This window comes from Nomia melanderi, chromosome 10, assembly GCF_051020985.1.
Source record: "Nomia melanderi isolate GNS246 chromosome 10, iyNomMela1, whole genome shotgun sequence".
NCBI classification, from domain to species: Eukaryota; Metazoa; Arthropoda; class Insecta; order Hymenoptera; family Halictidae; genus Nomia; species Nomia melanderi.
Window position 1 is genome coordinate 7,608,347 of NC_135008.1, and position 243,793 is coordinate 7,852,139.

Sequence of the window (243,793 nt, forward strand, 5' to 3'; positions counted from 1 at the left end):
TCCCGCACAGGGGCTTTAGTTACACGAGCAAGCGTAACGATATTGGATTGTTCAGGGTGACTATTATGTGTATATATAAGTTCTATGTGGAAAATACAAATAAAAAAGTACAGTCGTGGAAAACGGTATAATGAACTTCACCCGATCGTCCATTCCGTTAATTCCTTGTCCCATGATTTCGTTCATAATTGAGCTGGATAAGAGTACTTCGTCATTCATCAGGAAAATTGGTTGGCAATTCAATAATAAAGTAATAGCTAATAATTGATTTGTTAATAATTCATTAGAAATATTCGTTCTAGTGGAAAATACAAATAAAAAAAAATACAGTCGTGGAAATCAGTATTAGTTCATTCCTTGTCCTATGATTTCTTTCATAATTGAGCTGGACAAGAGTACTTCGTCATTTATTAGGAAAATTGGTCAGCAATTCAATAATAAAATAATAGGTAATTATTGATTTGTTAATGATTCATTAGAAATAGAAAGGAATTCGATACTTATTCTGTATCCACGTTTAATCTGAAGATTAACGATTGATAGAAAAGTGATGTTTAATTTATATTCAGGAAAAGTGAAGAAGGTTTGGATACGTCGAATTTGGTTTAGAATTTTTATTTTAACACGATACTGTATGGCTAGAAATTTTAACCCTCACCTTTGTCTATTTATTAGCATAATTCCTTCTAATTACCTTTTCAATAATTTTGTGTTTCACATTAAAATAGAATCGAGGCTAATGCTTGACTCGTAGTTCACATAGAAAGTTACAATACCGAGGAAGTTTGTAATTCATTCTAAAACATTAACATTGCCCGACCTCGCCCGATGGTCGAACTGTCTCGGACTTGCTGCACAGTTTCACTTCGTTGGCGTCACGCGACTCAGGAAATACAACAGGTGACAGCTCGGTGACCGGAAAATGATTTTATCTTCTCGTATTCTATCGTTCGCACTTCCATATTCTCTCTCTGTCTCCCGCGAGACCTTGCAGAGGACGGTTGTAGAGTCTCGCTTAGCCCAGTTCGACTGAAATAACTCGTCCTGGCTATCAAAGGAGACGTTAATGAGATGAAACTGTACACGAACACGTGAGAACAGAAATGGGGGATTCTTAGATTCAGATTAATACTATCCTAAATCAATACTCTTGGAATTTAGATCGCGCGTTTAAGTTCTCGGAAGTTCTCCCGAAGGATACGAGTCAGAGTCCCGGCGATATCATTGAAAAAGAGTTCCATTTGATCGAAGGGATGTATAACGAAGCGAAAATACCGTGTTCATTACATTTTACTTCTGTAAATCTACATAAGCCGCGGATTGTCCGTTAAACGTCCAGATTCCTCATATTTTCTCTGCACTTAAGAAAAAACGGAGCTCAAAGCAAACTAAGCTGAAAAGATTCGCTCGAACGACGAGGAGCGTGGGAAACGTTGGACTGTTGCGAAAAGGAAATTCGAGAAGTCGCTACATAAAAGGCGCAAGTTGTTAATTAAAGTTCACTGCGTTTCAAGGATCTTCCACGTTCTTCTTTGTTCGGGGAGAACTTCCTTCAAATGCGGCTTACTTTATTTCGGAGGTGATATTTTATGACGATCGGAGAGGTTCTCCTTTATAGCTGTAACCGTTTCTTATTCCACGGTAATCAGGGAACTCTGTCTTCCTAATCGCAAACGTTTTTTCCTTATTTTACGGTATACATTCTCCTCGTCTGCAGCTGAAGAAACCGTTTCTCATTAACTCCCACGTGAAATACGTCACCGTTCCGGAGGCGTATGACGTAAAATTATTCCAGCGATACAGCGAACCGTGCACCGTGGCTGGCTGGGGACGACACCTACCCGGATCGAACGTACGTAGTTAACAGCACGGTTATTTACTGTCAGACATAAAGGTTATTTTGTTGGTCGATGAAAGCCTGATTGTTTCGGTTCGCGTGCACTAGCTAAATGAAAATTTCACGAGGATGTCTGGAAAGTGAGTATGGACCGTAATAACGCGTGCGCGCGCGCTTATGTTTCAGGAATGTCACAAAGAGAGACGAAAGTGTTGGCATAACGATAGTTTGGACACCGTCTATCGTTTCCCGAGCATGGAAAACATAAAATATTCATGATTCGAACAACGATTCTTACATTTTAACACGACTGTCACAAAAGACGTCAGCGTTATGTATTACTTATTCTCTTTGTAGCAAAGATAAAGAAAAGTACTAATTATTTCCTATATCAATTCTTACGTTACACAATTATCTAGTTGCTTGAGCATTTTGATTCGACATCAGTTCTCTTACGAGCTATGATTATTATCTTGTAATTTGGAAACTTCGGTCATCGGTGACCGCCGTGGCAGTCAACGTGTTAATACAAAATTACTTGATATATATTTCAATGTAATAAATTTAATTATCTTTTCTACTGAGGTTTTCTGAGAATTCAATTTTTTATTTAATTGCTGCAAGCACTTGTGTATAGAATATTTATCGTTCAGTAACATTGCAGGTTCTGCATGAATAAATAATTTAGAGACCGCACTCCAGTTGCTCAATTGAAATAATCAATAAGTAACGAATTCTACTGACATTTCTATCGGTTTTCACGAAACTGCCTTTTTTAGACGGGAGCTGGCACTTATCTACGTCACGTCCATCTTCCATTAATTCCACCGGAGAAATGTCGAATAGACAATGTCGACGAAAAAGTGAATATCTGCGCAGGTGTGGAGGAGGGCGGTAAAGATTCTTGTCAAGTAATTACTTTTATAATGACATAATATATACAGAATTATAATATATTTAGTGACTTTCACTTAGAATATTTTACATTGACCCTCTGTAGGCTTGTAATGTAACTTTGAAGTCACATATCAATATATTGGCGCCATGTTGATTTATTTCCTTTTTCACACAAAGTGGTGAATAAAATTAAATAATCAGTTAACTTGAACTTTTATACGCTCAGGCGTGAAAGTTTAACGTAATTGTAACTTGAAAGTTACAAAATATATACCTTCGATGAAATTATTGGAACTATTGAATACATTGTTAATTCGTATTCATATGTGGATATTTATTAATTTCGTACTGCATAGATTTTGTTAGAATCATCAACAAAAATTCGGCTCACAGAGGGTTAAGCTGAGAATTGCCTTTAATAATAGAAACAAATAGTACGTAGAAACGAGTTGTATTTCATTTAAGTCCTACTTGTAAACTGACATCTTGTTAACTATTTTAGACAAACGATTTTTATATGGATAAAAGCAATCTATTAATACCGCAGGGTGACAGTGGTGGACCGTTACTGTGCAATGGTACTCAAGTAGGAATAGTATCATGGGGATTCGGATGTGCTCGTCCTGGCTTACCTGGCGTGTACACTCGATTGGACGTCTATTTGGATTGGATCAATCAATCCCTACACAATAATAAGGCAGCACGAAACATTTTAAGCGTCACAACTATCCTCATCATCTTCTTCCTTGCACTATACTTATCGTTAGTAAATAATTAACGTAATCGTCCAAATTCGTACAGCACGAGTATATTATAAATATAATTTTCATACGAATTGCTAAACAAGTATTCTAGATATTACAAAACATTTTACCTGACTGTTTCCAAGAATAAATTTCAACTTCGTGATCTATTAAGTGTATCAATTAATGTAATAATTATTACAAACGAATTTCAGTATCAGTACTTTCTCTTACGTCTCGTTAGATGGCAGGGGCTGTAACTTCTTGCTATTCGAGATTGCATCACTAACCGTAACGTCAGCAATCAAATACTGGTTATTAACTAATTATTCGATTAAATAATTGTTTTACCATATACTAATTTACAGCATCTTAATTCATTAGCTGCGATTGTCATTACAATGTTCTCTGGTGTTTTAAAAAATAATTGTTTCGTGAACCGGTGCTCGTGGTATAAACAAATACAAATAAATAAATAAGGAACACGTTTTTTCATATTTCTTTGTCTTAGTATTACATTTTTCTATGTACTCGTAATTTCTTATAAACATTTGTCAAAAAATTAAACATAATTCACAATTTTAAAGTGCAATACAATATAAGTACTGAAAATGTACATAATTTACTAGCATAATATAAACAGCGAAGTTCTCTTATCGTTTTCGAAAAATTAATTTTTATTTCGTATCGCTCGTCAATACATCCGAAATCTTTTGCTTGGTAACAAGTTGTGGACAGTCGGTACGTACCTTCAGTCTATGCAAATTCATGTTTGCCTGTAGGCAATTCAGGAAACTGCTGGTCCAAGGATCAGAGCTCGCTGGTACAGACACCGACGAAAGATAGGATAGACTTTCCTCGTCGGTCCTAGCATAGACTTAACCCTTTGCGGACGAAGATTCTTTTGAAATGTACAAATCCTTCAGCGGGTGAAATTAAATTATATATCAAAGAAAAAAAGGAAACAACGTGCTGATCTCTTGCTGTTCGAGTAATTGAATCCTCTGTTCGCGATTAAGTCTTCGAAACGTGAGTGTTCCATCTCGAAACTGTCGACATTCGTCCGCAAAGGGTTAAAATACATGGCGCAACGAAAACTCGAAATATACCGAGCTTCAAGCAGCCTGGATAGATGGCACAACGATGCAAATATAACTGCCCATGCACTCCTCGAGGAAAAACCCTAATCATTCAACATCTTTCCCATTGAACAGAGTAAACTTCAAATCCTCGCAAACATTCAACGCTTACAGAATTTTACAAATTAATTGCAAACTTAAGGAACCAGAGAATCAACATAACCATTTTGAACGGAAACAATGAATCTGTATCGTAGCGACAGATTTAATAAGATAATCGTCATAGACCGGTGTCTATAAGTGCGACTCGTCGAAATCCGATCGTATTAATTCATTAAGCATCGATAAGTAGAGCGAAAGAGAAAGGGGTCGATGATTGTTCTGTATACGTATATAGCACACGGGGTTGTACGATGCAAGGGGTTCCGAGTTATCCATGATAATCACTTTCATTCAGCGTATCGGCACGTCGACGCGTTATCATACGTATGCTATTATTAATACAGGAGAGACTGTATGATGTTTCTTCGGGGGTTGATTTACGCGCTTCAGCCTGATTTTTTCCCTGTTGTTGCATTACATGAACGATTATCGCGTGACAGGGGAGAAAATCATCGAGCATGCGATAATCGAATCAGTCTATCAATCTGATAATTAAACGCTCGCCGGCGTCGATGGAGTCGTTTCAATCGTGAATCTCAGCGTGAGCTGTCACCTGCCCGCCGATGCGTGGCGATACGTATAATTCCGCCGGTAGACGACCGACGGGAGCTCGATCTTCTAATTTACTCACGGCAAGTGGTAAATCATTTCGCCGATCTTTATTAATAGTAAAACCCGAGGGGGTGTCAACCGTCCCTTTAAGAAGTTAGTTTCGCAGAGTCACCCCAACGCGTCGCGCGGATGAATAACTTCGTGAGTGCGATGCGTGCACGCTAAAATTATCCCCCGCGATTAAAAATAATGTTTGTTGTTTGTTGATCGTACATTTCGAAGAAGCTAACGGTGTCCGTCATGGCACCGGTCGTTATTTTATCCATCGGTGTAGCAAGCGTATACGATTAACACTAGAACCACCAAGCAGTCAAGTTGACTTTTCAACATTTTTCTATAGAAACCCCTTCGATCGCTCAAATTTTTCTAATAACGATTACAAGATTAACTGTAAGAAATGTCCAAGATTCAATTGAGGAGAAATGATTAAACTGAGAAGATAAGTTGACTTTACATTTTTCTATAGAAACCCCTTCGATCACTCGCAACTTAGTTTACGTAATACTAAAACAATTCTTTAGAAATTTTTTACAGACCTATTGTTTTTTCAATAATTGTGAAAGAAGAATTTAGGAATGGGTCATTTCGACCCATCCGGTAGTTCCAGTGTTAACGTGCAAGGAGATTCCGTTCCGCTGTTGCTGCGTATCAATCGAAACATTTTCACGATTGACGCTCGAGTATTTTGTCAAATATTGAAGTTACCACGTTTTGATATTGTATGAATGCTGGGGATCTTGACGAATTTCTTTCGATCGAGATTTCTACAGAGCGCGAGTGGCAATTCGACGCAGGCGGAAGGACAGAAGTCACACACAGAGGCTGGAAGGCGATGATGCAGCTCCGCCGTGGGGTAGCTCGCTCGCCGGTGGGTGGGGTGCGACGCAATTAGGAGAGAACATAAATCCCACAGTTTAGCACACTTCCTCGGCATCGCGGCAGATCGAAGAATACAAATCAATCGGCGTAACGGCTGACTGCGCATTTAATTTCCATTCGGCTTCTGATCCACATGAACGGAGGGGGACGGGCGGGGAGATCGGAGGAAGGGCGAAAGGCGGAAAGGGTGGGAGCGAGAGAGAAAGACGGATGATTGAGACAAATGGGACATGAACGGAGAAACCAAGAGAAATTGGGAGACCGTGCGGGAGAAGAGACGAGACGGGGAAAAAGGATTCAGGGTGGAAACTGTCAAAAGAGAAGACGGAAAGGACGAAAGTGGGTTAAAAGGAAAGGATGAGAGAGCAATTTGCGAACAGTGACGCAAAGGAGATTTAGGACACGAAGAATGGATGATTGGGCGGAAGAGGGGAGGGCATACCATGGTACAGACGTGGACGCTATTAAATTGAACGCGGACAGAGAAATTGGCGGGAATGATGGTGAAAAAGGCACGACGAACTAGAGGCGACTGAGACGGGGAAATGGACTGAAATATTTCGATGTGGGCAAGCGTAATTCCTTTAACGGAAGCTCAAAGAAATGAGTATGAAGAATATCAGAGAGACTGACACACAGTCAGCCGTCTAATATAGTTACATTTTCTTCGATGCAAGAAGAGCTGTTTTTAGTTTATATTTACACTGAGAAAGACTTACGGACTCCAATGAACACTTAGATTTACAGTGTATAAGAATTATTATATAACAACTAGTTTCTCGTTTATTGTTCTGTTTATCTATATCTTCCAACATCTTCGAAAGAGCATTGGCAACAGAAGACGCCGTAAAAATCTGCCAGTGACACGAAAGAAGAATTCAAAGAATATATAGAAGCACCGAGAATATCCACGTGATTCATGATTAAGCGTCTCACGAAAGTGTGTCGGTTTCGGGTATTAATTTATTGTAAGGATAGCGGCGGCACGCGAGAAAGGAGCAACCAGCGGTCCAGCCTCGATTCCCTGCCGCGACAAAGGGACAGGGAATTCAACGCGTCGCGAACAATTTTCAGCAGATGCCTGTGGCGCGTAGAGCCGCCAGTATCCGCTCTTATCGTGAAAATCCTCGAATCGGAACGTGCCCAATGAATGACACCGCGCAAAAAGGATTTGCCGCGTTCCACGATGAATCGACGATGATCCGATTCGCATTAAGCTCGCGACGGATCGAATTCGGCACGCATTGTTACATGGCTGCGCGCCTACCTCCTGGGAAATGAGCACATTCCGATAATTGCGCTTTCGGTGCATTGTTTACTCGCACGGCAACGAGCGGCGTGTCGCATTTCGGACATTATTAAGCCCCTGTAACAGTTGCTATTCGCGTTTCCAACGGAACATCGGCGCGCGAGATCTTCGAGGAAATTTACGGCCATCGAAACGTGTTTTGTTACGCCGAAGCTGCATTGAAAGAGTTGAGTGGAATTTTATTTATCGATACTGAAGAGGACCGGCGATGTTTAAATATTATATCTGTCTCGCATAGATTATTGCCTGGTTAATAGTCATTTTTAAGACGTAATACTACCAGAACGTTTTTTATGACTTGTGATGTGAATACAGTATACCTGGTCTGATCATCGCGCTCCTATTCTACTTATACACCGAGATTTACACCACTTGAACTTCTACTGGAGATTATTTTACAGTATAATGAACATTACAAATCATACAATAAGATTAACATAGACACCTTCGGTTACCTTTTTTCAACGACATGAAGCACCGAGAGATACAAGTTCCTTACTGTCTAATACGTTCATAAAAATGCAACGAAACCGTCAGTTAGCAACTGAGATTCGTAATAGATACAACTACGATCACAGCAGAATAAAGATAAGATTCGTTAATTTTAACGAAGAATCATTGGGCTCGATCAATTACGGACGCGATGGTACAATATAAATCTTCAGATGTCCCAGTTTAGTTCTTTCCCCACGGAATTAAGACGAGCAACAAGCCTGCGTGTCGCTAAGGGCTAACACGGCTAACCCGGCTTACCGTAATTTCCTTCGCGTCCCCGCGCCGATTTTTTCCTGCCACACACATAGGTACCACTATCTTGGCCAGACGAGTTGGTGGCGGTCGCTGCGGGCCGAGGGGCGGCGGGGGGCGCAGGTCAAGCGGTAGGTTCGCCGATTCTCGTGTGTACGTCCCGCGAAACCTACGATACATCATTTTCGGCTGGGATGATCTTACGGTAGATTTACCATTTGTACAGTTTATGGGCGTCGGTCTGGGCCATAAACTTGGTTGGCAATGGCGGCAGCGCGGGTCGCCGTCGACTAAGTTGGGTAAGCTCGGCCGAAGCCGGGATACCGGCGATCGCAAGGAGGAGAAGAGAAGGGAAGAACGGGACGGTCGGAGGGAAATCTCGTGGCCAGAGGGACCTTACGGGGCTGAAAGTAGTTGGGGAGCCCGCGGAGGCAATAATCGTGTCCCCCAGGTTGGTACCGACGAAAGTGCCGTCGATGTATTGCTCCCTGCTAACCTGCGTCCTGTCGAGCGCCATTACTCAAGCCAGACATTTGGATACGTTCCCCGCGAAAGAACTGTTCTCCTCGTGCTGCCTTCGTCGAATCACCATCGACAAGTCAATTCCAGATTGTACTTCTGATTCGACGTTACAAATGGTACGGTGTCGCTACCTTGGAAGACGACAATGGGCTCGGGTATCGGGGTACGTTTCCGTTAATAAATCGTTGGATACTTGAGCTCGTTAGGGTGCAATATGGGTTGTAATCATTGAAATTGTGTTCTTCGTGCTGGTTTGGACGATACGGTGATAATAGAAACGTATTTGATACAAGGGGATAAGACGTGAAGGATTTCGGAAAGATATAGATGTATAGACGATGAGTTTTTCTTGATTAATAGTATTTCTACGGAAGATATTGAAAGACGTCTTCTGAAATTTCAACTTGAAATTATTTTCCAAGAGTCGTGTATTCTGAATTGACTTCTCGATTTTTCCAATGACGATTATAAAATTGAAAATGATTAAACTGAGGAAATAATTTTAGTTGAAACTTCAAGAGGTGTCTTTTGACACTTTCGGTAGAAATAGTGTTAATAGGTATAAACAGGGAAATCTGATTGATAAGATACTTTCGTTCATTGCTATTTGTGTCTTGATATGTCAATCGAGTTTTCTGAAGAATTGAGTTTAAGAGTAAGCGACAAGCAATGGTTTAACATTAGATTTACGGAGATTTATTGTACAGTTTATTCTATTGTTCCCAGAAAGATTGACGTTCGTCCGTTTAGATCTAGGAAGTCAAATGTTTAAACATATATTATTAGTAGCCATAATTATATAATAGAATCAATCAAAATCGACCCAAACGTTTACCAAACAATGTTTATAAAATTCAATAAAAATCAAATTGACTCGTAAATCTAGTGCTAATAAAGTTCATCACGAAAGATACGGAAGAGTTCGTTAATATCGTATGATTTATAAAATATCACTCCTCGAATTTGATATTAGTTCCTGGGAATTAACGCGTTGAATACGAAGTCAATATCAAAACCACGGTGTAAATGCACTGCGACGAGAGGAGAGAATTTTTAATGTAGCGAACAAGACGGGGAACGCGAAACAGAGATTATGACGAGAACTTCAAGTACAAAGTACGGTTTTAGCCGAGGTGTCGTCGACAAAAATCCTTTGAAACATGGTCGGAACGCTCCGCGGAGCATGAAGTACAGAGAAACGAAATGGGGATCAATGTACACAACGATTGGCCGCGGGAATATAGACTGCAGCTTCTGGGAGCTTATCCTTGTTACACCGTGCACCGGCTGTGTAATACTGTCTTAACCGACCAGAATCATTGTGATCTTATTTCCGGCTGGCTCGATACAGTTATGTAACACCTTCAGGCTGGATGGTTCAATGATCATAGGTACCTCGCCGAATGCAGTTACCTCGGAAACGTTTCCGTATTGAAGTGTTCGGATAGATGTACGTAGGTTTCAAGATAGAAGAGATAAGAATAGAATGCCTTCGTGTTTCAACGAATTTATTTAACCAGTCGACTGTGTTCGACGAGTATACACGCCATCGTAAAGCTTGTCATGACACTAATTCTTTCAACGATGAATTCTTTATTTTTTCTCATAAACATGTAATTCTTTGTTTCGCTTTGATCTTTCATTAGAATATACTGTACATCCATTCGTCCTGCGTTCGACGAGTACACGCTCCATTTTTCGATCTTATTGCGCGCAGAACGAGAGGTTTTTCCAACTAAATTCCACAGTTAACTGGTTAAACACTGCTTTCACGAGGAAACAAAGAAAATTTCGAGTGACGTTTCGTTACGTTAACGGCAATGTAAGGAATAATTAACCAGTTAACTACGTTTGACGAGTATATACGTCACGTTAAAGCTTGGAATGATACTGAGTCTTTCAACGATGAATTCTTTTTATTTTTTCATATAAACATGTAATTCCTTGTTTTGCTTTGGTTTTTCAGTCAAATCTGTCGTGGCTACATTCGCCCTGCGTTCGACGAGTACAGGCTTCGTTCGTTTTATCGCGCGAAACGAGAGATTTCTGAAACTGAACTCCGCAGTTAACAGGTTGAACTAACTTCGGCAAAGAACATTTGAAATATAAGATTAAAATTTTTCATTCCATATTTCGGTTATTAACACTAAACCGACCGGACGGGTTATTAAAAAGACGACAGATATTTCTTTGAGAAGTTATTCACGAAATTGATGTAGCAATACGCAAACTAAATTAGAAATCAATTAAATTCTCGATAAATGCACTCTTGAAGTTGCTGTAGAGGAATTTGAAAAGGTCTATTTAACTGCTCGGTAGGTTTAATGTTAAAGATAACGCATATTTGATTCGTCGAAATCTCGCTGTACGCTGTGGTATCGTTATTTCATCCAAATCGTGCGGAGTGTAATGTTTCAAGTGGAATTCAAAATATTTTCCCTCCAAATATTAGCCGGCTTTGGTCATTAACGTGTCATCATTTCTATCGAATGTACACGTGTTTGCGACGCAACGGTGACCGCCATTTCCTCGGGGTCGGATGTTAGCGAGCGAACACGTCCCATTCACGGCTCGCCGCCGGATTTAACTTCCCGATACCCACACCTGTACTTTACCTGCCGCACGAGTGTGATCAGCTGCACGTAATGGGACAACCCTAACTAAATCCCGCATTGTAAGAAATCGGCCGGAGTTAATAATAGCGGCCGGCTTTCGCGTTTGCACCGAACCGTGCGCTTATTGTGCAGGGAACGATCGCGGCTCGTGTGGGATCACAACGGATTCAGTGGAACCGGTGCCCTCTTACCTTCGCCGAAAGGATGCCGCTTCCTTCGCCTTTCACGCCCAACGAGTCAGGATTAAAGGAAGTGGCGCGGGATTGCGGGATGCTTCGAGGGAAATTGGAAAATTTCTATACCTTCTCCAGCCCGATGATTATTATTGGTTTCCTTTTCGGTAACGGATATCTACCTGCCCGCTGAAAGTAAATATGTGTCTCACGTGTCCGCTGTTACGGTTGGATCACTCCGATGCAACAAGAATTTCTGTTTTGACTGGTTCAAGATATAAAGAACAATCGAACCATATCGTTTGTCTTCAATCGCTTGTAGTATTCGCGAACGTTGTCTTTCGAAGGCGACAGCAGTGTCAACTGTCGTTACATTTTTAAATTTTCTTACAATTTAAATTGTCGATAAGTTACTAATCTACAGATCTACAGATAAGTTACGTCTCTATGTTTCTAATAACGATAGAATATCCCTCGTTGTCATGTCATATTGAAAATGAACTCGACAACCTTCTCTAAATAACTCCCAACGGAAAAATCACTCCGTTCCCATCGTCGCAAAGCCCGCAAAGCAATCCTCGAATGCAAATCATTCATTTACAAAAGTCCATTGATCGACCGTTAAATCATTACACGTCTCCAGGATCAAAGACCCCCAAACACCTAGAATCTCGTTAAAAACGTGCGAGCAAACGCGTCGTGCCGTTCAGCCCGGCCACAGGCGTGATGAACTCGAACGACGAAGTATTTCACAGCTGATCGTGTTCATCCCGTGAATCCCGTTCAGCACGCGGGTCCGTGGACTATTATCAGCCGCAGTCCTTCACCTGCATCCCTGGTGCATCCCTTTTTTCCTGGCGGGATGGCAGAAAAAGCCGAGGAGCATCGACACGAAATGGAAGCGAAGGCACGAGTGGGGTTCCCCGTCGGCGTGGAGCGGCAGCATCTGGTGCCACCCTATCCTCCGCTTCCTCTTTCCTTATTCACTGTTCATCTCTTACCGCGGCGGTGCCGTTTTTATCCCTGTCCTGTGTCGTTATCCGTCTCCCTCTTCCCTCTTCCTTCATCAGTCGCTCATCCCCCGTTTCTCTGTCTCTCTCTCTCTCTCTCTCTCTAGCTCTCTGCCGCTCACCCTCGCGTCCCTATCTCTCTCCCCCTCCCCGTCGGTAGCTGTACATCCCTCTTCCTCCGTTGCTCGCCCTGTCCTCGCCGCGCCGTTCAGGCCGCTGCCGTTGTCCCGACGTTACTTCCGTGACGATGAGCTTCAATACGCGCCGATAGTCGCGGCGGGAAACCAACGAGCCTACCCAAAGTCGTCCATGGTTTCCACGCATCCAACCCAACCCAAACCAAGCCTAGCTAAACCCGGGACGCGCGGCCGACACGTACACACGTGCACGCGCGCGAACACACACGGGGAAACCCGTTCCTCCTCCCGTTGCACGTTGAAACGGACCCCCGGGTACACGGCCGCGATCGCGGCGGCGGCCGACGGTGTGTGGGTACGAGCACACATCGCCGGTACTTGATACGCCGGGTCCGCGGGGGTTGGGGCGAAGGAGGCGGCGTGGAGGGGCGAACGGGGGTCGGTCGCGCCCGCGCGCAACCATCCGTTCCTTGCGCTCCTCTGAAATAATAATAGAAGAATGAAAATGAAAAGAAAAGGAAAAAGTAATAATCTCGGGGAGGATCTTTTAAAATCCATCGAAGCAGACGAAGCCGGCCGGGATTGTGTTGTGTGTTAAGGCAATCTCGCCGCCGCGCCGCCGCTGCCGCCGCTGTTGTGTGCATCCTCTTCCTTCGGTGCCTATCGCTCCTACTTTTCGCCCGCCACCCTTCCCCGGTCCCCGCCGCGACGTGGAATCCAGCGGTTTCCCAGCTTCCCCCTGGAACCGTGAAAGAAGCCGAGACGTCATCGCGCGCGTCGCTGATAGCTGGAGATACGATGCAAGAAGTCCTCGATCTACGGGAGCAAGATACCACCACCTGACAATACGTACGTATCGGACGACGTGTGTGCGCCGACGTTTATCTGCGTTGGCTTCTCTTTTTCCGTCCCTGGCTGCGCTTTTACGAGCCGGGTAGACTGTTATCGGATTCCCTGATAGCTTCCTGTGGGTTCCGGACTCTTAGTCACCGGGTATATCTTTGCTCCGTTAATCGCCGCTGTCACGTGAATCGCTAGGCGTCGTGTTAATGCTGGTAATTGTGACTGGCGAAGGTGTGGGAAGTGGTACATTCAAGTGTTAACTCCACTGTCACCGTTCAATAATTAGGGACAATAAAATGAGGATGGACATCTCGAATCTCAGCCGAACCTATGAACAGAAAGAGCGCTTCTCAACGAATACTAATAAGCACTCAACAGTCAATATCATCGACAGCGACTCCATTGAAAGAGGATAAAACTCTCCCATCTACAATGAAACCAATCGAAAGTTGCCGGTGACCAAGATCCGCGACCCGTAACCCGACACCGTCAGCTCCTCCGGCGTCTAGCCGGTTCAGCAAATTGGCTTAGACGGGGTCTTCCAGCTCTTTAGGGCGCTAGGCCCGCGGATGCCACGCATTTGACGCATTAACACGGTCGGGAGGGAAGGGGGCTCGGTGCTCGCCGGAGAGGGACAAGGACACCGGGGAATTTCAGGCCGGGGGAGGCGGTTGACAGGAGGCAAATATGAGGGAATAAGACCAAGCGCTGGACAAGGAGGGATTGTAGGGCTCGTGGGGACGGAACGGGGCGAAGGGTGGGTCCGGTTAGAACGAGACAGCCGGGGAGGAAGCGAGAGACCGACTGGGTTTCGTTTCGGGGTGAGTCCGGGGGGAGGGGGAGGCACAGGATTTCACGGGAGGCTGATCACGAATGGACGCGTCTCCCGCAGCTCTGCCGCTGACAGCCAGGAATTGGAATTGCATCGGCGTCGCTCGATAGCCAACCATCCCGCCAGTCAGCCAGTCAGGCAGCCAAACGGCCTAACATAGCACGCCTACCCTGCTTGGCTGCCTGATGTGCTCGTCTATTCCCGGTAGCTACCTGCCTGCCTGCCTGCCTGCCTGCCTGCCTGCCTGCCTGCCTGCCTGCTCGTCCACGCACTCCCTTGCCTGGCCTGCTTACACGTCCGACCACGCATCGACCAGATCTACTGCTTTCTCCCGCAATTCTCGTCACCGATCCTCTATCCTGCCACTGTTCCCCTCGGCCTCGAACCCTCTTCGAGTCCACGGACCGCGCGATCCGGAGATATGTACGCTCAAGACGGATAGATGGACCAGGTGCCGATGCGACGTCCCATAAGGGTAGACACACGGCCCCGGGCCATCGACACATATAGACCACCTGTGCTCGCGACTCGATGATCCGGGCTCGGAGATTATGCGAGCCTGTCCTCTGGAAGGAGCTCCGTAAGATCGCTGCGATAAATTTATCGAGGATGTTCAGCGACTAACGGCGATTTTCTGGCGCTTCGTGGTTAAGTGGGAAATGTTGGGGAAACTAGTCTGTGCTTTTTCATTTTCTACGTGACACTTAGAGTTGTAGTCGTACGACGCGATTGTTATGTTACGAATGATTCTAGTGGAAATTAGCGAACTAGAATTACTTCTCTGCTGAAACGGTTGCTGCTATTAATACGAGCGATATATCTATTTAGAATCTTAATTCAGGACATCCTCCTTCGAGAACGATTAAAATACTTTGTAAATAAGTCAGTTACAAATCGAAACTAATCGATTACAAAATGACGAAATATCAGTATTCACCACAAATTAAAATACTCTGACAGTGAACTGGTTAACACGTTCGCTGCCAGCGCTTATTGTGACGGTCTCCTCAATTACAATATTTTCGTCAATCTAATAAATCTTCGAAACAAAATATTAGAAAAATGATACTGAAACGAGTCATTGAGTTCCTAAACATAATGTCGTATAATTTCTAATAACAACATCTATAGGGTTAATTTCATTTTCATTATGTAAAATATAGGATTACGGCCGTCACAAATATGCGACGCTTAGCGTTAACCCCTTGCCATCCAATGACGAGTGAGACTCGTGATGAAGATTTCTAGATTAATATAACAAAAATGAATGTTGTTCATTGCTCACATATCAAAGCAAAGAAACTATCTTGCCATTATCAATATAGTATCTTCAAATGAAATTTCCATTTGAAGCAGAATGGAAAATTTTGTTGCTTCTCTTCCAAATATAGTAAAATGTTACACGAGCTTCGCAAAGAAAGTAAATAACACGCCAAGTGGTTGAAGCGCCTCGATGCGATCCAAAGACAACGTTAGACGAACTTAAGCGTCTCCACCGGCAACGGAACATTATCGTGCGCTTACGCGTTCACCGAGCGTAAAGGCGGCTCGATTTACTAGCTGCACGGGAGAACGGCAGGGGTGGGATCGAAAAGGATCATAGCCCGTTTGTCGGCGTTGCCTAGGAGCTCGTTATTTGGGCTATCGAATACACGCTAGAGGTGTGTGCGCGCGGCATCGGTGCCGGCCGTACGTTGACACGCACCACGGCCAGATACGTTACGAGCACGTATAACTCGGATTGATGCCCGGCACACGGCGGGCTCCGCGAAATATCGGACACCCGGCCGCCTAGCCGGTATTGTCAGACTCGTGTTTTCGAGGGAATTGGATTTTTTTTTTATTTAAAGGCCGCGCTGATACCTGTCCCGCAATCCGCGATCGACAGCCGATCCCATCGCGCCGTCGACTGCTGTCCGCGCGATGCTCCGAATTTACCGCTTAAAAACAGACGTTATCCCGCGATTACGTCCCCTAAGCACGCCGGGATTCTGATACGGCGAAACGAATGCGACATGCGTTCGCGTTCTGCCACCGCGGACACCGTGTTTTCAGTATATGATACGGGGATGAGAACCACTGAGATCTCCAGTGCTGCGTCGGAGACGCGGAACTTGTAGGGATTTATGCTTTTGATGATTTTGGGATTTGTAAGAGGTAAGACGGAATGGGTAAAACAGAAGAAGACAAGGGTTGACTACACCAGTTGTCGACGAGATCAATAGAACATCCGCGTAGAGCAACGAGAAGAAACATGATGTTTGAATAAAACTTTGTGTTCCTGTTTCCGAGACAACTGATTGTAATGCTTCTAATAATTAATGTTGATTCATTGAATAACAGTAATATGATGCTTCTTTATTGATCGTTCATCATCTTTTCCCGTCAAAGTATAACGTTCAGCTGAAAGCCGCAATAATTCGCACGGCGCGAAGGTGGTTAATTCATCAGCGAGTTCTGACGTGTCGAGCGTAGTATCGCCCGGGCATTCTAATTCGCGCGCCTGGACACCCTCCATTATTCGCTTCGACGTGCCGCGGTTCCTCGTGAAGATCGCGTTCCGGTTCCGCGTGTTTCCACATCGCCACGGACCATTGTGCCGCTCACCGTGGCCAAGAGGATTATTCGGCTCTTCCTGCGGCAGTTTGCGCGCGGCGTACAACGAGCCAAATGGAACCATTCCTACGGGCGATCTGGCGAAGACGTTCAATAACAGCTGCCGGATGGGGAAACCGAGACACGGCTGCGAATATCCTGGAATATCTCGAATTCGTTTCGCCACTTTCGTCTCGTTCCGGGTAAAAGGACGGTAGCCGTATGGTAATTTCTGCGGAATGATGCCTTGCACTACGAAACTCACGTGTGTCTCGAATGGAATCTTGGAGAAATGTGTACGAAGTTGTTAGAACTTTTGAAGATTGTTGTAATTGTAAAAATGATCATTCATATGGAAAGACACATTGAATATTATTCCTTATGGGTTGATTCATTCGAATAGGTTTGGATTAGGTATCACGAATTATAATGCCTTTTTATTACCGATTCTCAATTACTCTCTCATTACTGCCTCGTTATTTATAATCGAATATACATCGTTAACACAAATAAATACTTTAATGTGAAAAGTAGAAATTAATAATGATATATAATCCGATGAGAACAAAATTCTGCGTATTTTATTTCGAGTATCTCTTAAGAATTCAAAATCAACAATCAAGCTCACTCATGTGAAAATCGTCCATCTTTTTCTAATTCTTAAGTGTCAGTGTAATTTTCCTCAACAATATTTCGGGAAGTCTATTTTACACGAAACCATAAATGTATATTTTAAAATGAATTATAAACGAAAATAAATACCGTGAAATATTACGTAATTAAAACATTTGTCTAATTGCGGCTACCGAAGTTCTGAGTTTAGAGTTAGCGACTCTTGTCAGGATAAAGTTTAGACAAGTATGATACATGATCCATTCGAAGTTGAAAAATCGCTAGCTACCAGCAGCATTCGCGACGCATCCGCCTATTCCTCTCCATCAAATGAGCGTTCGCACGGTTCTCAATCGTCCCCGCAAACAGCCACTTACACGCTATCCAAATAAAGCGACAGTCGCGTCCCGGCTGAAAAGGAGGCGCCTCAAAGCGCAGAATTACATGAAAAGGTTCCGTCCGCCTTCGCGGCGGGAAAGCGTAGAAAAGAAGAAACGGCGGGAGGAAAAGCCAGCGCGCGTATCGTGAAAAACCATTGACACGTTGAACCCTCGCGGGCAAAAGCCGGCGTGTGCAAATGTTACACGCGTCCCGGAGGGTCGGTCGGACGGTCGGTGGCACAAAGCAATTACTCAGTCCGGTTCTTAAAAATTGCGTTTAACACCGGCGAGCAAAGGGCCGGAACGTCGCGGGAATTGCGGGAGAAACAGTAGTACGCTCGAGCCGCGCCGGGTAAAGGGTTCGCGTGCCCTCTCCCAACGATTCCATCCCCCTTTGTCCCCTGTGTTTTCCTCGGGCTTGCTCTTTCCCCGAGCGCCGGCTAGAGTACCAGGGAAAAAAAAGGAGGAAACTGGGAGACAGGGAGAAAATGAAAGGGAGGAAGAGGAAGACAGAGCGAGGAGGGTCGAAGCGGATGTGGAGTACCGAAGACTGCAGAAAAGGCAAAGAGGAGGGAAAAAAGTGGCGCAGACAGCGCGGCAGGAAGTCGGGGCTAAGAAAGGAGAGTGGATAAAGGAACGTTAGAGGGCGGAGGGGGGCGGGTTGTGCCACTGGGTGGTTGAGGAGAGGAGAGATAGAGACGGAAAGGTAGCGAGAGAGAACGGAGAGGAGAGTCTCGAGGCGGGGTGGCGACGGGCAGCGGTTGGATTTCATTTCGTCTTGTCCCTTTGATGTCCGTGATGCGTGCTGCTGGCCCGCTTCTGCCTTTTTAACAAACTCATCTCCTTGGCGACCCTTAATCTCCGCCCTTTGGCTCGTTCCTATCCACCTTTCTTTCCTTTCCGCGCGACTCTCTAAGAGAACGTGCCGTGCTGGCCGCGCTCGCGCGTGGAAGAGGAAACCGGCGGACGCCATCCAGCCTCTTCAGGAGATAGGAGTCTATATACGAGCGAGAACCGTGCAGCCCTGTCCTCGGCTCTTTATATAACTGCGAATGCCCGAGCGGCGGCGCACATTACGCCATTTATGCGGCACCAGGTCCCCGGTAAACATCACTATCTTCCGCATGAATCGGCAACGCAGACACACCCGTCCCCCGCCTCGCGAAGATTATTTCCGCGATACGACGTCTTGTCGGGAGCAACGGGAGCTGGATGGAGGATAAAGTTTCTAGCCAATTTCTTCGGTCGATCCTACGGCGACGGCGGGTGAATCGATACCAGGGAGGGGTGCCAACCTTTGAATACCTCCGCGATTATCGCGAACATCGCCGGTTAGTTCCGGCTGTGTGCCAATCGAATTTGTGCGCCGCCGCGCGGCGAGACTCGCGGGATCGCAGGTAACCTTTTCATTAGGAAGTTCGGACGTTTGGAAGAGTGCGGACTTCCTTTTCACTTCTCGCCGGAATGTGTTTGTGCCGGAGGAAATTGTTGGAAACGGTTTTCTTTGGCGAATCATTCGTTTCACAGCAGTTAATGTTCGGTTCGTTCTGGACGTTGGTTGGAGGAATTGTATTTGGAATGCGTGGGTGTTTGGGTTGAGCTTTTTGTCTTGTAATGGGATGTGGTACTTGTTTAATTCGTTCGTTCAAACATTAACATTCGTTCTTTTATAATAATATTACTAGATCACTATTATGCAGACGAATCGATGCTAAAGCCACATATCGAACTACAATCAAGTCCCTCGTTTACCTGTTTTCACGAAATCACAGAAATTCCCCGTAAAAAGCTCACGATGCATAAATTTCTAAGTACACATACATTAGAACACTACTGGTCTAACTCCAATTTCTGAGTTCTAAAACAGCTTCTCATCAGATTTTCCCGATTTGATTCAATACAAATAACAATTAATGATAATGAATATTAATAACATCGTAACATTGGACCAATATTATCCCGATCCACTGAAATGTCAAAAAGCAAACTCCCTTGAGTCCATCGATTAATTGCTAATAATAAATATTCCACTTCACCGAAATGTTAAAAAGCAAACTCCTCTAAGTCCGTCGTTTAATTATTAATAATAAATATGAACAGCATCGTATTATTAGATCATTATTATCCCAATCCACTGAAATGTCAAAAATCAAACTTCCTCGAGTCCGCCGATTCCTCGAGAAGCATTTTTTTCGTCAGTTATTTTCAAAACACGATCATTACCGAACTTTATTACTCGGTAACGATCGGGCTCCCCCGAGTAGAACATCGTTTGCGGGAAAGGGTACATCCGCATTGTGCTCGCGAAAATTAAGTGGTCCCTTTTGTGCCGGCGTCCCCTCGTTCCCCTCGTTTGTCGATGATCGTCGGTAGGCCGTCGCAGTTCATAGCTATTACGCGGGAAAAGGGACGGGCGTTTTAACACGAGCGCAATTATGCCGCGGAACGGCGGTGTCTGCGAGCATAAGTCACGGCCCGGCGAGGAGGCGTCGTAAAAAGGGGTGACGGGAGGAAGTTATGCAAAACGGTGCGTCGCACGCGGACGATGGCCACGGGTGTTTAACCGGCACGTGCCGGCGGTGTCTCGCGACGCCAATTGCGAGCGGAATTTGATTAGATGCGAGTTCGTTCGATACTTGAAAACGTGAACGGACGAAGCTGTTCAACGTGTCTATCGCGATCCCAATGCGTATTCAGCTTCTTGTATTCGGAATCTCCGGACACGAAGAGACTAATTGGAAGTTTCAAATTTCTTTAAAATTCCATTCATATCATTACAATATTGTGTATTAACAGCAATATAAAAATTAAACGATACTGATAATTAAATATAAATTGACGTATTGTCAGAAGACAATTAGACGCGAGCTGGTTCGATATTTGAAAACGCGAACAGACGAAGCTTCTTAGATTCGGAATCTCCAATCACGAGTCTCATAGAAGAGGCTAACTTCAAATTCCAAATTTCTTTAAAATTCCATTCATATCATTACAATATTGTGTATTAACAGCAATATGGACTCTACTTCATAGAGTGATCTAAAAATTAAACGATACTGATGATTAAATATAAATTGACGTATTGTCCGAAGACAGACACGAGCTGGTTCGATATTTGAAAACGCGAACAGACGAAGCTTCTTAGATTCGGAATCTCCAATCACGAGTCTCATAGAAGAGGCTAACTTCAAATTCCAAATTTCTTTAAAATACAATTCATACCACTACAATATCCCATACTAACAATACAAACTCTACTTCACTGATCTACAAATTAAACAACGCTAACGATGAATTACAAACCACTGCATTCTCAGAAGACCCAACTTCCAAAATCTTACTCCTACATCACCCAGAACCCTACGCTATAAAATTACAGACAATCAATTAAATTAACAAACATACGATTCCCATAACAAAAATTCCCGCAACAAAACGACCACAAACTCACAACCCCTGAAGAGCTAATGAACTTCACTCCCAATTCCAATCGTCCATCGAACCCGAATAAAACTTCAACGCGTTCTAAACAGCTTGTCGCTCCCCGTGCGATTGCAAAGAAGAGCCGTGCACGGAAACAAGAAAAATAGGGGTGCGCCAATGAAATGCCTTCCATTCACATCCCCGCGTGGGAGCCATCGCGTGCGGGCCGTGCTATCATCGCTCGCGTTATTAGCGCGGCGGTGAAAGCGTTTTCTAGGTGCGTCGATATGGCCGCGGTAGCACGGGGGACCGTTTTCTCCTTTGAAGGGGTTGCGCGAGGAGGGTGGCCACGGGTACGACGGGGTTCCGCGTCGGCTGAAGCGTGGCCGGCTCCGCTCGCGGCGGGGGTCCTTGTTAGGGCGAGGAAACGGCGACACGCACTTCGTCCCTGGGGTCCCTTTTCTTCGCCGATGACTATAACCTCACGCTCGTTACCGCATTTACCACCTTCCTTGGCTTTCTATTTTGTCGCATTTGCATTTATCGTCCCTCTGCGACGCTCTTTCCGCGTTTCCGCTAGGTTGCCTATATTTTTAATATCAATGGCCGTCCTCCCCCACCCGAGGAATCTCGTTTGAAAGCCACTCGCCCCACGTCCCTCGTCGCATTGTCACGTTCGGGACGGAAATAATTTATGACACGCCGCGTTGAACTCCTCCGCAGACTCTTTATCTATCGGTGCTTAATGATACCTCGACGACTAACTTGGGTTATTAAACGCTCGCGGGGAGGCGGCGTGGTGAATCCTTCAATGGGCTTGATCGGGAGTCGCAGTTCAATGGAGTGAGATTATGTTTCTTCGATTGATGCGGGCTCGGGGGTTGCTTTTTGGAAGTGAAATATTTAGTTCCGAGGAGAAGGTATTACGAAGATAGGAATGGGGATAGAAAGGAGATTGAACTTTCATTGAATACAGTCAATGGGTTGAAGTTATCAAGAATTATCTTGCGATTCTGTTGCGATTTATATTAAGCCTTCGCGAAAGAGGGTTTGGTGAACTTCTACAAACTATTTCGCGTAGGTAACAGAAGAAAATAGCGAGAACAAAACGTCCATTATGCTCTTTATAATCGAATCGCGAAGATATTAATTGTTTAAACCGCCGTCTGAGCGAATAAAGCGACACCGTGATCCCCCAAAAACCCAGTTCCTTACTTCTACGGTTACCTAAAAATTCCTCGGAGCGTTCATGAATTAAAAATCACTTGAACATTCCGAGGCCGCGCCGAGGGGTCGACGAGGAACCGCGGAGAAGCGGCTTCCGCTCCGTGGACCGGCTCGAATTTCCGGGTCGTGAATGATCAGATCATAAATATGTATCCCGGTGGTAACCTGCCGGTTCCATGGAACTTCTTTAATTGAGTTATTTTGGTTTTCCAGCGGACAAACCGGCGGAAGGGGAGCTCAACGCCTCCGTGAAATCCTTGTGGGAAGTGTGCAGCCTCGAAATCTTCTTAGAACACCGGCTTGCGGCAAGTAAAATTCCCCGGCCGCCGGTAACCGTATGATTACCGTCGCCGCCACGCGTACCGGCGTTTTCTTCTAATGAAAATCGCGCTCGCCGAGCGGCCGCGCGGAGAATGAAAAAACTTAATAACATTTACAGCAGGACAAGCCGCGTAAAACTGTCGGTTTAACGAGCAGCTACGCGGCGCTGACCCCGCCCGCGTGCTCTCATCTGCCCGAAGATTATGCGATAATTAAAATGTAAAGAACGGTTAAATTGTGTTCCCTCCTCGTCCGCGCGAGCAGATAATAAACGGATACCGAAATCCCCTTTCCCCCGTGGATTAAGTTATTTAAACTCGTTCGGGGAAGATTCCGAGGATTAACGGCATTGGATTTTTACCAGTCGGGATTCCAGGAGTGGGCGTATGACAGGTGGATATTTTATCTGATGAATATATTGTGGGGATAATTACAGATAAGATACAGGAGTTCGAAGAACTCTATTGCTGGACTATACTTGACACGTTGACTGCCACGATGGCAGGAGCTTCCGAATTACTAAAGAATAATTACAATAAAACACTTGATTTTAAATAAAAATATTTAGTAACATAAGTGGCTGGATCATAGCGTGATATGACTACTGTAATACTAAATCATTAATAATCATTTTTGTGTTAATTACTACAATCTCCTCCGTTATCTCCAATTGAACTCGTTGAATTAATTTGGTTAGAAACTATGTTTTGTCAAAACAAGAACCGTATTTGATGAATGATGCAAATGATCCCACTTCGAGACTTACTAAATAACAAAAGGAAAGATAAACAATAAATGGCAATACGTTAATGAGTGAAAAGTGGGAGATCTCCCCATTCGGTTGGTTAAGTGTTAACACTATTTCTACCGAGCATCCGTCTTTTGAAAGTGTCTTTATAAAAGCTGTGAATTCATTAACATTTCAATTGGTTTATACTTCAGTCTAGGTATTACTAAATCAGATTTTTTAATCATTTCTTAAAGAAGCATCCGTACCTTTGCAGTCACTCTAAAAGAAGAAATTAGGAATTGGTCATTTTGACCCACCTGGTATTTCTAGTGTTAACATGTCCATCGAAGTTACACAAACTTTCTGGAAATATCCAAATCACCGAATACAACCTCGAAACGCGCAGAGCATAAGCTTTACATATAACACTAGGAGAGAAGGTAACACCTCTAATCATCTCAAAAAGATAAAATCCCAAGACGCACGTAGAAAGACAAGATCTGTCCAACGTATACAAAAACCAAGAACAGTTCTCTAAACTCCTCCTATTTCCTCTCCGTCCAGCGACCCAAAACCAGTTCGAAATCTAAGATAAGTATCCACCAGTCGCTGCACATCTCCGATAAAACGAAACGTCACGCGACCCTTTATATTAAAAATTCCTGAGCTCCCGAGCCCCAAGTACTGTCCACCAGCCAGTAGCGAATCGCGGGAGCCGGGTACAAGTAGATCGATAGCCCGGGGAACGCGCCGATATCAAACGTACCGCAACCGTTCCCGGCATTTTAATATCAGCCGAGGTTACGGCTGCTCGCGCGTAAGTGTCGGGCGGAGGGCGAGCTAGGTGCGCGCTCGAGGGGTGAGACAGGTCGAAAGGTGGACGGGCGGGCGGCGTACGGTGAAAAGAGGGACGGAGGAGCGAGTCGGACCAGTCAGCTGTCTAATGACTGGTTACCGAGAGAGCTCGTAACGAGGCCACCGATAAGTGACAGCAGGTATCCCGTCCCCACGTGACTAAGCTTGAAGAGGGTCGGCCGAGGTGGCCGCTCTCTCGCACGGGGTGCACAGCCAAAGAGGTTGCTTATATAGTACCCACGGTTCTGCATGTCACTGGCACTTGGCCGCGCTTGCGGTCGATGCCGCCGCGCCGCGCCGAGCTACACGATGCCGTGGCTGAGGGGCGCCGCGGGGATCAAAGCAGTAATTAACGTTTCAATCTCAAGCAATTCGTCGCTGAAATACGCTTTTAAGAAACGGATACGGTAATTGGACGGGGCGCGCGAGAGTTTTCGCCGGTGCCGGGGCTACAAATTACGTGGAAGGGGAACAGGAGTGCCGGGCTGCACCCGAAGAAATCGGGAAAGGTGGCTGCGGCGGGGATGATTAATTTACGGGGATAATGCGCGCGGGACGTTGCGATGTTGAACGATCGTTGGTGTGATTTTGAGATTGTCGGGAAGTGGCGTTTGGGATGTTGGCCTGGTTGCGGATTGTTCGGGGAATGGGTTTCAACCCTTTGCACTCGAATGTTTTCCACTGGAAATATCATTTTCGGACGAGATATAAAGGACCTTGTTTGAAGCTAATCTAACGATGATTCACACGTGAATTAAGCGACGAAGCTATTTTAGTTCAATATTTGATATAACAATACGAAGTTCAATCGAAAGTACTAAACATTCAACTTTATAGTTTTGTTATATTAAATCAAGTGGTGAGAGTCACCACTCGAGCGCAAAGGGTTAAGTTACGTTTTAAGTGTAGTAATGTGGTGTTTGTAGGCTGAGATAAATTTCGGTGGACATTAGGGATGTGTTGATTGGAATTTGAATGTTGATTGGAGGTTGTAGGGATCTTTTGAATTAGGGAAGTTGGATGTTTATTCGTTTTCTTTGTGTTTGGTATAAACAGATGAAATCTGTTATGTAGTCGTAATTGGTAGTTAGATTAAATTTGTATTATATTTAGGTAGATTAATTACTTTGTTTTCATGATAGAATTTTCAAACTGAAAGTATCGCAGTATGAAACGAAAGAAGTATCCAGCGAGCGTGAGTTCGAAGTTCGATTTTGAAATGGACGCGAACCAAACGATTTAAGGAGCTTACAACGGCGAATAGGGAGCAGTAGATCCATATTATGATTCGCTCGAAGAACGCACGAAGATCGGAGAACGGAGGGAAGGTTTCATTCGTTCCCTCGCTGCGGGTTCCATAAATACAACTTGATCCTCCTCAGGAAGAAAGTTTACCCACCCGCGATTTTAAATAGCTCGCCACGCATTAACGTATTTATATAGGCCACCTTTAACCCTTCGATCGCTAATTGCGCGTGATAATTTGAATAGAATTTAAATCGCGTTATAATTAATCATCGGCTTTGTATGTGCCGAGCGTTTCATAAGCTTATACTTGGAAATGAAGAGTTTCATCAATATGTACGGTGTGTGCGGTTGTGTGCGTAGTAAACACTTCCGTTTTGTTACTGGAAGTTTAAGGTAACCGAATTCTATACACCATGGTATTAAAAAACATTGGAAATTACATTGAGATCCTAGAATTCGATTTTAAATACACCATTCTATTTAGAATTAGAAGTAAATTCAAAATGTACATTTACAAATGTTTCGATATAAGACGATATTTCACCTACCAATGATTCTTCAAAATATTATCTTTCAAATAGAAATATCTAATCAATTATTATAAAACAGATCCAATTGATTTTCGTTATTTCTTAACCAATGGAAAAACAATGTTTAAGAAGGCCATTTGCAAAATTTCGTGTGTTCAATTCTGGCTTTCTTAAACATTGTTTCTCCAATGATTGTTTAAAATATTATGTTTCAAATAGAAATATCTAATCAGTTATTATACAACAAATGCAATTGATTTTCGTTATCTCTTAACCAATGGAAAAACAATGTTTAAGAATGCCATTTGCAAAATTTCGTGTGTCCAGTTCTGGCTTTCTTAAACATTGTTTTTCCACTGATTCTTTAAAATATTACCTTTCAAATAAAAATATCCAATCAATTATTATACAACAAATCTAATTGATTATCATTATTTTTTAACACTTTGACCACGGTGGTCACCGATGACCGGAGCTTCCAAATTGCCGAAGAACAATTACAATAAAAAAACTTGACCTTAAATAAAAATATTTAGTAACATAAGTAGCTAGATGATAGCGTAATATGACTACTGTAATACTAAATCATTAATAATTATTTTCAATATCATTTGCCTTTGTTATTAAAGAATGAGTATTACTATTCAAAACGCTAGAAATTCTCGTGGCAGTCAACGTGTTAACCAATGGAAAAACAATGTTTAAGAAACCGAGAAGTGTACGCACGAAATTTTGCTGCAAATGGCCTTCGCCGTTTACGTTCTTACACTCCCGCCGATGCTGCGTACTATCAAGGGAACAAGAACACCGTCAACATACAGGCAACGCATACATACAGTCAAACAGTGCACAGGTAACAATCAAACAGTCAACATCTAGACGCGTAGAACGCTTGTAGCTGCCAGACGTCACATTTGTTCAAACTGTTAGCGTTTAGCTCTGTTGCATCTGCATGTGTGTCTATGTCGCTCGCATTAGATGACACCTTTCGCCAGCTAGCTTCGCGGTATTAATTCAGCGACGAGCAACGGTGCGTCGCGAGATATTAATTAACACTACGAATGTTTAAAGCGGACGGTAGTACAAGTTCGATCATTAAACATGTTTTGTCACGGTTACAAAAGGAAAACAGTGACTAATACCTGAACAACCATTCGTATCTCGCTAAACGTTAACCCTTTACTTTAGAATAGAGAGTTACACCCGCGACTGAGATTTTAACTTGCATTGGACAATTACGAACAAGCTGGAGAAGTTTACGCACACATATTTCCGTAGAGTTTAATGAAAGTACAACATCAAATGAAACAGAACTTCGTTCGCGAACGCATGCAGCCAATGAGACCGAAGCGGAGCTACGTTAAACATTATTAACGGTCGCAGTTTATTAATTTTTCGAAAACCAATAAAACATGTAACCGCATAAAAATGAAACGGGAATCCACCACGACCCAATGTTTAATGCATATTCAAATTTCATTCGTACCCGACAATATTTAAAACACGATTACAAATGATAAATTTATAATCGCGCAAGTGTCAAATCAATAATAATTACTTTAATCTAATATCTAAATCCTGATAACAAAAATCGAATGTTTCACGCACTTCGTAAACTTCGTACTCAGTGATTTTCAATGAGATCAACAGATGCCATTATCCACAAAAATACACAAATATTCCATAATCACTTCGTACACTTTAAACAACCAATCCATATAAAATTTAATACTTCTTAACATGCAATAAGATTTCTCGTTTCCGGTACACAGCGAGTTAACCCCGTGCCCTACAATGTCGTCAGACTCGTGCCGAAGACTTCACATCGAATTGAACGAACACAAATATCACTGGATCCTTCCAATTCAAAATGAAATACCTCCTATTATCAATTACCATACTTCATATTGAACTTCCACACAGAACGAGCATTTCCTTCCTCCCGATGAGCTACGAACAATGAGATCATTCTCGGTTGCAAAACAAATCACAGCGCAAGGGGTTGAAATTGGATTCGAAAGGGACCGATCGAAATCGAAAAAGTCCGCGGCGAAATGTCGATACTGGGCATCGACTCTAATCTCATTTGCCGGCACCGCCACCCTCACGTCCAAGAGAGAATGTCCCTCTTTCTTACCACCGAAACTCGCCCCCTCCTCCCTCCGCGGCCACCCCATCGCGCTGTCCGTTCCTCTTTCAGGCTCTTCCTCTCCCACCGCCATTATGTTCCTTTTGCTGGATGGTTACGCGTCTCTATAGCAACCCGCCACCGAGGGCAGACAAGAGAACTACGGCTACGTACGTACACACCCACCCACCCCATCCGCGGGGGTAGCAGGAGCATGCGTGCACTCACGTGTCGGGCGTCGCGTACAGAGTGACCCATTTAAAAAAAGGGAAAAAAAGGGAAAAAGGAGGAAGAGGACAGGAGCGGGGAAGAAGGGCAAAAAGGAAATCGTCGCGCGAATAGAAGGAAAAAAGGAGAAAGGGTGGAGAAGGAGGGGGCGGGGTCGGTATTTTTCGCCGGCAAGAAGGAACGCCGGCGAGCTCGGTTAATTAGGTTGAGTACTTAGCGGGGAGGAAGTAAGTGGATTACCCGCGAAGTGTCGCGCGAAATGTTTTTCTTTCTCCCGCTCCATCTTCCTCTTTTTTTCTTTCTTTACTTCGCCTCCTCTTCGTCTTTGTTTCCCTTGACTCGTTTCGGCGCGAAGATCACCGGCGGCGGTTCGAAAAACACCGTTCCGGAAAATATCGGGCGACGCACGCTCGTTCGTAATTAAATTTCCCGCGCGCGAGCTCGGGCGGCGCGAGAGTCCACGAGAGAAAATGGAAGACGGGCCGGGGAACTGCGATCAACTGGAATTTTTTGGATGCTGTAGCGCGATCGTCTTTACTCGTTTCATGGGAGAGGTCTCATCTACGTGGGAAATTCGAGGGAATGGAATAGGTTATGAGAGGTACTGTTATTGTTCGACAAAATGGCGGAGCGTCGGATCGTGTGGTTTCTTTTTTGCCGTAGGTTTTCTTCGTTGAGTTCTTTTGATATTCGCGGTCGAGGGTTGAAAGAGATTCAACGGTGGGAAGCAGGAAGGAAAAGTGGACTGCCAGAAATAAAGAAAGAAATCGATTGCGGCCGAAGCTGTTTAAATAGCCGTGAGGGTGGGACAGGAATATCCGCCGGCGTGTTCGGCTATTTAAGGAAACACTAGGGCGAGACTAATACGCTGTCAATTGCGAAATCGGCCTGGTAATACCGGCAAGTTGCGCAAAATGCCTTGTGCCCGTAACACCCGTAAATGACGTGGTGCGGATCGAGGCACGTTCAGAGGCAAGGCCCCTTGATGAATTGTCCGCACGTGCCTGCCCACGTACCGCACCTAATTACATGCTGATCGCAACGAGTACCTATATTGTCCTTTGAAATGCGAAATTGCCTATTGTCAACGTTTTCGCGGTCGAAACAACCGGCAGCCTGTAATCGAAATTTACCTCCTGATACATTTTCAATGGGGCGCGTCGGTCCTCCTTTCCCGCAACCATGAACGCCATATTTTAATTCGCTCGTCTGTCATCAGGAAAATATATGTATTCCTTCAATTCTTTTTACTTATTTGTTGTTGATAACATAAATGTTTGTTTATACGCGTAGAAATTGTATACTACGATCAAGGAGAAGAATGTCCTTTCATTGTATAATTTATATTATACATTTTATTTCACTTTATTACATTTCTATTATAATTTCTCTTATATCTATTATATATTAATTATACACTTTATTTTATCGTTTGATAGTATGGCAATAATTATTTTCAAATCCGAACGATAAATTCTGAACCTCGTACGAATTACAGTTGTTCATCAATCTTCATGCTATTATCAACAGTTTATATGTCGCGTAAGATAATCCCACTTGCATCGATCGGGACGCGTTCACAATGCCGAATCGTCAAACTAGAAAATTCCTTCGATTTCGGGAGAAGGGTCTGTCGGCCCCGACGTGCCCGGCGATCAGCATTTATTTTTTTCCCACCCTTAAAATTGTCCATCGTGGCGTGAGTCGTGGATTGATGTGTTTGCTGGAGCCGTTGATAGATGGAGGCGCCCGCGTTGTCGGCGCCCTTTCTACCCCCTTAACATAGACAAATGCTTCCTACCCAACCCCAACAAATATCTCTCAGATTTATTATGCGAAACCGCTCCGGCCTCGCCACGCGGTGGCTACGTTCCTGAAACTTTCGAGAGCAAAAAATTGGTGTTCTTTCATGCGCAGCCGTGCGTGCCGGCCGGGAGAAGACACGGAACGAAGAAAAGCACTCCTCCCGATCCGCTGGAAACGGGAGGAGACCTTTTAATAAGTTTGATTTCAAGATCAACGTCTTATGCTGTATTAAGTAGAATGAAAACGGGACGCGGCGACCGAAACTTCCTCCCGGATTTTTTGCCAGTTTCAGATTCATTACGACCTTGCCTTTAAGCTTGACCATTCCCTGCTAATTATATCCCCGGTACTCTAATTGAATGTCTCTTCAGCGACAACGCGGGCTTAAATTATTTCAACGTCAACGATGCCAGTCGTTGATCGCGTTCTCCATGGACAGTCTTAGAAGAGGGACGTAGTTTGAAACATCTTTCGCAGACGCGAAGATTTGGGGATATTATATCTAAAGACGAAACTTCGGATTGGAGACTGTAGCTGTCTTGTGAAGCGCGCAACGGCTTGAGACTGTCAATTCGAGGTTTTTGTTAATTGGATTGTAATTACGACTATTTCGAATGTTATGAAAGAGGACGAGAAAAGAGCGCGGTGTTCTTGGTTTGGTTTTAGTAAGACGAACAGTTGTTTTTCTGGAGGTTCGAGTTTAATATTGTGTAAAATTCTTTGAGACTGTTCGCTGCTGTGTTTCAATGGGGATAATAGATTTTTAAATGGCTTTTGATTGCGAACTATCAGCCATGTGCTCGTGAAACTTTCACAGATGGCATGGGTAACCTTCATGACGAACTATCATGGAGCGGCGCACAGTTCAGTAGAGTAGAAATTATCTGAATTTACTACCAGAACTCGCTTTCAATTCGATCTACGCTTTGTGCATTCCCAACGAATTTACGGTCAACCTCGACCTACTGAAACTAAAACCTGCCAATTTATCTACAAATTCGAATGTGACAACGTGTAACTACGTTCTAAAAACTACATTGTGGCGCCATCTTTTCAGTCCAATCTCCATATTTTCGTTACGACGGATGGAAGTGGACACTTTCCCAACAGAGACTTTCATTTTAATATACTGTTGTACTTCGCAATAAAACATATTAATAACAAAATCCCAACTTCACGTGTAACCATCATTTCTAATTAATACACGATCTGCCAAATTCCATAGAGCATCAACTCACACAAAACTCTTCGATACCCAATAAACCGAAATTTCCCAGTAAACTCCCTCTTCCAATAGTCTCCATTTTGTCAACCTCATACGAACAAACCTCGCTTATTTCCTAGCACATCGTTAAAAACTATTAATTCCCAACTGCAGATCAAAAGAGGCGTCGTATGCGAAGAACAAAGTAATCAACCAGCAGCAGTCAACTCCAAAGAACCGACTCCAGCAAACGTTAATCACACATAACCTACAAATTCCAGAGTACGCCCATTCCAGCGTCACACTAATAACCCAGTAGCAAGCCTAATACCCGCGGTCGTACTCCATTACAAAGAAACTATCCACAAAAACAGCTCATTTCCGGCGTGGAATCCTAAGCGTCGAGCCGCCATCCACCGGAAACCCTCAAAGGGGGCTCCGCACGGTGGGCCGCGCAAAGGATCGATTGTTCGCGGCGATCGGTCGGATTGCATTTTACCGAATCTTCCTGCCGCCCCGTTCCCGACCGCCCCCGCCCTCCCATGGGGCTGTAATCGTCAATGTGTGTCGGTGGCTTCGCTCACGACCACTATCAGCGTCATCGGCGTCGCCGGTGGCCGGGCTCGGGGACGGGGGTCGGGTTTGCACACGGGTGCAGGGGTTTATGTACCAGAAGTGATGGGTACATTTGTTCGTTATTTCGTTGTGTTTTTGTTTTCGGAGGGACTTTATTTACGACCGGATAGCGGAGCCACAAATATGCGACGAGATCGGCTGACGCGTTTTGTTCGGCCGCACGTACGTTTGCACTTACGTGGACGCGCGCGCGCGCGCGCGCGGGGGCGGCCGACCCGCGGTACGTTCGCTCGGTTATTCGTTCGTTCGTTCGTACATTCGTTTGGCGGCGTTATTTCGCGGGCGCTTTTATATCCACAATAATTTGCGGGGCAGAGTGCGCGGGACAAAGAGGGGAAACGCGAGCGGGAAAAAGAGAAAGAGAGAGGAAGTTTGCGTGCGTGCGTGTGTGTGTGTGTGTGTGTGTCGGCGACCAGCGCACCGACGTCATCCGCCGCCGCTATGTTTGCCGTGGCGTGTCACGTGAACCGCGAGTAATGATAATGAACCGCGGCCCACTGGCGATAGGTGATTTATACGCACCTGTCCCTATCCTTTTCTATTTTCCCCGGGCTTTTTGCCGGCGTTCCTGTTTTTCATGTCGCGACATTTTTATTTTTTGCCTTTCCTTTTCACCCGGCCTCCTTTTTTTCCACCTTTTTCGTCTTTGTCGTTTATCCCCAGACAGAATGGTGGACGAACCGGCTCGACGACCGGAGCCCATTGATCGGAAATCGGATGTCCTGAAGGGGTCCGGGGATTTTCAACTGCGGAATGTTAATCTCGGAATTCTGGGGCGATTTGTTTTTTGATGTGCTCGCCGGATTTGCTCGATGGCGTTTCGAGAAACGGATCTGGGCGTTGGGAGGAGTCGACAGATTTCTGTGGAGTGCGAGTGTTTCGGTGATGTTGAAGTTTAGCGTTTTGAGTTTGATGTTCGTTGTATTGTTGTTTAGGATGTATTTGAGGAATGAGTATTTATATTAATGGTAATAGTGATAGCAATGGAGAAAGCAGTTGGTACCAATATACGCGACTTTGAAGCAGTAAGTTAATAACTCGGAAGGAATTGGAGTGAGGAAGCACATGTCAAGTCTCCTAAAAGCAGCAATATTAAGTCATAAGCAGCTAGCTTCTGCATTAGATACGGAGAATCAAATATTTAGGTTCAGCTAGATGCAAATTAATATTGCACTTGGCATCCTAAGGCAATCCTAAGCTTGGTCCGAGAAAAACTTGTCGTAACACCTATGATATTAATCAATCGTCGTACATCAAAATTCATGTACCTCAAACAATCTTCATTTGCATCTTAAAAATGAACTCAAGAACTCCCAATGATTAACACTAGAACTCTTAGATAGGTCAAAACGACCCATTCCCCATTTATTCTTTCATAATAACTGAAGGCGTATAAATACTGTTTCAAGAAATGATTAAAATAGTTGATTTATTAACATACAAATTAAAATATAACTTAACTCACATCTTAACCAACGCACTTCTATGGTTTCTACAAAAGAATGTTCAAAAATCAGTTCAACTGCTCGATAGTTCCAGTGTTAACACGTCTAATCACGCAAGCAATCATCAAAACGAATTCAGTCGAAGTTCCACGACATACCAGCTCACACCACTCAAAACTCCAATGTACAAACATGAAAAATTTACCTGCAGAAGAATATAAAGTCCAGAAAAAATACTAGTCCAACGCTGCACACCTGTCGTTGCTTCCATTGTAATGAATCCAGGAGCCAGAAGCGCGCGAGGAGCCAATAAAACAAGATTCCTCTGGATCGACGCAGGAAAAGATAAATTGCGGTATTCTTGGATACCGCGGGCGCAATATCGGTGTATATTTACGAGGCTATGGGTACGGACAGGGTCGAGGGAGGAGGGGGGGGGGGGGGGTATAGGAAGGCCACACGATCGTGGGGTAGCGGAGACGAGGATTGAGGATGCCGGTGGGTGGAGGTTCCCAGCGTTTCTTGCGAGACGGAGACCCCCGGGCTGTAGCGCTCAAAAAACATTCAAATTAATTCCAGCCGGGTTGCTCCAATGATGGCGGCCAATGTTGTGCAACATAAGATGAGACCTCTAGCCCCGCGCGCGCTTCCTGGGATACATAGTACACGCGCGCGCGAGTCTATCAACCCGTAAGTACGTGCATACAGACACGTACGAATCTAAATACGCGAACGTAGAGGCATCGATATACCGGGCGTCCGGGAAGAACTGCCGTTAGTGAAATAGCCTTACTAAAATCGAATCAACACGCTTCGTAGTAAAAGAGAACAAACGTCCAATGTAACTACCCTTATATTACAAACATGTCTGCAGATCTCTGCAGCCCTCTTTCAGTTCGAGATATTTGAGAAACCGAGTCGCAATGAAACTATTCATCTCCATCGCTTAAAAACAGGACTCTAAACAATGGCAACAGTGACAATTCGCGTACAGACGGATCATTATTAACGGATCATTTCCAAAGGAATCTTATTCCATCGATTTTATTATTCGACGTTCACTCGATGCAAGACATCTCCGGAGACACCCTCTATGCAGCCGACCGGCACGCTTATGCAGTCACGTTTTTATGTACACAGGTCACCCCCGCCCCATGTACCTGTCGGTCTACATATCCGTGAGGTACATGCCGAAGACCACCCTTCCCCTTTCACGGTAGCATCGGTCCTGCGTCTCCCACCTCCGGTGATCCTCCTTTTTTCCGTATCCGTCGAGCGATCTCCCGCTGCCTCGTGCGCGGCCAGGGAACTCTCGAGCGTGTTGGTAACAACGCTCGGGAAAGGAGCTTCGGAAAAAGGAACATTTCACGGATATCCCCGCGCGTCTGTCTCCGTCGTTCCTCCGGTAGGCTCTCCGCGCCGTCCTCCTCGCTCTCCGTCTCGTTCCTTAAACGTTGCTCTCCTTTTCCCTGCTGTTCAGCCCCGCTCTTCCTGCTTTACATGTCTCTCCGCGAGATCTTCTACAGGGGGTAGGGGGTTGGTGGCAGAAGGACCGCGGGATGAGCTTTCTTACAGGATACAGCCGGAAAGAAGCGGAGGCCAGCGAAGAAAGGACGAAAGGGAGGAAAAGGAGACAGGCCGAACGATGGGAGGGGGTTTCGAACCGGCGGCCGGAGAGTTCGAGGGGGTAGCCGGGGCGAGGGGTGGTCGGAACGGAAAGAGAGAGAAATGATAATCCATTCGACGGTCATAACGCAGCGCGGCACCGTAAAGCTCACCAGACAAGAAATACGGCCAACCGACTCCTACCCTCCCCGTTTCGTTCTCCGCGTCGTCTCTCTATCTGTTTTCATCTTTCTCCGTTTCCCCTCCCAGCCGCCACCGCCCCGTCCTCCCCTTCCCCTCCTCCTACCACCGCCGAAAGCTCGCGGCGAACTTACCCTGGTTATATGCAAACCGCCACCGTTCCCCCGGGCCAGTCATAAACTTACTGAATTATATTACGCGGACTCGCTGTCCCTCTGTCCAACCCTCCTCCCCTCCGCTCGCCGGCAGCCCAGCTTGCGCCCTTTTTGCTCGCGCTCCCCTATCCACGGACCGTTTTCGTGCGGATATTTTTAAAATTGCGAAACAAGCGTCGAGCGCTTCTTCCCTGGAAGGCGGATAGAGTATCTTGCGAATTAACGGGAAGGGATTCGTCGTTAGCGGTGCTTTCATTGTTGGGAACGTTGGACTGTCGGCGCGGGGATGGTTCCGTTGAGTTTTCTCGGGGAATGTGTATGGATAGGTTTTTCTAGTTTCTGAGTGCTGTGAGAGGGGCAGTCGAGATTGGCAGTGGAATGATTGAGTTGATCGGTTTTGCTGGGAGACTCGCGTTGCGTGTGACGTTTTCTATAGTCGGATAATGTAAATTGCTTCTGTAAAGTTCGAAGCTTCCCTACTCTGATGCCTTTAGCATTTATACATATACAATAGACGTATCAGAGCTAAGACAATACATAAGAAAACAGGCTTAACGGAATGTTTCTAATCACAGTTCAGTTCAGCATAAAAATCAAAAATATTGAACCTTAGAAAACCAATTCCACAGCCGCAATACAAACTTTCCCAAAGTCTCCTAACAGAGTGCCATAAACTTATAAGCATTAGCCGTACACAAAATCCCCATAATTTCCGAATTTAATTTAACAATCGACAACCGAAACAAGTTTCAAATCTCCCGTGTTCCTTATTATCAGAAATATCCTCAAACGTTCGATCGCACTCAAGCAAAACCGCAGCATCTCGAGTCAGCGAAACGGCCGTTCACGCAAGATGGCTGTCAGATGTCAAGAAAATCGACGGCAACGTCCCGTAATCTTGCTCGCGTCACGCAGAGAGATTTTCATAGATTTAGCCTGGCCGGGTCGAGTGGCCACTCGATGCATCGATCGGTGCATTTTCAATATCGTCACCCGCAACGACCAGTCACGGGCATGCCGGGTCATTACTAAATGCAAATCGTAGCGAAACTAGGATCGATGGGTTCGCATGACGGTCCGGTACGAGCGAGCGAGACAAAACTGACGGACAAGCAAGCAAGCAAGCAAGCAAGCAAGCGGCGTGCGTAACGCCGTTTAACCGTTTAGGGGTTCGGGGGCCACGTTAACGGGGTGAGAATCGGCCGTCGCACGGCTCGACACGCGCCTCGTTGCTCGCCGATCAGCTTTTTTTTCCTGTTCGTCGAATTTTAATAACCTCGTCCCCCGCACGCCCCCATCCCCTACACCACGTGGGCGTTACCGGGGCTTATCAGCGTCGTTACGGACCGAAAAAGTCACACGCGCGGCGGCCCTCTTGATTTCTCAATTTCGCCGGACGCGCGTCCAGCCCGGCCGGCCGTGTCCGACGAGGAGGGCAATTTGCGCGGACAGATCGCTCGTGAGAAAGGGAAATGAATTTGCAATTATAAAAGGCGACCTGATCGACGTTAGGAAAGCGAACCGGTTGTCGTCATGAATATCGTTTCCACTCCGACCGGTGTCACTCGATTACCGACGCCGGGTTTTCTTGGTTGGCTCGACCGATTTTTCGATGCTCTGCGGATGGTGTGTCAGCGAGAATTGTCTTGCGTGACAGGGGTTGAGTGATTTTGTATAGACCGCCGCGGAAACGAACGAATTTAAGGAAATACAATAGATATTTCGAAAGTATAGGTTTTCTATCTTTGGGATATCGTCGTTTTGGAAGTGGAAACTTGGTTTTAATTGTGTGCTGATATTGATCTGATTTCAAGCGATCTTGTAAATATACAGAGTTAACCTTTCGCACTCGGAAGCTTTTCATCGGAAACATTCGACAATTTTCGATGAGACATGGACGACGCTATTTGAAACGAACTAATGAGAGAACATACGTAAATTAAGAAGCAAAGCTATTTTATATAAACATTTCATATTGGTACATTATACAGAACTTAATATTATACATAATACTTTGTAATTTCGTTATATATAATCAAATGGCGACTGAGTCATTTCTCGAGTGCAAAGGGTTAATAAAACTGAAGTGTTTTCAAGGTGTCGTTAACACTAAAACTGCCAGACAATTATATTGACTTTTCGAAATTATTCTATAGAAACTCCAAGAATGCGTCTATTGAGACTTTAATTGATTTACAATTCAGTTTGCGTATTGATAAATTCTTTAATCATTCTTCGGAGAGACATTTGTCATCTTTTTAATACTTGTAAAAAGAAGAAGTCAAACTACGTCTGGTAGTTTTAGTGTTAAAGCATTTAACGTTCAAAAATGCAACCGACTGAACTGTGTCTTTTATTTGTAACATTTTGTGTAATAAGTATTTACACGCAATGGAATGATACGATTCGGATGAATCAGATGACGATTCGGTAAGTCAGTTAGGTATAATAGGGATGACAAAAGGAAAGTTCTCAGCGAGGAAATCGGAGCGGATTGAGTCGTCATCATGCGTCACTGAGACGCGTATCAAATCGCGCATTATAATTGGAACGTCGACGTGTACGTGCGCGCAGCACGTGCCGGCACTGGGTCGCCGTTCGATTCACAGTAAGACCTGCTCGTATATTATTCCTATGGAATCATAACTCTAATTCCCGATATCGAATCGAATTACACGGCGATTGTTATGGGAGACGCTCGACGGACGAACGTACGATATGGAAGGGTGGCTGCGTCTGAGCAAATACACCAGTTATTAGAGCGTGGTAACAGGATTCGCCCGGTGTCTGACACTTGATTGATGGAGAACAATATTTTTTATGCGACGAGCAGCGTGACACGTGTAAAATTATGGTAAGATTTTAGTGTACCATCGAAACGATGCCATTAACCTCTTGCCCTATGATTTATTTTTGAATTATAATCAATACAACTGCTTTGTCGTTAATAATTTATTAGGAAAAGACCAAATTTGGATGTTTCCTTTTAATGTTCATTTTTAAACGTGTGATAACGCCTATAATATTAATTAATCTCCATCGCACATCAAAATTCATGTATCTCAAACAATCTTTATTTGTATCTTAAAAATGAACTCAAAAACTACCAGTGATTAATCATTAACCCCTTGCTCTACGATTTATTTTTGAACTGATGTAACTACTTTATCGTTAATAATTTATTAGGAAAAGAGAAAGTTCAGATGTTTATTCTATGTCTACGTTTACTCCAAAGGTTAACGATTGATAATAGAAAAGTAATACTTAATACATATTTAAAAAAATGAATAATACTTAGATTTCACAAATTCAGTTTAAAATTTTCGTCACGAGTGTGACACGATATTGTAAATCAAGGGGTTAAAGAGTAAATTGTGAGAAGGGTGCTTAATAAAACTTATTTCATAGGCGAATTCTTTTCTTTATTTTATTACTAAAAGTAACTTTCATTATTGTTACTGTTCAATGCATATGAGTGTAAGGAAACAAAGTTGATATCTAGTGATTTACTACATTGTATTATGCAATGTATTCATTGATAATTTTAGTACTGTACGAATATTTTTGACCATTCAAAACATTGCAATAATATAGTGTTATAATATTGTGTGAAGTAGAATATTAATTAATAATATAAAGTAGCATAGGGTATCATGAATATCATTTAAAATTTCTGAATATATAATTGAAATTAGAATTATTGTAATCAATTTTTTCATACTACATAATAATTTGCTACTGTACATACACATGAATTTGTGTTTCCAATTTCTTTGTACTAGCTAAACTTGTTGCACATGCTTCCCAAATTTATAAGCGTCACAGGATGACTTCATCCGAACAACAAAAGGGAGCTTCTCGAGAAGGACCACCGACTCCATATGCATCCCTTTAGGTACACAACTTGAACAAACACGAAGTCCAAAGCCCTCTAAAAAAAGATTTCAAGACTGTTCACCCCAGCTCGGAACTGAATCTATTAGCTTCGAATACCCGCCTTCATTACTGTCAAAACCAAACATCAATCTACACATTTCGAGTACATACAATTTGTCTATCTCAAAATCTACATCAAACGTTTGTACGTGGCATAAATTAAAACTCGCTGGCGAATTAATTACAGCTGAAATGGTGAAAAATAATAGAATTTGTGTTACAAAGCAATTACGTTAAAAATTAATATCGCAAGGGAAGGAAACAGGGAAATGTTGAAGTAAATTAGTTAGCTCCAATTGCTATTAATTTCTCATCAGCAAAGGAAATCATACATTCATTATAAATGTATTATATTAAACATCCATGAGCGCAATATAATATTTCCCTTCGCTGAATGTGTACTAAATATCACTAGCATTTAATGAATTCAATTAAAAATCTTCGTCACCAGTTAAAATTCGATTTATTTTTAACCTAATTACTTAGTTATATTGTAATCCTAATCCTCCGACAATGACTTAATTCTTCGAGTCTATTTTCACTCAATCGTTTTCCCATTTTTCTAGCACTACATCGTTTGTTTAATTTCTTCGATTTAATCACACCTTCATTTAAAATAATTCTCCTTTCAATCCATTATAAACTCTTTGTAACTACTCCACATATCCCTATCTTTTTCAACAACATATCAAACGTATAGATATACCAATTCGTTTCGTTCACAATTCCCCAATTGCAACATTCCACCCCATTCGAACAAAAAACTTATTCAATTCCTAAATGCAATGCAACAATGCTCATAACCCTCAACAACCATATCTACATCATACAAAATCCACCAAATTAATTAAAACCCATATCAAACCTAAAATATCTCTCCTTAACCTAAAGCATCCAACACGATCCTCCAAAAAATCCCGTTCCGCAATCCCAAGCAATTCCAAGACGCAAACCGATCCCTTCCGTCTCGCCGCGAATCGCGCGTACACCCCGTATTTCTTTCATGCCCAATGTACCCCGCTGATCGGGGGGCGGCTCGCCCGGTCTCTCTTAAAGTACCTTCGATCATAATACACGGACAACGCAATCAGAATTTACACTCGTCTAAATCGCGTATCAATCACCGCGCACCCGGCGTGGCCCACCCTCGGCACCTAAAGGGATGCACGCGCGTGCCCACCCCTCCGCCCGCCCTCGGCCAGCTATAATGCATTTCGCGCCGATCCTCGGGACGATCATCCGACGATCGTCCGTCCACACGTCCGCTCGATTCTGCGTGTCCGTATAAGCTCGTTCTTTTTATGGGCTGCCCTCCTGCAGCGGCACGAGCAGTCACGTGCCCGAGGCGCGGCTACCCTCCTCGCCCCTCGAGCGGCCTTCCGCGACCCTAGATCCTCCCCTGTGTCACCAAGCCGCCCACTTTAGACGCCCATGGGAGCGAGAAGGAGGCCGAGGCGGATAGAAAAAGGGAGAAGAGTCCTGGCGCGACCTACCCTCGTCACCTCCGCAACGAGCTCAGCCGCTTTCATTTTCTCCCTATTTTTCGAGATCTGTCTCTCTCCCTTTCTCTCGGCGCTCCTCTCTGTTCACTATCCTTTCTATCCCTTTCCCGAGTGTTCCTCTCCTTCTCGCGCTCCCGACGCGAAGTCCCTTGTTCGCGCACGCGATCCACCCACCGTTCGCCGCTTTAATAAAAAGCTACTTACTTTTCGGACGCTGTCAACAAGAACACCGACGCCTCTCGCGACGGAGTTATTGCCGGCTGATAAGGAACGATTACTGCGAGTAATCGGGGTTGCCGACGATCTCGGAATGCCGAGTGGAGGGGTTTTAGCGTTTGGTTATCACATGCGAGATGTATTGTTCTGCGATGATCGATTGAGTCTTGGAGTCTTCGGTAAGTTTTTGGGTTTGTTGATGTGCGAAGCGAGGTCGATGATCTGTTAGGTATACCTTGTATTGTGGTGGTTTCCGTGATAGGAGTTTTACTTGTTTTTACTTTAGTTTGTATGCTGTATATGTTTATTGTAATGTTTGGCTGTGATTCGGTGTATGGTCGATGTCGTTCGTGGTAATTTCTCGAATTCAGAGGAACAATTGCGGGAATCGTAGAGGTGTACAATAGAATCTGTACTGAAAACAGCCCGGTGCAAGCGGTAAGGTAACAATTTCAAATATGAAGTTCCATCTGACCGTAACATATTACATTCGCCCGGAAAGGACTTTTTTAATCAAGAACCCATGGAGAATGGTTGTGGAAAATTCATCAGTTCTAGAAATTGAAAATTTCATCGCGGCGGAATTCTGAAAATGTAACGAGTCGCGTAACCTTTCCACTGAAACCAGGATTTTTAATGTCATTACCATAAAAACACAGTAAACACCCGCAGGAAGCGTAAACTCGTCATATTCTCTCGCGATGTTTGCGGAGTAGTGAATTTCTCCCTCCAGCGACCTCCTTGAGCTAGCCATCAACGCGTTCAAAGTTTGCTATTTCCACTGCAAGATCTCCATTTCCGACAAGCATGCAGCGTTTAATACTCTGACCCACATGTCATCCGAATTCGGTGAACATAATACTCTAATAAATCTGAAAATTCAGTTTCTCGGCGACACATCGAACAAAGGGCATCGTGAATCATGTTACATCAACGAGATCCAAGAAGATCGAGTCGCTGCGAAAGTCTTTGATTCGCCGGTTTCGCGGTTTCATTAAGAGAATTGCGTTTGCACGAGCAATCCGACGAGCTACACTTCACCAATCAACGCGTCGAAATTAGTAAAACCTGGCGCGACAACCGGCAATGCCAGAAAATTCCATGAAAACCGTCTTCTAAACCAGTCTTCCAAGACGATCGGGGGAAACGCAGCGGAGCCGAGCTCCCCCGCGAGTGCGCTCGTTCTCCGCCGTCAGGCAAACGCTACAATTCGTTTTCCATTGCGCAAACAACGAGGCCGGCGTAAGAAGGGGTTCGCGGGGGTGGGAGCGGAGAATATGTATAACGACAGCGGGACATGCAGAGAGCGGCGTTGAACTTTAATATTACAAAAAGCTGTAATCCGACGGGCAAGCCAGCTGGAGCGTTAACCCTGGCCACCCAATTTATAAAAATAACGATGAAATTACTGTTGCGTGAAGTGTAGCGTCACGCAGGACACTGATGCAACGATGCACCGCGCGAAAGGTTGACGAGCGTCCGGCCGGGATGGTGGGTTGGGTCCAGTCACATGGAGACCAGCCTCGTCCCGAAAAAGGGGTGTCCGCGAGGGGGCAGACGGGGGGACGGGCCGTTGATAGGCGACCGGGAGGGGGAGGCGTGACGCGCGCGTTTTGCCCGTCATCAGCTAGCAGCGCCTGGGCGTTGATGTTTTAGTCTCTCTACTCGCGTTTTACGTTCGAAAAAATATGCGCATTGGTACGTGAGCTAATCGGTGGTAATAACGAAATCTCGGATCCGATTAATTAAAACAGTGAACGGGCGCGGCAGCGCTCGAGAAAACGAGCTCTTCCAGTTCTTTCGGGTGTGCGCGCCGATCGCGGAACCGTTTCTCTCGCGTGCACGCCCCCTCGATCGCTTTCGGACCCAGTCTTTTAGGGATCGTCGATATTTTTATTAACGCGACTGTAATTACGCGATTCCCACCCTTCGCAGCGTCACGTTTGATTAGGCGCAGCTTGTAAAGTGTATCTTTTTTTTTATTCTCCTCCGACGATCTCGCGACTCGACCGAGGACGAATAATTTGTAGTTTATTTCGATGGTTTTTCGCTGTTTATTTGAGTTGGAACTTTGGATTTCATGCAACTCGATGATGAATTATGATGCTGTCTACTGAGCTAGCGAAATGGTTAGCTGATTTTGTATAGCCACCTTTCCCCTCCTTCTTTCGATGAAGATATTAACCCTTTGCGGACGAAGATTCCTTGAAGCACGGAAAATTATACATCGATTGCTTAGATAATTGGGAAAAGGAAACTACGTACTGGCCTCTTGTTATTCGAGCAATTAAATCATTCGTTTGCGACTTAGCGTTCCAAATATGAAAATTTCATCTACTGAAATGTCATTCGTCCGCGAAGAGTAAACAATCTTCCAACTGTCTCCTTCGAGTGACACGTTCCTCGCCAAACCTGTACTCTTAACGACAAACTTAATACCACCAATAACAGTGTACACCAGTGTTAAAACCTTACGACAGCGATCAACCTAATAACCCTCGATCGAAGTAAAACTAAAAAGGCTCTTTGATCACAACCAGTGACACGAGTCAACGATTGCACCCACACCTCGCAATGAAAAAGAAACTTCCTCCACTAACAAGTCTAAACGATGCAACCCAACACATCATACCTTCGCTACTTGTCACTAGAACTACCGAGTCAATTAAATCTAATTTTTCTATAGAAACTCAACATTGTGTCTGTTGAGATTTCAATCGATTTATAATTTATTTCACGTTTTTTAAAATCAATTTCATTACTCATTTCTCGAAGAAGCATCTGTTCCTTTTCAATAGTTTCCGAAGAAGAATCCAGGAATGGGCCACATTGACCCATTTGGTAGTTCCAGTGTTAAAAGCTCCTTTCTACACAACTTCCACGCAATCGGAACAACGAGTACCGGAAATGGGTGATTAAAAAATGAAACAGTATATATATATTTTACAGTGTGACTTTATTATAACAGCTTCGAAACACATGTCTTGCTCTTTCAAGTTCTCGAATGCGAAAGATACAGAACACCCAAAAGTAAGTTGGGCTTTTCCTTTACAAGACCGTTTATCCATTACAAGACCAAAATCCAGATACATCCGGTTGCTTCTATCTTCGTTTATACCAAAGATATATGAACGTTGGGCATTTTTGCTCTTGCTACCTTAGCATTAGTAATAACTCAACAACGAACTGAGCACTAGAACTACCGACTGCTTAAACTGACTTTCGAACATTTCATTATAAAATCTACAAACGTGGATTTATCAAGATTTGAATTGGTTTAAATTTCAGCTTAGGTCTTTATCAGCTTCTTTAGTAATTTCTCAAAGAGATATTCGTACCTCTTCGGCAATCGCGGAAGAAAAGTCAAAGAACCGGCCATTTTGACCCACCTGGTAGTTCCAGTGTTAAACAAAAACTACCTAGGAAACCGTTCGACGTATAAGTTTCGGAACGAGTATCCACGGTTCCGTCCTCGTTATTATTACATCACCGTGAACTTCCAGGAGGACGTCGGTCCTCCACGTCCTAGGAACAGAAGGGACAGTCCCTCGCTGCTCCGCCGCAACCCTCCCCCGCCCCCAGAATCCCTCTCGCCCGGAGCCCCCACCGCGGAATCCTCATTGGGCCGATGCTAACAATGTTTGTAGATATATTGTATCTCACGCATCACTTGGCCCGCAAATTGTTTTATAAACAGATTATAGCGACAGCGGGGTCGCTACCAGCGTGACGCTGGTAATATACTTCGGCCGTCCGCCCCCTCGCGACCCCCCCGGCCCCGCCGTCGTTCCCGTCCACGTACACAAGAACTATTCCATTGTCGGGAATGGCGGTCGATCCGCGGCGTGGCTCATCGTCGGATCCCGGGCTCAATCTTCGATGCGATAAAACGAAGGTACAGCCTTGTCTTGATCCCATCGGTTCGCGGGGGCAAGACGACAATTCAGCCGGAACACTGGATGAGTCTGTCTCGATGTAGAATTGTTTGAATGCACCGGTCTCCGTCTCAGGGATTCCGCTGCGGGTTCGTTAAGGATCGTTCCCAGACACGGACCGGCAATCGTATTCGCGCTTAGCGAGCGAGAAGGACTTATAATTGTCGGCGATCATACGAGATCCGAAGAGGGTGCCGTTGTCCTGCTGCGAATGCGACTTGGGCGTGGATAATGGAGTCCTGTGGTAATTGCTGTTTGGGGTTTCTTGAGACGATTTCCGGGTTTGATTAAGGAGACCGTTGGGGATTAGGGCTTGTGGAAAATTGGTAAGGTTATTGTGTAATGCTTAGGGAGCTGTTGCTCTTGGTTACTGGTTGTTTCGGGGGATGTTCAGTAGTGGACTGCTTCGGCAATGTTTAGTGGCAGCGTTGTGTGAGTTGGGACGGTGTGGGATTGTTTGATTGTTAATACGCTCAATGACACGTGTACCGTGTATGGTACACGCCGATCTGTAAGAAAATATTTTTAAGGGACACGTGGTCACGGGTGGTGGTATGCGTTATAAAGTAGCGGGAACATAAAAGAACAATATTAAAATGTAGAAAGATGATCAAAAACTTAAATATAAGTTAGTATTTTATTTAAAAGATCAGTACAGTTAATATGCAAAGTAGAACCGAAATTCTCGTGGCGCGGAACGTGTTAATTAGTAATTTGATTATTTAAGAATCGTTTAGTTATTAAGTGAGAGTATAAGTGTAATGGTAATTAAGGGGTAGGGAGACTTATTGACGGCTGGAGTTGGAAAATTGAAGCAAATATTGATGTAGTTCTTGTGATTTCAGGTTAAATTGTGCGTTATAAATGGCAGTGTTCGTAAATATTTACGCATTTATGGGTTTATATCAGTTATTGTCGATATGGTTTCCAATATTGGAGTCGTTGAGTCTGTTAGTTTACAACTCGAACGTTTCGTTTAACCTCGAATTTTATTGAAATTAACCAAATTACTTATTACATTAATAACAATGCAAGATTATAAATATAGAAATTATTGTATGTATAATAATCGTCATACGGATTTCAGGCAACTATTATATAAATTGCTGCCTTCAGTATTATATTGACTCAAAGTGAAGATCGATTTCAAAACCGTATTTAGTATTTGCTCACGGCCGGGTTATAACGCGTACACGTAACCCGATGACATTAAATTCTCTTATAAATATGCATAACAAGAAATGCAGTAAAAAAACGTTGTTCAGCAAATATTACAGTATACAATAAATTAAATCACTCTCAACTGATACCGTATTTATTTATATGTATATTCAGAGTACCCACACGTAAATACAGTTATATGTAAATGCGATATGTGCAGCGAGAAGTATAACCTTGTCAATTCACATTCTGAAAATGTAAATTTACATTTTTATCACTGCGTCTGCGTAATCATATCTGTTCGAGCGTTCCGCCAACCGAGTTCGAAATTGCAAGTTAGGTTTAAAATTAGAGTACATGATCTCTATATTAAATTTCTATCAAATTCTAACGTTTAATTATTAAATAATTAATAAATAACCACAATGTACATTAACGATTTGTCAGCTTCTTCTTAACCCCTTGCACTATGATTTATTTCTTAACTGTGATCGATACGACTATCTTGTCATTAATAGTTTAGGACAACAAAGAATTTTGTTGCTTGTTCTATGTCTACGTCCACTTCAAAGGTTAACGACTGATAATAGAAAAGTGATATTTCATTTATATTGAAAGAAAATACATAACACTTGGATGTCTGAAATTCAATTTACAATTTTTATCACGAGTCTGACACGATATTGTAGGTCAAGGGGTTAATAAGTATAAACTCTAAATCCTTTACCACCGATGCTTACATAGAATTAAACACAAAGAGAAAATGGCTTATAGAAAGCAAAAGTGGCAAGAATCATCCATTTTTCCATTCAGCGATCCTTCAACCCTTTCCGGTCGAATATCGCCGTAATGGCGACTTCGAGATTCGATATCTAAAATCGAAAATTGCAAATGAATAATTCAATTGTTCCACTAACGAGAGACTGACATGTAGTTTCTCCTCTTTTAGTATTCAAGACTTCGATTCATACTTAAATTTTTTACGAAAACAAATGTTGGAAGTTTAAGACAGTCTCGTCCGCAAAGAGTTAACACGTTGACTGCCACGGTGGTTACCGATAACCGGAGCATCAAAATCACTTGAAAACAATGTTAATTTGAACTTTCCGTTCAAGCCATTGCGTATTGTCATTGTAAAATGAAGAATTTATTAAAAATGTATTATGCAGTCAATTATAGGCATCTTAATACGATTTGCTTTAACGTGAAAAAATTCGGTTCCCAATCGGCAAGAAACTGTACCGTAAAAGTTGTAACAATCTGTAATAGTTGTGTGGATAAGCCACATTTATGTTTGCCATGTTTTAACATCTCTTCCTGATTATGTACAAACTTGTCAAATAAATATAATATTAAATATATTTCCAGTAGAATGTTTTATTTTAAACTAATATAGACATCATACAAAAATATTATGTGCGAGGATGCGACTCGCTGGGTAGAATAATGTGCAGCCAGGTATTTGTTAAACTATTTCTTAGAAAAATAAATTTATTCCTTTGTTGTGCTATGTATGCATCTTAAACTATACACCCTTTCCTTGATAGTTATGATTTTCGCATTATTTTAATCATTCTGTTAACAGCGTAAATAACTAGACGACAGTCTCACGTAAGCATTTCGATACCAACTAATAAACAACTGCTGTTCTTCATCTTCGCTACAAAAGAATAAGCGATACACGAAACTCTGAAGGTTCTCGTGGCACTCGACGTGTTAATATTGCAGAGTAATACACAACAGTTAGGGGTACGGATCAACGTTAACCGTGAATAACTGCCAGTTCATCGATTAGAATTTTCCACACGTCACAGCGTGAAAGATGGTCGCAACAGGCCGTCGTCGGCGGAGGAAGCCATTGCGAAAGGGACATTTCAAAGTTTGAACGAAGGGATGAGGCAGAGGAATTATACGGGATCATAAAGCCACGCGACCGGAGACGCCTAGCAGGCGCGTCGAAGTACCGGGACCGTTAGTTCTTCCGTCTATGCACGAATAACTAAATTTTCGGTCCGTTCCTTCAGGACCGCGTCCGCACAGAGCCGGCACGCTGCAACGAGCTCGGGTCACAGGCCATTAAGTCCCAGGTTTACCACAATAAGCACGCTATTCCGCCCTGGACGGCGGGTTACCGCTATTACCGAGCCAATGAGCCACGGACACTGATTCACCGGATTTTTCCCGTTCCCTGAAACAGAAACCCGGGCAGTCTCGGCTGCCTTCATTGTAGTCCTTGCCGCCTCACCTCTGCACTGTAATCTGCGACGACTATTGTTAGTAGATCACTGTTTCTATATGACTACGGCACAGTCATTAGAGGAGAGTTGCTAATACCGTACCAACTAAGGAATCTTGGGTCTAGAGGAAAATTGAGATGCGTTTCTAACCAAATGTGTAGCTTCAATGATAGAGTGACATCTTTTTTAAATTATATAAGACAATAAATATTTATACAGTGACCTATTTATTATGTATATTCGCTTTACCAAAACCTTCAAAGTACGATGTTAGCAGCCGGTGTCGTAAATCGTACTTATTGTTCACCAAAATCGTACATATTCCTGAAACAATAAAATATGGCTTGAGGAAATAAAATAGAATATAGAAGCTTGTTTAAGTAAATAATATAATAACGATTATTGAAAAAGATAACAAGACAAGACAAATAATAGCCTTCAACTGAATTCACCCAAATAAAGTCGTCAAAATTTACATCAGACTTACCTGATTTCTTTATACTTCACACTAAATTCCAAATCCTACAGCTAGAAGGCACTTATATTTACAAACTTCCAAGAAAAATGCCAGGTACGATTCAGGTGACCAGTATGCATTTAGCAACTCCCCTATTAACCCTTCGCGTTTCTGTGTCGAGCGTGACTCGTCATCAGTTTCATTCACAGGTGTACTTCTTTGCCAAGATACTCTTAAAACTGATTGTATTATGTTATTTTCAATATTATTAGTAAGAAGAATAGTTTGCACTGCTCTTTATAAACTATCCATTTTTTAAAATGTATTTCAAATACAATATCATAATAATACAGTTATCGAGGAAAGATGCAAAAGAAATTCGGAGTTCAAAGGGTTAATTGATTCTAATATTCTGGTAATTACGTAGACTCACTTTAACCCCTTGCGTTGGAAATGAATTCAGATTTAGTAGTGTCTTGCGCGAAGAATTTTGCTTTCACCTATTTTACGCAGATATGTACGCTGATTTTGTTTACTAATCATTTTTCATAGAGTGATATATTTCATAACAAGCTTTCAAATTGTTCAATGTATAATGACGCTTCAATCAGCGCCATTTTGCTTCTCAACTAACCTATAAGTTTCGAACCAAAGACACATGTTTTCTGTAATATTATATTTAAATTAAAAGACAAGCATCTTGTAGATTCTGAATAGATAGACAAACAACATAATATATACCAGACAATCAGTCAACAGAAGAAACAATTATAAAAGCTACTAAGACTTATATTGACTCTAGAATCCCCAAATACCTTACAAAACCATAACCAAATACACACTGTCGTAGAAATCTGTCTCGCACGACAGCGATCGCAACTCCGAAAACAAATCGAAACCCTTGTACTCTAACCGGGCACTTTCCCAGTAAGAATTAGCTACCGATCAACCGTTTCCTCTTCCACAACAGAACTTAATTCCCGCTCCCAGTCGTCCTTGTTCACCGACATCCGCGACCGTCCCCCATCCCCCCGCGCAGCGAAGTTTCGTTCACTCCCTCGGAAGTCGCTTAAAAGTGGTTCTCCCGTGTGCCAAGCGAACCGCGGCGATCGCGGTAAAGTTCGCGCGGTGAGCATCGGCGCGCCAGCCGAAGGGTTAAATCGGTTACGCGGGCAAGGGTGAGAAACACGTCGGCGGGCAACGGTTGCCGCGGATATTTTCGAGCCCCGCAATCAGCACTTTTATGCGCGACCCTCTGGAATCTATCGAGCAATCTTCACACCGGTAATCGCCTTGACGAGTTATTTCTGTAACGTTTCCCCGCACAGCAAGGGGGTGAAACTCCCCGGTAAGAGGCGAGCGCAAGAGGAGGGCGTACAAAAAAAGAGAACCCACCGGCGGCGTGCAAGTGTGCGCGACCGGTGAGATGCGTCGCACGATTACCTACCCAATCTCGAATATAATTTTCTTGTTAGCCGTAAAATCGAATCAACGTCGCCGGTGCCTAGCCGCGCGCGTCGCCTCGACCAACCCCCGTTCGAGTCTTCCTCCCCGCCCCACCGCTCTGCCTTTCTCCTTTTACCGTCCCCCTTTCGCGGCGAAGACAGAAAGGGGAGCCCGAGGAAACGCACGGCTACCCGGCGAGAAGAAAATGGAGGAGAGACCGGGGAACTGGTTCGATCGGAGAGGCAGCAACGGAGGAATCAAGTTACCCAAATCCGCTGTTACTTCTCGCTTATTTCGCGGTCCGCGGGTAACACGATTCCCAACGTTGCCCCGTTGCACGGGCTACCCAGCCCTCCGCCGCCGACAGAGAAGCCCGGCCACGAGCTGCCCTGCCCTTTGTTTTCTACGTGGCCCTCTCAATTATTCCCAAATAAAAGGGCGCGCTGGGGTTAGACCTTCGCCCCTACTGTCTCCTCTGCCCGCCTTCTGTTCCCGTTCCGTTACTCTCCTGCACCGCGAACTTTCGCCCCTGCCTTCTCGAAGATTAAAACGCTGTTCTCCGGGAGAGAGCACCGGGGGCGGGGCTTGATAGACGCTTCTACGTTCGCTCGGGCCCCGTATTTGTCAGACAAGAAGAAGAGGACCGTTCTGCTATCGTGTTCGACGCGGAACACGGGGCAGGGAACTTGTTGACGCACTGAACGCCGGCTAAATTTCAGCTACTAAAGACGCGAGCGTCGGTGATTGTGTTGATACATTTTTAATCGTTTGGGTTCCACCGGTTTTTGCGAAAACCCGGTCGAAAAATGCCCGGCGAAGCGATCGCGCTTCCTTCGATTCAATTTCGAAACTGAATGACGCTTTTCTATTTTTACAAGAACGAGGTTCAAATAGGGCGATCGTCATGTTTTTCCACTTCTAAGCGGGTAATAACAAAAATGAACATGAATAATCGCAAGGAAAAGGAATAAATAAGCTCCGTGTGATTCTACGAACCGAAAGACTGACACTTTTGGGCAGTGTAACGGAGAAGCGCGATCGCGCAGCTTGGGATTCAAACGGTTCAACGTCCATCAAGACCAAAATTTCTAACATACGGAAGAGAATGAGGAATTCGATTTTGTAAATTTTACTTTGGATTTGTGATATGTGCAATGTGTTAATATTCGGTGAGGTGGTTCGTTGAGATTTTTATAGAGAAGCTGCGATTTATCGGTGTGTTGAGTTAAATTGTTACTTTCTCTACGAAGAATTCAATCTTCCGTGTTTTGCGTGATATTCCTGACAAAATGGCGTTCACTGTATCCAACTGGTCCGATATAAGCTTCGAAGTGTAAAATAAAATTTACAAAATTCATCAAATTTCCAACGTTGCGAGTCAAGCTCTCCAACGCTAGAATTGTCAGCTGCGCGAAATACTTCCAGAGCACTGGCACGTGAAATTTCATCGAAAGATAGCTTCGGAGATCGCTACAGACCTATCGTGCCGATGCACGATAATTGATCAATAGTCAAAGGTGAGCCGGTAACTTTCTTGGTCGAATTTGCGTCATTAAAAATAATTACCCCTTGTCGGCGGGCCGGAGACCCGGGCACGGGCGGCATGGAAATCACAGCGACGATAGCTGCGCGCCGATTTCCTTTTCTTTTCTTAGCAATTATTATATTCTTCCCGGCCAGGTCGATCCGTCTCGACTTATCGGCCTACCGCGGAACAGAATAATAGGCGCATCCTGCTGCAGGAGATTGAAAGGAAAAGGAGGAGTGCCTTCTACCTTAGCCAGGTTCACTGGTAAGGGAGCGAGTGCCCTCTTCTCCTATGCGCCTCGCTGGCTACAGACCACGGAGTTGAATCAATTAAAGTTTAATCCGGAACCAGGATCGGGAGAAGCGGCCCCTTCGTCCACCTTTCCTGCCTCGGCTACCCTACCCTCGTTTTCCCCCTTTTCACTCTTTTCCCCCCTTTTTTTCCGTCCTGTCTCTTGTCCCTTTGTTTCACCCTCTTTCAACCTTATCCTCTTCCACCTTGCTGTTTCTTTTGTCAACTCGTCTCCATATTCTTCTCCCTCGCTCTCTTTCGCTCGTCCTATCGGGTCATTCAATACACCCGAGCTTATTAGAAAGAGCCGCGTGTGAATACGCGCCGCGAAGATCCGCGGTTCCTTTCTACAATTCCGCTGAAAGACTTTTCGTTCGATGCAGCGACACGCGCCGGGGCGAAGAGAGATTGAAATGTTTCTTGTTCCTCGAACGGAGATCTTTGTATAGCTGATTACGAAGCGCGGGATGTGTATCTTTCTATGGACTTATCGGTGTTCTTCGAACCTGTTTAATGCTGTTGCGATACGAAGTATCGCTGGAGCGAAATCGGTTTTCAATGAAACATTGACGAAGCGAACGTTATGTTCTCATTTTTCATTTGTTGTTGAAATTCTTGTTTCGATCACTTGCATTCGATGTATCCTATTATTTCAGTATGTTACTGTAACATCGATTATGCTACGTTATTCTTTCGCGTTACCATCGTCCACCTTATTCGCGCCTTTGTATACTCATTACTCCTAATTTTACACTGCAATCATTCTATTTATCATTCCTAATTTTACACTGCGATCATTGTAATCGTTATTCCAAATTTCGCACCTCTATTTTTCACATTTCTATATTTGTTTTCTTTTCTTCCCTCCTGTATCGAAAGATTTAAATGATTCCCGTGATAAGAAGAAACGAGGGCAACGCGGGGGCCGAAAATAAGGGGCGAAGACGGCGCGGAGAAGGAAGAAATCCGATGGGGGAGTCGCGGCGAGAGTCGCCACTATGAAACAGCGGCAGAGGGGCTGGGGAAAATTGGGGATCCCCAAACTGTATCGCTTACGCGAGGGGCGCCCCTCACAATGGGGACTCGCAACGAGCGGAAGGAATAGTTATCCGTAATATGGGGTGACGCGTGCTGATGAGTCGGGCCGGAAGTTTCGATCACTTTTACCCACCCCTCCCCACTGTACTTTCTCCAAGTTCGATCTTCGTTAAAAACGGCCTGCGCTCCTTCTGTCACTCGATGTAATATTCAATCTCTGATCATTTGACAGCGTGACAAAGCGCGTTCAGCGAGCTCGTTACGCGAGTTCCTCCTTTGATAAGGAACGAGAACGTTCACGTGAAAATCGAAATTCGAGGCTTGAATGTTAATTGAATTAGAATATTAAAGTAAGCTAGGGGTCGGCGCATCGATAAGTGTTATTTGAAATCTGTTACGTTTTAGATTACGGTTTTGGAGGTTTGAAAGCTTTCGTGTAGTAGGATAATTATATGATCTTATTAATACTGTAACTGTGGACATTTCTGGATTTTCTTACACGCCTGGATTAATTGTACGAGTGAAGTTTAATTTTAGAAACAGCAGATGTTAAGATTTTATTTGGACTTGATATCTAGCTGAATATTCTGTTCAGTTGATCGTCAGTAGTGTTCTAATAATTACAAGTACGTATTGATGTTTATGTCATTGATATTTAGCTCGCAGTCATTCGGACTGCCTAAAATGCGGAGGACGTACTTCATTTTTCGTATTATTGACATGTTCAATCGCAGCAGTCTGGAAAATCGCCAGCTCGACGTCCAGCGAAACGAATCATGGGCTTATCGGGACGTCGAAGATTTTGCGGTAAAACTGACTCCGACAAAAGAGTCGCCGTACATGTTACCTCGGAGTCTTCATTCTTTCCACGAGTTCGTGTTCGGTGTGCTTCAACAGCTTCGTGAAATAAACTTCACCGATTCTTCTAGAGAATCGAGATTGTCCAATTGAAGGCGACTCAAAGGTGGACAAGAATCTAATCTTAATTAACGCGTTATTGTTCGAAGAATTTACATTTAGATTCGGCAACAGAATAATACGTGTTGACTCTTGAAAATATAAAATATCTTATGATTAATATTTCCCAAGAACATCAATGTTTCACTGAAAACATGTAAAACAGTACTCACTTGCTATTGAAAAGAAACTTTATTGCTATAACCTATTTATTTTCTAAAATAATATTTTTCTCCTAAACTAATTTTTATTTTTAAAAACTAATCTTTCCGATAAAAATAATGAATGTATTAGTATTTAAATGGCATACATCAATACCTTCATTCCGAACCAAACTCTCCACGTACCCACACTTCGAACTCGCCCACTCCCCTCTGACAAATCATAAAAAAGTACCATCCACAAGAAATAAGCTTCTTCCACAAGTAGAACAAAAGTCCCAATGTACCTAAAAAACTAGAAGAAACGTATACACGGTACTCCAAATATGAGAGCACATAATAATTTGAAAAAATCAACTATAGAATTAAATGCATACATAAATGCCACAGCATTCATCCCCGAACGTATTAACAATAGAACTACCAACCTGTCGAACTGTCTTCCTGAAATTTCTGCGTAGAAACTAAATGGTGCAACTATCGAGACTTCAATTGATTTACATTGTAGTTTCAATATTACTAAATCAACTTCAGTAATTTCTCGGAGAAGCATCAGCTATGTTTTCAATAACTGTCTTCTCGAAATTTCTCTGTAGAAACTAAATGGTGCAACTATTGAGACTTCAATTGATTTGCACTGTAGTTTCTGTACTACTAAACCAATTTCCCTGGTGATACCTCATAGAAGCGTCCCTTATCTTTCCAGTAACTGAAAAAAAGGAGATCATGAATGGATCATTTCGATCTATCCGTCAGTTCCAGCGTTAACGCACCGAGAAGCCATAAATTACCGGGCGAATTTGGTTTTCGAAGGATGACGCCGTTAGTTCGTCGGATTCCGCGCTCGAGACCGAACAAGACAAACTGGGAAGAAACTCCGAGCGCCACCGGCGCCGGGGGAAAATCGAAAAGTACATCCGGCCACGGACTTTTTGCTTAGGCATCGCGAAACAATGGCGGCCGAGTTGCCAGAGTGCATCCCCACAGCTCGTTTACCTGCAAATGCACTGCTCCGCGGAACCGCTGACCCGCGCGGCGATCTCTCATTTTTGCCGGGACAAAAGAGCGCTAAATCTTATTGTTCTTATGCCGGTAATTAAGGCGGCTGAATTAGTTCACGATTGTTCTTCTGCCGTTCCCGCCCCGTACCCGCGGGGATAATAAATAAGATTCTTCAGAAGTTTCTGACCGTGTTACTCCACAATCCTGTTTGTGCTCAACGGACCACGCCCTCCGCCCCCTCTCCCCCCTCCGTCCCTATTCCTCGCGGAGGATTAACGACAAAAAACCAGCGGCCGCTGGCACCGCATTAATTACAATCGCAACGAAACTCTTAGCCGTGTAACAGAGGCTTCTCTCCGGGCCGCAAACGTTCCAGGATTTCTGCGGTTGCTAACAATGGGCACGATCGAATTCGCGGGTTATTGTTTTGAATTGGCGTGATTATACCATGCTCCGGTGATTAACGCTTGGACTGCCGTCAAAGTGACTAGAGTATTATTATGTTGGGATTATCGATACATGGGAAATATTAATATATACGAAACGATTTTAACAGTGAACCTATCGAGCGGTTGACTTTTTGAAATTCTTATATAGCAACTTTAACGCGTTAAGCGCTACGAAAATCTTGACCATTTTTCTGTGCAGTTATTCATTTTAGCGATAGAAAGTGGCAACAATGATTCACTATTTAGCATTACAGTCTTTGCATTACACTATTATCAACTTAGTCACGTTATTAAACACTTCGATTCGACATCGATTATCTTGTATGTTACGATTGTTCTCAAATTCATAGGTGTCAATCATCGGTGACTGACATGGCATTTAACGCGTTAAGAGTGTATCCATCGAGACTTCGATTTATAATTCAGTTTGCGTATTGGACGCCATTTTACCTGTTTCGAGCTGTAAAGCATCGAGACAGCAAATAGGTTTCTAATCAGGAACAGAACATTATTTCTTTAAAAAACGAATGATACATAGAGGAAAGTATTTCGGTACGAATAAAGCAGTTTCGAAGAAGATGCAATTACGCGAGCGATAAATTTGGAAAGTTCGCGAAAACACGAGGGACGTCCCGAGACTAATTGAAACGTACGACGCAGCGTCGAACGGGAGAATGAATCGTCCGCCGGAGTCGGATCTAACGCGAGATCCGAACGGACAAATCGCAATAAATTTGTACAAGTTCGGAGGCGAGTCGCATAAATCGCGGCCAGCCACTTAAGCATTCCGGCGCTCTTTAATATTCACATTCCGGAATGTCCTGGACGCAACATTACGCCGCGGTGCCTCGACTCCGGGGCTGCAGTATTTCACTTCTCCCAGGAAATGTCGTCGTCGTTCGGTATCTCGTTCCGCCCGGGGGGCGGGGGGGAGGGCGAGCGTAGAAAACTTGCAATTGCAAAAACTTGTCTGGTCCTCGAGACAAAAGGACAAAGTTTCCTACTCCGTAAGAGTTGCCGGCGACTTCTGCCGTCCTCTTCCAGCCCCGACTTTTTCAATTTCGCTCCTCTCCTCTGTCCTGCTACCCGGCCGCCCGTCCGGGCGAACTTTCCGTTGACAAGGGCTCCCGGAAGTGTATTCCTGCTCCCCGCAAAAACGCATTTCCGAGGAACTCCGGCCGAACTTCGTTCGAGCACCCGTCGATCTAGTAATAATCACTTACCTCTTCAATAGGGATTTCCTTCTTCTTCGTTTCCTTCGGATTATTCTAAGCGATCTGCCGCCGGGGGAATTTTTTTAATGCCGTTTCCACAAGAACCGTGCGACTGACAGCTTCTCATTATATCCTTTTATACAATCACGAAACTTTCGCGTGCGATTTTTACGTTGGCAATTGGATACGTTCGCTCTCTTTATGCTGGGATGAATTAGCGCGATCGTTTTTTAACAGGCTTGATTATAGCTTGTAATTGAGTACGTGTAAATTCGTAAACAACATACTCTACGTATTGATACTATTTTCTGTAATTAACTGAATTAATCGTTTTCATCGGTGCTACGAACTTGTGGAACCTGTTTGCAATAGAAGCACCGGTGTATACACAGTCATGCGTTCTGTAAAAGATATTTGAAAACATACTCGGTTAAAAGTCAAACTCGCTGAGTAGTATTATTTTACATTTAAATTGACCGGTAATTACCCGTGTTTGTGTAACGACGCTGTTTACGGTTTCACGGGGAGAACATTTAAAACGTCCCAATTGGCGAAAAGGGAAGCAACATTATTCCGGGATAAAAATGTTGGAACTCGTTTACAAGAGAGCTGCCCGAGCGGACCGATATGGCTGATGATTAAATCAAAAAATAGCGAACGAACCAGCGGCGGTCGATCGTCTCCGGCTTCCGGGATAGAAAACAAAGAGTTCCGCGCGGAAATAGTGTCGCAGCGCGTGGAAAATGAGAGGCAGCAATTGTTCGTCATGCTTCACTTGACGCGACGCAATGGAATTTAATACCCTTTGTAGCGCATGAAGTAGCAAAACGAAATTAAATTCGAACAAAACGTGCCGCTCGCCCGACACCATGGAAAGGGGGGGCGGGTAGGGCCGGGATGGGGACGAGGCGAAGTCAACCGTCATGTTGCCCGCGTTTGTGCGGAAATATACAACAAATATAATGTAAGCGTCGCAGATGAATGACGCGTATTTTCGCTGAACCGGCACGCGATACGCGGCGATCATTCAAAGCCGAAAAACTAGTCGAAATTATGCCGGCGGACATGATTCCGTCAGATATGGAAAAATTGCGAACGTACGCCTGGGAAACTTAAACCATTAATTTAACGCTTCCCTGGCAAACGTTATTGTCAACAATGATTCTTCTAAGTAATTAGAGATTGCATATTTTGAAGATGATTGATTAACCCTTTGCGCTCGGAAGTTTTTAGAAACGTTCAAAATATTTGGCGAAGACGATATTCCTTGAAACTAACTCGAAGGGAATCATAAGTAGATTGAGGAACAAAGCTACTTTATCAAAGCATTGTACAAAGTTCAACATTAAATAGATTTTATAGTTTCACCGTGTTAAATCAAATTTTGACTGAGAGTCGCTTTCCGAGTGCAAATTAACATTCTTCGAACTCGGATAAAAGACTTAAGCAAACGATCTTTTACGTTTGACTTTTGAAATTTCTAATATTTAACGATCCGTGAATATTGCTAACGAATGATATACTAGCTACGATTGTCTCACCTCTCATTGACAATCGTGCAGCAATAACTATACTACTAAACTTCATACATTCCTGCCCAGCTTCTCCAAAAATTACGAGATTTCCACATCACACTCCCGATCTCCGAAGCCACGCGAAAAGAATCTGTCACAGTTTCACTTTCCACAAACTCGCCTTCCACCGATTGGCAAACTTCCACGATCTCCGCGTAACCGCTCGAACAAACGATCTTCTGTTTAGAAATAACGTTCTTACCACCTGAAAACCAAGAATTCTACTCCGGAAAACATCCCGCGAACACGTTCTACGGTTCCGAGCAGCCCGCAAACGAATCGTCGCGAAAAAGAGGAGTCCCGCACGTGAAAGGAAAACGAGAACGGCGTCCGGTTTCGGCGCGTGAAAACGGACGTCGAATCGGCTGGCCGGTTTTCCCCGGCTCAGCGGAAAACCCGCCCAAGTTCGAAATCCGCGTGGCTCCCCGTGGAAACGCCTCGCTTCCCGTTTCCAACAACAGAAGCCGCACAAAACGGGACCCCCGGCGTCGCGGACCATCGGCCGTTTATCAAATATCCGCAGTTAATCCAGTTACGAGCAATCCGTGAGACGACGCTCGCAGTTTGCGACGCGGAGGACGACGGGAAAGGGAGGGACGGATAGGGGCGTCGGTGTGGATAGCGGGCCGCTGATTGCAGCGGGTAATGACGGGGGCCAGGGGTGAGCAGCAGCCTGGAAGTAAGTAAAAATTTAAAATTTAGTTACTGCTCGCGTGCGTCCGACGGTTTGCGAGCGCCGCGGATGTGGGGCAGGATGAGTCAGCGCGGATAACTAGCAGCTACCGGGACGAAAGGGAAACGCTGCAACTATTTCGTGCCTCGAACTTTTCCATGGAATGTTTCATTCCGTGAAATTCGTTAGGCGATTTTAAACCTGTTAATTGTGGAGTTCAGTTTCAGACATTTCTTGTTTTCCGCGTAATAAGATAAAAAGGTGAACCGCGGACTCGTCAAACGCAGGACGAATGTGCCCGGGGCGTGTTTTAATGAAAGCAAAATGAAGAGGAATTATATGTTTATCCGAACAAATAGGGAATTCATCGTTGAAAGAATTAGTAGCGCTTCAGGCTTTAAGATGACGCGTACACTCGTTAAATGCAGTTGACTGGTTAATTAATTTACCGAGGTGAATGGGAACGTTCGCCAGTCGCGCGAGGATCACTGTTTTACGAGGAGCACCGTTTGTTGGAAGTTATCAATGATTTCTTTGGATGTTGATTGTTAATGTTGTTAGTCTGAGGTTTTTTGAAAGTACTTTGTCCTACTTTTGTCGACTGTGATATTTTTAGATGAACGAGAAATACTGTCTTCTTTCTATTTAATGAAATAACGAGTTTTTCTTGTTAATTATTATATTGTTACCTCAAATGCAATGTATATGTAATTTAATTGTATCCACGGAGTGTTTGTATCAACGTAATTGTAATGCATTCTACTTTGAAAATTTCAGAAAATCGTCGCACATTTATTGTCTTTTAAATCGAACTCTAATTATGTTAGAATGATAAATTAGAGATATGCCGGATAAGTATAACACTCTTAACTCGGCAGAGTTTGCAACAGAGCATTCTAGCAAATAAAACGACCAGTGGTAAAATCGCAAATTTATGTTTCCTCGAAATTTACACCGGGTACGCGAACAAGTTTGCAAGACCTCGCGTCACACACGCGTCGTAAAATTTGCGTTCCCCTCGGGGCGAAATTTCACCCAATTAGATCGAGCGTTTCAGAGTCCGAGGCAACAAGCAACCATGGCGCAAGTGGAATTAGACGCGAGCAACCGAGGTCGTTTATCGTCCATCCTCGGGCCGGCTGCAATATGCTCGGCCGTAAACGTGCGACCGCAGAAATCCTTAAATTCAAATTATCCCTGCTTTCTCCACGTACGGTGTCTTGTGCAATTCTGCGCAGATTTACCGGGTCCACTCTGTGGAAATAATATGCGCGTACACGAGACCACCGGAATGTTTCGAAATTCTTATAGATACTAAACGTAACCTATAATTTCAACAAATTATATAACGTGCGTTCGGAGTTTGCATTCACAACCCCCGTCATGAAGGAAACAGATTAGTTGCTAATTAAGTTTTTACGAATGTTTGGAAGATATTGTATATTTCGAGGGTGAATAACTGAATTTGCTAGCGTGTTATTATTTTAGTAGACAAATGGATAATGATTAGCAATATTTCATTACCTTTTTCTATTTACATTTTTGTTGCCGAACAACTGATCCAAGCATTAGAACAGATACTATCAACAATCTACTTCAAAGTTCAACCACTCGTTTGTATTTTCTCCATTAATCGAACCACATGTTTTTCTCGCCAAGAAACTAATCCCAAACTTTTCAGCATTAGAACAAACGCTAACAGACGATCTACAATTAAAACATCATGATCTAGAACTTCAAACAACCCTGTCTCTCTTTTCCATTAATCCGTCCAAATATTGTCCCCTCAAAGTGATCCCAAACTTCCCAGCATTGAAGCATACATTAACAGACGATCTAGATTTAAAACATCATGATCTAAAACTTCAAGCAACCCTTCCTCTCTTTTCCATTAATCCGTCCAAATATTGTCCTCTCAAAGTGATCCCAAACTTCCCAGCATTAGAGCAGACACCAACAGACGATCTACGTTTGAAATATCATAATCAAAAACTTCAAGCAGCCCTTCCTCTCTTTCTCATAAATCCATCCAAATATTTTCTCACCGAGGTGATCCGAAACTTCCAAGCGTTAGAGTAGCTCCTACAACTAGGCGATCCACGTTTGAGAAACGCTGCCGCGTCTCCGGGTCTGAACGGTAATGCGGAGTGGAGCGATCGCATCGCAGGGGTGTAAGCTTTAATAAGGGCTGCCGAATTTCACACTGACTTGGCTCGCCACGGAGCCAGGAAGGGAGTCAGGGATCCGCGCGGAGGCAGGATCGTTGGCACGCAGGGGGCGCGGAAGGGGTCAGGATGTTGCAGGAGCGGGTCAAAGCAAGGGAAGAAGAATCGGGGGACTACGAAATGGGAAGGGAGGCGTGCGGCTGATCGTCCAGAATAAAGTCTCGCGTCCTAAGCACGGCTCTAAGCGCTTCCCAATGCTAGCGCGGCGCTCGCCTGACCGGCCAGACCGATCAACAGCCAGATTATTAGAGTATTAGAACTTGTCTCATAACTCACGGGCCTAATGGCCTTTGACCTGGCCGGAATGGCGATATACCGGGCTGCGTTCCGTATTGCCGTTGACGCGGTACACGATATATGTGCGTTTTATGGCTCGCGGGGGTGGATCGTATTTTTTCCTTACTTCCTCCTTTTTTCCCCGTACGACGATGAGCCGCGTTATTCGGGGTTGCTTATTTACGCGCCTCGACAATTAATGGCGATGATGGAACTCGCGCGATACGACTTGTATTTAGTTGGAAGAATAATGTTGACTTTCGACTGGTACGAGGTTATTGTTGATGATTGGGAAGAATCTGCAGAGTTATATTATTCGCAATGATAGAAAAGTGTCGATTCAATGTTCAATGCATTGAATATTGAAGTATCTAACAAGACGATGCGCGATCACGTTAACTTTAGACGCTGGTTATTTAAAATATCACTTTGGTGCTTATAGAAGCCACTAACCAAATTCATCCCCCTCACTTCCTCCGTTTCCTAGTGTCATCGCACCAGCAAGATAAAACGAATCCAGGAGAACCTAGCTTCAACGATCAATTTCAATTCAACTGACTCTAATACACCGCTAAATCAATCGATCGAGCGGCATCTCAAAAAACCGATGTCCCCGATAACCGCGAGAACCGGTGAATCCAAAACGTTCTGACCCATTTACTCCCGCGCCGACCATAAGACCCATCATCGGTACGAGCCGGCGCGGATCAACCGAACCCCCGAAAATCCTGCAACATCCGCGAGAACCCAGAAACCGTGATGCCTCTAGCCGCGGCCGGGCAAGAGAGCGAGCAGCTGCGGGCAACGCTCGCCGGAATCGGATCGCAGGCGAGCCGCGCTCGCAACAGGATTGTTTTAATGCCATTTAAACTAATCGAATTAGAGAATGAATCAATGTGACGATACGGAACGATAAAAGAGGAGCAGCGGGGGGAGGCTCGAGTCCGAGGGGGAGGAAGCCGGCGACGGTGCGGCGGGGGCGGAAAGTTGGACAGGGGGTGACTGGATGGATACGCAAAAGGGGGCGCATGGATGTGCAACAACAACCCCCTTCCTGCAAACTCCACAGCTGCCAGGCACAGCGACCGCTCGGCCGGAAGTAACACGACTACTGCCTACCGCGCGTCTTCGTCCCACCGACCTCGCGTCTCCCCTTCCTTCTCCCTCCTCTCCCTTTCGCCCACTCCGCGTTTCAGTTTCTCTCTTTGTTTTTCCCTGCCCACCACCCCCGCCCCTCATCTATCATTCGTTCGGCCTCCTTTTCCATCCACTGTTATTCTACCGGGATCGCGGGATATCCGAGGCTACACGGTTCCCCGTTGCTCTCTCCTTCGTTCCGCGCGCACACCCTCGTCGGATTCGCGCGCGCGCCCCCTCTTGTCATTCACATGCGTACACGCGGTAACCAACCACCCGGACGCGTCGCTACGCGGGACGAACCGCGGGTTTCCACGAAAATCGCGGCTCGTCTTGCGGCCTCTTCGTCTGGAGCTTTTAAGAACGGATCCCTCGGCGATCGAGACTGTACGGGGGATGAGGGGGACGCTTAACGGTGATGAGAATGCGCTGGGATAGTGGAAGCGCGAGATGCGAAGCGATGCGTCGAGCGATTAGAGGGGAACGCAGGAACGCGTGTCATCGCGTGAATACTTCTGACGCGTCGCCGAGTTTTTGGCCGTGTTGGACGGTCTATGAAGACTGCAGGCTTTGTTTGGTGCTTGGTTTTGTTCGAGTGTTGGAGAATTTTGGTTGTCGGATGCTGTGCTTGGAATGCGGTCTTTGGTGTTTGGTTTTGTTTGAGAGTTGCAGAATTTTGGTTGGGGGTTGCTGTGCTTGGAATGCGGTCTTTGGTGTTTGGTTTTGTTTGAGAGTTGCAGAATTTTGGTTGTGGGTTGCTGTGCTTGGAATGTGTTCTTTGTTGTTTGGTTTTGTTTGAGGGTTGGAGAATTTTGGTTGTGAGATGGTCCGATTAGGAATGTGGTCTTTGTTTGTTGTTCGATTTTGTGGGTTTGGAAGTTGAATAATGTAGATCGTGGTGGGTATTTTTATAATAGGATGAATTCTTTAGGTTTTCTTTTAGTGAGAATGGCGTTGAAGGTAGTTATCTTTGAAGATCTTGGTGAGGTAAAATGCTCCTTGTGAAATTTATGAGATTATCATTATCCGGGAAAGACGATTAATAAAGTGATTAAAATTTCTTACAGAAATAAAGACATGAAGATAAAATAATACTTCACGATCGAATTAAATATTTACTATTCTACGATTACGCTGCGTCGAGGATAAAATAATATGACTTTCCACTTTGTAATACGGAAAACTCGATCATGAAATATTACGAATATTCGTTATAAAATTCGGAACGGTTTAAATAAAATAACATTAAACATTTAGCGCGAAAAAAGTTTCTGTGTTAATACGTTCGTTGCGATAATAGTCCGCCAACGGAACGACTGAAACGAAATTTTCGATGGAATAAAATTGCGAGCGCTCCGCGGTCGAACGTTTCCACGTTGTCACGTGCACAATTTCATAGAGTAACGCGAATTAACGCGATCACTCGGAATGCGGCGGTTGTGACTTGACACGCGTGGCGATGTCAGATGGTTAAAATTACAATTCCCCGTCCGACTAGTCTGGTATCGGCTAATCCAAAAAAACGTTCTTGCGTCGAATCGAATCCCTTCTGTCTGACTAGATTCGCACGTGTCGACCGCACGGCCGGACTGCAAACTACACCATTTAAAATTGAAACGCGATTTAACCGTAGGAACCGTGGAAACGCGCGAAGGATAGGGGACGCGTTACAAATTTCACCGGTGTCGAAACAGGTCCTCGTCCGCGCGTGTCCCGCTCGTAACGGACATTAGCGAAACAGATTTAGCAAAATTGAAGCGTTCTTGCGTAAAAATTAAGTATCCTTTCCGTACGCGCTGCGACGTGTTTGTATTAAAACTTTTATTAACGAGAATCTTGAAGGTAGAAGAATTACTGTTTCACTGAAACTTTTAAAAACGATGGATTTATTAAATAAATTAATATAACGCGAGTAGTTTATACAGTGTCAATCGTAGTTAATAATTTCACTAAAAGAATTCTAATTGAAACGAAATATCTTTCGAACAGTCTAATAGCTACAGACAATTTGTTTAGTTTCAAATCGAGAAATTTGAAATAAGTTATAGAAAGTGTGCTAAATATCAATTTAAATGCCGAATCATGCACATAAAAATAATAACGTTAAAATACAATCTAGTCTACATTCCGAAGCGTGTACGAAGAATATTGTTACGCTAACAAAAATAGCATTCCCGGTAATAATTACGGTAATGTCGTTGTTGGTAAACAACTGAGCAAAATTAATTAAGGAAACGTACTCTCTGCGAAGAATTACGGAAATAAAAAGTCTGCCGCAACTCGGAAACCGGGTCATATTGATTAAACATCTACAAGAATTTCTTTTCTAAGCATTCCTTCGTGCTTAATTCATCCGCCGGGCTTAACGCCCTTATTCCATGAAAGCCCCTGTACAGTAATAAGAGCCATTGATAATCGTGATATTGAAATCTCCCTTAACCTGTCTGAAAACACTGCGCAGAGAATGAAGCCGGTAAAAGAAGCGACTCGAGTGTCTTTATACGCGTTCGAATACGTCGGTCGACGAATGTATCAAAGAAGAGAAAAGAAAATGAAGAAGAAAAAAAAAAACAAACGAAAAGAAGAAATCAAATATATACGTATTGAGACTCTCCAGATCCGGCGTCCTCCCTGCCACTTGAAAATCTCGCATTCGCGGAGTGGAATAATAATAATAATTGCTACCGGCTATAATGCGATACACGCACTTAAACACCGAATTAACCCACGCTAAGTTACCCTAGGCTATATTGAGAGTAATATGCCTATTACACGTCTTTCCTCTGTCCTCCCTCTTTGGCCGTTCTCCTCGCCAGTAAATTACGCGCACCCCCTTTTCTCATTAACGTGTGCGTGCACCTATAACCCTGTTTGCGTACAAACCCGCCAAAAAGTATGCGGCCGTCGTCGTTCATCGGCGCCGACTGCCGCGCCGTAATTAAATTCCTTTGGGCGATTATTCCATCCATCGATCAATTTGCGGTGAACGTTCATTTCGGACAATAGTGGCCGGCGTCACATTTATTTCTGCGGCGCTCTGTCTTCGACTAGAATGTTTATAAATAAAATTTCGCTCGAATACTTCGTCTAACTGAATTTGCTGGTGGCGTTAGAACGGAAGAGGATCGATTCGTTGTATATACTATTAGTAAAAGCGACTTCGTGACTGTTACATAGAAATATCTGATGGTCGAAAGTTGATTGCGAGTAACGAAACGTGAGCATAGCTTTCTATTCTCTAGCAGTCTCCTGTTATACAGCAAACATTTCTCCACATCGGTTTCACTTGGCTATACTTCTCTCTTGTATTCTTTACTATCAAACCACTACCTAATTGGTCAACACTACTGTCCCCGGATGACGTATCCAAACATGAAAAATCACCTCGGACTCGTCTATCTACAAGACTTCCGACCAGCATCGCACAACCATCGAATGAATCTCAACCGTCCATCGACACGTTCGGCTCTAGCATCCTCCGCGAATCAACAGATCCATCGTGGAAGCTCAAAAATCATCCGATCCTCCGCTTCCATATCGAAATTAATATTCATCCAGCGAGCCGAGCCTCTCGAAGGAAGGGAAGAACCAGCCAGGACCGTCGAAGGGAAAGAAAGCTGCGATACAAAGGCCACGGGAAAGAGCCTCGAGCCGATGACGTATCGCGATCCAATCGCGAGATGAAAAATCCGCGAGCGCGCGGAACCTCGGGCTGCCGCGCCGGGCCGGCTCCGGGTGGCGTCGCGCATCGAGCGACGCGCTGATCCAACCCTCCGAAAAAGCAGCCGGCGAGAGGCCGGTTGCAACCCTCCTATCGGCATCGCTCCGCCCCGTGCCACCACTCTGGCTGCACCCCAATAGAGGTGAGCCGCGTACAGTCGCCTATAGGGTTGCACCGAGCGCCGGTGCAACGCCGCCACGCCGCGCGTCCCTTTTCGCTCGCAACCCTTCGGCCGCTGGCCCATCCGTCCTTCCGTCCATCTGCATCCCTCCCAGCGATCTACATTCCGCCACCATCCATCTCATCCGCGGCACTCTCGCCAGCTGCGGACTCGACTCGGATATCGTTGCTGTTAACTTCTCGCGGAGATATCCTCTCTTTTCAGGCCGAGCGACCCTCTTTCTCAGCGCCACCCCTCTTCCCCGCGAGCTCATCCCCCTACTCCGCGTCTCTCGGTTTCTTTCGTACCGATTCAACGCGACTCACCCTTTCTCTCTCTCTCTCTCTCTCTCTCACTCTCTCTCCCTCCAGGTCGCTCTCCCTCTCTCTTTCGCCCCCTGGTTTTTTTTCTGTTTCTTTCTGGTAGGATTCTCTTGGTCGTGTGTACTATGCATGGACGCGAGGGACGCGCGGGTATGCGTGTAACTGCACACGCTCGCCCGCGTTTGTATCACTATTAGGGACTCTCCCATTTTTCTGCCACAATGGCGATACTCGTTTCTTTGCAGCCTCGTCCTCTTTCGCGGCGCGAACGTGACGTCGCGTACCGTACGTATTACCACCCCGTTTGCGCTGCCATCCGACCAGCCATCCACCTACGCGGGGATCGAGGGTGGAAGCGTCGCTGAAGATGACACACCCGAGGACCAGACGACGGGACAAGATTCTTCTACGGTCGGCCCTTCGTTATTATGCCACTCTCCACCGATCCGACAGGAGGCAGCTCGCGCTTATCGTGATTAAAAGTCTCGACCCTCACCGGGGATCTTTAATCACCGAGGACCACTCCCTTTGACCGATGATGGGGTTTTTGTTATTGCATTTCCGGACATGATTTTAATGGGGCCCCGGTAATTGGACGTGTTTCTCGGGGGACGGGGATTGTTCGTTCTTGGGTTCCTCTTGGGTGGCAGGCGCGCGTTTTTTGGCAGCCTCCGATAGCATGTTTCCGATATGCGACTTGTTCAGTTTAGGGGATATTTCTGCCGGTTAGGATATTTTTGTTATGTTTTTGCGATTGCTTTCGAAGATGTTGATTGGATTGTTTGGTTGGAGAGAAGACGGTTAGTCAAGCAGGGAGGTATAATTATTTTCATTCCTTCTAATTCGTTGTAACTAAGAATAATGGGATTGTGAATTTATGTGGATTGGAAGATAGGTAGACATATTTATAGCGGTTGCGAATGATTTTTATAGTTTCGAAAAAGTAGAAATGGAGTCGAGATATAATATGATTAAATAAAAAGGATCTCTAACGTTAAATCTTTTTGTAGCAATTTTAAAAGTATTGGGTGTATTATTCGGTCGAAGGAAAAAATCATTTGCAATGTTTGATTGTTTTTGATTTACTTTCACTGGAGGTAAGAAGATTATATGAAATTTTCATAGATTGGAAGTTATAAAACACAGTCTATTTCCGCGATGGTAATTTACATTTTTATGAATCTTGTATAATACGATTCTAATATTCAGTCTATTGAAGAATAAATAAAAAGTCGCTTTCCATGGGCCAAATACCGAAATGAACGAAAAATGCTGGCGAATCGTTAATTTGAATATTGCTGAGGCGGATTTCTGCGCTTTAGAGCTTCGGCGTTATATTCCTGGCTGGCCATTCGGAATAACTGACGAAGAAACCATTAATTGCTAATATAAAAAACTGCTCACCATCGCTCATTATGTATCGTATTGAAGCAGCCGGTCGTATCATTGAAATATTTTCAATGTCTGTAAAATAATGTAAATTTAAATTAACTTCGGGAGAAATAACATTTTTCATCGTGTAAAGTTTTATTGGCAGAATATTCGCTAAAATGATAGAAGATCGCTGCAATAAAAAGAATATATTAAATATGTAAATATAATAGTAATATAAATATTACACATGAAGATTCGGTATTTTTCAACAATATTTTTCAACTTTAAAAGGACAAAATTCACTGTATGCTTTAATAAATTGATCAAATAGTTTACATTAAAATATTTTCCTCGTATCCTCTTTTTCTTTAAATTACCGCAGCTATTTGTGTGTCGCTAAAAACATTATTAAAACACAACAATTTTCAGATTTCCATGAAAACATATTACCATTTAGATGTTTGTCATCACGTATCTTGCAGGAAGAAAACTGCGACTTTTAGGTACTATTAAAATCAGTATACTTAGCTACAAGAAAAGGGAAGATTACAATTCTTAATTTCTGCTTAATTAAAGTTATCGCTACCAATTACGTTCCAGCTCCCTCGATCGAATCAACTAATTAATTCTACTCTCTTTAACAAGGACCTTGTCACAAAATACTAATTACCAAACACACTTTATCTACACAAACTACACAAGGAAACCCCAATTGATGAATGGTCCTCGAATAAATTCCCTCTAATAAATCCACTAAACGCAAGCTGCGATGAACGACATTACATCCGTTACATTCATCCGCAATCCCTGAATACTCACAGCGGTTCTCCAAGTAACAGTGCATCCCCGAACACAATATCCAACTTATGGTACCCCAACATTCAAAACCTGTAACTTCACGTTGCATCTTCACCGCACTGGGTCCCGAGTCGGTGTCTCAGCGCTCGCCAGCATCGTCAATTCCACTACTCAAACGAATCCAAGTCCGCTTCAGCCGAGCCAAGACTTCCCAAAAGACGGCTCCTGCCGTCGAATCTTAGCGGGCCTCTCGCATCAAAGCTCGCGAGGACTCCCGGAAAGAAGTTCCCAAAGTGGACGGTCCAGGAGTTCTCCGAATGGCCGGACATCTAATAGAGGCTCGCATTCATCGGAGCTGGGCGAGCCTTAAAAGATAAATGATCGCTCGATGAATGATCCAGAAGCAGCGTCCCCAGCCCCCTCCCCTGCCGGCCAAGGGGGTAACCAGTCCGCCGTGGTCCACGCCGTGATTCACGGTGAAGAGGACACATCGGCTTTAAACCTCAGGCAGACGGGCAACCTCCAGACCCTGGCGTAGAGTCTCCTTTCATTAGTTGGAGTAGGAAACCAGCCAGTCAGGCAACCAGCCCACCTACCTACCAACTAACCATCCATCCAACCACCGCAACGACCTACCCACTACCACCACCGCGCGCCGTCATCACCAACGAGGCCGGGCCTTCCATGATCCACTCTCGTTTCTGGCGCCCGGCTCTTGATCTTGCATGCGGTTGACTCGTTTTCAATGAATACAATGCCGGGGCAGATCATATTGAATATGAAAACGGGAAATCAACGAGCGCCTACCCCCAACCACCTCTGCAACTCTCTCTCTCTCTCACTCTCTCTCTCTCCCTCTCATCCTCTCTCTCGTTTCCTCCCTTGCTACGTCTCGTTCTCACCTGCACGTCCGCCCTCTCTACCTAGTCTTGTCCCGCTTTCGCACTCTGGCCCGACCATCTCCGTCGCTTTCGGTGTGTACTCCGCCATCCAGCAGCGCGTTCCCGGCCTCTTCCTCCAACTGCGCGCCGCGCCGGTTGCATCGTCCAACTACACCGGCGTGGCAGCGCCTAGGCGGGATTTCCGCGCGGGATCCGGCGCTTTGTCGAATCGAGTCAAAGAGATAGAGACGCGGAAGGAACGACGGGACGGGAACGAGAGGAGAGAAAAAAAATTATATCGCGTGCACGAGCGTCGCGTCGACCGCGCATCAGGCCGCATCTCCTCGCGGGAAACCGACGCGCGACGATACACCGGCAACGGATGTCGCTTAATCGGTGCACGCCAGATTACCGGGCAGACGCGTCGCGTCGGTTTTCCCGGTTAACCCGGATCGCCCCGGAAGCCCCGTGTGTCCTCCGCCCTCTCCACCCCCCGGATTCCTGTGTCGCCCCGTCCACCCGCTGGTATAGCGACGGCAGTTTTTTCCTTTCTTTTTCCCCTTGTCGCGTTTCGGTTGATCCTTCCCGTATTGTCTCATCGTTGTCGCTTGAAGCCCGATTCCGGATGAGAGTACTCTCGTCGACGAATCGCGCCGCTAGCGGAACGGGGTTTGGGTCGGCCGAGATTCACTGGATAGGTTGACGATGAGATTTCTTGGATATCGCTTGATGCGGAGAGACGGGTTGTTGATTTGCGTGTAGGGTTAGATGTTAGGTTTCACCCTTTGCGGACGAAGATTCTTTGAAAAATAGAAAACCTATAGCAGACGAAGCTAGATTATATACGAATTACTTAAATATTAGAAAAACCAGAAATTACGATCTCTTTTTGTTTGAATAATTGAATCATCTGTCGACGACTTAGTCTTCGAAACAACATTTCATCTCGCCGAAACATCGGCGTTCGTCCGCAAAGGGTTAAAATTGTTTATCCCCTTGCCGTGAAATGACGAGTGAGACTCGCGATGAAGATTTCTTGACGAATTTAAGAACAATCAATGTTGTTCTTTACCCACGGATCAAATCGAACAACTATTTTGTTAGTATCGGTTTACTATCTTCAAATGAAATTAGTGCTTTAAATAAAATAGACAATTTTGTTGCATTTCTTTAAAAAAATGGTACTAAGGGGATAATATTGTTTGGTGGAAGGGACTGCGAGACAAAAGTTGGTGTTGTTTATTTTTAGAGTAGTTTGATGGATTTTCGCATTGGCTTCTCTGTTAATTAGAATTCTACGATTGTATGAACTGATGGATCACTGGTTTACTTTCTACGTATTAAAGTATACTTAAGATTTCGAATTTAGTTTAAAAGTTATTTCAATGGAAAATTTCTTTGAAGGATATTATTTTTTCGTTAATCTTTCGGAAGAATTTTTCTTCTAAAGATATTATAATTCCTTCTAAAAATAATGTAATTCAAATTAGAAATATATGAGCGATATGTAGATCCAACATCAGTCATTGAACAAATATCATCTTTAGCTTGCGTATTTAATTATATTCAATCGCTCCGTAACCTTCAAGCAAGCATCTCCATTAACACTAAAACTACCGAGCAGTTGAATTGACTTTTCGAAATTTCTTTATAAAAACTCCAAGAGTACATCTATTGAGACTTTAATTGATTTATAATTCCGTTTCCGTATTGCTAAATTAATTTCTTTAATCGTTTTCCAGAGAAACATCTGTTATCTTTTTAATAATTGCGAAAAGAAGACATCAAGAATGGGTCATTTTGACCGTTCCGCTAGTTTTAGTGTTAAAACTTGGAAAAGTTGAAATCCCTGTTTCAAAGCTTCAAAGGAGAAAAGTTGAATATTTGAAAGTAGAATATTCGCAGGTATGGAAATGAAGTCAGAGTCGGAGATCCCTCGATGTCCTCTTCGGAGCTCCAACCGCGATTCGTACGCGTGAGCGTGGCACGCAATCATCGGGACCGAGGAAAAGAGAGACCGAATGAGTCAACTGTTAACGATTCCACCGGATTGTGTTTTCTTTAGTCCCGATCCCCTTCCATATTTCGTTCCCGCCGCCTCCGTCGGCAAACACACTTCGTTAGCCGATCCACTCCGGCGTTGTTTCGAAGCGCGAGCAAACTATGCACTTCACCCCCTAAACGACCGGTGCCTTTAACCCACTTACAACTCTAACATGCCGTAGACACATATTCACGGTCAAAGTCGCAGGGAATCATTTTGTTCGCGTAGAATTGCCGGTTGCTGTCCGCTTTTCGTGATTGAACATTATTTTTACCATCCTCTAAACCTTTGCGATCGGTACCGCCACAGCGGTGACATTTAACATTTGTTTTCGAAACCGGCGTCGCTAATATGGCGGCATGTTCTTCTTCTCTGAGTACAGTGTTATTTTACGACTAAGTGATATTGTATTTATTATTCTTTACAGAATTTGTATTCAACAAAACACATTAGTTTCAAGAAACTTTTAATATTCGTATGTTTATTATACACCATTTATAGAAGAATAACTTTGAAAATATATATATTTGCTTCGACTAATTGGTACTGTCACCAAAAAAATGTGCCGATCGTAAAGGGTGAATATGTAGGCACTTATATTCACCAAGGGGGAACTTAATAAAGTCAATCAATTTATTTAATATAAGCTGATGGATCGTTTAATATGCTTTGATAAAATTATATAAAATCAATTTTATTATTACTACAGAGATATATATTATAGTTACAATCATCGAGGAAAATGATCAAACTTAAAACATAATTTTATGTCGAAATTTTAAAAGGTGTCTTTCAACACCTTCGATAAAAATTGTGTTAAACGCGTTTGCGCGCTGGCAAATGTAAGCTAAATGCATGTTTGTTCGTTTTTCGATTTTCTTTTGTAAGCGATTATGTTACACGTGTATATACCTTTCAGCTTTGATTAAACTTTTTGCCGCGGAGAAATGAGAGGGATTAAGCTGCCGGCTTGATTATAACAGATTTTACAATGTATGTTAATCAAATGTTTAAAATAATCATGTAATTGTGTTAAATGTTTGTTGGCCGCGAGCGTCAAAATTGAATTGATTTGACGGCAATTAATTTTGGCTCCTCTTTTGTTAATGGTAACGTATACATAATCGATGCTTTCATTACCTATATAGCTTATTTTATGTTAATATTATATTTTTAATAGAGGAAATATTTTATTTCATAAGTGTACAGGCTGCTTCCGCAGAAGTAAAAGCTAATACAAAAACAGAATATAGTCGATTATTCCCTATTTCTCACACTACAAAATTAATATAGCGTTCAAAATTATTATATCGTTTATCCAAAACATAAATGGGAAACAAAAATTCGACTTACTCGATGCTGCACTTCAGCAACTAAAATTAACGCGCAAGCAAACTCGAGATTCATAGCTGTTCAACGATGCATTAACAAATCCCTTCAAACCACCATAAAGCAATTCCAACCTATAAAACACCTAATACCGAATAAAGCCATTCAACAGCATAAATAACCAGGCAACAGTGTAGCACAACAGTTCCAACGCCAAATAATCAACTATTCCCTTCCACCCCACAAAAGACTAATACACAAACCGCTGAAAACCTCCAAGACATTTAACGCGTCGATCTACAATCCCGGATAATTTAAAACGCGGAAAGCCAATAACAAAGAACAACGTTCAACCAACTCGATCGCAGTTCCCAGTGAAGCCATCGCGACAAGGGACCATCGAGGGAGAACGGTGGCTGGCAGGAGTTAATATCGTCATCTTGAGTAGGCGAGAGACGCTATGCCGAGGGAACCGCGGCGGACGTAAGATCGTCGTAGCAGAAGGGGTAGCGTAATTAGCTTTTCTAGATTTTTTCGACGGCGCACGCCAGCCGAAGCGGGGACCGTCCGTCCGTTCCGAGGCAAGGGTGGACTGGTTTCACGAGGAGATGCTCGATTCTTTGGGTGCTCGCGTGTAGTCGGGTTCGCAGGGCAAAGGCTCCTCTGTTGCGTTGCTCCTCCGCGTTGTTGCTACTGCTGCCCATGCTGCCGCCGCTTCTGCTTCAGCTTCTGGTGCTGCTTCTGCTGCTGGCTCTTCAGCCCCCCGTGAGTGGGATCCCGTCGACAGTCGGCGCACAAAGCTTATTATGCCGGCTTGGCTCTCTTCAGCCCGAAGAGGATGGGCTCGTGCTCGCTGTGCCATGGCACAAGTTAAGTTGATGGCACTCGACGAACATCCTTCCTGTCTACATCCTCGATTCGGCTATGTAGCTTCTTCCCGTACTACCATCTTACTCGCCTACTCTCTACCTGTCTCTCTCCCCGCGGCGTTTTTCCGAGTAACCCCGTCCCCTTTCCGCTCTTACGGGGCACAGTCCGCCTCTACAACGATCTCCTTTTGCAGCTCGTGCACGTTATCGTTCCGCGTGTCTTTTGCCGTTTTGCGAATACCCGTGGCCCCGGGGAACTCGAGTTTCATCGCTCACGTGGACCTTTGAGAATCTGCAGTTTCTGGAGCGGTACGAGTGGATTTGAATTCTTCGGAGATTCGACGTAATTTTATGTTTATTACCGGCCTTTTCGCGGACAGGTTCGCTCGTCGGGGTGTAAACGAGGGGTGGGAGGACGGGGTTGGAGCGAGCAAGGGTTACGTGGTAGTTTGACAGGGTTGCCTTCGTTTATTCGGACGTTGACGGTAAGCTATTGTTCTTGTGTATTGATTGCTTGCATAGAACGGTTTGGTAGTGATAGCAATTGCTGGAGTACGATTCTTTGGGACAATATTTTCTATGAATAGTTCTATGTGTAAATTGATTTGGGAGTGTTATAGGAATTGTTTCAATAAGTTTTATTCAGAATAGATTCGAAAATGTTAGACGATTCGACAACTTTCGGACGAAAGTTACAGGCGAATCGATGTCTTCGGGTGAATGTTATTCGGTTTCCGCAAGAAGCGGCGAAGTTATAATTCGGAGTTATGGTATAACGTTCGAAATGCATCGGTAATTACGCTTAATTACGCGTCATCCATCGAATGCGCTAGCCGCTGCATGATCCGGCCGCTGCCAATGGAATTGTTTCTCGTTTACGCGGACAATTCCAGCGACTTGATTCCCACTCCTCGAAATTGTGTTGGTTCGGCCGAACGGCAAGCAAAGTTATTCACGCGGCGAGCGTCGATCGGCAAATGGCAAGTCAACAAACTTTCACCATTATTTACAAGCATTATCGCGTCGAGCGTGCGTAAACAAGGATATTTGGACTGGCCTACGCGCCGCGCGGAAAATCGCTCGCTGACAAATCACCGGCGATGACGGGACCCAGAAAAAACCTCAACTAAATTTACCCGTCTTTTTGCGGGTAAATACCTTTCCCATCGAGCGGGCCCGATGATTTTCGTTTGCTCAGCCGCGCGCCGGCCAAATGAGTCGTTCCTGGATCAATTTTATTAGAAACTTTATTTATCGCGGTCCGCCCGTGCCGGGAAATTGTAAAATCCCGCGCGTTTCGTTCTCGTTTCGTTCGATGGGTGATATCAGGCGACAGTGAATATCGTTCCTGATATTAACTGATCGCTCTATAATTTATTCCTGGGTAATGACGTTGTCATTAATAATTTACCGGATAAACGAAAAAGATAGTAATCTCTGATAAGAATCGATAACAGAAGAATAATATTTAAATTGAATTCACGAGAATTGAGTAATACCTCTGCGTGTTAAATTTTGTTTACAATCTTCACTACTCTGACACGTTATTGTAAGGCAAAGGATTAACAATTCACGAAAGGAACAGTTTCTAATATAACTATTTTCCTGTTATCGTTATGGTAATGTAAAGTAAGAGGAATAAATTTCACATCATGTTTCTTTTATACAATGCTTAATTGCAATTATAGGTAGATGTTTCGCTTGGCGTACAATATGAAGAGATATAAAAGTTGATTGATATGTGAGACTCGCGCATTAAGATCAAGTGGAAGATGTGGATTATAAATGCACAACACGTGCATTTATTTTGAACAATCGACCAATAGATTTGTACGATGATAAATTGGTACGATAAAAATTAAGCACTAATGAGTAAGAAATTGTCGTTTGAAATCTGTAACACGGGTGATCAGTTGCAACACGAACTATATAATAAGTTCTAAAGAATAAAGAATGCTCAAGAAACTGACAGCTCGTGAACAGTTTCATAGTATATCAATAACCAGTGATAAGACGCACACACTGAATATTTACTTTAGTAACAGTCTTCGTAGTTATAACATATTATTAAATACAATACATAAATGGACGTCGCTCCCGAATCAATGCAAACATACCAAACTCGTCATCGACAAATGTTGAAAAACACGAAAAGAATGATAATACCCAAAACACTGCATCCAACGTTACCAAAAACACAACATTCCATTTGTCAGAATACACTCTCGTACGCAATCGACAACTATCAGCACATATATACCCATTCTCCGTATACAATCAATAAACCACAGATCTCTGTGCATTTACGAAACAATACAACGTCGCACGGAATGCACACGATACGAAAAAATACGAGAAAATACGTGAAACATCCAAAGTGCAGTTCCTCGTAACGTTCGTTAACCTCTTCTTATATTTTCCAACGTGATTCCGTTTCCATTCTCAAAAATTCAACTCGCCATGAAGAGCCACGATCTACATACACTTTTCCGTTACGCGTATAGGTTGCTGCAAAAGTTTCAGGAACCTTCCAACAAGGGAATTCTCGTGAACTTTCACCTGTGTAAGCTCGGAAAGTGACCTGACGTCGCAACACGCTCGAAGACGTACTAATACCGAAGAAGATTCGAAGACATTAATTCAAACTAAAATTCGTGACTTGTCTCGTACGTTCCCTCTTCCAGCAACCCACGTGCACGTTCTACGGAGAGCGAAAGGGTTAATTCGTGGCGCGGACTGGATCGGTCGAACGTCATGGGCCGCGTTTAGGCGAAGGGCCGAGAAGGGCCCCGGAGGAACGGCGAACAATTCGGACGCGGATAGTATGCCGGGGAGCTCCGCGGCTCGACTGATCGCCTTCTACCTCGAAAAGCCTTATATAGGCTTCCCCGAATTTTGTGGTCCACTTAACTAGAAAACCTGGTGCTTATCCGACTCCGGAGCCGCTGCAAAATTACACGCTTCGGCTTATCAAGCCGTGAAACTGGTATTAAGCGTCAGACGAACGAACGCGCGGGCGCTCCTGCACGCGCGCGAGGAGCCTTCGCCGGTGAGCTGAACCCGGAATGCACCAGTAAGCTCGTTTCCTAGGGTTCCTGTATAACTATATACACGGATATCGTTCACCTGACCGACCACCCTGACTTTTCGATCGGAACGTCCGTGCCGAATCGACCCCCCCGTTCGACAACTGCCCTCTCCCCCTTCGGCCCCTAACACAGCCGACGCGCTTTGTCCCGTTCCAACGGCGAGCAACACGGACGGACGTTCTCCTCAACCCTGCTTAATTTTTGCTTCGTTTTGTTGCTTTTCTTTCTGGGCACGCTTGTTTCTGAACTGTGCCGGCGTGGAACGGGGACGGTAACTTCCTTGGGATTGGCGTTGCTCGTTGATTAACCCGGGGGAATGCGTAGTCGGTGTATAACGCGGTGCTTCGGACGAATTATAAGTGGACTAAGAAGAATTGAAGGTGTTCGGAGGTTTGATAAGATTTTTGGACTGTTTGAGAGGTGTAGAAGGAACGCTTGCGTATTGGGGATGGTCTGTTCAGAGTTAGGGTATTGAATGGGTTGATCGTTGGAGGATGGAAGTTCTTGATAATTTGAAGGGAAGTGGTTTACGTGGGAGATAGCAATTTTGTAGTTAAGATTTCTGATAGTGGAGTGATATAGTTAATATTTAATACATTTAATATATAGATTAATATACTTAATACAATTGGAGCGCGATTATCCGATTAGATTGGGAGTTTAATCTTTTGCAATCTAGGAATTAGAGTTATTGAGTTTCAGTTTAACCAAGACTGGAGACTATTACTTTTATGACGAGAATATTGAAAAATTGCGGGTATATTAAGTTGTCCGTAGAAACGTCTACAGTAGTTTGTGACACAACGATGTCCCTTTCACGATCGTTTGAAAAGGTCAGCAGCGGAAAACTGCGAAGGAGGAATTCCATAATAACGGTTCGCAAGAAATTGTCTTACAAGCAAGTGGTGATTGCATTCTATAGCACATCCCGGCTGTATTGAAACGCCAACGCGTTTCAGCTAACCGATGAAAACGCGTGGCGTCTCGGAAATACCGTGATGCGGCGTCACAGTAATTAATTTCCCTCAAATTACACGAGAAATAGCAGAGGAAGTTCAGCAGTTGCGCCGCACGCGCCTCTGACAACGGGGAACCGCGTGAAATTACAATGCGAGAATGCCGATTAAATGATCGAGCTCAATCGGATGCCAAACTAACTTGCGCCTGTCTCCTCGTGGAGGACCGTTTCGTCGAAGAATCGAAGTTTCGAACGCGACGCTGGATATCTGAGACGAAAATAATCATTTAGAAGCAAGTAGTAGAAGAATACCAGTGGAATGAGAATAATGCTTAACAATACATTAAATGCACGAGTTATAATCTAGTGAATACTGTTTAAGAAATTATTAAAGCTACCACGATAAAGCATAAAACTTGCGGCATTATTTGTAGTCATTATTTACGTTTGCAGTAAAATAATCTAGGTTTAGTAATATTTCATGTTCTATTCTGTATTAAGATTCTATTATTTACAGAATGAATACAAAAATGAAGGAGTTACAACAATTTTTATAATATACTTATTTCGTTATATTTCCATACCGCAATTATCGATATCTTAAAGGCGTTAAGTATCCGAAATGATTCTGAAAATGAACAATTTCACTTGAATACTGTCACAGTATATGAAGAAATCGAGGAAACCCTATTGTCACAATTTTTAAAGGATTAAGTATTAATCGTATTAAACGCTCGGTAGTTCTAGTGTTCAATAAATCATTTATTCTTGAAACACCTTGTACATTTACAAACAGATGGAATAAACAGGCGGACGGTGGATGCAGTTTTAAGCAGGCCTCCGTTCCGATTCGACGATGGTACTCGGTATCGAGCCGTGAAAAGAAAGTTTCAGCCCCGTATCGAAAACAAAGGGACAAAGGGTAGAAAGAGGACAGAGGGCGAAGGTGGGGGGAAGGACGAGAATGGCAATAAGGCGGATGAGAAAACGGGAAACAGAAACAGATGCCAGAATTCTTCTTGCCTGGTTTCACCCCCATCGACTCAACCTCGACAATAGCTCGGGACCAAGAGACTTCTCTCGAAAGATTTTCCCTTCGCCGGCTAATCTTCTTTAGCTGACACTCGATTGGACCCTACAGCGGCGCAAGAAAAATTCGAGAACGCGGAACTGTTCGAGTGTGGCGAGATCCCGATCGCGGAAAGCTTTTATTGACGGCCGCGTGTGTAGATTGAAAGATTACTCCGGGAGAATATGCATCGGAATCGAATTGAATCGTTCCACCGTATTCGACGGAGAACAGATAAAGTTGAGATGTCGCGAGTTCGACACCTTGTCTTATCATTTCTCACGATATTGCGTTGATTAACACGTCGACGAAAGTTTCTAGGGTTTCGAATGGTAATACTTATTCTTTAACCACGTAACTGTGTTTGACGAGTATGCACGTCATCGTAAAGCTTGACATGATACTAATTCTTCGTAATTCTTCTTCGTTTCGCTTTGATCTTTCATTAAAATATACTCTACGTGCATTCGCCCTGCGTTCGACGAGTACACGCTCCATTTTTTGATTTTATTGCGCGCACCACCAGAGGTTTTTCCAATTGAATTCCACAGTTAACTGGTTAATAACAAAGGAAAATGATATTGAAAATAATTATTAGTTTAGTGTCACAGTTAGTCACATTATGATCTAGCTACTTATGTTACTAAATATTTTTATTTAACCCTTTGCGTTCTTCAATGGAAATATTCAACCAGGTATAGGCGATATTGTTTGAAACTATTTTAACGATAATTCCCAGAAAAATTATGCAACAAAGTTGTGTTATTTAGATATTCACGTAGCAATGCAAATTTTGATTTAAAATATGAAATATTCAACTTCATAGTTTTGTTGTATCGAATCAAGTGGTGACTGGGAGTCACCTCTCGAGTGCAAAGGGTTAAAATCGAGTTTTTTATTGTAATTGTTGTTCGGCGAATTGGAAGCTCCGATCATCTGTGACCACCGTGACAGTCAACGTGTTGAAGATATGAATTTCCAGATTTTGTTGGGAGAAACAGAGGAATTTATGTCTGTTGTGATCTGCGTTTGCGATAAGGGTCAGGTGTTGATAATAGGAAAATAGTGTTTCATTCTCGCTTCGAACAAGTAATTTGAATATTAGTTTTCGATGGAAGATCGATGAATAGATAACGAGGTAATTAACTCGATGTTAGGAAGGAATGTTAAAGCGGAGAAAGAGAAAATTCGCGTGAATCGAGTCACTTGTCTAAATGAAAATTCTTTCAGCGCGTTTTAGAAGGAAAGAATAGTTCCCGAGTTGTTCGAAAGTTGTTTTTCAAAAGTTCCAAGGCTTCCGTGACACTCGAGACTTTCAAGATTTTTAAAAGCTTCCAAATTTTGAAGCGCACTTCAAGCTTGTGCGTCTTGGAAGCGTCGAGAGCCTCGCACATTTTCCTTTCAGCTGTTTCAGAGGCACGTTCTCACGATTGTCGGGCGATGTTGTAATTGCAATTGCAAACGATGCCCGTTGCGATACACTCTGTAATGTTATGAATTATAATTGATATTAATTACAGCGGTGATTTAATAAAAAGATTCGAATGCTTGGCCACGTATGGATATTCAAAGAAACGTTAGATACAATTAAGCACGTGTATGAATACAAGCACGGTCGTTCGGCCTAACAATGTATGCACTTTGTACGCCGCGTTAGCTTTGCAGAGGAAATGCATTATTTTCATGTATATTTGAAACAATGGAAGAGAAGAGAGGAAACAGTTGTCACAGATGCTCATCTCTTATATATTCGCGTAACGATAACATTTTGCACAACGTAATAAAATAATGAAATTCAAATGCTTTTTAATTCTATTGTGCTGTCGGACAGAAAAACTGCAGGAAACTGTTTGCAACAATTAAACAGCGAATAACTTCATAGTTTCTTTACTATAATAAACATTAAATATATCTCTTTTCATCCATTTAAGTAACATTACTATCCACTTAATCTTCATTAAATTTATAAGTATGCAACATGTACAAACCATTTTTTATCAAAATCATCGAAATTCCACATTCCTTCGTTAATTAATTAAATAGATTCCATATTTTTCGAATAAATCAAACTATCATGCAATAAATAAAAGATCATCGCACAACATCATTAACAAAACAAACATTTCATTTTTCCCTTAGCAACATATTGTCTTTTACTTTGTTAACTTTTCCTTCTGCTATTTAGCAAGTCTTCAATTCAGTTTATTTGCAATTCGTCAAAATCCTATCTTGCTCTTATAAAACAACATTTTCGTCAAATCAATTTTTCTCTATAGGCTCGTGTGACTTTGAAGTCACACATCAATATACCGGGTTAAATTGACTTACTTAATTTTTCATTGCAAAATGACGAACGACATTAAATAATTAATCAACTTAAACTTTTGTACATACAGGCGTTCACGTTCGACGTCATTGTAACTTGAAAGTTACAAAATATATTCGTTTCAATAAAATTATTGAAACTATTGAATACATTGTTAATTTACGTTCATATATTGGTATTCATTAACTTAATACTGCATAAATTTTGTTATAATCACGAAACAAAATTCAGCTCATAGAGGGTTAACCCTTTGCACTCGAAAGTTTTTCACTAGAAATATTCAGCACTCTTTAATAAAATATAGACGATGCTTGCTGCGACTAATGTAAATAATTTAATCGATAAATTAAAGGACAAAACTATTTTACTTTGATATTTCACATAGTGACGCGTTATACAAAGTTTAGTGTTAAACATCAAACTTTATCTTTAATAAAATATAGACGATGCTTGTTGCGACTAATGTAAATAATTTAATCGATAAATTGAAGGACAAAACTATTTTACTTTGATATTTCACATAGTTATACAAAGTTTAGTGTTAAACATCAAACTTTATAATTTTACTGTATCAAACCAAGTGGCGACCGAGAGTCACCTCCTGAGTGCAAAGGGTTAAATGAGTTCAACAGTCGTAGTATTTTTTTAGGCAGTTGCCGAAGTGTTAACGGCAGCCTCGCTGTTTTCACACGTCAACGATGACATATCTGTTCGCAACGCGTGACGCTGCGTTTCTTCCGGACCCCATGGCTGGATTGATCCGCGTCCGCCTGGCTTGCGAAATGACACGCGATATTCAAGCGTGCGTTGCGTCGCTTCGCGTCGCGTCGCGTCGCGTCGCGGTCGCGCTGCGACCCGGGGACGTGTGAAATGACGGCTGCGAATTTCCACGAAAACAATTTGCCGCCTAAGACGAGCACGACCGCCCTTCTTTTTAACGCGAGAACCGCGCGAACTTCATAATGGAATCCCGTAGTCGATATAAGAACGATTCGTTCCGGGGGTGATTTTGTGCTTTGACTTTCCAGACGGGGGAGGATCGCTGGAATAACGTTTTCCAAGGGAGCGGAATATATTCAGGGACAGAAAACTTCTTAGTAAAGATCGTGAAGTTGATTATAAAAATTTATAGATAATTTAGAGATCAAATATTTATGGATAAACTATAGGTAATTTACTGGAATACTTAATTCGCAAGTTTCAAATTTTGAGCTATTCAAATAGGAAAACAGACGCTGAATAATACCATTACGAAAATAGTATGGTTAATTTATATCAGACAGTATTTTGAACTTCTTCACTGACTATTCACAAGGAAAATTTGTAAAAGGTATACATTTTGATTTGATATGATATTATAGATATTTAAATACGCTTAAAGATCTATAGGGTACTCTACTATGATTGTAATTAAATAATAATTCAGTTTCTCCGGCAATAGTTCTACTGAATCCACAATTAAAGTAAAAATTCCATTAACCTGTACACTACCTAAATTCAGTCAACTGCTTTCTAAAAATACCAAACCACGCATAAAATAATTATTAAAATAAATTCTTCCTTAATCAGTTAACTGTGTTTGACGAGTATACAAGTCATCGTAAAGCTTGACATGATATTAATTCTTTCAGCGATGAATTCTTTATTTTTTCACATAAACATGTAATTCTTCTTTGTTTCGCTTTGATCTTTCATTAAGCGTTCGACGAGTACGCGCTCCATTTTTCGATTTTATCGCGCGCAGAACCAGAGGGTTTTCCAGCTAAATGCCACAGTTAACTGGTTAATAACACAGATATAAAACTTTCAAATTTGATCCTCATCTGCCATCTATTACACAGAATTTTGCCCGACACTGCTTCCAAAGGAACACTTGATCAAGTATCATAATCACTGAACGAAGGGTTGTTCCTGAAAAGGTTGAAGCGCTAGAAGCAGATTAAACGTCCGAATATCGCACGACGGCTAGGAAGCTCCGATCCAATCGGTTGATTGCAGAAAGGTCGAATGTGAGAACAAGCCGTGGGTTCCTGACGGCATCAATTTCAACTCGATGAAACGACGCACGTGGCCAGAAGTGGCCAAGGACCCCTTCGGCCGCGTCCTGCAACCGCCCCGGTCCATTCCTCCTCCGGTTTTCGTATGTCCTACGGCGGCTGTGCTCGCCGTTCGCCAAGTCAAGCGTTCCACGCACAATAGAACCGGCTTAAACGGCAGTAATTATATTTGCGGCTGAGTGTCGGCTGGGTGGTGAGTCCCTGAAACATGCTCCGGGGGTTTGAATTGCCGTGTATGGACACCAGTCGGGTTCTAGGGCCTCGAACGATGGGAAATTCCGAATCACAATAGATGATCCATAAAGATCGGATCAATTTCTATTCTTTTTAACACTGGAACTACCGTCTTTGTAAAATTTCTTTATAAACCTCACAAGAATCTATTAAGATTTCAATTCGTTTATATTTCAGTTTGGGTAGTAGCGAATCAGCTTCTTTAATCATTTCTTGAAGAAATGTATGTACCTTTGCAGTAATTATAAAAGAAGAAATGTGGAATTGGTCATTTTGACTCACCTGATACCTTTAGTGTTAACTAATTCCACTGTTGGAAGTAAGACGAATGTTATTTCAAGCATTAAAAGATTATGGTAAGAGAATGGTAAGGAATTGTTCTTAATTTGTCCATATTGCTTTCATTTAATTGAGTTTCATATGTTAGGTGTTAGAGCGATAAGATCTGTAATAATGGAATAGTTTCGAGTTTATGATTCGAATGATGATTTAATGGATTCATGTGTAAATGGATTCGATGAATGGAAGGTAAAGTGAAATTGTGTTATATTGAAAGGCGAAGACTGATCTTTTCTAGTGTTAACATAAAGTTAATCATTTTACAGGTACTTCGTTTAAATAGATTCAACAGACTCCCGTAAACGAACGCAGATGATATTCGACATTTCTATCAAGCAGTCACATACGAAGATTAATTCTATAAGAAGTCAGCTTATCACTTAGCAGGCAACTTTCTGAGCGAAGAATCGAGTTGAACGCACTTTCAAAACTCGAAGAACGACGCTGTACGATCAACTATAAACTCGCTCGTTCCTCTTCTTAATTAACGCTAATTGAACGCGGCAAGGGAAGACAAAAATATACTCGAACATCAAAGCGGAAGTATCCACCCTCAAAAGGAACATCAATCCGCGCAGGAATGAAAAATAAGTGCCGCTCCGGTTAAACAAAGAGTCATCGTCTCGTCGAGAAGCCTCGAATCCCAGCAGAAAAAAGAGCGAGATCATCCCGAGTCGGTACACGGTCGAGCGGAAACAACTCGCGCATCCTCGTCCAAGTACTCTAACGCGGGAATATTCGTCAGAGCCGCGAGGTATCGACTATTACCGTCGGCAGCCGAACGATCGCTCGCGTGCGTGTACAGTCGCAGCCAAGATGAGCTTCCCGCGCACGTTGAAACATGTTGCGACGCACAGACTCCTAGGTTCCACGATACACATTGCAACGTAAATATTTAGCCCTTTGCACTCGAAGCTTTTTCTCGCTGACATTAACAGCAACTCGAAACAATTTTAATAGAAAAAGCGTATTAACATATAAATCAATGAAACACGCGTGAAACGAAAAGTCATAGATGTATTTTACTTTTTTTTTATCGATTATAGATATAAACGTTGTAATATATTTAATGAAAAAATTGTAGAGTTTGTAACGACAAATTTCAAATGGCTCTCCTTCGGAGCACTCGAGTGTAAAGAGTTAGTTCAACATCAGTGAATCGTTATGGGAAACAACTGGCATCGCACGACAGACAGACGAATTGGCAGCGGGGATGCAAAGTATCACTGATGCAGGCGTCATGAAAGGTGTGAATGTCAGAGTTAGTTGATGTTAGTTGATACGAGTTGACGATCTTGCTATTGGATTTATGCAACCCGTCAAATTAACGCGTATCGAATTTCCTGAACATTATCTGGTAAACATCGATCGAATCGATGCAATTACGAATGTGTATTTATCCCGATCGTCTTCAAGCTTCTAATTTCTGAATGACCGAACGATCTTTCTAGAAACAATTGAATAAACTATATAATAATTGATCGTAAAGCATTGAAATTAGTGAAGCGTTTGAAATGATAAATGTATCAATGGTAAGATGATTTCTTTAGGACATACATAGAACTCAGGTCTCAGGTGCTAGCTCAATTGGCGACTCTAAAGAGTCCAGGTTCTACCTTAAAAGTTGAATTCACGGTACAGCAGCGACGACTGTACCGCGACCGAGCCTAAGTGCTAGGCAGCAGTGGCGTACACAGCTCGTACAAGTTGTAGACATTGTGAGCGCGTACCCGCGGAGCAATTGGGAAAGCGTAGGAGGGGAGCGCGGCGCACCCCCGCCTCGTTATTAATGGCAATACAAATCTCGAGAGTCATCGAGCGCTCTTCAATCTGAATGCCTTCTGCTCGTGACGTCACGCGAACCCGCGGCTCCTCTCTTTCTTCGTTACCTTACTCACCACCCTCCCGCAATTTCTCCCCCACCCCCGCGCGCCCTCTCTCTCTGTTTCTCCCAGTTTGCTCTTAATTTGTCTCTGTTGGGCCAGCTTCCCTCCTCGTTGCTCCGTCGTTCTTTCTCCCTTTCTGGTCCCGTCGTCAGAAGTTTGTTGTGTTTTTATTCCCGTTGAATGAGTCAATCGCTTCGGCTTTGCATCCGCGGCATAAGTACGCGGCGTCCCCAATGGGGAACACTCGAGGCGCGCGCCGAACAGAGAAAGAAACGCGGCCAGAAGGGGAGGAGCCTTCAATTAACTTTCCTGATTACATCTCGTGCCCACATGTGCTGGCACTTTTGAAGTCTCCGTCGTCGCGTGCGCCGACCGCCGTTCAAATTGTTTAATTGCGTCGCATTACCTTGTTCTCTCCGGCTCCCCTCGCCCCTTCGCGAGCTGCTCGTCGCGGCTCTTTCTTTCCGTTGGGCATTGGACCCTCGGGAACCTTTGGATTTTCGCCGACAGAGTCTTCTTTCGCGTGCAGAAGTGGCCGGAAAGTTCGGACCCGCTTCGACGACGCTTGCCACTTGCTGCTCGGAGTGGGTCAGGTCTGCTTTGTAGATCGTTGGATCCTTTCTCTGTTTTTTGTCGTGGATCTGGAGTCACTTGTGTGCTGTGATATTTCTTTTGGATCGTTGAAGGGTCTTTCGGTGTGCAGATTTAATGGAATTTACTTTTCTTGTTGAGTTATTAATTTATCGTTACGAATTTATTTCACGATGTTATGGTTCGTTGTTATTCGTTCGATTAATAAAGGAAATTCTGTGTTTAGCTAAAAGAGACACTGTTTTAATTTACTGTCACAGATTCGAAGACGTATATTTAATCGCATACTGCCGCATGTGATCGGCGCACCTGTGTATTTGTGTTAGTCGTGCTCTTGTCAATCAGAATTATTGATCAGGATCTAGATTACCGAACAGCGACCACTACTTTTAAACTGATCAATTGACGAAATGGAAGGAGGGTGCTACAGATGGTGTTCGAGTGGAGCGTTGGTAGGGCGAGGTCCACTCCAGGGATGAATTCAGTATTTAAACACAATGAAACAAGCCCGTGCAAACATATTACCAACTCAACATCGGTTCGAGATACAGTCAATCTTGTAAATACTTGACTAACTCGTGTTTGCACTCGGTGGACTCTATAACAAAGCTTCGTGCACGTAATTTAGATAAAGAGGACGTTCTCGTCGTATTCTTCTTCTTTGTACCAAAGTTCACTGAAATTCGCTAAACATCAGCCTCTCTCGAATTCAAATCCAGATCCTCAACTCCTCGTACACATTCTTAGACCCTAAACCTCTTGTTCGAACTCAACTTCAGATTCTGAATCCTTTTTACAAATTCCACCCTAGATCTTCGACCGCTTACACAAATTCAACGTTGCATACTCAACCCCTTACATAAATTCAGCGCCAGATCCTCACCCCCCCAACACCCCGAAGAATCACCGCAGGAGTAGCTGCTCGTGAGTCCCAAAACAATTCGCAGCGAGGTCAATTTCACGGTCAGCCGGTGGCGATGATTCGCGCGACGGTGAAGAGGCCCGGCGCGCGTCCGCGGTGCATAAGGGTGGCGATCCCTTTGGTCCCGTGGAACGTCGGTCCCCTCTGTTACCGTGAATCGAATGATAATGAGATTGTTTGACGGCGCCGGTCGCCGCCGTTGGCCATTCTCGGCGGGCCAGCCGATACACGCCGGCAGGTATGTAGGTATTCACCGTGGCCGTGCGGCGCACACATCGGCCTCGCGCCGCCTCGTGTGCAGGTACACGTACACCTAGCTACGTCGCGCCTGAAACTATGGTTTCCAGGCTCCATAATGCGAGCGGGCAGTGCATTGGGCGCCGGTAACGAGATGCAGGAAGTACGGGCGAGGTTGCACGGGGGATGGCGGCGGGCGGCACAGGTCCGCGGGAGACAGAGAGCCTCTGTGCGGGAGCCCGAAGGAGAACAGAGAATCGCAGCGAGAAATGGAGAGAATTAGGCGAGAGGATGGCGCGGGGCAGACGGGGGGTAGCGAGGAAGATGGATGGATGGATGGACAGATGGATAGATGGATAGGCAGATAGACGAAGAGATGAAGCGAGACGGTGGAGCAGGGTGGAGCGGCGAGGGGGACGAAGAGGATGGGAACATAGACAGTTCGAGGGAGAGAGAGAGGAATGCAGGTTGCAAGCTGTATGGTAGGTACTCTCTTGCCCGAGGGCGAGGACTTGGGTGAGGGCGAGGCCGAGGGTCGAGGGCACTGATATCCGCCCGAATGACTGCCACGTAATCACCGGCTAATTATCCGATAGATACCCGGGAGCTCTCTCCCGATGCCCGGCGTCAGCCGCAGCCCGTGCTCTCGTGTGCCCGTACAGATCGAGAGACGGAGGAGGGTTGCCAAAGGGAGGCGAACCGAGGAACGGGAGCAAAGCGGAGAGGAATACTGCCAATATGGCGAATATCGGCGGATTCCATGGAACGAGCAGTTCGCATACCATTCTCTCCACCTCTCTCTCTCTCTCTCTCTCTCTCTCTCTCTCTGTCTCTCTGTATCGTTCCCTCTCTCCGTTTGCGCTAGCTCGCTCTCTCTCCCTCCCTCTTTCGCTGTCTCTCTCTTTCTCGGTCTATCGCTCGCTCGTTTGGTTACTCGATGATCCTCTCTCTGTCTTACGCCGACAACCTACCCCCGGTATCAATTCCAACGGCGAATGTCAATATCGGGGCTGGTATGTAACGACGACTCGGTTACGTCTGCCCGCCTCTCTTTGACACCGTCGATGCTATTCCTTGGTCGTGTTTCACGGATTTTTTGACAGCTGCGCCGGCGAACGCCGCGGTTCCGATGCTAATCGATTGAAAGTAATAATCCGGGGACGAGCGGGTAACCGCGCGGTCGGAATTAATCGCGGAATCGGGTTTCTTGGTTTATCTGGTATCACGGAGCTTTTCGCGTGGACATTTTTTGCGGTGTTTGGAATTGCGCGGAGGAGATGAACGGAATTCAATGGAGTTTCATGCGATTCAGGAGATTTACTTGTAAACGGGTTCGATGTTTATTGGTATTAACATGAGAGTATCGAAACGATGGATTTGGTTTTTTTGAGAGTGATTTGAAAGGAACAGGATTTCGCGATGTTTAGTTGTAGTTTTGAATATACGAGATTGTTGTAAATATGTTTCCGCCTCGTAGAATGCAACGAAAGAACGTTATTACCTTGAAATTGGACTTACATCGAGGAAACTGCGGTAGCTAATTACCTGTGTTGCTTCATTAAGGGGAACAAGGTCATTAATCGGTCTCCGGGGACTTCCGTGATGCGTCGGGAGGTTGCCTCGCGCAAACTGAATAGCGCGTCGATGCTAAATTCATCGTCGAACGCTATACATGCCGTACTGTTTATTCCAAACACGAGAATTTCAATTACCTCGCGTCGCTGGTATACAGGCGGACATGATTTCGCGGTCATTGATCGACAAATAATCTCGTTACACTGTGTTACTTTCTGATACCGAGTCGCTGACGCTCGTGCATATTAAATAATTATTAATTTCAATGTCGATTAGCGTCGCCCGGTATGATGGATCTATGAAACGCGCAACGGCGTCGAAGGAGGTGATTAAAAACGACCTAAAAATTCCATTAACGTACAAAATATACTTACTCCATCTTCGGAAGTTCTAATAATATTTCAATCAATTCAAATGATTCCACTAATCCTACATTTCATGTACATTCATTTAATTTATACAATATCGAATTAAGAGCAGTGTCTATCAAAGTAGTAATCTGATATTATTTCTCCAGTTATACTAGTACAATATTCCATTGTATAAGTTAAAAAGATCAACCGAAAGACCTGCAACCCACTTACAATCCCAGATTCCAATCACTCGTGCGCTTCGAGTCATTAATCAAAACCAACCGATTAATCATTTTCAAGTTTAAAACAGAGAATATAAAACACGAGATTAGACAAGACAAGACTAAACGAATTAGACAATCTTTCCGCGATATCCGACAAAAAGTCCTTCCGTTCCCTATCAACGTCAATCACCTCGCATCCCAAATCCTCTTACGATCAATCTTTCCAAACATGAAAACCCAGAAATCGCTCGGCCGCGAACAAATTAAGATTCCCGAAATTCCATTTCCCGAACCGAAGATTTACCGACTGTTCGTATTCCACGCACGAACCCAATCTACTCAAACAGAACGTCAGCCTCTTTACAGGTCAGTCGTAGACCCCGGCCGGAGTTCCAGCCAATCACGCGGCCACTTCACCCAAAAATGTCTACCAAATTCCGGGGTCTCCCGATTCCATTACCGCGCAACACCATCAAACAGAAGTTTCGGCCCCCGCCCCGAACGATCTCACGTATGGAAATGAGGCGTCCCGCCGTTTTCGTGGACCTAAAACCCGCAGGAGCCGTCCCGTTCAATTCACCGGAGGTCCTTGCTGGCCGACCTCGATTCAACCCGGTTAAAAGTCACGAGCAGTTTGACGATGGTTTGGCCTATCGTGGCCGAGGGTTCCCGGGATGATTAGTTAACGGTATACACAACGGAGGCGCATCGGCCCGTGCACTGTCCCATATCGAAGATAACATCTAGATCCTACTCGTCCTAAGCCTGACTGACGTTCCCGCGCGGGACCCGGGCCGGCTGTCCTCGTCGTCGAGTGTCTCGCTGAAAAAAACCGATCTCGGAGGGTGTGCGTCAGTGGTTCTTAACACTTAGGCGACCACCTAAACAGAACTATAACTGCAAACTCCTTTGTTATCTTCAATTGAACTCATTCAGTTAATTCGGTTAGAAACTGTGTTTCGTAAAAACAAGAACCGCATTCGATGAATTGCGCATAATCTCACTTCAAGACTTACTAAATAACAAAAGAAAAGATAAACAGAATAAAAGGCAATAAAAGTGAGAAGTGGGAGATCTCCCCATTCGGTTGGCTAAGTATTGACACTATTTCTACCGGAGGTGTCAAAAGACACCTTATGGAATTTTCGCTTAAAATTCTTTTCCCAGTCAAATCAATTGTCTTCAATTGAATTTTGGGCATCTATAATTAATTTTATAACTGTTACTGAGAAACTCGAATAGTCAATTTGGATTATACGACTAAACTCGGAAAATAATTTTAATTTAAAAATTCCAAAGTATTAGCAGTGTTAACACTTTACCTATCGCCGGTTGTTGAACAATTCTTTTGTACGCTAGAACTATCGGAAAGCTAGACTTCAACACGTTGACAGCCACGTCGCTCACCGATGACCGGAGCTTCCAAATTATTTGACAATAATTACAATTTGTCAGATAACTAATGTCGAATGAAAATATTTCATAGCGTACATTACTAGGTCACAGCGTAACGTGAGCATTGCGATACTAAATAATAAGTAACTGTTCCCCTTTGTCTTTGCTACAAACGAATAAATACATAAATCACTGAAAGTTCTCGTTACAGTCAACGTGTTAACATTTGTATCGAAATCAGGGTTTCAATTAACTCGTTACTCAGTTTACGTATTACTGAGTTAATTTAGTTCATCATTAAATTTCGTAATAAATTGTTGATAATTGAGAAACAGCAAGTGATGGAGCTTTTTTCAAATACAGTATAGTGAATGAATATTCTATTGATAGACTTTTAATAGGCAAAGTGCTAATTTCGTAAGGGTATGAAGTACTTTTGGCAATGAGAAAAGTTGAAACACTGAAATAAGAATTTCTACCGTTCAGAATTATATGCAGGAATGTTCAAGAAGAGAATGAAGTTTTACGTTTAGCAATAATATAATAATACATTCTTCCTCAGAATTTCCTGTGAACCCCGTGATTTGGCAAAGGACTCGTAACAAGCCCGCGAAACTTCGGTTAAGAACCACTGGGGTACATTTTCTCGTTGAACGCCCCCTGGACTAAAATTCAGCCTCTCTCCATGGGCGCGCACCCTCTCGCCCCCTGTCTTCTCCTTTCTCTGTTCCCTTTGACGGATTCTGTATCTGTAACGCAACAGGAAAAACACAATTCGCCCGTTTTTCGGCCACGTGACCCCCGCGACAATGCCGGCGGAGATCGCCGATTCATCGCGGCGACACGTAACAGATCTGGCCACGCACCGTTTGCCTCGAGTTTGTACAAGCATTTGTCACGGTCCGATGAAACAGGCCCCCGGGGACGGGCCGGGGCTCAAAAGGATACAAGCAAGGCACTGCTATCCTTGCACGAGCCCGATACGCTGCTTCGCAAACAGAGATGTAATGGCTGTTTAATGCGGAAGGTATTTTTGATTGTGGTTTATTGGTGATACTGCAGGTTCTGGAGCGTTGGACTTTCGTGACAGTGGAAATGAGGTACGTACTGCGAACGTGTGCTGTGAATTTAACACTAGATTTAGGGAACTCGTGAATTTGATGGGCACTGAATTCTTTAAACATTAATCGAGTTTGATTCGTGGAATTCTGCGAACACGCATTGCAATACTCTGGTTTTCAAGCTAAAATTTTCGTGATTTATATAGACAAACGCTAAGAACAATAGAATAAACAGTGGAATAAACGTCCATAAATCTAGTGTTAAGAGACTCTGCAATCTTGCAACTTCGGAAGTGTGATTTTCTTGTATGTTCTTATTGCACATTTAGATAGTGAAGATTAGAACTTTAAAGAGACCTAGATGAACCTGAAAACTTGGTGGAAATTCAGATATTCTGTTCAACATAAATGCTGAAAGCTTGAAAATTATATGAACTAATTTTTGGGTACAAGCAGAACTGATTTCAGTTTGCACGGTGTAAGTATAGATTCAAATTTCCGATTTAGAGAACGAATATTTCGTTCGAATTTGTATTTTCAGCTAATATTCGAAAGAAATAAATCACATCGGATAACGGTACTTCGAGAAACAGGATTCTCCTTTCGATTATCCACGTTTCGAACTCACGGAGGCTGAGTTCCTGTAAACAAAAAATGTAATGGATATTTAAGGACCATTGCCCGCGGCATCGAGGTCGTCCTGCGCAAACATCGTCACAGCCATCCTGCAACAGCACCTCCGGCGGTTTAATAGTGGGATAAACAGACGCTTCTGCGGGGATTCTTTGGCCCGCCATAGGGAAACAGAACACGTATCATTGCCGGATGCTGTAGGCATATAAAGACAAACTTAATGGGCGCAGCTCCATGCTCGTCGTCTACCGACGCTTTACCCCAAACCAATTTCGGGACACTTCCGACGAGAGTTGACCATTAACGTAACAGCATCTACTAACTAGACAGCTCTACAAAGTAATAAAGTAAACACAAAGGAAAGTAGCTTCCACAAAGACAGCGATTAAACACTTCGCTAAGAAGCTATATGTGCTCAAAGTCAAAAAGTATAACAATATTATATAACACAGAGAATACGAAGAAAATACAAACCACGTATAACTCTTACAAAACCAAGCATCCACATTGCAGTTCGCCTATATTATACCTTCATATAAATGCATATCTCCTATAATTCCATTTACAAAGCGCAATGATCCCTCGACAATTGAAACACTCCTAACTAATCGAACAGCGAAAATCTCCAATTCTAATAGCAGTCGTACAACAAACACGTCAGTGATACCTTTCCGAACGTCCAAAGGCAATAACAGCATCCCCAAAGAAGGGAGAAGGAAAATCAATCCTCTCCACTTTCTCCGATTCGGTTCTCCGCATTTCTTACCGAGCTTCCTCGACGTCGGCCGGACAAATATCTTTCCACGGGGTCGGTCGCATCTCGCGCGTCCTCCGTGTCCGGCGAAAGGAAGGAAGAGCAGCGAGCGAGGAGGAGGAAGACAACGGCAGAGCAAAGTCCCCCGGCCTCGATAGAAAAATACGGCTGGTCGTTCGAGTGAAGTATTTCGATGAATATGAAAGTGACGGCCGCCTAATCCGGGCCGAATTTATGCGACCCCCCACACGCCCCCCTGCCGTTGACCTGGGTCCACGGAAAAACGGCCAGCCCCTCTCAGGCCGGATAACGTATCGAGGCTCGCACCATCCTCGAGGACCCCATTCGTTTTAACTACCGTTCGCGTATATTACGCCTTGCCACGTTCCCGTAACGATTGATATATAACCCGATCCTAATGATCCGAAACGCCCGATCAAGGGAAAAGAGCTCGCTGCGTTAATTAATTCTCTGAGCGATGCCTCGCTCGGCTTTTCGAGCCGATGAAGATCACGGATCGTCTTCTGCCTGTCGCGATCGCGAGTAATGGCGGACCCGTCGGGACCGGTCTTCCGGTTGGTTCCCGTGGAAGCTTTGTCGCGATGGATTTCACTTTATTGGAATTGTCTAATCAATGTCGGTGCGTTGCTATGGGAAACCTGCTTGACGGATTCGGATAATTTATTTACCGATGAAGGATCTAAGGGATTCTTTGAGGGGTTGAAGTTTGGGAAAAGCTGAATTGAGGAATTGAATTGTTGGTAGATTTGATTCTGAGTTTTCTGGTATTTTTTATCGAGAGGAATGTTTGCGTGGCTGTATGATATTTTTGGGGAGTTCGATGTTGGAGGTTTCGAATTTGGTAGAAAGCGATATAATATGAAAGAAAGGTGAACACTTTGGATACTATTGGTGTCTAAAAACGCTTGAAAAATTTGGTTTCGGTGTACTGTTGGTGATCATAGGCGCCTGTAAAATGTTGACAATAATTGCAAAACTCGCTTAGGTCTGGCGTGAATGAATTATAATTCAACAATTACATTCTCCGTTAGTCATGTACTATATACACGTGATTGTTTTAGATTGGTTTAATTTAGTTGAATTCAGTGTTTTGATGGTTTCAAGACACTTTCTTAGAAATACGCATTGACGCAAAATTCTGCTGTAGCCGAAGGGTTAATAAGAAAGTTCTTTAACTCTAATTCCTTTCTTTCTTCCCTTCTTCTAGGGTACGAAGGAAAGTTCGAATAAATTTTACAGAATTACTTATTATCACGTTTCTACTTATTATCAGATTCCTTCTAGTTCTCAATCTACAGTACTGCGTCATTGCAGCAATGATCATTAAAACACTACTAACAACGAAATAGCATCAATCTCATTAATTAAAAATCTCTTACCAGCACGGAGGTACAAACTAAAACAACATATCAAATGGTGACGAAGAAAAATTCTACAGCCTCCGTCCCAGCCGAGGAATTCGTGGAAAGGCGAACCAGTGTAGCAAATGATCGCGATGTAGAAACGCGGAAAATCATTCTTTCGGCGCATGTAAAGCGGCCGGCATGATTGATGGTCCGTCGACGCAATAACGTTACCAAGAACAAATTGGATTCGGCTTCGTGGGAGAGGGACACGGGGAATCGCGAGAACGAGAGGGAGGGAAACGGCGGCACAATTTGTCGGAAGGATACGGCTGTCGACAGGCCGAGGAAGGGAACGTTCCCCGTTCGGTGATTTTGTTGTTGCCAGGCACGTCGTCGTCGTCGTCTTCGTCGTCGGCGCGGCCGCCCCCGAAACCGATCCAGGATTTTCGGGATTCGCTCGTCCTTTTCTCCTTCTTCGGCCCGGGAGAACCCGCCGCGTCATTGTTTACACTCACCTGTATACACGTCCGTATATAACAATGTCACGCACACACCGCGCCCTCGTTTATTTCTTTTGTTCCGCGTCGCAGCCAGGGGTGGCTTCGACAATCGAAGAGACGTGCCAGGTCGGAACGATAAGCGTGTGAGATGTGGAGAACGAAATAACGCGTCTCGGCCGCTTGCACGCCGAAAGAGGTCACCGTGCTAGAGAACATAAAAGACCAGATGGGCTGGACGTGTCATTTGAGGCTGTAGGATCTTTTAAAGTTTCGATGTGTTCGCTTCTTTTTTTTTTGAAACTGTCAATGGTAAAGTTGCAAGCTATTGTGGATTGCGTAGTGTATTTTAGAGTGTAACTTGCTTTCGGATTGCGCGTTTCATTGTGGATAACGTTTAATTGGTATGCTGATGTAATATATTGTAATGCATTCGAAGGGGGTTTTAAGTAAGGCAAGTTTCAGTTTTCAACTTCGTCCTGTTCATTGGATTTTATTGATCCTCCTTAAAGTATTTATTAACGGAATGACGAGTTAATATCTATACTTGGAATATTAATATTAATATTCATTAGGATATTATCTGTATATCTTGATAGAATAATAAGCTACCATAGGAAATTTAGAAGTATATCTTTAACTTAACGATCCATTCAAAGTAGGACATCCGGCGAAACGTTGTTCCTCGACAACGCGAGTTATCCGTGTGTGAATGCTTTTATCGGGCATCGTCGGATTGTTGTGTAATAAGCTTTCCAGGACAAAGCGTAACTCCACTCGACCCTTTTCACGGTGTCATTATACAGTATCGAAGAAACTGTTCGAGTTATCGGGCATTGAGACCTTTCCGCGTCAGGTGAGTTCCCGAAGATACAGAGAGCATAACAATCAGCGCTCGGCCAACAGTTTTAACGACGAAACTTGGCCCCGGCTCTATTATTTTGCCGCGTTTCACCGTACGATCCCGGGTTTGCTTGGGAAGATAATAACGAGCCGGCCGCGGCAACGAACCCGCATCGTATAACAATTTACCGGCTAATCAAAAAACTTTGTTAAGACTGAAACTTGGTTAATTAGCATCTTCACCGGAGTGGCTGCTTACCTTGCGGGCCCAGCCCGCCAACCGGAAGAACGCCCAAGAAATTGTATAAAGTACAGGGCCGACGCGGTATCGATTCGACGATTAACAATGCTAATTTCATAGCGAAACGATTCTCCGTTGCCCCCTCGTTGAATCGAAGAATAACTCATTCCGCTATTAGAATCTCCCGTTATACCGCACGCTATATTGTTTTCGAATGTTCGATTTTGTTCGAATTCGTTTCGTTCACGTGAATTGACTCCGAGGAAAGCTTATTGTTCCATTTGTACATATTGGAAATGTTGAAATACATCGAGAATAATTCAGGGGAAGTATGAAAGAAATAAGTTTGAGGAAATATTGAAAAATATGGGCAATGATTTTCTTAATGTGAAATGCGTATCGATTAGGTAAAGGTTTCGAAAGCGATCGCTCGAGTAGTTACGTGAATCAATTGCACAAAACAATGTTCCTTCTTAATTTCCACTACGTTGTCTCAAATATTTATAATGGACATTCAAAAGTAATTGTGACTATCAAATGTAGAATAGAATGGGTTCTAATATAAAACCGATGAAATAAGTGAAATAAGATCAGCAAAGTTATCCAGAAAATCGAACAAAGAGCGCTCGATAACGAAAACAATTAATTCCGATGAAACTGAAATTACACGGGTTTCAATAAAACAACCAGACGTTCTCCCGTAAAGTATCCGTTTTATTCTTTCAAGGCGTTATAGATATCCAGGGAATAATCTCTGTCTCATATATATATCATTCTAATAAACATGAACAATAATAAATATAATGTGTCCAAGAACGTAGGAAGTTTTGCGTCTAATCAGGCTGCTCGGTACAAAATAGCGCGTTTATATATGGCATTCTCGGCAATAGCTTCGTGCACATATCCTTTTTGATTTTAAAAGACACTGATCATTCGCCTCTAACCCCTTCTTCACCTTTTCAATTTGTACGTTCTTTTGCGCAAACCCCGTGGCCCACGAGGCCAGTCGCCATCTTTGCCATATTATGCCAGAAAATAAATAAATAAAGGAACTAATCCGCACAATCAAAGATTCCTCCGCGAACCGGCCACGTTTGAAACAAAGATGGCGGTCCTCGTGGCGCACGGTTCATCAGTGAATACATTTTGTCTCTCTCTCTCTCTCTCTCTCTCTCCCTCTTTCTTTCTTTCTCTCTCGCTCTCGCGCGCGCTCTCCCTCTTTCTCTCTCTCTCTCGCTCTCTTTCTGTTGCTTTCTCTTTTATTATCACTACGAGTCACCTCGAACTGCACGACGATCAAGCGCTGCACCAATTTTTCTCTTCATAACGCAGTAACGCAGGGGGAATTAGCAACGTTCCATATTTTGCTTCTCGTTCCTCGAAATATAATCCGTCCGCATTGCAATCATTCGATTTCCGTTTTCCACCGACACCGATCGAATAAACGCGAATGAAAAAAAGCAATCGATCGACCTGGAACGCTGGCAGCGATACTTCCGATTAAATCTGCATTGAACACACGCTCCGGTAATCGTGCTGTCCAGGCCGACGGACTCCTTACAAATGTTTGCCTCGATAACATTCCATGGAAATCACAATGATGCAACAACGCGTCAAGCGTATTGCACAAATGAAAATGTAATTCGTTCGGGAATGGATACGGTGAACGAGATCGTTAAACAATCCTCGGAGAATTCTAACGTATTTGCGAGAATTATTGCTTGCGATTGATTTCGCAGGAAGTAAATGCTGTACGCGTGTTAATATCAACTGATAGTGCACGTTTGTAACAGGGAAGCTTTGAATTTCCATAGCCTGTTATTTAATAATCGGTCAAAGCGAGAACAAAGTGGAACAACGTTTAAAATGATATCACAAAGTACGGAACACGACGGCGAGTCGTGTCGTTAAGGAATCTTAAAAACCTGCAACTTACATTATCGTGAAAAGATTGTATCATACCAGTCTTGTCCGAAGCTGCTTCTTATACTTCGTTTAAACGTTCAAGATTCCTTTTAGCTCACTTTTTCTAAGTCCACATTTATATTTGAACCTCGCCGAAAGCTCGAAATCACTCGATTAACTTCAAATCCGTAGAATCCAATAAGAATCGATCGTCACGCGAAATCGTGAAGAAACTACGTACAGACAAGACTGATGTAAACTAATTTCCTTTGTAATCCTTACAAAATCTTCGGATCTACGAATTATTGCACTGCGCAACTATTAGAATTCATTCGGCCGCCGTAATATCTAAAGTCGTGTTTTTACGAACACCTTGTGCATATGATTATTCTCGACGCGTCGACTGCCCCGCGGACATTTTCCAGTAAGTCACTCGCACCGTTCTCGAGTTAATTAGAAATCGTACGCATAAGACATCGTATAGATATTTCCGTTCTAGCTTCATCGATCTTCAAACTACATTTTATACTCGCGATTACACTTCCCGGACCAACGAACGGTCCCAACGTTTCTTCCTCGCGGAGAAACGCGTAGAAGGCAGTCGGCGCGTCGACGTTCCCGTGCAAAAGTAAAAAAGAAAGGGTCGATCCTCGAGAAGAAGACATTACAGAGAAGAATCGCAACGACTAGGAGAAACATCGACGCGAGAAGAGCAAAAGTGTGAGGGACGAATCGGCGGATCGTCCTACAACCTTCGTTTTCCCCGGCCCCGTTGATCACTTGTGTATTACACGGTTCACAGTTTCGTGAAGTCTACTACGTATATTTTACACGCTATGTACACATCGAAATTCCTCTGTCTCTACGGAAATAACCGTCAGTCTTCCCATCGACCCCCGAACGCCGAGCGTCCACGGTCCAGGTGGAACGCGAAGCCTCGGCCGGCAAGCCATCCGGACGCGACTGGAAGATGAAGATTCTCCGGGGAAATGGGAAAGGGCTGGAATGAGGATGGACTACGAGTATAATACCATTAAAAGCTTCTACCGAGAACAACGACGACACGGTGCGCATCTCAGGAAATAGCGGAGAGAGAATTGACCCACGGCGACCCTGATGTTGCACCTCGGCAATCAGCGCGACAGCCTCGCCGTGGCTGGCGATCGTTTCTCTCGCGCGTCGCGGGTATCGGATGAATCGGGAGGTTAACACGTTCGCGACCATCGGTTTCAGTAACCATCTTCACGGCTGTAACGCATTAACGCTTCGCTGTCAAGCTATTTTTCGTGCGGGCTATTTTTCTACATCTGTGGCGGGCACACAGCGATTTCTAAAATACTGTCGAGATCTTGTGATCCGAATACAATTTTCATTCTGTTTGAAGTCGATTTCGGAAATAGATACACGTTGTTTGATCTGTGGGCAGTAGAACATTAATGGAAAGAAGAGAATTCCGGGAAATTTGGGTTAAAGAGATATTTGTTCTTGTGAGGAGGTTATTTTACAGGCCTGTCAAGTCTTCCGATGTATGATTTGGACTGTAATATGAATCTTCCGGTAGGAAAGTGTTAAATGAGTCATTCATTATTCAGACTGGTCAACTCCGATAACTTTAGATATAAATAGACGTGAAAGTAATACAATTTTCTCTATGCATGATACAAAATATTGAGCGTCGCGAATATATGACGCCGGTCGCGAACGTGTCAAGCTAATTCAGGAGAATTTCTAGATTGATATCGTATCTATGAATTGACATTGTTTCTTTTTTCTAGGAATATGGTCGGTTCGGTTGGCTGTTGTTCAAAATTCATTTGAGATCACTTTCAATGTGCTATTTTTATTAAAGTATATAAAGTAAGGAATCTGCATTGGGATATTTAGAATCTTTTCTATTGTACTATTTTGCTTATCATTTATTTCGATAATGATAAGTGTCGTTTTATTAGGATTTTTTAAGCTGTAGATCTTGGACAGTTTTGCATGTTATGGACTTTAATTTTAAAGTATTGACAAAATTTAGATCTTTCCATTTATTTATATCTATATGTCGATACTAAGTTAAAGCTCAAATTAAAAAAAAGAACATTCTTCCTATTAAATAAGCAATCTCAAACTTTTGAACAGTAGCGTATACTAGAAAAGGAAATTTCAGTTTACAAAATTTCAGTGGATTTCGAAAAGGAAGACTGGTAAATGCTTGGTTCGCAGTTTCCTCGAGAAACTGTTTCTCGCAGAGGGATTCCATTTTTATAAATAGTTAATTGGTTCAACGATGAAAAAGACGCGACACCTACTGGAGCATTGATCACGAGAGAGGATCCATCGAAAGAATACTACAATATAATATCTATAATAAAATATCAGAAGAGAGAGTGAACATGAAAATGTCGTCGTGACGCGTGAATCGAGAGGAAGTCACTACGACGTCGAGCAATAGATAGAAAATCGGAAAAGCTTGAAACGGTTCTGCAACGAGTGACAGTTAAAAATGAGCTGCTCGCTCGAATACCTCGAAGCTCACGAGCGAATAATTGCTAGCTTAATCGCGAAAGAAACTGTCGCTAGGTTATAGTGTGCGGAAAGACGGTTTTCGTAAGTCATTGAATATAGCTCTGAACTCCGAACACGAATCCTTGCAACTCGTTAGCGCGACAATCGTACCTACGAAGATTCTAGAAGAGATAAAACGCTTTCACCGGAATCAGTTCGATTAATTACTCTAACGCTTCAACTTAGGAATCGTACAAGTCTCTTCGATTGTCTATAATTTAATCTAAACTCGCTTTTATGAAAGACAACGACATAGGACACAGCTTATTATATACGAAACGTGTTTCTATATTAAAGATCCAGCACAGAAGAACAGAGGTGAGCGTAAGAACAAGTGGACTTGAACGTGTCGAACATTAAATACGCGTAAGACACGTGACACGAGACATGTCTCAAAGAGGAGGAAAGAAACTAGAGTAAATTTGAAACTACGATCCAAGTGACCACTAAATTCATACGTTAACTGGCAAACCGACATTTCGAAAAGTCAAAAAATCAAAATTTACAGTAGGAAATTACATTTTTGATCTCTTATCCTATAAACCAGCGATTCGAAGGTAAGGGATCCTTGTGCGAGAACTAACCAATTGAAGAGTATTTGTAGGAAAGGTTACAAGTGCCAACATCCAAATTTTCAGAGACGAGAAGGTTATCTAACATTACGTCGAACGATATGTCGTAATGATACCATCTTCCAATATTATCAGTATTACGGATGACTACTTACAAAACGAAAATTGCACTTACGTCGTATACTCCGAGATAATAACATAGAAAGAAAATTTTTCAGTTTTGGCACTTACAATAGACCGTATACAAAAAGAAGGAAGTATTGATAAACGTTTTATGCACGTAGAGAGTGAAATATTTACTGAATTTTCCAAAATTCTTAAAATTTGCACGCATACATAATGCATAGTGCTTAGCAATTACTGAGAACGTCAAGTAAATGCCATTGCAATGTCAATTATGTCACTCGCTCGTCTTCATATTTTTCAGTATTCACTGTCCAATAACCAGTAAAAGATTATGCATAAGAAAACTAGCATTTGCTTCTCCTCGTGCATAATTCTTGCAAGCATTTACTCGTTTTTATGCACACGGCCCAGTGTTTCCTACAAGAACTCTTCAATTGTCAGCGGACTCCGCCACCGACGAGTTAATGAAAGAATATCGTAAATGCGGGTCCGGGGCGCGACGATATCCGTGTAATTAATACGCGCGGTATCTCGCGCGGGCAAACGTTAACGAGACACGCGAAGTTCTTCCGCGGCGGCCGCGTCTGAAGCCGGTGCCGAGGGAACGATCGCGCGGATCCGGCTCTCAAATTGATGCGATTTGAGATAAGCACCGCGTTAATGACATCGCGTTTCCCGGGGAAACGACCGCGTAATCAGGACGAACGCGATTTCACTCGGATGAGCCCGGCTGAGAAGCGACGTTACGAAACGCGGGACGGGGAGGGAAAAGAAATTCGTGTAAGCGTTTCCGCGGACAACGCGTGTGTCGAAAGGGAATATTTCGAAGAGTAGAAACGCGGCGAATAAATAAACATCGGAACAGGGGGAATACGTGAATTTGTATTAATCGAATGGGAGCTGCATCTTCGCGCGCAAGATCATTTTAACCCGTTAACCGGGCGATACGTCAAGCGAAAACGTTCGAGCAGACGCGACTTAATGTAGAATATTGATGATTCGAACGGATCCATTTCGCAACGGTTGCAATTAGAGTTTAATTCGTATTCTTAGGTAGGTTGTGAAATGATTTATACAATGTACACGTCGATTCCCGTTAACACGTTGAATGTCGCGCGATTTCATAGAGGGAAATACGCAAAGCGGAGAAAATACAGTATTAAGTCATTTGTTTGAATTCCATTGTTACCATTGCACGTTGGTCTAGGTGGGTGTCACCGCATTAGATATTATTATTTATAATACAGAAATGTTTTCAAATAATCATCGTTTAAACGAGCGAACTATAGTAATTTTTGGTCGGCATTCAACCTGTTAATAAGTTAAACGCGCAACAAGCCGAGGATGAAATTCAAAGACGGCGAGGCGACTGATGAAAGCGGGCGGTTCGACGGAAAGCGGTTGGAATTATGATCTGCACAGCGAATCTAGAAAAGCGTAAGGGATCCCGAACACACAGGTGAATTCACAGAAATCAACAACACATGAGAACCCATCGAAATGATGATTATATCTCTTTAATCACACACAAAGTGGTCTAATGTACAGTTAGGAATTTGCTTCGACCGTTTTCTTTGGTATCGTTGCATTGAACTGATTCACGGTGAACGCCGCGGGACACTCTAGCTTTCTCTTTTACCACACACCTATGTACACTTACGTCTCGCAACTGTATCGTAAATCGTCTACCTCGCTACTCGCGAGAAACAAAGCGCATTCGGGATTTAAATGGTACCCGTGTTTTCTCGGTAGCCAAGTTAGTTTTCCCGACATGTTCCACCGTTATGCGTCCACAGATCTCTCTCTTTCTCTCTCTCTCTCTCTCTCGCTCTCTCTCTCTCTCGCTCTCTCTCATTTTCTCTTCGCTTGGTCCGTGAATGAGTTTTTCCTTCCGCGATCGGACGGGTGCGAACGCCCGCCATGAACTCATTGCGACACCACTCAGACTCATCTCTAAATTTATCGTTATCTACGTAGTGTACAAGCTAAGGTTTAGTCACTTATACATATGTATATATGTATATGTATTTATATATACATATATATATATACATATTACTCAATTGTTAAATGCCATACATAGATGCCTCTGTCGTATTTCGGCGGATCGCGTCGATCCGGTGCATCGACGAATCTGGAAGGAAATAAATTACCTCGTGCATCGTCTCTACTACCTATCTTGGCGTGCGTCGGTGTGTCGAGCGAATCGGAACGTCTGTCGACGGTGCGGAAGGTAATGTACAAGTACGGGAAACAAGATAGCTATCAACGCTGCTGCTCGATGGAATATTTACAGTTTAATCGTGTTTGATTGCGTGAACGGCCACGCGACGTTCGCGCCGGACGCCTCGGCTGCGGGAGCAACCTCGAAATCGGATCGAACACGCGCGTGTATGGTCGTGTGAATCGAATATAAAAACGGGCTCCGCTGTTGGCACCTGTAGAGATTGCATCTAGCGCGACTTCTATCGTTCGCTGTTGGACGAAATGGCTGTTGCTCCGAATAATATCGTTTGAACGAACGCTCGGCGCTGTGTCTTCGTCCCCGGCGAGACTAAAATGAATCTACCTCGTGTTCCGGCGAAACGGATGGACGTCGGTCTAATCGCGGTGCACCCGGTCGATGCACCGCGACATTTTGGTGTTTCGAATTGCACTCGATTGCTAAACTAAGTTTCTAGGTTCCTTCCCGACACCTGAGGCGCTTGAGAAACGAAACGTTCAGTTGTCCGTGCTCGAATTCAAGAATCACCGGAGCTACTCGGAGATCTCAGTTCAAAGATACTCGAATCCCCGAGGATTTAAAAGTTGAACGTTCAGCCGTTCGAGTGTTTGAATGTATCAAGTGTTTCGAGGACTCGAGTGTTCGATATCTAATTAACGGACCGTTCGAGAATTCGAGTGTCGGGCATCCAGGTAACCGAGCGTTACATCGAACGCTAACTATTAACGCTATTAATAGATCACCGCTATTACCATTAATCGCTAACTATTAATAATAATTCGACGCTCGGTTACGCGGAGTACCCACGGACTCGGCAATCCCGATTTCTCAATTACCCAGGCCGTTTGTACTAAACGTCATTATTGTTTCCGTGTAACGCGTTCCCCGCAGAACCTCAGATTCCCTGGTACGCCATAGACTGTAACGTGAAAAATCCGTCGAAATTCGTGGTCCGAAAGTCGCCTCAAAATCGACTCGTTACTGCGCGTAGAAAACAATCGAAAAATATTTCGCCCGGCGGGACTCCCGAAGCCGTTCGAAATATCAGACCCCTTCGCCCAACCGACCGAAAAACTGTTGCGACATTCGATTATAAAAAAGTAACGATCGCGACTGGTTCGTCGCAATAGATCCACAAAATAGATCCGTCCCTCGCGCCGGACGCGTCGAATAACCGAATTCCAGAACACCGAATCGAGAAGCCCTCACCGACGCCTAACGCGTTATCAAAATCGTTCGTTTTCAAAATTCCGCGTTCCCGTTCGAGACGCTAGTGCCATGTGGTCGGGAAAAGGAGAAAAAACGTTCTTCAGCAGTCAGCTTTTCTCGGCGCGCGGCCGACCAAACAAACCTCCGTCCTTCCCAACTGCCATTGACGCGCCCGAGCCGCCATCTTTGTCCGTGGATCGCTACATCTCCGCGAACTAGACATAACCTGCTCGCGATCTCGCGTTTTAACTGACACATCGAGGAAAACGTGCTGATACACTACTTTCGATTACTACTGTTCTACGATAGCTGCGCTACGCGATATACACCGGTGCGTAGAGGATAAATACACGTATAATTACACCGGCGCGGCACGAAATGACTGACGCCGCGCGGACGCCGCTGCACAACCCCCTTTTCTCTTCCCCCTCGCCGGCCAGTACTCGCGTAAATCTTGTATACATTAATTAACCTACTATCTCTAAACCTGACAAATACAAAGTGTGCGTATACCCACGCGGCACTCGTACAAGTGTGTTTTATATCTTTATTTGGCAGTATCTCTCGTGTTCCGTTCGTCTTGCTTCGTTCCATCGATCTATCACCGATGCTTGACCGAGTTCGCTAAGTTCGATCGAGCTACAAATCGATCTTAAGATCCGAGCGAGGATCTCGATCCCTTCGTTTCTTTTCCTTCTTACTCTTCTCCTATATACATACATGCAATCTTTGGTTTCGCTACGGAGCAATCTAAACGCGCACGGAGTACCAACGAATGGCAACGGTACCGTCTGACAGCGCTTTCCCTTTTCGTCGTTTCCCGTTTCGATCGGTACTCTTGTACAGGGAACGGTGCACGATTACGGTTACGCTCGTTCGTCGGCTACCGTTCGATATCTGTACGAAGTCGTTAGGCCTGCTCCCTGGAAGAACGGAGCTACGATGCTACGCGTTGCTCGACGATTCTACTATGACACCTTGAGTCGAAATTGCATCTGCTGGGAACCAGCTTCGCGCGATTAACCAGCGAAATGCTTGTGTTCCGAGTAATGTAATCGAACTGTCTTTAATATTTAATATCGAACGTTCGTGTGCATTCGTGTTTCTATGCTTACCGCTAACTCTATGACACTGCCCGAGCATTTTGCGATGTTTCAATATCAGAGAACATTCAAGTAATAACTACCTGTCTCTATCGTCCACAGTTTTAATGAATTCTACATTCGAGAACGAAGCAAGGCTTTGACTTCATTAACGTGGTGAGTTTTAAATTTCAATGTTTATGATATTAACAGAATATATTGTTATATCAATATACCATTTCACGCGGTTAAATCCGTCGAATCAACATCAGCGAAGAACGTTTGTATAACTGCTGCAATCAACGCACGAACATTTTTATATTCCAAAATGTTATTCCTTCTATTCAAAGCTCAATTATTCGAAAACAGGAGGTGGCAGAAACAAACGTCTTTCAGAATCGCAGTGCAAATTTGCAAAAATCACTTATCGGGCTATAAAGAGAAAACAGATTCAAGATTCATGGACAGTGCAGTTTGCAATATTAAAAACAGTTTGTTACCGAAAGCCGACGGAAGATTCGAGCTTACCTTAACTCGCTCTTACGTTGCATCCACCTCAGGGATCCTTACGTTACAGAGAGTCTTCGTAGTGACTCCACAGAGTATTTAAATATATGTACCTATATACGTACGTATTATTAGATAGATATTTGGTACCGCTTCGTGATATAGTTTCGTTTCCTAATCGCGAGGTTCGTCGAATTAGCACTCGAATAAATACGCTAGCTACGGAACTTCCTCTTCACCGTTCGTTTCACTTTTTTTTTTTTATAATACAATAATACGTGTCCTGCTAGTGTAAGTGTATCTATGTACGTGTGTGCATGTATGTATGCGTGTACATGTGTATAGGTGTACGCGTGTATAATACGCGCGTGATACGTCTCGACACGTAAACCCTTAAACACCTGGAATACAAAAATGAGACGAGAGCTGTCAGTCTTGGGCGATGAAACGTCGAAAAAACGGTCGGTGACACGTACACGACGCTGGTATCGATCACGGGAAGAAACGAATGCTACAAACGTGGACGATAAAATCGATCGTTGTCCACGATTGTTCTCGGAGGTTCGGGGATTAACGAAAGAACGATTCAGCCTCAGAGTCTCATCAGTCGTTAGTAATCGCTTATACTTGGGATCGAAAATTGAGCATACTGGAATTTGTTCAGCTCGCCTGTGTCGTTTTACAATGGGAATGTGTTTTGTTTCATTTTTTTTTTTCGTCTGTTTTCTTTTTCTTCTCCCTTCCGTTGTGCTGTATGAGTCAATCGATTTTGCTTACGAGTCGTGCGGGGGTTCCATCTCGAGCTTTCTTATTCATTTTTTCGAGTTTTTTTTTTACTTCCGTTTTTCTATTTTCCTCTCCATTTTTTTTTGTTTTTTTTTCTTTTTTAGTTAATTTAGGCGAGACATCGATGTAACGTTCCTCACTCGTTCGTACCGACAAAACATCGTGCGTGTAACTAGAAAATATCTACGGTGTTCGGGAGCATTATTATTTTAGTCGAATAATACTGTTCGTGATTGACGCGCGTCGCGCGGTGAGAACGTTTCGCGAGAGACAATCGCGTTTTCGTAAACGGGACGCTCCGTTTAACCTGATCGTTCTGATGTGTCTCGATTTTTAGACAGGAAAAAAGAGCAGTAATCTTCAACGTAAATTTCTCTTATCGCAGTCGATACCAAATAAATGTATACTTCTTTCCTCGTTAATGGAAGAATATTAGCGGAAATTAAATGTTCATTTCGATTGGCTGTACTATGAATGGAAGACGTTTCGTGGTTGTAACTTCTATTAAAAAAAAATTGTAGTATCCTACTAGCTTCTCCTCAAACTTAGATATTAAAGATGTAAACAGTACGATCAAGTATTCCATCCAACAAAAATTCTGAATCCCCAGATTCTTCATCGTGTTCACCTACTTCTCGCACGATATTCGAGCAGTGCAGTATCTATTGAAAACCTTTGGAACGATCAAATCAAACGGAAACAACCCGGTAAATAGGAGTGAATGTAACAAAAGTTCGTTGTTCCTGGGTATATCGATCGGTCGCGCCGCGCGATCGCGCGCAGAAACGTGTAAAAAGGTGAGCACTCGGTTGCCATCCGGACGAGTCTTGTCGGTTCGTCGAAATATACTCCCGACGCGTTAGAATCACAGTGTCGCTGTGTTCGGAGATTGGTCGGACACGGTTCCGGAAAACGCGGGATTTGGCAAAGTATGTGTTCAGACGACGGTCGTCCACTTACCTGAGCCGCCGCGAGGCCCTCCGTGACTCGCCCCGGAGAAAAAGTGTTCATACAAACTTGCACGCGCCACGCTACCACACGTGTATAACGCTACTACAAAAGTTCGACAGATAAAAAGACACCTGGGAACACCACCGACCCCGGTGTCGCATGATCTTTACATAGAATCAATTAATCCTAAACACGAAAGCGATCGTCCGTCGCTTCATCTGGGACAACGTCCGGCCTCCGTCAGAAAACGGAAGTCCCAGCGCTACTTTGGAAAAGATCCGCACAGGTTCAGCAATCGGTGGAGTCGGACTCTACTCCAAAGTATCCTTTAGGATCCTTCAAGAGCCATCGTTCAGCTCTGCGTACATCTATCAAGATATCTTCGAGACACCTTGACCCATCCTCTAAACAAGGATCATCTACATTTACAAATTACACGATCGTTAGCTTTCCGTGTCTAGCTGGACCTAACCACGACTGAACGATCCAACTTCAGCGACAAAAGAAGCTCTCCGTATCTCTGAAAATGCCTCTTGGTTTCTCTAGAGTTCCTCTGACAGGGCGATCGGTGCCCTGGAGCCAGGCTTCAGGTCCTTCACGCCTATTCCAATGTCGTCGACCGGCACAGGTGCCAGCTTCAGCTGATTACCGTTCAGCTTAATGTCGTTCACCGAATGGGACCGTCCATGAGTGACAAGTGGCTTGGCTGTTTGGTTCGTGCTGGTGTTCGAGTTGGAACTGCTGACAGAGTTGTTGCTGGGACTGGTCGCCGGGTTCGAGCTAGAGGTGCAGTTCGCCGTGGTGCTCGAGCCGGAACTCGAGTTCGAGTTCACGTCCTGCGGAGGACTCGGGATCTGGATCATCGGACTGGGAATGGACGACTTGGACCTTGGCTTCAGTTTCGCGTTGCTGCACGAGTTCAAGCCTGGCCCCGTGGCTGGAAGTTGGTCCGGATCCCGGCCGAGCTCACTCGCGGAGTCCGGCGACGCTGGTAGCTTGGTAGTCCCTGGTGATTTCGTCGAGTACGATATCAACTGGTTCGCGGACTGCGATCGAACCGTGTGACCGCCTACCTTGTCCCTCAGCGCCATTTGGTAAGCCACCTCGAAGGCTTGACCTAGGGTCAGAATCACCTCTGTCGCTTGGTCCTGCAACAGGCAAGCCGGGGCTTCGTATGCTTCTTCAGGGGAATTAGGGCCTCCGGTTTGAAGGCGGAAGAACAATAGGGGATGGGAAGCTAGATGCTGGTAGTTAAGTTTGTTTATATTGTTTTGGGATGCAACTGCGAGTGGCTTTGATGCGCTGGGTTGGAACTTGTGGAACGTCCGATTATTTATTTTATTCGTTAAACGTGATTACCTAATGGACATTATTATGGCCAAATGTATCTTGAAGTGAGATTCATTTAGGTTTCGGCGTATTTTTGGAAAGTGGTTTTCACTGAATGTTTCTTAATGAGTCTTCTGTTTTCAAATGGTAAACGGCGAGTTAAAGAAGCTGTACTATTAACCCTTTGCACTGGAAAGGCGACTACCAGATGATTTGATACAGCAAAATCATAAACTTTGGTATTTACCATCAACTTTTATATACTGCATTAATACGTGAAATATTGAAAGAAAATAGGTTTCTTCCCTAATTTATGTGTGATCTATCGATAAATTCATTTTACAGAATCTTGTCTACAGCTAATTAGAAAGTATAGAGTACTTCAAGTGGAAACTTTCGACTGCAAAGGGTTAATAGTGAATAAATAGTGAATAAATTTTCAGTGAAACGACAGGTGGACAATTGTAAACAAAACATGAAATTCTGGAGTTTGTATTACCTAGAAACTTAATTTTATATTCACTTAATACTAAACAATGACAATAAAATTTATATATTAATGTCTGTATTATATATTGGAGGTGATGATGAAAATGTGATTGTTCATGAAAGCACATAATAACGAACTTACCATTGTTGGCACACAGAAGACGTGACAAAAATGTGTCCGGCTGTCATGGTCCTTGGTGATGTACGCGAAATGGGTAAGATCGTCGGCGTCCTGGCAGGCGCAGTGAATGTTGCGTATTTCGTGCACGCAAATGAGCTCCTATCGGTTTGTATCATTCCAAATGCAAATTTACACGTGGCGAATATATTATGTTTCAATGTTAATCCTTTACAACAGTGGAATTGTGTGAATTCTACAAGTATTGAGAAAACAAAGCTGTATCCATTCTAATTCCTAACTATAAAATAATTTTGAAAAATTTTATATAATTGACTATTCGATATTCTTCGAATTGACATTAAAGCATGCGAATGACAATTGCATTAATAATACTAATAATATTATAGTACAATATATTATAATAATTTTATTGAAATCATCGACAATAATCATTTCTACTGGAATTGAGAATGTAATACAATAATAGTATAAATAAAGAAATATTAGAATTATCAGATATTATTTGTAATATAAATAATAAACTGTCATAAAGGATTAACAGCAATGCCGGATAATTTCACTCGAGGAGGATATCTTACGTTTGTAACTGTATTCAGAAAACGGACACCGCGATAAGAAATGGCCAAAGTGATGTCAGGAGTGACTCTGGGCTCCCGACACGTTTTCTTCAACTTCTGTATAGACTTCTTTGTAGACTCGGTGCCACGCAGCTCTTTCACGAAAGTGGAGCCCAGATACTGTGTAATTTTAGAACAGAAAACAACTTGTCTCGTGAAATAGGAAGTAAATCACTGAACATTAAACTTCATGAAAACTTTCGTTCAGCTCACATAGTCATTGCTAACATGGAAATGTGAATGTTGAATCTCAAAAAGTTAATTCTTCTTTTGTAAGATATATAAATATCTCTATAACATATTTCTTTCGCAGCAGTACGTGGAACAAAATTCTTATTCAGATAAATACATCCTGTATGCGGGATGTATTCATTGAATTGCGGCACCAAAAATTCATTTCGAGCCACATTGATAACAGCAAATCAATACAAACATAGATAAGTAATGAAAGAAGGGAAAGTAAATTTGTTAAAATTTAACGTCTATACTTCTATTGTAAATATACACAAAAGAACATTTAAAATACAGACTTTAAGGAATCAATGTTAACTATCGACTTCATCTAAAACAATTAAACATAAAAACCGTATTTCATTTACTTCCTCTCCTGTTTATGTCCCAATTATTTCCTTTCCTCCAAAATTCCTCCACTTTCAACGTCGGTCTTTATTCAAAATCATTAAACTCTACCCAATATATTCCACTTCAACATTCGCCGATATAAATCCATTCCCAAACCCTCCAAACATTTCATAGCTCCTACATCGGTAACCGCGCACTATTATCTCATAACAAGCTGCTCGATAAACCGTGAACCATGGTTAAACAGCGAAATATTCCCGTGGATGGTCCAAGTATCGAAGAACGTTCGGCCAGAAATATCGGGGGTGGAGATGCACCGATAACGAGCCAAAGAAAAACAATTATACTCACATTGGCGACGTACGTGACGCAGCCGGTGACTAGAGCTTTTGGCTGGTGCCTCCATTGCGTCTTCAGGGTGGATGGTACGCCGAACAACAGCTCCGACGGTGCTCTGATCTCGAGCTGTTCCGGTGCCGAGATCGCCCCATTATGCGAACTGGGTCGCTGGGGTGGCTGCGGGGCCGGTCTATTTTTGCGGTGCCTTAATGTGCCCGTGGTAGTCGAATTCGTTCCGGTTATCGACGTGCCGCCATTACCCTCTGCCGTTGTTTCCGGCAGTTTTTCCCGTATCTCCTCCTTCAGCTGTTGTATGTTCGTCTTCTGCGGAAACGAGGGATGCGGGCGCGTTACTGAGCGATCCCACTAGCCACACTGTAAAAAACTTTCCCCCTCTTTCCCCTTCCGCGCGGCGAGTAATATTTGCTTGCGCAGTGTATCGTGACAATCGGAAGCTAGCTGTGTTTCTAATTTTTATTTATCGAATAGAGTCTTGGTTAGGCTTTGATGAAGTCTTGGTTAAGACTTCCTCATTCCCTTTCCACGCGGCGAGTAATATCTGCTTGCGCAGTGTATCGTGACAATCCGAAGCATGCTGCGTTTCTAATTTTTATTTATTGAATGGAGCCTTAAATAGAATCTTGGTTAGGACTTGGTTAGGACTCCTTTCCCCTTCCACGCGACGAGTCATATTTGCTTGCGCAGTGTATCGTGACAATCCGAAGCATGCTGCGTTTCTAATTTTTATTTATTGAATGGAGTTTTGTAGATCTTTTAGAAAATGTTACTTGGTTAATATATTTATATTGCTCGTTTTTACTGTTGAATATTAATAGCAATTCTTGTTCTGGAAGTTATTTTATAGCTATCGAAACCAGTCTGGAGAGAAGATTATACTTAATAAGACGGATCTCTATCACGCATCATCTGTTTTCTGTTATTAACTGGCAATTCTGCGGGCATGGAATCAAGTGAAAGTCAAAGATAAGTGCTACCCACAGCAGGTTATAAAATAGATAAGTTGTAAGACACATATAAAGTGGAGAACCGCAAGAGTGATTCATGACGTGCAACTTTCCTGCTTGCGCGATGAATTTTAAATGCAGAACGTAGTTCGGTGGGTATTCTGGGAAGAGGAGTTGCAAAGGTCGCTAGTTGTCTTCTTGGTATCGGTATATTAAGAATTAACGTGATACGGAGGACAAATCGCATGAAAATCGTCATAATAGAGAAGAATCGCCTTTCGAAACTAACAACGTCGAGCTGAACGCATCCGAAAATAGTCGCGGACCGATGTTGCCAAATGCAAAAACCTCACCATGGTTCCGCAAACACCCGAACAACAGAAGGAAACATTTTTTTTATATTCTGCCTCGTCACTGAACCGTGTGACGTTACGTTGTACTCGTTTCACTGATCCCGATACGTTGCCGAACGAGAAAAAAAGAGCGCAACGAGGAAAGCGAAAAAAAAAGAAAAGGGTGGAAAAAAGACAGAACGTACCCGTCAGCAAAAAATTTTTCGCGGACCGATGCAGGCCCAGCTTCGAAAATCCGGTTCGCGTTACGGAACGTACGATTACAAGCTGAAAAGTCACGTTTCGGCAATGCAACGCCACTCGGCTTGTTTTGTTCAGAAAAAATGCAACTGTCCGTTGTACGGACGAGCGAGCCTCGAGAGAATCGCGTTTGCATCGAATTCGAGGCGATTAAACTCGAATTATATTCATGAATCGCTCATCGCATTCAGTTTGACGGTGTAATATGATTTTCAATCGCCGCGTTCGGGCGATACAGTATTTTGTAACGATCTAAAGACTAAGTTCACCAGTTTCATATGGTATAAGGAAATTAAAGGACCAATCGAAATGAAACATCTTGGTTTTCCAGTTTCCGCTTCATCGACACAAACTACCAAACAGATAAAGTGACTTTCCGACATTTGTTATGGAAACTCTAAGAGTCCACCGATTGAGACTTCGATTGCTTCATAATTCAATGTTTACTACTACTAAATAATATTACCGAATCAATCTGTTTACTAATTTCTCACAGATACAGTTCCCCATTGAATAATCCTACGAGAAGGAATCATAAATAAACCGATAACCAGTGATTATGTCCTATCAAACAGCTCCACTACTAAGAAAACGATGAGCGTCCACAGTGAAACGAATGCGGCGATGCGCTGGGAACAAAGGGCAGAGAATCAACGAGCAAACGAAAAATGCCGGGAGGGACCGGCCAGGTGGAAAGGTTGATGGATAGCCCGAAGATCGCTCGGCGAACGGAAACGTCGCGCCGTGGGGACGGGGGAGGAAACGTCGCGCGTCCTCCTCTCGGACCGCGAGTCGTGAAATTCGATTACCGGCGAGAAGAATGGACGTAAGGACCAGAGAAACGGAGGAACAAAAAGAGCAATTTGGGCGTGCGCGTCGACCGGCGGCGATTAATCGAATTTAATTAGCTAATTAAGGGAGCAGCGCCGAAAAGACGAGCGGGACGAGGTAACGGAGTGGCTCGTTAACGGATCCACGTATCGCGCTCGAGGCGCCCGAACAAAAACCATTAGCGTCCGCTCGAGCGATCAGGCTGAAAGCTTTCTCGAGTGTCGCCTGCCACCCCCCGCGCCGCCGTTCCCCTCGCCCGCTGCTATCCGCGCCAGCTCTATCCACCCCCTCCTGTTTTCTGTATACACGTATCGGTGCACGCGCTTCGCGAACAGGTGAGTCAAAGCGCGCGGGGCGAGGCACAAGCGTTACAATAACGGCTCTCCAATTAGCCACGATATTTACATTATGACGCGATCGGCTGAAAAGCCGTCAGAAGCGATCGAGCTTGCCGTGTCACACAGCCACCCTCGAGCCTCGTTTCGCCGCCCTCTTTCGCCCAAGTGTACGACCCTTGTCAGACACCCCGAACGGCGAACCGTTTCACGGCAATTCTTAACGGGATTGTTGCAATGCTCCTCCTCCTCCGACGCCTCGCGCCCGCTCCTCTTTTTCCCGCAACTTCACCCCTCCTTCTCTCGTGCCACGCTCCACCAGCGACACGTTGTTTTTCTGTTTTCGTTTGTACCGTTAACGCGCGATATCCGCGACGAGACGCGGCACGGCGAGTCCCCCACCCACCGTTTCACCTTCCGCAAGCTGTCACAGGTGAGAGAATCGGCGGGAGAGGAGTGTCACGCCGACTGGATGACGAGATCGCGTGACGATCGTCGTTAACCTCTTCCAGCCGATGTGCCCTCGGCGTGACGGGCTACCCCCGAACCGGTGGAATAGGTTTGTTCGAGGCGCGTTGGCGTTTCGAGATTTTCGAGGATCGAGGTTTGATCGTGTGCTTGGGGATTGATGTGTTGGGACTGGTTTTGAGGGAGTGCGGAGTTTCTGTTTGATGTTCTTTAAAGTGACGCGAACAGATCCGAGTCTTGATTACGATTTGAGAGTTGCGAGCTCATTTAAAAATTTCGATTGCATTTGCTTTAGGAATCTAACATAGATATTCGAGGAATTTACGTTTGTTCAGCGAGAAGTTTTTCAATGTTGTACTCGCTGAACCTTAGGCGGACTACTCGCGGCCTCTTTTCCTCAAAGTATTCTGAACGGATTTTCCTTCTGCAATGATGTGCGATTACTAAACTACACGGAAATCACAATATTCTTCGAAGTGGAAAAATATTCATCGAAACATTGCAAAGAATTTACCAACGACATCAACCGATACACTGTTCATCAACTTGCATTAAATACAAAGAATCTAAACGTTCCGTATTCGAAAATACTACACAAGCTTGTGACACGATCTGATCATATTGTCATTCTTCCTGAACCAACCCTCAAATTATCATACTCAACTAAAGAGACTTTTACATCCGAATCTAAATACTTTCACCAGAAGAAGAATGACAAGCATCGGATTCGAAGGTTGGTCATATTCGTCGCAGAGATTTCTTTCTTCGACAAAGTCCCAGTACCGTAACTAAATTCCTCGCGAAATCGATTAGCATTCAACAGGCACTAGCGATTTCACTTACCAAGGTATTGAGATCCTTATTGAGGTCCTCCAAGTTGGGACCAGTGCAATTGCGATTCTGTGCACGGGTGTTCGAGCCGCTGACCGACGCGAGAATCCTCTTTCTATGCGCCGGCTTTTGGATCTCCAGCACCGCCGCGAGCTCCACCTCCCACACGCACCTGACGCGGTCCATCTCGGTGTACAAGTGTTTCCTGAAGGTCTCCGCGTAATTGTCCAAGTGGATGCTCTTCAGCCACTCGTCCACCGATTGACTGGTGCAGCCGGTCCGTTTTTCCACCCGTTTGCTCAGCAGACCGACCGCATCCATAATCACGGCTCGCTCCTGGTCGCTGTTGATCCCCATCTCCTTCAGATCAGCTTCGTCCATGACTCCATTCTAGTCAGCAGAAGTTTCGAGTCAGGTTTGTCCTCCAAAAACAAGCAATCCCAGGTTTACAGTCCTCGCGAATAGTTCGCGAACTATGTTTGCTGGCACTGCGGATACGTTCGTGAACAGCGAGCAGCAAACAGCGTTTGCTTCGAAATTTGAGAGTTACTTTGTTTCGAAGTATTCGATCTACCACTAGTGAGTATCGATGTTCTACTGGAATGACTGAGAAAGTTACAGCTAATGCAAACTGCTGAAGTTTTCTAAGTATCTAGAAGGATCACAGCGAATCGAGGAATACCTGTAACTCCTGGCAAGCTGTTCGCCAGCTTCATTCTAGATACGACGCTGTTTCTGTTCACGAACAGTGCGCGACTTCTTCAGCCCAGTGTGGATCTAACGTAAGGAATTTCGGAAGGCCACAGTACTCACGATAAAGTCCAGGTCGTCGAAACCGTAACTGATGAACAGGGTCTCGTAATCCGCCAGACCTAACGTTGACAACCACTGACCGACGGAAGTCGAGACAATGGGACTGCTGCTGGTGTCTGAACTCAGACCTGCGTACAAATCAGACAGAACTGCCAAGTTAATTCATGAAAGACACCTTCTAACCACCCCTCCCACCTAAAACCCCTTTATTTGCTTGCTTCGGCGAATCAACGTGGAGAACGGTAAAGGACTAAGGTAGTTGGCTTTGGAAGTCTTGCATGAAGCGGTTAGGGACGTCTTCAGTAGCTATAGGAAGAAGGTTATGTTGTTTGGACCAAAATTTAGGTGTTTCGGCTTCCCTTGCTACCAACCCAATTTGTAAATGATAATAGGGAATGACGAATGGTGACTAACGAATAAAGGTTCTCCGTAGAAGTAACGAATAAGAGAGATAACAAATAACCGAATTAATTGATCGGTTATTGGTATTGAAATAAAGTTTCATTCGAATAATGCCCAACACTGTACCTAGCCTCGTCTGGAACTCCTTCTCGAGTTCGGTGACGAAAACCGACTCCCTGACGAGGCCGGTCCCGAAGGACGCCATGATCTCCGAGATCTTCGCCCATTCCTCCTGCTCGTCGAACGGGCTCATTATACTAAGCGATTTCTCGTCCCTCTCGCGGTCACGATCGGACAATCGGAACGGGACCTCTCCGTCCTCGATACGGTCGCCGCCTCCACCCTCGCCGCCGGCTCCCATTCCGCATGCGGATGGCCCGTAAACGTTCTTCAAGCGTCGCAACGTCCGAGGCCGCTCAGCTGTCACGGACCCTTTCAACAAACCTGCCGAAGTTACAACATGCACGTTACACGCTGCCCCAGTGAAAAGGAAACAAGTTCTACTTTCGAGTTGGTAAACAGCTCTCGATGCTTTTACTTTCTTTTTTTTTTCTTATACGTTCATTTGAGAGTTTGGTAAGAACATTCTTTGTGTTATTAGTTTTATTTGATTAGAAAACTGCGTGAGGTACAATTGTTTTAGTTTTCTACGTTTTAACATGTTCCGTTAAATACCTTCAGATTGGTTTTTAAGAATTTGTACTCGACGTATGAGTACACGGTTTACTGAATTAATCAATTAAATATGAGGAAATTTCCTGTGTACTTTGTATCTATTTATTGTATTTGTTTCATTCTATTAGACAGAATAATTGCAAGGATTTAATTGTTATTAGATATTAATCTTTCCGAGCTGCATGTTAACCGTTAATTATACCAGTTACTTGCGATAATGTCCAGCGTAACGATTCGTCGTAATTACACGTCATTACGTGTTGTCAAGTTGTAATTAATTGCGAATCAGAATAATGATTCGCAACGCGTGAACGACGTTTGTCAATACACGGCACGATCGCGTGTAACATCGATATTACCGGGAGAACTTTTTTACCGATCTTCGAAGATATCGGTATCGTTACAATCAAAGTTGCTTGAGCAATCTGTTAAGAGCTCTCTAAAATTCGTTGATCCGGAAAGATTTAGTTCGTAAAGCAATCTCGAACGACCTCGAGAGATACATTCTGTAATTGGTAATGGTAAAATTCCTTGGAAAACAATCCGAGCAAAGTACCAATCGACTTGTTGACTGGCGAAACATTCCCGAAATTCGCGATCAAGCGAATGTCGGCTGCGAAGCTGGCCAGCAATCCCGGACGGTTTTCAACGCAAACACGTCGGCCGGGTACGTGGAATCAACCGACGGATATCCATAATGGATATGCGGCACGTACGAACGAATCCGCGGATACGTTGAATATTCATTACAGATTCGACATTGTTCGATGCCTCCACGAGATTAGTTCCCGGAAGATAATCAAGACCGACTCCCGACACCGATGTCGTTAAGCAATGACTCGTCGCCCTTAAGCGCGAATTTCACCCCCGTTGACTATCCCCGATAGGTTTGATATTAATTATTCAAACAAAAGGAAACAACATTGTTGTAAGTACTTACACGTAAATTCGTTCGAACAGATAAATGAGAATCGGCGGAATTCTCATCGATTAATGAACGCGTCGTGTAAAATAATATTGAGATATCAACCAAGTACTTCGATTTACTAGTATATTTGTAATTTGATGTATATCGTATCACGCTGTATGAAGTTAGTTTAGCATACATGATAATGTACGAATAAGAATTGTAGAAAATAATATTAAGATTATTATAACAAGAACGATCAACAATTATAATCGTTGACAAAGAAAGCGAACTTTCCTTCAACCCGAATCGCCACGAGCTTCACCAAAGAAATTTCATTTCTCCTAAAGATCCATAATCAACTAATTACCATTAGCATCATCTACCACGCACCTATCAAACTTTCCAATAACTTACAATCTGCTATAAAAAAAAGTAATTTAATAACTTCCTCCGAACAGTACTCCTCAAACAACAACCCCAGCGCATTACTTAACGCGACACGCTGACACAGAATCGTAATCGGTATCGCGATTGCGGATTTACTCAAGAAATCCACAGGAACTCATTATCAATCCCCGATAAACTGTTCAACAACCGCCGGCAAACAACTCGCGCCAAGCGAACGGATCGAACCGCCTTGCCGCCGCGTCGATAAGAAAGAAAAGGAGAAAATTATAATTGAAGTGCAATCGAGCCGCGAATCCCGGCTCGCGTTTACATCATTAGTAAGCCGCAAACAAGCCCGTCGGCCGTGGATCGGCCACGACATTTCGCGGGTGGCGTTGCAGCCCTTAAACGTCCGCATCGTCACGCTCCGACAGGTGCAAATAATTCCCCCCATTGGCGGCGTTCTCCCATTCTTCGCTCTTTTCATCGTCTGGAGGCTTTGGTCCCCGAAGGGTGGTAGCCCTATCACGCACGCTGGGCGGGCGCGCGACACTAAAGACAATCCGTCGTTTTCAACCGGGCTGACAATCGACGCCTCGGTAATACGACGGCGGTGGCGGCGCGCGTTCGCCATGGAGGATTCTTTCATACGAATTTCACAAATGAGAATTCGCGATACCGCGCGCGCCGCGCCGCCCGGGCGCGAATGGCCGACGACGTCTGAAGGAGAGGGCGGCATGGGGTTGGCCTGGCGTGCAGGTGGGTGGACGAGCGAGCGAGCGAGCGAGATGGCGGGTGGGTTTTGCGACGCTTGTGCCCCGACACAGACGGAAGAAAAGAAAACGAAGGGAAGAGGAGCGACGGACCGGCGGAGGGTGGCTCCCGAAGAAAAAAGTACTACTTTAAGCAGCGGCTATGAACGCCTTTCAAAGAAGCTGTGTGTATCCTCCACGCACGGGTGCGCATGAGAGGGTGCCCGCGAGCGTGTACCCGCGTGTACGTGCATACGTCGTGAAAAGCTCATAAAAATATTAAACAGAGAGCGAGATGGAGGAAGGGAGAGTGGTAGGGTGGCAGAGGGATGGAGAGACGGTAGATCGAGGATACGAGCAACGTGGAGAGAAAGAGAGAGAGGGAGAGAGAGAGAATGAGTAGAGCAGAGTGGTGGGGGATGGAGGAGGCTCCCGCGCACGTTACAAGCAGCAAACGTACGTAATTTTAATTAAAGCTCCATGATGAAGGGCGTCGCCTGCTCGCGCGCACTCCAGCCGGCAGCGCTATATTATGTAGGCAGTTATTCAAGTCATATACACAAATTACATAAATCCTCGTCGTCGTCCCTTTCTACCGCTCTTTCCACCTTCTATCTGGCTTTCCCTTTCCTTCCAACCTCGCTTCTCTACTCTTCGCTCCTCTCGCCAGTTGCTAACCATCCCTGCTTGCGTTTTTTTCTCTTGTCCATCTTTTTTGCGTTTATTCTTTCCTTCTTCTTCTTCTTCTTCTTCTTCTTCTTCTTTTAGTTCGTTTTCTTTCTTTTTTGTGTCTTTCTCTCTCTCTCTCTCTCTTTTTTAATATACTTCCCCTTTCCTCTACTAGCTACCGAGAGTTTCTCTCGTTCCTCCCGTTGCCATTCTTTCTGTCGTCGCACGAGCGACCGCTGGCTTTCACGGCGTAATAGTTTCCCTCGCGAGGGAATCCGTTTATTCGCAGTAATTGGGAAGAGCTGCGACATTATGCGCTTTTTCTCTACTCCTCTATTTCGTCGCCGTTCCGACCGTCTCGCAAGAAAATGCACGCGTCGAACGCGTCCCCTTCCCTTTTATTTCATTTTCTTTTGTCGTCTCTTTTCTTTGACCTTTCCTCTGTGCGCGATTCCCGGAGAACATTCGTTTCTCTTCGTTTGTCGTTCTCGTCGTTGCGTGGAATAGCTTTCTTGCGGAACCGGGTTTTCGGGGCGATTGTTTGGCGAGACGGGGGATGAAGTGTTTTGGGAATAACGATTCGAAAAATATTGAAAGTGAACGATGCTTAGAAGAATGTATGTTACGCTAGAAAAATTGCCGTTATGCTAGAAAAATGTATACATTCATTTGATACCGACAATTCATTGTCGTACGATACAATCGAGGAAATCCTTCTTCTTTCAATTGAATGTCGAATTTCAATCGAGTCCAATTCACAGTATATTAATACTCACTGTGACAGCGTACAATATTTGATATGCGTATTTATCAAGTGAGAACGAAATGTGCACCTTTTCAATTCAAATTAACCGTGTCCAAGCAGGAAGATTAAAATATCCGAGACGTGACCGCTTAGAGCATAAAATCGTAATATCTCTTTTAGTCAATACCCAGAAAAGCTCTCGCTCCTCTTAACTTCTTATCCCGTGGTCCCCGACTGCTTCTAGTCGCGGTCCATTAAAGCTGGAAAATTTGCGGCAATGCCACGATCCTCGCCAGTCGTAAACATTAAAGTAATCCTTGCGTAAGTAAGTGTGTGCACCGCGGATTTCACCCACACGTCCCCCGCCGCGGCTGGAAGACCGGATTTCGTTGGATATTAAAAATCCTCGGTCATTAAGTCGCTCGTAAATGACGCGTTGTTACGATTTTCGAATCTGTCCGCTTGTGTCGTTTGGGAACGGTCATTAACTCGTTGCCGAGACGTTCGATCGGCGACGACAATTAAAATAATTTTCCCTCCATTCGATTATTATCGGGACACGAAATTAATTCGAAACATTGACGTTATAATTTACGACTGGGGCAAACGAACGTTAACGATCAAGGATAACTTATCGCCGAATATTCGATGGATGTGACGAGTGAGGATGATTGCGTAAGTGAAATGTCCGGAATTAAGAATAAGTATACCGATTCGCTGAACAAAGCATGAAGATGGAGATAAATTTTGGTCTTTCGAGGTTGTTTTTGCAAAAACATCGATAGTGTTTTATAAACTTCTTACTGAACTTCTGTACCCGAAAGTTTGAATTATGTTGCTCTTGTAAATGATAGTAAATGATCTGAAGTAATGATAATATTTTGAATATTGACGTTGAATTCGTATTTTCATGTGCAATAATAGTATAAAGAATAAATATGAAATTTCATTTAAGAAAAACATTGATATGTAGGAATACAGTTAATAACTTCAGACAAAGGTATGTAATCTAATCTTGCAAATTAAGAAGCAAGACTTCCGAGAACTCATTGCTAAAGTGTTATTCAGGATGAGTAACAACGCGGAGGACGATTTAATGTTCGTGGGATGCTCTAGGTGTCATTGGGAGTGATTTCCATTCGAATGGAAAATTTCTCGGTGCTCATACGCGTAATAAAAGAATTTCTTCGAGGTTTTTCATTGGTCACGTCTAAAAATATATATTAGAAAGGCATAGGGAAATAGTTATTTAAAAAGTACATAGACAAAACACAGAAATATCAAAGAAATGTAGTTTACATGTTTAAAAAGAAACTTTAAAAAACAGAAAGTTGTCGTAATCGAGTAATAATAAAAATATAAAATAGTAAAAATAAAACTTGATAACAGCTTTACGTGTCCATTTGCAGATAAAATTTAGCGATAAATCAAATAATGATCGAACGTAGTAAATTCGATGTTGAACGTGCGGTGAGACAGATCTGGTTGCATCAACTTCATTCTAAATAGCCACAATGATCATAAATCTGAATGACGAAGTAGCCCCAATAAATATAAAACACGCATAACTCGCGGTAAATATAAAATGACGGGAGCAGTACGTCAGAGACAATCGGTTGTAGAATTTAGAATGACGTAGAACCGAGTCAGAGGCTGCCAAAATGTTAATACCGTTCAACTGGACAAAACCTAAGCCACTGAGAATGTATCCGGTGCTCGAACTTTCTACTGTTCGCAATCTTCGACGCAAGATCGTGTTTCTTTGCAGTATTGAAACTCGAACAGCGGCTGGTCTATAAATTACGCCGGCATTTGTCATTCAATCGTGCCACATAATATCTGCCAGCAGCTTATTTATTCGGGTACGCAACAAATGCGCTTTCATGTCGCGATAATCGGTCTACTTCTCCTGTTTCTAACACGCTGACCACCACCGATCACCGGAGTTTCCGAATTACTTGGAAACAATTAGAATAAGAGAATTCATATTGAATGAAAACATTTGGTAAACAAGTAATTAGGTAATAGTGTAACACGATTACTGCGATACTCATTAATAATTATTACGGTGATACGAGTGATACCAAATCGTTAATAATTATTTCTAATACTATGTTTCTTTGTTATGAAAGAATAAATAATATCTATTTATTATTAAGTATGGGTTAAATGAACCTTCTGCTATGCAAAGAGAAAAAGAATGTACAAGAGTATACGAAAGATCATAAGCGAGAAAAAGTCAAAATATAAAAATCGTATAAAATATTAAAAAGTTTCATAGTAGTTAACGCGTTGACGCATCAGAGACAATGAGATGCAAGAGAAACCGATGTAACAGAGACGATCATCTTCGAGCTAGGCGGATTCGTCGCGACTTTCGAATTCTAAGTCGCGGCTCACCAATTAAAGTCAATTGGTCGTAGGTGCTACACGAGTTTCTTGGGCGAATCACGCGGGAACAGTCATCCGAGCAATCGCGGCTCGTAATGGATGCGCCAATTTACGGGTGATGTAATGACTCCATTACGGAAATGGATAATTTGCTAATCGCTGCGCCGGTCGAGATAAGAACGACCCGTGCATACGGCTCGGTCCGGATCTTTAACTTGACAGGCTTATCGTCCGAGCATTCTAGATCAAGTGGCCGTAGAAATCCTCGCTAAGCCCTGCTTTGAATACGACTGATTGTGAGGAAGAAAAATTGATGAATGCGCTTTGTAGTTTCATCAATTGTCGTTTGATCGGATGGAGATTGCGAAAGAATGGAGAGATGCCGAGATTCGACACGAATTTTGTGTGTTTCATGTAAATATCGTTTTTCTCTGTTCCGATAGAGATGAATTGTTATTTTCGATTATTTTATAATTATTTCAATTGCAGAGAGAATTTTATTTAATGGCATTTTGAAATCGCAAACTATGATTTATAATTCGTATTGGAACAGAGTAAAATATTTATGTAATCTGTAAGAAACGTCTGAGAAGTTTGTAATAAAACACACGAAGTATTGTAGCTTTATTAGTTGAAAGTGTCGTAAAAAATTCTGCCGAGACATTCACTTAATCGTTTCCAATGAAAGGCAACTCAGATAAGAAGGAAATGGTTACCAATACCGAATAACTGCGCATTTTATTTAGGTATGGTAATGCGCTCAGCTGACTCGTAATACAGCTAATTAGCCATAATTATTGTACTCAATGGATTATGAAATGGAAATTTGTTTAAAAGCACCATGCGAAGTAAATTCTGAATAATATCGAATGTTACTAAGAAATGACATTAGCCCAGTGTTTAAATCAGCTATTTATTAGATCACCGCTAAAGGCAGTTCTAACTTCTAAACGTACTGAATATTAATTTACTTCGATAACAAAAGAATTGCTATATTCGTAACCTCATATTTACAGTGTTGAATTATCTTTTAACAAACAGTGTCAACATTATTCTTTTCACACGAAAAAAAGTTCCCAAAAGGTACTTAAAACGCGTGCATTATCAAAAGACTGCGGAATCCCATGCACTTATGAAAACTTTGGAAAAGAAAAATTGCGCGAAATAATCATTACCTAAGGAAACACCTACCAGTAACGCTTTTTACAATATTTGCCAGAAAAATATCATTTTCCATTGTAACTATATTTTCCTAAGTTCGTAAACACTTGAACTCGCACAAAGATCCTTAGTCTAATTCTTGCATTAACCCTTTAGTTCCCGATGGCATCGTCTCGGAACCAGATAATTCAGTATAGCAACCACTACCTATATTCTTGACAATCAAATCAGCATTTTTCATAAGAATATTTATCTTTATTAAAAACGACAAGTTAGGAAACGTATGTTATAAAAATAAATGTATTTTTCCCTTTTGTTTGGGAGCGAAAGGGTTAAGAACCATCATAACTTAAAGTCTCAAGATGCTGAAACGAGCACCTCTGAAGTTTCCCTTTCTGCCGACTGCACGAATTCCGCGATTATCTTCGCGAGACGGCCGCTATCGCGATGGGATCGTTTATCGAGCGTTAACGTCCCGTGTATTCGCGGCCATTTACACGGTAATGCGTCTACCGTTCGCTTCGACCTTTCTGGGAATCGCGAATACGTACAGCGTATAGCTGCGTACGCGTTACAAGGCATCGGCTGCCATTCGAAAGTATAATCGCGCGAAATCGTTTCGGAGAAGGCCAGCCGTCCGAGGAAACGGCGATGGTCACTGGCACGCGAACGGAATGGTAACGCGACGACGGCTGATTGACGTCGCTTTAACCAGAACCTTGAAGAGGCTCGCTCGCCGCTTATCGCAGTGTACATTTGTCATTATCGTATCGTCCCGAGTGAAACTCCGCTTTCATCGGATAACCCGTTGAACGTCGGAAACACGCGAACCATTAAATGCCTGGAATATCGTTTTAACCCCCTATCGGGCCGTGTGACTTTGAAGTCGCATACCGATATATTAGGACCTTGTTGATTTATTTCATTTCGCATAACGAACTGGCGAATGAAATTAACACTAACCGTACCGGCAGTTTGTATATACTCATTCCTATTGTAACCAGTCGAATAACTGGCTACAACAGAGAAGCAAACAAGTTAGATGATAACTTTCTCTTACTGGAAACAGAATCAAAAGGAAAGACAGAAATCGAAGAACTGATTAATCGGAAGATATAGGAATTGATATAATGTTAAATGAACGGAAGAGGACGCGGAATTTTTAATCAAATTTTAAAACCGTCGTTTGACCGGTTCACTGTGCGGTTAGTGTTATGTAATTAAACGTTTATACGCTCAGCCGTGAAAGTTCGTTGTAAGTTCAAAATTATAAGGGATATTCGTTTCGATACAATTATTGAGACTATCGAATACATTGTTAATTTGTATTCGCAGATTGATATTTGTTAATTTTATAGTACTCACACGTTTTTATTGTTACGAAAAAGAGTTCGGGCTATAGAGGATTAACGGCGACTCGCAGGAACGACAGCGAACGATAAATCGAAGATACCGGGCTAGTACAAATTTACGATGCGCCGATAAAAAAACAAGCATTCTCAATCGTTTCTTCGCGCGGCACAAAGGACAAACCTCGTAAACTCGAAACGAGCTGTTGTAGCGCGCGTCGTTTTGGGAGACACGCGTAAAATCGAGAAGAAATAGTAACTAGAGCGAGGATGTTTAAATTCGCACTTCGACGGATCGATTTGCGTAAATGGAAATAAAAGAGATGTTTGTATTTTTATTAAAGGGAGAACGACGAGAATGAAATATTCATGCGTACGAATTTAAAACATGATTGTAACTGGATCGCGAACTTTTATGCAATTTTTTGCCTTCGCTGGAGGCATTGCAAGCATTAAAATAAGAGGGAAACTTCCGTTGGCAATTGGAAGAGTCCTTGTACTAAAAACGAAATAAAGATACTGTGAATTTTTGCGAACACACGAGTTTCGTAGTATTTACAAATTCGCGTATGCATAAATGCAGAAATATTCGCGGTCTAATTATAACGCTTCAGGCTTGTTTATATAGAATGATTCACTCGTGAAAAGTAAACGTTTCGGTTATCTACATCGGTGGAAGAGGTATCGCTGTAAAGATGTTTCATTCGAAAATGAATTACTATTACACGACAAGGTCAACGCGTTGATGTAATTTCAATCAAGATCAATCAATTTGTAATCAAGATCATAGAGAAGTTAATCTCCTTCCCCTTCTTTAAGTGAAATTTCATATACGCCCACCCGAAGAATGAAAATAAATTCAGCGACGAACCGAAATGATTCGAAATCGATCGAAGTACGATCAAACTCTTAACACTAAGCTTTTAAACGTTTTATCTTTCCTCCATTCATAAAAATCTACTTTAGATGGCCAAAATCCTCATTCCCGGATCGATAAGTTCGTTCAATCGATTATCGAGTATACGAGCTGCTCCATGCACATAAATATTTTACGGAAAGAACAACTCTATCACAGTTAATTCCATTTTAACGGGCAAACGGAAGCGAAACAATTACCAAGAGATACATTCGCCGCGTTGAAGCGCGAAAATATTATTCCCCGCGGCAGCGATTTATTTTTTTCCCGACGGGATCGCTTCTATTTCCGTCACGCCATAAATTACAGCCCACTCCGCCGTGATTCCCTGAATTAAACGCAACGAGATCTTTCTTTTCCTCAAAAATTCGCCGAGACGCAACATACCTGACACAACACGGATGGCGAGACGGAAATAAGCGGTCGCCCCGCTGTTCCCGGCGACGGCGCCGTTTGTTTTCCCACCGTTTCCAAAATAAAAAGGAGGAACGATTACGGTTTATGATTTATCGACGATCGACGAGTCAATTGTTCGGCCGCGCCGGTCTCGAAATCCGATTGTATATTTATCCAGATGCGCGCTATATGTATATCGGAGCCGGATTATAGCATAACAGACACGGCAAGCGCCGTGCCGGAGGACAAACTTAGAATCGGCCCTAAAAATACCAGAATCGCGAGCCTGAAATAGTCGAGGCGGACAACACGAATTCTACGAGAAAGATGACCCCGCTTCGCGTTCTTCGTGTGGACATCGATTTCGATCGCTTCTACGCTAGAACCCAATATAGAACTTAGGACGTGTTAATGCTTTACCTATCAGCGGTTGTTTCAATGATTAATCTGTTAAAGATCAATAATTAACCCTTTGCACTCGAAAGTATTTTGCTAGGAATATTCAACACTGATAAAATATAGACGATGCTTGTTGCGACTAATGTAAATAATTTAATCGATAGATTAAGGGACAAAAGTATTTTACTTTGATATTTCACATAGTGATGCGTTATACAAAGTTTAGTATGAAACATCAAACTTTACAATTTTACTGTATCAAATCCAATGGCGACTGAGAGTCCTCCCGAGTGCAAACAGTTAACAGCTGATAATGTCTTAATTAATTTTTCAATAATAGCAGCGATTACAACTTTCTTTCTTTCATTATTAGAAAATATTCACCTTTATCCAGTAGCATTATCAATTACTGCAAACCATGGCTATTAACAGATTAAAAGTAATCTGAAGATTAACATTGAAGTAAAATTGAAGTTCCGTTAGATTAAGAAGGTTTCTACCTTACTTATCCTTCAACATCTTCCGTCAGTTACGAACGCATGCAGTAATTTAATACTGTAATGTAATGCTACAGATTCGCAGGATTATATTAATTAAACCATAAGATATCTCCATCGCTGGTATGCAATCCACTTTAATTTCTTCTGGGAGTGCGTTCAATCCCTCAGGACAATTTGTATTGTTAACAACTCTGAGATTTAAGCGTGCCAACGAAGAGATAAGCGATCCATTGATTTACTTTTGTATGTTTCGCACTAAAAGTTGTTGAACAGCTCAGAAAACTGATATAAATTTCAGTAAAATGTTTACTCGTAGTTACAAATCAGTGGGTAGTTAACCGCTCCGGTAGAATTAATGCTAACAGCGCAGCCGAAGCTGGCGCCGTCCATTACAGAAAACCGGCACGGGAACTCGGCCGGTCGAGTTCGGGGCGACGCGTTTCTGTGCAGCTCTTATCGGGACCGGTGTGCATACCGTTTAAGTGCAATATAATCCGACGGGAAGGAAATGTCTCTAACTTTCTTCGTCGATGGTTTCTCTGAAAGAATGCGTTCCGGCGAAGGAACGTTGGCCTCGACACGTGGAAAAACGCGCAAGAGGTTGATGTTTCTTTAACTGCGCACAGGAGGGGAGGGGGGGAAGGTATGCTTCGAAATTCACATAAATCAGGCAAATGAAGACTTTAATTTGAATCTCTCGCGGAATGCTCGGGAGAATTTCGTATTTTGCTTGGAAACATTTCATCGGAGTAATTCTGTTAGCTGACGTTCCGTGGACCGCGCATGCATAGGACAGAATAATTACATGGAAAACGATTTGGAGTCGTTGGACGCGTTAAAAAGTGTAGAAAATCAAATAAGCATGACCGAGGAATGCTTGAATCTTGTCGACCGACCGACACAAACGGTATTCCTTTCTACGATAAAAGAATGCATAGCGGTCATCGTAGTTATCTGTACATTACTGAAATATATTTACAGATATCCACGTTGACACAGCGCGTACGAATATTTATATTCACCGTTGTATATTCAATATTTACGTTGCACCGAGCTACATTATCGCCGACTAAAAACTGCACAGAATATCACGTAACAACAAGGAAAAAGTTGTGGAGTTCCCTAAAAACCGATGTTTACCGACTGAATCACTGATAAGTGTCCTTCCAAGTATCAGAACACCGTCACAGGAACAGCTGAATTTCCAGCCTCTCGTTCGAAATCGAGTATACGTAAATTGCTTGAACAGTCGAATAAACGAACAATATTTACAAAACGATCCAATATATTCCCAGAAACACTCCTTCCTTTCCCCCTTAAACTCTCGTCATCGATCGGGAACAAAACCGCAACCGTTCGTCGCGACGATTGGAAAGAAGCAAACGTTACTCACGAAAAACTGCGACACTCCTCCCGAAATCCTCCCTTTACCGTGTAACCAATGAAGCAGTCACCTCGCGGAAACAAAACACCGGTTTCTCACCTCGTCACGCGTCCCCGAAGAATGACGCAACGAGGGAACGAACTATTATTACATCAGGGAACGCGACGAGCAACAAGTAACCGCGGTTTTTGCCAGGCACGCCAGGAACTTGGTGCACGCAGGATTCCCGTGGAGTGCACGTGGCACGGGTTCACGCTCGCCTGCGCGCGCGCGTGCTCGCTCACCAACACGTAGAGAAGAGACGTACCACAGAGTCCTTCCCCTAACGCGGATGCCTGGCTGTCCCCGGTCGCTTTTCCTCTGTTTCCCGCCTTCGACGCGCAGCCAGACGTCCTTTTCCCTCCAGGGAGGACTAGCCACCGGTCTCTGACCGTGCCTGTCCCTCGATGCTCCTGAACAATGGCCTCACGGCGTCCTTGCGCGAGCCAGCTCGTTGACTCCTCGAAAACACGGGCTCGTGAACACGTGCTTCGCCCCGGAAAAAAGTAATCGCAGCTGATGCACGATCAGCGTCGCGGGAACGTCTGCTCGGGAAGTCAAGTGAGGGGACACGTTTCTGGAGGACTTCGTTTCGGAGATGATGCCACGGTAAACGGTTACCGAAGATTAGAGGAACACGTTCCAGTTGACTCCCTTGGAGATCTGTTTTCTGGGTGTTCACTTTCGTTTTGAACTAGTCCGATAGGTCTACAATCGATTGCCTTCGAAAGTTTAGTCTTGTGGATGGATCAGTTGTATCCTCTTTTTAGTGTTCCGACTGAAACCACTGTAACACTGCCACTGACACCTGAATAGACACAGAGTTTTCAGTTTCCTCTGTGATCGCTCTTGTCAAATTTCGCGTTTCAGTAGCGAAACGATGCACAGGCACCGCGCAACGCCGTGGACACCGTCCGACTTCGGAAACGCCGAGAAGAAGCGCCAGGTCGGCGCGTCCCGAAACGACCACTATTTTAGAATCGAGCGGTACGCGTGAATTCCTTTCCACTTCACGAACACGGTCGAGAATACGGCGTTCCGGCGGTTTTCTGAACGCGAGCGAACGAGCGACACGCCCTGGCCGCACGAGCCGCGCGCGATGATCCACCTGCCTCGATCGATCCTCGTTCCACCGCACACTGACGCCCCGATCCCACCGGTTCGATCGGTCCTCCTTCGGCTACGAGACACGTGACCCTCCGTTGCCTCCTACCGTCTACCTGGCGCGTGAGTCAACCGCTGGACTTTCGGTGAATTTCCGTTCTTTTTCGCCACCGGCCTCGGCACTCGCGGTTCTATCGTGGATTCCGCGTTATTAAGTCCGGCCTTGAGTGCACCGGAACCGGCTGATCTGCGATCTCAACGATGACAATTCGGATTCACGACAAGGCTGACGGCTAGCGCGATGATACGACCGATTCTAATTTGCGATCGGTTTCGTGCATCATTGTTTATTCCAGTTGTAGCTTGTATTCTTGATTAAACGTGTTTTCGTCGCTAACGACGGTGGAAGTTTGATGATGAACTGAATGATTCTTAATAACCCGATCAAGGTAAAAGCGAATTTTCTGTTGGCATTGGTGGCATCACTGAGTTAGATCCACCGATTCTGCGCAGAGTTTACTCATACTTAGAGGTTCTCGATGGTCCACGTTCGACACGTTTCTCACGAGTATACCAAACCCAATAACCAAATCTAGACATTGATAAGCTTACAAACTCCAATCGAGCATTCAACGGCAATCAGGTCCTCTGACGCGAGTCAAACGAAAGTTCTCCAAACGATCCTCTAATCTAACCCTGGCTCCAAAAAACGACCGCGTCAACGGGGCCTCGTAGTTTTCCGCGTCGGAGGGCGATCGCCAAGGCCGCCGTCTGAACGCCCGTCGACAAGGCGAACACCTTTGTTCCAGCTGTCCGAGCGCCCAGGTGTCCCGAAATCACCTGGGAAAAGTCCGGTCGTGTCAGAATTCCAGGAATCCAGTCGTATCACTTTCACCGTGCGCAGCGTGTATCGACGATTACCCGGATCGATCCTCCGGCCGCGCGGTCAAAGAGCATCGAGGGAACCTCCGTGGAACCGGTCTCGGCCGGCGATTTTAGGGCAGCCGTAGGTCCAACGGGTGAACCCGCCGGGTTCACCGATTCAATCCGCGCGGTTCGGAAAGAGTCGGAAGCGAGGAACCGGTCCCCGACATTCGTGGACGCACACGTCAGCGCGCGGTTGACCCGTGGCTTCTTATCGTTCGCCAAACACCGAGGCGGACGCGGTCATCCGAGTAACGCGATGGACTCGTTCCTCGACGTGCCACGAGGCTGCTTAACGAGACGACTAATTCGAACGTGTTAGGTCCACGAGGAGTAGTTGCTGGTGGTGGCAGTGTAAGAGGAGTAGGAGAGTCCGAGGACGAGGAGGAGGAAGAGGCAGGGACGCCGGGACCGGAGAGGAGGGGAGGGAGCTGAAGAGTACGTAGCCCGGTCCTCGCCACCCGCACTACCATCGGACAATGCATCGGAAAGGGAGAGCGACGGATAGCGACCCGGCCGGACAGAGACGGGACGAAAGTCGCTCGACTCGTATACTGGCCGGCCAGCATGCCGCTCGCACGGAAAGATGACCCCAGAGATGGGACTAGCGCTCGCTGGGACCCCAGACCGAATTACGAGGATCTGGCTCAACGGTTTTACTACCTTTATCGTACTTTTATTCCGAACCGATTGAGACTGGTTTTAACATTCACATTGCAGTACAGCGAGGTCCCAATTAACGTTACGATGTGACAGTTTTTCTTTTTATTCTGGACGAGATATGGATATTCTGTGACTCGATATATCGTTATTGGTATCTTGTTACCGGGAACTGGTTGTTAACGCTTTGTACTCGATAGGTGATTCTGAGTTGCTCAGTTTCATGTAGCTGGATTGTGAGGTTTCGCAGGTAATATTGAATCCTTTTTGATATTTTGCTTGATGGAATATTGAAATCTTTACGCGTGATTTTGTTTGGCTTGGTTGCAGGAAATTGTATTTGGTTGGAAAGGGATAATTGTCTATTGTTATTAATTAAGAAAGAGTGTTTGAAGTAGAAAGGGTTAATTGAATATGAAAGGATTTGAAGTTAAAGTAATGGTTTTTTTAATTGTTAGACCTATGTTCAGTTGGCTTATTCACTATGCGCAGAGATGACTTCGGTCAACGGTTTGTCTTCTTGGAATATGTTCTGAGCGTTAACCGAGGTATTACTGTATTTTTTAAAAGATATTTGGAACAGTTGTGTTATAGATTGTATGATTCTCTGTAGTCGAGTAAACTGAGTATTTCAAACGCGTTGTTATTTAAGAATCATGATTCAGGTTCTAGATGTGTACCCATTTATAGTTACTCCACAAGAACAATATTTTCATGTGTATTTCTTTACCTAGCTAGATCACACACGTTTCCATACACGAACTCAGAAAAATGTAACTCGCAATTTGCTCCACGTTTAATCAAAGCAACGAATATTTTCCACAAACTGTCGAGACAAAAGAATTTCAAAGAAAACCGTGTAATACACTTGAAAATTGAATGCTCGGAAAGGGAGAAAATGGTTACAAGGATAGACGACCAAGGAACAAATACGATTTTCGTTCACCTCGGTCCGCTCTTATTACGAAGACAATCCGACTGGCTGGTTTCGAGACCAATCGAGTTCCAGGTCCCTGAAAACATGGAGACGACCCTGAGGAAGAATTGAATGGCACGGAGCAGACAATGAATCCACACTCGCGTGGAGCGCGCTTGCATATGGTGGAGGCTCGTTCCAGCTGACCAGGGTCGAGCATTGTCATGTTAATGAATAGAAGACACATTTTCGTGCCTGGAAGTTGCGTCTGTTCACGGATTGCGTGTCGCGTAATTACTTTGTACCTGAACAACGATACTACGGCCATAACGCAAAAACTGGAAAGCCGTGGCACGGACGCGGTAAAAGAGGTTTGTCGATGAACCGACCTCGAAAAATCGGACTGAACGGAATCTAGACGTATCAGAGGATTTATAAAAATGTACTAAGAGTAATTTACATCCTAGTGGATCTTATCTTGTTTAATTAAATCTTGAATGATTAGTGTTCTAGCTCGGAGTAGCAAAAATGTCTCCTGTTGTTTGGTTGAAGGAATTACAAAACTGTTTGTTTACGAGGTAGTTATTAAATGTGATTAATATCGCGATATTGTCTAATAAGTGGAACAAATGAAAGTGAATATGAATTTATTTATAATCGAGAATGTGACTAATTTGGTTGCTGATCGATTAGAACTCTTTCAAATGGTTCACTAACAAAATAACTGGTGAACAACTGATTTCGAATGATTATGAACTCTTTTGACAATCATTAGTCAAACATTCACGAACAGTAAATAAAAACGTATAACTTACAAATTATCAACAAATATTTTTTGGAACTTAGCAAAAATGATAGTAACATAGTGTAAAACCAGAATGAAAAAATTGGTCATCTTTTTATCGTTTATTATGGTTGCTGGTATCAGAATCTTGATCAAGTAGAAAATGATTTTTGCATTAATTTCGGTAACCAACATAAACTGGTAAGAAATTTTCATAAAATATTTATTTGTCATATTAAATACCGATCGAATGTTGAAAATATGCGACGACACTGAATGACAATAAACAGAATAGTACCGGACAGATTCTCTAGAAAGTGTGACTCGTTGTTCCCGTCAGACATCGCCGAGCCGTCGACGAGTTCGTTAATCTGGCTTTCTGGGAAACTTCTCGGAGGTTGTGACTAATCCATTCTGTGGCCGAGGAAACGGTACGTTGTCCATTAAAATGCACCGTGCGAGCAAACACGCATCGGGCTCCGTTCGCCTGCGTTCAAGATCAATAGACGCGCGTGAGCCGAGCGTAATTACACGCTCGTAAAACTGATATTCACGAAAGCGAGGAGAGTACCTTTCTAATTGCGAATTTTACGGAATTCCTGAATTTAGACGGAAATTTGTATAATTATAGCGCACTACGAGGAGCAATTAACCGGAGTTCAAACCAGTGTACGATCGTTCCGACAAAAAATACTTGAATCTAATGTGATCATATGTATTCTTCGATATGATATCCTTCAATGATAAATGAGATTTAATAATACATGCGATTCAATAATAGATTATTATATAATATAGAATATATTAACTTTACTGTACACCTTTTCATTGCATAATTTCTTTGCGCACATAGTACTTGATACAAAATTTAAAGTGCTACATACAAATTTATTTTCTGACTATCAGATCTATACCAAAGCAATTATCACGATCGCTTATAATCAAGAACAAATTCATTGTATTGAACTTCGTTTATACTTCTTTCTAATATTTAATACAGCAGCATAGAATTCTTTTATCTTTAATATTTTTTCAATAAAATTACGACTACATTTTCGAGTCTCGATGAATGCGTGTTAAGGGACGGACGGTAATAAAAATAAATTTAATCTCATTTTCCTAACCGGTATTCCAATCTTTCCATTAGGGTCTATTTAGCTGCGCCTCAAAAGGGCCGCCGAAAAAAAGTTTCTAATTAACGTTCCACCATTACGAAATTAATTTCTAGGCGGTGATAAGCACGCGTTTTCAACCCGGCGATCGTGGCGCGACCTACTTATCGTCGGCGTTTCGTAACAGCTGAAGCTATCTGTAAATTCGTACGGCGTCGAACGCGGGAAAAACTCGGTGGAAACGTTCCGAAAGAAAGGGGCGACAGTGTCGCGTGACTCACGTCCCGTGGCTTATGCATTCCTGCGTGATGTCATAATCTAGCTTCGCGCCGGCAGCTTTTGTTGATTGTAGGAAACACACATTTAACTATCTCTCACGGCCGTAATCAGTGAAAGAATGTTGTTGCAATAATACTAAAATCTCGATGAGGGATAACAGCGTACTCGAGTTACGATTAATTAGCAACGAAATGAATCTTATTTTTCAACCGATAAAACCCGGGTTTACAATTATAAATGCACATTTATATACAAACGATTTTCTTCGAGCGTGAAACGATTTCAGTGAATTCATCAATTTACTTATTAATTAAATATAAAACTGTACTTCATTCAAATTACATACTCAATATACTTTAGTGCTGATTTAAACGAGGAGATTCAATTAATTAATGTCTTTAATATTTCGACGATCTTAATTCAAGTAGGATAATTTATATTTCATACTTTTTATTGTGAAGCAATTTAAATGCGTGTAGATAGAGATAAGAATCTGCGAAGTAATAACGAAATGCTAGGCGCATTTTATAAGGTGGATGGAAAAGATGGCGTTAAGAGATAAATTTAATAAAATGATTCCGCGAGTGGTGGTAAGGTAAAAATAGTTTGTTACTGCGTTGAACCGCAGGGAATGATGGCGGTGATTGGTTGAAATTTGCGGTTCGCTCGCGAAATTCGTGTGGCAGTCGAAAAGAGTCGCGATTTATACGTCCATTCGACACGCGTGTTTCCGCGTTCTTCCGCTCGACAACAAAGAGGCGCATACTTTCCGTTACGGTCATAAACGAGCCACAATGAGAAGTTAACTAGCCCACAGAAAATAAATTCCGGTTCCATCGTGTTGCAACGCGCAGCTTGGTGCAGATTATGCTTTTTCCACGCAAAGATAAACCTTTGTTCACGGACCCGATATTATTCACCGCGATCGATGTCTCGAGGAAATGGTGACCATTTTTTTCCTCCTGATAAGAGAATTATCTTGGCGTGAATCGCAATGAATTCATGAAGATCAATGCAGCCAGTGACTCATTATCAGTCGATTAAAAGAGATTCGCAAATGGATAGTAGGTATCCGTGAATTGTAAAGAAATTGATACAATTATTATCAATATTAATTCTTCCCAGGTGTCATCTCTCGAATGTTGAAATTACTTTCGACTTTGTTCAACTGGGAAGGGAGGGAGAAATTAATTGAAAATGCAGAATATTTTTATTCGAATTTTCGTATTCGAAAGTATCGAGTTTGAATATTATTCCGTTGGTATTTGGTTAATATTGAATTGCGATTTTCTCTGAAAGATGGTTTCATGTAATGGAAGTTTGATTGTATATTTTCGATTTATTTCTTCACAGATTCGCTTTTTCCGAGACACCGTCAGTTACGGACGTACAGTATATTGAAACTTGTAGTGGGCAGTAAAGCATTCGCATATCCACTCAAATCCCTTATAATAAACGTGTTGAATAACCAGAACATGTGCAATACTAAAAGATAGAGTGCTCGAAAGCTTAACCTTTGTGCGGGCAATCAAGTGCTCGAATGGCCATTTCTCCCACACTAGGATTAACGTGAACAAGAAAAATTGGTGGAATTACAATGGAGTCATAGGTATTTGTACAACAAAATTTCTAAATCGTAAAAACATTTTTATCAAATAGATACGAGCAAGAAAAGTTATACGTTCCGTAAAACTATGCAATTCCTTTTGTCTTTCCTTTCTCTTGATTAAAACTTCAACCCGTCGTTTAGACGTATGCAATTCATTTACGAAGCATATCAAGACGTTCATCTAAGTCAATAAACGTCAATATTATTTATTATACACCGATAGAAGTGAAAAACTATTTCGACATTTTCAAAGTTTTACTTAAAAAACAGTCTCCATTTAAAATCAATAGAAAATATCTTCGCGTTCTCTCCATCAATAACAAAATAAATCTGGAAAAGTCAGTTGTTAATTACAATCAAATTCAGCGACACTATAGAGTAATTCTCTGTGAGATATGATCCCATATAAACTCCCAAATATATATTTCCAAATGTTTCTACTAGTACACTGAATCTTACACAGAAGCCTCTATCTATTATGTATCTATTACTCATCTATTCACCGTACACATGTATAATCGACGTTCATAAACATATACCGTTCCGTCAGCTATCAACGACTTTTATTCATGTAACAATTCCAACAAAAGAAATGGTCCATCCCTCTTCACCTCGCGTATCCGTGAAACAGAGAAATTCTTATAAAAATTCGAAAAGACATCGGATTCCCAGCGAAGAGCCTGTTACGCCGAGTGAATTCTGATTTGTTTGAAGATGACGAGAGATTGCCGAGCGCTTGAAGGGACAAACACAGATAAGATACACCGTATCGTTTGTCAAACGAGACGTTGCCCCGTTCCCGACGCGTGTTCTGCCTCTTACCTTTGTTGTAACACGCTACGTGCCTCGGAATGAGTTTTGATACACTCGTCGCCGGCTACACCGCACGCCGCGCTGCGTCGCGTCGCGTCGCTGCGCTCGCTTTCGCGTGAAAACGTTTTCGTCGAATGCTAATGTGGCACCCGCGAGTCCCTTTCTTCGTGTCACGCGTCGACTATCGCTTTATAATCAGCGTCGACGTTCAATCCTATTTCGTCGGCCGCCGCGCCGCGCCGGTTGTCAAGTGCGCCGAACTCGCACTGCCGATAATAAGCGGTCGGTTTGCCGAGCTCCGGCGTCTCTTTGGGAACGCGTGCTCTCGTGATGTAACGAGGAACGTAACCCACCGGACGTCACGATGCAGTTCGCTTTATATCATCCGAGGCGGACGCTGCCGTCGAATCGGAGCAATGACGTTAACCGAGCCGAATTACATGGTTGCTGACCGGCAGCCTAGGGCTTGGGAATTTGTCCGATGGTTTGTTTCTGTTGGACATTTGTTGCACGGTGAATCTTATTGTTGATTAATCAGCGTGAACGATCGGTGCGAGATAACTCGGTCAATTTGTGTGAACTCGGTGTAGAGTATTTTAATGAGGGTACGTAGATTTGATAGTAGATTTTTATGGAACATCGTGGAAAGTAGTTTTTAAGAGTATTTCAAGGATTCTGCTGGCAACTGTTCGTATTTGAACGGAGAAATGCGTTTATTCAGTTTTTCAGATATTTCAGCGTGGAAAGTATACATTGAACTATATAATATAAATAAACTAGAACTTTGATAAAATATGAATTTGAAAAATGAATTTACTTTGCTGAGTATAGGTAGTTGCATTACAATATCATTACTGTTGTCAATCGTTTAGATACTCTCAAGGAATGTTTTCTATATACACATGTTTGAAGTTTAAGATTAGACTATTTCATTGTTTGCGCGGGGTTAATGAAATAAGGGTAGCTTATTTATCGAAATTTCGCTTTCTGTTTAGAATAATGTTTCATCGAGACAGCTGATCCAATATTTCAAATGCGACACATTTTATCTTCAGATTTGACCCAGCTCTGAATATTTCGTATACTTCCTATACGCTCGAAACTCCCCGGAACCGATGCAAGATACGAAAACAGAGCAGCAGAGGCAAGGGATCGAGATACAAAAACGGAGCAGACGAACGCCTGGCCCGCATTATCGAAAATTCACAACCTACGACAATCGCGGTCCTCAGGGGTCACGATAGCGTGCGTGGAGGAGCGTGGATGCGTGTTTATCAGTAGGAACGACGAACCGCGTAACTTACGGCGTCGATAAGGCTGGCCGGTCTGTTGATTTACCGCGACGCACCGCTATCTGCAGATACCGCGGCGCGTTAATGTTCAAACCGGTAGTTTTATGGTGACGATGAATTATTGCCGCGAAGCACACGCGTTTACTGCACCATCACCGTGACATTACTATAACGGGCTTCAGGGGGCGAGTGAAAGCGACGAAATTAATTTTCGAAAGCCGGGGATGAGCCTTTGCAGCTTCACGACTCAATTTTAAAGCTTTGAAAGTTCGATTTGAGTTTCAGAAATATTCAACGCTCAAATTTTTAAATTAAAACATTGTTGAATTTTCGAACTTTCAAATTTAACAATTTTTTGACTTTTAAGTTCTTTAACTTTTAATTTTTCAAATTTCCAAACTTCCGAACTTTCAAACTTTCAAACTTTCAAACTTTCAGACTTTCAAATTTTCAAACTTTCAAGCTTTCAAACTTTCAAACTTTCAAACTTTCAAACTTTCAAGTTTCCAAACTTTTAAACTTCCATATTTTTAAACTTTTAAGTTTTCAAACTTTCATATTTTTAAACTTCTAAGCTTTCAAACTTTCATATTTTTAAACTTTTAAGCTTCCAAACTTTCATATTTTTAAACTTCTAAGCTTCCAAACTTTCATATTTCCAAATTTTATCTCCATAGAGTGATAATACAACAACAGAGACCTCGATCCACCAAGCACAAACTCGCGAGCGTCGAAGACTTCAGCTTTCACAGTTCAAGGCTCGAACCCCGAGGGCTCAAATCGTTAAGGTTCAAGTCGCCACAGGTTTCAAGGCTCGAGGCTCGGGATTCATTTTTACAACGCCATCTGGACGTTTTATCGATGCCCGACGCCGTCGTTGTCACGATCGGACGTCGATGCGACGTTATTGCAATCTGTCGTTGCGCAAGCGGACAGCTCGAACGTGTACGCGCGCGGATGAAAATAATTAAACGGCTAATAATGTAAAAGGACGAATCGCCGGTTGAATCTCACCTTGCTCCACTTTTCAGTCGCGTGTCGCTCGGAAAACGACGTGCGCAATTAGATTACCAGATTTACAGCACACGCGACCATTCGGATCTACGTGCATGACTGCAGGAATGCGAAGCAGAGTTGCGTAATGCTGGTGAAAAATTTCCAAACTTGTTGGGCTGCGCATGGTTCTTTGTTTCGAATGCTTTTGTGCTGTGAGATGGATGATGATGTCACTTGCAATTTGTCGGGCGAGACTCTATTAATTGAACGATCTTTGCGGGGAGAATTTGTTGCTAAATTAATGGACAGCATATCCGAACAGTGCAAGGCAATTATAAGCAATAAAAAATATTGGGGGACATATCAATACGAACGATGAAGCTACCTAATGTTTCTGAAATTTTTTACAAAGCATCATCCAAGTAGAAACTTCACTGTAGCATACAAACTGTATGTTGTCTGTAATAACGATTAGAATAGAATTCGAATCGAATTAATCCAAGGATGGGAGACACGGATTAGACGAATCTAGAACCGAGGAATCCAAACTAGATTAAACCAGCAAACTCTTAGACCAACTTGGTTAAGAAGACGGAATTGGAATGGTATCAATTCAAGATTGAAAGATTCAGGTCAGGTCAGGTCATTCCAAGGTCATACGACCTAAACCAGGACACTCTAAATCTAGGGGTTGGGCCGTCTGGCTTGGGTCATCGGGTTTAGAAGGATCATGGACGTAAAGATCATCCGATTTTCGGATCGCCGACCTAGAGACGATATTATTCGAATTCCGCGGTATTAAATTGGCCCGACTTTGATTGTCTTATTCTGAGGTATTGAGATTTGTGGGTTCGACGTATGAATAATTGTATAGGTACCGCTGCAATGAAGAGGCATGCAATCGAATAATGCACGTGTGAATCTAAATTAAAAGGGAAGCATCGCAGTATTTACATGTTTGCATTGCTCGAGTCAGCATTGAAGCCTCGAACAATAGAATACTGAAACATTTGAATATTTACATAGTATGTACAATGACAATGAGCATGAGATGTATCTTGAAGATTGAAAGAATCAAAGGGCGTATGAAAATAATAATTTATATATACATGTTGATTGATAACTTACCGTAAAGCCTTACAAGTGACATTTACGTCCGTGCTTGTACAAAGTTACCTTACATTTTAGATTGAGAAAAAAAAATATATAACAAAAAGACATCGCACGCAATCTCAAAAGTTGGTTCTCACGTCACACTCATGCAGTTTTCCGATTACAGTATACTGAAATATATTGCTGTAATGAATACTTAAATGTAATTCTCGCTTTTCGGACGGTCTGCGTCCTGGTAAAAACGAAACTCGCTGTTCATCGAATGAAACAAAGGGAACTTAATATAAACCGTTGTCCGTGCTCTTTCTCTTTTCACTGGAAACAAAGTCAACGAAATAAACAGCACATATCAATGTCGAATCGGTACTCGAGGTGACAATCTTACTTCGCGTGAAATAATACAAAAAAAAATATTCTCGAAATGAGAGAGAGAGAGAAAAAAATGAAAACAATGTACCGTAAAAGCAAGCTCGTCAACAGTGCGGACATAATGGACGGGGGACCAAGAGTACAGTGTACGCAAGCTCAAGAAGGACGTACGAAAGCGACAAAATAATTCAAGACATCGCATACACAGCATCATAACGTTTATTAGCAGACCAACGATATTATAACGCACTATAATTGCTTATGTATTCTGTACGACTAAACTCTGCCTAATTTTAATATACCTTTACGTACGTAATACTCGTCGAGCGAATTACAATAACTAGACGAAGCACTTTAACATAAAATAATATACAAAAATCAATCACAAAATAAACTATATATATATATACACATATATGTATATATATATATATGTATGTACCAGGGGTGGACGTTCAATGTAACAAATCAAAATACTTAATCTACGGTATCTCATCATTCGAGGATAGGTTCTCTTATCGACAAACAACTAGTACTCCTGAATACTCGGTACATTCGCTGGTTTGTACTTTCACTAACTATTGTTTAAACTCTTCGACAACGATGCGTCACGCACCAATTTCTACGAAACTTTGTTGGAAGGTAATGGACGCCTGTATTCTAGGTTAAGTGGAGTTGTAGGTGTTGGCATTGAACCGTTTACGAGATCACTGTCAATTAAGATTCCCGTTGTTGTTAAGTTATTTTTTAAAACTTAATTTCCCGGAATTATAGTGGAAAAAATTGGATCGCGTGATACATTATTTTATATTTCAGCTGATAGTAGAAAACTTTACAGAAGTCTACGGAGAAAATTATTTTTGAAACAATGAACGTTACAAGAGTCGACTTTGTAAGAGACCAAGTAAGCGTCATTTGCTTGAAAATTTAATATCATCGTTTTGAAACATCAGCAACTCTTTATACTTATTAGAAACATGAATTAAAATTTTCAAAGAGAATAACTTCCAACTATTACTACTCCAAAACTAATTCAAAAATCCTTACTACTTCATTATTTACTTTCAAGACTATCACTATTTTCATTCAGCATCCCTTAACTGTAACACAAACCTCGATATTTCGTATGCAACTCGTTAACGAAATAAAACAGCCTTCTGTGACCGTATCAACTAAATCACCATAGACCCTCATTTCTCGATTTTAAACCTTCGCCTTATAATATCGCGACGAACTCGCGAAGATTCAACAAATATTTACTAAATACAAATATCACTCTTGTTCTGTCCACTTCAAACTAAATATTACTTTTCTATTATCAACCGTTATCGTTTAAAACAAACATAGACACAGAATGACCATAAAATCTCTTTCTTCGTTTACTAAATTACTAAGTCACTGCAACTAATTAACCGTTCTGTCGTTAATAATTTATTGAAAAAAGAATTCTGGGTACATCCTATTTCTCTATTCGCTCTAAACTATAAAAATCTATAATAAAAATGTAATATTCAATTCGAACTCGAGAAGACCGAGTAATACGTACATTCACTAAATCCCGTTTAAAACCTTCGCCACGAATTTCACAGGACATCACAACGCAAAGTATTAGTCTATCGATCCGTTATCAATTCATTAATCAATCGTTCATTTGATTCCCGTCTACGCCGAATCTCAATCCCGATCCGAGAGCAGCGTAGAAAGTTGTGAATCGATATCCCGGATTGCTGGGATAGATCAAACGGACAGATCAAACTGAAATCTCGCGGTTATGCAAGGAGAAAATGACAGGACGTTGAGAAATGGTTGTGGCGTCGAGGAGAGAACCTATCCACGTTTTCCCGATAGACGAGCGTGATGTTCCACGATCACCCACCGCACCCGTTACAATACCCGTTCGTCGGCGAATACTTTCACTCAGGTAGGTATAAGTTTCGTTACGATCTACAACGACGATATCCCGGTTCGGCTTAAAAGGATTGGAGTTCCTCGAGCGTTCCGAACTTCAAAAGCTGCACCGAATGGTTCGTCTCTTACAACTATAGCGTGGAAGGGGGAGGGGAGAGGGGGATTGTACGTTTCTCGCGTGATATCGATTCATCCCCCGATATTCCTTCGAATGATACACGAGTCACGACGAACGCACAATTAAAAGGAAGAAACAACGAAGTCTAACACGTAGTATAGATGTATCTCTCTCTCTGTGTATATATATATATATTTTTATATATTTATATGTGATCTATGTATAGAATACGTATATACTGTAACTATGATTAAAAATTATAGTTCCTTGATACACATTGGTAATACTCGAACGTACCAGTGTATTTACAGAAACGTATAGGGCCACCGACGTAACTGATAATAGATAAATATATAGGAAACATATACTCTGCTTAGAAAACAACGGGAGACACGTTCGATATAATTAATCCTCGGAAGTTCTCGTACGGGCAAACGTGTACATAATACGCTCAACGACTCGCGTATATGGGGTGCTGCCGAAAGGAAATGTGTTCGGGAACTTTGAAACGTGCGATCGGCGACGCGAGCGTGGATAGTAACGTGGATCTTGCGTGACTCGCTTCGGGAAAAAGTTCGAAACCGATTGAATAACTCTCGAGCCTCGATACGCGAAAAGTGGAACGTGTTAATGCGGCAGTTGTTTTTGCCGGTGATCTCGAGACGTGTTGTTCTAGCTCTCGGTGTTACGAGGACACTGAACGTGAAAGGATCCGAGGTACGAATGTCCTTTGTTGTGTAATAAATCGGTTCCTTTTATATGAGAATCGAGGTTTACTAGATGAGAGACGGTAATGTCTCGGTGTTTGAATGTTTCGAGAAATAATTTAGTACGTTCCACTGTCGAATGTGAACTTCATTGACACGCCTGCTTTTAGGAGATCGATCTTACGTTTTGTGAATGCAATCGATATATTCACACGTGTACAGATGTGATTCCTCCAATAATTTTTAACGATTTATCTATTACTTCTGGTTATTATTATAGTCTATCATCTCGCGAAATTTTATTGGAATTATACATTCCCTAAAGTTTTTAACCAATTTCGAGATAAAGGACGGTCTCGACTATAAGCAATAATTCTCAACCACGATTAAATATTAATCCTCCGCCGGCAATATGTTTTACCAACGTGACCAAAAATATCAGCCGGTTATTAATATTAAATTCAATGAGCCTAATTTAATATGCAAATTCAGCCACATTTTCATTTCATTTTATAATAGAAACTAAAAATCGTGGTAAATTTATAAAGAAACGAGCTTTTCAAACCTTAAACAACTTTTCCGATAAAAAATTCAATCACGTATCGAAATCTTAAATATCAGAAACAAAGAAACCCACGTATATCTTTCATTATATGAATAATTAAATGACTCATTTACAGCTTTCAATGTTAGATATCATCGCTACAACGACATTCGATCATTAATGCTCCATATTGCCGGCGAAGTGTTAAAAACATAACTAACCAGAAGAATAAAGAAAAGCAAGTCTCAAACTCTATACAACCAAGACCCGTCCGCTCGTTTCACCGAACACGATGCGCACCTCGGTTCCCGAGTTTCCTTCCGAACAACCGTCGCATACACGCATATACATCACAGTTAACTAGGTAGTCGATAACCTAAGGAACTATTCGATCTTTAATCGTACGTATGGAACACTAAACTCTAACCTATCGATCCGTTCCTCGCCGGCGATCGCTCGCCGGAGGAAAAGAGGACCGTTTCCGGAATTACAAATTCGCCCCGCGACAATACTCGGTCCTGGCAGCGTGAAACCGGCGCGAACAGTGCGATCTGTTCGCTTAACGAACACCGATCGTTAGCACCTCCCGCGGACGGGATTCCGCTTGCACGGCACGTCTCTCCTCCCGCGATCGGCAAAGATTGAAAATCCGTCGGCGTCGAATTTTACTGTCACGCCGCCGCGCGGGAACCGCATGTTTCAGCGTCGCCTCGTGTCCTATCGAGAGGAATCCAAGAACGCTTCTACGATCGAAGCTAAAAGTCACTGCCCATCTAACAGGACGAAGCTAGCCCAACGTCGGATCATCATCGACGTGTAACTATTGCCCACTTTACACTGGAGCTATCGAGGAGTCGAATCGTGTAGTAATTTCCTTGGACAAATTGGAAAGATGGATTTGTAAATACTGGAACTACTAGGTAAAAATAGATTTCTCTGGGTTGGTTCGTGTATTTATCACATTATTCAAGTGAAACTATTTATTTTTAAAGTAAGTTCGGATATTTAGTAGTAAGTAAGTTTAGCGTAATAGTTCTAGTGTTAAGATTTAGATCAACTTGCACTTTAATATTGCACATTACAGAGCTAATTTATCAAAAAGTTTGTTGGAAGAGTTCGTCTATTTTTTGGAAATGATCAAAGTAGAGATTAAAGATAAGTCGTTTTAGCCTGTCTGGTAGTTCTAGTGTTAACGTGATGGAAACGTGTGAAATTGTATTGTCTAAGATATCAACGCTTACTGTTGAAGACATAGATATACTAACATTTTCGCTTAATGAGAAAGAAGATAATAGAAAGCAAAGAGTAGGTAATCAATCAATTTATCGAGATTCAGCCTGGTTACTAATTACCAAGTCACTTAGCTTGCGATCTGGCCATTAACAGATTCTGTTATCGATAAGTGGATACACTTTTATTAGGATCCACGTAATAATGTGAATTTTTTCATGATAGTCCGACGCCGAGCTAAATTTGTACTGTTAAATGGGCGACGATCTTCGTACTTGCGAATCTTTCCTCTTTCGAGCTCCTGACATCGAAACACGACTACGGTCAAAGTGAAGACCTACGCTGCACGGAACGATGGATAGGTATATAAGTCACTCATGTCTTGACTGACTACTTACCTACAAGCTAAAAGTGCACAGGGGCAACTTGTGACCACCAGACTCCTCGGTTTTGACAAATACTTGTTATTATCCAAGTTGCGTAACAAAGTACGCAAAGCAAACCGCAGGAAAGTGAGATGTGATAATAAGAAGTGAATACTGGTGAATCTTTAAATTTTAGCTTGTAGGTAGTCAGCCAAGACGCGAGAGACCCATTGTATCTAACTGTACCCTGTACCGTGAAGCTTTACCCTATCTTTCTTAAGTTTCTTTTTTTTCACACTAGTTTTCTCTTCGTTTTCAGATTTATTTGGATTTAAAGCTAGATCCGGAAGGTTCGATTTGTATATTAGGAAACTGATTGAATACATAGTGGCTTGGAAATACAAGAAGTGTATAAATTTAGATGATTGACATTGGCGCTATTGTGCGAAAGCGCGAAAAGTTGCGCGAGAAAATTGTCCCTAGATTGTTCTATGTTATATTATGTTATATATTGAATCAAGTTTTATTGGCGTACTGGTTTCAAGCTAGTTTGCTCGTGTTATAATTTAATATCAATAGGAGCACGTTTATACTTATTAGTTTATTGAAAAATGGATATTAAGGTATAGTTTGATGTAACCCTTATATGCAACGTCTAAGTTATCTGAGAATGATTAAATACTTCGTAAGAGATTGAAATTGGAAGAGATACGAAATAGTTATTCTCATAAAATGTTTAAACAATGTGTTCATTCCGCATAATTCTAATAATTATGAGTATTTGGTAAATGAAGTTTATATATGATATTAATCTTTATCATTACGATTACTTTTTTTAGGATTAGATTCACACGAATTAATTAATACAGATGAAATATTCAAAAGCAAAGAATAATATTTTCCCTGAATTCCCTGAAAGAGTTTCAATAAACTCGAACTCAGATTTAATATTCTTCACAAAAGAATTGATTAATATCATTTTCCTTAGCTAGTCTTAACTACTGTGATTTATTAATAGTCCAAATGTTATTAATTGCAAATAGAAACTTCTTCCACCAACTTGTTATAATTACTTGAAAAACAGTGAATACCACGTCGATGAACACTTTGATCTATTGACAAAGATCTGAAGATCGTTAATTATTTGTCTTCCATTGTTACTTTGAAAATTTCCATTACCATATAGTTGTCCAGTAATAGTAATGCAAAAAGTAGTCGATATGATCGTACAGATACGGTTATGAAATATTTACGTTCGATATCTATCCAAGAATACAAATCTCCTTTTCACGATACACCTTGACAAGTCGATAGACATAATAAGACTACTATACCTCGAGCACATAGTAAATAAGATCGAAATGGCAACGTTAGTTCAACGTTCGATAAACAGCGACGCGTTGAACATCAGCAAATCGTGTACATCCTAGAAATACACAGAATATGGTAACTATGCTTATACGCCTGTAATTTTTATCGATTAGATCGTACGTAGATTAACAATGTAGCTGTATATAATAATACTCACTTTACAATACTATTCAAATCAATGTACAACGTAAAACAATAGAGATCTGAAGAAACCGTTGCGCCCGTAACTTCAGTAACTCCAGCAACGTGATTGCAATGTAAATAATTAAACAGGCTAGCGAAATAGCTACTATCTTACAAAATAAAAAAAAATATATAAATAAACAATACCTCGTTCGACGTGTAACTAATAACGTGATAATTACGCAATACTTTATACAAGACAGTATTAAATCATGAGCACTGCAAAACAAATCGTCGAACGTGTTCCGTCCGTAGCACAAACTAGAGAAACCAGTGAAACCGATCGAAAGAATATCTAAAATACCCTTCATCCACAAACTAAACGGAACAAGGAAACTATTATCATCCGTGTCTCCGATTTCGCCATTATATTTTAACATCTGCAAACTACGATTACAACCCGGTTACACGAAGAAATCGAACCTTCCGGATCGCCGCGAGAATTCTCATCGTGGTCACCGTTAAATTGCCCAACGCTTTCAGCAAGGATCGCAAAGAACAGAAGAAACGAGAACGCATCGCGGATACAATCGAACTATCAACAGGAAACAATAACCGCAAGAATGTTAGCCCTGTTTTCGTGGCGTGCGCGCGTACCGCGCAAGAAAGGAGCGTCCGCAATTGTGACTCGCCGGAAACGGAGCTTCCTCGAAGACAGCCACCGCACGTGCAACAACGGGGAACGCATCCGAATGCTCGTGCGCAGATCAAACGACAAAATCGACTTCGTTTCTTTCTTTTTGTTTTGCTTTTTTTTTCTTGGCTCACCCGATGGGGGAGGGTGAACGATCGCCGATCGGCGATAATCGTCAGGCGGACGGTGAAAATCAGGAGGAAAAACAAAGACGTAACACAACGATTATGCATTTACACGTGGGCAGAAAGAAGCGTCATGCGGTGCAGCCAAGCGTGCGTTGCTGTTTACCTGCGAACGGCACGTCCCCGAAGTATTCCTCGACGTTGTCCGTCGACATGCTCTTGTCCGACAGAGACACGCTCGACAACGAGCCGCTGGACGCGTCCAGGCTGCCGCCGGCCGGAAACTGCAGTAAATCCTCGTCGGTTTCGGTTTCCATGTCGCGGGACCTCCGTTTGTACACCTGCCACACGAAAAACGAAACTCCGGGAATATATTTCGTGATGGTTTTTTGCGGTTCGACCGTACGCGCTCGGGAACTTTTCGAACTTCCGAACGTTCGTTTGATGAAAAATTGGATTGGAGAATATTTATAGAAAACCTCGTAAATGCCAAGGTTGACATTATTCGGAAGGAAGAGGAAAATGATGTATATGTCGAGTGTTTTGTATAGTAACGACGTAATGATGGGATCTTTCAGTATTGCCAGTGGTATCGACGACTACGAGAAGGAATGTAACATTGAGATTGTATATGTAAAAATATAAAGTTTTGCAATATTGGCATTTACAGTGTTTCCTAAGTTGTAAAGATAAATTTCATACTAGAGAAGAAGAGAATCGTGTATTAAGCTGTCGTTATTTGAATAGTTAAATTATTCGTTTGCACCTGTCGATTTTAGATATCGAAGCTCGAAGTCACTGGTACAGCGACGATCGATCGCAAAGAATTAATAGATTCGGTATTTTGGGTACTAGTTTCTGAAGTAGGTGGATTCCAATTTTTTATTGCAACTCTTAACTATAGTTCCCAAAGTGGTACAACTGTCGAAAGTATTTTTTTTATATTTTTATCTGTAACTTTACATTATATACATACGTGTATTATGTTGATGAACTATTAATAAAACTTCGTTACATACGAAAAAAAATACCATAATTAATATCATTCACTTTTACAGACTCTGACGGTGTATCTTCCAACGGTACGATATTTTTAAATTACCGAATGGTTGATCAAAAATGACATTTCGCGTGACAGAGTTTACAAGCGATACATACGATTCATTTTTCCGCGTCGCGTGCAGCGAGCACATCCGGGCGTAGGTCAAATAAAGGCGATTCCGACTCGATAAAAATCTATTGGGGCCGATCACTTGATACGATTATATAGAATAAACTGTATAAAATATAGATCGGACAAATAAATCTCGACCGAAAAATATTTGCACGAACTTGCGATCCGCAATTTCAAGTGCGCCACGCGAGGCGATATTAAAATTTCAATTTATTGGGTATATCGAAAATATTTCGTGCGTTATCGCTCGTAGCCGCAGACGATTTCTTTTTTCCTTGGCAAATATCAGAGACCGTTCCAATGAAGGTAACAATTCATCTCATATCCCGTGTAATGGAAGAACAATATAGAAAAACCTCTGCACAATCATTACAAAACAAAATATTCTGCCTATAATACCTACCACGCGTACTATTTTCAACCTTTAAAACACACGATTACATCCATTATGAAAGAATATTCTACAACCTACAGAAATAACAATTTTCCCTTCATAGTGAAAGCATTAGGCTACCAGAACCTTTCCATGACCACCATCCAAGTGAAAACACCCCCAACAGAAGATTGAAATTCCGTAACTACGAAATCACTACAGCAGAACCATTTACACCCGTTCAAACTGTTCATCCCCCGCCCCTAAACGTTCCCCAGTATTTATACCGTGCACCGAAAGTGTCGAGAAAATCCTCTTTCTCGAGAGCGGTGTCCATCAGCTATACTCTTCGGGGAAACGGTGTCTTTCGAGGGGAGAGCAACTAGCGTACCGCCGAGTCGCGGATCGTCGTAACGCAATTAAAATTTGACGGCAGAGGAGTCGACAGACGGCGACCGCGTTTCTCTTCATCTTCCCCCCTCCGTGTTGCTCCCTTTAACCCTAACTCCATCCATCTCTCTAACACGGCGGCGCATCTTGTCTACGTATAACCGGAAACCGTCACTATAAATTCGTAGGTTTCTCCGCGGCCCGGCGAGGAGAACGAGCGTTCACGAGGAGAAGTCAGACAGGCATAGAAGCCGAGGGCTTCATTATTCAAAGGGTGTCGGCGTCTTGCATTCTGCCGCTCTGTTGGATCCGCGGAAGTTGACGGGTGTGACGCAACCATCCGTGAGCAGTCCTCCTCCTCCTCCTCCTCCTCATCCTCCTCCTCATCGTTCGCCGCCTCTCGTCCTCCTTCGCTCAGCCAGCTTCTCGCTGCCTCGCACAGCCTTCCTCTTTTCCTCGATCCTCCCGGATTTTCCGCGATACCCCCTTGATCCCGTCATCGAATCGCATCTGGCACCTTTCGCGATTTGCGGCGACGAGGAACGGGCGGACGAACGATCCCTCGGATGACGGTTCGTTTGCCGCAGACACCGAGGCAACGGATCTCTACGACGCCGCCTCGACGAGACTTTGATACCGGTTTTTCAGACTTCCGCTGGACATTCGGTGTGAACTTTCTGCGGTCGTACGTCGAGATTCGAGGATTCGGATTGTTAAACGTTTTGCCGGTTTTTGGTGTGATAGTTAATCGGTTGGCTGTGTTTGATATTGTCTTGGAAGAAGATAATACTAATATTATTTAGTTAGGTCTTTACTTTTTTTAATGAACATGCAATTGTTTTCCATTTTGCTTCGGATTTTTATTTTAGGTATGTTGCGTTGTTTAATTACAATTATATTGCGCTGCGTTCTATGTGTATTCCATTGGCTGATTTCTTTGGACAACTCACTAGAGGTTTTCGAGATGTATTCTACGGTTAATTGGTTAATAATGCGTTAGTTGAAGTGTGTATCAATGCAGATGTAATGTTTATGTCTTGAATAAACTGTTAGTGACACAATTCTATAGATGAATCATATGATACCGATGCAAGTTTCGAATATATGTTATGGACGGTATATACGAATGGTATTTATAATTTTGAACTTTGTATAAAGTCTGTTAAATTTTGTATTGTCGGTAAAGAGATATTTTGGGCAGCAGGCGCGACAGATATTTTAAAACCAGTAGGAACTTCATCTTTCCACGAGAATCGCAGGCGAATATTGTTTCGGAATAAAAAGAATCCACTTAAACATAGAACACGATCGAATCTCCATGCAGCAAATAGATTCACAGATCCTCTTCTCCCTTTCAATAGCAAACGGAACACTAGAACAGGGTAGGTGGATTCGTCAACAAACAGTCGACGTCCCTCATCGCTTAAACAGGGCCTTTATCACCCGAACTTGGCAAGAGATGACTAAATCGTACCGGAATATCGTTCGTCTCTCGTCCCCGTTGATGTGATTTTCGTGGTTCAATCGGAACAGAGGTTGACTCGTTATCGGTAGTCACGACCCCGTCGTTTGCCAATTACCGACCCGCTAGAATTACCAGAATCATACACGCGTCTGCTCAACGGGATTGCAAATTGCCGTTTCCTCGGTTTACGAGAAATCGGATACAAATATTCCAAAAGAAGAGACAAAAGTTAGAAAACCAGGAGAAAAACTAAGTAGGTAGGTAGACGCAAAACATCTCTTAGATCAAGAACACGGGATCCGTAATTTTAACATCTGCTAATTACCCCGAGAATTACAAGAATCGTATACACACCAGCTCAATGAAATTGTAGATCGCAGTATCCTCGATTCATCCAAAAACAAGTAGAAACATTCAACAAAAAAAAACCCTAAGAAGATAGACAGACAGAACGATGCAAACGATCTCAAACCGCTAAAAACGCTAGGCGCGAGATCCTTGCTCCGTTCGAACTTCATTTCCCCGATACCGTTTCGGGTCCATCGGTCCAGAAAACGCGCGATCGTCTGGGCAAACACATAAAGGTCAAAGACTCCTAAACAGCATACAAGATATCGTATCCGGCATCCGTGAATCTGCCAGACACTAACTACTGCTCGATCCGCACGGCGAAGAAGGAGCACCGGGGGCCGCGGGAGGCGGACGCGTTCCCCGAAGCGGCTTCGCCCGCACACACGACGCCGAAAGCCAGCCCCCCTGCCTCGCCCCGTCATCCGGCTCCACGTTCGAAGGATATATTCACTGTGTGATATTTCGTGGAGCGTGTATAACCGCTGAAAGACACGGATTGCGAGCGCGTATACCAGCCACCGGAAAGGAGGCAGCGCTGTAGGAGGAGGAGGGCTCGAGGAGGTCTAGGGAAAGACGCGGAGAAGGAGGAGGCGGATAAAGAGAGCTGAAGATAGGGAGATATAGGAGAAATAGAAGGTAGCGCGGCGTGTGTTATAGATATCCATTCGCGGCGGATGGGAAGTGAACGTAGTCAGTCTCACAGCAGAACGATCACAGGATGGCGCGGCAAACGGCGGGAAACGAGCGATATACAGACTGCACCGTGAACACAGCGAGGGAGAGAGAGAGGAGAGAAAGAGAAAGAGAGAGGAAGGGAGACAGCGGGAGATAGCTGGCTCCTTGCAAATCGCATCACAGATCAAACACCGCTTGTATATTAAACGTAACCTGCTAAGGCGTCCTGCAGACTGCTTATCTACTGTCCAAGCTTTAGGGTCAAGCTGCATCCGCGACGGAGCCTCGCGGCAACCGTCAGCCACTCGATTCTTCGGTCAGCCCGCGAGCTGTAGCCAAAGGTGCAGCCTCTACGCTCGATCCCGACGAGTGATAAACGTTTCCGAACGCGTTAGCGCTCCCGAAATGAACATTCCGGACCAGTACTTTCGCGACCCGACCAGTCAGCTGCTACCGTTTGACGTTCCGACATGCGATGCCGGCGCATAAACGCGCGCGCGTTCCCTGGAATCCGCTAAGGAGCATCCGAGGATGCAAAATTGAACGCTCGCTTCGCACGCCTCGCCGGATACCGTGCGACGAATTACGGAGACGCCTCTGTGCGTCAACCGCTTAAAACCAGCCGCGGGATCTCTGATCGCGTAGCGTGCGAGCGTCCGGATGCAATTGGAAAGTTAATGTCCCGGCGACGCCCGCGCCAGCGACGCGGGAGAAATGCGACCCGATACCGGCGCACGGTGAATCGCGAATCAAAAACCGATCGGTCAAGGTAGATAGAAGTTTCGAGCTATTCAGTGAACGCGATACGCCCGGTTTAGGATGACTCTGTTATTCGGTTTAGCCTTATTGTTGGCTGCTGGTGATCTTACTAAGTTCTTCCGTTGTTTTTCGACGCGGTCACTTCTGGTACTGTTATACTTCTTCAGTTTGGCACTTTATTATCAGGTCTACGACCGTATGATACATCATCAAGTACATGCAAACTATCAATGATTCAAACGGCAGTCAGAATCATTATAGTAATACGATACAAGTACTATACACCTCTCACGTTAGCTCCTCCTTCTAAACCTCAGACCGATGGAGCTAATGTAAGAAGCGGACTAGCAAAGACAACTGAATAGAAAAGTCAAATATGGAATATCCCAAAACTCAGTAGGTACTAGGATCATCAGAACTCACCTGACTCAACGGCCGAATCCGCTCGTGAATAGACTTCTCGGCCTGCATAGCCGACGGAGGCGGGTGATCCGGGGTCGGAGGCTGTGCGTAGTGCGTGGGACTGGTCGGCAGCATCATTTGTACTCGTTTCAGGCGCTTGTCCGTCGCCTCGCGGCCTTCGTTCGCCGAGTCGTCGGTCGCGTCCCGTTTCTCGTCAAGCAGACTCTCCTGCGAGGACTTCAGCGTGAGGAAAGCGTTCGAGACGAATGTCTGCTCCTGGATGACCGAGTCCATCTCGTTGCACGGGGACTTGTCACCGCATGGGCTGCCCTCCGTCTCGCAGTTGTCGAACGCGTGCCTGCGCAACTTCCGACGCGGATTCAGCGTTTTGATCGGCCGGTTCTCGTAAATCGAAGTGATCGCGACCGGCTCCACGTTGTTGTCGCGCCTCTCCTCGCCGTCCGGCATCCGAGACTTCATCTCGACGTATTGGTCCACGCTCCTCGTCACGTGGCGCAATTGCTCCCTACGTTTCTGCAACTGCTCCAAGTCAATGTGGCTGCGAGCACCACTCCGCGCCATGAACAGGTATTCGTAGTTGCTCGGCCCGAGCGTGCAATCCGCGGACAAAGACATCTGCGTCTGCAGGTGCGTAGGAGACACGGACAGGTTGCGTCTAGGCGGCTTCTTTGGAGGCGTCGGCTGTAAGGCGGATGATCAAGATTGCGTTAATGTCGGGAAGTTATGCAATACTATTTGTGACGTTCTTCGAGGGTTCTGTTATAGAATTATGGACAATTTAGGTGAGCTTGTTTAGTCAGGTAGAAACTAGTAAAGTTTCAATAGAAACTGATATTTTGAGATGTTTCTTTGAGAGTAGCTTGTAACTGACAAGGGGAATGTCAAGGTGTAATTATACTTGGAGTGATTTTAAATATAAAATAAGTTTAATGTTTATAACTTGACAACTTTTAATGTTGTTCTAAAAATATTTCCAACAATTATTTCTGACCAATAAATTTCCAGCTCGGTGGCGTATTATAACAAAACATTCTTGGAAGCTAATATTCTGTGGCACTTTCGCGCAGCAGCTTGGTAGGAAAGTACAACGAACTTCGGAATGCCGGGCCAATTAAGCTGTGATCAATTTGTCCACGTTAACGAACTGTAAGACGTGGAGATGTTGCACGGTAGAGTTGATCGTACAGAAAAAGCATAAAAGAAGAAGGTTGATCGCCGATTGGAAAGATAAAAGCTGAACAAGTAAGAAAAGAATGATTATCGGACAAATGGAGATCTTAATAACGAAGCGAAGACTAAGAACTTATGAATAAAAATACAGATGATTTAAAAAGAAGAGTAAGAAACTCACAAAATGTTGCGCGTTCTATATATTTTTACCAATAAGTGAAATTCTGAAAAAAATCAATCATAATTTAACGTCATATTCTTCAGCCTATACTTCAAAATAAATGTATCTTCCGTGTCGCAATGAGTTCAGATAAATCATGGTTCAAAGGACGCTTTAGACACGAAAGGATTAATCGTGTCACGAAAAGTACAATCAATGAACTCTTATCTAAAATGTGAACGTAACGGAATGTCGACGAATGGGTCACCAGAGGGACGTTGAAAAAAATATGTCCCTTCGTGCAATTGTACCCGGTGACCTCGTGCAACCCCCGATCGGATCGAAAAGTAAAGGGAACTCGTTCTTACCGAGACTTTATTGTTAGAGGCGGGGCTGTGGAGAGAACTGGACAAGGGTGCCATTGGCAAGTAAATCCCGGCGGCGCTGGAATCGTTGGGCAAACAACGCCGGTCCCGTGGGCTCGGTCCACCGACGCTCGAGGACGAGGAAACGCTCAATTGGTCCGACTCCCTGCCACCCCCATATCCCGTGGGTAATGTCAAGGACAGATCCTCCGACACGAAGCTACCCTCCATTGTTCCTCGAGGTACCGGTGGCGTTTGGTACAATCCGCTGTCGGAACCCCTGCGCAACGAAACTAAACGTCTCAACGGGGCCAATTCACGATTAACTCGTTAATGGCTCGCCTGACCCAGTATTTCTTTTTTTTTTCTTTTTACTTCTCTTTGCTTACGATAATGTGTGTAATCAATAAATGGTACCGCTTTCGAGATACACTATGTGGATTGAAAATATTGAAACGTAATATTATGTATTCTAATGTGTCATGATTGGCTGTGATAATTAAAGATTAACTACAATAGTAAATAAATTATTTATGAAACTAAATGATACTAATGAAATGGAGGAATTTAGTGAGAAATTGCTATAATGAAATATTTGAGTAAAAATAGATCGCGGTACTCTATACAGTTTACTAATATACTTCCTTTCATTCGTAATAATAAAATTAGAACGTACAATTCATTGTCAATAGTTTACGACAATGCTAGAAATTGAATGTACCGTATGTTAGAAGCCCGGATTTGTCACGTAATCCGGTGGGATAGTTCCAGCGCACATAAATCGAAAGCGTTACCCTGGTATTGCGAAATGTCTGTATGCCTTTACCGTGTGGTGTCGCGTTGTGCTAATGAGATTCTGTTGGTAGTTGTGTTTTGTGGTTTGTCGTCGGGAGTATGATCGGAACTTTCGAGGGTATTTATCGAGTTGAGAGTGTCAGACATGGACATAAAGACGCTGTCGAAGACGGAACTGGGGTCGGAGTCCTCTGTCTGCTGGAGGGTCCTCCGTACTCCGTTCACTGGTCCCCCAATCTGCTCGTCTTCACTGAAATCCGCAATCCATCGAGTGTCGTCAGATTCGAGTGCGGTTTCTAAGAATTGTTCTACCATCGCATACTGAAAGCGAAGCAACGCAAATGGCATTCATTCGCTGAAGCCGGCGCAGCGTGGAACAGTGTGCCGTTATCAAAACGTATTGACACGTTGCCCGATGTCATCGAAACGCAAAACTAAACTTCTCTCCTCAATTACCTCCTCGAAAAGATGTGCACCGTCATGTTTATTAGAAAAAGTAATTTTTCGACGCTCGTTACCGAGGTTTCTAATCACCTAAACCTTATCTGCACTATCTAAATCACCTACAATATCTACTTACACAGCACTCGGTTCGCCAAACGTTTCCACGGTTAACGATAATCGAACGATTAACAGAAAACCCCGTTGCCTCTCCAATACAGCGCGTCGGAGTTCGATGTTGCAACCGTACCAACAACGCATCAACCGACCGAACAGGGCGCAAGAATTCATTGGTCGGGGAATAACGAAAGAATAGCGGTCGGGTACCATCGTTACTCCCAACAATGCGTAACTCTAACCAGAGACGTCCGCGCGGCGGGTGCCGACTTTTTAATGAGGCCACGTAGCCGAGGTCGGAGGCGAGCGGTTTGAAACGGAAAGAGAAGAGAAAGAAGATCAGGCAAAAGAGATGGAGAAAGATCCGGAGAGACGGACGAGGAGAAGTAGGAATAGGAACAAGCAAAGGCAGAGGTGAACGAGGATCCGACGAACCGCGGCTGGAGGCCATGCCCATAGGACGAGGGAGAGAGCAATGGTTATTAGTTTTATGCTGAGACGGGCTAACATTTACATTGTTTAACGTGATGGATTCATCTCGAGGCGGTCCAGAGCTACGGCTACCGACGTCAAACATTGACGGTGGAGGTGCGGAGAGCACTGGTACCATCTCTCGTCTCTCTCCCGCTAACTACCACGTCCACTCGATCCGTCTTCCTTCTGCTCGTTCACTCTCTCCCTTTTTCCCTCTGTCAGTCTTTTGCTCGCCCGACTATCCTCTGTCTCTGTCTGACCGGAGCAACCAGTAGCGCTTAACAGCTAGGCAGTAGCACCAGCTCAGAGAAAGAGAAAGAGAGAGAGGAAGGAGGAGAGAGGAAGGGTACCAATGGGGTGATACGGCGGGGGTGACCCAGGGGTGAACGAGGCGGTCGGACCCACCATCGCCTACCTACATCAGGAAAATTAAACCAAGCCAAGCGGTGCTTAACGCGCTGGAGCTACACGCGGCCGCGCCACCTCCTCCAACCTCTCTTCCTCCACCTCCGCACCCGGCCACCCTTTTCGGTCCGAGAGAAACCTTTCTTCCTCCATCTCTGCCCAGCGCCCCGGCACGGCGCGGCACGGCTCGGCACGGTGCGGCGGGGCGGGTGCACCCGGCGGAGCATCGGTACTAACGGGTACCCACTGCTAACCATCATCCGAGCACTCGCACTCGCCACTCTCCGCTCATTCACTCCGTGTACCCGCCGGTCCACGTCTACGCCTTTGTTTACTCAACATCTCCTATATTAAAGCTGCCACGGTTATGCGCTCATCTATACTTGATGTATACGTATGCATATGTATGTACGTGTGTACGTGTGTGTATATAAATTTATATATATCCGGTCTTTCTAGAAAATATTACCGGCCTCCGCTCTTATCCGATGCACTGACGCGATATTCTTTTCTCGACGAAGATGACGCCGGATGAGCACAAATACGCCAGCCCCGGCTAGGCACGATCACTTTTTTTTCCTCTCTTTCCCTTTCAACCCTCTTTTTTTCCGTTTGTTCGTTTCGTTTTGTTCCTTCGAAGTTCGTACGACCGTTGCACGGTAATACCTACCCGGCCGCTACCGCCACCGCCACCGCCACCGCCGCCGCCGCCGCCGCCGTCGACGGTGTGCACCCGATGCGTCGTCGTCGAAGAGTATCGCGATTGGTCGTTGGCGAACGTAGTCGTTCTTTTGTGCCATTAATGGGCACGGTTTTTATTTTCTGGCTTGTTGTTCCCTTGGCCTTTTTCTTGGTGCAGCGAGACATGGCCGATCGTCGACGCTCTGTTTCTTTTTTATAATAAATACCGTCTCCTCGCGTAGACACGTTGCTGCCGCTGAATGAAACGCTCCGTTCTATCGTCGTTCTACTTCCCTCTTCGGAGATCCGGGTGTTTCACGCGTGATTACTACGATTTTTTGGTGGATTCAACCTGTTCTGCTAAACAATACTGAAAATATGTCTTTTTCTAACGATTCCTATCTAATTTCCTCAATGTTATTTACCCTCAAACACTGGAATGCTTCATATGTAATAATTTTTTAGTAGATTCGACTGTCGTGCTCTGCTAAAAATGTCTTTCAGCTAACGTCCATAACATTATTTATTGTGTTTCACTTATTTCTATTTACTCCATCAACTTAATCACCAACTAAAGATGTACCCTGTTCTAACGGTCCTCGATGTCGATCAACTACTCAGAATTCCGCTAACCTAATACCTAACCTATTTCGAGGTACCACGAAAACGATGAACGATGGTCATGTACATTGATTGCGCAAAGAAATTCACATCGCTTCGCTGAGGAACACTTAGCGCGGTAGCAAGTGCTGGGCCGGGTAACACGTAAGATCACACATAGAGAGGAAAAAAGTTTACGACGTTTCCGGTGGAGAGGAGCACAGCAAGCGACGATACGCGCTTAGGCAAGACGAAAAATAGGGGAGAAGAGATGATACTCACAAAGACATGACGGAAGTGCCGGAAACGCGTCGATCGTCGTCCCGAGGCTTATGATAGAACTGCCATTGAGTGGGCGACGTCCCTTCCGCCGGCGAGAGATCGTCCCCTGGCCGAACGTTCTCGTAAGGGCTTCCCAACGAGTCGCCGCCCTGGACCGGAATCGGTGGCAAGTTTTCGCTGTCGGCATCGCTCTCCACGCCGGAGGAGGACCTATGCCCTGTTGGCACCATGTCATTCAGAAGTGTTAATCATTCGGAAAATGTACAGGGTGTCCTGGCCAAGGGGAACCCGGAAGGGGTGTGACTCTGCACGAGAAAATAAGCTGAAAACGTGGAATGAAATTTGTTCTTCAAGAAAAAGGAGGATGAATATTTGTCCATCGCTTGGCTCACTGTCGATGAAGTACAGGTGGTACAATTGCAAGGATATATTTAAAGGGGAGAATGTAAAAGAAATGTGAGGAATGTAGTTAGATAATTAGAGAAATATATGTGCGTTCGACGAATTTTTATACTGATCTTTCTGAAGACGTTTCGAACAGAAAATATTATTCTACGTTACTGGTATATTTTTTCATGTAGAATAATTTGTTGTTAATTATACTGCTTGTGTTTCGTTGAGTAAATAATTATCGTGGTCCATAAATTTTACCATCGATTACGGGATACGCTATATATACTGATATCAGAAATTGCAATCTTGTGTAAGTACTGGAACTTCAAACTAGGATTTCTAAACTATACTAGGATTTCAAAATTTCAGAGGGTTCCAAGGATACAGATATCTTAAGATTTGCAGACCCCTGGACACCTAAAACTCTTGACTTTTTGGGAGATCTTTGAAACTTCTCATCATCTGCAGCGATCTTGAGATTCAAGAGTAGTAATCAGATGAAATTGTTATTGACAATATACCGTGTCGCAATATACAAGTTACATTAACAATGCTACTCATTAAATATAACTTCCCAATAATATTACATGATATAATAATCTAAAGATTCATAATTAATACCTTGCCTTATGATCTATTTCTAACCATGCTCAAAAGTATTGCTTTATTGCTATTAATTTAATTTTAAAAATATTTAACTTAGAAAAAATTAATGATATTCATATTTATTTCATTCGGCCTAAAATCTTCACATTTCTATTTAAATATTACAAGGAAAAAGGTTGAGATCTAAATTCTAATAAGGAAACGTAAAAAGCTCTAAATTAATTTAAATGTTCCTTACGATCATCTACCTTAAGAGTACACTACCAGCATCGACACGGTACACAGAAAATGAAAATGAATTCCAAAGAATGGTGTAATTCGCAGACACGCACTTTTTATCACTGCAGTGATGTCCTGTGTGACGTGCGGCGGGAACTGCCCCAAAAGATCCAAAACCGTGTTCTGCCTCGAGTCCCGGATTCCCAAATCGACCCCTCTGTCAAGGAGAGCCCGTACCACTTCCATTTTTCCGCAGAGTGCTGCCTCGTGCATTGCGGTTCCTGCAGACGTCCTCGTATTAACGTCGACGCCTGCAGCAAGCAGCACTTCTACAACGGCCCTGAAATAAACGGAAAAAACAATTTTCACATCGCATTATTTCTCATCCTTTTAGTGCATATCATCCATGGTCGATCGTGGTGGCACTCGAACAAACAGCAGACTCGAACAAAATAATGATCCAGTTCCAGTAAGCTTCCCATCGAATACACATTCAATTAGTAATCAATCAGCATACAAGTGCAAACATAATTCAATATTAAGAACCATTACCGCGTGTCACATGTTCCACCTTCACAATTACATAACACAAATTCCATGAAAAAAAATATAATACACATGAATATTTTCATAAACCTAACGCGCAAAAGTAAGTCAACCCTTAAAACGTTACTCGTATAATAACCCCTTCACAGAACAAGTGACAAGAAACAATAACCTCTCGAATATCAAAGCTACAAGTTACTAATCCACAAAAACCACAGCAAAGAAGAAAGGAACCCGAACAAATAGTTAAAACGAATCTCCTGAAAGAATCATTTTCCTCTCCTCTCGCTATGTTTTAACGCTAACCCAGAGTCTTTTATACCCCCGGTGCAGGCAGAATCGACGCCCGCCGAAAGTGGCCTGCTTGCCGCTCGCATTTCCCATTTCGGATGATAGGGTGCGCGAAACCCGGGGGTTTCGTTTTGTATCTGTCTGGTAGCCGTGCACCGACTGCAGTGACCGCAGCCATCCGTCGCATATAGGATTCGTGGCTGGGAATCGGATTCACGTGCACCTATGTTGTTATTACCGTGCCATAGGGGTATTTGTATACTGGCTTACCAAGAGCACCGATATTGAATCCGATAATAGACATTACTCCAGTCCCGTTCCCAATCCCTTCTCTTCTGTCCCGGCTCGATCTCCGCCCCCCTCGCCGCCCCCAGCACGGTTCTCTTTCTCCCCGGCGTCCCCGCATACGTCCGATCCGCCAAATATCGTGGCGAACGCGTGAAACGCGTGCGTGAACGCAATCATCGCAGTGTGTGCACTGGTACACAACCGTGTCCCAGCCCGGTGTGTGCACACGCTGCGCCAGGCCGTGCACTCGGCTCCCCGCGTGCACACACACGCGCCAACACCGAAAACGAGCGAACGCGATCGAGTTCCGCGCACCCGGCCAGCGTAGTTTCGCGCCTATCCAAACATTCGAAATACTCGTACATACACGCACGCAGGCACGCAGCCTCGGTACACGGCTGTGTTTGACCGTGGAGATTGCCGGACCCTTTCGAACCTAATCAACGAGATGAGAGCTGATCGAATTGCGCGAAACTTATTGCATTACGCGACACTGCCGCGCCGATTTTTCTGGCGAACGCTTTCTAGAGGTTCGCGGTATATTGGTGTCGGCAGAGGATTCTGATGGGTTTGTGTGATTTTTATAAGGGATTCTGATTAAATTGGTTTGAGTGGGATGCTAGAGTTGGTTTGAATGTGGAGGGTGTTTCGGGGGTGATTGATTTGTTCATAGAGGATGAGGACTTCAGACGCCGATTGCGTTTATCAGTGTCTTTGGCTCGGTTTATGGTTTGTTGTCTATTTTGGGTATGGGAATTTTTTTGTGATACAGTGTTTATTTAACTTTCATGAGGGTTTCGGAGCTTTTATGAAGGATAGATTACTCGACTATAGCTGATTTATGTGTTTTAAGTGATACTGAAGTAGATACATGCAAACACGAATTCAAAACTATTCTTGACGAAATGAGGATACGATTAACTTGGGAAAGACTATATTATAATGCAAAATGGAAATGCAGATTAAACGATTTCCAAAGTATAAGAAGACTATAATGATAAAATATGTAATATATGAGTTGTTGAATGCACGCTGTTAAAAGACTTTGTATATTCGTCTTATCAAGGTTCACCAATCTATGTCGCAAACGACGATTTATGCATAAACAACAAGGTTTACTTTCGACCGAAATAAATTCTAGTTACCCCAACACGAGTTCCAACATTTATAACTTTATCCAACGCCATCGTCTTAGCGTTCCAAAAAGCACCCCCAAACATAAGTATCCTTTTATTTTCCTTCTACCTCCTACAATCTCCTTCCCCAATGCCTAAAAATTCCCCACAACCACCAAAAACCAGCACCTACCAACTAATAAAGCTCACAAAATCCTGTAGCCAATCGCATCGCCCATCCCCAGCCACGCGAACCAAGAAGAAACGAAACACCACGCAACAACATACTAAAACCCCACGAAACCGACACGTACCATATCACACGAAAACACGCGACGACTGAACCGAAAAAAGACCGTTGTTAATAATTTACCAAAGACCCGAACTGCCTTATTATTCACGCGCTCCCAATAGCTCGCCGTGAGAGTCACGCGAGGCGACAAATGGCGAACGTGCATCACCGAGCGGCAAACACCGACCAGCAAACACCGAGCGTACACACTCGGAGACCGCGCGCGATCGACGTATCCGCGTGTAAACGCGCGGCGTGCTAGATGTTGCCACGCGTGCTCGGAGCGTGACCAGCGTTTATCAACGACAAAAACTCGCGGCGGCGACGGGGGAGAGGGGGATGATGCGCTGTTTAACCAAAATTTGCCGGATAAAACGCGGCGCTGTGCCGGCTCTGCCTCGATCGACGATGGAATCGGGGGTCGGCGAACAGGCTGTGGGACGGAGGCCGAGCGAACGAGCGAGAACCGCGTCACCGGCGACGGAAAATGCATTCATCGGGCTGTGCATCGCGACGCGATCGCATTATAAGCGGCAAGCGCCAGTTAAAGCGATTACCGGCTGCGAAGCTGCATAGAAAAACCGACGTTATACCCGATTACAATGTGACTGCCGTTTCGCGGGGATGCACGATCGCCGAACGATTTTCTATCCGGCCGTTTCGAGAGCCCTCGTTATCCGTCCCCCATATCCCCCTCCGCTTCGCCGCGCCGTGTCCCGCAACCCTCTGGCGACTCGTCCGACAACGTCGATTATTTTAAAGGCTTACCAGCCGGATTATGCACGTGACGCCGCGATGTTAAATGAGAACGAATTGGCCGAGCAAAGCGTTAAATAGAATTTCGATTTGCAGATACGCGACGATACTGGATACGAGGAGGGATGGAAATTTGGGGCATTTCAGGGGAACGGAGATCCGAGGATTGGTCGGTTTAGTGGGTTTGACGAGGATGATGAAGGAAGAAGATAGATATTTCGTAAGGATGTGATATTGTAATGATAAGTTTGTTTTATTGGAATGTGTTAAAGTGTTTATGTCAGCAGGCTGTTTCGATGGAAATAGTGCTAAACGATTTTACTAGTAATTTCGGTGCAGTAGGAGTAAAATGTTCTATTGTGATTTTTGATGTTTAATTTCGGAGATTTTTGTTAGTCGTGAATGAATAAAGCAGTCTGCGGTTTGTTTGTGCGCGTTGGATCGCCGTGTCAGGGAAAGCAAATACGGGATCAATTAAATTAATTCTACAATTATTGGTACAGTTATCTGGGGAAATATTTGCGGTTCGTTCCATTAGGTTCCTCGTGTGGAATGTTTGACAGTAAACTGTTTAAAAAATTACAACGGCGCGTTACACTGAAAAAATTGGGTACACAAAAGCGCAAGCAAACTACACGCGAAAAGAATTGTTTTATACCCAGAACGCGAAATCCATTCCCGTTATTTAATTGCACGGCTCTGGCGCAACCGATTATCCAGTTAATCTTGCATCATCCGATTGAACGGTTCAATTAATCAAATAACAAAGATTCGTGCTTACAATATCGTTTATTTAACTGGACATTTTTACCGCGCCACGCAACGATCACCGATTATTTGTGTAAATACTAGTAAATCGAACGGACGCGACGGTCCCGCCGTGATATTTGCAAAATTCTTTTCATTTGCGCCGGAATATCCCTTTTGTTATCATAGGTAGACTTGTTTCACCGTTATATCGATCTGTAAATTGTTCGCGCAACAACGAACTGAATTCCACTCTCCCGAAATAAATTTGGGAACGCACACTTTACCAAATACAATTCATCTGTAACGCCGTTAAACTGTATTTTCAGGTTATTAAGCACGGCACATGTGAAAACAATTTGAAAAACGTTATCGGGAACAATTCTAGGAAAATTCGTCATAGTTTCCTGACACCGGGTACAACATTCAATAACAGTATATTTAAAAGTACCGTTCCCATCTCTTTCATTCCCAACTTTCATTAATAAAATAAAAACATTATTGCTACATTCGATAGTTACAAAACTCGTCAAAAATTTATAAAACCTCTACTGATTCAACTGCAATAATATATTGTATAATTATTGACACAACAATCGAATATTTCCTGATCGAAAATGAAACCTTCAATGACTATGCGCAGTAAATCACGTGTCCCATTATGTGAACCAATAGTCTCTACTATATCCTACGTCATAACTGATCCATATATTTCTCTTACGAAAGACTTATTTTTAATCAAATTTTACTGATACCCTCTGCTAAGACACTATTGGTAGAAAAACCAAAATTTAAGATCTACCTGCATTTCCCGGGGAAAAATCATCTCCGAAGTCAGAAGAAACAATGGTGAATTCGAACACGGCTAGAACAAAATCCTTTGAGGAGTACGATATTCCGAGGCGTGGTGCGTTTATCAAGCAATGGAACACTTTCAGGCATGAAAGGGTATTAAACATTCCGGGTACGGTCCGAGCAATCGCGATTCAGCCAACTCGTGAGAGCCGGACTGATCTAGGTCGGTACGTTTCAGAGGTAATGATTAATACGATCCTCGTAATCGAGTGGCGGTCAGCAATCCGCACGGATGGACAGAGCTGTTGACGGTACAATGCGATCGAATGCATTTCGCTGAGCTCGCCGAGGAATGAGAGGGCGATCGGCAGGATGGTAATATAGGACGTGTAACCAGGAGAGGGTTGCAACGGATCATGCCAGTCGGAGGACGTACATATCGTATTCGACGGAATTACGCAACGCGGTGCTCTCTGATTGGCTCTAATGGGCAACGCTGCAAATGGCTCGACATCGTTATGGTTAGCTGAAACGAGTCCATTGTTGTTCCTGGGATACAATGCGCGGGAGACATTACTCAGTAGTTAACACCGACGATTCCAGGGAAAAAACTGTTCTCAGACAACGAATGAAGGGAGCGGTAGTCTCGGTTCGGGGAAGTTGCGGGTCAGCACACTCCTATTGATACATTCAGATGACAACGAAAGGATTTTAATTGTCTGGCGTAGGTTTTAACGAGAGTTTTTGTTAGAGGGTAGTAACACGGTTTTAATGATACACATGAAATGATAGATGATAGGTTTACTGGATAGTTTTAGGCATAAATAGTGAAGATTATGTACTTAAATATATTGTGTATATATAAAAATTACTGGAAATATTTCTGTTATAAATTTATAATAAATAGAAGCTTGAAAATCTTTTCCGTTCCCTGGCGTAGATACTGAACAAACCAATTTCTGAAACTGTAAATTTTCAGTGTTGTGATACTTGTGCTTCGAGATATGTGGCACTTTAACAGTATTACATATTTGGTTGTTTTTCACGTAAAAATATTCCATAAATTTTCCAACTGTCAAGAAAATACACTTAGGTAGTCCTAGAATGTTTATTAAATCCGCAATTCTTCGCCATAAATTGTATTCAGATACGATAAAACAAGGGTTTAATAACATATAGACGATTGAATGTAAAATCAACGTAACACTTATTGATTTACTAACAATATATAATTTATTGTAAGTATATTTTCATACCTGGTGACTAATTTCGACGGGAAAATATAGAAAATCGAGGATCAAATCTGTCGAAGCTTTCTTTTGACCCCGAACAGCAAACGCAAATTAATCGCGCGACTCGTGTACGCGTTCGGAAGCCGAACGTACACGAGTTCGGCAGGGTTCCGCGAATCATGAATAATCTAACAGCGATCCTGATCTGCAATGCAATATAAAATAGATTTCATGGACACCGGCTGCAAACGCGCGGGCCGCCACCCTCGCGTGTTGATCGAACGCCATGCACGATCATCGGTTCAGCTTGATTAAATAAAGAGAGAACGTAGAGCTGTCGAACAGTATCGGCTAGTTATTGGACACGGTATAATCGAAACCGCGGCCTAAGATACAACGGACGAGATAGATGGAATCCCAAATGAAACTTTCGACTACGAAATCAGTGAAAAAAGATTTCTAATGTGAGGTGCATGTAACTAAAAAAGTACATATAATCTGCATACTGCTATTAGAAGTAAGTACATTTTACGATTATTATATTACAGGAATTTTATAGTAAATTATAAAAGAATAAAATATAACGTATATTAATAATAATCAGTTAATGGTAACAATATTATAAGCAAGGTTAAAAGAAAAGTATAATACTAAATAAAATAAGATTTCAAAAATCTCAAGATGAAACAAATGAAATGTAGTTCATAATAAGGAATACAAATTATAGCGAATGAAAATCGTAGACTTACCTGTGTCCATTTCGCGATGCCAAATGCAGCGGAGTATGAGGGAAAATCACCGACGAGGAAGAGTTCCGAAGAGGTACGATCAGCTCCGGATACGTGCTAACGAGTAATTGCACGGTTTCCAGCCTACAAAAGATAATTAACGTTACTGGAGGAGCGTGAAGCCAATTAACAATCGTCATCGATCGAATTATACGGACGATATTAAGTAATAATTGACAAGGCTAGAGTTTTGTATTGCCAGCACCCGGTGGACGATCATAAAAATACGAAAGAAGTTCGAATTTCAACTAAAAACGGGGGGTCGAACGAATAAAAAAAAAGAAAAAATACTTGCGATTTACCTGCCATATTGTGCAGCGAGATCGAGTGCAGATTCTCCCCGGCTGTTGCGGATACTGGGGTCGCATCCGTATTGCAACAGCTGTGCCACCACTTCCGTATGCCCATACTGTGCTGCACAGTGCAACGCTGTCTCGTTGTCCTTCGTCTGCGATCATACAAAGCCGGTATTCCGAGTTAACAAATTACTTGCTCGCGACTCGCGGCATCGGCGAGTGCCGAAATGAACTTGAAACACCCTGAGAATGCGAGAACGATTCACTGTTCCATCGGAAAGTACAAACGATTCAATAAATTAAAATGCTACTTCATCAGTACCACTTCGATAAGAAAAATTAAATAATATTCATCAAACTGAATATTGTACTAAAATAAAACTAAAGAAAAACATCGTTGAATTCTTTTATCTTGAATATATAACTTGAATTGAAAATTTCGCATAAAAAAATGTTTGTGATCCTTCAACAGACTGAATTTCTTTTACAATACAATCAAATTCCATGTGTTTGTTATACAATAATAATACATGAATCTGATGTGCGCGAAGCTTGAACACGATTTTTATATTCACCGAGAGAATCGAGTTTTCAAAGGCAGGATCAACGAGACGTTTCATGAATGCAAACAGTGTACCGTCGGAAATATTAATACCGCGTTTCGTTTTTTTAATTAGAGGAAATAAAAAGAAAAGGCATAAATTCACTGACCGTAAGATTCACTTTGGGTACCGAAGGTCCTTGGGTAAGAATTAACCGCACGATTTCAGCGTCGCCCGCCCAAGCTGCCAAATGAAGCGGCGAAGAGCCTTTAGCGTCGACGACGTTAGTGGAAGCCTCATATTGGAGCAATAACTTTACCACCTCCCTGAGGATAAAAGCGTTTCCCCGAATTACCTTTAGAATGTGCTTGGTATCGATTAATAGGCGATCGAAGGGAATATCAACGAGGGACGCGGCGAAGACGATTCCACGATCATCGAATTCTATGGATCGTTTCGCGAAGTGGGACGATTAAGTGAACGGACGCGACTTAAGAATCGAGATTGATCGGAACCGATCGAAACGTACTTGTGACCGTTCAACGCTGCGTGATGAAGGGCGGAGTATCCACTGGCGTCTTGCACGTTAGCCCCCGGACCCCGCCGTAAGCTGGAAAAATAAAACAAAGCACATTTACGATCACTCGAAAGAATTAGTTACTCGTTAACTGAATCCTTCGTAGAACAAATTGAACAAATTGAACAAATTTAATATCTTGACATATTTCATGGTAAGCGTTGAGTACAGGAATCCTTACGAAGATAGACAACGTGTTCACGATTGTGCAATTTTTAATAATTTTCTGTATAAATTTTTACTTTGAAAAAGTAAAGTGTTGCTTCATATATGTATAGGTAGCCCTGTATTCGATTGTTTTAGTAAAAAATCATTTTCGTGAAATTATTTAGAATAAGTAATTTTATTTTGTCAGTATTCGTGAAGAGTGTTCGTGAAAATCATTGTTTATTATTTCACTCGTGATTTTCAGCTATTAATTACTGGATTTTAGGAAAATTGAGTTTCTATTTCAAACAATGATATTTCAAGATTTCTACTGATTTCGAGCAAGAACTCGATACTCTTTCATTCAAGTTTCAGTTCTCTATTCTTAATGTCCAGTATCTATGTATTCTGTAATTAACTCGATCGACATTTCTAACGTGAAACGCGTCTCCAATTAGAGAGTTATATGATTTCGTATCGCGAAGCTAATCAGAGGAAACCAGGAAATGTATGCTTGATTTACAACAGCCGATTAACAAACGAGCCAACCAGCTGACCAGCATCGTTTATAATTCATCTACACTAGGACTCGTGGCTGCGTTACACGCGTGGGCATGCGGTTGGTTTCCGCAATTAAAAATTCATGGTAACTCGGTGTGATTGATACCCACAATCTAGGAATAACGTAGTATCAAACAAGGCATAATGTAATAGATAAAAGTATTGACACACTTCGCGTTCACCGAACCAAATTTCTATATTATTATAATACTATTAACCAAGCAAAAAATTTACAACATCATTAGGCTACATTTCCACGAAAAAGCTAAGTTCTTAGTTACAGAATATTATACATACAAATTTTACCAATTAACAAGCAGCTACAATCGTGAATCAACAAGTCATCTCTAGCACCACAATCCGTTCAAATTTTTTAAGAATACAATTTAAACAAAATTATTAACCTACTTTTGAATGTAACAAAACTACTGAGAAACAAATTTACATTTTACTTAATTACTAGATACCTAGAGTAATGCCAATAATAGCCCGATCTCATTAAGATTGTCAAGTGTCTATATTTTCAATTGTTTTCAGTGGTATACTGAATCTTTTACAGATACCTTCTTAACTATTCTACTTACAAGCATTTATTTTCATAAATATATACTTGTTTATTAGGTACCAATGATATTTATGATATAACAGTTCTTTTAAAAAAAAGTGGACCATCTCTTCCAGAAGTACCCTTTATAAAGATCGAGCTGAAGATAACCAGTCCATGTTGAGAGGGTGTTAGAAAAACGAGCGAAAGGGTAATGGAACTTCGGAACATCCCAACGTTTGGGGGATTATTTCGCAGGACGTTCAAGCCGCGCCGATTGTCAGGTCGCTGGTAACGATCATCCAGAGGCAGCCGAGGCCCATTTCCGCAATTAGGAATTCATGTTTACTGCCGGTAACAAATACCCGCCGGCTACATGGGCTCGCGGAGGCAAAGAATCGCGTGCGCGCAGGCATCGGCGCCGAGCAGACGATTCGGTCGCACAATGGGCCTCGCGGACAGGAACAGGTTCGCTAATGAAGCTTCCTGCATCCAACACGTGTTCTCATTACGCGCCTTTGTCGCGCGCGGAGATAAACGTTCCACGCGTTACTACCCTTGCGAACGCTACGCGTACGCGTGCTCTGCGTTCATCCCCCTTGAGACGAGCGGAACACCTTCTTTCTTAGCACTAAATTACCGAGCAGTTAAATAGACTTTTTGAAATTCCTATATGGAATCTCCAAGAATACATCTGTTGAGACTAACTGATTTGCATACTGCTAAATCAATTTCTTCAATATCTCTTAGTACTAAAACTACCGAACAGTTAAATAGACTTTTTGAAATTCCTTTATAGAATCTCCAAGAATGCATCCGTTGAGTCTAACTGATTTACAATTCATCTTGCGTATTGTACAATCAATTTCTTTAGCAATTTCTTAGAGAAACACTCATTATCTTTTTTAATAATTCCAGAAAGAAAAAATCAGGAATGGATCATTTTGAACCGAATGGTAGTTTTAATGTTAGATCAACCGGTTGGATTTCTTATCATCCAGTCACCATATCATCGGATGTCTAATCATCTTGAGAAAGTTTTTTATGACTTCGTCTTAGTTGTAAATGGAGAGTAGGGTAAAAGAGAACGGATGGGTAAAATGGAACACCAATGTTTTCGTAGATAAAACTCGTATTGAGCTGGTGTCGCATGACACAGATCTAATAAGTCCTCGGAATAATTTATGATCAACTGCAGATCAATACACAAGTAATGTCTATAAAAAATATTGGTGTTCCATTTTACCCTACTCTGGACCATTCACAGGTTCGAGAGACGACTCCAGTATTGTCATTATTTCGAATTTAAGTGATGATATGTGGTTGATGCTTCATTATTGTAGGTAATGTTAGCAGTATTAAAGTACTGGGGAAAATATGCAGTAATTATGTCTTCATGTGTTATTAAAATATAATGATAATACTGTACAAAAAAAATTGAATAAAAATAATTCTTTAATAGAGGAATTCAATTCTATGCGCATTCTGTTTCGTATAAAATAAATAGTTTATGGAAGTGGAAACTGAAAGAAATATTTGTAATTGAATTATGATTGCCAGGAAAATGTTCACCGATGATTCATGAAGTAGTCCTAAATTTTGTCGATGAAATTCCGGGAAAAGGTGTCCGTGGATGTGCATTTTGAAATTGAGGAAACCGTAGGCGGGCTACAAATGGCGTCGTAATTGTGCCATTACCATCGTTTGCATGTATCGTTGCGTTACCAGGAACACGCAATTAACTCGTCAAAACAATACTGTTGCAAATACGCCCACTGTTTCCCCGGTAATATTAAGATTTACATAATTTGACAAGCTAATAAAAAATTCTCGGTGCGGAGAAAATTTAAATAAAGTTGATAGACTTATGATCGATATGAAATTCTACTGTCTAACATTCCATAGAATATTTAAATTCTTCAAATTCTTAATTTTAAATATTATTCAACGACACCAAAAGCAAAACAAATGATTCTTTTTATGTTTAAACAAATTCGTTATGTTGGAAATAAAACAAAAATACTATTAATTTCGACCAATATATAAATTTCCTTGTATTTTACGAGCTTAGCACATACCGTAAATGCGTAACAAGGTTATGTTAAAGATTACATTAATAAAATAGATTTTCCTAAAGACCCATTACAAAATTATTGAAAAATGGGGGAGCAACGACGAGAAAAAATCTACGTATTCGCTAGAACGCTGAAAAAATACACTATTTTCACGATTCGGTGATGTGGGGTCGAGACCGCGGAAAAACACCGCGAGAGAGAGCAATATTTATCTTCCTCGATTAATACACATCATAACCGAACGCTCGAAGGCTCAGTATTTGCTCAGTCCTCGATCCGATGATTTCGATATATGAAGACCCAGACATAAAAATATGTAATATTTGATCTCGTCCTTCGAACTGTCACACGCATTACTCTTACGCTGATATTAGAAACGTTCGAAACGTATCAGTCTTATTAACACCGCGTTCGCCGCTCGTAGCGCGAAGCGCAAATAAAATTCGGGTGTCTTAATATCTGCCGACAATCGTTTATTAGATCGACGACAGTTTACCATCATTTCAGTGCGTTTGATGTGCAATCCACAAAACGCATCGAGGTTACACGCAAACAATTCGAGTGTATACAATTAGTTGATTATCGAATTCACAGCGATGTGGGCTGCGTTTACCAACGTTGTTCGCGAAAGTGTTACACAATCGTAAACAATATTCAATAACACTTTTTAGCGAATGATATTTACCTGCAACGAGCGTTCGCTGAAAATTGTTGGCCGTAGACAAACGTTTGGAAATCCCTGTGTTTGTCAAAGCGACGCGACGCAGCGTACCCATACGCGAGCATGTCCACGATAGAATAAAAATGGTACGGGCGAACGTATAAAAATGGTCTGCGCGCGATCACAATTTAATTCTGCACAGTGAAAAGGTAGTCGCAATAGAACTATACTTCCGGGTAAATGTAGTTAAGAAAAAATTGTCGGTACATCGGAATCGTATTGACAGTTTACATCGGCCTGGAAGCCCATTGTGACAAAATTTTATCGTATGAACTATCCAACGTTTATATTTCCAAATAGAAATACACTTTTAAGTGAACGGTACGTTTCATTTGTGATTGTAAAACTTAAATAGTATCACGAAGCAAAAGTTAAATATTTTTGTCGCATCTTATTACACGCTTACATTCTTTCAACCTTTGTTTGATAGATATAGGACCATCTTCGATCTTCATAGCTTTTTGATATCGATTCTCTTAATCGTTGTTGATCACAAGTATGAAACTATTATTCCGTTTCCTTGAATGTCTGCCTAAGGCTAAAAGTGTTAGACTCCAAGGAAACCACGACCTACGTAACCACTAGAATGCCTATGTAGGTTCCTATACGTTTGTTCTACTCGATCCAAGCAGTTAAAAAATACCATAATACTACTAAGCTACCAATAAAAGCTAGGAACTTATCCAATAAAAATCTTTTACATTAAAACTACACCCAACAGATAAATCCTCTTTGATCATAAAAAAAAACGCCATCTCATTGTCTCGAACAATCCCAAGAACACCTCACCGTACCTCTCCTCGTAGATTATGACGACGAATCCAAGCATCCGGTCATAATAGTCATCGTTTACCCGCTTCCGAACAATTTCGTTCGAAATCCCAGACGGGCAGCCCCCGGGAAAGCAGAAAACCCGCGGAGACTTTGCCTCGTTAACGGAAAGCGTTCTGAATCAGCGGCCGGCGTCGGTCGCGCCGCCGTGGCATCAAAGCATTGCATTCAGTTTACGCAAAACAATTACGGGAACCGAAGGCCTTTCTCCGCGGAGCGGTGCAGATCAAAGGGTCGGCGGGCCGTCGCCGTCATTAAGCAACGATGTCATTAAGCTTTCAGATACCTACCGGCACTTTAAATGATCGGCCCACGGTAACGGGACGCGTGCAACCCGCGAAGCACAGAGAGCGATCGTTCAAGCCCCGGGACCCGCCGCGCCGCACTCGAGGAACCTCTAATCCATTGTAACCGAAGATCAAAAACGGGAGAAACTGTCGATTTTACGTAGAGCAAACCGTGGGTCCCCAGTCGCGCGCTCGACTCGAGTCAAGTGTAAGGGGTGGCCCGGGCAGGGGCGGGCAAGAAAGAGAAACGAACACTCGAGGGGTTCTCCGCGGAGTGGCTCGCAACGCGCGGAACGTTCGAGGAGCTTTTGGCCGGAAGAAGAATAGGAAAGAGCCTAGCGCGGCCGAAGAGGACGGCACGTGTCGGACTTCCCTTTTTCTCTTTGCATCCTTGCTTAACCTACCGTCGGCGTCATCTTTCCGGCTCCCTTTAACTATCCGGTCGCCTCGCCGTGTCGCTCTTTACCGGCGGAGTCGCGGCGTATTTGTTTTCTGCGCCCCTAACAACGGGCTACCGGGGTCTCTTCAAGTCAACGACACGGGGACGACTCAGGACGCGCGTATGTACGTCGGAGTACGAATTGAACGGAGCTTCGTCCGTGCACATACGAGTACGTCGGAATGGCCATGGGTGTCTCACCCATCCCCGTCGAAAGAGACCGGTCGGGGACGTTTGACTCTTCCTTTCTTTCGCGCAGCAACCACCCCTGGCAGCGTCTCGCTCCTCTCCGCGAGCTGCTGGCGCGTTCGCTCTCCGTCGACCCTTCGCCCGCCCCATTCATCGAGTTTATCCGCTTGCCCAAGTTCCTTAATTAAACCCTGAAGATTGTCTGCAAAAAGGACATCGCCCAGTGCCCTCGACGTCTACGAACATTACGGAATCGAGGGGACATGAAAGATACAGACTGAACCATCGTCGAGGAAGGGCCTGGTTCGAGGGGCAGGGTGGTAGGCGCCGTCGAATGAAAGCACCACCGCTGCCGTCTGTCGGGCATCTATAATGGCAATTTCTTGCAGGCTTTAATCAAGACGCCGAACGATCAACGCGGCCGTCCGCTACAGGGATAATTGCGCCCGTTGTTTTTGCCGACCACACGGAAACGGAGCGCGGCGCCGATCGGGATTCGTGAGAACCGTTTACGCGCGCAGACCTGTCCCCGTGGAACGGCGTGACGCGGGACAGCGTTGTATTAATAATGCGTAATGGAGCTTAAGTGGTTCGTGCGCTTGTTGCGAGGTGTGCGTCGTGATAAAGAGTATCGGAGCGAGGTTTCATGGGACGGTTGAAGCTTGCTGGCGCAGAGGGTGCATTAGTATTAGCTGTGGTTGTACGTGGCGCTTAATGTGTTTTGTTTGTTGCTTTCTTTTTATATGAGATTAGTCTCTGCTATTTATCTTGTGTTACGTTGTGTTATCACATGCAACATCTCGTATGTTTTGACAAATAAACGTGATAGAAACAATAATAAATTGTATCTATTTATGTAGAGATACTTCAATATATCTTATCGTACACGATGTTTTAAATATTCAAGTTTATTTGAATTGGAATGCTTTTTTAGTAATTCGTTTCAAATCAAATTAATTACGTCTGACTTCAGTATCTTTGCGAGATTGCAATTATCAAATATTCAATAACGTTTTCGAAGTAACAAACGTCGATCGTTTTCAGCTACAACGACAGAATATAACTCTGGGTAGGGCCGGCAGGCCACGCAAGCCCATCGACAAACAATAACAGTAGCGTTTAGAGTGAAATATCCAGGAGAACCCCGAGTCATTGAATTACAGGGTTTTCCCCGGCACTCGAGGTCAGAGGCGCAATAAAATGTCGAGGAATAAGGGAGAACTTCTATCCCAGCCCTTTCCGGTTCTGCGGATGCGAGCGCTCGCCGGGAACGCGCCCTTACGCGCGTGGGAGAAGAGGCGAGCCGCTCGGAGGGCGGCAGATAGCGGAACAAAGAAAGGTAGAAAGACGCGGGGGGAGACCAGACGGGATTCGAAATAGACGTCGGGCGAGTATAAAATTCGAATTGAAAAGGAAAGGGAGTAAGAGAAAGAGGTGAAAGAAGCAGAAGCGGAGAGGAGCGAAGGATGAAACGCGAAAGCGAGTAAAAGGAAGAAATTGAAAAGCGGCGGGACAAGGGGGTGAACTTCGGTAGACGGAACGATAACGGAAAGAAACGTAAGTGAAAAGCGAAACGGGTAGAATGGTAATAAATAGAGACAGATATTTCAACGGATGGGCAAGGAGGGAACGAACAGCCAAGAGAAATAGAGTGCGAGTGGAACGGAGTACTCCGGAGAGAATGAAAGAGGATAGAGAGAGGGATTGAGGGAAAGAAAGGGAGGAAAGGTACGCGCGGCGAAAAAGAGGGAACAAGATAGAGATGAATGAGGACCAAATGGCGGTGAAGGTGTATACACGCGAGGGGCGTTAGGGCGTCAATCGATAAATTCTTCCAGCTTGGAAGAGGGGCCACGATACGTGCTGATGTCGCAAAAGGTCCTTCCTCTCGCAAACACTCGAGCCAACACTTTAGAAAGGTGACAGAAAAAAAGCGGAGACTCTCTTATAGTTGCACTTTATGCAGTTTCGCGGCCCCCTCGAGGAAAGGGCGGCCCTCGAAGGGACGATCGCCCATTGATCCGTCTAGGAACGAACGCCGAGCCGGCCGGTGTTCTCGTTATGGCAGAATGCCTCGCTGCCGGCTAATTATCCCCTAGTGGATCGTTTAACGCATCGATTCCTTCTTCCAGAACACCGGAGAACGAACAAAACATTACGGCGAAATCGGTCGAGTGTGACAGATCCGTTCCGGGGGCTTGTAACGCTAGAATTTAATACCGTTTCAAAAACGTGACAAAACTGATTCGCTCGCCGCTGAATTGAAACGAGGCGGACGTTTAACCGACGCGCCGACCGCGCTCTTCGCAGTTCGATAGATACTCCTGAATGCGGCGCGCATAACGGCTTTAATTGGTCGCGGTGATTTAACTTTTTTTAATTCGCGCGTCTTGTTTTTCTACGCGAACGTGCATACCGTTGATGTAATGTGCCGTTGCAATAAAGAAAGTACAGACTGATTCAAGTGTTCAACTTTCAAGTAATTTAGTTCTTACTTTGTTTAGCTGCAGCGCGTTTCAGTGAAAATATCAACAAATTCGAAAATACAAGTTACAAAAGTGTGTCACTAATTTAGAAAGATAAATAGCATCAGTTTTAAACAAAACCGAGGAATCTCTATCTTTAAATATTCTTCAGTCTTTACAATTTCTGTACCCTCCAACTTAAATCACCGAAGAAGAGGTAAATGAAGCATTAAATTATTAAACGTGGTACCTTTCATCTTTAAAAAAGCCGTCCGACCTTCAAACAGAATGAATCTAGATCACCGGGGTCTCTGTTGGACCACCTAAACGACGAGTACCCTGAATCCCAGTTTCCGAGTACAAAAATAAGTTCCTTGTACCAGCGGATTCCGAGGCGGGCCACGCGATCCAGGACACATCAAAGGGTGCCAATATCGCGTCCAATGGATGCCGTTAGAAGTCGTTGCGCCCGGAGGACCTCGGGTGCGATGTTCCTCTGCGGAGGCCTTGCATGGCCCCTTCGGCCATGATTAAAATTATTGCTCGACCACGGCGCGCAAACAAAGGATGAGCAACGTTCGCGGCCAACGGTACACGTGGAAGTGGCGAGTCGAGACTGCGATTAGCATCGCAAAATATTTCTCTGGTCTGGCCGGGCGCGTTGCCTGCGTCGTTTGCAGCCGCGTTTTATATTGCCTTTTCTGTGATCTCTCGTCGAGGAGGCGGAAGAGGATGGCGAAAAGGCCGAGCACGCCGAGCAACGGAGCGACGTGCGCAAGGAAAAGATAGAAAGGGAAAGAAAGGGCGAAAGGGCGAAAGAGAGAGAGAAAGAGAAACAGAGAGCGGGTGCCATGGAAGGATGAGCAAAAAGCTTTGGTGAAAAGTTGCCGCGGGCGAGCTTTGTAGTTATGGACAAGTTGCACGGCTGGTGACGAGCAAAAGAGGCAATTTGTTAGAAGAGGAGACGGCCGCGCTCGCGCGTTCACCACGCGCGATATACATTTAGGAATCGCGCCGCGGCTCCGGATCCTCTTCCTCTTTTCATCTTTCTCGCGTCCCCGTTTCACCTCATCTGCTCTCACGCGAAGCGTCGCGTCGCGTCGCGTCGGGACCCCGGTTCTTGCTTTCTACGGACCTTTCTCTCCTGTCAACCGCCCGTCCCCCGCGTTCCACCTCTCGCGTTCCCTTTCTTACCCACCAGTGGTTTTTGCCCGCGAGAGCGACAATCAGTGTTAAAGTGCGTGAACGCACTCGAAGCACGCGCGGCCGCTTGTACTTACACGAGAGCACGCACCCGCGGCGAGCCCCTCGAAAGCGAACCGCTCGGCATCCCGGTCCCGGCGCGCCGTGACTTAATTAACGAACGCGCGAGGAAGCGTCGACAGAGTCGTCTTTGTCGAGAAGTTCGCGGGACTGGGTCAATAAAGACGCGCGGAGGCCACCGGCTGATTCGACTAATTGCGCGTGCCTCGTATTACCATCGATCGCTCGATCGAACGATCCCCGATCACTGCCGGAGGAGACAGTCCACGACCTTGCCACTCTCTTTGAACCTTTCGCATCGATCTGTCAGCCCGACGACCGGTGAGTCTCGTCCGGGCGAGCGGATTTCGAGATTAGCCGGCCTCCACGAATCGATCCACGATTCGCTCGGATTGCGAGGAAGTTGTTACGCGCGCGTGACCGGCTGCCCAGCCGCCTTTTACACGTTGCGAGATATATAGAGGCCAGTGGCGATAAGAAGCGATAGGGGACCGACGAGCGAAGGAGCGTTTACGGTGGCAATTTTTCAATGCGATCCACTTAAACGGCTTTTTTCACGCGTTGCGCACCGCGTCGAAGGCGAACCGCGGTTCGGCTGCGGAAAGCGGGGAGGCGTTGACCCTGATCGCTGACCGGAAACGGGAAACTGGGACCGGGGTCTCTCGGAAGCGTGAACGCCGAACGTCAAACGACGCTTTTCAAACGTTACGACGATGGCGTCGCTAAATTATGCTAACTCGAACAGGATGACTAACTTGTTAGACTGAATGTTTTTTGCAGCGGAACGAGTTGAACGCCGGGTCCCCGTTCTTGCTCGATCTCGTTACTGTTGCCAAGGAAACAGAGCCTTCTGCGCGTATCCTTCTTTTTTTATCTTTGCACGGCCGCGTCATGTAAATCGAATGAAAAATTCAATTTAACGCGAACTTCGAATTCGTCTCGTCCCCCGACATTCCTGGCTGCCGGTGGTGCAATTCGCGTAATTAAATGTAACTCGTGCTCATGCATTGTGTTTATTATACGTAAAATGTAAAAGTTTTAGCAATTAACTCGTTGAAATTAATAGCTCCGGGTTTTACGAGAAACCGTGTAACGCGTCGTTGACCACGGTATAATTAGCAATTAAGTGTACGCTGTAACAATCTTTACGTTTTTTATTCAATGCCAGAAATGATCTCGAGAACCGAGGAAATATAGACCAGAGACTTTCAAACGGAAACGCTTTTGCTTCTTAATTTCTTGGTCAAACTAACGCTAAACATTCGCGATATAGAAACTTCGTTACAACTTCCAGTAGCCTGTTCGTTAGGATTAAGTTACACTTATTTTGTCAGTATTAGTTAAGTTTGTTGCACCAATGGTACGTTCACGTGGCCCAGGATAGAGACGAAAATATTACGGACTCTGGCTCGCCATCTTTTCTACCACGATCTATCACATTCGAGCAAGGTTTATCACTGACCCTTGAAAATAAATAGCTACCCACCAAATAAGCCCCTTTATCGGCCCCATAAATAGAAAATAGCCTGACTCGATAAGTCTCGTAGACGCTTCGTGCCTCTTCCAGATGGGCTGCGACCGAACATTTCCCATTGGCTATCAACGAGATTTAATTAAATCGTTCCCCATAAAGATATCGCCAACACAAAAGGAGCCTGGCCATAAAAAAGACGAGTAACAACAGCTCCTTTCAAAACAACGTTTAATTTCAGTTTCATCGGCACACGCTCGGTATACAGCGCGCATTCTCCGAGTTTCGATTAGCGCGAATAAGGTATTTTTCAATTACCATTCTTCACTTTGTTTTAGTACCCAAGTCGTGACGTAATTTTCGAAGGTGATAACAGAAAGATACTCGTTAACCTACATACAAATAATATTAACTTTTATTAAATTCAGCTAGAAATCTTCACGAGTCTCCTTCATAGTTGCAAGGGGTTAAGTTCCTTTTTACAAATGTCTTCTCAAGTTCCAATTGGTTTCCTATATTTGGGCCATTTTTTTTTTTATCATAGAAACAAGTTCTAGTTTTCTTCTCTAATAAATACAGATTTGTTAGCCATGAAGACTATAATAATTGATACTCCAGGAAATGAAATTTCCTTTTTAAAATGGCCCAAGAAATGCAATCGGCCTTCTATACTTGGACCACATTTGGCTCACAGAAGCAGTTCCGCATAGTTTTCTCCTCCCGTGGGATTTATTAAAGAACTTATAATAATTGATACCGCTGGTTCGTGCACGAGTACATCTCCGTGCATCATCGCATCGTGCGCGAACCAAGAGGGGTGATTCATGGTCACGGTGAAATCATGAATAATCACTCAACAATAACGCGCGAACACATACGGGCGCATTATTCCCGACAGATATTCAGAGCAAGCCTGATTATGCCGGGAAAATTACCCGCCGCCCGTTCATTTCCACCTAGGAATCGTATTAAACGCGTTACACGAAAATTCCCAATTATTAAGCGTCGTGCACAGACGCGGCGCGCCGCCCGCCCCGTGAACGCTCGAGTTTATCCGAGCCGGGTCCCTAGTTTTTGTAAAACACGCGGTCGTAAATCCAATTACCGTGTAACAACGGGAATACCCGCGAAAATCTCTCGGCCGATCGAAACCGACACGGGAAAAAGGAAGAAAAAGCGAAAGAGACGTCGCAGGAAAAAGATTAATTATGAATGCACCGCGGAGAAAAAACGGAGACCAAAAAAAAAAAACAATAAAAATGGTACTCACACGGAACGATTTATTTCTGAAGCGTGTCCGCCGTTTAATTAATGCCGGAACCGTTCGCGGGAACGGTTCGCCCTATTAAACGGACACGCATCCGCGAGAGTCGCTCGCGAATCGTCGAATTAATTGCAAAAATGTGGCGATCAATCGAGCGTAGGTAATTTCCGCCGTACACGGTACCGGTACGCGTAACGACTCGTTTGACACGGTCCACGTCTAGACACGGTTACCTGGTCTCGATTGATAAACCGGTATCGCGGAACTGACGTCGGGCTGAAAGGACGACGAACAACAATCGGAAACGTCAGTCAATACGGGAACGGTGAACACTTTTACGGTTCTCGAGGTAACACGGGATCGTCGCGCGAGAGAAAATTCGTGAGGGAACGATGACAGATAAACGGCAATCTTTGGACGCATTGACAGGGAGCGGGTACATTTCGTAGGGGATCGTGGGTAACGGTCGGCCCTCGAACGGACAGGGACGTGCGAAAGGTGAAATAGAGTACTGGAACGTTGGAAGAACCGAGGAAAAGCGAAGTCTAACACGGTGACACCCACCTTGCCAGTGGACCACTCCTCTTCGCTCGTTGACCCAAAATCTTCTCGACCACGGTGACATTTCCGCTTCTCGCTGCCTCTAGCAGCTCCTGATCCTTCCCCATGGTCCATTTACACCGTAATCAACGCCCGATGTTCACCTGCACACTTGTCAATTTCTGTTTTTACTACGATTACTCGCGTTTCATTGATCCAGCGTGGCCATCTTGGGCCGACTGAGTCGTCACCTCGCGGTCACTTCGCGAACACCGGATCTCGCGCGCGCAACAGAGACGGGAACAACTGGAGTCTACGGTTATTGGTAGTCCCACGAGCGAGATAGAACGTCCACGGCGGAGAGGCTCGATGTATACCGCGCTTGGGCATATAGCCGACTGTAAGGTGCCAGCTGTTGCGCCGTACTGATTTTCCGTAGCTTGACGCTGGCTCGGCTTACCAGCTATTTAATCGAATAAGTGTGTCACGCGGCTCCTATCGCTGATCGACATGAGCGGTGATCATCTCAGACGGCCACTGATCCTTCTGTTGCTTGTCGGTGGCTGCTGTGCCGTGTTGAAAAAACCGATAATCCAGGCTCTGTACGGTGAGCACATAACCTCAAAGTTCAATATCCTGCCCTTGCGAATTTTTATCGGCTCTTACGACTTTCTTGAGACTACTTCAATGTTCTCGTTTTAATTCGATTGATTTTTCAGTTCGATTTCATGGATCACGTTAATTTTACCAGGTTCAACGGTTAACCAATTTAGAAGGGTTCCTATAAATATATGTAATCTTTCTTGTTGTTGATTTAAATGTGTAAACACATGGTATTCTAAGAATAACTAGCCCAACATTGTTTTTATAATTGCTTTCAAGGTGAAAATGTTTCATGGATAGTTTATAAAATATCCCAGGAAATATAACAGGATTCTAATAACCTTTGAGCATTAGCTGACTAATGTCAAGATAATGGATAATGTAAACAAATATAAAATTGATAAGACTGATAACATTTGATCGCAGTATGTTTTTATTGCGTAGCTAAGTGTTTATAATTGGTACTTAAAATAATATGATGCCACATTATCTGTAGCCTTGCCATTGAGTTTGATAGGTCAAAGTTTAAATTCGAAGAGCTCCCAACGGTATTATAGAAAAGGAAAGGTTTATTTGCTTTCGATGAAAGGAGGAAACATAGTAAGATGGTATTGATTTTATTTACCGTCGAAGAAATCAATTTGAAAATTCTAAAAGATGATTAGGAAATATTGTACATTATAGAAATAAATATACGTAACAACAGCAAAACTTTATTGTAATTCTAAAATAAAAAATAGTGAAGATATTAGGTTCCTATTCGATATAGTATACCCCATATCTATGTTGTAATAAACCTTATTTTCTAGATAAAAGGATGAAGTATCACATAAATGTATAAGTGGATCAAATATAACAATATACACTATAAATATAAATTTATTTCATATTCATTTTCAATTATTCATTACATTGTTATGTTATAATTACATGTTCCTGGCTATTTTCACAATTCAATTATAAGATATTAACCTGTAATTGCATTTTAATTATATAAACTGTAATTAGAATGCTACCTCTGAAGAAACAAATTAACACATACATATGTACACTATTCAACACAGTAAACAATATCACAATTATAATTCATACAGTTTTGTACTTCAATAACTGTTTATGTTGATCCATCAACATGTATACTATGTTACAACTATGTTCATAATTGAAAAACAATGCAATGGATCTACATATTCAAAGTCACAATAAAAACAATATACATTTTTCGTATACTTTTCCATATAATAAAATAGCCAGTATAAATGTGGAAGTATTTTATTACATTATTAACGTAATTACGGTAATTGTAGGACAGTAATATGTAATACATTTTACAGATGGGGACACGTTAAACGTTCATCTCTCTAAGAGTGATGATTTGTACGTTGAACAGATAACCATTGCCCCGAGTAGCAATGTTACCCTTAACATAACAAACGTTTCATCTTCCACCTCGTTTATTATCGCTCAAGTTCATGCGTATCAATATAAAGTTACGTTGTCGTACGATAAGGATCATTTACATGTAATTTCTAATAGAAGTGTGTTTGGGTCGAATATCGGCCTACACATACCGATGAATCCTTCGGTGGTGATAACACATTTATACTTGGAGAACGATAATGTCCATACCGTTCATGCTGTAATTGCTGCAGTTGCTTACAATAACAGAGGTGAGTAACCACTTATTGTTACCTTGCAAATGTTTTCTTGTTACACAATTTTGTTGAACCTTACGCAGACAATAATATTTAACACGTTCCGTGCCGTACCGTTTTTTAAGACTTTCCGTTCAGGCCGTATGGGGCGTATACGACCCACACTGTTACAAGTAAATAAAATTAAATAAACGCAGTATACATGATACTAAGATGCCTATATTTGACTCCACAATAAATTTTTAACAAATTCTTCGTTTTTCAATGAGAATTCGAAGTGGCCTGAACGGAACGTGTTAATATACCTATATTGTGCATCGCAAATTCTACACAAATGATAAATGCTCACATAGTTTTAAGCGGCAATGTAATTATTATACTTCTCTCGATTACTTACAAACGATTGCGGTTCGATTACACTGAAAGTCAGAAATAAAGACTGTCTCCGTAACTATGCGAAAATTGGGGGGACCAGCGAGACGCTCGGGACTAGTGGAAACTATTTATCTTTCACTGTCATTATCTTATGTTCTTCCTCGCTTCTCTTTCCCGATATAATGCCATCAAGAGCCTAGAAATCAGAGCCAAGGGGCCCAATATCGCGAAGTTACGGAGTCAATACTGTACATGACACAATACCCTCAGTTTATCTGTTCGCTTCAGATGTCGGATTTTAGATATATTGTGCTGAAATATTATTAAACATTCAATCGATAAATGATTCTTCTCGAGGAATAGGTCAGGAGTCTAGAATAAATCATTTTTAAACGAAACCATTGGTTTAATTAAATCTGACTTCGAAAATGTATCTGCTATATATTCGTTTCCGTGCGTAACAAGCGATAATGCTATATGGCGCACAAACACCTCGTAATCACATGATTTTGATTTAGTTTTTTATAAAAAGTTACCCGTTAGTACGATATAATTAATAATAAAACGTCCTGTATAAGGTGCCCTCGTTTTTTACGTACCACATATTCAGGATTAGTATCATTAACAATTATCATGGAAGATAGGCATTCGGTGAAAAGACAAATATAGTTTACTAGAAACGTCATTGAAAATCATGCGATAGTGAACAAAATAGAAACTGTTTTCATTTAACGCAATTGTTATGCGGGCACAATGATAGATTGCATAAGAGAAAGAGAAAATAACGATCCATACCATCAGCTCTTTGTTCTCTTCCTAGCACCCATACCGGGTGGATGCAATATGGAGTTCAATACCGAAATCGCGCCGTACGCGAAAGTACAGCTAGACAACACGATGATAATAGTCGATACGCAACCAGCATCTATACCTGCTAACAAATTGGCTTGCGACAAAAATCCGGTGCAACACAAAATGTATCAGATGTACTTGACCGAACAGGACTATAGCGTCGGGTCCTACATGACGGGTATTATAAATATGCTCACCGTGGAGGATATCTTGCAGAATGGCAACGAGGTACTGCAATATGTAGTTATACATTTCCTATCATTAACCGTGAATAAAAAAAAAGTCAGCTCATTAACTCATTTGCACTCTACGAAACTATGAAAGAATATACCCTTTTATAGCAAATATTTTTTATTATATCAAACTACAAGTATTTCAGGCAGTATAGAAAGCTTAATGTTTATATACCAATGCTAATGTGGAATAAATTTCAAGAAATATAATAATACTAATATGAGAAAGCAAATGGAGCACACATGTGCACCAAATGAATTAAAACCTACAAATTAATAAAGTTTAAAGAACCATTAAAGAGGAGTCAGGTTCTTAGAAAAAATTACGTACCGAATTGCAACAAATGAAAGTTCGCTCACCCCCTGTATTCAATATGTACTTATTTTTAGTACACATTTCGTCTACCAAATTAACCAAAGTCGCAATACAGTACGTAATTTCCTGGTAGGTCCCGGACAGCACTATACTCCCGCCAATGAGAAAAATCTTCAACGCATACACCGGAACTGGTTCTGTCTACGTCACAGTGGCTACTTACAACAATGTTTCGGCTGCATACATACCCACTTTCTCGCAGGGTTGCAATCCCTTAGTTGATCCAGACTCCTGCCAGGTTTTAAGTACGTATGATTAAACCGACTGCTGCGATCATAATCATCGGTCACGAAATCAATATTTTTAAACGTCCCTTTTTCTTCCAGCTAGCGCCTTCCAGAAATTCGTCTGCGCCTGCTGCTTCTTCACAGGTTTCCTATCTTTGCTATTAGGACCCCGTTGTCCCAATATCGACCAGGGTGTACCTGTGTTATTCGTCGGAACCGCGGTCACTTACATTTTCATACGTAAGTGTATTTACAATTAACCATGTACACTGAATATATTTCTTCGCTAGTTTAATTACTGAAACGATGTTAGAAGTAAAGAAGGAACTCAATTATCTTTTGTCGCGTAATATTACTCTCATATTCTGATGCAAGTCGATTTCAAATATACTAACTGCTACATGGTTACTTTGCACGAGACGAAATAATCCAGAGACTATTACGGAATCATGTCACTTCGTTGGTTCCAGTGAATATCGGTTGGGCCCTGCTGTGTGGGCTTGCCGTCGTGATCATCTGGGGAATAACCGACTTTTTTCACCAATTCATCAACAAAATTCTGTTTAACATCAGCTTGGGATTCTTCGTCGCTTGTGTCACCTACTTCATGGCGCCAGGTAAGGGACAAACGGGGGAGACACGCGAAACGTTCATAAACGTGTTCAGAATTAAGGCGTCTCCTGGCACGCGAGAGGGGTCAGCCAGGGATTGTAGCAAATTATAGGAAAATAATGAAAGCCGGCTTAAAGCGAAGAGGAACGGAATAAAAGGGAGAGTCGGCTAGCGAGAGAGACAGCCCGCCACCTCGAACCAAACCGAACCGAAGTTGGTTCGAGTTTAGCGAAGGGATGAAGCACAGTCGGAGGGTCCCCCCGTAGCTTTTATCAATGTTGCTCGCTCATGTGGAAACTTCGGCTGCCAAATCCCCCCATGCAGCGGCGCTGGGCATTCGCGTTGCCTCCTACCTTTCTCACCATAACGTGGCAACCACCCTACACGGCCACCCTTGCACACACGCACGCACACGTTTGCGCGTGTACGCGCGCGCGCGAGCGCGAGATATTCGTCGCGTGCAGACAACCAGCGCACAAAAAACCCACCCCTCGACTCCCACGAACCGATTCTAACCAGCTCGAAAGATTCGCATTTACCTAATTGCGACCCCGTATTTATTTTGCGCTGGGACTTATTTAGATTGCACAGCCTGTGATTCGGCAACTGCGTTGGTCCGATCTATTCCACGTAGAATAGGCTATTAGCCTGGTCACCACCCTCTGGATAGTTCTCGTTGCATTGTCTTTCACGCGATATATGTGCGTATTCGCGGTTCGTACAGCTAGACTTCGACTGTCGCTTCAGCTAGAAACGGGGGTTTCATAAAAACGGAATACCTTATTTACTTGCACAGGAGCCATTTGTTGTATTTATCTTTCTTTTTTGTATATGCGTTGAATGCAACAGTACAGCTTCATTTTTTTTAAATATGATGAATACACATTAATTAAGAAAATTAAAGCATCACTGTACAGTAATTGAAAATTTGTTTCAAACTCAAATTTAACGCTGACAAAGCGAAAATTTTGTTTACGGAATATTGGGATTTCCAATCTTGCCATTGTCTTTGAATGTTTATAATACCAGATTACGGTGATGTGCGAAAGAATGAGAAAAACATTTTAATTACGCCGTATTCCGACGCCGTTTTCTTTTCCAGATTCTCTTGCATCTATTCACAACAATGAAGCTTTTTGGTTGCTGTTCGTAACCTTGGTAGTTATCACTTCGGTTCTCACGTTGATGTTCAGTAATTTTACCAGTATGATAACTTGTACCATATATTCAACCTTCATGATGGTGTTACCGCTGGATTATTATTTTGGTTCTTGCCTAAAATATATGATTATAAATGTGATAAGGAGGGCGACCGTTGAGGGTTTCAATAACGCTATTGTTTCACATCCTATTCAGGCAATCGGTATAGTCTTCCTACATTAATACATATAACGTCATCCTACATTAATAATGAATATTCAACAGAATTCAGTTTTTTAAAAATAACATTATATTTTCAGATATTACGTTAATCTCGGTGTGGGTAATATTGGCATTATATGGACTCTATAGACAAATCACATTAGGTATGTCGAGCGCTGAATCCCTTTCTCATAGGAGCTATGTCACTTTGTGAACGTGATGAACCAACTTCGACTGAGTAGTTATATAAGTTGATATTTTTTAATTACCAATAAAGCTACAAATAAACTTTATTAGATGTACCAAAACCCTGTTCCAGTAATTCATTGATAAGGTACTATGTCGTCACTCGTATTGGGTTATAAAACAGCGACAGTGAATTATCCACATTTTAATCGTATTTTTGTTTTTCAACGGCATTATTATATAATTTTTAAATCTTATATCTTTTTAAATGTAATGTTTATTAGCGCACATTAAGATACGATGTAAATCATTAGGGTTTAGATTAAGTATGTAATTTTATAAGAATTTTTCTATGTTTTATATGAAGCCAATTTTGGTTAGTTAATAATACCTACAGTATAATTGTTCCAAAGACTATTTGTTTTATGAGAAATAAAATACTATCTAAGAGAAAAATACAAAACAGTTATTTATGTTTGATAACGAACTCACAGTTCAAGGTAGAAGTTTCTCAGATGGCAAACTGATCAAATCGATAATTTTTCTTAAATACTTTCCTTTTACGAAGTTGATCAATTTATTTTCTGTGGAATGATGTGTAGCCAGGAATAAATGGGCAGGGAAATTGAAATGCAAGAAACGGACGCCAGACGACTTGCGTTGTCATTAAAATGAATTAACATTTATTGAATCGAGACAGTGACACCTAACAGTGGTTCTATATCCTACTACTTACAATCTTAAAGGTAATCACAGCAACAATATTATCTCCATTATTCACAACACTTACGTAGATTACTGTCGCAATAATATATTATTCTCGTTAATAAATTTATTAATACTCATACACTATACTCGTTATTAATAATTATCATTACAGATAATAAGAAAACTGCGTAACCACTTCCGCGTCACAGGTCGATCTACAAACGATGTTGCGGACGCGAGGGATCGTTTCGATGCAACCTAGACTATCCATTAACAATATTTATTTGTACAGTTGTATGGTCGAATAATATCAAGTTTTAATACTGCCAACAGAATGAAACTTATTAACGTCTCCTTTTGAAGCGTCGGTATATACGTTTTACAACACCTCTGATTTCATGTTTCCTTTCAAACGAAGAGTATTCTTCACCGGATACCTTTCCTCCGCTTTCCGATATCCTCTCGGGGCGCAGTCTTACATCCTGAGCGTCCGATCCACTATAACGGTAACTTATTAAGTACTCGCTCGTACTTGCAAAGGAAACGGAAAAAAAGAAAGAAAGAACAGCGAGTCGCACAAGCTGCGAGAGAAAGAGGATAAAACGAAACCCAACGTGATTTTCCTGTAGGCGGAACAATAGGAACTGAATATCGAAGCAAAGCTCCTGGACCTTTGGTTCTCGATTAGGATGTCAACGAGGAAGTGGTACATACGGATCGAAAACGAAGTGTATTTTGAAATCGTCGGTTCTCGAACGGTTGAGACGCCCAACGTGTGTGCTCTTCCGCTGGAGATTCCACTTCTCTATCGCGGCTACTTTGTTTCGGTTTTCTTCCAAAAATATAAATTTACTAATGTACAGTCCCCCGTTCATCGTGTACGTGTGTGTGCATTATGCGTGCGTTCCTCGCGTAGAAAATGTTTAATACGGATTTTTTTTGTACACCTAAGTCGCCGGTTGCCAGTATTCGCGGAACGCTGTCTTCCCACGGCACCGTTCTGTACACTTGGCGAAACGCGTCTCGTCCTCGTTCGTGTCTCGTACCGACACGATTACGCGAATTAACCCTATCAATTGCCGATAAATCGTTATAGCTCGGTCTCACCTACGGCTGATTTCGCGCAATGTTCTCAACGGACTCGGCCGGAAGTCCTCTGGCAAAGTTCGGCAAAAACATGATCCGATTCAGTATTCGGACAAACGATTAAAATGCGACTTTCGATTCGATTGCGAGTTAGGTAATCAGCTCGGTTTCAATTGTTACATTAGCCACGATTGAAGACCACAAGAAAGATAATGTGTTCCCGAATCAACCGTTACATTCGAATCGTCCCCAGCGGTATGCAATCGGTTCACGTTCCGCGAAAATTTTTAGCCGTCCGCGGAGATCGGATCGCGAAATCCACAAAACAATTGGCTCTGCTTGTTACATTTATTATTACACATGCGTGGGAATGCTGGTGGCGTATTTAATCGCGGGGGTAAACGAATGTGGTCGGCAGCAAGAGTCCTGGAATGGTCGAAGACAGGGAGAACAGCGACGATGGCCGAGTATCGTTGGAGTCACTGATTGAACACCGTTTTCCCGTATCAGGTACCAGCGACGAAGTTTAATCGACTAGCGAGCTGACAAAGTGAAGAGAAAAACTGGGGAGCAAGAGAAGCGCGAAGTTGCCGCGAAACATTTTTTGAAATTTCTGTATAACAGCGGGTCAATCTCGATATAAAAAGCCAATAATTATTTTTGTATATTTTATCTCAAACAATACCGAATAAATGCTTGTATTCGATGGATGTTTAGCTCCAGCGAAACAGATGGAATAATATTACCAGAGTTTGCTACACAGGTACATACCTTTTTTTTCTAAATCATTCTCAAAGGTTTGAAAGCTCATGACAGATCGCATCGCACCAAAATGATTGGAAATAAGTTTGATAACTATGCGCACTCTTTCGATAAAATAAATACCTCAACCAAACGCGAGGTCTCGATCAATGATAAGTTCCGTTTCTTTTTCTCCTCGATTTACCTTATCCGATCAAACGACAAGCTTGATTTATATATGTTTCTTTTTCGTTTAAATAAGCGCCGCTATTATTCGAGACGTAACGCCGAAGAGTGCTTCATGGACAAAAATTGCGACGCGGACGAGGGGTTGAAAGTTAATAAACCTGTTTCACGCCGAAAATATAATTACTGTGTGTTGCTGGCGCGCAAAGTTTCGAATAATTATGAACAGTGGCTGTGTACTTACGTCAATCGTACGAAAACCACGAGTTTGTCGCGCGTGCGCCGGTCACCGTCACCGTCGCGGCGACGGCGGTGGCCCACACTCCCGTTTTTCCCTTCCCTTTGCCGCTAACGCGATTAATTACAAATTTTATATCGCGTAAAAAGCCTTGTCTGAGGTAGTGCATATATATCAAATTACCCTGTACCGTAATTTTCCCACTTTCGGAACGCTCCGTGCGTACTTCGGCCACCGGAAATTCACTTTTCCGTGGGAACTGGTCCCGCGGGTCTCGATTCGTTCTCTGAGAAACGAATTTCCATCCGACGAAACTCCGCGGTCACGAAAGATGAAACGGGAATCGTATTTACCTAATTATACGACGCTTCGCGTTGAAAAATTGACGAAGATGTCGCGTCAACCGGAGGATGAACCGGTCCCCAGGTTCGCCGGTCACGATTTTTCGTTGTTCACCGCGTTCCTCGTTACGATCACCATTCCAAGACGTTGCCGTTGAAGCGTGAAACGTATACGTTCGGTTCTGCAGCGACTTCCGGGAAACAATGAGCGAATAAATGTAGGCTCAGGTCGCGTGGTAACGACGCGACAGCGGGAACAGTGACATTTTGCTGCGCTCTTGTTCGCCGACAGTAAAACCTGCGGTTCGCTTCCGGTTCGAGGGAGAACACCGAATATAGAGGCAAAAGAGCTGTGTATGTGTGCGCACGTCATTTACAACCGTACACCTTAATAGTCATAAGGTTTTTCTTTGAAAATTGGTTTGATTACGTGGTTAAGATTAAAACGACTTGTACGCGGATGCGGCGACGCGTCTTTCTTTTATTTAAATGTGCAAGGATTCCGAACGGTTCTATAAAACAAAGTTCTATTTGTAAAAGATCAATTTCCAGGGAATACTTTGAATTTAATTTATGTTAATTTCGTTAGATACATCTATACAAACCGCCGAAAATATTCATTGTCATCCAATAAAATATTAAAATGTAAATTAAACTCTTTTATTGCTTGTATTTTACTTCCATTCGTAATTAGACACGCAAGATTCCTACCGACGACTTTGGTGCGTTATTTGAATATCCCTTATCTTTTTACAAATGAACCATACAATCTGCAATCGTCGTATATCAAAGAAAAAATATCCCAACAGGCTTGTTCGCAAATTATTTTATTTTAATCTCAACTGCGTGACGAAAGCAATTTTGAAACAAAAGTTCCGCGAGTATTAAGATGCAGCGTATGGAGTGACGCTCACTGTACGTGTGCGAGTGTGAGTGGTGTGTGCGAGTGTACGATCTCTATGAAATGGTACGTTCGAACGGTATACCGTTTCTCTTACCTATACGTATATACAGAATGTATCGACGATCCTTCCTAATGTACATTACAGACTAGGAAGAGTAACAAATGCTATTTTACAATCGTCTTTATACAGAAAATCGGTGTTTCGGTCGCGAGCGACGGGCCATCGTTGACGGGGTGGAGGTAAAATGGAAGACAGCCCGTCGCGAGCCTCGGAAACACGACGATAGGCTTGCGAGAGACGAAGCTATTGGATTCCAGACAATCACCGTGAACCATGAAATGCCTTCTCGCCTATTCAGACGTCCTTTTTGGTTTGATATTACTGCTACGAACATCCTCCGTTCGAGTCGTTTCGGAACGTTAACACAGCAATCGACGCAGTAATCCTGGTTACCAGCTACAGATTGGATTGTCTTAATCTAGAATCGCGTTCATTTGGACCAAGGGGTGTAACGAATCGTCCCGCGTGTATCGGAGAAAATGTACAGTGTGTGCGAGTGTCTGGTCGGTATTCGGTATTCGAGTACTCGGTACTCAAGTACTTGGTGCTTAAATGCATATATTTGGTTACTCGTTATCACCTTCGATGACTCGGGCGCGATAATAACCGAGACACGTTTTTTATCCAGTGTTTGACGATCTTCTCGTTAGTCGGTATTGAAGCACTTAACACTTGGTGCTCGAGTAGCTGATATTCGAATACTCGGTATTCTGTACTCAAGTACTCGGAATTCGGTATACGAATCCAGTCGATGCTCGTCGCGTTCTGAACACAAGGTCAGGAAAAGTACTTCCCATCGAAACACAAAACGTCTTAATGATACGGATTGATTCTAGGTTAAAGCTTCTAGCAACTGCCGGACACATGGTTCTAGCGACAAAAGAGGTTATTGAGGGGCGTTGCACATACACGGAAGAGGCATAAGTTACGGTACTCTTGAATTCTTTGCGAAGTCTGCAAGGAAGGATGCCAACCTTCAACGGAATTGCGGTAAGTCAGCTCGAACGAATCTAGCGAGAGTATTGAATATGATCTGTTTAAAATATTATTGGTTACCGCGACGGTCCACCGTGATATGCGTAGGGAACTTCTGAATTTCGTTCAAATTTTATAGTAAAAACAATTGTTTTCATACCAAGTTAAATTTCTTATTGGAAGAATGAACTTCCAATCTCGATTTCATATTAGAAAATACGATCGCCATGTTTCTCTGCATCCTTGGAAATATATTCGAACGCTTCTTTACGCGCGTCAAACGAATCGCTACTGTGTTTTATTTATAATCAGAATTTTCCTATTGTAACAATCATTTGTTGGAGATCCTTGAAATCATAAATGTCCTCGTTCGGTCTTGTAAAATAAAGTTCGATAACAGTCACTTTTCTTGGAGCAATGAAGCGTTCGATATGAAAAGCGTAGTCAGCCGACGCCATATCTGCGAGCGAGCGTGATGGCCGGCCTCCGAAAAAAGCCACCCTCGAGGGTAGCTATCAATTCTGGCGTTCCCTTCCTCGCGAGCCTGGTACGAGCAACAGTAGTCTCGCAAGAATATTCGAAGCGAGAGCCCGCCTCCCGTTCCTTGAAAACCCACTGAAATTTCCATGCGATTCTCAGGCCGACAGTAACGTCACAGAAATAGTTTATACCCCTTCCACTTATACGAATTTTACGATCACTGCTTTAACCGAAAATCTACTTTTAAGGAATATCAATAAAAATTGTCATCCGATCCATTAATTTTTGTAGAAAATTTTTTCTATTCCGTGTCGCCCCAGATCACGGTGGACCGTTGAATAATCAGTTTCGGTGCGACGAGGCTTCGTGCGTTCATTTGTACAAACAGTCGTGAGTAGAAGGATAATATACCCTGCGTGACCCGGGTCATGCGTATACTTCTACGACCTCTAGATTAAACACGAACCGAAGAAGAGCCATCGATTCGCTCGGCTCTCCTCGATGTATCGCGTGTGCGCAATAATCGAGAAAAATAATTTTTTCCTTCTTTTTCCATATCCGAACGCAAAGAGTATTACTCGCGTGAAGAACCGGTGTTCGATCTCGGAAAGCCACGGGATCATTGGCGGATAACGCGTTCTTTTTTCCTTCGTTTTAAGTTGTTTCGACGGCGAATTTCGAACGCGAGTGTTCTCGTCTCTCGGCAACCGAAGGAACCAAAGCGTCAGCGGTGGCCAGTCGTCGGCGAAATTTGGCAGGCTTCCAACCGGGCTAATTAATCGAATTAAAGCAGACTCGTTACCCTTTTTTCGGCTCCTGTTGCGTCGCTCGTTTAACAGGTCCCTAGACAGAATCTTTGAACCCTGCCGTTCTACGCTGTAGCAAAAACTATAACCAGACTGTTTGCTTCAACCCGATTTCCTGCTCTAATCTATTCCCTTATACGGTAGAACTGTAAATATTCATGGAATTGTACTGTACAATAATGTTAAAAGTATAACACGGTAAAAAGTTTGTTAAGATCGAATAAAACCGTTCTGCGTGTCGCGCTATCCATTTGCACAAACATTCGTGATTTAGTTCCACGTCATCGAATTGCAAAACAAAACGTCGGAACCTGACAGGCCTGCTTGAATTTAAAATAACGTCCACCGATCCGCGAACTAGCTAAAACTTACTGAACTGTAACAAAAATTCCATTGGCCGAACTTAAAATAAAATTAACACTTCTCCAAATCTCATCGGAAAACAGATGCAGATAGCTTTGCAAACCAACACCACTACCGAGTAAAACGAATTCCCAACGAAACAAAGCTCATAGAATCATCACTGAAGCAAACTTTCGGTACCTAGTCCCGCCGGAGACCGAGGACACTGTCCTGAGTCTACGATCCTCTATTTCCTATAGTCCGTCCGACGAGACGAGGCAGTAGACATACAAAATCATTCAACAGCGAACCATGGCAATTGTCTGGCATATACGGACTCTTCTATTGCACTGAAGGGTACGTTTACAGCGGAACTGCTTGCATCGTCGATCAATTAACTGAACCTAGCTCTACGCTTCAACTTATACGCCTTCCACTCAAAACGAAAGTACACATTCCCTTATAGCATAGCTTCGCGTATAAACGTACCCTAAGGCTACAAGCACGCCAGAAGTTCGCGGGAAAATATCGCAACGACGATTGTTTTGGGAAAACAGAGTCCTCTCGTCCTTCTTTTCATAAGACGTAAGTCTTATGTCTCCGAAACAATCGTCGCCGCATTTCCTCGCGAACCGCTCGCTTGTGCTAAGCCTAAGTTAGCTGTCGCACGCGTTTGTTCACGTTTATTGGCCCGTCTCGTCAGGCAGACCACAGTTTCACCGGTGTCTTCGCGCGATACATCCTCCGCGGTTCGAGTGATCGGGGTCAGCGATTCGTCGGACAGCGGTGAACGGTGATCGAGCGTCGCGCGCGCCACGGACCATCTCTGGAAGAGAACGATCGGGGAGGATTGATCGGTTCGTTCACTCACTGGTGTCGGAGGTGTGCACGGGAGTGGTAGCCGGCGTGTTCGGGGGCTGATGTTGCGTCGGCTGCGGTGGTATGCCGAGGGACGCGAGAAGCGGCCGGGACACTGCACCAGGGGTGGCTGTCGGTGGCGGCGGGCTCTCCTGGCCCACGAGCAGGCTCGCAGGCGGGAACCCGAAGAGCTGGGATCACTGGAGCCTCGGCCAGTAGTTGCCGGTCAGGTCTGGAGTTTGAGACGGGATCTGGACTGGCACCGAGACGCCCGCCGATATCACGCCTGTAACAAAGGAAAACGTTTTGTTCTTACCATCAGCGGTTCCCTTGCGAACTCCTTGATTCGTAGACATAGATTAGTTCGAAGGAGCTATATTTCAGGTAAAGGAGGCATCGGTTGGCGTATTATACTAAACCGTGATTCCTGTAAAATAAGAGTGAGTAAGCGGGAGTTTCTTTTCTAAGACAATTCTGGAGGCTTCGAATGTCGGGAATTGAGATAAAATGAAAATTTCTTGATACAAGTAACAAAAAAATAAATCCTACAGGGAGCTGAACTCTTTCGAATTTAGTTTAATGTAACAATACTTCAACGTTAACTTAAACACAAATCAATCCACTCGACAGTACGAAACGCTCAAACGGTACCCGAAGAATAACGAGCATCCTCTTACAAAGGAACCTCCGAAAAAGACCAAACCCAGCGTTCTCACCAGCAAACATAGCGCGGTCGGGAACATTCGAGTTTCACTTCGCGGAACGGATTACCGGAATAAATCACGACGGAACGGTCGAGAGATCGAACAGCGAGCGTTCTTCGTGAAAACTATACGCGTCGGGGGTCGACAGGCGGACACTTGGCAATGGGAACGACGACGGGACATCGCCGGGTGGCGGCGACGGCAACGAGCGCGGTGAAAGTCCCCAGCGCTCATGCACGTAAAACGATTATGATGGATAAGTTGCGGCTCGTTCCGCACGTAAGAAGCGCGAGAAACGTGGAACGCGCGGCCGAGGAGAGGCTGAGGGAGAAAGGGGGAATGAAAACGATAGATGAATAGAGAGGGGGATAGAGAAGAGAGGGAGAGAGAGAGAGAGAGAGAAGCAGCGAAAGGAAGAGAGTAAACGAGCCAGAGCGGACGGGGAGGAAAGACAAAAGGAATGCGGCGCGTGTTCCGCAGTATTCCACCATTCTACGGCGTTCCACTCCATTCCTGTAGGTACGCCGCGCACCCCCGTGTTTCCTCCCCTTTGGGTTCGCACGTTATTGAGCGCTCGCCCAGCCGAGGCGAGACCCAACCCATCCACATCCTCTGTTCGCTCCCTGTATACCTTAAAGGGAGGAAGAGACAGCGGGACAGAGACGGTGAGAACAACCCTGACTACGGGACGAACGGAGACAGTTCGGGGAAAGGGGTGCAGGAGGAGGAAGAAGAGGAGGGCCGTAGATGGAGGATAAGGTACCCGATGGGTCGACCCTTCCACAGTTTTCGTTAAACGAGAGGGGTCCGAACGGAAGGTCGGGGAAGAAAGGAAGGTGGAAAGAAGCGGGAACGAGTAGATGGAGAAAGTGCGAATCGGGAAAATGGAAAATCCACCGGCGGCTACGTCCGCGCGGTCGGAGGGGATGGAAAACCACCGAACATACCATTCTTCGATTCAGCCCTCCCGGCGCCACGCGAGATTTGTTTTAAAATCCTTTGACAATTCCACGGACGAACCAGCCACGTGCTGTACGCCAATCTCGCCCATCCCTCGTACCTAACTTTTCGCGGGTTCCACGAATGTTATAGTTCGTTTATTAGTTGACGGCTGGGCTGAGGAATACGACTTTGTAGTCGGGTTTGATCGTTTCTTATATCGTTTTGGATACTGATTTGTTATTCTTTAATGCGGTTACGTGTAACGGATCGAAAATAGGAAGGTTTCGTACTCGAGAGATGATGTGCACTTGATTTGAGGTAGGAAAATTCTTAAGTTTAACGTTGAACTTGCAATGCATCGCTGTGTGAAGTATTGAACGAAAAGACACGTGCAGTCGGGGAGACTTGGAATATATATTGGTAGCGTGATAAAAAGTTTTGTTCCCTTTTGTTGAAGTTCTTGGATTTCTTGTGAAGTTCTGAGCAAATTTTCTTTTATCAATATACGCGTCCTGGAATAATAGAATCACTCTTGAAAATGGTAGTAGGATATGGTAAGGTGTAAGGTGATAATTCTTTCCAACCGTATCATCTGTCATAAGGAATTGATAACGAAAATAAAGACTTAGATTTATACATGAAATAATGATAATGAATTGAAAACAATTTTCCTAAATCATTTCAAACGACACCCAAACTAATGTCATATTACTGCTATTCTACAATCACTGCAAAACCAATGAAAACGAATTAGTTTGCAACGTCTGTATATTCTGCGAGTCACGAGGTGGAGAAGAACAGCATTATAAAGCTCCAGCAAATTTATTTGTGATATTCTGCGTTGATCAGATATTCCCACCGTTTCCACCGGCAGAAACTTTCTTACGCCCATTATACGTAGTTCCGCTCGTGTCGTTTGCCACGGTAACTATACAGTTCTCGCGATGACAAGCGTTGTTTTCCTTTTTCACGGTCCGTCCACAGTTGCGCGCTCTGTATCCTTGAGTGTGTGTAATCAGTTAAGAGTTTCAATAGTATAGAATGAACACGTTTGAGTGAAAAGAGCGTCACAGACGACACGCGTCGGACAGCGTGAACGCGCGATACGAATCGTGGCACTTTTTGCTCTCCGTGTTTTTTATTTAAACGGAGTGTCTTCAGGAACGAAAGAACCCCTTTAAAGACGAAAGTAAACGGTACAGCTGAAGCGTGAGCTTATCATTCCGCATCTACTTCTTTTGTTCAAGAGTTAAAAGTTTACACGAAAAGCATTGCGTTCGAAATGATCGGCGAAGGAAGATAAATACATTCAGATACGCTTCGTTTACACTGAGTGCAGATTATTATGATAAAGGAAAATTGGACGCGTTTCTGTAACGATGATACTATAAGCTTATGGTCGCGACGGCGACCATAAAGATGCGGTTAACGAGCCAAGAAACAGCTTTCGTCCGCGCAAATCGGTTCCAATTGGCACGATTTCTTTAAAATAACCTCGGATTACATGGATAATACTCTTCCCATGCTTTGCGCTGTTTGATAAAAGTAAAGTGTCGTGCAATTGCAGTGAAATAATAGCGACGTTCGACTAAATTTGTAACTGAGACGTAAAGGTGCAGAATACTTGATAATGAACGCTATACACCAAAAGATAATAATCTGAAATGCAGCATTATATTAAACCAAATTTCTGCGAAAAAAATTGTGAGCTTCATCATTGAATCTGGCATTGGGTAAATCGGCTAACGCGTCTGACCATTGCTCGCAGTTTCTACTGACTTTAAGCGTTTTAAGAAAAGCCGAAAGAGGTGCGGTGCAAGATTGAGTTGTCCGAGAGTGATCAACATCGCAAAAGACAAAATAATCAACAAAAATGTCTAACGAACACATGTGAATTAAGCGGTTTCATATTAATCGCCATCCACCAAAAGGATTAATCAACTGATCACCGAAAATATCGTCACTTGGTAATCGATACGGTCGAAAGCTATCACAGGAATTCTTCTTTGATATCACTAAAAAATCTGTCAACCGCCGACACAGATTTCCATGGTGTTTATTCGAACGATCACTAGAAACTATCACTGCAAACGAAACAATGACGACATTAACGTGCTGTCCTCTAAGAACAAGTTCTAAGGCTCATCAAACTACGGGTCCCCACTTTCGTTGCAACTGTCCTCTAGCGTGAGAAAGCCTGAACGGCGTCTACAACCGCCTGCGAGGCAGGTCGCAGCCCGCGACCTTGATTAGCGGGTGCTGCAGCGGTGCAGCGAAGTGGGTACCGATAGACGGCTTTGAAGATTCAGCAAGAACAAACAAAACGATCCTTAAACGGAAACTCACCAGTCGCGGTCGAGGTCGTCGGCTGGTAGGGCGCACCACCTGGTCCTGTAGGCTGTCCGCCCGGCGTGGTGGGGGTTCCACCATGAGAGGTCGGGATGCCGCGATGGGGTTGCGAGTGCGCAGCAGTGCTGTGTGCGTGGGAGTAAGACTGCGTCAACGAGTGAAGGGGCTCGTGGAACACGTACGCTGGATATCCCTCGGCGCGTTGCTGAAGACAGCTTCCACCCATTGACCCGCCCAAGCTGCTTGACATCGAGCTGCGAGGAGAAAACGGATCCCGCGTCAGGAAATGGTAACCGGAGAGGGCCAATCTCTGTTGATTTCACGAGATTCCGGAAGGATCTTTCGCCCTACGCCAGCTTGTCCACCATTAAGAGCCCAATAGCCGACTTTTACAGCGGTCCAACCCTTCCGAGGTTCTTTGACAGTAATTATCTTTGCTGCTGTAAAGACGGGGATTTCTTTTGGCTCGTGTCGGAGTTTCTCTATTGAAACCTTTTCCCAGATCTTTCTGAGTTTCGTTAATTGAAGGTACTACGGTCATAAGGCTTTGGTCGTGAATGTTAGATTGAATGAATGTTTCAGTTTTAACAAAGTCTGATTTATGCGTTAAAGGTTAATAAATTGCGTGTACCTTGAAAAGTGTTTTTAGACCTTAAGTTGTGACTTATAGTAACGATTAACAACCATGGAAATATATTATTTATCCGTTACTATATAGCCTCGTATAGTACGAGACTTAACTATAACTCTAGATAACAAGCTCCAAGCTACTATCGTGCGTGCTCGAGCAAGATCATAATTACTCGAATACAGTGTTTCCTATTTCTAGAGAAGATCTTCAAGGAATCTCCGACACGATTTTCCCGAAACACCATACCATTGTTAACCATATCATTCACATTTATAAACGACTCAACATAATTCCTTCCTCCCTTTCCAGAACAACCCTTAAAATACCCAACAATAAACACTAGTGATAAACCCACAATGTTTCCAGTCGATATGTTTAACAGTTCAAATAAATCCCCTTATGTCGCTTCATCATTCTACCGTCGCAACGACGAGGCCATTCAATCCCCAGGTCCAAAGGAACGTATAGCAAAAATGTGGTTACCTGTAAGTGTCGGGCATCGTAGCGATCGGCTGCGGTATCGACGAGTACATGGCGTTGAATCCGGCGTTTAAGGGTAACCGTGGTGTGGCAGGGGTTGCTGCTGGGGGTGCCGTGCTGCCGCTACCCCCGCTGCTGCCACCGCCGACTACCTGATCGACGGCTGCTCTCCTTTGGTTCCGTAATTTCTCCTCTCGACGCCACTTCGCCCTGCGATTACTGAACCACACCTGCAACCGACGCAATGACGGTGCTTTTGTCACGATAAGGGCGTCACTCCGCGCGATGTATTCGCATTATCCGCACCTATCCATCCTCGCACTCTCGCCCGTTCATTCTCCTTTCCACTCGCGCCTGTACTTTCATTCTCCGTCGCTGCCCTCCGCCTCCTCTCATTTTTCCCCCCCATCTCCCCCATTCTCTCTCACCCTGCTCCGCAACGTTCCTCTTTTACAGTCTTTCTCGTTCGTTCGCTGTCTCTCCGCCGTCCCCCTCCCCCGGCGCCTATCAACGCCGCCACCCCCGTTTTTCCCTTTCGCCCGACGCACGCCCACGCAACAGCGTGAAATCTAGATACTTTTTTCTACCCGCGGAGGATACGCAGCAGAGTTTGCACGAGACTCCCCTCTGCAGTTTGTTAATTGTGATTGAGCAGTTGTCGGAACGGGAAATTGAGTTATTCTCGCCGTGCGCCCCCTCACCCCGGCCGCCCGGCTACGCAGTTCATAGATATTTTCTCTCTTTCGTCGCGCTGCGCCGCGGAGTTCCGCTCGCCGGATACGCGCGTATACCTGCAACTCGAATTTATTCGCCGACGCGGGCGTCGGTCGATGCAGCCCGCGACGGGACGACGCTGTCTTTTCGCCTCTGATCAACCGAATGTTTCTACCTGCTCTCTTCTACATAGAGGACGATTGAATTGTACGCTTGAGAGTCAATCGGGGAATGTTTGGGAACTACAATTGGCTAAATCGGGAGGATGGTCCAGTTTTTTTAAAGGAATTATCACATCGTGAATATCTTTGATACCGAACGGAGAAAAATATATATTTGTGAAAGTGAATAATTAAATAGACCTCTGTGCAATATTCATACACTGTTAAAAAGAATTGAAAATATAGATGTTTGACAGTATAAGTTAGAGTTATCCTATTAGTATATCTCAATGCGTCGATTTTAAATCACTGGTTCATCAATAGTATAATCGGGGTGAGCAGAAATTAAGGCGACAGTTGCAGTTAGATTGCAATTGGTAAGCAGTTAGGAGATAATTAATGACCGAATCTCCATATTTCTTCTTAAGGACTTCTCGCAGGATTTCTGAAGACGATTCGTTGTGTATAATAATCAGTAACCTCGGCCAGCAAATCGGAGCTTAAGTTCTTTGTCGCGCTCCCACGGATTTCCTGATTTCGAAGATACCTCGTCGCGATAAGAGGATTCTCTCTCCCTTCGATATGTCGATTTCCCCGAGCACTCGTCGGCGCAAACTCGGGATTACACTGTAATTTTTCCTCTCCGCGGCGCGTCCGTCCTTCGAGATTCATTGAATTCTGTGACAGTGTTCGAGCGTGTTTCCGCGGAAAAAAAGGAGAAATTACGAGAACGGGCGCTCGCACGGTAATGCAACGGGCCGATTGTTCGATTCATTTGCACGAAAAGGGAAAAAAAGACGCGGCGTCCTCGTTTTCCCAATTTATGAGCGGACGGCGTGCTTTAGCGCGTAATAGTCGACAATTGCTGCGTCGGCTGTTTCGCTGCCCCAGCAATGCCGAACTGTCGTGCGATAATGAGAACAACGATAGAAAAATTCGATAACCAACAATGGCTCGTAACTTTTTTAATTACCGTACACCGAGGAATGACGACCGGCAACAATGCTCGCCGGAATTGCAGCCGGTGACATTATTTCCCCTCGATTTTACCGGTAATGTCTGCGCATTCATTTTCCGATCATCCTGTATATTAATACGATTTCAATGAAACATGTTCCGTTTTCAATCGAAAAACGTTATTACCGTTCCTACGCTGTTTAATTTTTATTTCGTGGTTCTTTATCGGTTGGGAGTGACGCGAATGGCAAGATGATTACAGATAAAATGAGAAAATGGGGAACGAAATGGCATTAAAAATAAAGGATTGATAAACGTAACGTCACTTTTTTCAATCAGAAAACTTTGTTAAAAACTCGAATAACATGTAATTATCGATATGGATGATGACAGAAATCTAATTGTTTAATTTCAAGCACGATTCACGATTATTTTCTATTGTGCTGTCATTCCAAATTGAAGCAACTTCAGAACACTTCCAGTTCTTTTGAAGCCGTAACTTGATATTCTACTATTTCACAGTACCGCGTTAATACAAATCACAAGAAGTATTGTTTACGAAACTTCGGCGCTTAAGTACGCTTGAAAACTATCAATTATATAGAATCAAAAATGTGTTTCACATGCTACTGTACATATTCTATTAATTCCTTCTTAGAACGACACGCGTAAATCATTCGATGGACGAAAATTCAATACACTTCGGAAATTTTTGGTATAAGAAGTGGATGGTAAAGAGACTAAAAGATTTAGCATGGAGGGCCGTAGTCGATCAAGGAAATTCGAGATTATTTTGTAACGCGCCGGGGCAACTTGATCTTGAACAGCGCATACCCGACGGCCTTCAAATCGAATCAAAAAATAAATTTCATCTCGCCGGCGACGTGGCAAATCGCGTTCTAGCACCCCCACCGGCGAATATCCACCATTCGCCCGCAGCAAGCTCCTTTCGCCCAATACCGTCGTTCCTCGTAAACTCGTCCTACCGCGTCCCCGAAAACTCGTTTGAATCGATCCATTCGGAATTCCACGAACCGGCTACACGCCCGTCCCCCTACGCCGGACGGTGCCTTCTACTTTGATTGGCAATGTTTAGAAGATGGCGTCGCACGCGAATTTTAAGAAGATCCTTCGGAACTTCGGCGGTCAGCGTCTCAATACAGGGACGTGCGCTCTTCGAGCTTCGAGCTTCGAGCGACTGGAAGTTTTCTAATTTCGATTGTCCCGAGTTTCGATCGTTGATCGCGTCGTTTCTGCATTTTTGAACAGACACCGATCGTACGAATTTTTCGGACGTTCCGGCGACCCGCGGTTTTCCTTTGGATCAGAAACTTTGAGTTCAACGGCGTTCAGTGATTCAACAAACTTGAGAATTTCGGTGATCCGGCTGGCGAAAGAGGGGCTTTCGAGATTCGCTTACTCCGTGAGTCCTGAGGATACTTTCCGCGGTTTGGAATACAGTATAGAAACTCCTACGATCTACAGAAAACGAGGGAAGAAGGATATATCGTGTGTGAAGATGCCGTTAACGTTAAAATATTGACATCGTAACTGAAAAACAAGAAAGTTCTGCGCATATGACGTTAAAATGTTTGAAAAAACAATTGTATCGTTCGAATCCAAGTATTAAAAATATCACAGTAGCTTTAATTGAAACCCATTTCAATACCCTCAACCTAAATCATAATTACTTGCTACAAAAACTGTAAGCAACATCCCACTTTCAAAACCGACAGTTACAAACTGGGAGAATCATATCAAGTACCCACAGTAAATCCTCAGCAATTCACGAAAGGGAAAGACATTTCGTCGGAAGGTACTCCCGTACTTAACCTCCCACCTTTCTCTCAAGATCCAACAATTCAAACATCCCCGGAGCAAATCCAAAGACAGAAACTTCATCAGCTTTTCGACCGGCGCGTCGCCCCGGAAACGTTAATGTCCACGTATTGGGAGTGTATCGGCCATCGCGTGCACGGTTGATTCGTCCATTGCCGTGGATGATAATCGGGCCGGCGTTGTTGCGCGGCGTGGCGAAACTCGTGCGAGAGTGTTCAAGGTATAGGTAGAAAAGCGAGGAACAACCAATCAGAGGGCAACCTCCCTGGGGACGCGACGTTGCCATGGTTGCGTTCGAACCCTCTTAGGCCGTCTGCTGGATCCCTCACGGCTCGGTCGGGATATGTCGGTTCTGTGGCGTTTCGTAGCGTGCCACGGTGGTGAGGTCCACGCCACGCCGAGCCAAGCCACGCCATGTCCTGCCACGCCGCAGCCACGCCGCGTTCTCGCTTCGCTTCGCTTTCACCCATTGCTCCTGCGCCTGTCTACCCGTTCGTTCCTTGGTTCGTTGTTCGTTGGCCGGTCCGACGAACGGGTCCGGCGGTGGAATCATTCCTTTTCGCCCCCTTCACCCTCTTTTCCTCTTTCTATTTACCTCTTCCTCACTCCTTTCTCTGTCTCCCCCTTTTTTCTCCTCTTACGCGAACTTTCTCTTGTTTTCTTTTTCTCTGTCTCTCTTTCGTGTCGCTCTCTTCCCTTCATTTTTCTCTCTTTCTCTCAGGTCCTCCAGCTCTTGCTCTGTTTCTCTTGCGCGCACTTCGACGTCCCTCTCTCTAGCTCTCTCTCTCTCTCTCTCTCTCTCTCTCTCTCTCTCTTTCTCTCTCGCTCTTCTTCGTTCGTCTCTCGCACCGGCACTCCCGGTTTCCTGCACTTAGCAAGATCAATACCAGCCAACGAGGCTTGAAAACATGCGTCAACATGGTCTTGCACTGTTTGTATGTCCACATAACGCTCACCGCTCGGTTACTACCACCGACGCGAAAGCCCGCCGGCCACTTCACCACCCCCTCCCTCCTTCCACCTCCTCGTCCTCCACCACCACCCTCCTCATCCTCTTCCGCCAACCCCCTATCCTCGAGCCAGGTGAGGGAGGCCGGTCGGATAGCAAAGAGGGTCGAGGCGCAGGGTGAGCCAGCGGTACCGCGCGGCCAAACATTGTTCGATAAGGCTGCGTACATATTAGCTCATATAACCGTACGTCACCCCCACGGCTCGAACAATCATGTTATATTAATTAATTGCGATACATCGAGCGCAAGCCGCTTGGACGTGATGCCGCCGATGTGAACGCGACGGGATCGAGAGTACGTACGATCGCGGAGCAATGGCGACCGCGCGCTTTCGGTACGTTCCTCCGCTGCGTCCTTTTTTCGTCGGACTGAAACGGATCATTTTCGATTTCCCGTGTAGAAATCTGCGGCTAGGCTCCTGAATATGCGACTTTGAAGGCTGTTAGATAAATTTTTTCTTTCCCCATCGCGAATTTTTAATAAATGCGGCATCGTAACTTTGATTGAAGATTAGAGAATATATAGCTTCTTCGAATGTTTGGTGTATTCAGTGGTAAATTTCTGATACGGTTGTCCTAACAACAAATATTTGTGCATTTCCGACGTTTTGTCTCATTCATCTTTCAAAAATGGAATCCTCATAATATCCCACTGACAATTACTACATTCAACGTCATCACACTCGAATTCCCGCCACAAAATCCAATCGTACACAACTTTCGACCAACTTTAAATGAAACCAAACGAAACGGACGAGAACAGGTGATTAACGCTAATTAACATTACCCAGAAGCAACCTTTATAAAAACAAAATCCACTGAAAAGCGGCCGCTATCTGTTCCCCTTTCCCCAGTACCGCGCCGTTCAAAAGCGGAGTCGATCTTAATCAACCCGGGACGCGTCAAGGCGGCCGCAACGGAAATTAAGTCGCGCGAGGAAAGCAGCGAATAAAGAGAGAACCGGGAAGATAAAATCCCGGGTAACTCGTGGATTCGTCGGTGGTGTTTAATGTCCCAGCGGCAGCATGGTAGCGCGTTTAGGCCGCTTAATGAAAGGGCGTCGTCGCGCTCGCCGGCCGCCCTCCTCGAGATAAAGGAGAGGCGGTGGAAGACGTCGTGGAAAACGGAGAAAGAGACCATCGCGGAGAAGCTCGGGGCTGCGCGGAGAAGACGAGATGAGGCGAAAGGGGAAAAGGGGACGAAAAGAAGGAAAAGCTGCGAGGAGAAAGGGTTGCGGGGGAGAAAAAGGGGTTGGCTGGAGCGAACGAGAAAGAGGAAGCACACGCCGCATTCGCACATTCACACTCACCTGGATACGTGCCTCAGGCAATCCAATCTTCTCGGCGAGACGCTCCCGTGCAAACACGTCCGGGTAATGTGTCCGCTCGAATTCTAAAACGAAACCAGTTTGCAACAAGTGCTCGTTATTAAACGTGCTTCCTTCCGTGGATCCGTTAGCGACACACGATCTCTCCCTCTTTCTCTCACCCACGCGCACAGACACGTATACGCAACGTATACGTGAACGTGTTGGATGTGTACACTATATTATTAATCGCGCATAATTTCGAATCACCACGAGACAAGATTAAAAGGATAATTATTATCGACGATACTCGGAAAGCCCCGGGCCGACTTGAATGGCCGCGGATGCAATTAAACCCGTTACAACGCATGCGCATGTGTACGGATGCTTGGGAAAACTGGATATCCGTGGAAAGCAGTAATTTACTTGTACCAGCCCGGTGTAACGCACGTGTAACACGCTGCTGGATCGACGGATGTTTATGTCGTTACTGTTTAAGGGCTGGAATCTTCCGTTTTATTTTGGGAATGACATTTACATGGGGTGCAGAGGTTGGATGCGATTTTAATATCGATATATGGGGAGGTTCGTAAATTTCAAGACGTTCATTTTAGATTACTGTTCAGAAACAAGCAAATTCACAAATGTTTTATTTTTTACTGTAAGTTCGTTTCTGATTCGTTATTCTCGGTTTTCGATGAAACGAATCGAGGACTACTTTCTTGGGATCGTAACGGTTCGACGTAATGTTCGACTACTAACCTTTCTCGAGACTGTCGATCTGTTCGTTGGAGAAGGACGTCCGGTTGCGTTGCAGCTTCCGCTTTAACCTCAGCCGCACCTGCGAATCTTCGTCGCCGGAGGAATTGTGCTCCGAGTTGCCATCAGACGTCGTCTCCTGCTGATGCGACAACAAGGAGCCGGTGTCTGAAAACAAATTAGAATGCCCTGGTATTATCGCATCTGACAAACCGACATCCCGCTGAAAAATCAAATTCCTTCGAGTCATCCTCAACAATACTACAACCAATAACGCTTTCGCATTTCCACAAAACATATCTCTAATATCGCACAACAATTTCCCCAGAACGTGAGAACAGCAAACAGAAATCCATCGAATCAATTCCTCAGCCCGCTTCCCCAAACTTTCGCGAAGCGTACACACCCCACGAAACAAGGAACAAATCCAGCCACATTTATATTCCATCATCGAATGTATCCACAGAAAAACTCGAACAGAAACGCAACACGGGGCGCGGACGTGAAGAAAATTTCGGACGATCCACCGGGCATCCGCTGCCATTCGAACTTTCCAACGGTCGCGTCCGGGAGAGCGATCCAATTAAGAACGGTCTCGCCCGTAGTATCGTTCCAGTGATTTCGCGGCAAGCGACGCGGACTAACGTCCTCAGGATTCCTCGACACCGAGAAGTCCAGGATCGTGGCCTAGGTTCCCGTAGAGTTCGCGTTTCGTGTTGGTGCGTGCGTCCAGGGAGAAAGAGAGAGGAAGAGGAAAAGAGGGGCCGAAAGAGCGAGTAGGTGAGTGAATACAAGAGAAAGATAGATAGATAGATAGATAGATAGAGATAGAGAGAGAGAGAGAGAGCAACAGAGCGAGAAAGACAGCGTGCCAGAGCAGAAAGAGATAGACAGCGAAAGGGAGATACGGAAAAAGAGAGATACACCGAGAAAAGAGAGAAAGAGAGAGAGAGGAAGGGAGAGTCGCGGTGGCCGTCGTCAGTTCCCGGTGAGCCGCGATTACTTTCCGCCTCCGCGCACCGAACCCTCGCCTCTTTCCATCCCTCCCGATACCTTCCTGCCATTTCCCTTTCCCTCTGTCCGTGTCCGTCCCTCCGTACTCCACGCGTACCTATATATTCGCCCTTACGGTATATATGTATTTTCTAGGTGTACCTATATATCGTCCGCTCGTCAGCTGCTCGCTTTCTCGTTCGCTCATCTCTCGCGCATCCCACACCCTCCTCCTCAACCCTACGAAATCTCTCGCTCATCCCTCCTCCCCTCTTTTCCTCTCTCTCTCTCTCTCTCTCTCTCTCTCCTCATCCCTGTCTCTCTTTCTGCTACTCACTCTTTTCCTCTCACCCCTCTCTCACTCGGTGCCTCCCTGTCTCTCTGTCACTCTCTTATTCGCTCTTTCCACCCTAGGTACCCTTCTGCGGATTCGAAATACCGCCACCCTCAAACATACACCACCCGGCAGGCACCGTTTCGTCCCTCACGGCCGAAACCATCCCCCGGAATATCTCTCTTCCTCCCTCGTTTCCTCCTCCTCCACCGATTCCCTATCTTTTCTCTCCTCGCGAACACCCACACTGGCGCGTAACGACCGACGATTTCGGGCTGGTCCGTTCCAGGCCCGGCGATCGCCTGGCTTTAATTTTCTAGGTGACGACGCATCGCCGATCGGGGAAGAAATGGGATCCGCACGCCTCGACGGCGTCGCTTCCGATGATAAACCGGCGCGAACGGTTTCCCGAAACCGGCACGGCCTGTTTGTCAACCGTGCGGCTTCGTGTTGGTCTTCACGAGTGAGTTCTTCTTCGAATTTGTTTCTAATCCGGGGATTTGATATACGTAGATCGATCGCGAATAGTTTTGACGATGTTTGCTGTAGGCTTGTACGGGGATGGAAAGGGTAGCGCAGACAGTGTCGGAGTTTTTTGTAATATATTTATGGATTTTTTAGGTAATCATGTGCGCTGGTTATCGGTGAGTAAAGCAATTTTGCAGATTTGTGAAGTCTGTGTCTGTAATCTTGTGAACAGTACAAATCGTGTGTATGTGAGAGGAAATGTGGGTAGTGTTTAGCATATTTATTATGGAATATTAATATTAATGTCTCCTCGCGCGAAGCATTGTACATTGAATGAATTATTACTCAAATTAATGGTTCATTTCGAATTCAGATCTTCTACTTCCGACACACATACGCACATCACTGATCCAGAGATCAAGATCATTTCTAATATTCTCGATTCTTAAAGGCAAATTAACGAGAAAATATTTATTACGTTATCTCGTCCATCTTTCAGTGAAACAAACAGAAACGCTCCAAAGCTATTTTCTTCAACTCATACATTTCATATATTTTCAAATTCGATTACGCAATTCTTCCATTCAACTGTAACTGACATAATGCTTTATCTTCTCCTTACGTAATAACCCTTCTACAAAGTCCTCAATAAGAAACTGGGAAGTCCCTTCAACAAAAGAGGAACACGAAACTCCCTACTAATAAAGTGGTCCAAATTCCCTCATCGTTAAACGAACGACAGCAAACTTTGCATTTGTTAAAAATCAATTGTAAGTCAAACATTTCCCATCGAGGTCGCATCGTTCCACGAAGAGATATGTCGACGAACCGCGTTTTATCATTCGTAAGCTCCATTAACGGAATTGTTGCCGTTCGTGGCACGTACTTCAGAGGTCCCTTTCGCTTTTACGCGTTCGAAGAGCTATACAATCAGACAAACGCTATTGAGGAATCCGGTCTCAATAGTTGATCCACTTCTCCCGCGTGCAAGCGGCGCGGCACAATGCACGAAAGAAGGTAAAAGTCAAGGGAGCGCCCCCGAGGCATTATAATCTGTCTGTACGCGCGCACATTCTCACCGCGTTCTTACACGAGGCCTTCAGCGAACCTCGGCATTGTGACGATTTAATTCCGCCACGGTGCGCGACCATTCGGCCCAGCCAGTTCGTAGCCGAAGAAAGGAATACCTGGCGGTCGTGGGTCGAAACGTCTCTTCTAATAGGATCACGTTAACCGGTCGGGCTGCGGTCCAGATCCCGCCTCGGAATTGTCGCGCTGATGACAATTCCGTACGTGACCGCGGTCGATAAGCAGATTACGAAAATTATGGCGGACGGACGCGGCGAGATTCGTTTTTGGCGAGTGGGAACTGTTGAATCAATAGGATTTTCGTCGCGGGAGTATACTAAATACTAAATCGCGAGAGAGTTATAAAATGTTAACATGAACGCCTGACAGCTATTGGAAACGTTATTTCGGAAACTCATGAATTTTCGATATCCTGATATTTTCTGAGCGAAGAATTAAAACTTTATTGTGTAGATTGAATAGAAGCTAATTGGAAATAAGTATATTACGTTTTACGAATGAACAAAATATTTAATGATAAACCGTAACTCATTAGCGACAGATGAAAGAGAGTTTTCAAAAGTACAGCATTCAAAGACACTAGAATTGAAGTTTATAAAAATCAAGAAGCATTAGGTGATCTTCAATCGCGTTTAATCGCGCAAAAACTCCGAACTTTGATATTCAACATTAAATTCTGTATAATACATTAACACGAAGCATTTCAGCAAATAACTTTGTTCTCTGATTTGCGTACTGTCATGCGTACTGTCATGCGTACTTCATCAGAAAATTAGAAATGTTTGCAGTGAAGAGACATTCGAGTGCGAAAGGTTAATATTATCAAACAAACTGGAACTAATATAATTGGTACGAAATTGTCGCACAAGATTCAAATAACCGAAACTCACCGCTGCGTTTCAGCAAGGAGTCGTCGCGTCCATGAAGTTGGCTGCCGGGTAGCAGCGACTGGCCAGAACCAGGGGTTGCCGCTGTTGGAATTCCAGTGGCCAAGGGATGATGAGAGGGCGTAGCGGAATACCACGCCGGTGGCCAACCTGCAGCCTGGCCATTGAACATCCGAAGCTTATCGTAGACACTCTCGGCACCCTGATGCGCTTGCACCGCTGCCGCCTGTTGCTCTTTCTGCGAGGCCAGGTTCCTCAGCACCCTGTTGATGGACGATACCTGTGGACAGGGGAACGAACGGTATGATGAATGAATGTTAAATAAACCGCATTATTACAGTGTTGTGAAACTTTTACGCTTCTGATGGCAATAGCTAACAGGATCATCAATCTTTGAATCATCGAAACGAAAATTACGACTGAAAAACTACCGTATTCGTATACCGACAATCACTGTAAAACTCGAGATACTTTTCCGCTTAACAAAAGTACACCACAATGATTTTATAACTCTTTCATTATTAGAAGAAAATTGTGAATCGGTGATGCAATGGTATTTATAAATTAAAAGCACACTTCGATGAAATATGGTCAACACAAGCAAAGTTCTGTAGCAACTCGTGGAAATTCAAAAACTCAGAAACCCTCCGCCGATTTCTACGCGAAGACAATTTCCATAGTCCCGGTAGGCGGAACGCTTAATCGATTGCCGTGAATTCCGCACGTCACTCGCGCTTAATTAAGATCGGAAGGAGCTCGTGAAAAACGATCAATCGCGGGTGTTACGCGGATGGTTCTCTGTAGAATATCGAGCTTCTCTGGCCACCGGCTGACAATCGCTTCTATCGTTACATCGGTTTGTCTCCGGCCCGTCCAACCGCCGAGAGTGTCCTCCTTCCTTTTTCTTTCGACGTACGCGTTCACCGCGCGCAAGCAAGCAAGAGGAAGAGAGAGGGGGGGAGAGGGGGCGGGAGAGACAGAGAGGAAGAGAGTGCCAGATGAAAGGACACCGCCATCCAATTATTATTACATAAAACGGTTTCCATGGCTCTTCGCTCCCCTAACCAGCGGCAGCCACGGTCTTCTTCACCTTGTGAGCCGCGACCGAACCACTGGCTAACTCTAAAGTTATAACGAGCCACGGGGGCGAGCCTTGTGCTCTCGAGTCGCGCACATAATAGTCTCGGTGTTCTACGCTCGCCTCCACCCCCTGTTCGCCTGCGCCACCCTCTGACGTCGACGTAGACGGTGCACCAAGTCGAACATAGCCGAACCGCGCTCCCATGGAGGCAAACCAGCGGCGCGCGGATGGAGGATATCGAGCGAAGCTTCTTAATTACGGGCTCCGTTGAAAGGTTCGACGGGAGAAAGAGAGCACGGGCAACAGAGGTGGGAAAGGGCGAGGAAGACAGAGGTAGTACACGAGTGCAAAGCCGATCCTTCTCGCGTGGCTCGACTTAAGACCGATGGAATAATGGCTGGTACCCTGTCGGGTGCCAACGACGTTGTTGGGTTCGAGTGGCTGCGTACGCCGCGGAGCGGCGCGGCGGGTCAAGAACTCGCTCGAGAGGGGTCCGCGTTATTACGCCGAATGAAAGCCGATAAATTCAATCGGGCCTCTCTGTTTTCGCCTGCGCCCTGAATGGGGAGGAGCCCCGAGTGCCCGCGAGGAGAGGTTTCGAGTGACGCTTCATAATAAGCGAAACAAACGCTCCGCGATCGACGTGGCAACAGAATCTTTACGTAACAGGGAAACGCAGCGGTCGCTACGGACTGGAGGAGAGCGGTACGGTTATCAACGGTACAGGGATAATCAGTCGGAATCGAAGGGGAACAAATCTCGAATTTTCCATTCGATCGGAGCCGAATTCGCTGCACCGGCGCAGCAGTTCCTTAGGAAATTGCCGTGGCAGTTACACGGAACAGTTCCAAACAAATGCAATCCACGGGGCTGCGTTCCTTAACTGGAATCAATTCGAGGAGAATGGGCGGGTGGCGCGGGCCCGGGGGCGGACGGGGGACGGAGGAACATGGAAAGTTCGGTATCGCGAAATTCGTCTCGATCCCGGCGAAATAATGGCGGGACGGGCTGCCGGAAAGGACGCTTCCAGACTAACTGCGGCGCGGACCGGCCAAGCCTGCCTGCCCCGAGCCTAGCCTGCTTTCCATCATCGAGCCAAGCAACCTGGCCTGTTCTACGCTCCGCTCCACTCGGCTCTCGCCGCACAACAGCCGCAGCGCCGATGCAGACCATTACACGCGCGACCGGACACGAATAATTGTGCAACACGCTTAACTGATCCCATTCACCCTGATTCTACCCGCTCTACCATCCGCTCGTCGCCGGCTAACCCCCGTCGCACCCCATTCCAGCCGCACGATATGTACCCACCGCAACAGCCCCGACACGCTACCCACCGCCATCATCGTCATTGCTATCATTACCGTTAACGTCGTTGCCGTTCCCGGAGACAATCGTCGTCATCCGACCGACCGACCGACCGACCGATCGAAGATACCCCGGACAACGATCGATCTGCCGGCTCTTCGCCGGAGAAGCGGGTACACCCTCTCGCCCGGAACTGGGACCACGAGGAAATTAACCTCCCCCCGCCGTTGCTCGGAAGAACCAAGGGCGGAGTCGCGACTCGATTTTTACCCGCGCTCTCAACTTTCTTGTGCGACTCTCAGCCTTCGGCTAATCTTCTAGAAAACGATCCTCGGCGACAATGGTAATAACGTTTCTTCCGTTTCCGGGGGTTTTACGCTACGCGTGCGCCAGACGGTTTTATTGGCCGCTTCGTTGAAGAGGATATCTTTTTTGTTTTCTGAGCTTCCGTGCCTCTATTCGAATGTTCATCGTGTTAGACTTACTGAACAATAAAGCGCATTATCGTGTACATTTCGGTTTGTTCGTCTAAGATGCAATTTGGTCAACGTTAAGAGGAAATAAAGATATTTTACGATTTCACAGTTCGTATTCGGTAGATGGAACGATACAAATCCCCATTCATTTTTATGCTGCCCATCGGACAATAACAGAAAACCGACATCAAGAAATATAAGAGCGCACGTATCGCGGCAATATCCCAGCAATGTGAAAATGACCAACAGAAAATGCTCGGCTATGATCCGGAAGTTACCGCACCGTTCAAAGAAGCTGCAAATAGCCGGCAGTGACGAAAGAACAACAGACGCTAAAACAAATCGAGTATAACCCCAGCCCCCCTGGTGATTCTGTATAACCGCGAACGCAACAGATACGGCCGGTTACAAACAGGGGACATTTTCATCGTGGGGATCAAAAGACCGCAAAAACCGATCGACCGATGAAGACCGTCGGCGCTACAATCGAGCCCCGGCCCGTTGCATCTCTTCCCCGCCTTCCCCGTCCACATCCAATCCAGCAGACAACAGACAATCCTATCACGATCCTCTTTGCTGTTACCAGTCCCCGGGTACGCGCGTACACCGGTCCATGGTGATCATTATAACGATTTCGAGTTAAAAGCTGAAACGTTTCGATCGGCGTTTCTTTTCGAACCCGGCGGATGCTATCGATAGAGGGATGAAACTGTGTGCGTAGCACCGGCTGATTGATCACCCTCCCTACTTCTGTTCCGAACACCGTGAGAGGGAGACGGCCGGAGGGAGAGAGATGGGCGAGAGAACCGGCAAAGCGAGTGGTTCCTCGACCAGCCGTCGGATAACGACTCGTGCGCGTGCCATCCTCTTCGATATTCCTGACAGACACGATCGGAGGGGCTGATGCTGGCGGCACCAGAGACAGAGTGTTTTCGATAGAACCAGGTCTGAGGGACCTTTCGGCCGTGACGCGGTCCGCGCCGGGACATTATCTGATTGCCAAGAATTTATTCTTGCCTGGGCAACTGTATCGTTTCAAGAACAACCGCGGCGAGTTTCTTGATAGCCTATTCGAACGGAAATTTAACAGAATCTTTAACGTTCAAGGGAATTTGAACTTACGAGAGAAATTTTGTAAGGAGCTACTGTTTTCAGATTTTTGAACAATCGTGTGTTATTCTATGTAAATTTGAATATACGAACTTTGCTTGAATTCTAATTTAGAGGATAGGCTTCATTGTTAGAAGAGTTAGAAGGGAACTAAGTAATCGATTTAACTAGTTCTCAGTTTCTTCTTTCGATCAAACTCTTCGGTTAAATCAAATTTTCTAAATCCGTCCAGCCGATTTACCTGAAGTATCAGAAATATGAAGATTTCTCGTGCAAGTGCATAGAAGAAACAAACAAATCTGTAGCATATAGACGTCAACAAAGAACGAGTCAACTCCGTGTCTCGAGTGAATAGATTAATAAGAATTTCAAGGAAGTCGCTCCTACAAATTCACCAACCGTAGACCAAAGGATCTTGAAAGCAGTGGTTCAACAGATCACGAAGTTCCAGCATTAAACAGCGAAAAGAAGAGGCGGGGTGCTCAAGAAAAACCAGCTTGAATCAACTTTTAGCAAACCGAGCTCCGATTAAAAAAGAAAAAAGAGGCTCATTTCCCGGCGATCGAACAAGCGGAACCGTTCGAGGGGTCGAATATCGATGTAAGGGTGGGAAGGATGTTTGGAAGACGGACGATCGGGAGAGGATTCTTCGGAATCGCAGGAGGGGGGCGATCAGCGGAGGGTGGACAATACGAGGTCCGCGTAATGGACCGATTACCCCTCCCAGGCGATCGCATTGACGAGACTTTGATTAGGGTCGAGTGGCCAGATCCGACGGGTAAGTACCGACCGGGTGCGCACCCTGATAAACCGCCGCCACATACAAAGCGGGTCCAGGGTATCCCTGGATGAAGAGGACCCGCGCGGCTCCGTGGCTGGCGCGGAGCACTCCTGCGGAGTCATTGCGCTTTTCTTTGCCCGGTTCAACCGCCGGTCATTTGCTAATTGCGAACTGGAATGACTGGAATGTTCGACGATATCGAGCCACTGCAGTCTCCACACGGTTTGTCCGGGTCCTCATTTCGAGATTGGACAGTCACTTTTAGCATTCGCGCAGAGTATGATAACATCTAGGATGCTCCTTTGAAGTGTACGCTGAACTTTGGAAAAGAGACACTGCTACTGCTCTGTGAGAAATTGATTCGCGAATCGTTTGAGTTTGTAATTTGTAACTGCAGTTGTTCTGTTTCTATATAGTAAGTGATTACAAGTCATAGCTAGCAAAGTAACTTCTACTTCCGCTATCGAAAACTAATAGAGTTCTGTTAATTTTTCGGGAGATCCTCTAAGGCTCAGAATTATCGTGATTTAACTAAATGTCGCTTTAAGGAAAGATATGTATGTTCATCGAACAGAAGAAACACGTAGATAGGTATCTAAAACAAAGCTTATCCAAGATACTAGCTAACATCTGTAATCCCTTACAACGCGTGAAGACCTCGTTTAACTGAAAAGTAAACGATCAACGCTAAAGAAAAGTGTACTCACGCTAGGTATGTTGTCGTTATTGCAGACGCCCTCCTGCAGCAGTCTGTCGCGTATCTCCCAGGCGAAGATCGAAGGGCACTCCCGCTTGTAGTCGGCGATCTTGTTGACCACCGGTGTAGTAGCGACGCGGGGCTTGCTGCCGCCGATTGCGCGCGGCTTGATCGAGCCGGTCTCGTAGTACCTGGACAGGGAAAGCGATTTTTCGGTTGATAGCGAAACGTGCGGCTTGTATTCCGCGTACAGTGTTCCTGGATATAACCTTCCGAGGATCTTGGAGACGCAACCGTTGCTGACTTGCAGTATGCGCGAGATGTCGCAGGGCCTAGCGCCACTGTGGGCCAGTTCGACGATCTTCTGCCTGGTGGAGTCTGGCAATGGTCGGCCATTGACGTAAACACCGCCGAGCTGGTTGACCCCGCTGTGTCCTGCAGCCGAGCACCCAAATATTGAGTTCTGTCCGACCATAGAACCCCCTCCAATACCCGCACCACCCCCGTGCATCAAGTCCTCCTCTGTGAATCAAAACGCGCGGCAACGTGTATTCTGTCACTTGGCCAGGTCGTCTGGTTGGGCAAACAGCGGCGCAACGTATCCGCGGAGAGCGCGCGTTCTTATTAGCCTAATTACACCGCGGACAGCAAATTGAACGTTAGCGAAAATTCCGCGCGACAGGGTAAGCGTCATCGGCACTGATTGAATTTTACGAATTATGACTAGTATTGTTGTTACAGTGAAATTTTTATTTGAAATTCTTTTGCATTTTCGATCTTTCGTTGCCTTTTGCCTTTGTTCAGTGCTGTAGCTGAATGACAGTGGAGCTACCAGGCAAACCAGAAGGACGAACTATGGAAATATTTCAAACTATTTGTTTTATAATTATTGAGGGCGTAGAGGTGGCTTTTGGGGGGTGTTAAATCAGATCGTCACAGTGTGCTTTCTGAGATGGAAGTTCTGTGAAATCTTCAGGAATGGATCCTTGTGATTTTTATAAAAATTAGAGAAGGATTTTCATTGGTTTTTAATTTTATTTTGCACCCAAGGGTTCGTAAAATGAAGTTTTGAGTATGTATTTGTTAGAATATTTCAATTTTAAAAAAGTCAGCTGGGAAATATTTCATTGGGGAGTGTATTTCGGTTGTAGAGTGTCGATGAACTTCTTTCTTACAAGAATGGTATTATATTTCTCCTCGTGTTCTATCGATACCGATAATTTATCATTTTTCTTACTCGGTACAATTCGAACACAATTCTGTAGCTTGGATAGTGTTGCTTAAACGAATATCGTCTGTTTCAAATGAATCACTAACCGAATCGAGATATTACCTAAAAATCGCTCCACAATTCACAAATAATAGAATCTATTAGATTGTTTATTTGACAATCAAGGTCAATAACTTGACACGGTACGATGAAATCCGATTTATCATTTCACGCGTTCGTTAGAAACTGCAGGGAAGTAAAAAGTTTAATTATTCTCTGCGAGATCGCGCGACATTTACAACGTTTCACGTGAAATTCGTTAAATAGACGAAGTAGACAAGCCCGGCTTGCTACTCCCGTTACACGCGGACAATAATTCGAGAAAAAAGCATCCATGCGCGAATAAACAATCAAGCCGTTTAATATATTCGTCCCGTGACGGCAGTTATAGTGTTCGCGACGCGTCGGTATTTAATGCACGCGTCGCGATAGGGGGTTGAGTCGGAGAGCTCGAGTGTCGCATTAATTCCTGTGTCCGCAAACACCAAAGAGTGCTCCAACAATATTTGCACTCGTTAATCGGGGAAAACACACGATACCACGGTTAACTTGTTTTTCGCTGGGCGGGTTTGTAAAAATCGATAAGCTTTTGTTGAATTTAATGGGAAAAACGGCCGCAAATAATGGGACCGTACTCAGAGCCCATTTCGCCAATTTACCGAATGTGATTTATGAAACAAAACAACAAACGTCCGTTGTAACTCCGTTGTAAACGTTTCACGCGGATCCCGCCGAGTGGAGGGGGACGTTAATCCTTTGCAATCCAAATTAGTTTCGCCGGCCTTTTTTTCACCGAACTGGAAATCGAGCTGTCGCGCGCATAATTGATCAAAACAAAATTACACGCAACTGAGCAATTTCGCGGTTTCAACTTCCGTCATGCGGAAGTTTACAACGCGCGAAGAATAAATCATTACGCCGACTCTTTCGTTCAGGCTACAATTATCAGTATCTTCGCGAGTCTCTCGGAAACAAAACTAATTACCCTCCCAACAAACCACGCGAAATCCCACAGTTAGCGGGCCCTGGCTGCTTCAGCGTTACCAAAAGGCCGAGCCATTCGCGTTGATGGCACACCGAAAGCCGCAATGCCAGAACAAGATAAATTCGTAAATATTCCACTACTTAACTCGGCTGCGCGAAGCGAGGCCACGCAGCAAAGGTTGAAAGAAACATTGCGTCGAGTCCCCGGCCGGCGCGAGGACCACAAAAGGTTAACGTTGCCAGGTGCAAAAGAGTCAAGCGTGTTTCGTGTGCACGAAGAAACAACGGACGAGCGTGCAAAGTGGGCCTTTTACCCCTTTTGTCGGTGGCCTTTCTAAATTCACGTGGTAACGCCGGCGGCGCGCGAAGAATAAGGGGTGGAACGAACACGTCGCGGCTACCCGACAGGAAAAGAGAAAGAACGCGGGAAAAGGGTCGTGGAACGCCGGGCCGGATGAGGGGGGGGATAGAGATTTAGCGAGACACGGGTAGGGCGCAAGGCGCCGGGAAGGCAGGCGCGGGCTAAATGCATCTTGCAATTAACGAATTTAATTAATCTGCTGCTTTTGCGCCCCCGCAAAACGACAAGAAATAGTTGAAACGCAATTTGAATGGTCTGGCCGTGGCAGTCGCGCGCCGTATGAAACCACTTCCTGTGTAACATCGCGCCCCGCGTTTTCATCAGCCTTTACCGTCGCCGCAGGCTACGGACAGAGATTCCACGCGTTTCGCGCTTATTTCTCGCCTCAAAGAGACGAGCACTGCCGCCCCCGACCATCCGTCACATTTCCTTGCCGCCCCGCTCGAACATCCTTCCACGGACACGTCGGCGACGCGACAATTGCGAACGCTCTCGAGCCCGTGGCTCGACCTTTTCATCCAATTACAGGCGCAACGAGATGTCGCCGAGATTCAATTAATCTTGCTCGAGAACTGGAATAGGTATCGGGCTTCTCTTGCTACTGGACGTTCCGTCTGTTTGCGAACAACGAGATCGTCGAGGATTTTTCTCTCGCTCGTTTGAATTAGGATCGTTGTGTTGAGATATCGAGGGAAGTTTGGACTTGGGTGCTGCCGATGAGAACGCGTGTGTTTGAAGATGAATGTGGAATGTTTTCTGGTCTTGGATCGTTGGTGTTTTGAATCGGATGGGTTTGAAGCAAGGTTTGTCTCCGTATCTTTCGTATCGATGATTAGATTAATTATATAGATAATTATCGAGAATATTTGAGTGTTTATGGTGGAAAACGTGTGTGGGAATAGGAAAAGGAAAGATAAGTTCATTTGACGTTTTTAAGTTTGTACGTTAAATATATGTCTCGTTAAGTATTGGATAACTCTGATGGAAGAGCGAACAAGAACTCGCGGAGAGAATGTGGATATTTTTGCTCGGGTAAAAAGATTGCAGATACGGCTGAAAGTTAATAAACGGGTTCAGGTGACGTTACCAAGAATCACGGCTGTCCGGAAAGAAAATTAAATTCCATCCCGATTATGCATGCCCCGTAAAGGAGACGATAACGTCATAGCGTTAAGATATTTTCCTTGATCCGATTAAAATGGCGGCCACCCTTCGAAAGTTCAGCTCTACCGCGCCGGATATTCGATGAATATTCATTCGTCGGCCAGTTCAATAAACATGTATGTAAATGTACAAACGGGACACGAGGTATTTTTGATGCGAGCGAATCGCCTTTTAGCGTGTCCCCACACCACTGTCAACGACAACGCTGCGTCCGAGATTCGTGTCCGCTAATGATGATCTAAAATTGCATAGTAGCTCTTTCATACGGACCGAGATCATCTCACGGCGAACACGCTCCTCTCTGTAGCGCTACTGTTGCGTTCTACACGCAAAACAGCCTTTAGAAATTAAAACAGTTTGTCTTAGTTACCAGCAGATTCTTCCAGGACATCTATCAATTCTTACAGCTCCACTACCCACTCCGTAATTTAAAATACTTAAGCACGTGTCTTCAATATTTCCTTCCCCTAAAGCTTATTAAAAATTCTCACCGAATTCAATCAAACAAACTTTTACAGACCCTCCATCGCTATCACGACAATAATATCAAACAACAAAACAAAACGAACTAAACACCGAATATCCTAATATATTGCGTACCGGCTAATTTTCAGAAAACTGAATTGTGCGGATTGCAATTTTCACTGAGGTCCACTTATATCACTATACATAGAAAAACTCAGATATCATTTTGCTATGTAATATATTTTAAACAGATAATCAATTCGAATTAAATTTTAAGTTGCATAGCTAAGTGTCTTCATATAAAAACGAGATTTCTCGTAACCGGTACGCAATGTGTTAATATTCCCAAAAAGGACCGAAAACCGATCAGAATCTCTCAGATAACATCGCTCGTGTCACTTCTCTAAATTAGCGACCCCTTCCAACGCAGTACCTCGACAAAATTACCGCGTCATCTCCACTGATCGCTGATCGCAAAATATTGACCCGTAACAGGTGACGCGAGTGTACACCGTCAATCCCCGCGTCGCGTCGTCCAACGTTGAACCGTTTATTTACGCAGGCTCCACATGATAACCTCTAACCGGTGTCCACCGATCCACGAGCGCGTAGATCAAGCAAAAAAAAAATAAGAGAACACGCATCCCCCCGAGCTCATCCGCCGCGACGGTGAACGATCCTCGAGGCATCGAAATCCCGACCGGCGCGGCGCCGCGAGAAAACCCTTCCCGTCTCCCCTTTGTGAACCGACACGAGGCCATAAGTTTTTTTCACGAGTTTAATTCGTTACAAAGGGGGTGTGACTTGGACACGTACCCACGAGAGAGGAGACGGACGAAGAAACGCCGCGGAGTGTAAGCTTTTTCCCCTCCCGTACACCTTCTTCTGTCTCTTTTCATCCGGCGTTCTTTCTATGGCGGTGCTCCTCCTCCTTTTCCCGCGCCACATCGCGATAGAAGAGCGAATCGTCCGTAGCGCAGCGAGCCGAGCACACGCCGCGCCGTCCGCACACATTCTTTATATATAATTTCGCGTTAATCTACGCGACGACCAGCGCAAAAGCGAGTCATGCCGCAAAGTGAGGCAAAAAGGTTCCACTTGGCTGAGCGTGAAACGGGACACAGATTAAATCCCATCCTGCCGGCGCACGACGACGTCGTGGCAGGCACCCTTCCCCTCCGCCCGGCCCCGACCAACCGCCCCGACGTTCCAACCCCCTCGGTCGTCTCGCTCTGCCCCGCAGCCTGCCTCCCGCCCCCTCCCTAACGGCAGACCGACCTTCTCCCTCGCCAAACAACCCCTGAACCTGCCGCTCCTAACGCTACGCCCTAGACAAGAGGGGTGGCACTGGGAAAATTCTGCCATTTCGTTCTCTTTAAGCGCGAGAAATACTTGCCTCGCGTTTAAGGCGTATAAATACATTCCGTACCGATTAAGTTCTTTTCCTCGCTTCTCGCGTTTTTCCTATGTGCACGCTTTCCGAGGATTGTTGATAGGTCACGTTTTGGACACGCGGAACGTCGCGGATGGGAGGATTCCGGAGGTTTGGAGGGAGTGATGTCTGGGGTGGGAACAGTGGCGAAGATTGTGCTTTGGACATAATCTAGTTTTACGGTTTGGTTGATTTTTTGATAAATAATAATTGCAGATTTTGAGAGAAACAGGTTTGAACATTAACCTTTGATTAGTTGTTCCTTTGGAAATGGCTGAACCTAGGGCAGCCATTTTACTTATTACAAGTGAAGACTTATCTATTTACATGAATAAATCACAGAATTGATAAACTAAGTCCCAGTCCCTAGTTTCTACTCGTGATTCCAACTAATTCCGATTAATTCTAATCCTTGATCCTAATCCCAAGCCTTCTAAAAAATCGAAGAAATCCCAATTTCACCATGGTTCGTCGAACATTTCCCCGAACACTCTACGTAGAGCAGAAGCTACTCAATATTTCCGAACTGTATCGATCCCTTTTAAAAGCTGAACCGTTCCGCACAAAATTCTCGCGTGAAAGCCACAGTAAAAATCCTCGCGTTTCCAAACCAAAGTTCCTTTGCCGATATCCGTTTCAACAGCAACACAGCAAGATACGCGAGCGAATTTTCAAACATTGCGGTTCTACGAATAACATTTGCAGCTGACGCAAAAAAATACCCGCAGCATAGCGCGCCAGCAGCTGCAAGGGAAATTCGGTTATGAATCTCGCGTGTTCGTGTGTCGTGGCAATAACCCCCCGCGGAGCGTTGCGGCTTTGCAATGCGCGGCATCCGCGGCCGCCTCCGCGATATCCGCGTTCCGTTTACAGCGTTCTTTATTTCAGTCGGAGCGGCGCGGCGCGGCCGAAACGCAGAAAACAAACGGCGCGGTGGCTCGTAAACCGTCGGAACCACTTCTGCTCGTCGAAAATATTTTCCCTCCTAACGACCCCGGCGAAATGCAGCGCGCTCACCGCCTACGATCATGCTTCGCCGCTATGGTCTCCGGCATTGTTGCTATTGCCACTATTTTTTAGTGTAACCAACGGCGTGCGGCGTTTTGTGGTTGAGAGCCGAAGTTACAACCAAGAGAGCCTGCTTCTCGTCGAGCAGATATTCCTGTGACGGAGTACGCGTAGAAGGATATTGACATGTGCCAGTTTAAGCGTGATCGATTGCAGATGTTTCCTCAAAGATAGAATCTATAGGTACTTTGGTGTCAAGTTTTACTATGCTAGTTACTCGGAAATTTAGATAGCTTCGATGTAGGAATGAAACTTACATAATGTAGCAAAATTTGGGAATTTAGGTTTCGATCTAGGGACAAAACGTACTGAACGTAGCAAAATTTGTGAATCTCTTTTCGTTTGTTGTTCTTCTTATTTATTGCAGTGTTTAGTGTTAGATGTAGTAATGAATTGAAATGTGATTGAATTTGTAACAAAATCGAATTGTATTCAATGATATAAATTGAATTAATCGTTTTTTGTCAAAATAGAATGTATTAAGGAACCTTCGTAATTACTTTCGTATCAGTGATTCAAACGAAACAGTAACAAATAAAATCGTTCGCATTTAGGAATCAAAGGCTCTCTGAAACCGTGTGCTCGGAACACGTTGTGGGTTACTTAACGCTGATGGCGTTCCCAACAATTCTCGTCACTCACAGGCTGTACCGTTTAAAATGTATGTCGAATTCGAGGAAGAGACATAAGGACAATGGAAAGAAAGAATCGATCGTCCTCGAATAATAGAAACAAAACGATCCGGCTAACGCGCCACTTCAGCAGCCGACGCTGATGAAAAGTTTACGGAATCTCTGCTTAATGGGACGCAATAATATAATACGGGTAATTAGCTGCGCGTTTTCAAGCGGCATCCGTTCGGATGTAACGAGTTTCGCGACTCGTTCTGGCCCGAGAGTGCTGCACGGAGTTCGATTGCGATACTTCAGCTCGATGGAAAGGGAGCCGTTCTCGTTGAAAACGTAAAAATTCTTCGAGCCTCTGTACGTAAACCCCTCGAAGCGCTTCAAGATGCGACTTTTCGTTCATTATACGCTGCTTTAACGATACTCGCTCTGTCGCTTTCACCTTGACGGTGCACGGCGGTCTGTACGAGAAATAAAAATGTTAACGAGCAAATAAATGTTTAATAGGTATTCTCATCTGCGCGACACTGTGACCTTATAAATATTGTCCACGAACTTCAGCCAACAGTTTACTACAATCGTTTTGACTGAAAGGATAGATTAACGCAATGATAAAGCAAAGAAAAGGGTTCAACTATTTTTGACACAATAACACGTGTATCTTACTGTCACTTCTTTTCGTTTAACCCCTTGTCTTATAACAACGTGCCGAACTCGTAGTGCAGATTTTCAACATGATTCGACAAACATAAATATTACTCAGTCTATTCGAATTCAAAATAAATAGGATAGGATACGTCTAAAGTTCTTCTCTTTTTCCAACAAATTATTAATGACAAAGTTATCGTGTGAAATATAAGAAGAAAAGAGTAACCACTTTATACCACGGATAAAATACCAACCAACAAGAACACCATCGACAAACAAAACACATTCCCTTCCTTCCCTCGAAACACCCCAGAACAACAAAAACCCCGACAAACGCGCGTCGAACAACCGCAAACGTGACATTCGTGTCATCGCGAGTTTCGCTCATAATCAGCCGGCATCCGACTCAAAGTAGAAAAACATGGAAAAGGGGGCAGCCCGCGAATTAAATGGAAGCTGGTCTTTCATCGGCGCGGCTTTCACGAGCGGTCTCGGTTTGGGAATCGCTGCTTCATGACTCGATAACGTTCAAAGGCGTGACAAGCGGGGTCTCATTAAGGGAGGATGGCCGCGGCCGCCCCGTCAAGAATATATATTCTGTCGTGGTCCCGGATGAAAATATTTTCCTTCGGTGGCCGGGGATCCGGGCGAAATCAGCGCGGCCCCGGTTTTATTTATTCGCGGCGAGAGTAACTCTCGTTAAACGTTATTATCACCGCGTCGTTGCCGGTTTGAAAGGCGTGGGCGAGGACAGGGACGGAGGAAGAGGAGGAGGAGGAGGAGGTCGGGGTTGCGCGCCTCGAGCGTTTCGGGCTAAAATCCACGCCACGAGGAGGCAAGAGTTTCATCTGAGCGCGTCCTACCGCGACATCAAAGATGGCGTGCGGAGCATACATTCTGTAATGAGTTGAATCGCGGGAGCAGCATCCTCTTCCCGTCTCTTAGCCCGTTCTTGCTCACCGTGTATCCCTTTCTGCCCTCCGCTTTCATCCCTTCTCCCTGGCGTCCTCAATGTTTCTCCCTCTCTCTTCGGATCCTCTTTCTCCCTCGCCCTCTCTGTCTCTCTCTCACTGTTCCTCTCGGTCGCTCCGATTCCGTTCTTCATCCTCTAGCGAATTCATTACGGGCAGTGTTAGGAGGCAGCGTTGAATTAGCGAAAGCAACGCCATCCTAACGGCATATACTCGTTACCGCGCCTCTTATTATTAAAGCCGCGAGGCATCGCGTATCTTCGTCCCTTTTCACCGAGGAAAACCACGAGGAAGCCGCGTCGAAGTTAGCAGTCGGGTGATTACACTCGCGCGTTCCTTAATTATAATTGCGAAGTCGCTGGTAACGTAATTGGTATTTAAATGTGCATGGGGTAATTCCAGGGCACGCGCGCGCGCCAGCCGGCACCGTTTTTCGCCGCCCCTTTTCGCGCGGACTTCGAATCGAACTTCCGGCGCGCGCGACTTCGAACTCCTATCAGTGTTTGGCCCGTGATTAGCGACCGTGGACCTCTTGCGAGGCACTGTTTGATTAATTGAGCGATAGTCCGCCCGTTTATTCGGATCCTTGATTCTTGAAGCATCGCGTTGGTTTAGAATGGTTTTTAAAGCTGTTCGTTAACAGGTTTCGTGATACCGAATGTTTTTCTACATTTTCCGAGACTTTCGCGCGATTGGAGTGTGTAACCGAATGCAGTTTATTAAATATTGTTAGTACAGTATTAAAGCTAACCTGAAGTATCTTCTATGATTTTTATAGATTTGTTAGATTAAATTATAAATCATATAAAATTCGATCGCGTTCGTTCCCAGCAGTCGGTTACTGCCGAATTATCCGGACCGCTGCGAATTACTCCAAAGTATAAACGCAGCCGAACTGCAGTGACGGCATAAATTATGAACGGAAAATCTCAAGATGTATTACGAACGATATCCCATTGGCCCGCCGCGGATAATCCCGCACCCTCGACATTTATTGCCCCTTGAAAGCCGGGCGCAGGTAATCTCCGCAGCTTCGACTGGCATGCGAGCCCACCGGCTCAAGCGCCCATAACCATTAACAAATCTTGTAGCCTAGCACGAAATAAAGTGCCCCCGTGAATCGGCCGTTTGATTCGAATAGCTACAGCGCTTTTATAGAGCAAAGGGGCAGGGAACAAGAGAATGGGAGCAAGAGAAGGGAGAAAGGGTAAGAAGGAGATAGAGAGGTAGACAGATAAAGAAGTAGGGAAATGGAGAGATGGAGAGACAGATAAAGAAGTAAAGAGACAGAAAATAGAAAAATAGAAAAATAGAGGGTAAAGAAATAAAAACGGTTCAAAAACAAAACAGAAAGCAGAGAAATAAAGAGGTAAATATAAAAATGTAAAAGTGGAAAAACGAAGAATTAAATATAGTTATACAGAGATAGGGAAATAAAGCGAGGCAGAGAAAAACACAGAGAGATAGACAGAGATAGAAAAATAAGAGAGAATGGTGAGGGGTCAGCGAATGAGATAAAAGATCCGTGGAAGAAAAGGGGGATGAACTCGTGGCGCGAGGCCATCGTTGGACTCCTTGCAACTCTCCGCGATATGCTCGAGTAACGCTCCCGGCTCACCCCGAAAGGGAAACTCTTCTGTGCCCCTCAGACTTTGTATTATAATCGACGGGCGGAACGTAATACGATCCGGCCAAACTTCGGATAAACATACACGCCCCTTCCGACCGACGATGCGTGCTGGTGGTGAAATCAATTTTAACGGACCGAAATTGTGCGGGATTATCAGATGGTGGCTTAGGTTTCGGGGCTTAGAGTAACGCAAACTGTAACTCTTATCCGAGATTCTGATCGGCTTACTAATTGAGCACCAATGGATTTCGTATCTTGCATTTGTTCCAAGTTCCCCAGTGTTCGCGCGGTATCGCGGTTTATCGAATGCAATATCGTGTCACACTCGCGACGGAAATTATAAACTGAATTTGAAATTAAGGTGTTATTTGTTTGGCTTAAGTATGAAGTAAAAATTATTTGTCTGTTATCAATCGTTAACTTTTGGAGCGATGGTTGACATAGAATAAGCATTAACATTGTTTTCTTTCCTAATCCAGTGTGAACAGTATAGTAGCTGTATCGATCATAGTTAAGAAATAAATCATAGGACAAACGGTTAATATACACATTTGTCGCTCAGAGTCCAATTAAGTGCAGAAAACAAAAATTGAGAAAATTTATCCTTTGGCTTCTGAAATTATTATACAGCATATTCAGAAGCTATGAAAAGAATGGCTTTCGAACCTATGGAAAAGGAAGAAACGAGTAAATCCTTTAATAACTACGAAGAATATTATTTCTTCCGTTAAAATTTACAAAAACTTGAAATAAAAAATGAATTTAACCGCATTGGCTTCTGCGACTCATAAGTCGCAGAACTGACTCATAAATAAGTCAAATGAGAATTCTGAACTGAGAATCGAAACTTCCGAGCACTTCAATAGCAAACTGAAACAAAAGATAGTTCACCACCTAATCTCAGAACGTCAGTGTTGCGATACTAATAATTCACAGCCAATAAACACGACTTAACAAAAACACCGATGAGACGTCAAACATCAATCTTGCCCTTCGAAATACCCAAGCTGCTCCCCATAGGACGCGCGCCAGTGGAGAACCACTGATGTACGCGGATCACCAATAAAACAGCGCACAAAGGGAAGACAAATTGGCGGTATAGGTGGTCGCTTATTAAATCCAACGGCAGACCCAGGCTGACTCGTACGAATACACCGATTGTGTCGGGTGTCGTGGCCGGGGTTCGTGCGCGCTCCAGAATCGGCGGAGGGTTTTCCTGGCAGAAGGCGCCACCCTTCGGCGAGACTCCGGTGAAGAAGGGGCTGTTGGCCCGACAGAAGCCAAGCAAAGGCGTGTCGGGTTACCGGCTAACCCCGGGGGTAACCGCGAGTCCCACCTAAGCCCATAAGCGTACACGTATTTGCTTGACCCTCGTGCAGCTCGTCGCGAAGGTCACAAATTCAGCCGAAGGCTGCGAGGCTGGCCCCGACCACCTATGATCCTGGCGGGGCACGCTAACGCGCAAGTAACGAGATGTAAATTGAGACGCGTTTAGAAAGGCTGCACTTCCGTTTAAAAGATAACTGGGAACTTCCGTCACCGCGAGTCTCTAGCGTTTGATTATTCTATTATAAGGAGATTTCCGAAGGGTTTCTTTTAACCCTTGCGCAATAGATGTATGGTTTTAACGTTAGTATAGTTGGAGTTCGTTTATTTGTTGGATTAGATGTGTAATGTATGTTAAGGTTGCATCAAAATGAGGCGGATTAATTTTGTGCAGCTTGTGTGAATGGAATTTTATTATGGATAGAAATGAGGGTTCTAAAAGTTTGGTTCAATGACATGGACATTGCAGCTTTGATAACGTGGAATATCAAGTCTGAGAATGTCAATTTTCTCGAAGGACTTGTCTAGTTGATTGCTGCAGTCCTGAATTTTGATAGTTAGAGAACTAATATTGTTTAATTCCTAAGATTATTCCGTGAAAAACAATTTCTCGATTCAGTTGTTTCCTATTAGAAACTGTAGAAACCACGTTCAACGCGATATTCATATTTTCCAAGACGATCGAAAGGGAATTTTAACGGCGGAGCACGCAACGCTCCTGTCGGCGCTTTGTATCCAGTCAAGTTTTAGACGGATTCATGGAATCGGGCCCCGGAGCCAACCTTCGGACAACTCGAAATCCATCCCGAAGATTCGAGGCATAGTCTCGTCTGTATCGATAAAAAGAAAGATCCCGGTGTCTCGGGTTTCACGATACACGGTACGAAGTTGACGCTAACGAACGCTGACAATACGAAAGGCGACCGACGCTCGACCGCATTGTAACGGTCTTCTATTAGCGAAGTCGTCGGGACGCGAGGACCGGATCGTCCAGATAAAGTATCTGAATGACAGATAATCGGCCACCTATCAGTTTCACAAGCGTTCGCAATTCAAAATTCCTTTTTCTTCCACGGCGCCGGGGACGAGCGCCGCGGCAGCCGACAGTAATCTTTCGTTAAAATGGCCGATTGCGCGATTTGTTTGAAAATTTTCTCCTCTCTTTTTTTTATATTTATGGATATAGTGGAGACCGGATTAATTATAGATGCGTCTAAGATAGATTTTACGCGTGAAACTTGTTTACAGGGTGAAAAGCCTGAACGCGCAATATACACGCGATGTCCGCCGAGGAAAGCGATTTCAAGCGATCGCGTCGTGATGCTCGATAGAACAGCCATATTCCTTTGAAACCGTTCCGCGCGATAAGCGAACTATTAGATAGACTGATCTCTATTCCCGGCGACGAGGAGAATGCGGTCGATAGAACGAGCTCGCACGTAAATCTCGCACCAACAGGAGAAAACAACGCGACAAAAAACACGCTGCACGTAAGTAAATTCTTTTTCGCTCGTTTTTTTCAATAAAAATACCTAGTCCCGCGGTGCTGGACGAAATAAAAAGTGGAGATGCGTGGAAAGGCGGGTTACTAGATTTAATTACATTTAAAGTCAGAAGAATGATTAACTAATAGGCTGTCGTTATAAAGCATGACAGTACCGTTCCTATATAACAGTTCAGAATTGTGAGATAGTCGAAAAGAATATCTGATGTCATTATTTTTCGGATAAGAGTCCAGTGTATTATGCTTCGTTAAACGAAAGATTAACTGAGGATTAATTAAAACGTGACCGTACGTGTAACGTAGATTATCTCGATCAAACGTTAACCAAAACTGACATTCTCCTGCTACAATTTATGACATAATTATCCTACATTATCAACGCTAGATTTCCAGACATTTATTGTATCATTCCTAGAACAATATGAGTTCACCTTTGCACTCCAGTTGCGCCTCACAATCGCCAACCGATTTTACACAGGAAAATTGTAAAGTTTGATGTTTAATATTGAATTTTGCATAACGCATCAACGTGCGAAGTATTCAAAGAAAATAGTTTTCTTTCTCAACGTATTTGCGATTTCTAGCTAAGTCAATTTCAGAAAGTATCTGCATCTGATTAGAAAATATTGAGTATTTCCAGTGCAAAACTAACTTAACAAAAGGGTTAACACCAGAACTACCACACTAATTAAGTCGAACTATTCCAGAATATACATATCGCGAGTATTTAAACTACGACGACGCTTTTGCGAGGAGGTATAAAATAAAATATGTTCGTACAGGTATATACAAGCCTAAGCCTCCTTTCAAATATCACGCAATGTGTTGCTCCAATCAAAAGAAACGAGAAATAAGACACTCAAGTTACTCGGTTAGTTCCAGTGTCGAAGGAGCGTCCGATAATATCTAACATCAGCGTTTTCTAACATTTACTAATGCTTTTCGCGGCGAAGTTTCGAGGAACACGGGTGACGCGTTTCGAGAGTGCACGCGGAGGAAGAGGAACGGGTCCCGAATTCCGGCGGATACTGTAAACAAACAGGCTCGTTCGACCAACCTTTATGTGGCATCTTCCAGAAGGGCGGTTCGGGGGTGGGTGAGCAAGGGTTAGCCACCCCCGCGCCCAACAGCGTTCTTGCCGCGTGCAGCGCCGCCGCCGCCGCCTCCCGGCTCCGCGCTGCCGCAGCGCTTGGCGGGTAATCCGAAGCGCTGTCACTTCCGGCGATGCCGGCACCGCCACCGCTGCCTCCGCAAGAACGAAGGTGCAGGTTCAGCCGACTGCCGGCGACCGTGCCACCGCCGCCACCGCCACCTCCGCCGCCACCTCCGGCCACGCTAACACAATGCTGAAAACAAAACAAGGGATTCGCTTTTTATCTCTTCCACTAGAATCTTCTGATGGAGGACGACGTCCGTGGCAACGTTCAATTGTTAAGGAAATTTTGGCAGTCGAAGAGGGATATTATTGCATAACATTAGAAATATTGATGAAATACGATACGAAACCGAAGATCCTCTATATTCGTTATTGAAAGCAACTTACCGTATTTCATCAATACCTAGAATACCCGATGATTAATGATTGCAAGTCCGATGTACATAAGCGTTTTTTCGATTCCTGGAAATAGTTATTCTTGAAATCTATTTAATTATCTTCTTGCGGACTTCAGTGTTTTTTTTTTGTGTTCTAACCTTGTGCTCTTCTACTTCGTTTGAGATGAATAAGAAACTAATTAGTCGAGTAGAAACGATTGAGAAGTAAACTGTAGCGTGTGTGACTGGTTTAGGTTAGCACGTAATTCACGCTTGGATAATCTTGTAAAGGTCAGGTTTGGAAGATCGATTTTCATTGGTTTTAATGAATTGTTGGCAGGAGTCGAGCTTGAATATAAGAAAGATAAATAATGGAAATTGAACGGAGAATTTTGATGAGTTGAAATTATGTCTGATGAAGGAATCTCGCAAAGAAGATACGCGACAGTGTCTGTCGTCGTAATTTCCTCTTGTGCGAAAGGAATTTGCAAGTACAAGGCCAAGTATAGTTTTATGAAAGCGCTGCAGCGCGATAGCGATGATTACGTAATTTACCTTCGTAATAAAATAGAATTAAACATGAAGTAACGGACTAAGTGAAAGTTTCGCAGGAAAGAAGTGCATTATGACTGTACTGCAATTTCGTGGCTACAACAACGAGAAATAACAAGAACGCAGGATTAATGCATAAGATTTACAAGCAAAAGCCCACAACCGCTGCTCCTCCACACAACACTTGACGAGCGTGCACATCAAACGGGGCATGTGCTTCTATTTGGAGCTTCCATTTCAAACCGAATACATTGTTGCCCTCGTATCTCCCCTTAAATACAAAGAGAATCATTTCGTTTACACAATCTATTGTTCTTAGCAATCCTTGTCACTATTACAATACAAACCCCATATTTTCGATGAAGAAATTTTAAATAAACTCTCAAACGAACCAATGATTGTTAGTGTCTATGAGATGCACGAATTTTATGTCATTAAGTAAACTGTGATTCTGTATGACTTGTACAGACGTTAGTTCAATAATTAACTATAAATCCTCGAAGATAGAAATCAATTCGTTATTTGAAATAAGAATGCTACTATATTGAAAAATCAACGGCTTCAACAATAATCATCCAGCTTCTCTATAAAATCCCGCGATATTTAAGGAACAACATGGCGGTCGGTTGATTTAAATTTAAACTATTTCGTCGCCGCATTAAAACAAACAGTAACTCGATATATTGTGCTGTCCAAGGGAGAGAAATAAATCTTGTTAAGCGTGTTCCAATGAATTCCGTTTTTACAGCGCCCGGCGACGCGACGCCATGTTGGCAAACGTTTTGTGTTCCGGCGACGCAGGGCGTCTCTCGTTAAAACTTCATTCCGCGAGTACGGTGAAACACGAAACGTCAAGAGCACGGGAATTACGTGCTAAGTGAACCGAAGGATTAAACGTTAATGGAGGATGTCACGTTCGAGCGATTTCTTTCGCTCTGGAGCTTGATTTGCAGCTGGTTCTAGCAGTTTGTCGCCGCGCGGGTACGCGCGGACGTTTGTCCCCCCAATTTTGCGCGTACCCGCGCGCGCGACCGCTCGGCTATTAGATTTTCTGTGCGGCGCGCGCTCGAACAACGCATTCATTTCGTCATCCAGTGAAAAAACTGAAACAATTTCTTCATCCCGCCGGGTTCCGCGAACAATGGGCCTGTTGGCCAAGCGGAGGAACGTCGGCGAACGTCGTTGCGAAACGCGTACGATTTCTAGCTCGGGTCGGCATTAATTAATTAAGAAGAGGATGCGATAATAGAGGATGCGATTCACGGGGATAACCGCGAAAACGGGTGCCATGGGGCAATGTGAGTCGAAGGTCTCCAAAGGTGAAGGTGTTAGACTGTCAATGGTAGGTGTAAAGTCGCGAGAATAAAAATGGCGGAACGTGTAATACAAAAGGATGATGAATCTGAAGTGACTTACGTTCTAAAGTTACTTCAAAATTATATGTAGTTTACATTTCGGTAAAAGGACCTACGAATAGGAACAAAGAACACGGGTTATCTTTTCCCAGGTAATTTATCAAGGAGCTGTACGTGCTTTCTTCAACATGCGTGTCAACGATTTGGAAGCTTAATTTCCGACTGTATCATCGTGTAACATACTTTTCCGTGAAAATGTTGCTCGCATTCATAAACATGTGGCAAAAAGCAAGTCTTCATTACGTAGGCGAACATTTTTTCTTCCGCCCGCCTTACCAAAGCACCCTTAAAATATAGAAACCCTTTAACCATTTATTCCACGAAAGCAGATGCATAAAAATGTAACATGGAAATGCGTGAGATTATATAATAACTTCCTTAAAACCCCAGAATCGCGTACGTTGAATTCATCCCCTTGGACCAGCGAAAACGTTCAAAAATTTAAATTCCCAATTCTGATTGTTCCAATCAATATTACTTCGAGCGTAATGGTCGCATTCCGCGCAATAACGACAATGGAAAAAAATCAACCAAGATACGTGCAGATTCACATCAACGTCACGGCGTCCCTTCAGAATTCGGTCGAAGAGCGGCACGGGGGGTGGACGCCCGTAAATCGTGGGAAGCGCATAAATTAAAAAAATTCCTGGCTATACGGGAAACGTTACGAGCACGTCGCCCAATAAATCTGTCGGATTCATAATCGCGATGCATTAAACGCGCGTTTGAAGCGGTGCTGGAAGGGAATAGAAGGTTAAATTTCGCGAGCCGTCGGTCGGGCCCCGGAATCCGCGTAAAGGCTGATCAATGTTTCCGCGTGAAACGTCGAAACCCACCCCCGCCCCCGCCGCGATCTGAATAACTTCGATATTGTTGCGAGCGATTTCATAAGCCAATGTGTAAATCATGAAAACTCGATTGATCCCCGCATACTTCTGCACGCTCTTTCACGCGCCCTTCCACGCGTACAAACGGACCGCGCGCCGCCGCCGCCGCCGCATCAAAGAACATAATTCAGGGGATTATCGTGCGCGAAACGGGGCAAATATTGGCACCGTCGAAACTGGTTCGCCAAAAGCAAATGTTCCGGCGGGGTGCGTCCAGAAAATAAATAACGCCACGGTGAATAATAAACATCGCCGGTGTCGCCGGTAAATTTTTGCCCATTTTTCGCCGCTCAAGCCTGATTACACCTATACGCGCGAATTTAGTCGTCGCGGTTCCTCGACGCAACCGATTTCATGCGAATCCCAGGAAAAAGCCGTGGCGCAGCGGAAAAAAAAGGAGGAGAGAGAGAGAGAGAGAGAGAGAGAGAGAGAGTAACGAGAATTTTACGTCCGTCCCACGCGCGTTTTAACGATTCCCTCTGTTAGCTTTTGATACGCGAATAATTAAATATTACATCCCGCGCCACGGTAGGAAAATAGGCAAAGGTTAATTTGCTAACTTGCCCTACGTGCTTGCAGTTCCGTCGACCTGTGCAAGTAGAGACGCATTACTCTTGAACCCCGCGGTCCTAACCATACGTGCACCGTGTATACTCGGCGAGGGGCGAGCGGAGGGTCAACGTTAAATTCGGTCAGAAACTCGGGTAAACAGTTGCGAACACTTGTGAAATAATTAGGGCCGCGGATGGAATACAGTTTTCGCAGTCCTCCGACGTGCTTTTCGCTTCTGCGTTACCCGAAATTTCTTCTTCTGATTTCATTCCCTTTCATGGAGTACACTCCCATTTCACTCAACGTAAGACAGATCGAAATTAACCCCACACCTTACGACTTAATTTCGCAATTCCATTAGAACTATTCATCGTTGATAATGTACTAATAAAATAAAAATGCTCTTTCTATACCTACATTTACTCCAAACTATACAAATTACTAACAAACGCGATGTTTCATTTCAACTCAGAAGAACTGAACGTTTACATTCGTTAAACAATAGTAGAAATTTTCGTCACGAGTTTGATACGACATTGCAAGGCAAGAGGGGTTGGTAATATTCTGTCAAGCCTTATTTCGCGAAAGAAACGACAAAGGAATCGTTCGAAGGAACTTTCCACTCGTTTTCCGACTGGCGCGTTCCCGAAAATCGTTTGCGAAAGACAGCGAGTTCAGGAATCGATCGTAATTTCGGTCGTTTCGCTGGGGGCAAGAAGCTTTCACGAGCAGCCGTGTAATTTAAACTCCCGCGGCGGAGATTCTTGCGGTCAGATTGGTGTTTACATCGACAGTAATACCCTCTTTGGCGATCGGGATACCTCTGAAGGCGGGTTCACAACAGCGGCGGCGGCGTCCGTACACCTACGCGCATTCCACCGTCGCTTTCGTTCATCGTAGTTAATCACGCCGCAGTTACGACGAGTGTTAATTATCATTCGGCCCGGTTCGTAGATCATTAGCTCCTTTCATCGTGATCGTGAGGAGCGTCACGACCGCTAGGAGACGCGGGGATGAGGCGGGCCTCTCGAGCGGCGATGAAGAGGAAGAGAGGGAGCCTCATAAACGATTCGACTCGATCAAAATGTGCAAGCTGTGCTACACCGTCGACTGATTACGGGTTACTGTCCCGGCGACCGCGCGATCCCTTTGTATCCCGTTAAAAAGAAGCGCGACCACTTACCGTGATGCGGCTCTAACAGAAACGCTTATTACGGTAACCGAGGAACGCGACGTAACACTGGCTTTTCGCCGAGTGTGTTATTCCGCGATTATTCGCTTGCCCCGATGCCCCGGAAAAATTAATGGAAAATTAATGGATCGCGGATAAAGACGTTTCATCGAAGCGTGGAACGTACTGCCGGCCTGTCGTGAGATTGTCCGGATGAAGAATCTCGAAGCGAATCTTCTGGATTTAAATCTTCTGTATTAAATTCGATTTTAGGAAAATTGATGTAGGCATCTTTGATGAATGTTGTTTACAATTCGTTGAGTCGCTTATGCGACCGTAACGCACATTGTTTTCTGATAAAGAAGACATTGAATGATATGTTTACGATGATAACATTTTAGAAGAGCGTATAAAGCTAACTTTGATCAAAGTAAATGTATTAGTTTAAGTTCTAAGCTTGAAATTCTTTGAATTCAAATTCGATGAGGTCGAAGTACCTAAATTTTCCAGCATTCCGCCGCTAAATTTCAATTTTTAAATGCAACACGCAAACAGAATCAATCGACAACAAACGGAACGTATCATTTCGCGAGCAATGGCCGGGACAAGCGGGAAACACGAACTTCCCCGTGGAAATGAAACGAACGACGCGAAGTTTACTAATTACTCGGTTCCTTTATCGTCTGTGGCGAACTTAGACGAAGCTGGCACGCATTAAATTACTTAATATCGCGTCCCGTGGCGTTTTACACGGAAAAATTACGTGGCCAAGAAGAGGGTCGCGCCGAGAAGTGGGGAAAAAACGGAGGAGTGTCTCAAAGCGACAGTGTAACGACATTCTCGACGGTCGATTTGCAATTAGCGGATACGCGGGAACACTTTTCCTTTCGACAAAAGCGCTTCCACGAGAAATCTTGTGATCCCGCGGCCTCGTTAATGGCGGCCGCGCAAAGAACCCGCCGAAGGGGGATCATTAAAGACGCTCGGATTTTTGTGCATTAACCTAATGCCGGGCGATTTCCGGTTGACGTGACACGGTAAATAAAGACGAAATTGCTGTCCCACTATTTAAAGACCGACCCACGCGGATAGCGAAAGAAAATGGAGAGAACGCGGCATACGCCGCTCTTGTTCGGAGCACACGGAACCCGGCTCTTCGACAAAGAACGTCATTGAAAGAATGTCATTAAAAGAAGAGGAACGACATTCAGACGACGAATTGGCAACATTGCGGAATCGTTACTTCGTTACGTACAGCATTTATCGTTTTTGCCCGCAGTGTTGCTTCGATTCTCTTCCTGTGATTATACATATTATAATTGCAAGTGCTAGATATACCGATCAGCGGAAACTACGTTATTTATCGAAAGAGCTACACTGCAACTCCGTTCGAGAAGTAGGAGGATAAACTAAATGAAACGTATGTTACTATTGTTCTAAAATGAAGTTTAATGCGTTTATAATACGATTGTAGAAACGTTGTTCTTTCGAACTTTATATATATGTTCAGTAGTCGATTTTTAACATATTCATGTAGTAAATTATGATTGTATTCTTTCGTCAACGTAAAACTGAAGCATTATGGGATATGCTTCAATCTAGAACGCACGAAAAAATTGCACGGGCTTGATTATGCGAATGTATGAAATATATTGCGAGATAAGGTTAATGGAAAATTTGGTTAGGAAGTTGAATATACGAATATTACAGGAATGACGGAAATCGTTGAACGATAGAATTTGATACTTCAGTATTCGTCGGGAAAATATTATTCTTCGCAATCTCCCACCAAACTCGCAACAAAATGGAGCAATAACCTTAACTGTAGAAATATTTAACCTTCACATTAAATATACTACGTCCTCGAGGAAATCGTGCGACAAGTGATAAATTACTGCGATAAAAAGAGCCTCCAACGATTACATTCAAGGCAAGAAGAAGCAGAAAGCGATAAATACAATTACTCAGCAGTTTGATTAATGTCGAAGGAAACGGTGCAAGTAATTCAATTTCTTTACATTGTACTCGCACCACCGTTCGCTAACGAATCATCCGATGAATTGAAGAATATCTGTCCTCAAAATCTTCCCATATTAACAGTCATATTAAGATAGTCTCAAGATTGCCACCGTTCGCAGCACGGTGCACTATCTCCGGCAACAATTATGTACATACTTCGACCGATCCGATTACAAGAATGCAACGCTTAAAGGTTACGCGAAAATCTCGTGTCAGAGTTTCAACCGTCTTCGACGGATACCAGCGAACTGGTCGCGATTCTTCGATCGGCGGGGCACTTATGGGGTTGCCGGAGGGTTAATTTCCGTTTTCGTCGTCGTAACTCAACGGACAGAATGACAGGAAAGGTGCACGGAATTAGTAAATAATTCGAATCGGTGAATTTTCCCTACGAGCGCTGCCATTCGTCTCGTCGCCCCCGAGCGTTTCAAGTACAACAAAGGGCTTACCGTGAAATCTCCCGAGGTACTCGCGGAGGCTTTCTTTGCTGAGCACTCGAGCAACGAGGGGACATCTGTTATTTTCCGAGATTGTATCACTTTCAATGAGCGCCGATGTTTCTTTTTCCCTCTGGCCGCGTAAAAATAATAAAAAGGCGGACAGGTGTTCGCGGCTGCGGCCCGAGAGCCCCGGAACCCACCCCCTGTTGCCCGACGTATCCCTAATTCGGCTGACGATGTGTATAAATTATTCATAAAGGTGAAATTTGTTTCATTCGGCCGAAATATACTCGCTCGGCTCCGTTCCGAAATGTTGAAAGTATAATGAGATGAAAATATCGCCGACGGTGGCCCAATCAGCCCGACACTGCGGAACGGGAAACTTCGCTCCCCTATGATTCGCCCGGAATTGATCTTTTCACATTTCGGAGGAGAAAGGACTCACGAAAAGAAAATTTCGTTGGTCGGACGTGTATGGAATTCGAAATGATAAAATAAAAGGAAGTATACTTGGAACGTGGTACTTTATACGGAGTTCATTGTAGACGAAGGATCGATCAACCCGACGATTTGTTTTTGCGTTTGAAAAGAATTCTTCTCTGTTTGCGTCGCGTCGGTAACGCGTTAACTTGCAAAGTTGTTTTAGGGAATATAACATTTCTGTGCTCCCGTGTCCGTTGATTTTCGCGATTCAATGTAAATAATTTACTCATCTTCCGCGGGGAACGCGTGACATTTATGCTCGGTGGATTTCATCGGCGAACAACAGAGAGCCTGGGCGTTATTTAATCATGTCCCTCCGCGAAATAAATCCGATGCAATTCACTTTCAAAGTGACAGGGGTTTTTTCCGCGATCACAATGAGATATTGAAGCGTCAACAGCGCCATTGTGGCAGCGGCAATTTGTCAGTAACCGGCGAGCTACCCGTGCTTTCCACTTATTACGTCTAGCCGGGTTCATTACATTTCCCGCGGCCGTCGGCCCTCTAACTCGCGGAGGAAAAAATGATTTGTTTCAATGAAAATGGCAGATAGACGCAACAGCGAATTCATTCTCTATAACACTGTTTTGTCCGCGGAGTTTACTCCGTTTTATTTTGATCCTTTTTGTGTTCTTTCCGCGGCACCCTTTGTTAACTTTTAATATGAATTTTCGGAGTGTTTGCTTCAATTTCGTCGGGGTAAACATTACCAATTGAGTCGCAAATTAACAAAACAATTTATTAATTTGAAATAGCAGACATACGAAGCTGCAGTTAGCATACTGAAGGTTTTAACAGCAAATTTTGAACAGTACAAAATTGGAATGAAACTGACAATGGCTCGAAGAATTAATTTAGCTTCTTTCGTTTCGATGAAGAATATATCAATGTATACGGAGATCGGTAGTCGACCCGTCGCTACTTCCCGATACAAAATATCATAATACTTCCAATCCATAATCTGCGAAACTCATTGCTGACAACGATTAATTAATTTCTCGCAACATTACATACCGAGAAACACTCCGAAAGCCGTATACATCGATTCTACAACACTTTTAACCGAGAACGCTTACGCGATTCTAAAGAAGTAACATGGAGAACCGTTGCCGCCGGAACCGAACGCTCAACGAACTTTCTCCGCTACACTTTACGTCTAATCGCACTATGTGTGTACATATTACAAACAAACAACGACAAACACGTCCAATCTCTCCTATCCCTTTCGACCAGTACCAAATACGTGACGCGAACTCCAAAATTTACCATCGGGAGAGTTGCTCGACCAAAGGGCGCGAAAAGAGGGCAAATTTGAATCTCACAGGCGAACCTTCCGCCGGAATATGCACACAGATCCACCGTCCCCGGGACTTAACCTTGAAGCCAGGGACGCTCGACTTCTTCCACGGTAACTCGTATCCACTCATCGACTCTGCCCGTTCGATCGTAGATGGGAGAAGAAAAAAAAACGTACCGTGTCGAGAATGGCCGTGGTCAGGCCGGATCCAGTCACCAGCTAAAAGCACAATCCGCAGCGACGTGTCCTCCGCGACGGAGACGTTCACAGCACTTTACGATCGGCGCCCGGCCAAGCGGTTGCCCGACGATCCTCCGTCGACGATTCCAGCCGGGTGGTCTCTCGACGAGCTGCGTTGAAGCCGCGCTCGCGTATCTTCGACGGACGCGGGTGTCCGATCACTGATCACTGAGAACGCACAGTTTAACCGCGTGGGATCCGTCAGCGGCGACGAGCTCAGCCTCGCCACGGGATTCACACTGGAGAGCCGGCGGCCGATCTACGGGGCTCCGATCCAGAGGCGGGCCCGCACGGATGTATCGGGTGTTCACAAGCGAAACGTCGCGTCTGCGGCCGCACGGACCCCTCGGGCCGGCCGACGGCGATACTCGCGGAAACGTGAATGGAGCGGAGGTGGTGCCGCGGCAGCGGGACCGACACCTTTTGCCATCAAACGTTGGAAGCCCGGGGGGTGTGCGGGAGTACGAACGGCGCCTCGTTTTCGTCCGGTCGGGCGTCACGCTTGGTCCGGCGTTCGGCGGTGGTTAAATCGCGTGCGAGCTTGACCAAGGAAACGAGAGAAGGAGGAATCGAACGTGAGAGAGCAGTCGGTCAAGAGGAAAGAAACACGTGCAACTCGAAAACAGGGGTGCAGTGACGCGTCACTGCTGCGGTGCGCGGCGCCCGATTGACCACCAGAGTCTGCCTTCCTTCATGCGAAGATCCCTGCCGCACGATTTCGTCACCCCCACCCCTTACTGCCGTCCCTTGTATACGATCTCCCTCTATCGGGCCTGGTCTCTCTTTCTCGCTCACTCTCTCTTTCTCTTTCTTTCTACCTATCTCTCTCGCGCTCGCACTCGTTCACTCCTTCTCACTCCGCCTTGCGACTGCTCTCCGTAAGCTGTCCCTTTCCGACGTCCGGCTAGTCCGACGAAGGCACCAGTGTAGCCCCTCCGGGCAAATTCGTCGGACGACGAGCTGGCTTCGAGAGAGCGACGGGTGTTTCCCCCGCCCCCCGCCCCCCGCTCCCCAAAGCGCAGACTTCCGCGTTTAGCGTGCATCTGGGCGGAGCCACGATCGGTGTGGTCGAGCTCCCCTTTCGCTCGTACCCCTCCAACGAGCGACAGTGGTATGGTGGGGGAATCGGTGGGGTAGGGATTCCGACGGTGGAACGACAGTGACAGCGCTGTCGCCGATATAAACGTTGAAGCGGTCCTCGCGTCTCGGCACAGCGCTGTACAGAGAGTTCAGACTGGAATGGTCTGATGGGTGGGGCTTACGGTGGGCGGGACCGTTCGCCGTTGGACCGCGCCGCGGGACGCCATTGTTTTCGCGGCGCG

General features: G+C 44.0%; 4 protein-coding genes and 1 long non-coding RNA gene across 6 annotated transcripts in view; 2 read left to right on the forward strand and 3 right to left on the reverse strand.

Annotated features, from left to right (window-relative positions):
• LOC116429834 (trypsin-1) overlaps positions 1 to 3,947 on the forward strand; it is a 3,969-nt gene extending 22 nt beyond the window's left edge. The window contains exons 1-4 of the mRNA XM_076371537.1: positions 1 to 125; positions 1,966 to 1,977; positions 2,617 to 2,748; positions 3,282 to 3,947. The exon at positions 1 to 125 is cut by the window's left edge and continues 22 nt beyond it. Of these exons, the coding sequence (XP_076227652.1) occupies positions 1 to 125; positions 1,966 to 1,977; positions 2,617 to 2,748; positions 3,282 to 3,512 (500 nt within the window). The 3' untranslated portion in view covers positions 3,513 to 3,947. The remainder of the gene's footprint in view (positions 126 to 1,965; positions 1,978 to 2,616; positions 2,749 to 3,281) is intronic.
• Positions 3,948 to 68,471: 64,524 nt separating this feature from the next.
• LOC143174975 (uncharacterized) lies at positions 68,472 to 70,137 on the reverse strand. The gene is made up of 2 exons (XR_012999529.1): positions 69,539 to 70,137; positions 68,472 to 68,809 (listed from the first exon to the last, which is right to left on the reverse strand). It is a non-coding gene; the product is annotated as an uncharacterized LOC143174975 (long non-coding RNA).
• Positions 70,138 to 97,992: 27,855 nt separating this feature from the next.
• On the reverse strand, positions 97,993 to 183,326 carry LOC116429785 (ankyrin repeat and SAM domain-containing protein 1A). Of its 2 annotated transcripts, XM_076371610.1 has the most exons (18): positions 183,176 to 183,326; positions 170,307 to 170,387; positions 169,947 to 170,103; positions 169,242 to 169,387; positions 168,901 to 169,023; positions 162,203 to 162,429; positions 160,872 to 161,088; positions 157,903 to 158,121; positions 157,080 to 157,356; positions 155,382 to 156,062; positions 149,938 to 150,112; positions 118,069 to 118,386; positions 117,541 to 117,668; positions 116,740 to 117,117; positions 112,717 to 113,028; positions 111,745 to 111,903; positions 111,167 to 111,304; positions 97,993 to 110,354 (listed from the first exon to the last, which is right to left on the reverse strand). In XM_076371610.1, exons 1-18 carry the CDS (start codon positions 183,277 to 183,279, stop codon positions 109,749 to 109,751), a joined length of 4,446 nt encoding a protein of 1,481 aa, XP_076227725.1. In that variant the 5' UTR covers positions 183,280 to 183,326; the 3' UTR covers positions 97,993 to 109,748. The 2 variants fall into 2 exon arrangements, with proteins under 2 accessions (XP_076227725.1, XP_031838979.1); XM_031983119.2 differs by lacking the exon at positions 157,903 to 158,121.
• A 283-nt stretch (positions 183,327 to 183,609) lies between these two features.
• LOC116429787 (transmembrane 7 superfamily member 3) lies at positions 183,610 to 189,975 on the forward strand. Its single transcript, XM_031983121.2, has 8 exons — positions 183,610 to 183,758; positions 185,089 to 185,424; positions 186,605 to 186,864; positions 187,319 to 187,490; positions 187,572 to 187,712; positions 187,943 to 188,089; positions 189,187 to 189,447; positions 189,545 to 189,975. The coding sequence occupies exons 1-8, from the start codon at positions 183,662 to 183,664 to the stop codon at positions 189,658 to 189,660; spliced, it is 1,530 nt and encodes a 509-aa protein (XP_031838981.1). The 5' UTR covers positions 183,610 to 183,661; the 3' UTR covers positions 189,661 to 189,975.
• A 170-nt stretch (positions 189,976 to 190,145) lies between these two features.
• On the reverse strand, positions 190,146 to 243,423 carry toy (paired box 6 protein twin of eyeless). The gene is made up of 11 exons (XM_076371611.1): positions 242,409 to 243,423; positions 232,940 to 233,228; positions 218,703 to 218,955; positions 218,444 to 218,624; positions 212,984 to 213,260; positions 209,213 to 209,377; positions 208,454 to 208,536; positions 202,468 to 202,694; positions 201,351 to 201,607; positions 197,372 to 197,644; positions 190,146 to 194,907 (listed from the first exon to the last, which is right to left on the reverse strand). Exons 2-10 carry the CDS (start codon positions 232,950 to 232,952, stop codon positions 197,556 to 197,558), a joined length of 1,545 nt encoding a protein of 514 aa, XP_076227726.1. The 5' UTR covers positions 232,953 to 233,228; positions 242,409 to 243,423; the 3' UTR covers positions 190,146 to 194,907; positions 197,372 to 197,555.
• Between the last annotated feature and the right edge of the window lie 370 nt (positions 243,424 to 243,793).

Excerpts from the sequence above, each read along its gene's own strand:
- LOC116429785 (XM_076371610.1), bottom strand. The coding sequence starts at position 183,279 with ATGGGGAAGGATCAGGAGCTGCTAGAGGCAGCGAGAAGCGGAAATGTC. Across the intron at positions 169,024-169,241 it reads CTCGCTGCACAATATGGCAG|GCTGGAAACCGTGCAATTAC; the intron begins GTAAATCGCAAG and ends TATCTTTTGTAG. Across the intron at positions 118,387-149,937 it reads CGGGGACGTGCCGTTCGCAG|GTTTGTTGAAAGGGTCCGTG; the intron begins GTAAACAGCAAC and ends TAACTTCGGCAG.
- LOC116429787 (XM_031983121.2), top strand. The coding sequence starts at position 183,662 with ATGAGCGGTGATCATCTCAGACGGCCACTGATCCTTCTGTTGCTTGTC. Across the intron at positions 185,425-186,604 it reads AGTTGCTTACAATAACAGAG|CACCCATACCGGGTGGATGC; the intron begins GTGAGTAACCAC and ends TTCTCTTCCTAG. Across the intron at positions 186,865-187,318 it reads TCTTGCAGAATGGCAACGAG|GTCCCGGACAGCACTATACT; the intron begins GTACTGCAATAT and ends ATTTCCTGGTAG.
- toy (XM_076371611.1), bottom strand. Across the intron at positions 218,625-218,702 it reads GTCTCCAAGATCCTCGGAAG|GTACTACGAGACCGGCTCGA; the intron begins GTTATATCCAGG and ends TTCCCTGTCCAG. Across the intron at positions 197,645-201,350 it reads GACGACCTCGACCGCGACTG|GCGTGATATCGGCGGGCGTC; the intron begins GTGAGTTTCCGT and ends CCTTTGTTACAG.